The following is a 288,358-nucleotide window of genomic DNA, read 5'->3' as shown; positions in this document are numbered from 1 at the left end:
CACCTCTGTGGGGTGCATACTTTCCCATGGGGGCCTTCGACACTGTGGTCCTGGCAGCAGATCTAATTTAAGTCTCGTTTATTGAGTATCTGTGGTGTCTGAGACACTGGAACACCCATCATTTCTTTTACTTTTTAAAATAGCCCTGTGAGAGTATTAGTACACCAATTCTGGAAGTAATAAGAGAAGTCCTTCCTTGGAGCATCCGGTGTGCCAGGCGGGCCCTCTGCGTCGGTCACCTCCCTCCACCCTCCCACCTGCTCTCTTGAGGAAGAAAGGATCCTCGTTATCTCCATTTTGCAGAGGAAGCAGGTGGGGCAGGGAGGAAGGTTAAGTACTTGACTGGGGGGCACCCAGTGCAATCCGAGGCCAGGTTTTTGGAGACCAGGTGCAGCCCCCCTCCCGTGCCTGCGTGTGCCTCTCCTGTGCCATCTGTTTGGTGTGCTCACTGTCCAGATGTCCCTGACAGGCTAGAGATTAGGGGTGTGGGAAGTGAGCAAGGCCAACATCTCCCTTCTTTGTCCCTAACAAGAACAGCCGCCGCTGTCCAGGCCTTCGCCGTGGGCATGATGGAAGAAGGGGTCAAAAGGGCCGATTTTGAACCCTGGCTCTGGTATTTCCTGGCTCCAGATCCATGTGCAAAGTCAGACAGTCTTTCTGAGCCTCAGTTTCCCCCTCGTTACACAGGAGAGTGTTTGTCATCAGACTCCACAAACTTGGAAACCAAAGGCCCCCCCCATGTTGTGAGGGTTCAACAACAAACACATAAGAACAATAGTTGGTGTTTATGGAGTGTTTATTATGTGCTGAGTGTTACTGTAGCGCCTTACATGTTACTTAACCCTCACTTCAACCCTGTGAGGTAGGTAAAGAACAAGATACAGAGAAGTTGAAAAACCCAGCCAGTAAATGATCTAGTGCCAATTTCGTGACCTCACGGCTGATCTCGGTATTTCTCCTCCTCAGTTTCTTCATCTGTAAAGTGGCTTCATAACTGTCTGTCCCAACGTGAGCCAGCAGCACCTGGCACCTGCCTGTGAAGCCCTGGGGCTTCCAGGCTGGCCCTCACCGAGGGACTGTCTGTCGGTCTCCCCAACCCATTTTATTTTTATGCCATTTCTTTTTTATGTATTATCTATCCTTCTCCAGGTCTTTCTCTCTTTCTTACCCTCTCTCACCCCCTCCCCAAGACCCTCATGGTTTTCTCTGCCTGTCCTCTGCTGCCCCCGTGTGGCCAGATATGGAAAGGCCGCTCCTCACGGACCCCCACCCTTCACCCCTACACGTGTAGCACCTGAGGACGCCGCAGGAGGTGAGCGCCGGTGCGTGCAGACGTGGTTTTCGCGCTGCAGGCTCGTTCTCTGCATCCACCTGGCGAGGACGAGGACGTGCGTTTGGCACTGAGACTTCGTCTTGACTACACCCCTGTATCTATTCTGACCTCGCGTTGGTGCGGGCCCAGAAGCCTGGCTATAACCTGGGTTTGCGTGGTCCCTCACGGCCCTCCCTTCCCCCCTCCCTGCCACCCCCGTAGCGTTGGTCGCTGTCGTGCTCGCTCCTGAGCCTCAGCCACAAGTAGAGCTTTGGCCTGAGTGCGCGAGAGTCCCCGCTGCCTCTGGAATTCGGTGACACTGGAGCTGCAGAAGGATGGTGGTCTCCTTGCCGCCCCTCCCCCTGCGCACCCTCCCCCATACACCCCGCTGCCTTCCCTCTGTAGTAGTTGTAACAAAAGTTAAAATGCATCCGTAGAGAATTTATTCGCCTTCATGTCACAGGGTCAGTGAGTGGCAGTTCAGGTTCAAACCCAGGCGCCTCCAAATACTTTTCTTATACTATTCAGCCCCTTCTCAGAACTTAGTCATCCTCCCATCAGAAACGTGGTGAACACCCTATTTCTAAATTGCCTGATATAGTTTCACAATATGTAACTCTTTCGTGCGCTTAAATATATTTTAAAATTGCAGAAGAAATGTGTGGTCATTTGTAGAAAGATTAGAAAGCATAGCAAAGGGCTTCCCATTAAAGATGACGCGTAGGACACACACGCTGCTTTCTGAGACTCTACTAAAGTGACAGCACGCGGATTTGATTACAATAGTGAAGCCACGAGGACAAAGAACAACGGGAGAGGAGGTGACCCGCAGCAGCACTGGGGGAGCTGGGAGCAGAGAGCAGGCCTTTGACTCAGTAGGCGCGGGAAAGCTGGATCTTACACCCCGTGCGTCACCCCAGCAGCTGGATTTGTGTACCGCGGGGAGAAGGCTCAGCACTTCCAGAAGTGGGCGGGCCGAGAACGGAGAGCAGTCAGACCCCCTGACTCCTCCCCCTGCAGCCAGAGGACCGCTTCCCCACCCCCGGCTTGGGCAGGAGTCTAGAGAAGGTCTCTGGCCTTGGTGGGGGGAGCGGAAGAGGGCACGTGTGGGTGGGAAAACAGAAGATTAAGGGAAAGTTTGTGTCCTGAATGTTGAATCCCCAGCACGGGGCCCGTTTACTGCCCCACTCAGGTCCTAGTCCCTGGCAACCGGGCACACACCTGTAGGCGGGAGGTTGGGAGGGGACACTGGGGAAAAGGGCAGCACCTAGTGAAGCGGCCCAGTCAGACCGCACCCCCCCGCAGCCGTCCACACACGTGCCCGTGGGCACACAGCTGCCCATCAGCTTTTTAACTTGTTTCTTTTCACTGTTTTTTTTTGGGGGGGGGGCATGGGAGGCTAATTCTAGACTTGGAGAAAAATCCCAAGAATTCCCATCTACTCTTCACCAAATTTACCTAATATACAGGGTCTGGCACAAATAACACTCCTTTTTTATTACAAAATCTTTTATTACAAAATCATAAGCAGCCCTGGCTGGTGTAGCTGAATGGATTGAGTAGGGTCCTGCAAACCAAACGATAGCTGTTCGAATCCCAGTCAGGGCACATGCCTGGGTTGCAGGCCAGATCCCAGCAGGGGACACAGGAGAGGCAACCATACATTGATGTTTCTCTCCCTCTCTCCTTCCCTTCCCCTCTAAAGATAAATAAATAAAATCTTTAAAAAACACAAAAAACCTCTAACATTCTTAAAAAATCATAAGCATGTCATTCTGTAACATAACAATATCACACTCAGGCACACCAATATGACATTGTAGGTGAAATATTCAAATTAAAACTATAAGTGATTACACCCATATTATCACCCTACTAACCACTCAAGCATGTATAACTTCTGCTGGACCCTGTCTATCCAGAAGCAAGATTGCTAAATTATGCAGTAGTTGTATTTTTAATTTTTTGAGGAACCTCCATAATGTTTTGATATAGTTCTGATATAGCTAACGACGGTCGCCATTCAAACACAATTCGACAATTGGAGCTGCATTCCAATCTGCTCTTCTTTCCCACGCAAATTTATTGTCATTAAATCTGATGGATGTTCTTCTGTAAAATTGTCTCCCAAACCTCGCACAAATTATGCTTACGAGTATAATTTAAACCTCTCTCAGTTTCGGTGTTGCATATTTTGGAGTTTAATCTGTCTGTCGATGATGTGAATGACTTTTTTTTTTGCAGAAGAGAACAGTTTTCAAATGCTGGAGAAATAGTTCCTCAATATTTTATGTAACTTACAGTGTAACAGCTACAGACCTGATGTGTTTGCGGTCTGCACTGTTAACATTTTATGCACCACTTCCTCACGTCTAGAGGAGCATGCGGTCAGAAAACTCTGTAAGGGGTGAGATAGGAAATTGTTCAGGCTTTGTGAGCCTGTTTGGGCTCTGTTACATATTCTTCTTTGTTATTTTTTCAGCCTTTAGAAATGCAAAGTCATTCTTAGGTCACCGTTCAAAAGTAACGTGTTGGCTGTCGTTTGCTGGCTCCTCATCCAGACATTCAACAAAACACTGACTCAACCCTGACTCTGTCACGTTTGCCAGTTTGTGTGGCGTGAATCCTCTCACCGTGGCTGGTCTCAAGCTACCAGCGTGAGGCCCCTGAACACAGAGCTGGGGGGAGAGGAGCAGTAGCGCATCATTGCATAGTATTTATGTCATGGAGCTGCGGTGGATTAAATAAGCTCAAGGGCACAGAGAGTAGTAAAAGGTAAGACGATAATTAGCAAGTAATACACTTTGAGCATGCATCACCTTTGTTTTTCTATGCAGCTTATCTAACTGTAAATGTGTAGAATTTAATATTCAATAATGATGGTGTTTAACAACCGGGGAGCAGGCAGAGGGATGGCGGCAGGCTGGTGGGGGGAGTCCGGTCTCCAGCCAGGGTCGGAGCTCGGTCTGCGGATGAGGGCGGGCTCAGGCTGTGACCACCACGGTCCCTGTCTGGGGATAAATTCTGGGCTCGATAGAAGATCTGAGAAAACTTGAGCTCCTCTCCTGGTGAAGCAGAATGACCCCTGCCAAACTGGAGCCTCAACCCCAGGCCGCTCCATTTACAAGCCTGGAAATCAGTTCACGGACCTCAGGCTGAGCGGAGGCTGAGTTATCGTGGGTTTGCCCGTCTTCTGAGTGAAGCCTCTCCTTCTGTCATCTCTGCATTTGCCACTAGAGGGCAGAAGAGGTTTGACTAAAAAGAAAATCGTCGGTGGCCCTTTTATCCAGGGCATAGGCTGAAACCCTAGCCATGCCTGACGCCAGGATCTTGGGGGGGGGGGGGGGGGGGGGAGGCGGGAAGGATTTCATCTCTTTGCATGCACGAATTCCAGGACTCCAGGATAACCTTCTAGCTGAGGTCAACTCAGCTCAGAGATTCAGAGGCCAGACTCTGGAAACCTGACTGACCTTGACCCCTACTCCTTACCCCGCCTCAGCCCTGGCTCTGCCTCTCTGGCCAAATCATAGACTCCTGGAGGCTGAGAGCGGGGTTGACTGCATTGGTACACCAGTGGCTGGCACGGAGTCCAGCGAATCAGTACTCGGAGGGTGGGGCGGGGCAGTATGTGGAAGAGCCGGCCTTTAGAATCAGACATGACCTAAAGTCTAGCTCTAGCTGCGTGGCCTTAGGCAAGTCAGTAGCCTCTGGGAGTGTTTGTCTCTGTCGGAGGAATTATTGATCCTCCACTTGAAGGGCTGTTGTGAGGATTAAATGAAGTGACAAGGGGTTGGGCCCAGTACACACCAGTTGCTTAATACAGGGAGCAATTATTATGATGAGGTTTTGCAGACGGGCGAGCAATCAGGTGTGGATTAAGGAATAGATGGGAGATGAAAGATGAGATTGTCAGAGAAAAGGGGTGAAGGTCACGGTGAGGATGCAGCTTTTCTCCCTTCTCCCGTCTGCAGTGGGGAGTCCCTTTGGTGAGATGGGACCAAGACACGGGGGGGGGGGGGGGGAGCCTCTTCTCTCAGCTCCGAGGCAGCCTCGCTTACTGAGAACCCAGTACACGCACAGGCATGCACACATTCAATCTGAAAATTATTTTCAAATTTGTAGAAAAGTTGCAAGGATAGTAGAAAGAGGACCATATACTTTGAATCCAGAATCGCGTGTTGTGAATTGTCACATTTGCCTTATCATTTCCCCTCCCTTTCTCTCTCTGAATACTGTTCATTATTCCAGAAGCTCCAGAGAGTGAGCTCCACATGCAGCAGCCCTTGGCCTGTAAATACTTCAGTATGTATTTTGGAAGAATAAGAACATTTTCTTGCATAAACACAACTTCAGTGAGTTCCTCATTAGCACTTCACTCAGTTCCTGACTGTGTAGCCAGAACAATGGCCCCATAAGGGTGTCCGTGTGCTGAGTAAACGTGTGCTGTTTAAGCTTCTAAACTTGTGATCACCTGTTATAGCAGCAATAGGAAGCCAATCCTAACACTTCCTTTAATCCCGACTGTATTCCTGTTTTGCCAATTGACCTAGTAATGTCCTTTATAGCATTTTCTCCCTCTGGTATGTGATCCCACATGATATCACTTGTCCTTATCTCTTCCATCTCCCATAACCTGGAATAGCTCCTTAGCATTTCTCTGTCTTACACAGGACGAGGACATTTTTGAAGATACTGTCTGGGCCTGGCCCCCTGCTCCTTTCTCAATGGACTGTGTCTCACTTTGGGTTTGTCTGAGGTGTTGTTCTGATTAGGTTCAGGAGCTGCCCCTGAGGCTGGAACACTGCATAAGTGACGTGGTGTCCTTCTCAGGATGACACGGGGAGGCACCTGGTGGCTCAGTGGGCCTCAGTGCCCATCTGCCTCTCATTGGTGATGTTCATTTTGTTCCCACAGTGGAGGTATTTTTCACACTGGGTGCCACTGAAAAGCGTCCCACGTGGTGGGAACTGGTACAGTAGGCACCAAGATTGTCACCGATCTGCTGGGAACTGGGCGCCAGGAGATACGTGCTACCTGATGCCTGCCTTTGAGGACTGTCTAGCCTCCCAAGAAGTTCCCAGGCTGGTGGAAAGCCAGACAAGTGGGCAGTCATTCATTCGTGCATTCATTCCACTCATACTTACCGAGCACCTACGTGGGCCCGGGCTAGGCTATAAAGGTGAGCGAGAGAGCTGGGGTTTACCTTCATGATGCTTACGGTCTGGTGAAGAGGGTGACTGTGTCCCCAGCACCTCGACCTGTGCCTGTCACATAACAGCTGCTTGGTAAATAGGGGCTGACTGTGTGAATTGCTGAGCATCAGAGCGGCGTCAGTCCTTACCTGAAGACAGTATTCTGCCTGTCCTCCCCAAACAGGTGGGAAAACTAGGCTTAGAGAGGGGAAACAGCCCTCTGTGGCCTAACCAGGTGCCTTGGTGGTTGTAAGTCCTGGTTCCCACATGCAGAACAGGCCAGTAATTGGAGTCTCCTGTCCGTGAGCAGCTGGAGGTGGGCCCATCCCGGAAGGAGCTGGAGCTGCCTTCCTGGTGGGCTGCCTTCTCTCCCCCTCCCGCTCTGGGGCCAGGGGCCCCTGATTGGGCCTGTGGTTATCTAGTCGGCGATAATACTGGGTTTCCTTTCTTCCCTGAGTTGTGTCAAATGTCGCCAGTGACATTTAGCTGACACACAAGGAGGAGGCTGGCATTTTTAGGTTGTCAGTGTGTTGCACGTGTAGAAGTGGATCGTGTTGGGCGTCTGGCTCCTTGTTGATTCCAGGGAGGCGGCAAGGCCACCTCCCTGAGTGGTGGGTAGCCCTTCTGCAGATCCCTCCTCAGACCGACTACAAACCCTCCCCGAAATTAATGAGGCCCTGCCACTTGTCCCGTTGTGATGGGATTCATCGCAGAATTTTGGGGAGCGAAAGACACCGTGAATTGTTCACCGTCTGTGGGTCTCCGTGATATTTCAGTGGTACTCTACCCGCTTACTGTCTTTCTCCTCCACAGCTGAGAGAGAATGTGAAAGGAAAACTGTCCTACTTAGAAAGCAATCCACAGTAGTTCAGTGTCTCCACATCGAGTATTTATTGAGTGCTTACTAGCTGACCCCACGTTAATTCCTTGGCCTCTCTGCCTCATTCTCCCATCTGTTAATTGGGGGTAATAATAAATAGTTCTACTTCATAGGGTTGGTTGTTGCGAGAACGAACCGAATTTAAATATTCAGGGTGCTATTCAGGGTGCCTGGCACACCGCAGGCGGCGCACCCCTGTCTGCACCCGTTACTGGCATTGCTGTGCTAATGATCAGTGTGGTGGGTGCTGAGGGTGCAAAGTTGCAGGAGATTCGCCCCCCTACCCCCCCGCCAGGCAACTTATGGTCCGATGGACTTGAACATGTTCAACCAGCTGTTCAGTCCATGGTTGCATTATTTCAAGATTCTGTGATTATAAGAATTGAAAGTTCTTTGATTTCATATTTGTAGGATTCTCTGAATTCAGGATCCTTATCTTCTATGGGTTTGTGATTCGAAGGTTCTGTGATTTTTCAGGCCAAGAGTTGACCTGAAATGATAAACCCTGGCTTGTTGGTCACCAAACCCATTTCCCTCTCCTGGGCACACCGACTGTTTTTCCAGGCTCCCTGTAGTTCGGTGCGGTCATGGAGCTGAATTTGGCCAAGGAAACAGGGTGGAAGTGATGCAGGCCACGGCCAGGCCTGGCCTGTGGAACCTTCCACGGGACCCTCCCCGCCTCTCCTCTTCCATCGGACTGAAGGCAGAGCATGCCAAGGACCCGCTGGCAGGAAGAGCCACTCGCTGTGTGGAAGGAGCCTGGGTCCCCGAAGGAGCTTGTGGGAGATTGTCCAGCCCAGAATGTGAGCAGGAACTGAACTTCCACTGGGTTAAGCCACCGAGATTATCTAAATTGGCAGGTGACAAAACCTTAGTCCATTCAGGTACCTGCTAGGAGTGATAAGGAGTCAAAAGTCAGGAGGTTGGGGCAGTGGGAAGGCAGGTGGGAAGCTTCCCTGGTGGAACCAGTCCCCTTCTCTCCCCATTATCTCCCATCTGCACCAGTTCTTGCCCCCTGCCTCCTCCAGCCCTGCAGCTGGGTCTTAGCATCCCTAACAAGTGGTCCAGGCCCCAAACTCAGCTTTTAGCCAGAGAGGCATAGAACTGTTTGCTGTGGTCACACCCTGTGGCTGAGGTCCCTGCCTCTCCTGCTCGTGCAGCAGGTTAGAGTTCTTGTTGTTCTGACCATGGGGCCGAGGACCCCGTCCTGTGGGCGGGCCCAGGCCTCTCATGTCAGCCCCCTTTCCTTTCTCTGCTGGACGAAGCAGCGCCCAGCTCTTTCCCTGGGTGGCCAGGAAGAGGGCTTCTCTCCACCACTGCCTGCACCTGCTCGGCCCGCTCCTCTCCTCGGGCCAGGCCTCTGACTGTGCCTGCCAGGTGGGCGGGCTGTTTCTCCTCAGATAAACCAGCCGCCGGCCCAGCCAGAGCTGTGGCCTGAGGACCCCGGGGCACCCGTCAGGAGAGGGCGGAAGTTGCTCCCATGGAATTAAGAATACAGTCTGTTTCTTGTCAGAGGAAACCTTTTGTAATTTATGCTTCAACTTTGCTGCGAGAGGTTGTGTTTTCAGCCTGCACGAGCTTGATAAGCAAATGGGCACATAAGAGAACCTTTGCTTCTGCCAGGGCCCGGCGCACAGCCTGGATCTGAACTTTAGAGACAGTCGTGTCAAGCTCCAGGTTGCAAAGACAGCGGGGGTCAGGGGAGGGGGGACGTGGGACCCTGTCCCCTTTGCACAGAAGGCCCTCCCCTTCTCTCTTTGGCAAACTGGAGCTTTCAGACACTCCCTCCAGGATGCCTTCCTTATTTCTCCAGATGGAATTAGCTGCTCTTTCCTCTATGCCTCAGTTTCCTCATCTGTAAAAGGCAGCTGCCTATGCATAGGGCTATGCTGAGGAATAAATGAGCTAGTTCCTGGACCAGGGTCTGGCCCTAGGGAGCACCCCTTTCAGTCAGCGGTGGTCTTGCGTGCGAGTTGGCGTTGGCGTTGGGGGCTTGCCAGGGTTCCAGGCTTCATGGAGATGCACTGACCTATCGGGAAAAGGCCACCAAAGAAATCTTGAGCTTCAGGAGCCAGTGTTAAGGACTGAACTGAAGAAAGGGGGCCAAGACTGTCCCTGGCCCCTGGGGACAGTGTCCCGAGAGGCAGGAGACGGGCTCGGTCACCGGCCTTCAGTGGAGGGAAGCACTTCTGGGTTATTGTTCGGGACCAGGGTCTGACCATCAGAGCCACCTGGCAGGGTGAGCACTTTTTTTTAAAGTATAATATCCATTTTATTTTTTTTCCCAGAGAACTTTTCTTCAGTTCTTAAGGACTTTCCATGGGGTTTGGTGGGGGTCGTGGGGCAGCACCCACAGGTCTAAATCGGGGTGGGGCTGTTTGGTCCTTGCAGGCCTCACAAGAGAGACTCCTGACCACCTTGCTGTGAGTGGCACAAGTCACGCAGTCACCTGTCAACAGTCCCACGCACAGCCTGGGAAGCCCGTAGGTGTGAAAGACACACACTTCGGAAATGTCCCTAATGGCTGCCGCCTCTCCTATGTTCCCAATGATGAACTTCTCAATGGCCTTGTCCTTGGGCTTACATCCGGTGCGGCTGGTGCAGCAAATAGGCCGCATGCGCCGTGGCTTTTTTTTTTTTTTTTTTTTTCCACGATCGTGGTTCCTTCTTTCCTCAGTCATCTTGGAAGCAAGGAACCGAGAGAGGGGAGCACTTCCGAGCAGGGACCCTGAAACGTCCTGCAGCCCAGCCCTCCAGTGAACACGCTTCCCAGCTTCCTGAAGAGGAGAGCGCAGGCGCTCAGTGGAACCCATCAACGAGAACTGGCGCAATCTGGTGCCCAGGCAGGTTACACCGAAGAAGCTGAGGTCGGGAGAGGGTGCGTTTCCTCCCCGAGGCCGGCCACCCAGCCATCACCTGCCCGAGCTGGGGTTGGAACAGCAGTCTCCAGGTCTTTCTCTTAGTCTGGTCCGGAGCCCGCATGGACGAGGGCAGCGGCTGCAGAGGCGGAGCGTTGGAGCGGCCTCCCGGCCGGCAGCGTCATGCAGACAGCTGGAAAGCTCTGGATGCCACCAGACAGAAATCATAAGCTTCCCCAGGGACCGGGAGAAGGAGGCTGGGGTCTCATGGCCTCATTGTTCCTCTTCCCGAGATGGCCTTCCCCTGCAGCCGGCTGGCTGGGAAGTCAGCAACATCACCGTGACGCCTGCTCCCTGCAGATTAGCGCTGGTTGGCAAGGGCCGCCATGCCGCACACACTCGCACTGGCTGTATGTGAATAACAAGATAAGAAGACGGGCTCTGTCACCATGCGCTGGTGCGGTCCCTGTGCGATCCCTGCGTCCCTCCAAGCAGGAGGCTTCGGAATGAAAGATGTTTAGATACAAAGCCGTCTACATGAGTTGCCATCTAAATAGCAAACACCTTCACAGCTGCACAAAATCTTTCCCAGGTCCGGTGGGTGGGCTGGGGAGAGAGAGCAGGCCGGGTGGAGGTGGGCTGCTCGTGCTGTTACAGTTGGAACACGGGGTGGGGTGGGGTGGGGGGCAGGAAGGCCTTCGAGATCTGACAGGTTTTTCAGGTTGGATGTGATCTCAGAGAATGGAAAGAGCCTGGGATAGAAGGCTGAGCTATCTCACCTTCTGCACCTGAGTGTTATAGGGATGAAATTTAGTACCTGTCTTGTCATCAACCGTAAGGCGGCCTCCAGTCACTGAGCTGCTGCAACGTGTAGCAGACACTTCTCCTGTCCAGGGAAGTCCTCCCCGGCGTCTCCCTGAACCCTGGCCAGCAAGTCTGTTGTCCTTTGCTCAAACACCTGTGTGTTAGAGGCGGCCTCGGTGTCAGAGAGCTCCGAATACGTGGGAGTTCGTTCCTTGTGGCCGGGCAGAGTCAGAGGTGCGGACAGCCCATCTCTGGTTCAGGGTGAGCTCCTGAAAGACCTCGGGATGCGAATGCGTCCTGAGTCAGGGAAAGAAGGTCCGGAGGAAGCCGGGTCAGCGGGAGGGAGGGTCTGACGCGCAGGATGCTCGGTCAGGTGGCTGGAGGCAGCCTGCGGGGAGAAAGGCGCGTGTTTTCGCCTGAGAGTCACTGGGCTGCGGGCTCAGATCTGCCACTGAGGCTGGGAAAACCGTTTCACCTCTCTGAGCTTCAGCTCTGTTATCTGGGAGCGAATAACAGTCCCCGCCTTCCAGGGAAGACATGAAATAGGGGAGGGAGGTTCTAGCAAGCAATGGTTGCTCCATAAATGCTGGTTTTTATCCCCTCTGGTGACAGCTGGGTTTAATCCGGCTCTGGTTTGCTGTGTTTCTGTGTTTTCTTTCCCTGTGTGTGTCTTGGAAGCCGGGCCGAGGAAAAGACAGGGGTGAGGCTCAGGAGTCCGCTTCTGTTGAACGTCTGACATGTTTGAGGTTTGGAAAGTCTGAGGTGCAGACTTTCTCTTCGTATAAGGAATTCTTCAGCTATAGATTAAAAGGGCTCGGTCCTCGGTTCTCGGTGCTCAGTGGGCCCTGCGGTGGCAGGTTGCCCGTCCTCCTGTGGCTTGTATTTGAGCTCTATGCTGGGAATGGGTGTTGACCACCCACACTTGGCAGTGGCTGAGCATGTACTGAAACACTTGGACTTGGAGTGCACTTTGGATTTCTCCAGCAAAGGTTCTGCACGACATGCCAGGGGGACAGGGAGGGGCCCATGGTCTAGGGGCTGGGAAAGCTTCACAGAGGAGGTCACATTTGAGCTGGGTCTTGAAGATATGCAGGAGTTCTGCAAAAGGAAAAAGAAAGAAAAGAGTGCCCCAGGCAAGCTGCACATGCAAAACCCATGAGCATCAAGGTGAGCTGTGGTCTCAACCCAGGTGGAACCTGGGAGTGTTGAGACAGCAGCTCTGCACCCATGGGGGTGGGGGGTGGGGGGGCAGCTGGTGAATCCCGTACATGGGTCCCAGCAGCAGCTGGGGGTGGTGCTCAGCGCGGTTCTGTGAATCAGCACTGACTGAGGACTCTGTGTGTGTCTGTCTCTAGAGGGGCTTTCACGTATTCACTCCTTCAACCTCCATCAAGCTTAGGAGGTGGCTACTATTTACCCCACTGGGGAGACGGGAAAACTGATGCCCACAGAGGCCAAAGAACTTACGGAAAGTCACGTAGCTAAAGGTGACGAGCACCGCTCATCCCTCTCTCCTGTTGAATTCAGGGCACTGTCATTTGGTGTCCCCATGGGAGAAGTGTGCAGCCCACAGGCTTATTATGTGATAAAGTCAGAATGAGCCACTATTTTGAAAATCATCGTTCAGCTGGGGATGGGAAGGGGAGGGAAAGGAAATTGCCTGCCGTGACAAGACGGAAAATGAGAGGCGGCTAAAACTACGTGATATTACTCACGCAACACGGACCTGCCCCCACACCTGGTTTTCATCCCATTCCCTTCCTTCTCTGCCCCCGGTGTTCAGGAGGGCTGGTCACAGGTCGCTGGTGATAGGAAACCAAATGACAGTGTCTAGGGTGACATCCCTGCTGGCGCTGATCTGGGGACCGCACCAGCCCTGGCGCAGGAGCCTCTTTAATTTCCGCCTTTGTCTTTTTCTCTTCTGAGGCTTGACTTTAAATTAAAAATTTCCCCTCACTTGTGGAAGGCACTGGGGATCAGGAAGTTTGTCAACAGGGATGGCGAGTGGGGCGGCTGTAAGATGGAGGGAGCGAGAAGGAGGAGGGTGGAGGGGGAGGGAGGAGGGGGGGCCTGGGGGGAAGTCGGGAGAGTGAGGGGTGGAATGGTGGGGGCCAGAGAGGGAATGGGAAGCTGGGGAAGGGGAGGAAGAATAAATAGGAGGGAAGGGAGGGAGAGTGGGGGGGGAGGGCGACGTCAGGTGGTGCTTTGGAGACCCTCTTCTCCCTGCCTTCTCTCTGCCCACCTCTGAGGTTCAGAAGGTGGGAATTTCCTGCTGGTCCACAGACCTCAGGGACCGTGTGGAAGTGAACTGAATGGGCATGTTCTCTGGAAGGGGCTGGAGTAGCCACCAGTGAGTGTGTACGATGGCCACTCTCAGACTCTGGAGGAGGGGGGGACCAGGGTGGGATGGGGGTGCTGGCCTGTGGACTCCAGTAGACCTGTGTTCAAATCCCGGTTTCTGCCACTTACCAGCTGTGAGACCTGGGGAAGTTACCAAACCTCTCTGGGCCTCAGCTTTCTTCCTTTCTCTCTTTTGACTACCAACTACTTGTGTGACTCTGGACATATTATGCCACTTCTTCAAACCTCATTTCTTGATCTGTAAAATGAGAGGTCAACGGGAGGATGAAAGGACACAAGATATACTTTAGAATCTGTATTAAGAACTGAACTGATGGGAGCAGTCATTGAGGAATTGGTTCAGTTGCTTTCATCTGTGTGCTGGGGTCATAGAGCCACAGGCTGGCCTGAGTCTGCATGACTTTCTCTCTGAAAACCTTAGGATTTGAAGAACAGCGGAATTACTCTGTGGCAAGGGAGGCTTCTGGGGTATTGTCATATTCTGTATTTTGATCTGGGAGCTGGTAACACAGGTGGTGAGCTCTGTAAAAATTCATTGAGCTATACATTTATGATTAGTGCACTTTCTGTATTCATTTTAAACAGTAATAAAAAGTTACTTAAAATATTTGTGTGCCAATTGAATTTTTAGTGATACGAAAAATTGTTAAAATTTTAAGGTAGGTTAAGTTTATTTGTTTCTTTTTAAAAATACATTTTATTGATTACGCTATTACAGTTGTCCCGTTTTTTCATCCCTTTATTCCCCTCCACCCTAGACTGCCTTCCCACCAGCATTCCTTGCCTTAGTTCATGTCTATGGGTCATACATACAAGTTCTTTGGCTTCTCCATGTCCTACACCATTCTTAACTACCCTCTGTCTATTTTGTACCTACAATTTATGCTTCTTATTCCCTGTATCTTTTCCCCCATTCTCCCCCTCCCCACTGATAACCCTCCATGTGATCTCCATTTCTCTGATTCTGTTCCTGTTCTAGTTGTTTGCTTAGTTTGTTTTTATTTTTGTTTTTAGGTTCAGTTGTTGGTAGTAATGAGTTTGTTGTCATTTTACTGTTCATAGTTTTGATCTTCTTTTTCTTGGATAAGTCCCTTTAACATTTCATATAATAAGGGCTTGGTGATGATGAACTTCTTTAAGTTTACCTTATCTGGGAAGCACTTTATCTGCCCTTCCATTCTGAATGATAGCTTTGCAGGAGAACTTCCCCAATCTGGCAAAGGAAATAGACTTCCAGGAAGTCCAGGAAGCTTAGAGAGTCCCTAAGAAGTTGGACCCAAGGAAGCAAACATCAAGGCACATCATAATTATATTACCCAAGATTAAAGATAAGGAGAGAATCTTAAAAGCAACAAGAGAAAAGGAGACAGTTACCTACAAAGGAGTTCCCATAAGCCTATCAGCTGATTTCTCAAAAGAAACCTTATAGGCAAGAAGGGGCTGGAAAGAGGTATTCAAAGTCATGAAGGGCAAGGACCTACATCCAAGATTACTCTATCCAGCAAAGTTTATTTGTTTAAGAGAGAAAAAACCTTATAGTTTGAAGATAGACATTGAAATGTTTATAGATGAAATGAATGGAATTTGATTATAAAAATACACCCCAGCATTGGGGAGAAGGTGAATGGGTAAAAACATAAGTGATTCAAGACTGGCTGCTAGTGGATAACTGATAAAGCTGGAAGATAGGGACATGCAGTTTCAATGTACTCCCTACTTTTGTATGTATAAATCTCCACAATAAAAATACTTTAAAAATATTAAGAGGTTTGTGTATACCATGATCAAGCAGGAGTTATCTCAGGTATGCAAGCCTGGTTCAACATTTGATAATCAATTAGTGTAATCCATCACATCAATGGACAAAAGAATAAAATCACATGATCATATCAATAAATGCAGAAAAAGCATTTGACAAAATGCAATACCCATTCATGATAGAAATTCTCAGTAAACTAGGAATAGAAGGAAACTTCCTCAACTTGCTAAAGAACAAAACTCTATAGTTAATATTGTACTTAATGGTGAGAAACTCACCTTCCACTAAGATCAGGAACAAGGCAAGGATGTCCACCCCTACCTCTGCTTTTCAACATCATAGCAGAAGTACTAGCTAATGCAATAAGTCAAGAAAAGAAAATAAAAGACACACAGATTTAGAAGGAAGATATAAAACAGTTTTTGTTTGCAGATAACAATCTTCTAAGTAGAAAATTTAAGTTAAGCGTGGGCCTGTGAACCAAAGGGTCGCTGGTTTGATTCTTAGTCAGGGCACGTACCTAGGTTGTGGGCCAGGTCCCCATGAGGGGGTATACAAGAGACAACCACACATTGATGTTTCTCTCCCTTTCACCTTTCTTTCCCCTCTCTAAAAATAAATTAATAAAATCTTTAAAAAATAAGAAAATTCAAAAGAATCAGCAAAAAATCTCCTGGAACTTCCTAAGTGATATAGCAAGATTACAAGATACAAAGGTAATATGCAAAAACCCATCACTTTCCTATATACCAGAAATCGACAAGTGGAATTTGGACTAAAACACATTACCATTTATGTTAGCAATTGGCAAAATGATATACTTAGGTAGAAATCTAGCAAAATATATGAAAATTCTATATGAGAAAAACTATAAATTTCTGATGAAAGAAATCAAAGAACTAAATAAATGAAGAGAACTAAATATAAATATCCATATTTATGAATAGGAAGACTTCATATTGTCAGTTCTTCCTAACTTGATCTATAGGTAAAATTCAATCCCTATCAAAATCTCAGCAACTTATTTTGTGGATATTGACAAACTGACTCTAAAGTTTATAGGGGAAGGCAAAAGACCCAGAATAGCCAACACAATATTGAAGAAGAAGAACAAAGTTAGAGGACTGATACCCAAATTCCCAGATAACATAAAGCTACAGTAACCAAGATTGTGTGGCAGTGACAAAAGAACAGACAAATAGATCAGTAAAATAGACTAGAGAGCTCAGAAACAGACCCACTTAAATATAGCTGATTGTTTTTGACAAAGGAGCAGAGGCAATGCAATGGAGAAAATACACTCTCTTCAACAAATGGTGCTGGAGCAATTAGACATCCATATCCAAAAAAATGAATCTAGACACAGATCTTGTACCTTTCAAAAAAAAAAGTAACTCAAAATGGATAATAGACCTAAATGTTAAATACAAAGCTGTAAAACTCCTACAAGAAAACAAAGGGGAAAATCTAGATGACCTTGAGTATGGTGATGACTTTACATACAGCCCTAAATGCAGGCTGTGTGAAAGAAACAGTTGATAATCTGGACTTTGTTTGAATGAACAGCTTCTGCTCTGTGAAAGACATGGTCAAGAAAATGAGGAGACAAGCCACAAACTGGAGGAAATATTTGTGAAAGGCACATTTGATAAAGGATTCTTACCCAGTACAAAGAACACTAGAAACTCAACAATAAGAAAATGATCAATCCAATTTAAAGATGGGTAAAAGACCGCCCTGGCTGGTGTAGCTCAGTGGATTGAGAGCCGGTAATGCTGGTTGGGCAGTCATAGGGGACACATGAGAGGCAACCATACATTGATATTTCTCTCCTTCCCTTCCCCTCTAAAGATAAATAAAAAGATAAATAAATAAAATCTTAAAAAAAAAAGATGGGTAAAAGACCTGAACAAAAACATTACCAAGGAAGATATGTAGATACCAAAGAAACATATGGACAAATGCTAACCATCATGTATTATGAGGGAATGGCAAATTAAAACAACCATGAGATACCTCTACTCACCTGTTAGAATGGCCCAAATTTAGAACACTGACAACACCAAAGGCTGTTGAGGATGTGAATCTCATTCGTTGCTGGTGGGAATGGAAAATGATACAGCCACTTTAAGATGGTTTGGCAGTTACTTATACAACTAACCATATTCCTAAAATACAACACACAAATTGTACTCTGGTATTTCTCCAAATGAGTTGAAAACTTATTTCCACACAAAAACCTGAAGCAGATACTTACAGCAGCTTTATCCATAACTGTTCAAATGCAGAAGCAACCAAGTGTCCTTCAGTAGGTGAATGGATGGACTGTAGTACATGCAGGCAGTGGAATATTACTCAGCACTAAAAGACAGCTGAACAGTCATAAAAAACATAGGAGAGGCTTACATGCATATTACTAAGTGAAAGAAGCCTGTCTGAAAAGGCTATATAGGGTATAATTCCAACTCTATGACATTCTGGAAAAGGCAAAACTATGGAGACACTAAACGGATCAGTGGTTGCTAAGGTTTGTGGAGGACAGAGAATGTTTAGGGCAGGGAAGCTATTATGTGTGACTCTGTAATGGTGAATAAATGTCGTTATACGTTTGTCAAAACCTGTAGACTGTGTATCTCCAAGAATGAACTCTGATGTAAACGATGGATTTTGGGTGATGACGATGTGTCAGTGAAGGGTCATTGGCTGAAGCAGATGCCCCACTTGAGGCAGGATGTTGACAGTAAAGGAAGTTCTGTGTGTGGGGGGTGGGGTCTGTGGCAATTCTGTGCTTTATGCTCAATTTTGATGTGGACCTAGAAGTGCTTGAAAAATTAATGTGTATTTTTTAAAAATTGAGAGGTTTGACATCAAATCCACCTTGATTCAAGGCTAGGCTTTGCCACTGACTTGTAGGTAGCTCTGGGAAAATTTTATAAACTTTCTGAGACTCAGTTTCCCCCACCATAAAATGAAGATAATGCCTATCTCTTAGACTTGTGATCACTGAAAAAGAAAATATGTGCCCCACTTTCAACCATGGGTGCGTCATCATGCAGAAAGTCAATAAGGAAATGCTGAACTTACACTACATGTTTGGCCAAATGGATTTAACAGACACAAATGGTGCATTTCATCCAATAGCCGTAGACGACACGCTCTTCTCAAATGGATGTGGAATATTCTCAGGATGGATCCTGTGTTGGGCCCCAAAACAAACCTTAGTGTGGGCGCCACTAGCCCCCCTGCAAAGCAGGGTCGGCAACTTTTGAGTGGGCCCCCTGCCGGGGGCCAGACTTTTTGGCTCCCTCGCGTTTTGTGGTCCCCTTTTTGTGGAGATAGAAAGCAAAGACTCTTGGGTCACCCCTCCGCTTATTCCAATTGTAATAAAAGCCTTGAATAAACGGGGGGGGAACCTCCTGACTCCCTGCGTCCTTGACTCATTTCCACCCCCTCCCCTCTCCTGGCGGGGCTGGTCCGCGGCACCTTAGTAAATTTAGGAAGACTGAAATCACATCAAGCATACTTTCTGACCACAGTGGTATGAAAGTAAAAACCAATTACAAAGGAAAACTGGAGAGTTCATGAGTATGTGGAGATTGAATAACATGCTCCTGAATAGCCAATGGGTCCAAGAATATATCAGAGAGAAAAATTTTTTAAAAAGCTCAAGCCCAGGCTGGTGTGGCTTAGTGGATTGAGTGCCAGACTGTGAACCACAGGGTTGCCAGTTCAATTCCCGGTCAGGGCACAAGCCTGGGTTTTGGGTCAGGTTCTCAGTTGGGGTTGCTCAAGAGGCAACCACACACTGATGTTTCTCTCCTTTTGTTCCTCCCTCCCTTCCCCTCTCTAAAAATAAATAAATAAAATATTTTTTTTAAAAAGCTGAGACAAATGAAAATGGAAACACAACACACTAAAATTTGGGGGATGCAGCAAAAGCAGCTCTAATAGGGAAGTTTATAGCAATAAATGCCTACATCAAGAAGAAAGAAAGATCTCAAATAAACAACTTAACTTTATCCTTCATGAAACTAGAAAAAAAAGAGAACAAACTCAGCCCAAAGTTAGCAGAAGGAAGAAAATAAAAGTGGAATAGAAATAAGTGAAACAGAGAACAGGAAAACAATAGAAAAGGTTAACCAAACTAAGAGTTGTTTTTTAAAAAAGATAAACAAAATTGATAACCTTTAGCCAAACTGAATGAAAAAAAGAGACAGTACCCAAATCAACAACTATAAATGAAAAAGGAGACATTATAACTGAAACCACAAAAATACAAAAATATTATAAGAGGCTACTATGAATAACTATATACCAATAAACTGAACAACCCAGAAAAAATGAAAAAATTCTTGGAAATATACAGCCTACCAAGACTACATCAGGAAAAAAAAAGAAAATTTGAACAGACCAATTACTAATAAGGAGATTGAATCAGTAAGCAAAAATCTTCTGAAGACAAGCCCAGGACCAGATGGCTTCACTGGTGAATTTTACCAAACATTTAGAGAAGAATTAATGCCAATTTTCTCAAACTCCTCCAAAAAAAATCAAACAGTAGGGAATACCCCCAAACTCATTTTATAAGACTGGCATTACCCAGATACCAAAGCCAGAAAAGGAAAGTACAGGCCAATATTCCCATTGAATATACATGCAAAGTTCTCAATAATATAACGGCAAACTGAATTCAGCACACAGTAAAAGGATCATTAACCATAATCAAATGTGATTTATCCCTGGGATGCAAAGATAGTTCAACATAGGCAAATCAATCAATGTGATATACCCCATTAATAGAATAAGGGATTGAGAGCATATAGCTATTTCAATAGACACAGAAAAAGGATTTGGCAAAATGTGACATTCATTCATGGTAAAAATTATTACCAAATTAAGTATGTAAGAAATGTACTTCAACATAATAAAGACCATATATGATAAGCCCACAGCTAACATCATATTCAATGGTGAAAAGTTAAAAGCTTTTTATCTAAGATCAGGAAAAAGAAATATGTGCTCATTCTCACCACTGCTATTCAATACAGCATGGGGAGTCCTAGCCACAGCAATCTGACAAGAAAAAGAAATAGAAGGCATCCATCTACAACAGGATATTATTCAGGCTTACAAAGGAAGTTCTACCATCTGTGACAAGTTGCAGGTTGATGAAACTGTTAAGATACAAGAGCTGGCAGGATGGCTTGGAGGGTATTATGCTGAGTGAAATAAGCAAGACAGAGAAGGACAGGTACTGCCTGGTATCACTTATGTGTGGAATCTAAAAAAAAAGTCGACGTAGAAGAAACAGAGGGTAGAATGGTGGTTGTCAGGCACTAGGGAGAAGAAAATAGGTAGAGGTTGGTAAAAAGGTACAAACTTGTATTTAGAAGATGAATAAGTTCTGAGGATCAGTTCATAATGTGTTACTATTGTTGATAACACTTTATTGTACAATTGAAATTTTATAAGAGAGTAGAAATATTCTCACTCCCCAAAATGTAAATATGTGAGGTGAGGGATGTTAATTGACTACATGGGGAAGGAATCTTTTCACAATGTAGGCATATATCAAATCATTATGTTGTACCCTTTAAATATATTAAAATCAGTTATACTTTAATAAAGCTGAAAATTTTAATTTTCAATTTTTAAAAAGATTTTATTTAGTTGTTTTTAGAGAGAGGGGAAAGGAGGGGGAAAGAGAGGAAGAGAAACATCAATGTGTGGTTGCTCTTGCACACCCCCTACCGGGGACCTGGTGTGCAACGTAGGCATGTGCCCTGACTAGGAATTGAACTAGTAATCCTTTGGTTCATAGACCAGCACTCAATGCACTGATCCACACCAGCCAGGGCAAAAAACATTAATTATTTAAAGTAAAAAGACAATATAGATGAGGTACCTAGAACCATTCTGGTCTCAAAAACATTAGTTGGGAGAGGCATATGGTGTAGTGGTGGAAAGCTTAAGTTCTGTTGCCAGACTTCCTGGGATCGGTTCTGGCTTTGTCACATATGACTAGTATAACCTTGGGCCAAACACTGACCCTCTAGGTGCCTCTCTAGTTTAACCTGAGACACAACTGAGAGGGGATGTCAGCCGTAGGACCTGCAAGACAGCACCCACCCACCTATCATGCCCCAGACTGGGCTGCCATGCAGGGCGACAGGGCCTCTACTCTGCGTGTCCCTGGAGTCCTGGCTCAAAGACAGAGGGAGAGAAGCAAGGCGAGGAGGGGGAGAAAAACTAGCACTTGAGACCTACTGTGTTTCATATTCATTCACTTATTCAACAAGAATTTAATTGAGCACCTATCTTGGAGGGGGCACTGTAGTGGCAAGTAAGACACAGGAGGGGCCTCAGGAGCTTACATTTCATGGGGAAGACAGACAACAGGCCAACTGCAGATAACACAGGGCAGCTTCAGAGTGTGGTTTGTCCCTGGGGATGAGTGGCATGCTGAGGAGGTGGGGACCGGGCACCTCCTCTGGGCTGGGTGGTCAGGAGAGACACTGCCGAGAAGGTGATAGCTGAGCTCTGAAGGGCATGTGGGGAAGCCAGCCATGTAGAGCTCCGGGGTCTCGGTCTTGCTTATGTCATGTAACCTCACAGTAACCCCAAATATCACTATTCCCCTTTAATAGATAATGAAGCTGAGGCTGCAGCCCCTTGGGGGAAATGGTAGAGACAAATTGAGCCTAGGTCATTAGACACGAGTGCCCTTTGGGTAGTGTTTTTGTGAAAATAAATAAATGTAAAATGCCAGCAATTTTCTCTCATAGAAATGAGTAAAAGGCTTGTGAATGATGCAGTCTTAAAAATAATTCTCCCCTTAGGAGGACCCTCAAGGCAGATTTCCCCCCTTCCGCTCGGCTCCGGCCAGCTTCTCTGTGCTCACCCACCTCCTCCCACCTCTCCGGACGCAGCTCCAGCCTCACTCCGCAGGACACCTCCACAGAGGACCCCAGGCCCCCCACATCCAGCAAACACCTTTCAGAGAGGGAAGCGGTTTCATCCAGGGTCACCCGCTGTGAAGGGGTGTCACAACCAGGAGGCTGGGCTCAAACCCAGTCCTTGTGCGCCCTCCTCTCTCCTGCGTGGGCACCACCCCTGCGCTGGCCTTGTTCACTGCGTGCCCCACGGCCGCCTGCCCCACAGGCCGCGGCGCCTGCCCCTGCTGGTCAGATTTTCTTCTGGGAGGAAAGCGCTCCCCCACCCGCCTTGTACAGACCACTCTATTGCTGTGATTGTCGTGGCCATAGATTACTCCTGACACCTAATTATTGTGTATCTTTGTGCCATCAGATGATGATTGGAGGAGTCACTGTCTCAAATTTCTGCTCAGAAAATATGTGTTCTTTTTGTTTTCCTCCTCTACATATGTCTGGGAGAAAAGAGAGGCAAATTTATTCCAACTTTTCAGAGGAACTTTAAAGCACAGAAACAGAGGAGTTTTAGAGGTGGGTGGTTTTAAAAATACCCTGCAGAGGCGGGAGGTCCCAGTCTTGCTGATTCTGTGTGGTCTGGGGAGAAAACAAAGACTTTGGTGAAGACGTGGGCTCCTGACCTGCGTTCTCCGTGTTGGCGGTCCTGGCAAAGATGCCTCCTCCATCCTTTCTTCCCACCCTGCCCGCTGCCCCATCCCTCAGTCCCCACTGGGCCTCTCTAAGGAAGCACTGGAATGTGGTGGAAAGGGGTCCCATTCTAACGGCACCCAGGCTGTGGTTCAAATCTCCCCTCTGCAACTCACCAGCCCTGTGACCTTGGGCAAGTTATGCCACCTCTGGAGTTCTGGTCCCATTACACGCAAAATGGGGGACAGCAAATTCTACCTCCACCTCACATGGCTGCTACGAGGATGAAGAATAACTCACCATAGAGGTAAAGCACCTACTAAGAGGCCTGACTCAAAAGAGGGCCTTGCCAAACCTGTGCTCCTTTTCCTTCTCTTGGAAAGTTCTCCTGCCTGTTCTCCATGAGCCGGCCCCGAGGTCCAAGAACCACTTCCTACCCCAGGGATTTTCAACCTTTTTCATCTCATGGCACCCATAAACGAATTACTAAAAGTCTGAGGCACACCAATAAATACATTTTTGGCCAATCTGACACAAAAGGTATAATTTTGATTCATTCATACTAAATGGCTATTGTTTTGTTGGCTGTTGTCATTGTTTTATTTGACCATCTCAGGGGAGAAGAGGTCAGTGCCCCTGATTAAATAAATAGTCAGGTATTGCATGTTTTAAAAATTCTTGTGGCACACCGGTTGAAAATTGACAGCTTACCCGTCATTCTTACATTCTTAAAGTGGAAGAGAAGATCGTTTTTCTTCTCGTACAAGCTCAGGCTGCAATCAGGAGCCAGTAGGAAAGCAATCTGATTAGACCGGTTGGCACTGAGGGAGAGCAGAGGTGTCCACTTAGCCCTCTGAGTGGCAGGAACAAGGACATTGTGAAAGAGCAATCTTATCTATCGGTGGGAGGAACCAGAAGTCCGCCTCTTCCACCATGCTCCCTGCACTCAAGCTCTCTGCCAGTGGCTTTCCAGCCTCTTGTCCACCTCTGGTGGGGCTGAGTTGTCTGCCTCCTGAAGTTCACCTTTCGCGTGCTGCTCCTTGAGGCCTCATGGGGGGCCCCGGCTCTCACACAATTTTTCCTGAGTTATGGGACTGCTTTTCTCAACCAAGATAACTTGTCGCATGAATCCGAACCCACCTGCAGGTGATTCCCAGCCTCAGATGGGGGCACTGAAGACTTCCAGCTGGGGGAGGGTGCCTTCCCCCGGTTATCACCTCTGCCAGGCAAATACCCCTCCCCTTAGGCTCAGCCCAGGAGCTGCCTTGTCCGAGTGCCTTCCTCAGCCTTGTCTTGAGGTGTTTGTTTCCTACTCCGGGACTGTCCTCCCTCTATTGGCACAGGGTCCATGGCTGTGTATGGGCCTGGGCCGCCCTCTAGCCTGGGATTCTGACTCTTAGAGCGCCCTGCTCATGCTTCAGGCTCGGTCACTGCCCGTCCCTCTAGGCCCGCAGCTTCACCAGGGCAGTGCTCACTGCTGTGTCCAAGGCGCCTGGGACAGACCTGACGCACAGGTGCTCAGTGACCAATCCCAGTAACATTGGCCTAGGGCTTACGCTTGTCGGGCTCCGTTCTGAGCACTTTACATCTATCAACGCATAAAATCCTCACAAACATAATATGGGCTCGGTTATCATCCTGATATAGTGTGGTGGTTGAGAGCAGATTACCTGGATTTTTGTCCTAGACCCGCCACTTATTTCCTGTGTGGCTTTGGTTAAATTAGTTAACCTCTCTGCCCCTCATTGTTGGATGGGGATAAGAACTATTTACTTCATAACAGGGTTGCTATACGGTTTAACGAGTTCGCACACAATACCTATACAGTAGGCATCATTCCCACTTTGTGTGGTAAAAATCGAGACTGAGTTGATAACTTGCTCAAGGTCACACAGCTGAGAAGGGACAAAGGTATGAGTCAAGGCTCTTCACCGCCCCACCACGCTGCTCTCAGTGAAGATGAATTGGAAGACGCGGCCGCCTCGTGCAGCTACAGGTCGGAGTCTCTCCTTATTTGAAACCTGCAGCCGAGAAGTGAGTTCAGGCCTCTTTTGCGGGTCCGCCCCCTCTGATCCCGTTTCTCAGTGTGATCGCATCGCGAGGCGGGTCTCGCCGTTCAAATCGGCGACGGTCCTGGTCCTGGAGGTGGGTTGGGTGGGGGTCCAACGTGGCGACTTTTCTTCGGCCAGCAGGGGTCAGTCTCTGCCGCCGTTGTCGCCTTAAAAGTGAGCGGCGCCGCACAGAGCACGACTCGCTACTCGGTGCGGAAGGACCCTTGGAGGTCACACGCCTACTTCTGCCCCGATTCCCTGGGGTTGGGGACAGATCCTGCCCAAGGTCACCCAGGGGTCCGTGCTGGCGGGATCCCAACCTGCTCCCCCGCCTTGTCCCTGCCTCTTCCCCAAAGCCCAAGGTGCCAGTTCGAGGGTGTTCTGGACACCAGGAGGCTCCTTGGAAGGTTTTAGGCTCCTTGGAAGCTTCCACAGAAGGTCTGGGTCCCGAACCACGGACGCATCGTGTGACCTCGGGCAGGTCATCACCCGATCTAGCCTCAGGATCTGTCCAAGGAGGAGGCTACAGAGGCTAGAATCTCATCCAGCGATTCTTGAGAGGGTTCCTCTGTCATTACAACGTCCCCGGGCCTTAGAAGTTCAGAGTCGGACCAGCCCGGGTCGGAACCTTCCTTTAAAAAGCCTTTTCCAGAAGCGCAGCCGGGCGGGCCGCCTGTTGGAGAGCAGAGTGTCTGGGGTCCGGCAGGGGGCGCTGCCGCATCGCGCTTGGCTTCCCCGTGTGTCCTTCCAAGGACAGTGGGGAAGCGACCGGCTCAGGGCCAGTGTCTGGTTGAGCCCAGCCGCGCCCACGGGACTATAGCGGAACGGATTTCAGAGACGCGGTCTGGGGCGGCCGGGGTGGAACGAGTCATCGGATTTCTGGAGCTTGGGGCGGCGGGTGGGGGTGAGAATAGGGGTGAAGGAGAACCAAGCAGGCCTTGCTATGTGACCTTGAGAGGTCACTGCCCCTTTCTGGGCCTCAGTTTCCTGTCTCTGCAAGTGAGTTTATTGAAGAAGCCGATGAGATATTGCATGTGAAAATGCTTTAGGAAAATCTGAGTCCTAAGGCTAAATGCAAATCCAAAGGCTTTCTTTTATTGAAAAATAGCCATACCCTGCTCATCCGATCCATCTTTACAGTTCTGCATCCTGGTTGCAACCATTTTAGCTATTCTTACCTGTGTTTCTGATGTTTACCTACATATTTCGAAGTAATGTGCTTATACAGCTATTTCTCAATTTATCAACTTCAGACATTATCTATTGTCTTCCTGTTGGAATAAATAAGGATTAGCTGTTTTCCAACCCCATCCGTCTGCCCAGTATATATCTGGAGCACTATTTTCAGGTAACTCAGTGATCAGCGTTTCTATTAAGAAAATGTTGCTCTTCATCTCACCCAAAGCTCTGTCGGGGCTGCTCACCCCCAACCCCTGATCCCAGAGAAGCTTTGCCACACCCATATTCGGTCCCGGGCTCCCTTTCCCTGCGTGTGTCCTTCCAGACTGCACTGCCCGGCTGTCTGCAGGGATGGTCTCCCTGTGCCTCTGTTTCTTGGTCCTCGCTCTCTATTGGTTTACTCCCTTCTTTTGGAAAACTCTAAGAAATTGGGCAGGGGTGGGGAATTTTCATAGATGTTGACCTAATCTATATTTTGCCTTTGTCCTTGATCCAGCTAAGCACAGAATTCTGTGCTGGAAATCATTCCCCTTCAGGTTAGCCACCCTCTGCTTAGCTGCCGTTTGCATCCAGCATTACTGTTCACAAACATTGTGTCTTCTGATTCCTTTTCAGATGCAACTTTTCTCTCTTTGGATTTTTAAAAAGGATTTTCTCTTTTATCCTTGGGATTCTGGGATTTCACAATACATGTGACATGTTGGTGAGTTTGTTATTCATTGTGCTCAGCCCTGGGTGGCCCTTTTTAATCTAGATTCTAGTACCTTTTGGTTCAGTGAAACTTTATTTTATCTTTAATAATCTCCTTCTCTTTGTTCCCTGGCTGGAACTACTGTGAGTTGGATCCTGGATCTCCAGGGCTGACCTTCTAGGTGTCTTTGCTCTTTTCTCATATTTTCCTTGTCCTTGTCCACTAGATTATTTACTTGAATTGATGTACCAATCCTTCTGTTGAATATTTTATCTCAGCTATCATATTTTTAATTTCCAGGAGCTCTTATTAAACCTGTTCTCCACCCCTCACCATAACATCGATACAGCCTGTTTTTATCTCTCTAAGAATATTACTTAGTGATTTTTCTGCTCCTGTTCCCTGACTTGTCTCTCTCTCCTCCGGTTTCCCCACTTTGCTTGGTTAGTTTACTGTGGTCTCTCTCTGGCTCTTTGTCACTCCTCATGTTGGAGATTTCTCCAATGTTTTGTGGTTCTAGGCTTTTGCCCACAGTTTTAGGACAAGGATCCAGGAAGCTGACTGGTATTGGATGTCCTGTGAAGGCAGATGCGCCAGTTTCTCCTTAGGTGGACTAGGGAGGGCCCGGTCTTTTGGTTCGGGGGCACATAACTATCAACAAGAGGAATGATTTTTTCTGGAATTGCTTTGTTTCTTCAGTAAGGCAGGATGGCTGTGGTTAAGAGCATGGATTCTGCAGCCAGACTCCCTGGGTTTGAATCTCAGCTCTGCCACTTACCAGCTGTATGACCTTGGAAAAATCAATTTCTCTGAGCCTCAGTTTCCTATCTGTGAACTGGACCTGATAAAAACACTGCTCCACGATCTGTTGAGTTCATATACATAAAGTTCTTAGCTTGGCACCGAGTGGTAGGTCTGGGGAATCCCTCCCTGTGCAGCCACACTCTCCCCAAGTGGGAAAGAGGGCTGTGGGATTTGACGGCCCCCCTAGGCAGACTCCCCATCAACCTTCCTGTTCTCAGCCCTTTCCAGCCTCGGAATCTCATCTCCTACCTCCCAGCTCCCTTCCTGGCTCTGGGAGGCAGTCGGCTTTCTTCTCATTGTTACATCTGCAGGCTTTGTCTCAGTAGAAAGTAGGTTAAGTTTAGTTAATAAAAAAATTCTTTCAAGCAAGAAATCATTAACAAATGAAACACACATTGTAAGCATTTCATTTTAACCTAAAACATATAAATACCTATTTCTTTCTCTTTGAGGATGGCTCTGTTAACTAGAATTCTGTAAGGTCTTTCTTGCACAAACCTCAGTGCATGAAGCATTGTCTACCATTTCCTAGTTTGGCTTCCTTATAGTGCAGTTAAAACTTAAATGAACTTATGGAACAATCTGTATGTAGGCTCCTTTTAGATTTATATAAGTTCCTTCCAATCTGTTACAATCGCTTATCTGTAACTCATCTGAACATTTAAAAAAAAATTGCAATCTGCCTTCACTGAGTCAAGACACTCATCTTAGTTTCATAAAACAACTCCCCTTTCACAATCGTATTTTATTGGTTTATTAATATTGAATTGAATCCCATCATTACTAAAGCAAGTCTAACGGACATAAATGGGTTTGGGAATCAGCAATTATTCCTGGGAGAGCGGACGGATTAGTTGGAGGAGATGCAAATGGGCATTCCAAAGGGCATCCTGCCCCACCAGGGCCTTCCGCCCATAAAGACTGGAGAGGGTGGCAAGTGTGGCATTTCGGAGGGTGCTCACTTGTTGGTGCTGGAGCATGAGCACTTAGGCTGTGTTGTGGCTTTTTCTACTCTGAGAAATAAGTGCCATTCACTCCTCCAACCCCTTTCAATCTCAGAGAGTTCGTTGGACTCTTGTCGTCCATTAAGACTCCTCTTCCTCTGTCCCTGTCCTCTGGGGTTATATCTTCTCTTTTCCCTACTGTCATTTTAAGGGGGAGGCTGGAGAGAGGGGGAGAAGATAAGCACCAAAGTTCCAGCTGCCATTTTTATGCAGGCGATTCTCTCCTGTTTAAGACTCCTGACATGTAGGAAGCAGCAGAGGCTGTTATTATCCCCACAAAAGTCACACAGCTGTAAGTGACAGAAGCCAGTTTCAAACTCAGGTCGGTCAGAGGCTGCAGTGGATTCTATGGTGCTTTGCTTAGACCCCCTCTCTAGGGCCGACGCACTATCCCCCGTCCGCTGGGAATTCTGGTTACTGGTGGCTGGAAACTGGCCTTGGCTGGGGAGCTGCCTCAGCCTACTGTAGGCTTCATTGTCGGGGATCATGGTGGCCAGCGGCTAGCTTGAGAGGGGCCCGGCCCTCTTCTCTCAAATTGGGACAATTCTGAGGGGTCTTCTAAGCTCCAAAGCTCTTTGTTGGATCAGCTGAGACATCGGTTGCAATTCCTTGTGAGTCAGCTCAGGTTGAAAAGGGAGTCCAGTAGGTTACCGTCTTAAAATACTGCTTATCTGTTGCCTTCCTGGGCCCGGCTCTGTCAGCCGAGGACCCTGACCCCTGAGCTCTGCTGGTGGCTCCACCGAGAGTGAGCTCTGTGCTTGGTGGGCTACTGCAGCTCTCTGAGCCTCAGTTTCCCCCGTCAGGTGAGGTGAAGGCATTTACTCTGAGAGGTCCTCCTGGCCCCCTGCCAAAGTCCCTTTTCTGGTGGCTTCTAAGGTCCCCAGTGCTGCGTCACTCACAGTTGAGTCACCATGGGACTTGGAGAACTGCTCATCAGATGGGGAAATGGCTTATGGACAGGAAACTCGGGGAGACACAAACAGCTGCTCTGCTGGGTGGGAAGCTCGGAGGCTGGGGCTCTCCGCAGCCGGCTGGACCTCGCTGGTTTGCTTAGTTTTGATGTTCTCCTTAAATGACCCAGAGATGATCTTTCCAAGGTGCACTGATTTCTGCTTGGATGTTTAAACGAAGGAAGCGTGGCCTCGCAAAGCCGGCGGGTGTGAACCCCACCTCCTCGCCGCTCCTCCCAGACTGCTCCGCCCCCCAAGGCCGCCACCAGCCTCCATCGAAACTATTGTCTTCCCTTCCTGCATCTTTGTTATTTTTCTTTTGTTGCTTGGAAATATCTTTGTCTTGCCTTTGTTCTTTACAAAGAGCTTTATTGTGGAAAACTCAAACTCACACAGAAGCAGAGATAATGATATGTGAGAGAATAATGAACCCTCCATGTGCCCGTCACCAGCTCCAACCACAATCAGCTCCTGGCCTGTCTTGTTCCGTCTCCTCCTGCCCACTCTCCTCACCCTGAGGTACCTCCAGGGTATTTTGAAGCAAAGATCAGATAGCATGTCATCATGTCTATGTGAGGATGCATTAAAATAACTATACAAACAAGCCAATAACAAAAAGACAAGTACTGTATGATTCCACTTACATGAGGTGCCTAGACTGGTCAAAATCACTGGGACAGAAGGTAGGATGGTGGTTGCCAGGGGCTAGGGGCGAGGGGAGAATGGAGAGTTGTTATTTAATGCATATAGAGTTTCAGTTTTATAAGACAGAAGAGTTTGGAGATGGATTGTGGTGATGGTCATGCAACATTATGAAAGTATTTAGCACCATTGAGCTGTTAAGTGGTTCAGAGGGTAAATTTCATGTTATGGGTATTTCACCACAAGAAAAATACATAACTGTGGTATCATTACCATACCTAAGAAAATAAAAAATCCCTTACTATCATCCAATATACAGTTAGTGTTTAAATTTCCTGGGTTTAATGCATAATTTTATTTCATCTATAACTTGATTCAGGATCCAAGTTAAGTTCCATACATTGCAATTGACTGACAGTACCTTTTAAGCCTCTTTTGGTCTGGAGGGCACCCTCCTCCTGCTCTCCTCTAGACAGGTGTCGGTTGAAGAAACAGGGCTGGTCTTTCTGTTCTCACTCTCCGGATTTGCGGGTTGCATTCTGTGGTGTCCTTTGACGTGTTCATCTGCCCCCTGTGTTTTTGTTTGCCAGCAGTTAAATCCAGAGGCTTCATCAGATTTGATTTTGGGGCAAGAATACTTCAGAGGTGGTGGGTGAACGTTTGTCAGGAGACACAAGAGTGTCTGCCAGGCCTTTGGTTGGTGCTGTGACCAGACACTGACGACCGTTGTCTGGACCTGTTACTTTTTCAGGGCTTGCACAATAACGATATTCTAATTCTGTCAATTGTTTTTGCTCAGTAGCTAGGCTTCTATAAAGACTAAAATCCTCTCATGAAGTATTTGGATACCCTGAGATACCATTGACATCAGCAAGGCAGGATTTATTTTTAGTTTTTTTGTTTAAGATTTTATTTATTTATCTTTAGAGGGGAAGGGAAGGAGAGAGGGAGAGAAACATCAATGTGTGGTTGCCTTTCGTGTGTCCTCTGCTGGGAACTGGCCTGCAACCCAGACATGTGCCCTGACTGGGAATCGAACTGCGATCGTGTGCTATTTTTAGTTTTTAAACTGAGTTGGCTCCCTAGCATTATCCAAAGAAGACCAATAAGATTATTTTGTATCATTATGAACTCATGGATTTAAGTGTACATGATGTGTTTCAATCCTTTTTCTTTTGGTTATTGCTGCTCAAATGATTCCCTCTGTGGTTAATGGGAGCCTCTTCAACTTGGCTCCTGGGTCCTTTGGGTATGATCTCAGTCATTTCTGCTGGCTTCCTTGTTTTGTAAGATGACAAGATGTTCCATTTTGTACATTTCCTGTCTCAGAACTGCCATCAGCCATTTATCCAAGGGCTTGGGGTGAAAAGGGTCTTCAATAGGTTCCTCATTTAAAATGCTGCTTATCTATTACCTCCCTTTCTTTTTAGTGGGAAATGGTATTTAGGGGCCACAGTCTGGGTACTAAGTATCCAGACTGGATACTAGGGGTTACATTACTTCTACCTCTTCTGCTTAACATTATATGATACATACAAAAGTGTGTATGTACTATACACATGCTTATGAGGACCACAACCAAATGGCTACCAGCCACCACCCAACTTAAGAACTGGAACCTTGTCAGTGACAGCTCCTCTTGAATGTGCTCCTCCTTTACCTCAGCTCTGCCTCAGCCTCCACCCAAGAGGGCCAAAGTTTTATCATATAAATATGTGTCCTTAAAATGAAATGTGTTTAGTGTAAAGGAGAGTGGAGGGGGGGGAGCAAAAGAGATAAAGACTGTCAAATGCAAGGTGATGGAAAGAGATTAGACTTCAGGCGGTGAGCACACAACAGAGTATGCATATGTATTATAACTTGTACAATTGAAATTTATATAATGTTACTAGCCACTGTTATCTCAATAAATTTAATGGAAAAATGTTTAGTTTAGTTAGTTTCTGAGCTTTATAAGAATGATATCATGACCTGTGTTGTCTTCTGTGACCTGTGTTGATTTACTGAATGTATGTTTTTAAGATTTATTCTGTTGTTTTTGACTATAGGTCATTCATTTTCAATGCTGCATAATATTCCATTGTGTGAGTACACCACAATTTATCCATTCTGTTTGTGGACATTTGAATTGCCTCCAGTTTTTGCCATTACATATATTTTGCTGACAACACTATTACAGGTGTTCTCCTTTTTGTCTCTGGGATACATGTGCAAGAGTTTATCTAGGGCAGTGGGTAGCAAACATTTTTGTCTCAGGATCCCAAAGAACTCTTGTGGATGTGAGTTATACCTATTGATATTTACCACATTAGAAATGAAAGCTAAGGAAAATATACACATTTTATTTATTAATTTATTTTAAATGACATAATGAATTCATATGAACATAAATCATGATTTTCTAAAAATCTTCACCTGAGGATATGTGTATTGATTTTAGAGAGAGAGGAAGGGGGAAATTGAGATAGATAGATAGATAGATAGATAGATACATTGATGTGAGAGAGAAACATTGACTGGTTGTCTCCTGTAAGCATCCCAACTGAGGACTGAACCCACAACGTAGGTATGTGCCCTGACTAGGAACTGAACCCGCAGTGTTTTTGGTGTACAGGGTGATACTCCAGCCAAGGCAACATTAATCATAAGTTTTATTTTATTTTTAAAATATATTTTATTGATTGTGCTATTCTAGTCCCAATTTTTTCCCTTGGTTCATGTCCATGGGTCATGCATATAAGTTCTTTGGCAGCTCCATTTTTTATACTGTCCTTAACATCCCCTGTCTATCTTGTACCTATCAATCTGTGCTTCTTAATCATTGTAACTTTACTTCCAGTCTCCTCCTTCCCCCTCCCAACTGATAACCCTTCAAATGATCTCCATATCGATGATTCTGTTTCTGTCCTGCTTATTTGCTTAGTTTGTTATTGGGATTGAATTATTGATAGTTGTGATTTATTGCCATTTTAATGTTCATTGTTGTTTTGATCTTCTTTTTTTAAAAAAATAAGTGCCTTTAACATTTCATGTAATAGTGGCTTGGTGATGATGAACTCCTTTAGTTTTACCTTGCTTGGGAAGCACTTTATCTGCCCTTCCATTCTAAATGATAGCTCTGCTGGATAGAGTAATCTAGGTTGTGAGCCCTTGATTTTCATCACTTTGAATACTTCTTGTTAGTTCCTTCTAGTCTGCAAAATTTCTTCTGAGAAATCAGCTGACAGTTTCATGGGAACTCCTTTGTAGGGAACTGTATCCTTTTCTCTTGCCACTTTTAAGATTCTCTTTCTATCTTTAATCTTTGGCATTTTAATTATGCTTTGTCTTGGTGTTATTTTTGGTCCTTTTTGGGTCCATCTTGTTTGGGACTCTCTGAGCTTCCTGGACATGTATGTCTATTTCCCTCACTAAATCAGTGAAGGTTTCTTCCATTATTTTTTCAAATAAGTTTTCATTTTGTTGCTCTTCCTCTTCTCCTTCTGACACCCCTATGGTTTGGGTTTTGGTACATTAAAAGATGTCTCAGAAGCTCCTTAGCCTATCTTCATTTTTTAAAATTCTTTTTTCTTCTTGCTATTCTGATTGAATGCTTTTTTATTCTTTGTGTTCCAAATTATTGATTTGATTTGTGACTTCATCTCTTCCAATGTATTTCCCTGTAAATTTTTCTTTATTTAACTTAATGTAACCTTCATTTCTGCCTCGGTCTTTTTTATGCTGTTGAAATACCCAATGAGTTCCTGGAGTATTCTGATAACCAGCATTTTCAACTCTGCATCTGATAGTTTGCTTCTCTCCATTTTGTTTCGTTCTTTTTCTTGAGTTTTGTTCTGCTCTTTCATCTGGGCCATATTTCTTTGTCTCCTCAAATTGGCAGCCTCTCTGCATTTGTTTCTGTGTATTAGGTAGAGCTGCTTTGACTCCCTGTCTTAGTAGCGTGGCCTATTGTGGTTGTATGGGGCAGAGCTTTAGGTAGTCACCAGGGTGGGACAACCCATGTCATCACTCTGTGGCCCTGTGTGTAGGAGGGCTCAGAGAGGGGACAATGCTACTGCCTGGCCTCTGGAGTTTTGTCCAGGAGGAAGCTGTGTTCTGGCACTTGCCCTGTTGCAAGTCACTTCACTTTCTCCCTGTCTGCCACTGATGCCCTTCCAACTGTTGCCCTGGTGCTGAATCCCAGAGGGGGTGGGTCTGCACGAGTCCCAAGTCCATCTCGGGCCCTTTAAGAGGAGTCTCTTAAGAATCCCACATTTTCTTTCAGTGCCCCATACCCCATCGGTTTTTACAGCTAAAAGCTATAGGGACTTGTCTTTCTGGTGCTGGAACCCTGGGCTGGGTAGTCTGGTCTGGCATTGGAAACCTTGCTCTTGAGGTGTCTCTCCTGATTTGTATGTACCACACATGGATGTGGGAATGCCCATTCTGCATTCTGCACCTCTCTGCCTCTCTGTGCTTCTCTGTGTGTCTCCGCATCTTTGCAACTCTGCCCCTCCTACCCGTCTGGATGAATGTGGCTTCTTTTAATCCTTGGTTGTCAGACTTCCATACAGCTTGATTTTCTGACAATTCTGCCTGATATTTGTTTTGTAGTCTAGTTGTGATGTTTGCTATAGTTGTGCAAGGAGGCATGCTTACCTGCACCCCCTTCTTAACCTCAATCATAACTTTTAAATAAAAAATAACTATGGTTTCTAAGAAAAAATAAATCAAGTGATAAGGGTGGAAACTTTAAAGTTTTGCAAATCTCTTTGATGTCTAGCTTAAAAAAATGAAAGATCTGAGTTCTCACATCTGCTCTGTTAAATCTGTTGTGATGTCATATATTATGTAGTCTCTGTACAACTCCATTGTCTACCAATGAGACACCGAGAGTGAAAAAGTCAAGTAATGCTTTTCAAAGAAGTTCTCTCTGGGCCTGGCAATTTCTGGAGGATTCAAAGTGGTCAAGGTCAGCCCAAGGGGTGTGGCTTCTCTTTTTTCCTTTCTGCTGTCCCAGTTCATCTCTTGAGCTTGAGGCAGGGACTCAGGTGATGGGCCAGGGAACTTGACCTTGATGTGAGGACAGTGAGGAGCCACTGGAAGATGTTCATTAGGGAAGTAATGTGGTCAGCAAGTGCCAGGAGATTAATTGGCTCCCTCCACTGTGGGGTGGAGGGTGGTAGGAGAGTGAGGAAGAGAGGTGGGATGTGGAAAATCAGTGAGGGGCTATCGCAGGGATCTAGGCAAGAGTTGGTGAGGCCAGTTCTCAGCCATGGCCATGGGAATGGGAAAGGTGGGTGGCTTTGAAAAACTTCATCAAGCAGCAGTTACTTAGAAGATACCTGTTATTCCATGGTGCTAGGACTCCGTGGTATGAAGCATATAAAGAAAATGAACCAGGCCTTAGCTGTTGGGGGCATATACTCTATTTACAGAGGTGAAACTGACAAAGATGACTTTTAAGTGTCAAAACTTTGGAATGAGCTGGCCAGGGTTATCTTAGAGTGGCCTTTTATGCACTTGAACACTGTCATCCATTTCATTTCATCTCTGCATTCTCTCTTCTTCTTCTCTTCCTCTTTGCCCTCTTCATATTTCGTCTTTGCTTCTCTCCCCATTTGACTTCATTCTCTCAGGCACACTGCCCCCACCTTTCTAGAACCGTAGCTGAAGCAGGGCCCAAGCATCCATTCCCACATCCTAGCATTACAGAGAGATAAATATCTGATTATGCCTAGAGCAGTGGTTCTCACACTTCAGTGCACATACTGTCTCCAGTGTGAAAACCCGAATCAGAATCAATTAAAGGGCTTGTTCAAACACCAACTGGTAGGCCCCAGAATTCCTGATGTAGTAGGCATATTAGTGTTCTAGGGCTGCCATAACAAAGTACCACAAACAGGAGTGGCTTTAACAAGGGAATTTACTTCCTTACACTTCTGGAGGCCAGGAGTCTGAGACCAAGGTGTTAACAGGGTTGGTTCCTTCTGAGGCCCACTCTCCTTGGCTTGTAGATGGCCGTCTTCTTTGGGTATTTTCACATGGTCTTCCCCCTTATATGTCTGTGCTCCCATTTCCTCTTCTTATAAGGACACCGAACATAATAGATTAGGGCCCAGTCCTATGACTTCACTAAACTTTAATACTATCTTCGAAGAAAGTCACATTCTGAATACTGGGGTTAGGACTTCAACACATGAATTTGAGGGAGACACAATTCAACTCATAACAGTAGGTCTGGGGTGGGGCCCTAGAACATGCATTTCTAACAAGTTCCCAGGTGATGCTGGTTCAGGACACACTTGGAGAATCATTGGTTTAGAGGTGTTACCTTCTCCCCGGTATATATGGACTTGTTTAGGAGCAGAAATACAATATTAATTAGAAGGAACATCATGCATTTGTAAATGGCAATTAGGGGGAGGGCTTTGATTTGAGGAATTTTTGGCATGTCCCAAATTACATAAAACTGGTAATACGGCCTTTCAGCAACTTGTGGCAGAAGAGAGGGCTCTGGTTTGCACATTGGAGGCATCATGGATCCAATCCTGGCTTTGTCCTTTTCGAGCTATTTTTGAGTAAGCCATAGAACAGCTCTGAGTTTCAAATTCCTCACCCATAAAATGGAAGTGAAAATAATATCTACAGGGCAGTTGGAATTAGATGTAATAATTTGTCTAAAGGGACTGGTGCTTAGTAAATGGCAGCTATTACTGTTGTTTTTGATTTATCCATTTACTCATCAAATATGTGACTAGGAGTCAGAAGACATGAGGTCTGGTTTCAGTCCTGGAACTGCTGTGCGCCCTTGGGCCCCACTTAACCTTTCTTAGCCTCGGTGCTTTTATCTGTCAAACAGGGAAGGATACCTCTCCTTCCACTGTTCTTCTCCTTTCCTAGTTTTGAGCTCCAACTAGGAAAATGGGACAGTGAAAATGAACTATATGGTGCTCTGTTGTGTGGTGGGAAGCACTCATATAACTTTCTTTGGAATAGTTACCAATAGGAGAAACTGCCTGACCCTCCTCTAGGAATAGTGTCTGTGCTATACAATCCCACCCACCTGGCTGGAAGTGTGCCCCTAACTCCACTGGGCCCGACAGAGGGCTTGCTTCTTGGAATAAAGGGAAGAAAGCCCTAGATCCTTTCCAGTGGTGGGAATTGTGGAATGTGAGGCTTAGAGGTATAGGTCTCATGTTTCATGTCATATGGGGAAAGTTTTCTCTTTCTTGGATGGAATGATGCTGATATGCAGAGAGAGGATAAGATGGGTGACAGAGAGGCCTGGTGGCACTTGAGGCTCTGACTTCTGTGGTCCCTGAGGCCCAGCTGGATCTCAGTCATAAAAGATACCCCAGTATCTTTCCCCTTTTTATCTAGGCAAATTTCAACCGGGTTTCCAACCTTTGTAATCCTGACAAACACATTATTCACTCAGCACGTGTTTATCGAACACCTAGGCTCTGCTGCCTGCTGAGCTGGATGCGAGTCCAATGGTACAGCAGCTGGGCAAGGCTGTGTTCACTGCCCTCGGGCTCCTTCTGCCTGCTCCTCTTGCTGTTCTGCAGGAGCCGGCAGAGCCCGCCTCCAGCCTCTGCCTGCAGGCCTCTGGGCAAAATCACAGAATCACGGAATCTTACTCTCCTAGAGCCAGTGAGCCAGAAAATAATTAAGTCTGAATTCTCACAGACTTTAGGGAAAACCCTTGTATGGAAGATACGAAGGCCTCTTTTTGACTCTCTGCTGGGGGTGGGGAAACTGTTCCATTCTCTCACTGGGCCTTGGGGTAGACGTGGGAGTCAAGGGGGAGGGGAAGAGAGAGGGGTCCTTTAGCTTTTAAGTCACCTCTAAATTGGAATCAATTTCCTCATTTATTTAGAAAAAGATTCCAGGCCCTGCCCAAACCATCCAGCTTAGGATCTTTATGGGAAGGACCTGGGAATCAGTATTTTTAAACAGCTTTAGACATACATCTCAGGCAGCCAGTCCATAGGCCTCTGAGGCGGAGGCTCATGTGTTCTTTCTTCTCTTCTAAAAATGACAGAAACAGGACAAGGAGTGCATGACTCAGAGGGGCAAGAAGTAGAGGGTTCGGCTTCATTATCTGTGGGACTTGGGGGCAAATTGGTCCTCTCTTGGAGCCCTGTTTCCTCACCTGACCATCAGGATTGATGATGCCTCATGGGGATGCTATAAAGAAAAACTTAGTCCCTTTTCCCACGGTTAGGACTTTTCCCATGAAGAGACCATAACCTCCTTCAGGCCTTTTCCTTGTGGTCCCCCAAGAACTGAGGGTGCAGATGGTGCCCTGTGTGTGCTGCGGGTGGGTCATCCTCTCCTCTCCATCTCCGAAGTCACTAGGTGAGGCCTCATCCTCTGCCCTCTGGCTGTGGCCCCTGCCTCCTTCTGGGTCTTCCTCATTCCTCCACAGGGTTATGCACAGAGGAAGCCCAGCTCTTCCCAATGACTCCTAGACACTCCGCAAGATTGCCCAGGCCCTCTGTTTAGGCCACCTGTTTGCTCAGGAGTTCTGGGCTGGGCCCTAGTGGGCCGGCTGGGCTTTCCTCCTGGCTCCGTTTCTTCCAGTTTTTAGTCTCAGTCCTCCAAAAGGGACAGTGATGGATGCTACAGAACCTGGCCTGGACCTCAACTCCGGGCTTCTCAAAGCCTGCCTTGTAACAGAGTGAGCCCAGAAGAGACAAGAATCTTAGGGTCAAATTCCTAACTAGGTAGCCTGAACCAAGTTGCCTTTCCTTTTTTGGGGGGGTCCAGTTTCCTCCTCAAGTGTCAAATGGGGGGATGCTAGGTAGGACTTGTTCTGTAAAATTCTGTAAAGGTTAGAAATACCAGATGCAAGGCCTAGAAAAGAGGAGTTGCTCAGTGGATGGTACACCTGCCTCCTTCTCCAAGCTGGGAGCTCTTTGAGGGTAGGAACTATGCTTTTGTGTAATGGATAATTCCAGTGTATTGATCACTTCTTGTGAATGGAGCAGGACTTCCATAGGGTAAACAATTATATTTACTTTATAGGGTTGTGTGTGGGTTAAATGAGGAAGTTTGTCACCATTTGACAGGTGAGGAAACTGAGGCTCAGTTAAGTTAACTTTTCTCCACGACATTGTGTTTTCTCTGTCCCTGTATAGATGCTCACACAGGGCAGACACTTGAATCACAGTGAGGTGAAATTGTAGTACCTGGCATGTGGGAGAGACCCAGGCTTCTTCAACACCCCCCTTCCCCTTTCTGCCTCCCTAGCAGGAAGGAAGGGCATGAATCTGTTGCTGGGCTGGCAGTTAGGGCTTCAAAAGTCTGGGGGCCATGTGCAGGGCAGGGGAAGCCATCAGAGGCCCCACTCTTAGTGGAGGGGCATTCCAAAAATCCCAGGAGAAATCTCCAAGGGCTTGAGTCAGGTTAAAGTAGAGGGCAGGGAGGGGAGTGAGAGTGGAAATGTACAAATCCCTCCTTTGCTCTGATTAGCAGAGTTTTCTGTTGATGGCCCCAGTGCTCCCTGCCTCCTTCCCGTTGTTCTTATTGTTTGACTTTATCTTAGATCTCTCCAACAGAAGAGCTATACTTGTTTCATTCCACACCTGGGGTCACTGAGCTACAGAGGGGAAAGATCCACTCAAGGGTGCACAGCCAGTGGGTGAGGAGAGCCAGTGTAATGGTCTGAGTGCTGCACTTGGGGCAGACAGACTGTGACCCCTTGCACCAGAGGCAGCACTGTGACCTGGCACAGATGCCTTTAAGCTCTCTGAGCCTCAATTTGTTCATCTTTAAAATGTGGATTCAGGTGTTCCTAGGTGTCCTGGGGGTTGGATCCAGAGCCTCCGCTGATACCAAAATGCACAGACATTGAAGTCTTCTATAGAAAATGGCATAGAACAATGCATACCACCAGCTCTCTGCATCTCTGTGTTTCCAATCACGGGTAGAGAATACTATTTGCAACCCATGGTTGGTTGAATTTGTGGATATGGAAAATGTGGATCCAGAGGTTGACTGTAGCAATAATCCCACCCCACAGGGCTGATGTGAGCCTTGAATGAAGAAATGAATGCACCTCATCCAGCAAAGTGCCAGCCAAGGGTAGATGCTAAAAAATGAGGGTTTACTTGTTTCTTTGATCTTTGGCTCCTGCCTTTTTTCTCCCCAACTCCCTCAACTCTTTCCACTCACCTTTTCTTGTTCCTTGGGCTCTTTATACCAGGGTGTCAGCATATGCTTCTGCAACATAGCTTTTTTTCCCCCCAGAAGCAAGTGAGAGGAGGGAGAGAGTTTGGTGGACAGCTCAGAACCTCAGGAATCAAACCATACAGAGTCCATCGCAAAAGAGACAGTGGACTGAACCACTAAAGAGTGACTTTCTCACTTCATTTAGAGTATGCATGGGCTATGGGAAGAGAACTGAACAGAGAGCTGGGAGACTGGTGTTCAAGTCCCAGCTCTGCAAACCGAGCAGCTGTGTGATGCTGGGCTGGTCCCTTCCACTCTTTGGACCTCAGTTTTCCCATCTGATAATGAAAGGGCAGGCCAGGGGAAGTTCTAATACTCTGAATTTCTAATTTTATTCTAATTACATGTTTCATGGAGGAATAACTGGGCCCTGGAATGGATGTGATGAATGAATATTCCTAATGAGAAGTGGAAATAATTTGTGGTTGAGAGCTGTGCCCCAGATCAGAGTGACAGGATACAGGCTATATTTTCCAGCAGATTAAATTAAAACATGTGGCCCAAGACTCTAAAATATGAAGAAAAAAAGAAGATGACAGGATATCTTTTTAAAGAAATATTTTCCAGCCAAATGGTATAGTAGATGACTTCCAGGAATTTGTTCTTGTTTTCTATAGAAGGCAAAGAGTTCACAGCCTTCAAGGAAAAAAAGAAGACATGGGGTGCAGTGAGGGAGTCTGGCGTGGCTGGCCTCGGGCCTGTCAATGGACCTCTCTGAGCCCCAGTTTCCTTGTCTCTAAAACAGGGCTGATATCTCTTCCGAGGGTGGTCATTGCAGGGATTAAGTGAAGTATTGAGAGGGAAAGTATCCCTCTCCTAGCACACAGAAGGTGGCTTGTGGGGAAGGTCAAAGAGGTAGATAGGGGAGAATCACCAGTTTTCATGATGGAGAGCCGAGATTGCCATTTTAGACCAAAGGTGTGGCCAAGGTGATAACTTTATCATTTGGTTTCTTCACATTTATTTACTGAACATATGTCATATGCCTAGCATTTTGCTGGTCTGGGGTGGACAACAGCTCCTCCCACCCCGTGCCAATGTGTAAAAGCACCTCCGCATCTGGAGGCTCCACAGCACCCCCCACCCATCCAGCAGCTGTCCAAGAAGAGAACGGGGTGCCGCGTCCCTGCCCCTCCCCCCACAGCACCACAGCAGGTCCATTCAGCATCCTTCTATCACTCACACTGTCCCTCTTTCTGCTGCGCTGGTCCTTACCACCACTCTGTCAGAGAGTGCAGATCGTTCTCCTCTGTGCACATCCTACCAGGTTCTACATGCCAGCCAGAGTGACATGCTAAAACACAAACCATACTGCTTCTCTGCTCAAGACTCTTCAGTGGATTCCTTCTGTCCTCAGCAGAAAGGGCATGGAGCTTTGTGTGCCCTCACCATGTCCCCATGCCCTGGCCCTGCCACTCCAATTCCATCACATGTGACTCCTTGAGACCCAACCTTACCTGGCAGTTCAGGATGGGCTGTTTTAAACCTCCATGGCATTTCTGGACTCCCTCACTCTACTGGATTTACCCTTCCTGCCAGCACCTACTCAGTTTTCAGTATCACCTTCTTTGTGAAGACATTCCTGAGTTTCCTTCAGTGGAGCTGACTCTTTTGTCAGATGTAGAAATGGCCTTAGAGAAAGGAAGTGACCACTCAAGGTCACAGGTAAAATGTGACATGGGCCCTCTATCCTAGACTGCTAAGGTTGTCAGAATACACAAACCTGGCCCTGACCAGTGTGGCTCAGTTGGCTGGACATCGTCCGCAAAGCAAAAGGTAGCTGGTTTGATTCCCAGTCAGGGTGCATGCCTGGGTTGTGGGCCCTGTCCCTGGTTGGAGTGTGTGCCAGAGGCAACCGATCAATCTTTCTCTGTCATATTGATGTTTCTCTTCCTCTCTTTCTCCCTCCCTTCCCCTCTCTCTGAAAAGAAATAAATAAAATATGTAAAACAATGTGCATACTGGCGGCTTAAACAACAGACATTTATTTTCTTGTAGTTTTGGAGGCTGCAAGCTCAAGATCAAGGTGTCAACAAAGTTGGGTTTTGGTGAGGACTCTTTTTCTGACTTGTAGATGGCTACCTTCTTACTGTGTCCTTACATGCCCCTTCCGCTCTGTGAGTACTCCTGGTTTCTCTTCCTCTTCTATAAGGACACCACTCTTATTGAATTAGGATCCCATCTATTCTTACACCTTCATTTCACCTCAATTACCTTTTGTTTTTTAAACTTTTTTTATTGATTATGCCATTACATTTGCTCTATTCCCCCCTCCATTCCCCTCCACCCTGCATACCCCTCCCCCACCATTTCCCCCTTTAGTTCATGAACACGTGTCTCAAATTCTTTAGATTCTGTATTTCCCCTGCTATTCTTACCCTCCCCCTATCTATTTTCTATCTACTGTCTATGCTACTTATTTTCTGTACCTTCTCCCCCCTTCCCCTCCTCCCCCTCCCCTGTTGCTAACCCTCCATGAGATCTTCATTTCTATGGTTCTGCTCCTGATCTAGCTGTCCTCTTAGTTTGCTTTTGTTTTAGGTGTGGTTCTTAATAACTGTGAGTTTGCTGTCCTTTCACTGTTCATCTTTTTTATCTTCTTTTTCTTAGGTAAGTCCCTTTAACATTTCATATAATAAGGGCTTGGTGATGATGAACTCCTTGAATTTGGTCTTATCTGAGAAGCACTTTATCTGTCCTTCCATTCTAAATGAAAACTTTGCTGGGTAGAGCAATCTTGGTTGTAGATCTTTGGATTTCATGACTTGGAATATTTCTTTCCAGCCCCTTCTTGCCTGTAAGGTCTCTTTTGAGAAATCAGCTGACAGTCTGATGGGAACTCCTTTGTAGGTTACTGTCCCCTTAGCTCTTGCTGCTTCTAGGATTCTCTCTTTCATTTTAATCTTGGCTTATGTAATTATGATGTGCCTTGGTGTGTCCCTTCTTGGGTCCAACTTTTTTGGGACTCTCTGAGCTTCCTGGATTTCCTGGAAGTCTATTTCCTTTGCCAGATTGGGGAAATTCTCCTTTATTATTTGTTCAAATAAGTTTTCCACTGGTGGCTGTTCCTTTCCCCCTTCTGGTACCCCTATAGTTTGGATGTTGGAACGTTTAAAGATGTCCTGGAGGTTCCTAAGCTTCTCTTCATTTTTCTGAATTCTTATTTCTTCATTCTTTTCTGTTTGATCATTTTTTTCTTCCTTCTGGTCCACTCCCTTGGTTTGAGTCCCAATTTTCTTTCCATTACTATTGGTTTCCTGTGTATTTCCCTTCATTTCAATTAGTTTAGCTTCCATATGTTTCTCTAATTTGTGACTAAAATCAACCAGTTCTGTAAGGATCCTGATAACCAGTGTTTTGAACTGTGCATCTGAAAGACTGGCTATTTCTTCATCGCTTAGATCTATCGGTTCTGGGGCTCTGAGTTGTCCTAGAGCCATTTTTGGTCTATTCGTGCTGTTAAGTAAGCTGAGCGAAGCCTTAGTTGTTTACCAGGATGGGGAGACCCAGGTCGCTGGTTTGTGAAGCTGTGTGTGTGGGCGTGGTCAGAGAGGGAGCAATGGCGGTCTTCTCCGCTAGCCCAGCCCGCCTCAGTCACACCACACACCTCAGGCTTGTTTATCCGATCGGAATTGTGCGAGCCTGCTGCCCCGAGCAGGCTTCCCTTCTCACTGGTTTCTCCGCACGCAGGTGCGCGACCAACCGCAGACAGCCTGCTGCGCCTCTTCCCTGTGTGCTCCCGTAGCTAGCTCGCTCTCGATCTGCGCTTTCGGCTGCTCGCGCGCTCACCGCGCACTGCCCGGGAATTTTTTCTTGCTAACCTGTTCCGCTGCTGGCTTCGCTCCTCATACCGGTCCAGCTGAGTATCTAGTTGTCCTTTGGACTCCGTATTGTCGATTTTCCGTGTGGCTTGGTTGTGACTGCTGTTAAAAATAGTTGTTCTTAGATTTGGTTGTGCACAGAGGCAAGGTGGTTCCTCCACCTATGTCTCCATCTTGGCGGAACTCTCAATTACCTCTTAAAGGTCATATCTCCAAATACAGTCACGTTGGGGACAAGGGCTTCAACATGTGAATTTTAGAGGGACACAATTCAGTTCATAAAACCCTTCTTGCTGGAGATTCAAGAAAATAGTTCAGGGGTGAAGGGGGGGTCTGTGTGTCCTGTGGAGCAAAAGGGGAGAGGTGAGGAGGAACTTGTGGTTAGAGAAGGAGAGGCAGAAAACGGGGACAATCAGGGGTGAGAAGGGAAGGGCTTTCATGGCGCAGGAGGAAGACAAGCAGGCAGGAGCAGCCTGTGCAAGGGAGTAGGGGCTGGACCGAGTGTGAATAGGCAGCTTGGGTTGTGGAGAGAGGGGCGGGTAAGGAGGAGGATGGTGAGCTCAGGCTGTCTTGACCTTGGGGGCAGAGGAGAGCAGATCTTCTTGTTTGCAGAGTAGGTGGCCACAAAGGCTGCCGTCCACTGTGATGGCTCAGCACCTCTCATCCAGTCATCACAGCACCCTTCAATCCTTCAACGTAGAGAAGCACACCCCATTTGGGGAAGTGGTGAAAATAGAGTCCTAGGCAAATTGTCTGGCAAGTGGCAGAGCTGGGACTTGAACTCAGGGGTCATAGACCCCAGTCTGGGGTCTTTTCTCAGTTCAGGGTCAGGACTAGAACAAGATGAGTTGCCTAGGACGCAAAATTTAGGAAGGCATTTGCACAATCTTGAGGGCTAGTATCTCCTTTTTTCATCCTTGCCCAGCCCAGTGGGCCTCCTCCTTTGTGGAGACCCCCTCTTCTTTCTAATCTCCGCAGCAGAGGCAGCAAGCTGCAACGACCTGCAGCCGGGCTCGGCTGTTCTCCTAACCAAGTGGGAGGTATTAAGTTAATGGCCCTACAGGTGAAATCAATCTAGGTAAAATTATTGCCATCTCCTTCCCTTGCCCGCTTTAGAAGCTAGTCACGCAGCATTATCTATTCTCACTCATCTTTTCAGTTCACGGTCCACTTTTAACCACTGGAGCCCTGGCATGTGACTTGGGGTGGGGCTGGTAGGGAGGGGTGAGGCCAGCTGTTGTCAGAGGCCAGGAACTGCTCAGGACTCATGGCTGGAACCCTGAGCTCAGTGCCAGCTCTGCCACCTCCTGACTGTGCGACCCGGACAGTTCTTTAGGACTCCCTGAGCCAGCTTGGGTAAAATAGTTTTGCCCTCTCACCTCCCAGGCTACAGTGAGAGGCTGATGTGAAAATTCTTCAAAAGCTAAACAGGAGAACAGGGGTGAGGTAGAACTGAAAACAATAATCACTATAAACTTTTACAGTACTTACTGTGCGGTCCTGCAATCCCACCATCATTCCAATTCGGAAGGTGCCCAAGGCTCCAGGATTTAGGTAGCTTGCCTAAGGGCACACAGCTCAAAACTAGTAGAGCCGGTTTCAAAATCTGACAGTCCAGCTCTAGATTTGTGCTCTTACCCACAATATTAGTTTTTCTTCTGGGACCTTCACCATTTATTCTAAGATGTTAATTAAGAATAATCAACTACTGATTTATTGATGATAGCCATTTTGGTAGGTGTGAGGTCATATCTCACTGTGGTTTTAATTGGCATTTCTCTGATGATTAGAGATGTGGAACATCTTTTCAGATGTCTACGAGCCATCTGTATGTCCCCTTTGGGGAAGTATCTATTCAGGTTCTTTGCCTATTTTTTATTTGGATTGTTTGTATTTTTGGTGTTGAGTTTTATAAATCACCCCAATAAATTCAATAAAAATAAAACATAAACATCAAGATTTTAAAAAAGAATAATCAGGTGTTTACTAAAGTCAGGCACTTAAAGTTTTTTCATTTGATTTTTCTCAAGATGATGGAAATTATTCAACCATTTTTCAGATGAGAAAATTGAGACTTAATAGTCTAACCACTATGCTCTACAACTGAAACTAATACAAAATGATATTGCATGTAAACTTTAATAGGAATAAACTAAAAAATACAAAAAAGAGGAGCATATAGATAGGGAGTATAGAATCAGGATTCCAACTTAAGTCTGTCTTAATGATAACCACTGTGATGACAATGTAATGATATTCATACTAGTAACAGTTATCAGCTGAATACTGCTCTCAGGGTCAAGATCAGTTGCATTCTCAACTTGGTCTTGCCTCTGATCTGTGTGTGACCTTTTGCAAGTTCCTCCCCTCTCTCAGGGATCTTGTATTGGGTCTTCACAGACTCTCTGGTTCTCGGGTCCCTCCGGCCCTTGCAGGTGGAGAGTCACCAGGGCTGGCAGCTGGTTCCCTCAGATGGAGGCATTTGTTGTCTGTACATTGCAAATATTTATGTGTCTCAACTTAATTAGTGAACAAACATAATAATAATTTAAAAAGCTATCCTGGAAAGAGAATTGCTGTTGGAAACAATTGTTTAGACAAAACACCATTTGTTCCCAGATCTTGCTCCCTGCTGGAACGGTGGGCCACGTGTTTTGGTGACAGATGCCTTTGATTGGGGTTTTGGAGCTGTGAGGGGTGGGGGATGGAGCTGGAGCATTCTTAGCTGACCTCTAAGGGGGTTCCCAAGGTCTCCCAGAGGTGGGGCACTCTCTGCCCAACCTGCAACCCTGGGGACCCCAGACCCTGAAACAAAGCTAACCCTTTGGTCCTGATGTTCCCCATAGACTTTGACTTAGTTGCAATCCTGAGATACCTGCCCAGAGTCACTTAGGAGATGGTGGCCAAGCCAGAACTGGAATCCATCTCTGAGTCCTTTATGTGGTGGTGGCCTATGATCTTCTGAACCAGTGACACTGTCATCTCACCTGGCTTTAGTATGTGGTATCTTGTGCCTGCCCACGCACAGGGCTTGTCAGGACTCACTAACTCTTCATGTCCTGCCCATGACCCTTAGATTGTTCTCACTCTCTAGTCTGGATGGATGCCAGGGTGCTGGTGCTGGTTGTGTGGTCCAGCAGAACAAGCATATGGGTCTAGCAGCATAAGAGGGGCTTGAGGTGAGGTTTTGGCCTTGGTCATGTGATTTCCTTGCTTATGTGTGATTAGTAGGTACCTTTATTCACCAACATGTCTTGATCTCAGATTCCTCATTTATAGAACAGTGCAGTAATCTCTATTCTCTGTACTCCATTCACAAGGGTGCTGTGAGGATCAATTACATGCAAAATGAAAAGTGCCTGTGAACTAAAGTTATAAAAATATTAAGAACAATGGCCAACATTTACCAAGTACTTCCTATGTGTGTGTTCTTTGAGGTGTTAACACTTGCTGCTGGAACATACAATCTCTGAATCTCAGTGGGGTAAACCACAAGGGCCTGTTTCTGGCTCACCATAGTCACAGGTTGGCCAGGTGGCTCTTAGAAGCAGCTGTTTTCTAACCTTCCTTTCCTGGACCCTTTCCCTTTCGGCCTCCCTGACCGGGGTGAGAGAAGCATGGATGGTGCCCAGTGGACTGAGGGCCAAGGCTGGCATCGGTAGGCCTCCCGGTCACATTCCATTGGCTGGAATTGAGTCCCATGATTCCTCCGGTGAACTGGGAAGGGAAGTCAAGCTGCGTGCCTAAGAGGAAAATAAACCTATTTGGTGGCCACATGACATTGTCTCAGCTACAGTGTGCCAACGTACCTTGTTAATCCTCAAAAAATCCTCTAAATGGTTTTATTATATATATTTTTCAAGATGAGGAAATAGAGACTCAGAGAAGTTAAATGACTTTCTGAAGATGTAAAAATAATGGGAGGGTGGTGATCTAAATTCAGTCTGTCTGGCTGCACAGTCCCTGCAATTTTATTCTTTTCCAGAGAGAACTTCAGCTGCAAGTGGAACAGTTTAATTCATATGATTTATTCAGTGCCCACTATGGACTGAGCACTGTGCTATATCCAGTAAAATGTTATAACCATTCCTTTCCCTCCTCCCCATGCCTAGACTACCATTATTTCCCCAGCAATTCTAATTCTGTCTAGTTTTCAAGGTTCATCTTCTAACTGTTCTGTTCAGGAAGTTTCCCCTGATTGCCCCTGGGGATCACTGTTTTCTGAACCTGTCTTGGGCTAGCCGCAATTCCAGGAACTAGTATATAGGAGAGAATGAGGCGCAGGGTGGATCCTTTTTTTTCTTTCCAGGAACTGACAGCTAAAGTTCATGGCTTAGAAACCGGACACCAAGCCTTCACATTTTAAAGACTGGGAATCAGGGTAGCCACACTGCTGGCTGAGAGGCTCCTGGTTTAGAAGACCAGTCCCACTCTGACCTCTTCCCCTAGAAGAGGAGGGTCAGAAGAGGGAAAAGCTGCTACCTCCATCCCATGCCCTTGGAGGAGACCAAAGATTTCCTTTCCCTGACATGGGCCCCAAGGAAAGAGTAGGCTGACATTCTGTTTCTCCATTTGAGTACCTGGCCTGGTTTTGGGGCAAGGCTAGCCTTCCCACCCAAGTCAGGTCTAGAATGTGCTCACAGGTCTCTGAGTGGAGTCCCACAGAGATTAGATGAGATTAGGGATCTCATCAGTAAGAACATGAGGCACTGAACTATGAGACCACACTGGGAGTGTCAGCCGATGATGAAGCAAATCTCTATGAGGATCACCAGAAACTGCTTGGAGAGGGCTCTATCTGCAAAGTTTATGGGCGCCTCCCCTCTACCCATAAAAAATCCACAGACAACAAACCAGGTGAGAAAAATATCTCACTGTGAGCTGTCACACTAGGAGTCTGCTACCTCTTGCCTCCCTCCTCACACCCCAATACAAGAACAGTAGAAGGGAGCCAGCGTGAGTCAGAGAAAACCCTATCCCTTCCAACTACAGCTAGATGCTTGAGCTGGCTTAGAGATGGGGGGGGGTGAGGGGCAGGAAATGTTATGGGTGGCATAGGAAAAAACTTTGAATAAATGTAAGAATAGAATAATAAACCCTGGACTTCCGCCAAAATGGAGGCATAGGTGGAGACGCCGCGCTTTCTCACACAACCAAGTTTAGAGACAACAAAATATTAGCAATAGAAAACATAGCCGGAAGACAGAAAAGTGAACTTTTCGGAAGTCCGTTAACAACAAATTCTTCAGCCTGACCGGTAAGAGGGGCGAAACCAGCAGCTGGTGGAGTGGGGTTGCACAGGAAAACTCGGTCAGACGGACTCAGGTGCGCAGATCCCAGGTGTGGGGTTGCAAAGGGCTGACCCAGTGAGCGACCTAGTGAGCGGGACCCAGTGAGCAACCGGGGGATCTGGTGAGGGTGAAGGGTGCAGCAGGTTGACTGTGGTCCCGCATTCCTGCACAGATAGACCAGCGAGGGAGTGGGCAGTGAGACGGGACCCAGCGGGTTCCAGCAACAGGTGGCAGCAGAGACGGCTGCCATTTCCCGGCTCTGACCCTGCCCCCACATACAGCGTCACAACCTAGCCACCTGAGTGGCCCTACCCTGGTGAACACCTCAGGCTTGGCTCCTCACCCAGTGGCGGGAAGCAGGAGAGGGGGGTGCCATTTCCCCACTCTGACCCCGCCACCACATACAGTGTCACAACCCAGCGACCCCGCCCCGGAGGCCCCGCCCCACCCCTAAGGCTCTGCTCCTCATACTTAATGGGCACGAACAGACCAAAAATGGCTCAAGAAGATCTCAAACCCCAGAGCCCATAAATCTAAGGGACGAAGAAATAGCAAAACTTTCAGATGCACAGTTCAAAACACTGGTGATCAGGATGCTCACAGAACTGGTTGATTTTAGTCACAAATTAGAGGAACATATGAAGGCTAAACTAATTGAAATGAATGGCAGTGCACAGGAAACCAATAGTAATGGAAAGGAAACTGGGACTCAAATCAAAGGAATGGACCAGAAGGAGGATAAAAATGACCAACCAGAAAAGAATGAAGAAACAAGAATTCAAAAAAATGAGGAGAGACTTAGGAACCTCTTTAAACATTCCAACATCCGAATTATAGGGGTACCAGAAGGGGGAAAGGAGCAGCCACCAGTGGAAAACTTATTTGAACAAATAATAAAGGAGAATTTCCCCAATCTGGCAAAGGAAACAGACTTCCAGGAAGCTCAGAGAGTCCCAGAGAAGTTAGACCCAAGAAGGAACACACCAAGGCACATCATCATTATATTAGCCAAGATTAAAATGAAAGAGAGAATCCTAGAAGCAGCAAGAGCTAAGAGGACAGTCACCTACAAAGGAGTTCCCATCAGACTGTCAGCAGATTTCTCAAAAGAGACCTTACAGGCAAGAAGGGGCTGGAAAGAGATATTCCAAGTCATGAAATCCAAAGACCTACAACCAAGATTGCTCTATCCAGCAAAACTTTCATTTAGAATGGAAGGACAGATAAAGTGCTTCTCAGATAAGACCAAATTCAAGGAGTTCATCATCACCAAGCCCTTATTATATGAAATGTTAAAGGGACTTACCTAAGAAAAAGAAGATAAAAAAAGATGAACAGTGAAAGGACAGCAAACTCACAGTTATTAACAACCACACCTAAAACAAAAACAAACTAAGAGGACAGCTAGATCAGGAGCAGAACCATAGAAATGAAGATCTCATGGAGGGTTAGCAACAGGGGAGTGGGAGGAGGAGAAGGGGGGAGAAGGTACAGAAAATAAGTAGCATAGAAGGTAGGTAGAAAATAGACAGGGGGAGGGCAAGAATAGTATGGGAAATATAGAATCCAAAGAACTTGAGACACATGGTCATAAACTAAAGGGGGGGAATGGTAAGGGGAGGGTGCAGGGTGGAGGGGAATGAAGGGGGGACTAGAACAACAGTAATGGCATAATTAATAATAAATAAATAAATAAATAAATAAATAAATAAATAAATAAACCCTGACTGGTGTAGCTCAATTGGTTGGACATCATCTCACAAAGTGAAATGTTGCTGGGTTGATTCTCAGTCAGGGTACGTGACTGGGTTGCAGGTTCCATCGCCAATGGAGGCACATTCAAGAGGGAACTAATTGATGTTTCTTTCTCTCCTTTCCCTTTCCTCTAAAAATAAATAAATTCATAAAGTAAAATCTTAATAAGAATAAATAGAATCTTAATAAAAATGAATAAAATCTTTAAAAAAGAATAAAATAATAAATAGGATTGAGTTCTGAAGAACTCAAATGAGACAGCTCTCATAACTGAAAGTGACTGAAAAGTTATGGCCTCAGACTTAGAGTTTGTTAAGGCAGCCTGCTACCCAGCAGGAAAAGGGAAGGTTCAACAGGGCACAGTTGGTAGCAGTTATTGGAAAAATAAAACTATCCCAGGTTTATACCCCAGTGAACTAAAACTCCACAGTAATTCAGTTTCATACTTATCCATTTAGCTACTATTGGTTGAGCTTCTAGTCTTTGCTGGATAATGCTCGTGGTACTGGTGATTCCAAGATGCTTACCCCGGAGGGGATATAGACAAGTGAAAAAGGAAACAATCAGTGTGGAAACTGCTATGAGACAGGGTGTTAGAATCCAGTGGGGTGTGGAACAGAGAGGGACTTAGTTATGGTTATATGTGGCAGGACAGAGCATGGAAAGATTTTCTGGGGTCTTGAAGAATGAGCAGGAAGAATATCAACATACAAAGGCACAAAAATGCTTGAAATAATGGGACACATTAGGAGAACTATGAGAAATGTGTCTGAGCAGTGCATAAGGAGTCTTCATTACTACCTTTGCCAAACTGGACTGAAAGATCCTTCAAGGAAGGGCAATGTCAAATCTTAAATTTATCCTTATACTACAGCTAGCATAGGTGTATGTGTATGACATGGAACTGCTTTTCAGTGGAGATGACCCAGCAGAAGTTGCATGATTCTCAGGGCTTGGGGAATCCCGCAGTGGGAGGGAGGTAGATAGGCCTGTATGTGGCTTAGGGCAAGTCATCCTTGGCTAGGCCTTAGTATACCCTTCTGTATGTAGTAAAGTTGACCAGATGATCTCTAGTGTTAGCGTGAAATTAGCCTGAATTTAGAATTTGGGAGACAAGAGCAGTGGATTGGAAGTCAGGAGACTTGGTCCCCAGTTCCAACTCTGCTATTGGCTTAGTGTGTGACATGCCCTTGACCTTCCAAGCCTTGGTTTCCCTATTTATAAAATGCAGGAGTAGCACACTGTATCTGTAAAGTCTCTTTTAGCTCCAACCTTCTATGCCTTCTTCACTAATTTTAGTTGACTTTGTCTTGGCCTGGTGTCCTTGCTCAGGAAGACCTCTCTTTCCTCAATATTCTTCAGACACATTTTAAAACTCTGTGGGGTAAGGGAGGGAGATTAGGTCCATGAGAGAGGGTATTTGAGTGAGGCAATGAATATTTATAACAGACGCTCCCACCAGAGGACACATTAAGTCTTGCAGCATAACAAAACTGAATTACCATGAAATAAACTTTCTTAATTAAACAAATTAAATTTCTTCCCAGTATGTAATTTAGAAACTCTGATAAACTCTGGTTGAAAAGGTTTGTTTTAGCCTTAAGCTGGCTGAGATAGCAGGAACATCTGGCTGGTAGTGAAAAGGCCTGTTGAGGCTCCAGGCCATGGGGGCAGCACCATGGCGCTATCCACGGTGCTGAAACAGCCTCTGCCTCCAGGCCTCAACAAAGATCGCAAGCAGGCCAGGGCCGGTGGTACCTCAGGAGACGAGGTATTCGAAGACGGTGTCTCCCAGTGTAGACACGGTGTGCTTTCTCTTCCTATGCTCGACAGCAGCTAGTCAGAAGTTAACCATGTATTCTCCCCACTGCCACAAATCCACTAGAGTTTGAAAATATGCCATGACTTTTCCTATGTTTATGAAATCTTAGATTCTCATAGCTGGGAGGCATGGCCTGGTCCAACTTCTTTATTATAAATGAAGAAAATTGGTTTTCACAGAGCTAAACTGACTTGACCTAACATCACAGTTGACCCTAGTGACAGAACTGAGGTTCAAGCCCAAGTTTCTGACTCTACATTCAGTGCTCTTTTCACTAGGATATTCCTGTAGTTAGAGAAGCCTTTGAGGGCAGGGGCTGTGTCACGCTCACCTTTATTTTCATCTGGACTCTATCTTAGTGTCTGGAAAACTTTTTGAACAAATGTATACATGCATTCTCTCTTCCTGTTCCTCCATAGTCAAATATAGTCATAGCAACCATACCATAGTACTAAGTACACTAACATAATTCTTTACATTTGTAAGATTATTACAGTTAAGAAAGTGCTTTTTGTTTATCTAATTTGTTCTCACAATAATTCTGGAGGCAATAATATTAGTCCCATTTTTTACCAAAGGAAACTGAAGATCAGGGGTCTAGTGTCTTGTTTAAGGGCATATGAAAGGTCAGCAAAGAATCTGTGAGTAGGACCCAGCTCTCCTGATTTCTAACCGTAAACTCAGGACAGCATTTAGCACAATGGGGGGAAGAAACACAAGAGTGTAGATGGCTCCGTCCTCAAACTACAACCCAATTGGGGAGATAAGCTATACCATTCAATGGGCACAGGTACTCAAGAAATAGGATATGGATGAGGTGGTGCAAGCTAAGGCCTGGTGAGTGGCACAGGGGGTGACTGCTCTGGTTTCAGGACAGGAAGTAGCCCCAAAGACCTGTGGGAGGTGAGACAAGTCCTCAAAGAGCAGGTGAGAGCCAAACTGGTACTGGAGTTTGAATGTTATTTTGGTAAGTAGAGAGAACACTATTCTCATGAAAACAAACAATTTTAATGTTGGAAGAAATTTAATGGTGATCACCTCCTACCTCTTCATTTTATAGATAGGAAAACTGAAAGAGAAACATGAGGGACTTGTTCAATATTATAAAGCTGTTTATGGCAGACTGTTATGTGTAAACACTGGGAACACCAGACAGGTAGACAAAGTTCCTGCCTTTGGAAGTTTCCCAAGCTAGTAGAAGGAGGGTCATGGAGATGAGTAGGTGCATTCAAGTGTCACAGTGGTTATGATAAAGTCTCTGAGGGGTCTAGTGCAGTTGCATAGGAGAGATGTTCATCTAACAGAGTAGCACACTCATTGTTCAAAAGACAGCGTCAGTCAAGATCAGGAATAAAATGCTGAAGTTCATCTCCAAATTTCTGAAGCCTCTGACTAAAAGGAATTTCTTCCCAGGAGTGGCTTAATTTGGAACAAGGAAGAGAAGCAGACACTGAATCTGGAACCGAAGGGCTGAGTTCTGGTTTTGGCTCTGCCTCTTTGTGACTGCGTGGCATGGGGCTTGCTACTCTCACTTCTAGGAGCATCAGCTGTTTCATTGCAAAATTGAGGGAGGAGCTACTTTGCCCCTGTTTCAGGGTCGTGGGAATGATCAGAGGAAACACCTAAGTGTAAATGCTTAGTTAATTATAAAGTACTAAAGCAATGTATATGTTAATTTTTATTTCTTCTGTATAGAAGCCAAGCCTCTGTGTAGAGCTCAATGCGGAAGAAAAAGTCTGGAATATAGTTGAATCACCTCTCTGGGCCCCTGCTTTCTTGTCTGTGGAATGAGATGATAACTATTCAATCCACCTTACGGAAATGGTGTAAAGTGAAAAACACTCATGATAATCAAATAATAGGTGCAAACAAAAAGCATGACAGTATTCATGGATGGGGATCAGTGATTGAGTAGAAGACAAATCCAGACTTGTTACTGTAAACTCATATTTGTACCTAAATCCATTTACAAAGTGCATTCACAGCTATTATCTCATCCAATTCCCTCAACAGCTCTGTGAGATGAGTCTGGAGGGATGAGCCTGTCACAGATAATTAGCTTCATCTCACAGATGAGAAAACTGAGACTCAGAGGAAGTGAGGATCCCAGAGGCTGAATCTCAGTGTAGCCTCAGAGTCACCTCCCCTCCTTCCTTTCTAGCCAACCCCCAGTTTCCTAGTGCCCAGAACTCTCTTCATGCAAGTCAGCTTGGAAGACAGGCCAAAGTCAGGTTCTCTTGAACTTCCCCCTTACCTTGGGGAGTAGTGCTGGTCTTTTTACCTATTCAGTACCTAGCCCTGGGGGTGCTTGATATAATCACTTTCTCAGAAATGGGTTGGAAGTCTCACCTGCATTGGAGCACCCCTGAAAACTAATAAACAAAGCCATTTCTACTTTTTTCTTTATTCAAATTTTCCAGAGGGAGACTAGCACAGCTGGTACACTCCTGAGGATGCTTTCAGCTGCTCAGGCTGTCCCAGCCAAGACATGCTCTTCTTTGTTCCCGATATCAGTTGAGGACTGCTCTCCCCATGAGGCCAGCAGGAACCTAGGGGTTATGGTCCACTTCTCTGTTCTTGTGCCTCCTTTGCCAAAAGGCTCCAGTGGCTGGATTAAGCCAGTTACCATGTGTGTTTCCTTCCCCAGGGAGATCCTAAAGTAGAGAAACGTATTTTGAGTTTTGGGACATGTATTGTGTTTTGTTAGAAAGTTTACTGCAAAGAATCTTTTCCACACTATGGCCATGGGAGTTTGGGAGACTCTTCAGTAGGGTCTGAATATACAGAATTCAGCAAATGGGATTTGTCTGAGTCTTCTCTCATCAGGGGCAAGATCTGGGTGTGAAGTATACAGATCTAATTAGGAAGGGAAGGGATTATCAGGACTGGAGCTGGTTCAGGCACAGGAAACACTAATGCCTGCCTCCAGAGGAGCTATTATTGGCAGATGATTATCTTCAAGAGGTAGTCCAGGCACCCGTTCTTTCAGGATACTTCCATCATCTCCAGGCTGTGTTGGGAGAGGGTCTTCTTTGGGCTCCCAGATCCCTGAGCTTCTGTCTGTCCCAGCCCTTATCACACTGTGCTGGTATTATCTGTGCTAGTGACTATCTTCCTCCTCTAGACTCAACTCCTTTGACGCTGGTTCTGGTACTTCTTTGTATCCAGTTCCCAGCACAGACCTTGACAAACAGTGGATTTAGCACTGTGGTTAGGAGCAGGGACCAGACTCCTGGGTTCAATCCCCAGCCTGACCACTCATAGCTGATGACCCAGGACCAATCACATAACCTCTTTCAGTCTTCATTTCCTCATCTGTAAAGTGAGAGTAATAATGGTAATTACCTCATAGGGTGTTACGAGGGTTAGAAATGTAAAGGATTTCTAATGGTGCCCAGCACAGGGTAGGGGCTATGTAAGGATTGGATATTATTACCTAAATCCCGATTCTGTATTTTAGGTCTTCACTTTATGTAAAGTAGGTCCACCTGTATTAGGAGGTATAATTCCATGCCTCCCTTCCCCCCAGCCTAGCTGTGGGAGTGAGTTCCAAGTATCTGAGACTGGAGGTCAGGCTAAGGCAGATTGAACATATAATTGTTTTTGCAAAATTTGACCCTTAATGAAGTCTCTGTGTTCTGTGACATGAAATGCAATTAGACTGACTCCTCCTTTCTGTACCCCTAATCTGCTCATATGACACTCATCACCTGGGTCCAGCAGATGGCATTAATTTACAACAGGAAGGCCTTATGAAGGCTGATGCTTCACAGGCCTTGGCTGGTCTGTGTTGAGTGGCCTGCGTGGGAGGGGAGGTGGAGGGCAGCCAGTAGAGAAGGGTGAGTGGAAAATACCAGAATGCTTCCTTCCTCCTGGGGAGGCAATGTCTAGGTTATATCCACAGGGCATAGCATCTGGCACTATATAGGTGTTGAATAACCTAAAATACACCCCAAATTAATATGGTAAGTGAGGAGTCCTGGAATGCCCTTTGGGGTCTGGTAGTCTTGGCTCTGACACTTACTGGTTGTGTGACCTTTGAGAACTTCATTTGCCATTTAAACCTCAGTTTCTTCTTCTGGAAAATGAGGGGGTGTGACATCTATATACTCAAACAAAACTAAAATCAGCATTCTTAAACAAAAGCAGATTCTCAGACCTCACCCCAGAGAGTTGAATTAATTGGGCCTGCAATGGGGACCTGGAATATGTACTTCTAATAAGCAAACCAGGTAGTTGTGGCATGTGGGCTAGACTCCATGTGAACAGACTGGTTCTTCCTGGATTTAATATGTAATAGGTCTGTAAGTTTCTTGAGACTGAATTACAAATCTGACCATATTGAGCCCCTGCTTAAAACTTTTCAGTGACTTCTTTTCTTTTTCACCCATCCCTCCAGCCACCACCTTTTCGGCAATCATTAGGTTGTTCTCTATATCTACAGGTCTATTTCTGTTTTGTTTATTCATTTTTTAAGAGTTTACATAGTCACATACAAGTGAAGTAATATGGTGTTTGTCTCAACTCTTCAATGAGTTCTGTTGTTTTTAGGATAAAGTCCTACTTTCTTTGCCTGGTGCTGGCCCCCGGCTTCATGTCTGGACCCTACTTGAGCCATTTCCTCTTCCATTAGTATTCTAGCCACACAAGGACCGTTTGCGTGAGTTTCCCACCTCCACCCCTCTGTTCAAGCTGTTTTCCCTATCTGCTGCATTCTCCCCTTTTCTTCTAAGGCCTTGCTCCGTCTTACTTCTTCCTGGAAGCAGGGCATAACCTCTCCAGCCACAGGAGTGCTGACACTTGGGACCACTTGCTGGTCTCGGGCAGACTGTCTTGTATGGTGAATATCTGTGTCTTAGATTTACCTCACCCCAACCCCAGTAAACTACAAGCTCCCGGAGAGCAAGGTTCATTCATGTCTCCCTACCCTCTGCATTAGGGTAACAGAACATCATAGACATTTAGCAGACATCTGAAAATCAGGTATACCCTCCCTGGTAGAGTGTGGGACCTTGGGCTCTGCATTTGCTGGTTGATGTTCCATCTTGGACTGACATAGTTTGTTGCTTGTTTCTTAGCTGGGAAATACCTTGTAAGAGCCACCGCAGAATAAAAGAAAATTTCATGACTAGAAATGTTATTTTCACTTCCAAATTTACCATCCTGATATCATCACCCATTAATGAGTGTGTATGCTCAGATGTATCTGTTTAATAGACACAATGTAGTTAAGGGGTGTCTGTGGAAGATGAGTTTACTGAGCACTTCTGGGAACTCAGAGCTTCCCCTTCTGCCTCCTTCATCCTGGGCCACACAGGGTGTCATTGTTTCTTCATGTCCACAGCACTTTTACCTAAATAAATAATTATGATTTTTAATTAAGGAGCCTAGGGTGTCTGAGAGACAAGCTGACCCAGACACCGAGGGGCCTTGTGGCCCCAAGAGGCTAGAGAGGCAGCTGCAGCTCTGCCCTTAGCTATGACAGGCTAGACCTGTTCCAATTAAAAGGGCTTTTCAGAGCCTTCTTTTCAGAAGTCTCAGACCCTCATTTCCCACTACTTCCATGGCCAATCATTATGACTTGAAGAAAGCAGCTCTGGCCTGGGGGTCAGGTAACTTAGTCCTAATTTCATATTCATCTCTTGCTTGCTAGACCAGTGCTTCTCAAAGTTGAATTTGCCTATGAAGAAGTTGGGGTATCTTGCTAACATGCAGATTCTGGCTCAGAAAATTGGGGAGAGGGGGCTGGAATTCTGCATTTTTAATGAGCTCTCAGGTGATATGGGCCATGCTTTGGGTAAAAAGGAGCTAAACTATGAGCTTTCCCCTCCAAGTGTCATCTTCATTATCTTCAGGATGAGGGTGCTAGATGTCATGATCTCTGAGGACCTCTTCAGTTCTGATTTTCTGAGATTCTAGTCAATAATAACCATGGCTTTTGTAGCCAATGTTTGTAGCAGCTTTATTCTTAATAGCTCAAATACTATGAAAAACCCCCAAATGTCCATCAAACTGGTGAAAAGATAAGAAAATTGTGCTATATCATCCAACAGAAAACTACTCATCAATGAAAAGGAATGGACTACTAATACATTCAGCAACATGGATGGATGCAAATATTTCATGCTAAGCGAAAGAAGCCAGACACAAAAGATGACATAATATGTTAGTCCATTTATATGAAATTCTAGAAAAGGAAGACTAAGGACTGAACTATGATCAGTGGTTGCTACAGACCATGAGAGGAGGGAGGATACTGATTGAAAGGGGCACAAGCGAAGTGGGATGAAAAGGATGAAGGAAACATTCCATACCATGACTGTGGTGGGAGTTACATGACTGAACACATTTGTCAAAATTCATTGAATTATACACTTAACATTGGTGAATTTTATGCTATGTAAATTATACCTCTGGAAAGCTGACCAAAAAAAACCCCAACCTCTACCCCAAACCCAAAACCCATAGCTACTATTTTTTGAGTATCCACTACGTGCCAGGCACTTTACAAAGGTCATTCCCTTCTTATTACTGCTCAAGGTAGGACTATCCCTAGGTGAGGAAGCCTAAGTTTAGAGGGAACCTGGAGGCTTTCAAACAAGAGGCAGGATTTGAACCCATGTCTGATAACTCCAGGATCTGGGCCACTTCTGGAGGGCTGCCTTGGCTCCACATCACACAGTTCTTCCTTGCAGCCTAGTGTGTTCTAAAAGGTATCCAAGGGTTATGCCCGGCTCTTCGCCTCTCTGCTTGGGACTTGCATTTTAACAGGTGTTGTTATCTTGCATCCCTTTGTTGAGCAGGTACCCACCTTGGTTAGAACATGTCTCTAAAGTGACATCCGCAGACTGGTGGGTGCAATAAATCATTAACACACACATTGTGTTATGTCATTTTAAATTAGAATATGCTCTTCTGAGAGCACAGTGTTTGGGGGAGTGGGTCCACTAGGGAAGGTGGAGTTCCCAGGTAGCAGGCACGGACAACACAGCCCAAGTCACCCATCACAATGTGCCTGGGAGGCTGGGATTATTATTTTCTTTATTTTGCAAATTGAGAATCTAAGGCTCATGGTGGTTGAGGAACTTCTCTGAGGTCACACAGCTTGTTAGAGGCAAAAGCCAGGCTTGAGCACTGTTCTGCAACTTTTAATCCTATGCCTTTTTTCTTTTCCATAAACAAGGGAAAGAGAGCCCTGTCCTTGAAAAGTTTATAGGGACACAGTGGCTGACTCATGGGCATAAAAGAACACCAAAATAAAGAGGCTAGAATCCTATGAACTCCATAAAGTGGTTCAGAGTAAAGGGAAATCAGAGGAGAACTGAGCCAGGGAGGGAAGTAGTTAGGGAAGACTTCTTGGAGGAGGTAAGGCTCGGCCAGGTTAGCCATGGAGGTTGAGTACAGTTACGTCAGGCAGAGGCTGAGGAGTTATATTTCTTTTATTACTCCAAGCTCCATAGGAAGATCTTGCTCTGAACCATAAGGAGAAGACAAACCAAGGGGAGAAAACTTGGGAGGTGCTAGGCTTTGATCCAGCCAGAATGGCTGGAAAAGGTTTCCATTGTCCTTCTTCCTCTAGTTTTGTTCAGAGGGCCTGTTTAGGAAGGAGTGGCAGAAGGAAGGGCATCAGTCATACACGGGCAGAAGGGAATTAGAAGAGAATCCTCAGGGTCTTCCAAATGGCCTGCCTCTCAGTATTGCCAAATGGCTCACAGGCCTCCTCATTCAGGCCAGACACCAGATCCTGCTGCTCCAGTAGCTCCAGATGTGGCTGGATATTACTCAGCCACCCCCTCTCCAATCCTGACCCTACCCCAACATGGGCACAGGCCACTCTTCTGGGTACTCAGGAGGTCTGTCGGCTCCAGCAGCTGGTGCAGGATTAATAATTGAGGCTCTCTCCTGAGCCCTGCATCCATCAGGGACTAGTCTTCCTGCTGCCTGCTATTATTGTTCTCTGATCAATTAGTGGGGAAGAAATGAGGTCAGAGAGAGCAGGTGTGGGCTTGGCTTTGTTTCTGAGGGAGGGTTAGGCTGGACTGGGGCTATGGTGGGGTGGTAATAATGAGGAGACTGCTCTCTTAGGGCTCTAGGCCCTGAGATGGGCAGTAGAGACGAGAATGAACTACAGCAAGTACAGGGTGTTTAGCTCAGGGGGTTTTGCCTCGCTGTTGCCAAGAGATAAAAACAGCATTTGGAAAACATTTGTGCTGTGGGCTGTACAGGGCACTGGGATGGGCCCATTAGTCACTTAATGTCCTGGATAATGACCCACAGCTTCTGAGAATGTCAGCTGGAAACCCAGACTCTACCAATGGCGTGGAAAGCAGGCCAGCATCCCTGGCCTCATGTTCAAAGCCCTCCCCATCTAGCTAACCAGCTTCACTCACTTCATCCATAACTTTCCTCTAATGTGGTTCTATGTTCCAGCAGCCTTAGCATGTCCTGGGCTCTCTTATTTCCCTCCCTTTGCTTGAGATGTTGCCCCTTTCTGGCCCACTCTGTTCCAACTCTGCCTGGTGAAGTTCCTTTCATCCCTTGTGCACCATGTCATATGCCAGCTTCTTTATGGAGCATTCTCTTCTAGCCCACATCAGAAGTTGTCTCTTTCCTCTGACCTCCAAGGTGCTGACAACATTTTACCTTACACTGAGGAAATTTGAACTTGTTCTCATCTTCTTCCCCCGCCTGAGAGCACTGGAATCACAGAAGGCTATGACTTGACAGGTCTGGACTGCTGGCCTTAACTATACTTGACTTTCTCAGAAAACCATAACTTGTCCATCATGCTTTCTGGCACACAGTGGGTCCAAGCAACTGTTTATTAAATCATGTATATTTCATTATATAACTATAAATGCCTACTGCATGTGCAACTTCTTTTACCATTGATAACTTTGTACTTGCTGTTCCCTTTGACTTAAGTACACTTCCTTGCTTTTCTCTCTAGCAAGACTCAGCTCCAACTCAGGTTAATCTGTGCTCTCTCTGTATCTTTTATTCTTGTCTGTGATGGTGTGATTCACACTGTGCTATGAATAAGACAGCCTTTCTCCCCTCCAAAGATGTACAGTTGGCAAGCCAGCAAACAGCTATAGTGCAGTCTTCAAAACTAAGGATGACTCTAAGTCTCCAGGTGATGGTGTAGTAAAACTCAAATAGTATAAAGAAGGTTAGTAATAAAAGGTTTATCTTCTCCAAAACCAGTGCTGCTGCTATGTTGCACAACTCCAGGGGACACCGTTGCCACCGTGGGCTAGGTATGTGGCTTGCACAGCGCACAGGGTCTGCAACCGTGCGCGCCTGCAGCCCTGCTCCAACCCTTCACCTGCAGTCCCATTCCCCAGAGGGAACCACTGTTACATCTCTTCTGTGTCATTTCAGATACAATATGCATATCAAGAATTTGTGTGTATCCTGTTTTACAGAAGTGGAATTATGGAATACACAATCTTTTGCATCTTGCTTTCTTAATATATCTTGAAAGTGCCGGTAATTTCCTATCAGAATATCTGATTGACTCAAAATTCAAATTTGGACAGCTATTACTAAATATCTCTTCAAAGACTGAGAGTTTTCTAAGATGAGTAGGAACTGCCAAGGTAAAGACATGGGCCTAAGGAACAGCATGAGGGAGGCATGGGGGCTTGAGAAAACCCAACCCATTTGGGGCAACTGAGTGACATTGTGAGGCTGGAGTGCAATGCAAACATCACTGCATGGTGAGTGACAAGGCTGGCCTCTGTGAGACAGTGGCCAAGTCACTCAGGACGCTGTGGGTTGGTGTAAATCATGGCAAACTATGGCTCAGTGGCCAACTGAGCCAGTCATTATTTTTGTGAAATAGATCTCTCCCGAAACATGCCACACCCATTAGTTTACTTATTGTCAATGCCTGCTTTCGCTATCATGGCAAAGGTGAGCAGTAGCAACAGAGTACATATAGCCACAAAGCCTAAAATATTAGTCAGACTAGCCTGAGAACAGTGGCAGACATTGGAGAGTGTCAAGGTAGAGAGGGACATGGTCAGCTTTGCATTTTGGAAAGATCACTGGTGCTGTGCAGACGGGTTTGGGGGGAGTCTCTGGAACAGCAGGAAGGATGCTGGTGCAGTGATCCAGGTGAGAGATGATGAGAATAAGGCAGAAGCACTATGAATGGAGAGGGGAGGGTGGATTTGATGGTACTTAACGAATGGCTGGGTGCTTGAGTGGGGAAGGTCCACTTGAGGAGTCAAGGATATTTAGGAAGATGCTATGTTCTGGTGTTGACACGTGAGACAGATAGATGAATCAGGCACCCAAGAGCCTCTGATTCTGTTCTGTCTGCTGGTGCCAGTGCTCAGGGTGTGGCTTTCCCTGACCCAGGGTCTCTAGTCTCTCTTGATTTGAGGGACCAACCTCCTTTGATCCATCAAATGGCATCAGCAAAAGGAGACCTACAGATGTCTTATGAGGCTGTGCTCAATTTTATGTTCTGTTACAGCACTAATTCAGCTTTGATTTTATATTCAATCACCCATCTCTTTGGTTTTCTGCCCATTTAAAAGTTCAACATCAAGATGACTCAAATGATCTATGAAATGGTGGGGAACTTGGGCTGATGGGACAGATCAGGGTGCTAAAAATAACCTGCTGGTCATCTCCCACAAGAGAACACTTTCCTCTCTCTCTGAGCATTCAAATCAGAAGGGTTACGTATAAAGAGTAGATGAAGATCTGGGAAAAATGAATCACTAGAATTTAAAGGGTCATGACAATTGAAACTAGCATTTCCAAGAGTCAGTGACATAGTCTCAGAAGCACTATAGTCTAAGTCATAAGGATTCTGTCCTAATGACAACATAACACAGACCAGTTGTCCAGATAAAAGCAAAATTAAACAACAAATTTAGTTTAGAAGGACTGTGGTAGTAATGTTCTGACTTTTGGAACAGAGCAGTGTGGGATATCCTCTGGATAGTTTAAGATTGACATAAACTATAGTGAAGCAGAGAAGAGAGAGGAAGAGAGAGGAGGCAGAGGAGAGGACAGAGAGAATGAAGAGCAGTGATTAAGAATAGAGATGGAAAGGAAGAAATTGAATACGTTCCCGTGCATAGGAGATGCTCGTGAGCTATTCACTGTGCCAGGAACTCCACACCCATGACTCATTTATGCCTTGTAATAACTCTGGAGTGTGGGTAGTATCATCATCACCACTTTCTGCACCAGGAAACTGAGGTTCAGGGAGGGCGAGTGACTTTTGCAAAATCTCCCAGAGAATAAGTGATAGAAGTGGGGCTTGAATCCAGGACCATCTGACTCTTTAAACTGTGTCCTTTCTTCTGTGCTCTACAGGGCTGAGAGTGGGTAATGGTTAGACTGGGGCAGAAGGAAGAGAAGTCAGGGAGGCAACAGGGCTGGAGGAGGCTCACAAAATCCCAGTGCTTGCCAAGCCCAGCCACTCATGCCTGAGCAGCCGGCTGATTTTTCATAAAATAAAAGAAATCCCTGAATTGAGAAATATGTGTGTCTCCTAGATTGGATTGTGCAGTGAACAGTAGCCAGAGCGAGCAGTAATCCATCACGGCCTGGCATTGGCAGGCGGGACTGTTGTGAAGGTGACCTTGGGTGGAAAGCCAGGGTCCAACCTCTAGCTGCCTCCTGGGAGTCTGGGCATGGGGTGGAAGGGAATGGGGTGGCAAGTTTCCTCCCCCCTCTTACTGAGCTGTCTTCCTCCATTTTCCTTTCAGCATTTTACATGCTACACCAATGCTGGTTGGGAAGCAGCTGGCCAGGTCCCAGGAGCTGAAGATGGGGCTGAGCCTGGAGAGGTGGATTGAGTGGGCGAGCCCCAAAATCTTACACTGAGACTCACCTCATCAACCCTTGTGACCCCAGACCTAAGTTTTCCTTTGTTGGCTGAGGGTCCTGGCATGAGGCTAATCAGCATGAGATGAGCCCTGGAGGGCATCCTCTTACTCAGGAGAGGTCAGTGGTTAGGGATGCGGTGCTGTAGTCACACAGACCTGAGTGCAAGTCCCAATGTGTTTACCTACTTACTATCTATATGACATGGGCAGGATGCTTAACTTCCTAGTCTCAGTTTTCTCATCTGTAAATGGGAACTCTTAAGTGTGCTTGGGAGAAAGAAATAAGATAATATAGGTAAAGCCATCAGTTAAATGTCCAATGCACAGTAAGCGTCTTGACAAAATGGTAGTTAATTATAATTATTTTTTTTATTCCTTGGGGTCACCCTGTCAAGTGGAAATTATTTATTGTATTTTGCAGAGAGCTAGAGGTGTGCCCCTCTGTGAATCTGTGGGTTTAGAAAAGACAGAGGACAAAAGGCTTGTTTTCTGGAACCCATGTAAGCTTCGAAATCTTATGATCTTGTGCAATGTTGTTGGGCTTTCTGGCCTCCTGAATTCTTGGCTACCGTAAACTGAGTGCTGCATGTTCCAGGCACTGCATTAAACTCTTTGCAAGCATTAGCATCATTTAGGATATCACTAAGTGCTGTAACAAACAAATCCATGAAAGCATAATAGAAACTTGTTTCATCTCCTGCTAAAGTGGTGAGTCAGAGACCCAGGTTCCTTATAGACTGTGGGCCTTCCAAGTTCAACAGGTGGTGTAGGAGTGCTCTCATCTATACCCAGCGGCAGGGTGGGGAGAGAAATGGAGGTTTTCGAGTGTCAGGTCTGAAACTGGCACAGATTGCTTCTACACACATTCCATTGGCTAGCACTCAGTCATTTGGCTTCTCCTAACAACAGGAAGGCTGGGAATTGTAGTTCAGTCATGTGCCCCAAAAGAAGAGGACTTAGGTTTGATAAAGTTAGCCAGTCTTTATCACACATCATCATTCCATTTTATTCTTATAACAAGAAAGAGAGAGAGAGAGAGTTAGTTTTTCTTCTCCCTTTGTCTTAGCCAGCACCTTGCCATAAATTCCTTTTTCTTTTCAACCTTCCAACAACTACCTGGCCCTTTAACCTTGAAACTCTCCATTGATCTCCCTTTTCTTCCTTCCTTCCCCCATCTAAGTTCCCTCAGTCTAACAATTTCCTATAAGGTGCTGGATATTGGCACAAGACTCATGCACTTGTGAGGATTTCTCTGTAGTATATCAAATAGTGGATGATGAAAGTTATTGCCTACAATAATAGGCAACACTCATTAGGTGCTGATGTTGTCCCTGAAATATTATAGGCATTTTACACATATTAACTCATTTAATCTTCACAACCATTTACAAGACAGGTTCTATTATGGACGAGAAAACTGAGACACAGAAAGGTTAAATAACTTGTCCTGGTCATCCGTTGGTGGGGCCAGAAGTGGAATTCAGCCAATGTGACGCCAGAATCTGTGCTGCGGACAATATCATTATTGAGCAGTATGATGGGTCAGGCTCAGTGCCAAGTGCTCCACGTGGATTAACTACAAACCTATGAGGAGGAAATAATTGTCATCACCCTCACTTCATGCACCAGGAACTCAAGGCTCAGAGGAGTTAAGTGACCTACCCAAGTTCACACAGCTAGTAAATGATAGGTCTGAATGGGACCAAAGCCTAAACTCTCAACCACTACACTCTAAGAATAATAAGGAGATGAGGTCATAACCATATTTTCATTTTCCACTGGATAGGAAGACTTATTTTACAGGAAGAGAGGGTGAGTGATCAGTGTGTCATTTTACGTGGTTTGTTTATATTTAAGAGAGAAAGAGCAAGCACCAAGGTGTGAAGGGCCCTCCAGTTTGCTGAATATTGACAAAAAATATTGAGTGACAAAAAATATTGAGTCCTTCTGAGTCCTATTGGCATTCTTGTATCCAAGAGTCTAAATGGCCTTGCAGAAAACTTGGTGCATGTTAGCACCCAACATATCCATGTTCAAATCCCAGATTTACCCTTAGTCTTGAACAAGACTGAACCTCTGTGTCTCATTTTTTTAAATTTCTAAAGCGATGATAACAGTGTCTGTCTGCATTGTAGAGGCATGTGTGTAGTGTCCTTCACAGACCCTGGCACACAGTAGGTGTTTAATAAATGGTTGCCCTTGTGTGCCAGCTCAGAGGTTGTGTGGCTGGCTTGTTATCACAAAGGAGACGGACAGAAAGCAGAGGTGCCATCCTCAGGTGAGGTGCAGCACAGTCCTCCTCTAATAAGGAGACAGAGGCTGAGGACTAAAGGATTACCTCTCCCAAGGTCACACAGCCAGTTAGTGACAGCAGCAAGACCCCTGACCCCCAAATCCCTCTACAGCTCAGCCTCAAACACACTCAGCCTTTGGATTCCATGCTTTGCACTCTTTTTTTGATGGGTGGAAAGACAAAACAGGGCCCTCAAGAGCCACCCTGACCCACAGATTCCCTTGTTGAAAGATAAATAGCAACTGAATCTTCTGCAGTGACTTGGAGCTACTTCCCCTTTCTTTTTCAAGGGGATTATGGTGGGTGACTCAGATAGCATGGCCTTGAAGCTATACTGTGGGGACCCACCAATAATCTTCCTCAATGTTTGTTGGCTAAATGTGTGAAGATTAAATACCTCACCTATCAAGTTTCCCATGTCTCTCAGATGGCTTTGAGATTCTCTCAAATGAGAAGCTGCACTAGTCCTTTTGGCTGAGTCTGGCTGGTGCTCTCCCGAGATGGCGCTGCTCACTCATATCCCTCACCTTCCCTGGTCTCTATCTCACAGGCCACTCCATGCCCTGGCCCGGCCCCCATCCTCCCTGATCGGGCCCTGCAACCACCTCTCCTTGGCCCCCCTGTCTTCCTCCTGGTCCCCTTCAACTCACTCTCCACACTGGAGCCAGAGTGGATTTTCTTGCCATGGCACTCACCTGTCTAAAAACGCTTTTGGTATTTCTCTGTCAACTGAATAAAACCCCCAACTTGTTGGCTAGGCCTATGTTCTCGCTCTTCATAGTCTGAGCCCTGTCTATCCCTCCTCCCTCCCCTCCCACATTCCCTGCTGGCCCCATTTCCTCAACATGCCCACACATTCCAGGTTCCAGGCTTCTGCCCTTCATGTTCTCACAGCCTACAGTGCCAGTCTCCCCTCATCTACCTGGCCAAAGCTCTGAGGCCTAACCAAAATACACCCCCTTCCTAAACAGCCCAGGGCCTCTTTTCCTGGACCCCTATCATGCTCTGCATGCAGTTCTTTTATAGCACTAGTCTCCTTGGGTGGTAACTGGTGTTTATCCCCTACCTGGCCCCTTAGTTTCCCACAGGGCAGTACACTCCTGGAGGACAAGGCCTTGGGTCTCCTTCATTGGCGTGTCCAAGTCTAATGGCTGGGCAGTACAAATAGACCCCTGCTGATTGCCAAAATATTGAAATATTTTTATACTTGTTGGCAATAACTGTTCTGCCCTTTTCTCCAGGACCATCAGACCTCCTATGGTCTAGCAAGTGAAGAGTTAATACTTGACATAGCAGGGGGCCCCTGATTGGTCAAGCTGTTGTTATATTTTTAATTTTACCCAGAGAAGCCTTCCTAGGGAATGGGCCCACCCCAACTTCTCTACCGGATAAATACCCCACGTTCCTCCCAGGTCTTGACTTCCAGCTTATGAACAGCCTGACTGGCTATGGAGGCCTTGCTCTCCGGAAAGTAACAGAAGCTTTCTCTCCAAGATGCCCAGATCTGAAAACATGGACAGCGTGACCCTCCCCTGGGGCTTTAGTTTGGAGGCAGGTGCTAAAAACTTTAGATTTCAGGCCACAGGCTACAGCTGGGAGGGCTGGTTATCTCTGCTCGGTTATGGAACCCATACTGCGCGCCTAGCAACAGGGGAGCCCAGGGGCTCCAGAGCTGCATCCAGGTGGACCCTGCTGCTTGGTGTTCAGGGCCTGGATGTGGGGACAGACAGGAAAACAGACAACAACACATGGGGTCGTAACAATAATCCTTATTTGTTGGTTGGATCAAATGAGTCAGAACCTCCAATGAGTTTGTATAGATAAAGTACCTTGCCCAGCGCCTGGTACAGAGTAGGTGTTTGCTGCTATTATGTATTATTATCATGTTTATTGTTGTTTTACTATCATCATCTCTCCTTTTGAGACTGGAAGCTCTTTGAGGACAATGGTTAGGTATAGTTCTTTTCTGCAGCCAGGGCTGGCCCAGGGCAAGGCCCACAGTGTGAGCTCTGTAAGGGGAGTTTTTGGATAGAACCAATGAAGAAGTAAATGGAAGGACATGGAAGGAGCCAGGTCCCTGCTGGCCCCCAGCTCCCTGGGTCCCATAGAGCTGGCTGGAGCCTGAGAGGCTAGGACGTGAAGCAGGCCCAAACTCAGCTCCAGTGCAGAGCCTTGGGGCCTGACAATCTATTTGTTATTAGGATAATAAATAAACAAGTCACTTGTCAGCACAGGGACTGGCACGGGCGCCTTAGAAGAAAAATGCTGCCTCTGAAATAGACAAATATTTACCATCCTCCAGACGAAGTTGTCAGCCCTGCTAAAGGCCTCCGGGGCTTAGAATTAAAGTGAACGCTGAGATTTTTTTTTTACCCTAATGGGAGTGTGTCAGTGTACTTCCTCATAACAAAGGATGTGAAATTGCCTGTCCTGGAGCACCGAGGATGGGGCCTTTTGTCCCACTAACACAGCCCTTTGGGGCAGGGATTGTGATCACCCTTGACTGAGTGGAAGGACTTGGTAAAGGCCACACAGCTGGGAGTTGAGCCTGACTCCTGGGCCCAGGCTCTGGGTGGGAGTTTCCTTCTCAGTGGGAGAAGTGCGAGGCAGGAAGACAAACTCCTCCTCCCCTGGGGTCACTTTTGTTCCATGGTACAGACAAATGGGGCCCACCTGGGACTGGGCGCCTGAGCGAGGGGTCACGGGAGGATGGAGGACGTTTTCTGAGTTACAACGCTGCAGGGCATCGGAGCTGGGAGGGGCTTTGGAGTCCTTGTACAGATGGAGACTAGGGTCTGGCCCAGCCCTAATACGTAATCTGCTGTCTGTGCAGGAATCAAGTAACGTGCTCCCCATTTTACTACTGGAAAAGTAAGGTTTGGAAGACTGGCCACTTGTCCAAGACTATGTGGCTTTGAAATGGCAGCATCTCCAGATGGTACGGCAAGGCCCACTTTACTTTTGAATTCATGATCTGGAGCTCCCCTCCCAACTTTCTGAGCCCCAGAGCTCCTTTTGTTTTCCCAACAAGCAATGTCTTGCATTTCAACTTTATCTTACCTCAGATGAGCCTTCACCTTAGTGCTACATCCTGGGTTTAGACAGCCTTTATTTTCTCTTCTAGTTGGAGACTTTTACATGAGCATCAGTTCCAAAGTTCCCTTTACCATTTTCCCTCAGGTTTTTAGAGCCCCATGAGAGAAAGACTCTGCTATCCCAGGATTCCAAGGTGGATATGCAGATTAGATTTCCATGGCAACACCCACCCAGCTACAAGTGGAAGGTGGCATAACTTAGAGGTGGAGCCTATAGGCTTTATCCTTAGAGAAGAGGATAAAACTTGGTTTGAAACTGGATCTACTATTTCTTTGCCATATGACCTTAGACATACGTTGTTAACCTCCCTGAGTTTCAGTCTCCTCTTGTGTAAAATGGAGACATAGTAACCTGTCTCACAACAATAAGAAATAACCTTCATAAAAGGGCAAGCTGACTGCTCCTGGGGAGGCAGGAGGAAAAGGTGACTTTGTGCCTCCTATCAACACACAAATAGCTGTCTAGCCATGGCCTGGCACCCTCCCTGCAGAGCAGGGACATCCTATTTCATCTGTTTGGTTTCTTCCCTGTCTTTTCCCTTTAGGCTATAAGATCTGTGATTGACTCCAACTCTGTTATCTGACTCATTTTATCCTCACAATATGAGATGGGCCCAGAGAGGCAGAGTGAAGGGCACAGGGTCACCCAGCCAGGCAATGCCTGAGCAGGTCCTTGGACCTGGGTCTGGCCGAACCAGTAGTGCCTTTCTGATAGGTTGATTTGTTAGAGCCAGAGCGACGCTGGAACATTTTGACAGAACATTCGAAAGCTGCTGAATATCTCATTCAGCCAAATGTGGTTCCAACCTCAACTTCTTTTTGCTAGCAAATTCACAATTTGTCATAATTCAGAATTTGTGAGCTGGCCTGCAATTTACCTGTGCATTTTCTAGGAAAAGTCTTAGCAAAAGTAAATATTTCTGAAGTAAAAAATTTGCCATGCAGATGTTTAATTGATACAAAATGTATTAACATGAAGCGCCCATGGCAAACAGTCCTATTCATTCCCACAAGTGAGTTGTTCTAAGCATGGATTTGACGGGCCACTTGTAGAGATGCGAGGCACAACCTACTGCCTTGCTTTCATCCTATAATTCACACATTTCTTGTCAGGGTGTCTGAGCCCCTGCTCACAGTCAGCCGCACTAATTCTGATTATTTCTTTTTCATGTGCTTTTACAAGGGGACCACCTCTGTCCCTGCCCAGCACTGTGCCATTAATTGCATTGAAGAGGAGGGCCAAGTGGTGAAGGGGAAGAGTCCTGGAGTCCAGGCTCAGATCCCTCATTGCTCTGTGTGTTCTCAAACAGGTTATTTAACCTCTCTGGGTACTTAACTGGTGTTCCAGTGTCTCTTTAATTCGCCTACAACTTACTTTTATAGCCTCAGGTCCCACTGATAATCCACATATCCCTTAAACCCTACAGTCAAACAGGTTCCCATTTCAAGAACATGCCTCGTGCTTTCTTGCTTCCTTCTAGGCCAAAATGTTCTTCCCTTTTTTGCCATTGAAATCCTATGCACCTTTCAAGACTCAGGTGAGAGACTGTTTACTTCATCAAGCTTTCTTCTCAGCGGCTTGGGAGCTTCCCCATCATCTCTTTGGGGAATTTTAATCACATTCTACCTGGTGTCAGAGTTCCCGTAGACATGTCTGTTTATTATTTCTAGATTGTAAGCTCCCTGAGGGCAAAGTTAATGTCTTCTATATCCTTCTAAATCCATACTGTAGACTTGGGTGCATGGTTATAAGTGGAGGAGCTAGAATCCATATTTGGTAGTTTTGACTACAAAGCCTCTGCCTCTGCATCCCTATGGAACGGATGAAAGAACCTCAATTTCCCTGGCTTTTAAATCCAGATAATATTCTGGGCTTTGTGTTACTTCTAAGGACGAATCAGAAACTCTGAAATTCTGTCATTCTTTGGAGGTTATGGCATGGCTCTGGCTGTTTAGATGAACAGGCTAGAAACTCAGCAGGCATCCACTAGCAGATCTGTATCAGGCACTTCACCTTGCAGCCCAAGGCTGGATCTTGGAGACATCCAGGACTGAGACCGACCATCTCTCATGCCTGGGCTCTGGAGCTGAGTGGGGTTATGAGCTAGTTTCCAGTCAGGCTTCTTGTACCTCAACATCCACTTCCCCAATATTTTCAACTCAGTGTCAGTTCAGGAGACCTTGTCTGGCCTCTTCTATGCATCATGCATTGAACGAGGCCTTGGGAATACAAAGATTACCCAGATACTATATTTGCATTTTAGGGGGAGACAGATATGTGAACAGAGAATGACAACCCCGGGAGACATATGTTATTGGTAGAGAGCAGCCCAGGGGTCATGATGGCCCAGAACAGAAGCTCAGGGGATCTGAGAGATCACACTTCCTGCCTCTTGCTCTCTGTGGGCTATGGAGAATGTTAACTCACTGCAAGCTCTTGGACAGGTCACATTTGCTCTCTGGCCTTAGTTTTCATTCTGCGCATAGCAAGGCATCAGGACTCAGTGGTTCCCAGAAATCTCCCACAATACTTACCTCCTGATGACTCTATGCTTATGCTGCTGGGCACCATGCCTGTCCTCATCCTCCCTTTCCATGTTTCTCAAGAGGACAGAAGCCTCCTCAGAGATCCAAGCCCCACAAGGCAGATGTTCCAGCATTGGGGAGTTGACTCTGGGACTTCCAGTGAGGTCCAGGCCTTCTGCTGGTGTTTCAGTCAGTGCTGGATGTGGCTAGGCCTGCTCTGGGCACATTGCCTGCTTCCTGCTATTTCATGGAGAGGCCGCTCCCTGTGAACATCGTGCCAGGACCTGGGAGTGCAATAGTGAGCAAAAATAGATACAATTCCTAACCTCGTTGGAGTCCATAGACGAGTTGGGGAGCAAGTACTAAAGTAGTCACAAATAAATGCATGATTACATCGTGAGATAAATGCTTGAGAGCAAGAAAGATGGCCGTAGGAGAGCAAGTATAATACAGATTGAAAAATAACAGTAGGTTTAGCTGTGTGAAGTCACTACTGAGACTTGTTTTGTCAGAGTGATGGGCTCAGGAGCCACATGGGAGCAGGCTGAGGAGCAAGTTGGCGGTAAGGAAGTGGAAGTGGTCAGTGTGAGTAGATGTAGGATGTGGTCACTTGGTCAGTGAGCACTGAAATGGAAGGAGCCTCAGACATCTTTCATGGCGGGCTCATTATAGAACGGTTACCAAAAGATTCACAGACGCCATCTTCGTTATCCTTAGAACAGTCTTGTGACTTGGGAATGCCAGATTTTGTTTCCAGTTAACAGATGAGGCAAATGAAGATCCAGAAATGTTTTGCATCCTGAGTAGAGTATTCACAGCAGAACCAGGACTAGAACTTAAGTACCCAGGATTGCTGTCCTCCACTGCTCTGAAGACTGGCTGTTTAGAGGGTATCTGGATGGATGTGGCTTGTTGACCCCACACTTGAGGTTTCTTTTCTAAAAAAATGTATTTTATTGATTATGCTATTACAGTTGTCCCAGTATTTCTTCCCTCATCCCTCTCCACCCAGTCATGCATAAAAGTTCTTTAGTTACTCCATTTCCTGTACTGTTCTTAACATCCCTGTCTATTTTGTACCTACCAGTTATGCTTCTGAATCCCTGCATCTTTTCTTCCATTCTCCCCTTTCCCCCTCTCAACTGATAACCCTCCAAATGATTCTGTTTCTGTTCTGCTTGTTTGCTTAGTTATATTTTTAGATTCAATTATTGATAGTTGTGATTTTTTGCCATTTTAATGTTCATAGTGTTGATCTTCTTTTTCTTAAATAAGTCCCTTTAACATTTCATGTAATAAGGGCTTGGTGATGATGAACTCCTTTAGTTTTACCTTGTCTGAGAGGCACTTTATCTGCTCTCCCATTCTAAATGATAGCTTTGCTGGATAGAGTAATCTTGGTTGTAGGTCCTTGCTTTTCATCACTTTGAATACTTCTTTCCAGCCCCTTCTACCCTTCAAAGTTTCTTTTGAGAAATCAGCTGACAGTCTTATGGGAACTCCTTTGTAGGTAACTCTCCTTTTTTCTCTTGCTGATTTTAAGATTCTCTCTTTATCTCTAACCTTTGGCATTTTACTTATGATGTGTCTTGGTGTGGTCCTTTTTGGGTCTATCTTGTTTGAGACTTTCTGTGCTCCCTGGACTTATATGTCTATTTCCTTCACCAAATTAAAAAAGTTTTCTTTCACTATTTTTTCAAATAGATTTTAAATTTCTTGCTCTTCTTTTCCTGGCACTCCTATGATTGAAATGTTGGTATGTTTGAAGTTGTCCCAGAGACTCCTTAGCCTATACTTGCTTTTTAAATGATTTTTTCTTCTTGCTGTTCTGATTGAATTTTTTCTTCCTTATGTTTCAAATTATTAATTTGATTCTCAGCTTCCTCTCCTTCACTGTTCATTCCTATAAACTTGTCTTTATTTCACTTAATGTAACCTTTATTTCTTCCTCAGTCTTTTTTTTATGCAGTGAAGTACCCAGTGAGTTTCTTGAGCAAACCAGTGTTTTGAACTCTGCGTTGGATAGATTGCTTATTTCCATTTTGTTTGGTTCTTCTTCTGGAGTGTTTTTCTTTTTTGTTCTTTCATTCGGGCCATGTTTCTTTGTCTCCTCAGATTGGCAGCCTCCCTGTATTTGTTTCTGTGTATTAGGTAGGCCTGCTTTTACTCCCTGTCTTAGTAGCTTGGCCTATTGAAGAAAAGCACACCTGTAAGCTGGATGGGGCTGAGCCTTGGGTAGTAACCAGGTGAGGGCAACCTATGTGAAACTGATTGATGGAGCCTCTGATAAGGTGTCACTGCTCTTTGGCTCTGTGTGAGGGAGGGCTCAGACAGGGGGCAATGCCGCTGCCTGGCCTCTAGAGTTTTGTCTTGGAGGAAGCTGTCCCCTGGCATTCACCCTGATGCCAGATCCTTTCATTCCTCTCTGTAGGCCACTGATGCCCTTCCAGCTGCTGCCCCGGTGCTGAAGCCTACAGAGAGTGAGTCTACATAAGTCCTAAGTTCGTTGGGGACCCTTTAAGAAGAAACTCTTGAGAATCCCAGTTTTTTTTCACTTCCTCAACTTCCACTAGCTTTTACAGTCAAAAGTTATAGGGACTTATCTTCCTGGCACTGCAACCCTGGGCTGGGTGGTCTGGTGTGGGGCTGGAATCCCTTGCTCCTGAGGTATCCCTCCCAATATTATCCACCACACATGGATGTGGGACAACCTGTTCTATGTCTCTGGGTCTCTGTGCCTCTCCACACATCCCCATGTCTCTACCCCTCCTACCCCTCTGCATGCTTGTGACCTCTGTAATTCCTTGGTTGTTGGACTTCCATATAGCTCAATTTTCTGACGATTCTAGGTGATATTTGTTTAGCAGTCTTATTGTCATTTTTGATGTGAGGAGGAAAGTTGTGTTTACTTATGCCTTCGTCTTGAACAGAAGTCCTGAGGTTTCTTTGTTACTTCTTTCCTTAGGGCTTAAAGATTCAGTACCATGGCCAGCACCCAAACAGCCTCCCATAAAGGATCAAATAAGCCTAGAACCTTACTTAGCCAATGGGATCAGCACTGCCTTTGTAAAATTGGTTTTCTCAACAAAATATCAACTAAGTATCAGGTGCAGTGAGAGGTGCCAAAGACACAGAACTGGAAAACTCCCCTTAGAGAGCCCACTGTTCAGGCTGGAGAAGACATGGCACAGATAATACAGTAAGTGTGAGATGTACCCAGGGGTTATGAGGTCAGAGAAGGCTTCCTAGGGGAGGCTCAGCCTGAGCTGAATCTTGAAGGAGCTACTAAGGGGTTTTATGCAGGGGCATAACAAAGTCACATGTGTTTTCAAAAGATTCTACTGGTGCAATATGAAATTAGAGAAGAGGGTGAGAGGATGACTCAGGAGACAGAATAGGAGGGAGTCTCTTTAAGTGCATCTTAAAAGGTAGAGCCAGTTTTTTCTTTTCTTTTTTTAAATCTTGCTTGCAAGAGGAGATGGAAACATCCTAGGTTTTGTATGTTTTCTTTCTGGCATGGAAATTTTCATCACCTTGACTGGCTGAAGCTGACACTGTGGGAGAACTGTGTTGCTGGTGGACAAGAAGGGAATTGAAATTTGGAGAAAGAAAGAGGAGGGGAAGGAGAAGAATTTTACTTGTTGAATAGTCACTGTGCACAAGAACCATGTGAGGTGCTTTTTGCATGTTTTTATTTAAGAACATGCAAAAAACATGCAAAAACATTCCAACAACCTGTGAAGGAATGGGGTCTCTAGTTTTCATAAAGAGAAACTGAGGCTCAGAGAGATTAATTAACTGTGGCCTATGGCCACAAAAAATAAAAGGAAGAGCAAGGACTTGAACCCAGGTTGGCAAAGCCCCAAATTCCTCCCATTCCCTCTTCATGCTCATACGGTTTTAGTGAGGAAGGCTGTGGATACCCAGCTGACAGAGGAGCAGAATATTGGCTCCTGGGCACCCCTATGCCCGCAGCCTCCTGTTCATACATAAAGAAATAATAACATGAAGCCTTCTTTTCTCAACTCCTAAACCTAAGAGCTCTGGAAGGCCACCAGTGAACCCAGGATCTGGGTGGTTTTGGCTTGATCCTTACCAGTCCATAATACTCTGTCTTGCAGGAAAGACTGCTTCTGTGTTCAGGGATGAGAAGATGAGGGGTTTCATATCGGTGTCAGTTACCTGCTTTGACACCTTGAAGTGCCCTTGGCCCCCACATTTTGGAGGCTGCACCATTCTCTCTGAGCCTTTTGTGGTGGCTGTGGTGGCGTCTGCCGCAGAGCCTGAGGAAGCTTTATGGAGATGGTCACACTCCAGTGCCCAGCCTACTTGTTGGAACTTTCCAGAAATATTGCACTGCAGACATTTTCCACGCCGTTATGCTAATGGAATCAGGAAAAATCAATTGTCCTTAAGGAACAGGGGAATGAGACGTGCTGTAAATGCCACGGGATGAGTGATTGGTTGATTGCTTGCCGGCGATCGGAGTGCGGTCTCATCTCTACATTATTCTGATGAATTTTTATGGCATGCCTCCTCTCTTGCTTGCTCCCTCCCCCACCCCACCCCCCTAGCTGGGGAAGAAGGTTTATGGCTTGCAGCTTCTCAGTTGATTGAATGCAGCTGGCATTGTTGCAGCAGAGGACAAATAGGTACATTTGCTTTACAGGCTGAGAAAAGTGGGTTTGGAGAAATTGCACTACCACGTCCCTCTGCAACAAAGGCGCCCTTAAAAATGCAGATATGTTTTATAAAATGACTTTACTCTCCTTCTTGGCTGTCCCTAATCTTCCTATCAGAAAAAAAGGGCAAAAAAAAAAAAAAAAAAAAAAGAAGGTTGAGGGAAAGGAACAAAATCCACGGCTTGCAATTCTGTGGAAATCCGATTTTTCATTCTTATCACAAAGGAAGCTAACGAAGGCATTTCATTAGTATTCATTTTAGGCCGATGTGATTTTCTCCTCTTTGCTAACATGAAAATAAATAAATAAACAGTGGAGCCATGTCTGGGAAACTGCCGATGAGGCAGCTTGGAGCAGAGGCCAGCATTTTCTGAAATGAGTGTGCAACGCATCCAGCAAGGTGGCCAAAAAAAAAAAAAAATGAAGAAGATCCGGCTCAGATAAGGGCCATCTGGGCAGGGAAGAAATGAGATTTAGGCGGAGACAGGTCCCTTGGGTTTCAAAGCTGGTGTCCAGGTTGGCCTGGCAGTTTATGATGGGGGTGGGGAGCTGTGGCTATTATTTTCCACAGGGAGTTTGCTGAGGTTCTGGCTGCTGCTCCTAAGGGGGGCGGGGCTATTTCATACCTGGTCTAGGAAAGAATTCCTGTTGTGGCTTCTTTCCATATCTTCCCCAAGGGCAGCTAATCCCTGCTGAGGGTTAGGGGATCATAGTGAGTGAAAATATGGAGGTATTTGGCTGGGAAGGGGAGATCTGGGGACATAGCTGTTGCCTTCGTCCCTCCAAAGGGGCATAGTGGGCAGAGGAGCAGGCTTATTGCACCGGGCACCCGAAGGCTGGAGTAGGATCTGTGGTAGAAGTGGCAGAGAAGCAGAGAAATCCACCAGATTTGAGATAAAATTTCAGATCAAGAATTTTTCTGGTTATAGTCATAGGCACATGATTAATGCCCCTTAGCTTTAGCATCTACATCTGTAAATTATAATAAAACCCAATCTCTATTATTTTCAAACTATTGTCGGGTACAGCAACATGCAATGCTGGTAAGCAGGTATCAGTGGTCCCTTTGTAGAGAAGGGAGAACCCCGATTCAGAGCGCGGTAAGTCACTCAGGCTCTGGGAAGCGGGCCTCTAGTCTCTGAGGCCAACGCTCTGTTCCTTTCGCAGCCAAAGGCCTCCTTGTTCAGCTGCTTCTCAGGCTGCTGTGAGGAGGAGGTGAGATTCATGAGCAGAAAGCTCTTTGTTCTTGGATAAAAATTCTTACCCAGCTTGTCTCAAATACCAAGTCATTTGACGTTTTTCTTCTCTCTCATGGGTTGTGCACTCCCAGAGGGCAGTATCCCTTTATACCCTCTGTGCTTAAAGCAGACGTTTCAGCGATTCCTGACTTGCCTTAACATGCCATGTCCTTTGATATTTCTTGGCCCTGGCCTGCAATTGCCTTTTCATGGAACTTTCTCCTCTGCTGTTTTCATTGGGCCGGTCTCTCCTACCCATCCACTGGAACACCACCATTTCTGGGAAACCTTCCTGGAGACCCCCCACAGGTCTCTATTCTCTCTGTGCCCTTGTTCAGTAACTGTGCAATTGTTTGCAGAACTATGATAAAAAAAAAAGCAGTGGAAATTAAAGTCAGGTTGACCCGAATTCAAATTCTGCCACTGATGTGTAACCATGAGTGACTTACCTAAACTCCCTGAGCCTCACTGTCTTCATTGGTCAATGGGAACAGCAACGGTACCTATCTAAAAAGTCTGTTTGAAGGAGTCAGTGAGAACTGTTTGCAAATTGCTTTGCTCAGTGCTTGGCACATAGGCAACATTAAGCGATTGAAAACGAGTGAATAAAGTTTCTTTCCAATTGGCTAGAAATCTTGATAGCACTAAAAACCTAATGCCCTCACCCCTCCCCATCTTCCCTTAGTCTCAGTCCCTCCTGCATGTCCTATGAATAATAACTCCATAATGTGCCAGGCAGTTAGTGGCAGGCCCCGGACAGAACTAGGAACCCTAGTCTAGGGCTGTTTTTCATTGTGCCCGGTCCTAATCAGGACTGGTAGCTTGTGAAGGGCAGGGTTCTCATCTCCCTCACCTGTCTCCCCCGCTGCCCACCATGCCTCCCACAGGTCAGGCCCCACTGTGGGTGGTCTATAAAGTGTTGTGACAGGAGGGTCATGGACTCATCGGCAGGGAGATCTGGAGCCCAGTTCAACCCCTGCCTGCTGGTGTGACCCCGGGGCCAACAGTTTTCTCATCCATCATTGGGAATGATAATACTTCCTGCCAGACCTACTGCACTGGGCTATTGTTAAAGAGAGAGAAGGGGAGGAGGAGGAGGAGGCGGGTGCTTCACCAACTCTTATGCACCTAGCCATTGACAATGATTGCTGCCTTTGCTGTTGTTGTTATTGCCTCTCAAAAGGAAAAAAGTCAGGGTTCTGGAGCCAGTCTCTGTAGAGGAGATGGCTCTGCCCTTGAAAGCCACTCTCTGGGCCTGGCATTTCCTGTGGGTAATTTGAAACTGGGGCTCAGAGAACTGAACTCCGGTTAATGGTTTTCAATAAAGAATTAAGTGCTGCTCGTCAGGCTGGCGCTGGGGCCCTGGCTTCCGGGAATGAGAGGGGGGTAGAAAGCACTGGGGGGGCCAGTTGCGTGCATTTAGGATGCGTTTGCATTTTCTGGTCAGTTAGGCAGCCTGATGAAAAAGGGATAAGATCAGGCCACAGCAGCCAGAGGGCAGAGTGGTGGGCAGGGGGTGGGGAGTGGGTAGAAAGACCCAGACCACGGACTGACTGTGCAGGCTGCAGGGAGGGAGTAATGGTCACCACGCTGGAGCTAGATCAGCTTTTTCCATGATAAAAAAGCCCATTTGCTGGGCACTTGGCTACTGCCCCCTCCTCTTGGGGTGGCCCCTACAGGAAGGAATGCTGAAGCTTTTTCTGCAAGGGCTGCCTCTCTGATCAGATAGCACTTTCATAACAACCACAGCTCTTGCTATAGGCTTTCTGTATAAAAAAAACAACCAAAAAACAAAACTTCAAACATCATCTACAACCCTAAGGGGTTGTTGTTATTTTCATCACTTCTGTTTTGCAGAGAGAAAACTGAGGTACAGAGATGTTGAGTAACTTGCCCCAAGTCATCCAGCTTCTGAGTGGCAGATCTGGGCTTCAAAACCATGTGGTCTGGCACCAAAGATTATGCCGTGTCACCTCTCTGCTGCATGTGTAGTATAACTACTGTGCTCTGATAAGGTCTCTCCAGTCTGTGAGTTCCTCAGGGGGCGGGTCATTAGCTCCATCTCCCAGATGAGGAGGCTGAGGGTCAGGAAGGTGTGTCTGGACTCAAGAGAGGGAGGGGTCAACAAGGCATCCAGACATGGGGTGTGAAGTAGAAGTACCCACGAGAAGGAGCAGGGCAACAAAAGCCTTAAAATATTCATATCTTCTGACCTCCCACTTTTGTTTCTGAGAGTCTGGCCTGTGAAAATACTCCCCCTAAAAAATCATTCTAAATAATATCAAATCATTGTAAAAAATTTAAATACCCAACCATGGGAAATAGTTGAAGTGTGGTGCTTATACCTGATTTAACACTCTGAAGCCATAAAAAAATAATGATTTTTTTAAGGCAACATAGTACTGGAAAATACTTATAAAATTAAATAAAGAAAAAATAAGAGAAAATTTTCTGAATAAGGAAGTCTCAAGTATGCACCAAGCATATAGGAGCTATATATATAAAAAAGCTTTTGTGTTAAGATGATCAAATTGTAAGCAATTTGCTTACCCTCTATTTTTCCAACTTTCTACCATGGATTGCTTTAATTATAGACAAATTGATGGCTTTGGTCCAAGGTATCACTGGATGCCCTAGGAAAGGTTTCATCCTTGCCCTGTGCCTCAGTTTCCTAGTCAGTGAAATGTGAATGAAACCCCCTTCTCTTCAGGATTGCAGCATTGAATGAAATAATGTATATACTGTACCTAGCACAGCGCCTGTGTGTAGTCGGTGGCAAAGTGATGTCAATCACTCCGGCGTCTCTTCCATTCCTCACATGTTGTCTTCTGACTTATTGATGACCGTACAGTGACTGGACAGTGATGACCGTCCCTGGTGGGACAGCTAGGTGCAAACCTGGATGCCAGAGATGAGGGCTCCTCAGAGTCAGGTACAGACATGTCACACTGCCATCGCCTGACACCAGCTGAAAGGATAAAGGCTAAACCCTCCACACAGGGTCAGCTGGACCCCAAGCCCTAAGGCAGCCCCTGAGATTTACTGTGCCCCAGGACTTCTCTAAGTGACACATGCAACCAAGCCAGCCTTCTGGAGAGCATCTCCCCAGGACTCCTGATGGGGTGTAGAGACTTGTGTGGTTCTGTGGCTGCCTGCCAGGGCCCCACAGGTTATCAGTTCCCTCATCCACTTGTTCACTCGTTACTCATATACGTACCCACTCACCGAGTCTTGTAGAGACTCAGCTACTGTAGATCCTTACTGAGTGTTGCCTTAATGTTTACTGGGTGTGGGGGCCTGGGTGTCTGTACGGAGAGGCTTTCATTTACCTCCACATATCAAATCCTTTTAGCTTATTGAATATCTGCTGTGCAGATGAGGTTCACTTAACAGAGCCTGGCAATTTCGAAGAGCAAGACACGAATGTCCCCTCCCATAGTCAGGCAGCTGGTCCCCTCACCCTGCCGATTCTGCCTCCTTAGTGCCTTTTGGCTCTAACACTTCTGCTCCAGCCCTCAGCTTCAGCTGTTCTCTCTCTGCCAGAGTCATTTTATAAAATCCGAACCTGGCCTAGGAGAGCATTCCAGCTCTTCCACCTGGCAAAACTGACTTCTAGTGATCTGATCCCCTACCATGCACTTCAGCGCACAGCTACTGCTTGCTTCCCTCTCCCCCTCAATGCCCCTTTGTGAATTTATGTGCTCTTCCTGCTTCCTAGGATGCCTTTACCTGAATGGCAGACTTTTACCCACCTTCTAAAACCTAGCTCCAATTCCCTCTCCTCTTTGCTCCCGTACAAGATCGCTGTTCTCCCTCTGTGTCCACCTCCCACTGAGCTGCAATCTTTCCCCACTCTCTTTCCCTCTGGCTCCCTTCCCTGCCAGGACTGTGCATCTCTCAAGGGCAGGGACCATGTCTTTTTATGTCTGTGTCCCTGGAGCTTAGCTCAGAGCTTGGCATAGGCAAGAGGCCCAGTGAGTGTTTGTTGAGTGAATTATGGATGACAGTGTGATCTCAGGGTCTCTACCAAGGAGGAACAACAGGGCCCCCTTGACCTCTTGGGAATGGGAAGTGTTCTCAGCTGAATTCTCCTGGCAGACACTTTTCAGCATCACCAGCTGCCTACTCCCTAGCGGCCCTGTCTCCGCTCAGCTCCTCTACGAGTATAAAAACATTTGGCCATAAACCGACCGAGCTGTGGGACTGCAGCCTCCATGTCCTAGGGAGCTCACTCTGACGAAGCCTCCACCTGGACAGCTGGGCGTGCAGGGAGCCTCGCCGTCTGGCCCTAACACATCTCAGCCCCATGCCAAGCCTTTCTGCAGCTTTCTGAAGGCTTCTAGTGATTTATCTTTTCTTTATGGTTCCTTCTCCCTGGAATATGCTTCCCCTGCCCCCCCCCCCCCCCCCCCCCGGTCTTTGCCCACTGAATCCCTGATGGCTCTTTTGCTTGGGTCAGGTGTCGCCTATCTTCTGGGCCAGGGGACTACCCTCGACATCGGCAGCCTCTGTGGCACCTCCATGATTGCCCCGTTCACTCCGAGGTGTTGTCATTATCTGTTTGTTTTCCCAACAGGCCTGGGAGCTCCCTGAGGGCTGGGACTTCATCTAATTCACTTTGGAGTCCCCAGTGCCTGGGTCATGATAGGTACTGAATGGCTGTGTGGGTACATTGTGCTAGGACCCTTCCTGGTTGTTCTGAACCAAACCACAGTTCACATAAGGTGTAAGGGTGAGGTTACAGTTTATAAGAAGACACACCAACTCTCAGGCTCACAGGGTAAATAAGACACACTTGGTGTAGAGAGCTGAGAACACCCCTCCCGTAATGCAGCCAGGACTTGGAGAGAGACCTGGGCTTCAGGACCAACTGTGCTTCACACCGGCTCTGAGCTCTCTCCTCCCCAGATCACACGTGGTTCCTGATCTCTAAAATGAGAATCACAATGCTCACTCAGCATACCCTACAGAGTTACTGCGAGGATCCAGTGCGACAATGCCTCTGATGCTACTGCACAAACTATGAAGTGCTGGGCCTTTTACTCTCGGAGGGGGAGCTTGGCGCTCTAACATGGCAATGCCCACTAGAGGGTGTGGCAGAGCAGGCCAGGCCCTCCTAGTTAGGGCCCAGTGGACAGGAGGCACCCGCTCTGGGCTAGAACCCGAGCTGGCCAGAAAGAGGGCACACGTGATCCAAGACACACCGTAGTCAGGTTCCAGGCTGCCCTCTCCACAGCATTTCTCTCCAGATTCAAATGACATGCAGGCTATGTCTGGAGTGCTAGGAAAAAAATCAGAAAAGCTTCCCTACTCCCACCCCCAACCCAATGGCACAAGGGGCAGCCCTAACTTTCTGTCTTACTAATAAGGGTGGCTATGGGCAGGGTGAAAATACAGGACCTCGGGATCTTTCCTTTGAGTAGTGTTTCCCTGTTAGCTCAGGAGCCTAGATTCTAGGGCTCTGAGGCCATTGTCTGGCTAGTATAGGGCATATGTAGTAGCTTCTGGAATGTCAGCTTAGTAGGACAGGGCTGAGGTCTGCGAAGACCTTCCTCCGCGGATGCCTGCAAGCTGCAGGCTCACAGCCTCTTTGCTGGGGGCGGGGGGTGGGACCAGACAAGGAGGCCAGCTGGAGGAGAGCTCTGTAACCCAATTTGCTGTGCAGAGAAGCCAGTCTGTCTGGAAAGAGCTAATTGGAAAGCTGCTTCCTCTAAGCCTGGACCCAGGAGGGCGCTGGGCCTGGCTGGGTGGGGGCCCTTGGCTAGGCCCACATCACTTAGTGCTTTGTGGGAGCTGCTCCCAAGGGGAGGGAGAGCACTTAGCACTGGTAATTGGCCAGGCAGGCTCATCATTAATTCATGCCAAATTGTCTTTCTTCTTTTGAGGGAGGGAGGGAGGGAGAGGGAGAGAGAGAGAAGGGTGGGAGTAGGTGGGAATAAATGAGTTTCTGAAGGGAGGAGTCTGTTTCAGGGCTTGGCTGGAACAGCTTCAGTTTGGAACAAAACAGATCAAGGATTCATTTGCTAACCTGCTGACCTGAGCAAGTTACTTTCCTACCGGAGATCGGAGATCGGTCTCAGTTTCCTGATCTGTGGTGGAGATAATAACCGATCTATCGACCTCAGAATGGCTTTGAGAATTGAATCCAGATATGAGAGAGGAGTGCTCTTCAGATGATTCAACAGGCCCCATGAGGCAAGGGGCCATTTGCATTTCATGTAATTCCTGATGTAGAGTGGGGCTGGTTTATGTTTATCATCTTTTAAATGAACAGTATTTTTTAATGACTCCATTTGATCTCTTGTGTTGGCTTATTAACTCTGGTGTATTATTTTAGTGGTTGCTTTAGGGTTTCTAGCATACATCTTTAACATCCTGGTCTACCTACAAGTGATACTGTAACACTTCACATAGAGTTGACGTTAGTACGCTTGCTTCCATTTTCCCTCTCTGGATGTTTGTGCGGACTTCCACACACATTGTACTTGCAGCCTCCACAATGCATTGCTATTATTTTTGTTTTAAAACTTTGTATTGTGCTAACAGGCACACAACATAAAATCAAACACCTTGACCATATTTAACTGTGCTGTGCGGTGGTGTTAAGTACATTTCTAATGCTGTGTGACCGTCATCACCATCCTTCTCTCCATAACTTTGTTTTGTAAAATTGACACTCTATACCCATTAATGTCAATCATCTTTTAGAGACAGTTAAACAAGAATGTGGAAAGCTCATACATTTATCTATGTAGTTGTCATGTCTGGTATTTTTTATTTTGTTGTGAAGATTCGTGTTTCCAGCTGTTTTCATTTCCCTTCTGAACTGAAGTACTTTCCGTAACATTTCTGACAGTGCTGTTCTGCTGGTGGTGAATTCTTTCAGCTTTTGTGTGTCTGAAAGAGATTTATTTTGCTTTCTCCTTGGAAAGATTATTTTTACTAGGTATGGAATTTGCTTTCTCATTTAAAAGATTATTTTCACTAGGTAAGGAAGTTGCTTTCTTCTTGGAAAGATTACTTTCACTAGGTATAGAATTCTGGGTTGACAGCTTTCTTTCTGTACTTTAAAGGTGCCGCTCCACTATCTTTTGTTATACATTGTTTTTCAGTTTATTTTAATTCCTCTTTACATAACTTTTCTCTTTATGATTGCCCTTAAAATTTTCTTTTATTACTAGTTTTGAGAGATTTGATTATGATATGTCTTGTGTTTTGTTTCTTTACTTTTTTATGTTTGGGGCTCATTGAGCTTCATAGATCTGTGAATTTATAGTTTTCATCAAATTTGGAAAAAGTTTCAACCATTATTTCTTCAAATAATTTTTCTGTTTCCCCTTCTCCTTCATGGACCCTAATTATACATGTATTAGGTTGCTTGACATTGTCCCATAGGTCACTGGTAACCTCAATTTAAAAATTTTTTTATTTTTCTGTTTTATTTTAAATAGTTTCCATGTCTACTTATTCAAGTTCACTAATTTTTTTGCAGGGTCTAATCTGCTTTTAATTCAATTCAATCCATTATAGTTTTCATCTAAAATATTGTAATTTTCACCTCTGGAAGTTTAATTTGTGTCTTTTTATATCTTCCAGGACTGTGTTTACATTTTTGAACCCAAGGAATATAATCATAATGTCTGTTTAATGTCCTTGCTTCCTAATTCTAATGTGTGTGTCGATTTTGGGTCAGTTCTGATTGATATTTCTACTCAGTATAAGTCATATTTCTCTGCTTCTTTGCATGCCTGGTAATCTTTGATTGGATTCCAGACACTGTAAATTTTACTTTGGGGGCTGGATTTTTTTTTTTTTGCATTTCTTTAAGTATTCTTAAGCATCGTTCTGATGTGCAGTTAAGTTACATGGAAACAGTTTGATCCTTTTGGGTTTTGATTTTAGGATATTTTTTTAGGCTAGACCAGAGGAGCTTCTAGTGTAGAGCTAATTGATCCCCATTGTTGAGGCAAAGCCTTTCTGAATGCTCTATCCAGTGCCCTGTGAGTTACGAGTTGATTTTTTCAGGTTAGCTGGTGGGAACAGGCACTACTTCTAGTGTGACTGCTAGGCACTTGTGGTCCCCTACTCAAGCCTTTTGTCATTTCCTCACACACATGCACTCAGGACTTAAGGGGGAACATCCAGTGATCTCTGGATTTCTCTCTCTCTCCCTCTCTCTCTCTCTCTCTCTCTCTCCAATACTCTGTCTGGTGAAGTCTCATTGCTTTGCTCCCCCTAGACTGTCAGCTCTGAGCCTTCAATTCAGGGAGTCCATCAGATTCCCCTTGGGTTCTCCCCCCGACCCCCCACCATGCTGAGGCTTAGAAACTTTATCAAGGCAGTAAGCTGGGGAAAATGTAGGGTCTACTCTGCTTGTGTCTTATTTCTCAAGGGACATTATCTTTTGTTGACTGATGCTTATTGTCTTGAAAACCAGTGTTTCATATATTTTGTCTGTTCTTTTGTTGTTGTTTCAGGTGGTAAGCTAAAGCCTGTTCCTGTTACTTCATTCTGCCTGCAAGTGGAAGTTCTCAAGGAGGCAGGAAATGGAGAACTTTGAAAGAAAATGTACTCCTAATTCCAAGCCTAGATACTATGAGATTTCCAAGGCAGGCTATAGCAGGGTTTGGGAGACAGACTAAGGACAATAATGAAAAGGCCAAGATTCTAAGCCCTGAAATCTGGCTCTGATTCTCCTGCTCCTCATAATCTTTAAGACAAAGTCCAGAATTCATATCACATTGTTCAAGATCCCTCCCCATGCGGGCACCTCCAGAAAGGCTCCTCTGAGAAGAGAAAGGAGCCCAGGGAAAAAAGTGTCAATGAGTGAAAGTTAAAAACTGTGTAGAATTTCATTTAACCTGAGAGGAAGAGAGTCTAACTTATTAACTAGAGATGAGAGTCTAACTCGTCTCACCCAGCGAAATCAAGTATTGGTGCAAGCACTTTTTGTATACTATTTAATTTAACTTAATGGTTTTAGTTGATTTGGAGGTGCTCACTGAACCCTGATCCCAGCCACAAACCTGTGCCCTTTTCTCAGACAGCAGTACCCATGTTCAGATGGTGAGTCCTGATGTGGTTTCAGATTAAGCTCTGATGCCAGGGTCATTAGGTCACGTGAGTCAGAGTAGAGCTCATTCAGTGCATCTTCTTTTCAGTGTTATGGTAAACACCCTAAAATATTTTGTGACTAACAAGTTGGGCATCCTTTTCTTTCCCTTAGTCTTTTTAGAAGCTAAGAGTCTCAATGGCCTCAACACTGAGAACTGTACCTATGTTCTTCTAAGATGGAATTAGGTAGGTGAACAACATTCCCCCAAAACTTTGTAACTGGCTCTGACCTGTACCAGGATGACGTGACCTTTCAGTTCTCTCGGAGCCCTCTGTGACTTTGGGTCCAGAAGGGACAAGGAACACCCATAAAGAGTCATTCTGCCTAAGCCCTTATATATGAAATGCAATCATACCACTCTCTTTATGTTATATTGTTGTTTGTCTATAACCTGGTAATTAATTTAATCATCTAACAATTGTTTTAGTGTCCACTAACTATGTGCTAGGCACTTTTCTAGTTTCTGGGAAGAAATTTGTGGATAAACAATAATCCCTGCCCTCATGAGCTTTATATTCTAGTGGTGAAGGGGAGACAATAATACTAATGAGAACAAATGAACAAGCTGTACAGTATATTAGTATTTAATAAGTGATACTGCTTATAAAACCCATCGCCACAATGCCTGATGAATAGTAGGTACCCAAGAACCCTTTCTGAGAAAGCCAATGTGGCTTCCTTATATTAGGAAGCCAATAGGAGCCAGGCCAAAGCACCTGAGAGAGGACTATCTGTATTAGGGAAAAACACAGTTAGAGGATGGAGATGGGGAACATGTTAGGAGACTGGCTGAGGTGTCATCCCTAACGAACCAGTGTAGGGTCTATACAGAGAAAATGCAGCAGGCTTTCAGGGCTGGCCAATGGAAGTGGTGTCAGTACCACAGACAGTTCCAAGGGAGGCCAACCTCTGAAGAGACCTCTTGAAGCATAGGAGCGGCCTGGCTACTGACCAGCTAATTTGCCAACTCAAACCCAAGCCAGAGTAACTGTTCTAAATTCAGGACAGGTCGCCATCTGAAACTCAGTCTCAGAATTGAAAGCTAGTCTACCCTGGCCTTACACACCTCGCTTTTGGAGCAGTTGGCAGAATCTTGCAGCAATAAAATCTCTGCAATTGTTATTTACAAACTTGGGTGTGAATTCCAGATTAACCAAAAACTATCTGCATGGCTTTTGATGGGTTAGTTAGTTCCTCATCTATAAGGTGAGGTTAATGGTATGTTAGTGGTGTTGTAAGAACTATGCAGTGCCTGGAACATAGAAGCTAGTGCTTGGAACACTTTGGAGGTTGAGTAAAGTATCTTGCAATGTTAGGGCCTCTCTGGAGGTGATGCTTAGGATCTCAGGGGTGAATAAGGGGAAGAGGATATTCTAGGCAGAGAAGATAGCTGAAGCAAATGTAGGGAGGCATGAAACTGAATGGTTTGGCTGGAAATGGACAGTAGTTTAACAAGATCGAAGTTATTCGGCTGCCACTTTTATTCTGAGCCCTCTTGAACCACTCTTTCCAGCACAGAGCATTCTGTTGAACCTCTAGATTTCCCCTTCAGTTAGCCTATTGTGCATATCAGTTGAAAGATCTGCATGCACCTCTGATACTTACCCACCTTTCCAAAACAAAATGTATCACTTTCCTCCAATGCGCTCTCCTCACATGGCATGTTAGAAGGAAGAAGTTTGTCTGATGAATAGGCTTATCTTGGGTGAATGTTTTCTTAAAGGGTATGGTGACCTTATTCTCTGTTCCAAGTGAGCGCAGAACATGGGAATGGCTTTACATAAAGGTTGAGATAATTGGGTTAGAAAAGGAAAAACTTCCAATATCATAGACTGTAAGGAACTCAGGAGGTTTGATCAAAGGAAGCCATGCAATTCTCTTCCCTGAAGAAGAGGAGACACTGTCATATAGACCGAATATTCTTCTTCTTCATCACTACTTGGTCTCTATTATGATAATTGAATTATTAACATCCTTTTAACAGTTTACATTTGTATAGAGTCTCACAGCTTGAAAAAGTCTAATTTGATCTTAATTACCACACTGTGAGGTGATCAAGACAAGGATTATTAACTCATGCCCCTCTGCCCTCATTTTGTACATGGTGAAGCTGGAACCACAAGCCACACAGTGACACAATCGGTGAACAAGCAAGTGGTGCCGTCAGGAATAAGGCTACACCTCCCAGCTCCCACCCAGACCTGTGTCCCTCCCCACCCTGCCCCACACAGCACCCTGGTTATCAACAGAAGGCAGCAAGAACAAGTTACAAATGTGACTAAAGACCCATAGGGTCTGTCTTCCTGGTGTCAGCTGCTTCAGGGAGAACAAAGCCTTTCCTCAAGAAATTCAGAAGGTTTGGTTCAATGTCTTGGAGCTAAGTTATTAGAAGGTGGGGTGCTCTTGCCATGTAATCTTTAATCAGGAGAATTGGTAATAATCTATTCCTCTCACGGTCTGGGACTTGACCATTTTCCAAGCATTTTGACACCCCCCACCTCATTTGACATGCTCTCACCACCCTGTGAGGGATGTGTCCTTGCTACCCGCCATTTCCCAGACACGGCCGAGGAGGCTCAGAGAGGCGAAGGGCTTTGCCTGAGGCCCTTGGTCAGTGGCTGAGCTGGGATTCAAATTGCCTTCTCTGGCCTCTTGGTTTCAACTCCGTGTCTGGCTCTTTCTGCTGTATCCCAGCTGCCTCTGGCCAGACCTGAAAAACAAATCCTGTAATTGAGTTGGAATGTGGGTGCTGGGGCCTGGGAGACAATGTTTCCTGCTTTTCAATCTGTTCTTAATTTATTAAAGTGATGAAATAAGGAAGAAGCCCAGAAGGGGTGGATGTTTTCCATCAGTGAGTCACAGGAACGTGCAGAGGCAGAAGGTCAGGAGGAAGGCGCTGTTGCTCCAGCAGCTCCCCTCCCCTGACAAAGCCCACACAGCAGGGCTTGGAGGGAGGGGGTCTGCCTAGGGCTGCCCCTTGGAGTGTGATAAGGTAGGGAGGAGCAGGCCCACGTGGGTTTCTTTCCCTCCCCATAATGTTACTTTACCTCTGACCACCTGAGCACCTTCCCTTTCAAATGCCCCCATCCCAGGGAAGACAGGAGGGGACCTAGCCCAGCCTGAGGGAGAGTAGAAGAGGCTTTCTAGAGGAGGTGACTTTGAAGCCAAGACTTGAAAGGGTAAAGAGATGTTACCTGGGAAAGGGGGAGGTGAGGAGGAGAACCTATTTTCTAGGCAAAGGAAGCAGCACATGAAAAGCCTGGAGGGAGAGAGGGAGAATGGCTACAGCCAGCAGTCTGGGGAAATGGGGCTGGAGAGGCAGAGGGATTGGCAGCACTCATATCTGGAAGGGCCTTCCCGGTCAGGTGGAGAAGTCAGATTTCCTTCTGAGGAAGGGTTTGGTTGTTAGCTCAATTTCTTTGGCTGTGCACAAAGACAGGTTGCGGTGGGGTCAGGAGAGGCAGCCAGAGGCAGGGAGAACTGACGGGGCCAGAGCTGGGGCAGTGGGAATGGGGACAGAGAAAGCAGAGAGGATGGAGGGATGGGACAGAATCCTATTAAACAGTAAGACCCCCTGTGGGTGATGATTGGATGGTGGGTGGAGGGAGGGAGAGGAATGAGCTGGCTTGGCCCAGGCCTTGGGGACTTGGCCTGGATGGCCACTACTGACATTTGTCTCTGTACCACGGGTTTGAGGGCCACATTGTCTAATCAGCATCCCTATTCTGATTGCTTTCCACCCATTAGGCAAAAACTTTTATGTGCCAGGCTCTGTGCTGGGCCCTGGGTATTCTCCGAAGCAGGCCCTGCCTTCTCAGTGAGAAGACAGGAACATAAGCAGAAATGAGCAGGTGGTGGGATAGGGCTGTGAGAGAAAGCTGGCAGGAGACCACAGAAGACGCTAGAAGGAGGTTGGGGATCACGGCAGGCTTCCTAGAAGGGGCAACTCTGACTAGTTTCTGAAGCCTGCATAGGAGTTGGGTGATTGAGGGACAGCAGGGACTCCTTTGAGGACAGAAAGGAGGTTGTGAGAGAGCATGGGTGGGACCAGGTATGGGAGGAGACAGGCAGAGCCAAATTTCCAGGCCTGGCTGTCTGTGCACTCTCCTTTTTCAACCTAAGGTACTTCTTTTTTTGGCCTAACCTCACACCACCCTTCACGGTCCACTTTAAATTCAAACTTTCTCGAAGCCTTCTTTGATCCCCTCCCTTGTTTCAAGTAATTTACTGAGAACTACCAAAGACCTTTATATTTTATTTTCTTTATTCATTACGGCATCCCTGCGAGGTCAGCAGTTCAGTTCAGTTTAACAGCTATCTAGTCCCCAATATGTGCCAGGCAACAAAGAGGCAGAGATAAATCAGACATTGTTCCTGCCCACAAGTAGTTCACCTTCTAGTGGGAAGACATACCTATTAATGGAAACTTTTAATAAACATGATACTGGATGCTATTATCTCAGGTTTGCATATGAGGAACTCAGATTCATATTTATTTACTAACCAACTTTGTCCAGGGGTATAAGGACAGTAAATGGAATTCCGCCCTGGGTGGTGTTGAAGTCACTGCTCTGTCCCCCACTCTAGTCAACTCCATGGACCTTTATTGTTGTCTCTCTGCCTTGAGGAAAGGATATATAAATAAAGAGATGCTGGTAGATTCCACTTACCCCTAGGGTTGGCTTTTCACTCACTGAAGGCAGCATCTAGTATTGTAACATGGTCCCGCAGAAGCAGGTCTGGAGAGGGGGATGGGAACTAGCATTCAGGAAGTGCCTATTGTCAACTGGTATTCTGAGGCCTATCCCACTTCCTGCTCACATGTCCTTGCTACTGTGCTTCGAGGACCCTCCCACCTTCATCTACCCTGGTTCTAATCTTGTGGTGAATGACTCTTGCCTATTCATTTGTCTCTCTCCCTGCAAACTTGATCAGTTTAGAATCTTCAGAGCCCAGCCCAGTGTGTGGGCTATTGTCAGAATATTGTGATTTTGAATTGGATTGACTTGAATTCTCCTTATTGATTTTCACGTGCTCATAAAGTTTGCATGAATGTCTGTGTCTGTGTGTGCTGAGTGTGTGGGTTTCTGTGTGAGCTCACCCGCAGTTTGCATTGTGTGTGTGTAGCTCCCATGTGGGGCCTTGCATGGACTCTGCATGTTTGCTGCAAGAGCATCCCCAGCTCCTTCCAAACCTTATGTCTCTCACCTCATCAGCATCTTATCTTGACCAACCCTAAATGTCCCTCTCTTCCAGAAGTACATTTCGGGTAACTTGAGTCTCCCAGCCCTGACTGAAATACTTCTGAACACCCTGGGGTTTGAAGCTGGCCTCTTCGTGCGTATCAAGAACCTGCACTTGCCAGCTGAACTCCCGGCTCTGGGACTACTGACAATGAGAGCCAGCCTGCTCTCACTAGGGAAGTGGACAGTAAATGACAAAACTCCACTCACCCTCTGGAACTGTTCACAGCCCCCAAAGGACCCCAGCTGGTTTACAGCTTCTCTAAGGGGCTGAGCTTCTGCGGGGAAGGATGGAAAGGTAGGAATTTGGAAATTGCTGTCTCCAGACAGTTTGTGTTTCTGGGTGTATGAGTACCCCCACCCCCAGCCGATCATGGTGCCTTAATGACTAAAAATCATGAATATTAAACCGAGAGAAAGTTGACAGTATTTAAATGAGCATCATTAAGAGACACATAAATTAACAGGGTTTTTAGTTCTTGTGGAACTGCCGTTTCAATGTTAATTAAACAACCAGAGTGCTCGGGTGCTTTTGCAGCAAACTGTCCCTGAAGTGTGCTGCAGAATATCATTATGGGTGGCTGCCTTGCTGTTTAATTATTTCCAAGTTGATTTTTTTGTTCATTGCTGCAGTAGTTTTATGCTTGTCTTGCATTTGGAAAAGGTGATGGGGATGAACCTCCAAACAAGCTGTGGTCCGATCTGTCGGCCCCATGGTGGAGAGCTGAGCTGAACAATGCTGTCCCTTCATGCCAACCCTGTGTGAAGGAAGCCTTGATGACCCTTTGGGCTTCCGATGGCCCCATCCATGGCTGAATTTAGGAGACACCTGGATGCTTCATTGCAGACAATATTGCTCTTAGAAAGTTGAAGGCCTGAGTTTGGATGAAGCCCTGAGATGGAGAAGAGAAGGTGGGGGTAATAGTGAGGGAGCAGGTATAAAGGCCTTCGTGGCTCTATCTGAGGCAGTGTTGAGTAGAGGACCCAGGAACTCTGGGATCTGTCCTTAAGTCCATGGGTCTGAGCTAGATGATCTTGAGGTATTCCCTTGCCCTCTCTGGCATCAGTCTCTTTAACTGTAAAATGAAAAGGTTGCACTAGATTACGTATTCTCAAAGGGGGAAATATTGCTCCTAAGAAGATTAAAAAGTAGCTTGAAAAAAGGCTTGCTTTTTAAAAAATATATAAAACACAGACATACACAGAACAGATAAACAGATATACAGTACATCTGTGGTATTAAAATTTCATGATAAGGGGGAAAATTAAGAAAAAAATGTTTTAAAAGACTTGTCAGGCAGACGATAATGGAAAAAAGATTGAGAAACAGTGGGTGGGATGAACCCTAGGAGATTTATATGTAAAGAAAAGAAAATCCGGGACTTCCGCCAAGATGGAGGCATAGGTGGAAATGCTGTGCCTTCTCTCACAACCAAGTTTAGAGACAACTAAATATTAGCAACAGAAAACATAGTCAGAACACAGAAAATTGAAATTTTCGGAGGTCTGATAACAACAAATTCTTCAGCCTGACCGGTAAGAGGGGTGAAACCAGCAGCTGTCGGAGCAGGGTTGCACAGAAAAACTCGGTCAGACGGACTCGGGCGCGCGGAACCCATGCGCAGGGTTGGACCTAGTGAGCGACTCAGCGAGTGACCGCGGGGAAACAGCGAGGGAGCAGGGCTGCGGGTTGACTGTGGTCCTGCTTTCCTGGGCGGATAGACAAGCAAGGGAGTGGGTGGTGAGACTACGGGGCTGAGCAGGCCCCACGGCCAGTGGCAGCACAGGGCGCCGCCATTTCCCTGCTCTGACCCCGCCTCCACCTGGTTTCTTCTTGGCTCCTGCATTGTCAAGATCTCTTGCGGTGGGCAACCTTCTCCTCCATTTCTGCTGCTTTTTAAAAAATAGATTCTTTTATAATGTTTTCATTATTATGTTTTTAAAAGATTTTATTTATTTATCTGTAGAGGGGAAGGGAAAGGGAGAGGGAGAGAAACAGCAATGTATGGTTGCCTTTCGTGCATCCCCTGCTGGGAACTGGCCTGCAGGGAACCTGCCTGCAACCCGGTATGTGCCCTGACTGGGAATCGAACAATGACTGTCTGGTTTGCAGGCCCGTGCTCAATCCACTGAGCTACACCAGCCAGGGCTTCTGCTGCTTTTTTATTTGTTACCCCTATACTCTTCCCTCCTTCACTTACAAGTCTTTGCTCAAATGTCATTTTCTTTTTGAGACTTTCTTTCAACATAATGTTTAAAATTACTTTTCCCAAGGCATACCTCATCTCCTCCTCAGCTTTATTAGTCTTCTTATTCATTTATTTTAATATCTACTCCCTTGCTAGAGTGTACGCTCCCTGAGGGAATGGATTTTGTTCTGTTTTGGTCACTGCTGTAGTCCCAGCAGCTAGAAGATGGCCTAGTACATAGGAGACAATATTTATTGAACAAATAGATGGACAAAGTGGGCCTTCTTTTTATAGCATTTTATGCTGGGTGTTGGCAATATTGGTGAGACCAGCCTGCTATTATGATGGAGGGACTCTGGACCAGCTGAACCCCACCATGCTAAAGTTTCCCTCCCACATTCCCTCCCTCAGTATTTCCAGAAAATACTTGCATGGGATGAAATCAGCGAATCTACCGGAAAGTTCAGATGTGCTTTAGTATTAACTAAGGTTTTCACTGCAAGCCCCAATACCAAGAACCCCAGGGAGCTGAGCTGGGTCACAAGGTAATGTTCTTTCTCTAGAGCTCATCATGGCCACATTTCCCCAGACAACATTAGGTCATCAATGCTAAAACCCAGGCCTCATATTTTGCCACTGTGACTCAAGGGAATAGTAATTCAATGCCCTGAAAAGTAGAGAGAGGGAGTAACAGAGAGTGGGTGCTTGTCTCTATGCCCAGTGCTGACCAGCCTGGTTGCAATGGGATGTTAGGGGTAGACAGACCCTCCAAGGAGAGGAGAGGGGCTTGAATAAACAATTTCTCTTATATGATACTTTAATTTTTATTTTATTAATTCTATATCTCCCCAGGGTATATTTATTTAACATCAAAGAGCAATTTTCCTAATACGTTATTAAATGTAAAAAAATACAAATTTATCTATCTATGTATCTATCATCCATCTACCTGTCCATTTTAATGAAACCCAGTCAAATGCTGCTGAGAGGTTCAATTATCCATCAGGCTGTGCATTAAAACACCTGTGAGAGGAGCCCAACAGGCGATCTGGCAACAGAAAACAAGTCTGGAGTTGGGATAACCTGGGTCTCAAGATGAACTTGGGTTTTTCCTTTCTCGGTCTTGGCCTTCTGGCTGGGCCCAGGCTTGTTCATCGGGGACCCGGGTTAAGTGGGCCTCCAGCTAGGGATTCACCTTTCTTCTTTTAAAAAAATCAACTGGACAAGTAAATATTTACTTAATCTTGGGGTTATGGAAGGCTTCAGGAATTGACTCTAAAGGCAAAAATAATAAAGGAAAAGATTAAGAAAGCTGTAAAACTTTTAGGAATAATACTTATATTATTATAGTTACTTGTTTGAGATGTTTTCTTTATTGGACTGTAAACTCCAAAGGAACAAGTATTGTGTATGCCTTTTCCTCTGTTATTTGACTGATTTCTGGCACAGAGGATATACTCAATAAATAATAATAAAATTTAATAATAAATAAACAAGAGGGAATTCACCATACTCTCAGTATATGTTGTGATTATTGGGAATAATTTAATAAAAAACAATAACAAAAACTTGCTCTGTAATGTTCTCCACTCTTTCTTCCTTGCATGTGCCAAGATTCATAGGAAAAAAAGTTCATAAATCTTAGGGTTGATTGCCAAAATGGCCACAATATTTTGTGAAGTTTCCCATCAAGAAGTGGAGTGCATTACAGGCTGGCTTGTATCTTGCTCTGGCCGATCAAATAAATGACATTGGGAGAATTCTAAGTCTAGGCCTTAAGAGTCCTTGCAGCTTCCTTTCTTGATGTTCTTGGAACATTGAGACTACTATTTGTGACCAAACCCAGGCTAGCCTGTGAGATAATGAAAGACGTGAGGCTCAGTTGATCCCAATATCCTCAGTTGACAGCCAGCTAACTCACAGAAATAGAGTTTTCTAGCTGACCCATGGCTCTACACAGACAAATGAATAAGCCCAGCCAAAAACAGCAGGAGAACCATCCACTTGAGGATAGCCCAAATTGCCAATCTGAAGAATCATGAGCTAAATAAATGGTTGTGTTAAGCCACTAAGTTTTGGATGGTTTGTTACACAGCAATATATCACTGGTAAAGACCTCTTCAGGGGGATATTCAGACTAATTAGAAGGTGTTTCATCTTATACCCTGCCAATAAAAACATGAGTGTAATAACCAAACAAAGCTTATTGGGAAATATTGTGTAATAACTGTCCTGATACAGGAGCAACATTTTCAAGGAGAATCATACTAAACAGGTATTTCCACAATAGACAGCTAAGGGGGAGATTGCTGAAGCTTGGTGGTGGTCACCACACATGGTATGGTTGTGTGGTCGTGAAGGTCCAGAAGATTCTCCAATTCTGAAGGTACCCTCTCCCACAACTCTTTTTGGGGCCCCAAGTAATCTTTGCTCATCTATTTATTTCATCTCAGTGTCACTGAAACTCTCATGCTAATAAGGTCTCCATTATCTGTAGAGAAGCACTTAAACTCCCTTTATATTATATGACCTTAAGAGACTTACCCATTCTCTCTCAGTCCCAATACCATCTCTTATACACTATGCCATCCAGACCAGTCCTGATGGTCTAAACACACTTCTTTTTTATACCTTTGTGTCCTTGTAATGCTCACTTATTCTTCTGGGACCAATTATACAAATTTTACCTTCTTTAGGAAGCTGTGCTCATTAGATAACTATCAGTGGAACTGTCTCTGAGCTCCTAGTCCTCCATTATATTATACCATCTTGTCTCATTATGAGCTTTTCTCTTCTCCTTGAGTCCCTTTCTCCTCTCCTAAACTCGTCCTCTCCACCAGCAGGTAGAGTTCCCACCTAATTCCTATTTGTAGATTGATTTCCAGCACATGACCTGGTATGGTGTAGGAATTCAAAAATATACTTTGAATGAATGAATGAATGAATGAATGCAAGCTACTATCTGAACAGAGTTTTGCAGCATACAGAGTATTTTTACATCCATTGTCTCACATGTCCTAATTAGCCTCATTTTCTAAATGAAGAAACTGAGGCTCAGAGCAGTTAAATGCCTTGAAGTTTTCTCAGTGAGTAAGCAGAGGAAACAGGAGTCAAGTCTTTTGAATTCCAAAGCCTAGACTGTGAAATGTCTGTATAGTCATTCATTTATTAATTCATTCCACAGATATTTAATTTATAAATTTGTAACAACTCTCTGCCAGGTCTGCTCCTGCCCATCTTCCCACCTTCTCTCAGTGCTTCAAATCCAGCTAAGATCACTCTTTTCTCCCCCTTCCATCCTTCACACTCATCCCCTGGGAAGTCTTCATGGAACCTAGGCTAGGTCATGTACCTTACCTCTACTCCCACAAACTCCTGGATTTTTGTATCCCTGTCCTCCCTATTGGGTTGTGAAGAGCTTGATGGACCCCCAGAACACCATTATGATCCCCATACCCAGTAAGTTCCTGACTGAGGTAGAGGGAGGGGGCCATGTGAGTGATAAGGGTTGGAATGGTCAGCAAAAGACAGATCGTGAAGGGGCTTTTTAATCATGTGAAGAGACTTAGGCTTTATTCTGCAGGCAGTCAGGAGCCAGGGAAGGATTTTTAGGAGGTGAAATTCCATCATTTAAAGGGTTGAAAAAGTAGAGCTCTTACAGGAAAATTAGAAGGGATACCTGAGAAGCTGGGAAACCAACACACAGGCTTGGGGAAACAAATACAAATGGGAACCTTCTAGCTCCCAGACCTTTAGCAGATAATGTTGGTTCCCTATGTAGGTCCCCTTGGACCCCTACCCCCTGACTTCATGTGCCTTCAACCATACCTGTGGCTTCTCTTCAGTGGGCTGCTCTCAGCCTACTAGACACTGTCGCTAGGCAGCTCTCACAAACAGCCAGAAGAGTCTGGGAGTTGACCAATGATTGATTGGTTGTTGGAAGGGAGAGTATGAAAGACCAGCTTCACTCTCACGTTGGGACAACTTATGCTCTGGAGATCCCCTGGAGGATCTACCCTCTGCAGGACTTTTACCTGAGATCACACCCTGTTTGGCTCCTTCTTTTCCTGTCCTGTTTTCCCCATTTCCTTACAGGTTTCTTCTGATAGCTTTTCCTTAATAAATCACTTGTGCATGAATCCCCCTGTTAAGAGTCTGCTCTAAAGAAGCCAATCTAAGACACATACGTTGGCACATAAATTTATATACAAATGGGCATACAAACTGTGTTTATGCCCCAAAACAGTGGCTCAGAAACCCATACTACCCCTCCCCACATAACTGGGCTGTGAACAGACACAGAAGACCATGGATCCTACCTCCTGGGACTCCTGGGATTGTGGATTGACCGATCCCATGAAGCTGAAATGAACTTCTACATCCTTCATCCTTGAGAGATTTGTTATTATCCTCTTCAATTCAGAACTCTTTTACATTGGTTCTTTCACTGTGTGTACAAAATATTCTGCAATATAGGCAAGGCATGTTTCCGCCCCATTTAACAGATGAGGAAACTGATACTCAAAATGATTGGGTGACTTGCCTAAGGCCTTCAGAGCTTTCTTGGTTTCCATGGTTTCACTGTTTGCTTTTCTTCAGCAATTGTTCCACTGAGGATGACTGGATCTAAACCTAGGGCAAAGGTTCATACCTTTGTGCTACAAGATGTAGTTCAAGGGAATACATGGATCACTGCACAGAAATCCAGCACATCTAAACAGACCAAAGAGACAAAGGTGTCGGGGAATTAGTTCCAGGGCCAGATAGTAGCTGAATGGTGGATAGGAAACACTGGGAAATATGGAGGTTGAAGAAAACTGTTCTTCAGGACCTTGCTGGTCAGAGGAAGAGCAACGGTGTCCCCTCAAAACAGACATTGTGTCCAACACAGTGTTGGGAGCAATTAGAGAACCACAAGGTGAAGGAGGCCACATGTCCCCCCCGCCCCCCCAAATAAGGACATTGCAAGGGGCTGCTCAGGTTCTTCAGACATCACAGGTCTAGCGTCACCTCTCCTAGAAGGCATTCCATAGTGCCCTCTCCCACCCAGGCTGAATAATTAGTTCCTGTCTTGTATTCTTATTATTTCTTGTTACTCACTTTCACACTCTTAATAGTTGATAGAGTAATTTCCATTTACTGTCTCCCTGACTGGACTATGAAATCCATGAGCAAATACTAGGTTTGAATAATTTATGAATCACATTGCCACAGCACAAACTGGGCCATGATCCTGACTAGAATTTAGCCTCGCTCTAGCCAGACTGGTGCTGGACCTCAGTTATTTTTTTAATAAATATTTTATTTATTTATTTTTAGAGAGAGGGGAAGGGAAGGAGAAAGAGTGGAACAGAAACATCAATGTGTGGTTGCCTTTCATGTGTCCCTTACTGGGGACCTGGTCTGCAACCCAGGCATGTGCCCTGACTGGGAATCTAACCGGTGACCCTTTGCTTCACAGGCCCATGCTCAGTCCACTGAGCTACACCAGCCAGGGCTGGACCTCAGTTTTAAACTGAGTTCTAATCTTGGCTGTAGACTGATTCCTAATTCTGGTCACAGAGACTGAGCCCTAATCCTGATTATAGACTGAGCCTTGGTTTTGGTTGCAACCTGAGCCCTGACCTTGGTTCCAGCCTGAGATCGAATCCCGACCATATATTGAGCCATAAACCTTGCCCTAGATTGAGTTCTGATCTCAGTCATAGACTAGATCCTGGATCTATCAAACACACCATTCATTTCACAAGGGGTTTAGTCTAGCCAATGCTTTTGCTGTTTAAACCATTCCCTGCATACATGTTTGCTGTCCTTATTTCACCTGTTTCAGTCTCACAATTCTATTAGACCCTGAGCACCCCAGGGCACATCTGCCTCACAGGCTGGCAGAGGGGATCCTGGGCAGGTTGCTCACCAGGGCTGGTTCACTGGGTGATCAGGTCCTGATGAACATGTGTTTATCATGGCTGCACTGAGCAACAAGGAGGAACCTGGAGGCAGACCACGTGGGATATAAAACTGAAACTCATAGGCACAGACAATAGTATGTTGGTTACCAGAAGAAGGGGAGTGGGAGGGAGGTAGTAAAGGGGAAAGGGGGCCAAATATATGGTGACAGTATATGATTTGACTTTGGGTGGTGGGCATACAATGCAATGTGTAGATTATATATCAGAAATATATGCTTGAAACCTATATGATCCTATTAACCAATGTTACCCCAATATACTTAATAAAAAGTAAAAGAACTTCTTGACTTCCTCTATCCTTGCCATCTCTGCGATCAAAGGACACTTGAAAAAAAATCTATCTTTTTATATGCAGTAGCATCCCAGGCACCAGAATCTGCCTTTCTTTATCCAAGAGTCTACCAGAAGTAGGAGAACAGTCAGGAACTTGAGGGAAAAGAAACTGGGAAGGAGAACTTTTGCCTTTCCAGACAGAAAATTAATTATAAAATCAGATTGTATTACCAGAATTGTTTATATCTGTGTTTAAGGAATTTGCCATCTTCTGAATCTAATAGATGGAGCAGTCAGAGCTTGACTGCTACAACAGTTTTTAATTTGTTTGGAAATCAGTCCAAATAATGAAGAAATGCATTTCAATACACCAGGAAGGCAATACAATTGGCATGTCTCCTTTTAAACAACAACAATGACAATGCAGTTCTCAACATTGAATAATTAGAGGAATGTGTATAAGCAGAAACAGGTTGTAAACCTGTGCTTTGGAGGAATGCCACTAAGGGAACATTAATACCTAACAAGACATCATAGTTTAGCACTTTGGTAGCTGTATATTTGCCCTTTAGAATAGACATTCGAGGAGGGTAGTGTTAACCTTACCTCCACTTCAGAGAGGGCGCTTGGGTTCTGAGGAATGAAATGTGCCCAGGGGCACACAGCTGAGCTCACGGTGCTCTCAGCACCCTCCATGCTATCTCTGTCTGCATTTGCTAAAGCCTTTGCCCAGACAGGAGGCAGGTAAATGGCTTACCCTGAAAATGTGTGGGCTTCAAAAACAGGCACAGCAGTCTAAAGTGTTAATGATGATCGGTGTTATACACAAAATTCATGAATTACAGACAACCCATTTTCATGTAGAACAGTGTACCTGCCCCAGTTTTTCCATTGTCAACCCACTTTGGGATCTTTTGCATGCTACTTTTTCTTCTACTTTGCATGCTACTTTAGCTGCAGTTTCCATCTCAGCTCATGGGGGTAATATCTACCACACTGATCTGTATGAAAATCTATGGCATTGTTAGCATGCTAACAGATAGTTGTAAATTAGTTGGTTAGTAGTTGTGAAGTGTTAAACATTGGTCAAGACCAAGATGGTATGGTGTCTAAAACCATGTAGGGTCAGTAAGTCATTGCACGGTGCCTTTGAAGGTTGCCTCCGCCCATCCTTGGGGTGAGATGTAGCCCTAAGTTTTCAGGAGCCGAGAACAGTATTTCTCGAAAGGCGATTGAATGTTAGGAGATCTGGTCATAAAGTTTGGGAAAGCTTCTCAAACTCGCCACTGAAAAAGTGGAGGGAGGGGTGTCACTTTTCGGTTTTCTGTTCCTTCTTCCACTGGGAAATTTCAGTGGATAAGGGGAATGGTCTGGTGGGGCAGGCTTGTCTATTAGAGCTGAATTTTATTTTATTTTTTCTGGATCCTGAGAGGTAGATGAGATTTTAAAAAGCAAACAGCTAGAGGAAGTGTTTGCCAAGCAGAAGCAGTAGCCTAAGCAAATGGACAGAGGTGTCCAGAGGGAGGGGGGCAGGGAGAGGCATGGAAGATGGGTGGGGCTTGGTGGGGCTAAGAAAGTAAAGTTGTTCTTCCAGCAGCTGGGAGCCATTGAAGAGTTCGAGGGAGAACAGTAGCACTGACTGCTTATTGAAATTCAAAAGGCAGAAGTTGCTGCAATCTCATAGTTAGGAAAGGCGAGAGCCAGTTTTTGAGGATTGAGGCCAGTTCTAGTTCATTCCAAAGCCCTTGCTCTTTCTAGCTGCCTCCCAGTGTGAAACAGTGTCCACTCCAGTGGGAAATTGTGGGGTCAAGTTCTTGGGGGTCAGGGACAAGAGGGGCTGGGCAGAAGGGGAGACCAGGATGGCCAGCTCCTAATTTCCTGTTTCTCCCAACAGGAGGCTCTGAGGCTTTCACTACTGGGTGTCCTCCCCTCCTTCCTTCCTCTCATCTTCTCACCCCTGCTGCTCTAGTGGCCTCCCTCCCCCTCTAGCCCGTTATCCAGCCTTTTATCATTCTCCGAGATGTCTGGAGACAGTCTCTTTCAGTGGCTGGGTCTCAGTCCTGATGAATGATTTGCATGCACATCACACAGCTGAGAAATGGTGGAGCTGGGCTGGAATCCAGGAAGTTGGAGCTTTTTACATTGTGCTGTTCCCACCATGCCTAGCACATAGCAAGCGCTCCATGAATACTAGCCCTTTTCCCTCCCTGCAGGAACTAATGTCTATTCCACTGGAGAGTCAGAATTTTTTGAGCCTGAAAGTACTTGGTCTTTCCTTTCCCTTTGGACATGGCACTTGTCACTGGCCAGATTTCAGCCTTTTCGGAAGGAGTAGGAGCACCTGTATCCATAGCTTAGGCCAGAGAGGCTGTGGTCCAAGGGTCCGGGCCTGGATAGAAAGAGAGTGACTCTGGAAAGCCCTGGCTGCTTTGCATGCGGGATGAGAGCTCCTCTGGTCAATTTGCTTTCACTAATGTCAGGCCCCCGCAGCGCCTTGGTTGGTTGCATAGCAACTGGCCGAGCTGCACGGCAGAGGTGGCCATGCATAAAAGATGACACATGATGGTGGGGCTCAGGGTGATGATTTGCAAATTTAGATACAGTCGCAGCAGGAATATGAACTGGGCACTAGATAGCCGTGGGGGTGTGTGGCTCCCTTTGTCTCCTCCTACCTCATTCAGAAGGCCAGATTCCCACTGTATTTTACAGATCTGGGGAAGGGGAGCTCAAGAGGGAAAGGGCGGCTTGACTTCAGCCCCCTGAAAGTCACAGGCTGGGCTGGTGGGGGCTGAGAAGGGAAAAGGGAAGGCAACAGGGTGAGCAGCAATGCTACCATGGACAATCAGAGGCCCTGGGCATCCTGAAGCCCCTCCTCGGACCTCCCCTCGCCCCGGAGGGAGGGTGGTGAAAGCGCCTGGTCTGGACACCTCTCCTCTCCCAGAAGGTCTCCTCTGTGCCACTCCTGACAGGGGCAGAGAGAGGAGGTGTGCTGGACATGGCATCCCCAGCTCTGTGTTCCAGCCTAGTCCTGCCATTTGCTGATAGGGAGAGCTTCAGCAGATGACTTTAAATCGCATTCAGTTTAATCCATTCACCACCGACTGAGCACCTGCTAAGAACCAGGCACTGACCTAGGGCCTGGGGAAACAATTTTATAAAATACAGTCCCTGCCCTTGAGGAGCTCTCAGTGTGGTGGGAGAACAGATGTTCAAATCAATAAATTATACTCTGGTGCACTGAGTGTAAAAATAGATAGACTAGGGAGGAGGTGACTTCTCTGAGTTTTGAAAGTAATGAAGGGACTGGCCAGGAAGACAAAGAGTGGAGGGGCACTCCCAGGCAAAGGAAGCGGTGTGGGGTCTCAGCAGGATGTAAAGGGAACCTGAAGGTGTTTGAGGTGAACAGGGGTAAAACTTCTGCCCACCTGCTACCTCGCCCCACAAGGCAGCGGATTGGAGCAGAAACTTATCCAAAATCACACACAGTGTCAGCTGCTGACCCCAAGTTTTCTGACAGCTCTGCCATGGCCTCCTGTCTGCACACCAAGGACCTCTGCACACCGGAATTGCTGGCGATTCCGGCAATGGCAACAGGTATTGTGAGTTTGGCCCAGAAAGTTGAATTTGGGGCCATCGGTGAGGAATAAAGTTGTCTGGAAGAAAGATGTCATTTGGCTAAAAACGTTGCTTGGGCTTCCCTGAATGGGATCATCTATCAAAACAGAAACTCTGACCAGGCTTCCCTCATGCCTCGTTACACTTGTCATCACCCATGAGAACCACACAGGAGCTCAGATCCTAGCTCTGCCCCTTACGTGTTGGGCAACCTTGAGTAATTCATTTGCTGTTATTTCTAAGTTTCCTTCTCTGTAAAATAAGGACACTAATAGCCTGTACCTTACGGAGTTGTTGCAAGAACTAAATAAATCCATACATGTGATGACCTTAGAACAGTACCTGGCATGTGGTTAACAAAGCTGTTATTATGATTATTATTTTATTATTATTATGGAGGAATGCAATCCAGCTGGGATAGGAATTAGAAGATGGAAGGTGGGAATCTAATAATATGAACTGAGTGTAAAAAGACATAGGAGTTAGCTGATGAAGAAGTGGGAGAAGGATTTTTCACAGGGGCAGTAGCTGGTGCTAAGCCTCGGAGGCTCCAGCCCGTGATTTAGCCGATGAGGGTGAAGGCCATGCAGCAGGTAGTAGCAGAGCCAGGCTGGCCAACAAGCCCTGATGGGAGAGGAGAGCACTGGGTGCGCCAGGGGGCAAGGCCTGCAGATGAACAGCTCCCTGCTTCTGGAAATATCTGGCGAGCACAATGTGAGGTGGGCCTTCTCTAACGTCCAAAGAGTGAGGAAAAACAAGGTCCTGCCTGACCTTTGAGCTGACCCCTAGGGGGAGGAGAGTGGAAACTCTCGTGTGGGCTGGGGAGAGGGGATGCTGGTGCTTGGAGCCTCTGGCAGTCAAGGGGCTCACTGAGCTGCCTAGGAAAGGAGTCAAACCCTGGCCCCTGGTGAGGGTATCTGATCAGCATTACTTACATACCCAGAATCGGGATGTGGGAGCTGGTGCCTGGTTTGTTTAAGGTCCAGGGAGGCACCCAGAAGGGCCAGAATTATCCATAATCCACATCCTCCTGTGTGGGGCCTGTGCATTTCCAGCCGTCCTTCCAACAGGCTTCAGCGCCCGGGAGGGGTTGGACAGAGATTCATACCTGGCAGGTCCCTGGGTGAGTTCTTACCTGGTAGGAGCCCGTGAATGTTGTCTTGGAAACAGGTGTTCTCCTAAGCTGTGTTCTGGTTGGGCTGGGAAGTGAGCGATGGTGGCCAAGGAGGCTGGTGGCTTCTCAGGGGACGACTGCTGCAGTCTAGAGAAATGCACTAAGGATTCAAATCTCTTCTTTATCTCCTCCTGGATATCCAACCTTGGCCAAGTTCCTTTTCTCACCTGTAAAATGGGGATAATAATAGCACCAACCTCACTCAGGATAATTCAGAAGGTTAAATGAGGTTATTCATGGAAAACATTTGGCAAATAACGACAAGGGAAGTGCTCCACCAGTGTTAACTCTTAGAGTAGGGTTTCAAGTGAACTCACACGCCAACCCAGATCTGCAGAGAGGTTGCATTATTTTTTCTACTGAGCCAACAGCCTCTCCATCTGCCTTTCCCCCTGACTCCCCACATTAAGTAGTGGGGGGGGGGAGTAGCCTTTAGTTCCAGCCAGGGTAAAATTCTGGATTTTTTTAATGCCAGAGCTACATACTACTTCATCTTTCTCTTGGAATTCCTTCTGGAAGATTCTCAACTTCACATTAGTCAGACTGGGCAAAGCCCATGTCCTTGAAGAAGCAAAAGAGAATTATGCATTATTAATTTCTACAGTATCATCTCAGCTACCCTTTTATTATCATAGTAATGATGCTGCGCTCCCATCACCCACTCAGGGCTGCTGTTAGTGCTACAGCCCATCTTACACCCCAAGGTCAGAGGAGGCCTGGGCTCTCCAGGGTGGGATTACAGAGTGGGCCCTTGAGGGCACCTGGCTGCACCTGCAGAGGCAGCTTGGTCACAGAGCCCTGGGCAGATGGTCCCTCATCTCTACGCAGGCCCCCTCGGCACCCAGCACTGCTGCTCCCTGGGCCCAGGGAATCCACTGCCTCCGCAGATCCAGCCTCCTGATCAGTAGCTGCAGCTCTGGACTGGTCCTCAGTGAATTCTTTCAAGAATAGCTAACGGATAAAAGCATCTGCTCCAGGCTTTCATGTTATATTTCTTTATTCAACAAACAAATAAACAAACAAACCCCACTTCCTTCTCTCCTTAAAACTCTGCTCTGGATTGGCATCCAATTGTCTGTCATCCAACGACCATTGAATCCAGACTCATAGTCAGATGGAAAAGCATCAGAGGGCCCTGGAGGAGTGGCCTGACAGGGGCCACCAGCAGATGCCACCACTGCCTTGGGCTGGGCCCTGAGGAATCAGTCTGCGGTTGCCCCGGAACCTCAAGTCTGAACAGTTCCGGAGTCTGCAGCTCCGGCCAGGATGAGCTCCAGGCCACTCTGACTCACCGAAGCACATGTGGCTTTAGCTGATATGTCCAGTGGTTTGAGGTGACCTGTAGCAGGTTACTGAACCTCTCAGTGCCTCAGTTTCCACTCTCCAAAATGGGAATAATGCTTTACCACAGAGGGTTATAACACCAATGAAAGGAAATGAATGAGTTAATTTCTTTAAAAGCTTTCAGAACAGCCTCTCACACACAGTTTGTGCTAATGTAAATGTTGGTTAAATAAATAAACTGCAAAGGTCATAGCATTGAACAGCACCGACTCACGCAGCGAGAAAGCGGATTCCATTTAACTCCTCGTTCAGTCTGTCTGATTATATTGAGAGGTGTGTGCACCTTGGTTTTGCGCTAATATGTCTGAAGCATCTCTCTAATATTTGCTTTTCCTCCGAATATCCGACAAGCTTCAGACTCAGAATCTCTGGCAGGCAAGGACCTCTCTAGAATTTAATGATTTTGTTTTAATTTCAGTGTAATTAATTTTATATTTACTTTCTCTTCTGGTAATTAATTGTGGTTCTCCATTGATGATAGTGTTATATGGTATTGGTGACTTGTGGACATGGCAAAAATAGTGATCCTGGGAAGAAAATTCTGCAAGTCAGGGAAACACAGTAATGAAAACTCTGTCCATCTATGGTATTCCCTCTCTTTCCATAACATTTATATATATTTATATGTACATAAATTGACTACAGAGAAGAGGGGTTAGGACATCAATTTGCATCAATTTGCATCAATTCCTCAACTGCTTTGAGGAATGTCTTTGCCCGTGTCCCGCGGAGGCCCGGCCTGGCAGAAGCCACTCTGCTGTGCCTGTGTGTGTGGCTCTGCTCTCCCCACTCGCCCCGGGCCGGTGCCTCTGAAGGCTCTGCCGCTACAGGTCTCTCTCCCCTCACTCTCCTCTCCCTCTGTTAGTCTTCTTGCTTGGACAGTGGCTGTAAATTGCCACATTAATTTCCAAATCAAGCCAAGTTCCATAGTAACGGTACGGCTTCCACCCAGACCTGAAAAGATTAATCAGGAAGTTGATTTGCTAAGCACCCTCAACTTATTGCTTCAAAAGAACAGCTGCATTGACCCAGTTCTGACAGCTCTTCAGGGGCAGGGGCTCTGAGTAGCTGTGAGCCTGACCCCAGGCTGCCAGAGTGAGTCCTCGAGCCAGTGAGGTAGGAAAGTTGGGGATTATTCAGGATTAGTGGAATGTTAACCTTGGGGTGGGGGGGAACATCAGAAATTTGGGTCCTCAGCGAAGGGGATGCTGGTCTGTCCGCCCCCTTTGAGAACTTCTGGATGTCTTCCAGTTCATTTGTGGGCAGACTTGCTAATCTTCCTGGGAGAGGTACCTGGGAAATTCGTTAGGATCGACAGGTCCCAGGATGCTGGGATTGTGACTTTGGGGCAAAAGTGGGGACGCAGGACACCCAACCTCTTTATGTCACAGGAGGGACTGAGGAGCCAGGGCACACATTTCATGGTTAAAAGGCGCTGGTAAAATATTTTTTAAGGTTCAAGTCAATTTCGATGTAAATTGTCCGAAATAGACTATTGCTTGGAAGCCTCCGTGTTCTCATCTATAAAATAATACCTTCCCACAGGGGGTCTGTAGAGCAACCTCAGTGGGATCCTGTATGTGGAGCATTTAGTACAGTGCCTGGCGTGAGATTACTTCTGTCCACAGGTATGACGATGACATGGGTGATGACAATGACGATGGGGATGATTCACATCCACATTCCTGACGACACCTCTAACTCTCCATCCCTCCCTCTCCCTCAGCACTCTACCTCAGCAAGTGAGCCAGTCACCCCTCGGTAAACATCTCTCCATTGCCCCACCTGGTCTTCCCCTGTGAGGCTGTGGTCGACTTTAGTTTGGTTGCTGGGAACAGCTTCCCAACCAATGTCTCTGCCACCGTCAACACTGAGAGGGGTGACTGAAGCAGTTTCTCCTCCTTTCCTCCCCTGTCCCTCCCTGCTAAGCAGTAGTGTCTGGGGTTAGGTTCTGGAGAGGTTAGAGCTTTGGAGAAGACAGACGCTGAGTCTGACCAGGATTACCGCTCACCAAGTGAGCGGTTCCTTTCCTTGGGCAAGGAACTTGATTTCTCAGCCTACAGAAAACTGCAGTGCTTCTTACCTCATGAAGTACCGTGAGAGTCAATGAGATTGTGCTTGCGAATTGGTTAGCCCAGAGCCTGGCTTGGAGCAAAGACCTGGTGAATGCTTGCTACTGTGGTCATTTTCCTGGGCTGGACCTTGTGCTAGGCCCTGGGGCCCAGAGGTGCGTAAGACAAAGGCCCTGTACTCCAGGCACTCGCTCGCAGGTGGAGAAGATGGTCTTCTGCAGGGACAACCACAACTCAAGGTGCCAGAGGTGGCTGTTGGGGCCCTTTCAGGAAGGCTTCTTAGAGGAGGCCACATGAAGAGGTGTGCATGATTCCCCATGTGGCATTGTGGGGTGAGCGTTGCACCTGTGAGCAGAAATGCTTAACCCTGTTCCAAATGCCCTCATGCCAAGGCCCCTGGCCCAAGGTTCCTGCAGGAATCTGGAGAGAGAGACACAGAGAGACAGAGAGAGAGAGAGAGCAGTCAGCGGTCAGCAGGCTGGCCAACGTATCTGTGTGGTCTTCTTCCGCAGGGGGAGTGGCTTAGGAGACTTCGGAGCCATTTTTTTAAATACTTGACCAATATTTTGAGGAGACGTTGTGTTTATTGCTTTTACATACTTTATGTGACTTGACTTAAGTGTGAGAAGGTAATAACAACGACGACTGACAAATTATTGAAGATCTACTTTGTAGCCAAGCTCCAGCTAAGTGCTTTTCATGTGTTATCTTATTTGATCTCCAGACAATCCTATGCGGTTTATGACTGCCGTTTCCCCATTTAGCTGATGAAGTGAAGGCTCAGAGAGGTTACACCACTCAGAACCACAGAGCCAGAACACTGCGTCTGCCTGATTCCAGGATCCCAGCTTTTCCCTATCATTCAGTTTCCCAGCACCAGGAGAGTCAGTATGTGGCTGGGAAAACCAAGGCCCCGGGGGGAGTGGCAGTTATTCTGGGATGGAGTTGTAGGCAGTTGTGCTGTGTGGGGGACTGAGGCCTGGCTGAGGGGAAAGCCAGGGAACGGCAGGTGGAGAGGACCACCCTTCCAGTTACAGAACTAAGGTGCCGCCCCTGTCGTCAGAGCTCCCTTCTGAAGGAGCCCAGCTCTGGGCCAGCAATTTCCCGTTTGTGCTGACACAACTCCAGGCCCGGGTGCAGGCCCTGCCAGCAAATCTTCCTGATGGCATTTGCATTTGCATTACACATTTCTGGGGCCTGCAGCAGGGAGGGTGCCCTCCTTCTCTTTTGGCAGAAACTAATGATAACTCTGAGCAGAGAGAGACGTCACACACTGGGGTGAACATGGAATGGTCACCCCTCTAATTTGCTAGAGAACACAGCCCCGCTGCAGCTCCCACTGTAGATGAGGAAAAATAAACACACATATATTAATGACTTTAAATGATTTCTGTTTATCCAAGAATGTCTCTTTTTACTCTGCATATCATCAGATCAATAATTAGTCTCCATACAATTTAAATAACTGGAGTTTTCACTTATAACTGTTTTTCATAATTTTGCATTGAGGTTTGACAAGTTCAGGAAACTTGTTCAGTTTGACAAGAGAGAAGCAAAGCCAGGAATGGTTTCTCCTGGTGCTATGGTGTCTCAGATAATCTAAAAGTGCAGTGGAGGTGTGAACAGAGGCGAGCTCACCGGGACCTGGTGAGTCTCTTGGCCTGATCGTGTTCTGGGTAATTCTAACCTTAGGGACATGTGTGTGTTGGAGCAGGTGTGAGGACTGGATTCTTCATTATTCACTGTTTTTAGTTGTTGTTTTATAATTAGCAAAAAGCCTTACTCAGAAAGGGGACACACTGGGGAAGGTGAGGAGCTGTTCTACATGCAGAAGCCAGCAAAGCTTGCTTGTTCGTTTTGTTGATTAGGTTCCTATTAAAGGTGAGATCATATGGTATTTGTCTTTCACCTCCTGGTCTATTTCTTAGCATAATGCTCTCCAGTTCCATCCATGCTATTGCAAAGGGTAGGAACTCCTTCTTTTTTTCTGCTGCATAGAATTCCATTGTGTAAATGTACCATAGTTTTTTGACCCATTCATTTACTGATGGGCACTTAAGTTGCTTCCAGTACTTGGGTATTATAAATTGTGCTGATATGAACATTGGGGTGCATGGGTTCTTTTGGATTGGTGTCTCAGGATCCTTAGGGTATAATCCCAACAGTGGTATAATACCAACAGTTCCATTTTTAGTTTTCTGAGGAAATTCCATACTGTTTTCCACAGTGGCTGCACCAGTCTGCATTCCCACCAGCAGTGCACCAGAGTTCCCTTATATCCAAAACCTCTGGCTATTCTGACATAGCCCAAGTCCCCATTTCCACCTGGGAGAAGCGCTTCCTGGCTCTAGTCCACTTAAGCCTGAAAACCTATGATGGGGGAGGCGGTGCAGTCCTTTGTCACCTAGCGCAGGATCTGGGGTAATCAGGCATAAGAAAGAGTTCCTAAAAGTCCCGTGAAGCCTGCTTTGCTAAGAGTGCTTTCAATTCATATGTTAAGGGTCCGAGCAGGAAATGAGTATGTCTCCTAAAATTTCTGCAACCCCCTTTCCTGACAGACTCTGACTCAGACTAAGCCCTCAGATTTCTTTGCAATGTTATCTACTGTTTGATCCTTGCCGCCCTATATTCCTGTGTATTACAACCCAATAAAAACCTCTGGAGGAAGGGGCTTCTGGCCTTTTTCCTCTGAGAAACTAGCCACCTCTCCTCCCCAAGCAGATCATGTCTTAGTAGTGTTTACTTTCATCCATGGTGGATGGGGGGACTTGAGGGCCAAGTCGCCCCCACATTGTACTTGAACTACAATAAAAAATGTTTAAAAAAAGGAGATGCTAGTAAAGCATCTTCTAGAGATCTTGGCAGCACACACTTCTAACTCTGGGCTCCTACCTCCTTCAGGAAAGACAGTTGTCATGGAGGTGCTGGGAGGGACCTGATAGCCACTGACTCCAACATTACGGCAGGTCCTTTCTGTATTGCCATCATACCCATGACAAACCTGCCCGGCAGGTATTACTGTCCTATTTTACAGAAGACATAGCTGGGTTCCATGGAGGGCACACGAGTCACCCTGTGCTGCATGGCGGAGCTGCACTTGGCCTGATCCTTTCACTGTATCTTCCCACTCCCACCCTTGCGTGTCGCTCCCTTCCCATGATGTCCCAGCAAAAGGACCGAGTCCTTCCAGAAAGCCTCCCCACCACTGTGCTTCCCTCTGCCCGGCTCTGGTCTCTGCTGCGGGCGCGTGTATCAGTGCCACACACATTCTCGGGGGCTGTGGACACCTGCTTACACGATGCCCCCCCATTGGAATCTGGACTTCTCAGGGTAAGGACTACAACTCATTAATCTCTGTGTTTCTGGGCTTGGAAAAGAAGTATGTGTGCAAGGAAGGAAGGGAAGGAAGAAAGGGGAAAAGTAGGGAAAGAAGAATAAATTATTTTAAAATAAATTGAACAGATTCTGAAGTTTCAGTCTTAATGTGCCATATTCAGGCTGAATAGAGAAGCCTCATTTGTCTTTTCTCGTCATTGTCTTTCTATTTTTTATAAATGTGAAGGTTTATTTATTATTAAAGGCATGTTATTATTTTTAAATGAGGTAGGTACTCTGTCTGAATAAGGCAAAGGAGGCTCTGACATGATCTTTACTTTCCCAGACCTTGTGATGGAGCTTGAGAGACACACACACAGGATGCGCTAAATAACTAAATAAGGGAGCTTACAATTCAGAAGGGGGCGGGTGGGAATGCACAGTTATTAAATGTCAACAGTGGGCCAGGAGCTGAGCTCAGTACTTTCCAGACGTTATCTCAGTCTTCACACTCGTGCGGTGGGCGTGACAGACCCCAGTTTATAAACATGGAGACCGACACGGGCGGGGGGCAGGGCTAAGGGATCAACAGAACTAGCTGGTTAGGAGTGCAGACCTAGGGTGCACAAATTTTCGAAGCTTGTTCTTGGTCAAGCTCCCAAATGAAAAGAATGGTCAACACAAAGTTTATGGGTTTCTAGGGGCAGTGGACACATGGGGAGGACATTCTGTTAGCTTTGCCTCTGCTAGTCTGCTCAGCTGAGAGTCCCAAGTCTCTCTTGCATCATCCAAGCCTTGAGCCATCCTGGTGTTGGCAGATGGCTTTGGTCCTCAGCCTTAATAGTGGGTAAATAATGGAATTAGGCTCACAGGCTGATCCCAGCATGTTGGATACCTGCTGCTCTGACCCATCCCCCTTTCCTGATGTTGACCCAATGGTTGCTTGCCCTAGTTTCCCTGATGGAGCTCCAATGTGCTGCCCTCAGCCTCCTTGCCTGACAACTCGATCCTATAACTGGCTATTCCTTCTGATGGAAGAAGTAGAAAGAGCAATACTGTGTTAGCCAGTGTCCACTCAGCAAGGAGATCCTTCCATGTATTCTAGGCAGAGACACTTGGTTACAAAGCTATTGTATGGGTTGGAAAGCAAAAGGGAGAATAAAGAGGGTGCTCCCCAGAAATCAGTTACTGAACAGAAGCTATTACTGCTCCTCCCTCTGCAGAAGTAAAAGAGGGAAGCGGAGGCTGTACCGCCACGGACACTGGTGGAGGCGATGTCAGCGAGCTCCTACAATCTAAGAGTCCACACTCTCACAGGTGACCGAAGCTGAAAATGGCTGCAATTTTCTTCCATCCTTCTTATGGCCCATGGGCGTGCCTTCCAATGGCAGAACCAGACTGAAACCCGCTTGGCATAGCAGCCTGAAAAGGTAGTTCTCAGTTTTGCAGCCCTAGTGCTGCATGGAAGAATAAGGAAGAGCAGGCCTGAGGCTGAAGAGCAGTAACAGCAGGATGAAGAGAGCAATGCTTGGGAATTCAATAGTTTTGGGTTCAAATCCTGGCTCTGCATTAATGAATCCTTGGGCAGATTACTTAACCCCCTTTGACTTAGTTAATCTCATCTGTGAAGTGGGAATAATAATAATACTTTCCTATAGCATTGTTTTGAGGCTTAAATAAGATTATGCAAACGAAGCACTTAAAAGAATTCCTGTTCATAGTAAGCACTCTCTATAAATGTTAGCTGTTGTTGGCAGTTGTACATTTCAGGTCAATTCCCCTCCATATACATACAGTCCTATGTTTCTTGAACTGCTTATCGCTAATCATTACAAGTTAGTGCCCAGGTTCACCACTGGTGGGGGCTTTTTTTAAAAAAAATATTTTATTTATTTATCTTTAGGGGGTAAGGGAAGAAGAGAGGGAGAGAAATATCAATGTGTGGTTGCGTCCCCTGCTGGGAACTGGCCTGCAACCCAGGCATGTGCCCTGGGAATTGAGCCGCAATCCTTTGGTTCCCAGGCCTGCGCTCAATCCACTGAGCTACACCCAGGGCTCGTGGGGGCTTTTAAAAATTTCAGAAGATGTACATTTGCAGAGATCTTTTCTTCTACATTGCATCAATGTGGGATCCTACCCAAAGCTGTGATTTTCCTCATTCTCTTGACCTCACTTTTCCTGGTGATGCCAAGAAAATGATCAAGAGTTGAGGAGGAGTAGAAAGTGCTCACAATGTGCCCGCATCTGTGATCTCCTTGACTCCTCCTGACAACCATTAAGGCAGGAATCATTGATTCCATTTCATACAGAAGGAGACTGGGCTCTAGATGTATTATAGATTCAGGTGACCCATCTTTTGCTTGCCACCTACTCCCGTCTCCAACACCCCATGGTAGAAGTTGGAGGGCTGCAGTGCTTGGGTGGTGCTCAGCTCTTTCAGCAAGTGTTTCCTGGGCACCCACGGGTGGTGGGCACTCAGCCAGGCAGCCACTGCTAAGCCCATACAATCTGGAGTCGACTCACGAGACTCACGCGGCTCAGAGGGGGTAGGCAGCAGGAAGAGCATGGTGTGAGAAAAGAACATCTGATGCTCCCCTTGCCCACGCATGAGCCTCTCCTGGAGAAGTTGGATCCAGCCACTTTATTCTGCTTTCTGGCTCTTAAAATGCAGTGGTAGGCTGGTTCCAATTCAATCCCATTTTCTGTGGGTTTATCAAGCACCACACAGATGGGTCAGGCCCAGAGTCTGCCCAGGAGACGCTTAGAGGCTGGAGAGACAGGTACATGTGACAACACTGTGTAGCCAGTGCTATGTCAGGCAGGCACAGAGCTTGTGGGAAAAGGACTCCTGGTTCTGCCTGAGGAGTCAGAGATGGCGTCTTGGAAGGAGTGATGACTGAGCTGGGACTTGAAGGAGGCAGAGGAGTTGGTTTGATGAAGCAGGGGATAGTGGTCTAAGCAGAGGGATCAGAAGATGCAGGTCATTTGGGGGACTGAGAAAGGCTCATGTGGCTTACACATGGAGGGCAAAGGCAACCGAGGCCGATGCTGAGGCTGTAAGAGGTGGGAAAGGGTGGAATCATGAAGGGCCTTGTGACTTATGTCTGTGAGCTTGGACTTCATTCTGGGGACAATGGGAGCCACTGATAGCTGAAAGTGACATGGCCAGACACCTGGTTCTGACAGAGCACTCTGAGGCCAGAGTGGCATAAGGGGTAACCCAATAGAAAACAGGGAGGCCACTGAGGAGAAGGCTGTTACTGTGTCTGGGGAGAAATCGTAGTGGCTGGGACAGGGGCAGTGACACAAGGAATGGAGAGAGAGGCATGTTTTTTCAGGAGATACTTAGGAAGTAGAAGCAACCAATATAATAATAATAATAATCATAGTGAGCACAGAACTTACACCATATGCCAAGCACCAGTCTAACTGCTTGATGTATAACCCATTTAGTTATCACAATAACCCAAATAAATAGGCTCAAAGGAGTGTATTCCATATTCAAGGTTGTATGCCTAGTAAATGATGAAGGCAGGATTTGAACTCAGGTAGTCTGGCTCCAGAGTTCATGCTCCTAACTCTACACTGCACTGCCTCTTGAGCTCACAAAGCTTGGTGGTGGATGAAGTGTGGGGAGCTGAAGGACAGAGAGGAGTCCACTGTGACTCCCAGTTTCCAGGGAAGCTCGTATTGTCCTGTGCCTTTAGTCCGAACAAGGTCAAAGCTGGAGGATGGTGGAGAAGGAAGCAGAGCTGGACCCCTCTGTGGCTCATGGCCACCTAGGTTCAGATCCTATTTTCTTTCTGGACCCAGCTCTTCGTCCTTCCTTTTTGCTGTAGACTGGATGTTCGTCTCCCTCTGCCTTCACCAAATCCATATTTTGAAAACTATGCCCCAATGTGATGATATTTGGATGTGAGGCCTTGGGGAGGTGATTAAGTCAAGAGGGTGGAGCCCTCGTGGGATTAGTGTCCTTATGAAGGAGAACTCGGAGAGCTCCCTTGTCCTTCATCCTGTGCCAAAATGGAGAGGAGACGGTGGTGTACGAACCGGGAAGCGGGCTCTTACTGGACACAGGATCTGCTGGTGCCCTTATCTTAGACTTCCAGTCTCTAGGCCTGTGAAAAATAATTTTTTGTTTTGTTTTGTTCAAGTCACCCAGTCTTTGGTATTTTATTATAGTAACCCTAAAAAACCATGGGAGCCTGGACATTGTTAAGGACCAGCAGCTTCTGATGAACCATGGGAGTTCCAAACCTGTCCTCCCCGAGGGGTTATTAGGACACAGATGCTTCCGACCTGGCCCCTGTCACCAGCAGTCTTGCTGGGGGCATCCCTGTGTCTTATCTCTCTGCTCCTCAACACGTCCCATGCATTAGCATGTTCTCTGAACTATCATGGTAAAAGACCTTTTATTTTTCTGTTTCCAGTATGTTCTAGACCAATACTTTCGTAAAATACAATAAAAATGTCCCAGCAATGACAAATTGCTGTAAAGATCTTTAAGTCCTGGTTTCTCACCTTTCCCTTTTTGTACACCTCTCATTTTAGACTGGTTCAAGTTCACGCATCAGCCCTCGTTCGAAGACCACACTTAGTTGAGCACTGCTTAAATCTCTGTCTCCGATTTCACTGCTACCACTTCGGACTAAGTCACTCTCATCACTTGCCTAGACTTTCACAGTAGACTCCTGAATGCTTCATCCTCATCCATCCTGCCCCCCTCCAACCCAACTGCACCTAATAGCTAGAGGAATAACTCAAGCCCATAAATCTGACCAGGTCCTGCCCTTGCTTAAACCCATAGACTCCCCACTGTCTTCAGGGTTTTCATGATAGGCCCATTCCTACTCCTTGCTTCCTGCTTAAATTCTCAGTTTTCATCTTATTCACTCCTACTAGCTTCAAGACATATCACAGTGCGGCAGTTTTAAAAAAAAATGAATGCACATGCTCATGCCTTTTGCACACACTGTTCTCACCATGTGGACTGACTTTTACTAAAAATTCATTCATTTTCTCCACTACCATTGATGGAGCACCCCCTGTAAGCTGAACATTATGCTATGCACTGGAACCACAAAGGTGACAAAGATACAGCTCCCATCCTTTAGGAACTCATGACTTTGTGGGGAGAGAGACAAGTAGATTGACAATGACTCCATAGTGGGTGGGGAAGTGACAAAGGAAATCACAGGCAGTGGGAGTCAGGAAGAGGGTCTTGTAACCCAGCCTGGGGCCGAGAGAGGCTACCTGGAGTAGATGCCATTCGGACAAGTCGAAAGAGAATCATTTGGCGTTAGCTCAGCAGCAGCAGAGGTGGGGGTGAAGAAGGATGATCCAGACTGAGGAACAAGCTATGCAAAGTCTCAGAGGTGCCAGGTGGGGTAGGGGACAAAGAATGGCAAGGGAAGTTTTCTCATTGCCCAGCTGTTCATTGTCAGGCCCTATGCCAGGTCCTCATGATAGGACCATGGTGCCAAATGTCTCACACCTAAATGCACACCTACAAACTTAAATTCATATAGGTGTAAAAACCCATACAGAGAATCTCAAAAATATTATGCCGAGTGAAAGGAGCCAGACACAAAGTCACACACTGTATGAAACCATTTACATGAAATATCTAGAATAAGTAAATCCATAGAGATGGAAGGCAGATTAGTGGCTGCCAGGGTGGAGGTGGAATGTGGAGTGACTGCTTAATGGGCACAAGGCTTCTCTTTGGGGGTGTCGAACTAGTTGGGGGTGATGGTTGCCCAGCATTGTGAACGTACCAAGTGCCACTGAACTGTACACTTAAAAATGCTTAATTTAGTGTTATGCAAATTTTACCTCAATTTAAAAAGTATATGGAAACCCATAGATACACTCACTTAGCAAATATTTACAGCACACCTCTTGCATGCTGGGAGCTGTATGGAGACGGAACATGAGAGATTCAGGGAGAGTTCCTGTCCTGACGGTTCCACACACGAGCAGAGAAACAACGGATCTGAAGCCACACAGAAGAAAACCATGTGCCTCATGAAGACATACAGATATTTTCACTTACCCCTCATTTCACAAATATTTATTGGGAGCCTTACAGCTGTTAGGCATGGGGTCGGATGCTGGGCCCACAGTGAGGAACACATAGACACAATCACTGTCTTCAGAGCTTAAGGACACAAACACACACAGAGGCACACGCAGACTGAAGCACACGAACGCACACATACCTAAACAAGGACATAGCCAAAGCCCCCAGCCGAATGTGTGTGGGTGAAAGAATGAGCAGTAACTCACAGACAGGCAAGCAGAACCCCCGTGCCCCTGACCTGCACCCATCTCTCATGCAGTTGGTGGGAGTTCCCTTAAAAGTAAGATGAAAACTGGCTTGGGATTCAGAGCCTTCCAGGGAGAGGGAAATAAACAGGCCTCAGTAGCAGGTCCTGGAGCGTTGAGAAAAAAAATCTCCGAGTCTCACTTAAGTGATTTTTGGCAGGAATCAAATTAACGGCGAGACTATGGACTGCTGACAAGGTGCTCCATCATGCTCTGCTGTGTGAACGTGCTTCTTATACATGTTGTTTTCATTAGCACTTCAATTTGATAATGATAAATGACATTTTCATTTGAAAGGAAAATATTAAAAAGTTCTGATTTGCAAGAGCAAGTTAGAATAAATGATATTATTATGTCCTGTCACTTGTCCGGCTCAGAGAAAAATAATAATAATGATAATAAAAAGCCCCAATAGCTTTCCCTGCTGAAGAAACACAAGCATTTTATTTCTCCAGTGGGCCATTTGCTTGCCATCAAATCTGTCCTTGGTCCAGAACCTGCAGAGAGGCACTCGTTTAGGAGGGTGGAGGAGAAATGCCAGAGACATCCAAGCCTGTCAGGAAAGGGTGACCGTGGAAGTCCTGGGCCCCTCGCAGGCAGCAGGGGGAGAGCTTGCTTGCTGACTGAGGGTCTGTGGGGCCTGAATGTACATTCTTGTCTTTGGGTCAGATTTCAGCATCCACCAGTTTATAGAAGTCTGGCCTCTTCTGAACTTACTTCAAGGACCCCAGGGTCATTATCATGGTTGACCAAGTCACCACCTGGTTTACAGCCCAGGGAGGGCCCATCACCTGCAGGATAAAGTCCTAACTCCTTAGCCTGGCACCCAAGGCTCTTGGCTACCTTGACCATGCCCCCACCTTCAATACCTGCATTCCCTACACTCACCTTATGCTCCAGTTATACTGAACTCCATACCATTCCCTATCTATGTCTTTTTTCCTACCCACATGCCACATGCAGCCCCGGGACAACTCCTTGGGTAAACTACTAGTCGTCCAATAGCCAGCTCAAGCATCTCCTTATGGAACCTTGTCTGAATTCTCTATCATGAAGGGGCTTCCCTCATTGGTTCCCAAGTCTTATTTTTACATACCTTTTCATGAGTGTGAAGGCATGAAATGGCCTGGTGCACAAGAAAGGCTGCTGCATCATTGACGCGGGGGTGCAGATGGTGTAGCAGATGTGGTGAAAGGGAGCTGTGGGCTGGAGCTGGGCCCAGACTGTAGAGGGCCTGATATCTTCAAAATCTCTATGGTTTAGCCCATCTCAAGTGCTCCCTTCTCTGGCTTCCATAGCATCCTGGGCTTCCCCATCTATGACCCATTACTCTTTAATGTCTACCGTTGTCTGGGTCCATGGTTCTGCCCCTTTCTTGCCCCTAGGTTGGCAGTTTCTTTAACACTGGGGCTGCTCTGCATTCTCCTGGTGCTCCCAGGGCCCAGTTCAGGGTCTGCTTAAAGTGAGCATTGGTTAGATAATCAAGTGAGTGGATGAGGCATGATGGCCTAAGAGAGAACGTCATATGAACTTAAACATAAGCTGGAAAAGTTGAAGCCTGAGGAGAGTTGTTTGGATGACTTCATTCCTATTTCTTCATATCAAGAATATAGCCTTTCTTTTTGCCAGAGGTGAATCAGAGTCAAATAAGCTTGCTTGGAAATCCAGCACATTTCAGTAAGAGTTGATGGCATTAGCATGCGTTTGGAGAGTTACAATGTCTGGCATCAGCCCAGATGATTGATGAATCTTCCTTCTCTCTCCTCTACAGCAGAGGGAGCTTGGTGTGATGGAAGAGGGCTGACAGTCTGCCTCCTCTGTGTGGAGTCAGAGCTGCTCAAGGTCAGTGACCATGGCAATAATGCAGGACCTTGAATCTGTCTTTGGTCTTTCTTCCTGATCACTTGACCATCTACCACCTCATTCAATGCCCTCCAAGAGCCCAATTTAACTAACATGAAATGAGTTCCCACAAAGTACCAAACACCCTATTGGGTACTATTGGTAGGAAAAATACGACTATTCCCATTTTATAGATGAAGAGACTGAGGTTCAGAGAGGGGAGGTGTTCTACCCAAGGTCACGGAGCTGGATAACAAATGAATCTAAGTCTGTTTAGGTTAAGGGGTCTCCCTCTCCCAAAGCATCCATAGGTATTAAGCACCAGAATAGGTGCATGAGAGAAAGGGCTGAATGGGCGATAGAAATGGGACAGAGAGAAGAGTTTGTACTTTGGATGATACTGAAGGTCTCCATCACCAGGCCCACTTCTGTTTTCAGCCTTCTTCCTGCTCATCCCACATCTTAGCCTCCATCTAGTCATGGGAGTCCAGAAAAAAAATGCTCAGAGAGCTAAGCATTCCCTAAGCAGTCCCTGCCACTTTTTTCACTCCATGTCTTTGCCGAAGATACCCCTTCTGCCTGGCAGGCCCTTTTATTATCTTCACCTGTTAAAATTCCTAGACTCTCTTAGGATCCAGCTCATATCTCACTTCTTCCAAGAGACCTGACTGCTATATGCGGTTTGTTATCTATGAGCCCTGTGGGGAAATAGATTTCTCTAATTCACTCTTGAATCATACTGACATATAATAGGTACTCAGTAAATGTATTTGTAATGATAATCACCATAGCATATTTATCATTATCAACATTGTGATATTTGTCTCAAATGGTTCTTCCCAACCAACTTTGGGTAACCTTCTCCTTTGAGAATTTGTTGAGAATTCCTGCCACAAGTGCACAAAGAGAGGGGTCACACCTTATGTTGGTGTTGGCTTCTAAAGACAATCTGTGAGACAAAAATCACAAGGAATCAGAATTACCATTGAAAACCCTCTGGATGGCCCCTGAAGTCCAGGTTACATAGTCTACACAGCAGTTAGTTGGGTTACACTTGGGAGTCATGTTGTAGGAAAAAGCCTATTTTTTTTTTTTTGTAGAATTACCATCCACACAGGAAGATGTTTACCTATAAAAGAGGGATGAGGAAAGTCAGATTTTTTTTTTGCGGGATCAGCAGATCTATGCCTGTACATACAAATTTTAGCATCATTTTCAAAGTGTTCCTAGACCTCAAAGCTCAAGCATGGTCCCCAGGTTAAGAATTTTGGTGTAGAGCTTTAAAATGTATTGCACAAACTCTTTATCATGCAGTAGCTTCATTAAGCCATCTTTTGAAATGGAAGTTATTGATGTTATTCTTGCTTTCTATATGAGGACACTGAGACTCAGAGAAGCCAAATGACTTCTGGTCCAAAGATCTGGCCTCTCATCCAATGAATTTGCCCAAAGACTCCTCCATTCCATGGTCTCGATGGCCACCTTGAGGGGTTCCCGTTTGTTGATGGAGCAAGAGAATGTCTGACCTTAGACTAGTTACCTAACTTCTCTGAAACTAAGAAACTCTGTTTGCAGAATAAAGATAATATCCACTGAATAGTGTCCTTATAGGATTAAATGAGCCATTAGAAGTGAAATTGCCTGGCAAGGTGCCTAGGGTATGGCTAGGGCTCCCTAAGGGTTATCTTTCCTCCCCCATCTCTGTTGACACTCCTAGGAAATCAAACAGGAAAGCCTTCCTCTGCACAGTCTCATCTGCCCTCCTGACTTCCAAGGATCTTTCAACACTTAGAGTCTTGGGCAAAAATGCTTAAGAATATGCAAATGCCTTTTCTTGTCTTTGAAATGTTTGAATCCTCAATGCCATTTATTGAACACTGAGTGGAAAGCAGAGGAGCAGGCACAAGGAGTCTGTCCGTGCCATCACAGATTTTGTGTGATTTTTTTATTCAAGAAATGCTTATGGAAACACAAAGTCCTCATCTAGGCTTCCAAAGCCCTTCAGAAACCTGTCTGTGCTCGAATGCACCCATGGCTGCCCTTTTCACTTAGAGTGAAAGCTTAAGTCTTACAGTGGCCCATGGAGCCCATATCTATCAGGGTCCAATTGGGAAAATACAACACACACCAGTGGTTATTTCACACAGGGAGTTAGTTACAAAAGTGTTAGAAGGGTTGAAAGAGCAACCAAAGGGAGGTGAGGCAACTCTGAGATCAGCAAATGCAGGGGGCTGCCCCTTCCCCTAGGGACGCAGGAATAAAGGGAGGAGGCTATGTTACTAGAACCCAAGGGCTGGAGCTGCCTTACCAGAGTTAGAACCATGGTTGGCCTGTCTGGTGGGAGCTGAAGCCATGGGGACCTATTGCCACTACTAGATATACCACCTGAAAAAGAGAGCGTGGGAGATATATTTGACTTTCATTCCTTCTCTCTCTCTAATCTGCCAGTGCCCCATTGGCCAAACCTAGCCAGAGACCAAGGGACTAGGGAGCAATGTAGAGAAGAATAAATATGAGAGGAAACTAGCCATTGATGGTACTGAGCCTTCAGGGCTTGGTGAATCCCTCTCCAGTCCCGTATATTCTCTCTGGACTCATGTCTAAAATCCTGCACTTCATTCATTGTGCTCCAGCCACATGGGTCCCTCAGTGTTCTTTGCATGCACTGGGTGGGCCTTTATATATTTGCTATTCTTGCTTTCTGGATTTTGTCCGCTGGAAGGCATGGACCCCTCCCTTGCTTCTATCACTTCCTAAGCAAAAACTTCCCTGACCATCTTGCATAAGTTTCCAACTCCCTTCCCCACTGTCCCTCCTTATCTCCTTCCTGCTTTATTCCTCTAACTTTTATGACTATTTAACAGTCTATGCAATTTATGTATATATTTTTAGAGTCCACCTCCTCTCTCTAGGTATAATGTAAGTTCCACAAAAACAGGGATTTCTGTCTGCTTTGTCTACTGGTGTAACCCCAGTACCTAGAATGGCACCTGGCAAATAGTGAATGCTCAAAAAATATTTGTAGAGTAAATGCGTAGATAAACCAAGATCCAAACACCCCCTTCAGTTTTATTCATTTGTTTATTCAATAAACTCCAATGTGGAGGGTGGATTGGAATGGGGAGTATAAAAAGGCAGTCTGGATAATTAGGATACACTTCTGATTTCTGAGCCTCTGTTTCCCCATCCATAAGGCAAAAGGGCTCAACAAACCTCAAAGAATCTTTCCAGATGCACCATTCTACAAACCTGAGAGTGTTTCTCTGGCAGAAATACTGGGAAGATAAAATTAATCCTCTTCTTAATCAGCGGTTCCCATCTCTGCACGTGACTTGTCAGGGGGACTGTTCTCTGATGCTCACACGATGTGAGAACTTGTCACATCTTCTATCTCTGGGAACATCCTCACCTGCAATTGAAAGGTAAATATTTCAGTTTTGAGTCTCTCTGTCATGACTCAAATAATTTTAAAATTGCTGAGATGTCTTTGCCTAACAATGTTCAGATTGTTCTAATGCAGGAGAAAATGGTAGTTTTAGACACAGTAATACTGATAGCAGCTAGTAATTTCCATGTATTTCTCATGATTATTGGCACTGTGAGGATTACCAAGGAGAACTTTTTACTGATTAAAAAGATGATTTATGTCAAGGGGCTAGCACCTTGCTTGGCAATAGAAGGAGCTTACTAGAGAATGACTTTGGCAGTAATTATTTTCATGGAGTTGGGTTGGAGAATAGCCATGCTAATTTCCAGGATGTTATAGTGTCATCAAGGATCTCAGCTCAAAGGGATTTTATCTCCAGTGGACCCTCTTTAGAAACCAGGACAGGCCCACAGCAGAGTAGTAGAAACTTTGTAGGGCAGAACATCACTGAAGGGCATTGCGAAGGGTTTAAGACTTGGGGTCAGAGGACAGAAAGCCCAGAATTGGCACAGTGTCTTCCTCATTCATTTAGCAGGTAGCCTCTAATGCCATCATGAGAATCAAACTCTGTCCCTGCCCTCAGAAGCTCCCTTTGGAAGGACAATATAAAGTGCTGTGAGTATCAATGAATGGGTCTCAGTGCAATGGTAGGGAAGGTACGGGGTGTTTCCTCGAGTCTTTAGAACATCAAGGAAAGATATTTCAAAAACTATACAAATTTTATTTTCTGACTTTCATTCGCCAGTCCTAGGAAAAAGGGAAAATGAGCTAAATATAGTAAGGAATTATCACCATTTAAATTATTATAGTGCTAATTTATGAGGTCATTAAAGTATTTTTATTTTTATTATTTTTAATTTTAATTTTTATATATTTTAAAGATTTTATTTATTTATTTTTAGAGAGGGGAAGGGAGAGAGAAAAAGAGAAACATCGGTGTGTGGCTGCCTCTCACATACCCCCTATTGGGTTCCTGGCCTGCAACCCAGGCATGTGCCTTGACTGGGAATCAAAGTGGTGACCCTTTGGTTCACAGGCTGACATTCAATCCACTGAGCCACACCAGCTAGGGCTATTTTTATTGCTTATGCTGTTACAGTTTTTTCTGCTTTTTCTCCCTTTCCCCACTTCTACCCAGGCCCAGCCTCTGCCCATCCCAGGCCAGTCCCTGCATTGTTGTCTCTGTCCATGGGTTGTTTATGAATGTTATTTGGTTAATCATTTCACCATCTTTATCCCATCTCCCACTGCTTTCTGGCTGCTGTAAGTCTGTTTTATGTATAAATTTATTTATTTTTATTGAAGTTACTGGAGGTGACATTGGTTAATAAAATTATACAGGTTTCAGGTATACAATTCTGCAATACATCATGTGTCTATTGTATTGTGTGTTTATCACCAAATTCAAATCTTCTTCCATCACCATTGTTGTCTGTTTCCTCCTTGAAGCCAGAGAATTTTATCTGTTTTGTTAATTGCTTTATCCTCAGCATCTAGAATCATGTTGGTTTCATAAGATGTCCCCGATAAATACTAGTTTGGCTGATGGACCAGGGTGTCAAACTCATTTTCACCGGGGCCACATGTAATTTTAGGACTGTATAAACGTAACTGCTCCTTGACTAGGGGCAAGGAGCTTGGCACTGCTACTGAGTAGAAACAAGGAGCTGGGCCCGACAAACCCAGGTGGAGGGCCGGATTTGGCCTGTGGGCCTTGTATGTGCCACCTGTGGACTAGAACTACCCAGTCTAGGCCACCACATAGGAGACTAAAAAAACCAAAACTGGGTTCTGGTCAAGAGAGAAGCTGGAAAACCCCCGGGGTACAAGGTACATAAAATCAATGGGGCGCATAGCAGTGGGGGTGACGAAGAGAGGAGAGGGCGAGGCTGCAGAGACTGGAGGCAGGGCCCGGTCCTGGAAGGCTGGAATGCCAGGCCGAGCAGCTTGGCTTGTGCCCTGAGGCTCTGCAGAGGCAACAAAGAATTTTTAGCTGAAGCCAGGCCTTCTCAGACTCCTGCTCTTTCTTTCCGAAGAGGTTTCTAAGTTACTTTTGGGTCACTTGCTTTATTTGACTAGAGGGCTCTCTCCCCAGCTAAAAGTCTTTCTGCTAAAGAAAGGGACCCAGTTATCCCCTCTTTCCTTCCCCAAATCCAACTCAACCCAACTCAAACCCCCACTCTTCCTGTAATTAAACCCGAACTCCAGCTACAGTTGGCAAACAATTGAAAACTGCGGCTCAGGAAGGTCGTAACTGTGTGAGGCAGACTTCCGAACTTTGTCGCCTCCTTGCAGGCTGAAGGACGGCTGGGAGGAAGTCACTTTGAGGGATTTTAATAATGTGTCCAATTCTTGGTGTGCATAAAAACAGTGACCACTAGATGCCACTTGCAGAGAAGATGGGTCAAGCTTTTTATGTATCAGGATCTTTTAAAAAATACATCAACACAACTCTATATGAGCCATTTTCAACTCTTTTCATCTCATGGTGCATGTAAACTAATTACTAAAATTCTGTAGCACACCAAAAAGTATATTTTTCTGCACATCTGACCAGAACCCTCCACCCAATTTTGACATGTATAATACACACCCATGGCCAAAAATCTGTGTGAAAAAGTGCACATTATACACAGCAAAATTTTTTTTATTATATTCTTTTCCATTACTATTTAGTCCCCTTATACTCCCCTCCCTCAGCCCCTGGCAAATATTTCTTCAGCATTTGCTAGGTCCCAGACTCTGCCCTAGAGGTTGGGTGGGGGAGCCAGTGTTCAAAAAAAGCCTTGCCCTTTTAGGACCAGGAATCTCAGCAACAGAGCTACTGACCTTATAGTCCAGTGGAAAGATCTGACACAGGGCCTTAATAAGATCACCATGACAAAAACAGCTTTCTTTTTCGACTATGTGTGATTTACATACAACCCATTCAGGGTGATACTTCCTATCCTAGCCTCTCTTGTGGTTGGTGTGGCCCCATAGTAACCTCCAATGTGTGATTCTCTCAGACTAAATGCAGAGGAGCTCAGGGCCTTGGCGGGTGCTGGAGCCGCAGGATGGAAGGAGCTTGGGTGTACAAATTCCCACTTGGAGGAGAGCTTCCTGACCCCCAGGAACACCCATTAGGACTTTGTGTGAATGAGAAATAAACTTCCCTGTGTTAAGCCACTGGGTGGGGGAGGTTATCCGTTACAGTAGCTAGTAGATAGCTTTCCTCAGTGGCTCAAACTTTAGCAAGCACCAAAATCACTAACAGTGTTTGTTAAAACACAGATTAAAAAATAAATTTATTGGAGTGACATTGGTTAATAAACTTACATATTTATCCTAAAATATATCGTCTGTGTATTGCATTGTGTGTAAAACATAGATTTTGGGGGGCCCACCCCCAATTTCCAACTGAGTAGGTCTTAAGATGAAGCCTTCAAACCTGTGTTTTTCACAAGTTACCAGGTGATGCCGATGCTGCTTGTCCGGGGACCACATTCTGAGAGTCACTGTCTTAACTGAAGAGTTTCACCCCAGTGAGGGGGGAATAACCTTGGGTTTCGTGAGGGTAGAGACATCGCTGCACAGGGAGGGACCTTGGTTAGATGATGATGGTGATGATGGCAATGATGGTGACGACTTGGACCAGACATTTCCTAGTCACTCACTGTGTGCCAGCTTGTGTTCTAAGTCCTGAAATCCTCCCGACAATATGACAAAGTAAGTATTCTTAAATTTCCACCTATGAGGGGCAAAGGCTGTTGCAGCGAGGTCCCTTAGATGTCCCCTCCCTCAGGTTCTGTCAGAGGAGGAAGGAGGCAAGTGTCCCTGGCAGAGGTGGTGACATTTAGGAGAAAGAGTATGCACGTTTTGGAGTCAGACAGACTGGGCTGGAATCCCAACTTCTCCATAGATAAGTCACGCAACTCCCCTGCAACTCAAATTCCTCACCTGGCAAGTGGGAAAAATACCACGTACTACAAAGGGATGTGAGGAGGATTTCAGAGAATGCATGAGAGCCCCTGGTCCCTGGTCTGTACTCCTGCAAAAGTCCTCACTATTATTATCTCTACTTTGAACTCCCAGCCCCCACCCCTGGGCCAGGCCCTGCCATATTATTGTGTAAAAGCTGAGTCCCTCCCTTGAATCAGCCTAGATACCCTCAGGCAGCCCCAGCTGGTGCTCTGATGATGGAGGAGGAGCTGTGGCTCCCAGGAGCCACCCCTCTGTGCTGCCGGTGCTGATCTGGACTTCCCGTCCATTTCTTCTAAGTCTCCAAGGCACAGAGGACTGGTCACTGACTCAGAGGTCCTGCTTCCTTTGTAACTCTTCTTGCGACTGCCCTGACCTCAAGGTATCGGTGGGTGGTATCAGTGGCTAATGATACCTAGTTTCATTAGATTTCTGTTTCACTCTCCGTGAGCACAGAGACGAGGCCCAGCAAGCCTCAGCAGAAGCAGAAGTTGGGGTGAAGCTTATTGGCCAAGGCCAGACTGGGAGTAGGCAAAGTGAACCCCAGGATTGTGGGTAATGGGTCAGGATTTCAGGCTCCAGGCACTTTCTGTCACTTCCCAACCCGCCCTCTGAAATGCCAGGAACTTAACCAGGATCTTGGCTGCAACCCCTCAGGCACCGGCAGGAAATATCTTTTAACTTGCACCTTAGCAAAACGACCCTGGCTGATTTTAACCATACTTAACTCTTTTCAATGCAAACCATTTCTAGCTTTCTCTATTGCTTGGTCCATGTCTTTAACAACCTGGTTGAAATGTCCGTCAAACTCTGGCCATGAGACCTCTAAGATCCCCAGCTAATCTCGCTTGAGCTTGAAGACGGTGGTACAAGGTAAGCAGGTCGGAAATGGTTGTCCCTAGATTATAAATGTAGAGTTCAGAGAGGGAGAGATGCTAGAGGTCACGGATCACTAAGCCTGGCAAAACAAGGATCCAAATCCTCAAGTCTTAGCATCACTCCACACTCTTTACTTGGACAATCGACAAAATGAGTGAAGTCAGTGACCTCAGAATAAAATCCACATTCCCTACTAGTGTCCGTAAAAGTCTACAGGTTCTGGCCAGCTCTCCCATGTCTAATGGTACCTCTGTCCCTTCTCTCACTGTTCTGCTGCCCCTCTGGCCGCCTGGTGTTTCCTAAAACCCATTACGCTCTTACCCATCTCTGGGCCTTTGTAGTGAAGTTCTTTGCCTGGCTATTTTACAGTGACTCTTCTCCACCTTCAGGTTTTATTTCAAAGTTATTTTCTCCGGGAAAAGATCACTACTCTGTCTATGTAGAACCCCTCTGTTATTTCCTCCCATAGCACCTTCTTTCCCAGCCCTCAGCACAATCTGTAATTACAGTTCTAATGTGGGCACACTCCCATGCCATTGAAAATCCACTTTTGGCTTCCCCCAAACTTGACTACATTCCCCCAGTTTCCATGGGGGGATGGTTCCAGGTTCCTGCAGATACCCAAATCTAAAGTTGCTCAAAGGTGCCCTCATATAAAATGGCGTAGAACAATACAGACAGTCAGCCCCCTGCATCCATGGTTCCAAACCATGAATCAAAAATAGTGTTCTTATTTTCAATCTGTAGTTGGTTGAATCCACGGGTATGAAACCCAGGGATATGAAGGTCTGAATATATATATCTGCATATTAGTGGGCCCATATAGTTCAAACCTACGTTTAAGGGTCCACTCTCTTTTTATTTATTGAATGAACAGAAATTAATTTAATTATTCATTTATTTAATACATATTTATTGAGCACCTACTAAGGGCCATTCTTTCAGGAGCTGAGGTTATGACAGTGAACAAAACAGATACAAATCTCTGCATGATGGGGAGTTGCTCTAAGGAAGAAAAACAAAGGAGTTAAGTGTCAAGGGTTTGGGCTTGGGAGGCGGGAAGGGTGGGGCTGCTGTTCGCTGAAATGGGGAAGAGAACCGGTTGGGTGGATGAGGGGGCAAAGGGAACAGTGTTTTTATATTAAGTTTGAGATGTTCTTTAGATGGTCAAGTGGAGATGTCCGCTCAGCAGCAGTATGCATGTCTCCAGAGATCTGGGCAGACTTGGGAGTCACTGCAGCACAAATTATATTAAAAGACACAACCAGAGATGAGTGATCATTCTTGGAGCAAAGGTCCCAGAACACGCTCTCCAACAGGTAGAGGTCAAAGAGTTAAGGAAGAAACTGAGGAATGGCAAGAAAAGTAGGAACAGGAAGCAGCACCTTCACTTGGGAATGAAGATGAGGAGGAGTCATTGGACATTTAAAGAAGGAGAACGTCAGAAAATGTCATCTAGGAGAGTGAATGAACTAGACAAATGCAGTGTGACCTGCAGGAAGTTTTGGGGCTGGTGGTCAGTAATCAAAAGGGAGCCTGGTTAGCATTACCATATATTTTTCTCTCGCATGTTCAGCTGTGACGGCGCCAGCGCAGAGTAGATGAAGAACTTCGGTGGAGTTGAAAGAGTACAACAAAATAAGGGATGAACAAGGAAAATGAGAGTGCATGCAAGGGCAGGATTAGATGTGTCAGCATGGAGTTCAAGTTGAATAGAAGGGAAAGTAAAGGCATGTAGGGGTTGGGGGAAGGAAGGGACAGTAAAAAGTGAGTTGAACGTCCCAGGGGGTTGAAGGGTTATTTTGAGTCTGGGTACTAAAGAACTGAGTGGGATAGGCAGCAGGCCTTGGCAAAGGGATGTTTGAAATTGAAATTAAGGCATTAATGTCTAAGGTGTGAGCAGGGAGGGAGGTGGAAGGAGAGGCAGAGGGTGAGGAACTGAGAAGCCAGGATATTGGGAGAATCGTCTGTGTGCATACTGAAATCATTAAGAATTATGGCAGATTAGTTTTAGAGAGAATCTTAGTAAGGGCTGGGGGAGTAAATAAGATAAGGTATGTGCTGGCACACATGTGGCTTCCCAAGCAATGCATTTTAGTTATTTATTTGCTTCATATTTGTTCAGGGCTCTGGTTTTCTCCATCAGTTGCTTGCAGAGCAGAGCTTCGTGGAGGTTTGGGGCACTGCGTTGAGGGTGGGGGTGGGGGTTGGGAGATGCAGTTGGGGTTTGAGGCCGGCCTCGAGGCTGCCCCATAGTCTAGGGTCCAGGCCCTTCTGCTGGCTTCAGGCTGGACTCCCACCAGAGCCTCATGCCTTCGGCTCAGTAGCAGCAGCGGCAGATGGTGAGAAGTGGGTGGGTTGGGGGTATCTGCAACTGATCCCACAGTTGCCAGATTAATGAGGCCTCGTGCCCGCCTTCTTTTCTGCTGGGTGCCAGCCAACAGTAGCTTCCTTTGCTGGGGTGGGTTTGTTTGTGGGAAACTTTTTGGCAGTGAAAGCTCAGCACCTGATTGAAAACTTCCTCTGCCCCTCATATCTTCCCCTCCCCTGGCTCCTAGACCGGTTCTAATGTATTCTGGGGACTCACACTTGCCTCTGAGGTTCTTCTGTTGTCAGACCAATGAAGCTAAGACCAGGTAGTCCTGCTCCTGCATTTACAAACAGGGAAAGCGAGGTCTGGAGAATTTCATCCTTCATTCTGTGACAGGAGGCTCAGGACTCTACATGCATACCATGCCTTCCCAGTGTGTCTAGCTTATATCCCCAGGTAGAGACCCTACGAGTAAGAATGGGGGTTGTTCATATTTGAAATTCAGACATATATAAGTGACGTAAATAAGCAGGTCAAATGGGCATTGAGGTCACGGGGTAGGGAGCACTGGAAGCCAGATCACCATGAAGACAAGCGGGTCTTGAGAGAAGGCGTCAGTGTAAGTGAGGAGGGAGTCTGGCTTGAGGGCCGGGCTAGCAAACAGGTTCTGAGATAAGGAGCACCACTTGTAAGCATCGTGCAAAGCTCTTCTTAGCCACTCTGACCAGGTGCCCCTGGCAAATTCGAAAAAATGATTTCACTTTGTCACTAGGGGTCCAAGCAACTCTACAGTAGGATGGTTCCTTCCCCAGTGAAGTGGGATAAGAAATAGGGAGGGTGCAGCCCTAAAGATGAGTGAGGGAGAGAAAGAGCAAGCCAGAGCAAGATGAGCCCTGTAAGCGAGCAAAGATGTTGAGGTCTTCTAGTCAGTGGCGTGGCAGAAATTGAGGCCCCAAGGAGCACCCGAGGTCAAAGATAGGTCTGTGCCTCTGGGTGGGTAGCCCAAGAGGAGCCTTTGATGCCTGGCAGGCTGGGAAGCCAAACAACAATGACAGTCTAGAGGCGGGTGGGGATGGAGCCCCTGTCAGAGGGGGCAGCAGGCACTTGGCGGGGCACTGGACATCTTGGTTGTGTCTGAAGACCAATATGGGCCTCATCCCCAGGGTCAAACTGGAGCTCCATTGCACTGTCATTGGGAAAATGGGACAGAGTTAGAATCACACTTAAACCAGTGAGGCAAAGTTGTTTAACTTTTTCACATAGTAGCATACATACAGAAGTATTCATTTGTCCCAACAGTGTAGAGGAAAAGGCTCTTTGGGGCCAGATATGAATGGCTGGGGGGATCTAACAGCCCAGGGCCCCACCGGGGGTTCAGGGGGTTGAGGAAGTAGAATGAGCACATCAATAATAATGTGTTCACTGGATGAGGAGCTCTCCAGTAAGGAGTATATTTTTCTTAAGTGCTAAGCCCAGAGGGCACAATTCAGGGCTGCTGTAGCAGCTAAGAGATGCCATTGAGAACCTAGGAACCTCATGCATTTCTAATCTGCTACCCATGATTTTTGGCTGCTACCTTCATGGTTGGAATATGGCACTTGCAGCCCCAGACACGGTATCAACATTTCAGGTGGGAAGAAAAAAGAAGAGGAAAAGGGCAATGAGAAAAGGAGAACTGTCAGCTGGGTTTGCTCTCTTAAATAGCTTTCCTGGAAGCTTCATTGTTGCATCTCATTGGCCAGAGCTGTGTGAAGTAGCCACCACTAACTGTAAGGAAAACTGAAAGATGTGTTGCAGGCAGGCATTTTGGTGCCCTAGTAAAATCAGGGTTCTGTTAGGAAGGAAGAAGAAGAGTAATATGGTTAGGCCTGTGTTGTATTCAGGGAATAGTTAGTAGTTTTGCATAGGCAGATGACGAGTTGTGAGACAGGAAGAGGAGAGGGATAAGCTGGTGCCGCAGTGAAGCAGTCTGAGCCTATGTGATGCAGGGCCTTGGAAGTCCCGTTCGGGTGTCTGGACCATCTTGCCTGGGTGATGGGACTCCACCAGTGGTATTTGGGCAGCAGAGTGATTTGGTCAGATTAGTGTTTTAGGCAGATTATTCCAATTGAGGAAGTGGGGGATGTCCTTTGAGGTGAGTGCCAGAGTCTACGTACACAGAAGGTATCCAGCCTTGACTGGTGTGGCTCAGTAGATTGAGTGCTGGCCTGTGAACCAAAATGTTACCAGTTCAATTCCCAGTCAGGGCACATGCCTGGGTTGTGGGCCAGGTTCCCAGTAGGGGGTGCACGAGAGGCAACCACACATTGATGTTTTCCTCCCTCTCTTTCTCCCTCCCTTCCTCTCTCTCTAAAGATAAATAAACAAAATCTTTTAAAAAACCAAAGAAGGTATTCTGTTAATAGTCAGTGAGATGATAAGACAAACTAGGATAACAGCTATGAGGAAGAGGAAGGAGGGGATAAATTTGAAAATTTTTTCAGGAGGTAAAATTGACAGGATTTGGTAATTGATTGGTTGAGGAAGGGTTTTGGAGTTTAGGAATATTCCCTTCTCATCATTAGCTGGCACATGACTGAAAGAAAAGGAGCAGGTCTGAAGTATACCATTTGTTCAAAAATCACACAAAAAATTGGTGGCAGACCTGGAACTCGAACCCAGGTCTGCTGGGCCAGTGTTTTTTCCTTCCCACTACACTCAACATCTATCCTCTGGAGCACAGAACAGCCATCTAATGGTGTCTTTGGGGCCTCTGATCCTTCTTCCCCCTCTCCACGTACAAGTCACGAGAGCCCAGGATGACGTGAATATGGGGGAGGCATCTTGCTCCCGGAGGGCCCAGTTTGGTGAGAGTATGCTAAGGGGGCAGTCGGAGGGGTTACCACAAACACCTGCCTTGCTCTAACTGATGCTGAGGAGTCAGGGATGACCTGGCCTGGGCATTGGCTTCTTGCCACAAGCATTCTTTCTAACCCTTGCTTCATGCTTGGTTGATACATTAATTTCCTGTTGCTGCTGTGGCAAATTACCACGTATTTAGTGGCTTAACACAACTCAGATTTATTCTCTTATCGTTCTAGAGGTCAGAAGTCTAAAATCAAGGTGTTGGCAGGGCTATATTCCTTCTGGAGGCTTCAGGAGAGAATTCATTTCCTCACCTTTAGCTTCTAGGAGCTGCTTGCATTCCTTGGTTTGCAGGCCCTTCCTCATTTCCCCCAACCTTTCGCTTCCATCTACCACTAACTAATCCTTTTGCCTTCCTCTTATAAGGACCCTATGATCACATTGGGCCCATCTGGGTAATTCAGGATAATTTCCCCATCTCAAGATCCTTAACTGAATCATAGTTGCAAAGTTCACTTTACCACATGAAGTCACATATTCTCAAGGTCCAGGAACTAAAATGTGGACATCTTTGGAGGGGCCATTGTTCAGCCTACCATAGCTAAGCACCTTCTCTGACATCCTCTTTGTGTTCAGTCGTGCTGATGAATAGGGCACAGTTCTTGCCCTTGCTTAGCTCACAGTCTAGGGGTGAAGTTCAAGAAGGAGCAGCAGATTGCTTTGCAGGGTGAGAGAGGGAAACACAGGGACTTGGGGCCCAGAGAAGCGGTGCATAATCTACCTGGTCTAGGGGGTCAGGAAGGAGCTCTGGAAGAGATGGTATGCAAGGTGAATTTTAAAGAATGTGTAGGAATTAGCCGGATGAACAATAATAATGGTATGAATAGCAAGCGTTTATATTGTTCTTGCTCTCTGTCAGGTTGTGTTGTGAGCATTTAACACATATCAATGCATTTGATACTCTCAGAACCATACAAAGTGGGTACTGCATCATCCCCACTGTAGAGATGAATAAACTGAGGCTGAGAGAGGCAGATCCATGGGCTGAAATGTAGGTCCTTTCCACTACTCTTAAGGCAAAGATCAAAGTCCTTTCTGTGGCTTGCAAGGCTATTGGTGATTGGGCCCCGCACCCATTCCCACCTCCCCTGCTGAGTCATTGGGCTCCTTTCAGCTGAACCTCACTCGGTTGCACTGCTGGCTCTTTGCACATACCACTGCCCCCTGCTCAGGATGGGGCACGCCTGCCTTTTCCTTTAGGTCTCAGTTCAAATGCCACCTTGTCAGGGCACTCCTTGTCTTCAGCTGGGCAGTGTCCTTCTTACTGTTAGAGAAGCCTGCACCTGACCTTGACAGCACTCACCCCAATCCCCAGCAGCTACATACAAACATCTCTTTTGTCCCTTTATTGCATTCTCGTGCTCCATGACGGTAGTAGGTGAATAAATATTTGCTGGCTCCATGAAAAGTATAGCGGAAGATGAGAATCTAAAAGTAAGCAGGAGCAAGGCCATCAGAGACCGTCTAGTCCAACACCTTCCTTTACCTTCTGAGAAACTGAGGCCCAGTGAGGTGCATCAACTTGCCGGAAGTCACACAGTATGTCAGAGAAAGAGCTGAGCATTCTGACTCCCGGTCCTGGGTCACTTTCCATATTCCTAGTGTGATGCTCCTGACCTTGCCCTAGGGCCTGCCTGTCTGAGTCTGAGTCATCTTTCAAGATACAGCTGACTCCTAAACATCTCTAGGATGTCTTTCTTGTTATACTCCAACTTCACCCCACCTCGCCAGAGTTAGAATCAACCACTCTTTTGTTCCTCAAACATCCTCAAGGCTTGATATTTCCTTTCAATGCTCTGCTTACCCTTGGGCTCTTGAAAGACAGATACCTTTTGTGTCCCTGCTTTCCTAAAGAAGTCCCCTGCCTCGATTACAGTGTCCAGCACTTCTTCTGTCCTCCCACTGCCGCCTACGTAACCTCCTTAACACCTGCACCCACCCCTTCACCCACCCCAGGAAGGCTGCCTCAACTCTTCCTTCCCTAGCCACTCACCACTGGACCGCACAGGCTGTTCCAGCCGCCTGCCCTGCCCCAGGCCCCTTCTCAGGGCAACTCCCCCAAGCCGTGGTTTACCAGCGGGCCATGTTCTGAGTCACGTGACTCAGGTCTTGGCTTCGGTATTTGGGCCAGGTTGGTCAGTGTGAAGGAGAATTAATGGTGCTAGCAGCCCGTGGAAGGTGACCAGCCAGGGCCAATGTGGTATTTCTCTCCAGAACTTGAACTGTTTGTTCAGGGAGAGTTGGACTGCTGATACGGGGAGCATCTTGGAAGAGTCAGAGGGAGTAGGGGGTGTGGCTTGAGTCACTGCAGTGGCTGAGCACCACAGTGGGGACCAATAGGGTCTCTGATTGCTTTGGGGCAATCGGAGTCTTTGCTGGTATGTGGCTACAACTACTGTTGTGTTTTAAAAGCAGTTCAAGTTCCATGAAGCCGAAGGAGATTTCCAAGAGCTTATTTCCACTCATAACCTGACTACTTGAGAGATGTTTTATAGTCCAGAGACACCCACCAGGCTGCTCCCCTCTGCCGGAGGGCCCCACCCAAGCCCTTTACCTCTGGGAACTCTTTCTGGCTGTTTAATTCCTACTGCTCTTCATCCAGTGCTAGGAACTTGACGCATTTTTATCTCTAGTCCTTCCTTTCCTGATCTGGAATCTCGGAGACACTGAACAATTCGCCCAGGGCTCATCGCCTTTTCACCAGGCCGCTCTCTTTCCTTTCTGGGCCCCAGACACTCCCTTTGCTCCCCACAGACTCACAATTTCCTGCGATTCTCCTTCTGGCACAGAAACTACATGGCATGGCTAAATAATTGTTTCATGAGTCTTGTCTTCATAACAAAACTCTACCTTTCCATTCCCGTTTCTGTGTTTGTTTGTTTCCTATCAAAACCCACTGCACAGTGCTGCACAGAAGAGAGGTGGAAAGGAAAAATAGGCTGAATATGTTCATTCATCATTGTGTTCCTAGCTCAGTGCCCGGCATGTGGCAGATGTTCAGAGAAAGGATTCGTGGGCGGGGGGCTGAGGCTGGTTCCCCCACTCACCCTGCCCTACCTCCCACGTAGATGGGTGTCCAACAAATGGTGGCACAGCATCGAAAGGCCACCGGTGTGGTGCAGTGGAAAGACACTGGATGGGAGCCAGAGGACAAGGGAGTAAATTCCATTTCCGCTCCATACTGTGCAATCCTGGGCAAGACACCTAACTTCTCTGAACCTGTTCTTGTCAGATGTAAAATGGGGTTGTTCTGAGGACCCAGGGGAAACACAGTGAATGGAGCTCCCACCGCAATGATCCTGGTTCACACAAGGCCTTCATCTCTCAGGGAGACCCACAGGGCGAGCTCCAAGGTCAGCCAGGCTGGCTTTTAAATCAGTCTTCTTATCTTCACGTCCTGTCCTCAACTCCTTCCCACCTCGTTGACTTTGGGGGTTTAAATAAGTCTGTCAAATAGTTTTATTTTCAAACACTGATGAACAAGTATTGAAAAACTATCACTTTTAGTTTTTCTTTATCAATTTGCCTATAAACCTGTGTCATGGATCTGCTTTTCATTAAAGATTTGGGGAGGGCTTCGCCCCAGACACTGTGCATTCATGTAATTTCCCTTGTTCCTTACGTAACAGGACTCATCTCCATCTTTAATTGAGGTGAGGACCACTTGGCAATTGTTTTAGCTCGAAGTAGAACAGAATTGGCTCATGGCCAGGGTGGTATAATGGAGTGGGGGAGGGTGTCAGACGGACCTGTGTTTGAATTCAGTTTCTACCACCTATGCACTTGTTCAAGATACCAAATCTGAGTCTTTCTGCTCCATGGAAAAGGAGGATGGTACTCCTCACTGAGTTGGCAGAAGGATTAAATGCAAGTAAAAGTGCCTACCATATTTGAGAGACTTGATAAACACTAGTGCTCTTTCTAGAAGCAATTTCTTAAACCTCATGAACTTGGCTGGAAACTGTTTAAAATAATTACATGGCATCCTGGAAGGTATGGGAGTCCACTTTGCATTTGAACCTCAAGAAGATTAAGCTAGACTTGCATGGGGAAGCCTTCTGGTAATTAACCTGGGGTTGCGTGATTTTAAGGCGGTTTCCATTCTGCCGAAGAAACAAAAAAGACGAGACTGGAGAAATGCTATTCCTTTAATTGAAGGAACACTTTTATGTTCTCAGGTCTATTTTAATCTTAAGTGCCGATTATGCCTCATTCTCTCCTGTTACCAGACACTTCTGTAAGTGATCTGCAAAGAGAGAAATATGATTCTTACATAAATACTCCACCACGAGAAATTATCTTATTACTTAATATGCCAAAAACTAATAAGATAAAGGAATGGTATGTGTCATTTTTGGACAATATGAAAACTTGATTTTAGCTCATAGAAACAAAATGTAATTTCCTTTTATTATTCTCTTTTCCAGGTAGAACAAAGGCGGTGGAGGGTGTGAGGACATTATGCGGCTGTGCTCTCTGAGATCTTGTTAAGACTGTGGGATGGATCCAGCAGGATGGCCTGAAATTAAGATTTTAATGACTTTTCTGTTTAGAAGACACACTCTTGCTGTGAATACTGTCAAGTATGATTTTCGAATTTGCAGGTGAAAGGAAAAAAACTCATATTCTACTTAATTGTACAAATGCTTGCCTCTGTGTTTTTGCCTGTTTATGTTTATTAAGGAACACACATGGAGTATGTACAGAAAGTGAGGGCAAACGGTGACAGGAACCGGAAGTTTCCCGAATCTCCTATGGCAAAAGGTGGTTGAGTGCCAAACTTTGACACGTTCAGGGTCGTCAGACCCATGTACTGACTGAGTAGGGGCTTCCCAAGACTTTGTGAGTTTCAAGTGTGCCTTTAAAACTCACAAATGCATTTTTAAATCATGAATTTTCTTTGATGTTTACATGTTTTATTTACAAATGAACAAGTGTTAGCCGATGTTGATGAAAGGAATTTAAACAGGACCTGAGGTGGTAAAAACGTCCGGCTGCACCCACTGCTCGGCCAGTGTGCCTCTTCGGGGTAGACCCGCGCAGCTGCGGCGCGGGCGGCGGTATGTGGGAGGGTCTCGGACTCGAGCGTGCGTGGTTTTGCCCTTTGCTTCCTGTTGCTTTGACAGAAATCACACTAAGTAATGCCTGCAGCTTTCTCTGGCATGCGGTTCTTCATCCAAGCACAAAAGAATGTACTGAGGACCTAAAAGAAATTTAATAATCCCTGAATTCTTGCGATTTGTTAGGCCTCCCCAACAAACACCTGCAGAAACTATACAATCTTTGCCTGGAGATTTACGGTAACAGGCTTAAGCACGCAGCAAGATGACTGTTTTATTAGATGTCAGGCAGCCCCTGTTGTGCTGGTATTGGGAGGTGTTGCCAAGAGAGTGTAAGTAGAATGTCCTTCTATGGATATTTTAAAGACCTATTTAAATCCTTACAGCTTTCTGTAAAACTTTCAGGAGAGATCTGTTGGAGGTTGGGGAATGATCTGTATTGAACTGGTAAGATTCCACCAGCTTCCAATACTCTGAAATAGTATATCCACTCACTTAAGAGCACTAAAAGGGCACCTTTAAGGAGCAGGGGTGGTGATGATAGTTTTGGTAAAAAAAAAACAAAAACTACCCTAGGTTTGGGGGCAGTATTTTTAGACCCTGTACACGTTGGTGAAGCTCTGCTATCCCTGTGGCCACCACTAGTTTGAATGCCTAGTTTTCTTTAGAAAAGAAACATAGGGGCTTGTCTTTAAGATAAGACCAAAATAAAAATCTTTAAGTTCAACTATGTAAAGTTCAGGCTGCCAGAGTTCTAATATTAAGCTTGGTTAATTAAATATCATTCTTTGCCCTGAATTTAATTAGCCCAAACACTGAGGTAATTAAATATAATAATAATAAAAAAGAGGCCAGTGAAAAGTGGAAGAGAATCTGACTATTTCTCCCTCTGCCTCATTGGGACATTTGTTTCAAGTGTTGCTTTATGGATGGTGATGTTTTACGAGGGGATTATGAATTTGCAATTAGTGAGAAAATGAAAGTGAAAGACAGACAGTAGATCATCAACGAGTGACTGTATCAGGAAGTCACTGAAAAGCCCATTTGTAAAGTTCAGGTCGTATTTCAACATGACTTCAGGGAACCTGAGGCAGCTCTCCTCCCCAGGTTGAGTTTAAATCATGCTCTTTATTCACTGCATGAATAAGTCCTTGGTTAGAGTTTCTATTCAAGGTAAGAAAGTCAAATATATGCTGCTTCTGAGCAAAAAATGAGCGCTAGAATAAAAAGGCGACCTTCCTTGTTTAGCCATCACTTCCAGCACAAATGGTCTGTTTCCTTAACACGGCTGAAGCTCTGTGTCTCACGCTGAGGCGCTGTGCAGGGGACCCAGCCTCAGATTCAAATCCCAGCTGGAAATCGGCTGGCTGTTTCAAGGTACTGAATCTCATTGAGCCTCAGTATTGTCATCTGTGAAATGAGGATAGTGTTATCTACTTCTCCCAGGTTGCTGGAGGAGAAAGGGAGGGACTGCACAGGCCGAGACACAGCCATCTGTCTGTCTGCCTGACAGATAATCGATGCTCTGCAAATGGCGACTCCCTTCAGTCTGAACGTGTCACAAGTATGCTTATAAATGAGTAACAGGCACTAATGTATCATCATAATGCCAAGCATAAAGCTAAATGTGCCAGCTTGTTATCAGCTAGGGCAGTGTTCCTCACACTTTAAAGTACCAGTGATCCACCTGGGATTCTGGTACAGATTTGCAGATGGCCCGAGAGCCTGCGTTTTAACAACTCCCAGACGACGTGGACACTGCCAGGCGGAGATCACACTTTCGGTGGCGTGGAACTAGGACAATGACTTTTGCAAACTGAGTTGACTTTTGCAACTTAGCAAAACAGAATTTTGCTTTTACCTTTTCCATTTGTTCAATGATAAAAATATTGGGGAAATCTGAAGATGCTACAGAAAAAGAGTTTGAATAAACACATTTAAAAATCTGGGAAGCTCAAATCCATTCTACACACTTTCATTTATTGTCTGGACAGATAAAGTACAAATAATTCAAACACAACAAGATTATGGAAAAAAACAGTTACAATACTTTCCCTCAGAAATCATCTAAACTAGCAAGGTTAACATGAAGTCATTCATTATAACTAAAGTATACAACTGCCTGGTCCTAAGATTTTTTTTCCTTTTTTTCCCCCCAAGTGTGAACACATGATAGAGAAGAGATTTTGGCATGCCTTCTCCACTAACGCTTACTTAGCAAATGCATCAGAACTTTGCCAGCAAACTGCGTTCATTCACAGCAGATGACGTAAAAAGGTTTCCCTGAATGTTGAACGAGTGTTCTCTGAACTGAAATCTGTTTTTTTTTTCAAAATCAAAAAGAGGAAAAAAACAGAAAAAAAATTGAAAGGAGGAGTCTATGATGCAGCCTTGGTTTTCATTACCTGTCTACACTACAACTACCACCACGAAGTCTGCCTCGTCAGTGTGAAAACAACAGTCTGTCTACATGCACTTAGTGGGCTCAGCATGGAAAGAAACGCACAAAATAAGCACAAGTTATAAATAACCATAACGTTTTATTACCATTAAGACTAAACTTGTATTGAAAAGATTTTATATAACAAGACAAAAGCAATAGCAAATTTAACTATCAACTAGATTATGCATAGCGAGTAACTGTTTCTATTACCCAGGGAAGAGCATGAACCCTTGTCTTTTTTTTTTCGTTTTGTTTTTGTTTTAAATATATAACCGTACAAAGCACAAACATACTAAAATGATCAGTGCACTGGACGCGGGAGAGCGCTCCCTCAGTCATTTTGTTCCCTTAGCTCTGTTTTGTTTTCCCCGATCTGAAATACGTTAAAATAAAGACCCAGTTGGTTTTATTTTTCTACTGTGCAGTAAGAAAAAATATTCACAACAAACATGACAATATATCAAACAATAATTCTACACAAGTTACCTTGATACCTCTTTAACTGTCACTTAAATATCATAAGAAAACATTTTGAGACATTACAAACAAAACTAGCCAAGTGTTACAACTTATAATAAATTAACCCAAAGAAAAATAACTTTATATATATATATTTATATTATATATACACATACACACACAACAGAATGACACAATAATATGCTTCTTCCCATAGTTTAAGTAAACAAATAAGTAGTCTAGCCAATCTAGCTATATTTGATCTCGGCCATAGGCATCATCACATCAGCGAATAAATAAATAAGTGTTTCAAGCAACATAAACAGTGTTTCAAATGTACCAACACAGCCCAATTCTATCAGCATGGGCTACAAAGTGAATTTGAGAATTCCTTAATGAATCGAAAGCAAATGTATCTTTTGTTTTCCTCTCCTAAACACATTACATTTAACTATGATACTAAGATATGTAAATAATTTCGTAGCACCTACTGCTCAAACTAAGGAAGTTTTAGATCAAAAGGAAAATTAATCTTTTAAATTTTTGTTCTGCTGACATCCCATACTGATGACTTAAAGAAAAACTGTCTTTCAACTCATCTCCTTGCTTTTGGGTTTTGACTGTGGGGAACTGTGGTACCCTGGGTAGAACGAACACTCCTTTCCCCTAGTAATCAATAATTTTTTAATTATTATTACATGCTATGAAAAGATATGAAGATCATCTGTTTATAGCCCATCCTTCAAAAAACAGTCTACGAATCCAGTTTAAAACACACATCTTGATCTCTAAAAAGTTACCAGTGCAGTATGAACGCGACAAAGTTGTCAATTTCCCCTAAGTTAGCCAGTCAAAATATTTTTTTCTCAAATCCAGATTCTCTTGTAAAAATTCTTTATATTTTATAAAAATAGATTTTTCTTGAAACCCATTTTCAGCAAAGAGACCACCTCTTTGGCAACAGTGTTAATGTTATTAAATTGTTAATGTCATCAGGTTCCCCCGCGCCCCGTCCCCTAACAGAAGACTGTTTTAGTTCACATGATACAAAAGAAAAAAGGAAAAATAAAAAAATTTGCAAAAGTTTTTTTCATTTTTGCAATTTTTATTATTCCTCTTTAATTTGTGTGGGTTTTTTTATTTTATTTGTTTTTTTTTTTTACCAATCTGATTGGATCAACATTTTGACAAAAAAACAAAAATCTTTTTTTCGTTCTTTGAATCCCATTACTTTGTAAAAATTGTTTTATTTTTATTATTTTTTTTGTTTTTTGATTTTCTTCTTCAAATGAGTGAATGGTCATCTTAAAAAGACCCACCTTCAAGGAAGGCAGTAAAGTTAGCTGGCCGGGTAAAAGTCCCTGCACATCGCTATCTGTGTATATTATAGTCAACAACGACAGCTATGAAAGAACATTCAATGCATCAAAGGTATTTTTTTGTTTTTTTTCTTTTTTTTCTAAGCATTATAAAATCCTTTCCTGGTACACCTCAGGATAATCCAATGTTTTAATACTTAGGCAACACTGGCTTATAAAGTCCATGGTTTAATATAAGCCTTGAAAGGTTTGTTTCTCTCTCTTTTGTGTGTGTATGTGTGTGTGCACGCATGTGTTTTGTTCATATATATTTATATATATTTTTTAATAATTAAGGATGGGAGATTCAGGACTTATGGGCTTTGTTGGTTTTAAAGGAAACTTGCAACACTCGGTCTCCCAGGCGGTACCCGTTGAGGCTGGCGATGGCCATGGCGGCCTCGTCATAGTTGGTCATGGTGACAAAGCCGAACCCCTTGCACTTGTTGGTGTTGAAGTCGCGGATGACCTTGACGTTGTTCACTGCGCCAAAGGGCCCGAAAAGCTGCCAGAGGACACTCTCATCGGAGTCAGGGGATAAGTTGTAGACAAAGATGCACCAGCCTGTTCCTGTGTGACCAGGAATGTTCATTCCCACAAGGCTTGTCATCCCGTCAATGGTGATTGGGGAGAACCTGGGGGGACAAGCAGAAGGGGGGACTGGTCCAGACATCAGTCTGACCAAGGATAACACAGAGATGCACAGACACAGACACGGGGCAGAGGGCTGAGTGAGTGTTTGCAGGAGAGTCTTCAGGGTTTAAAAACTAAAGAACAAAAACTAATAATGTCTGTGGCATTTCCTCTGATGGGAATGGCTAGATTGGCTAAGGCACATATGTGCCAAGAGAAAGGCCTAGGTTAATTCCTAAAAACCACAAGGCACTCCCAGAGCAAGGCTCTATCACAGTTCTATCGCAGAATATATGCACAGGGTGTCCCACCGCACCCCTTACCCTCCCTCCCCACAGCAGGCAGTTGGCTCTTGGGGAAGGGGCTCGATTGCATTCATTCTGTTGCTCTGCTTTTTTATTCAGTGGAGCACCTACGGGCTCTCACAGACAGAGTGACATGCAGAAAACTCAACAAATGTTCTTTAACTGAACAAGGGAACGACATAGGTGGATGTTAATGCTTGGGAAATGTTAGTTATTTTTTAAGGCAGAGTAGGGGATGGCTCTGGAAGTGCCCGGGTCTACCACATTGCAGTCCCTTGACTTATGGTTGTCCAAAGATCTCTTGGTAATTACCGAGCATGGAGATATGAAGAAAAAACAGACATGTCTTGTTATGAATCAGATGGGTGGCTTGTGTTTCACTTAGGATTTATTCAAAAGAGTCCTCCCCAAATGAGCTATAGCTATAAAGACATATCACTCCTTGATGCTGTGTAATTCTGGGATTCATTTCTAAGTGTCACAGGAGTGAGATTTCAAGTGGTTTGTGCATTTATATGCCTCGAGTCACTGTACATTAAAAAAAAGCAGAAAATTGTTATTTACCCTATTACAACTACTTTTATATTTGGCTTAGAAATCTTCTCAGTTTTCATTTAATTTTGAAAAGAAAAACAACCCTTTATATTCTATTCTCTGACACAATATATCCACGTGTGATTCATGACAGATGCGTCAGATGAGACAAATGGGGTGCTGGTGTCTATGGCAGGAAAACATATGTTGATGTTTTATTTTATGCCAAACTTATACAGGGATTTTGACCCTATACAGTATTAGCTTGCTTTTCATGTAATTGGGTGTGTGTGTGTGTGTGTGTGTAGGAGAAGAAGAGGAAGCAGAAGCTGGGGGAGAGCTGGGGTAAACTGGTATCTGGGACTGCTTGAAAAATAAGCAAATATTCTTGGAGATTTAAAAGTCCTATGGAAGAAAAGTTCTATATACCTAGAATTTTGACAATCAAATGACTACTGAAGATATGCTAAATGTAACTCTATAGACATCATTTTTGGTATTATTCACTAAGTCGGTCTTCCTTTTTGTTTAAAGACAAATAGCCAGGTGAAACCAAAAACATCATCATACAGATTCTTAGAAGGGCAAATCCATGACTAATTGTTATTTGCATTATTTCTGAAGACTCTTCTTGGCTGGTTCTCCTCTAACTGAATAAATAGACTTTATTCGAGTTTATAGGTAGAGAACAGTTAAATATTTGTGATAAGGCCAAAGTCAGGGTCAGCAAAGATGTTTCAACTCCAGTTGGTTATGGCTACCTGGGGCACTTTGGTAAGAAGGGTTCTGGGCCCAAATCTGGGTTTAAAAGGAAGATGGGAATGAATGCTCTTATCAACCAGTGCTATTCACTGTGGGTGGGGAACCGGTGGAGGTGGCAGTTGTGCATGCTGCTGCGGGGTCTTCCCCGGCACCCTCTGTGGGCAAGCGTCTCTCTTTGTTTATAATGTTTGCTGCTACTTCACTAAGTTAGAGGGGAGCAAAGGGAGAGGATGGAGCTGGCAAAGATGTAAAATGTGTGGGGATAGGCAAGCAGCATGCTAGACACATGGAGATCATCATTCTCTCCCTGGTACTGGGATTGAAGTTGGAGAGACTGGCGCTCTGACAGTGAAGTCCGCTGTCAAGTACGCCCTGCACTGTGTGCCTGTTTTCCTGGCTGCGCACTTACCATGCACGGCCGAGTGGTGAAAGAACGGCCTCATACGGGGGTGTGATGCAAACTATTAAAGACCACATCTCCTTCCCTTAACTGTAGGAAGGGGAATTAAAGTGTGCAGCTCTACTGAGCAGGATGATGAAGATGCTATGTCCCTTGTAGCTCAGTAGAGCTTATCAAAGGCACCTTTGGGAATCTCACGGACACAGTGATATAATGCACTCAGCTTCCCGAGATTCGGCTTTCAGGCTAGGCCTGGAGCAGCCTTGTGACTGCATTCAGAGATCCCCAAATCTTTGACCCGATTTGAGCCCCTGACCTCACAAACAAGCTTTAAGTGAATGAAACAGAAAAATTAAAACACACATACATATATCATCAAGGGAGGATTTATAATAACCGTTAAAACCTGTAATAACAACAAAAACAAACCCTGGTTGAGGTGCACACAGATACACTTCACTCTTGGTCGTGCCCTGAGCTGCACGCTGAGCGGGGTGGGAAGGGGGGCTGAAGGTCATCCACTCCTTTATTCATGGTTTGGCCAGGGGCTGATAGTCCCAAATCTAATTTTCCCACTGACAATCATAAGATTGTCAACCATGATTAGCAAAATGTTCTAATTTTGATTTGCTGGAATTTGCCCTCTTATCTGAATCTTGGCATTGCTAATGCAAAACAGTTGCTCTGCAAGTTTGCAAAATCAGCTGGCAGAGTTGGAGCCTTCCCCGCAGGGAAGCTGCTCAGAGGACCAGATTATCGAGGGCTCGGTAGCTGTGGCACCTGAACCGTAGGAGAAGCCCACCTGCAAATAAAAGAAAAAGTGAAACACACAAACAAACTTTGTGTGCCCTAAAAGAAACAAAACCAACTGAGGTCTGAAATTAAAATGAAGAATTTGACATGCTGGTGGAAGAAAAAGGAAGAATTAAAAAAAAGTAAAGTTAGTGAATTAAAAAAAAAATTCTAGCCCCAGTCTGTGCCAACACGGACATCTGGCAATCTGTGGAGTTTTAATTACCTCTTTACGCCATAGGCCATATTAAGCAAATTGTCCAGCCTGCAAAGAGAAGGAGGGTCTCTGGGTTAATGCCTCACAGATGGCAAGATCGCTCAATGGAACTATTAATAAGAATGCTCCATTTTCAAAGAAGAAAAGCTCAACAACTTGCCCCAGTGCTTAGGAGACTATCCACCAGCAGATCCCCCCTTTCCTGCCTCCTAGTACAAGTAATTCATGTTCAGGTCAATGCTAGAGTTTAAAGCAAGTGTCTAATGAGTCTCCCTTTCTTTCAAGGTCTGAATTAATCCCGTTCCCCCCACCTCTCAGAACATTTGTGTGTATTTTATTTTATATTGTGTGTGAAATTGTTAAAAAGAGGTGGCTTCTTAAGTTGTTCACATTTTGTTTTAATTAAACTTGTGAATAAAGGTCTGTTTCATATTAACAATACATGCACACACAATGCGTATGAAATGGATCTTTTCTCTTAGTCTAGCTACATTAACGAAATCTTCTTATTACACGCATTTTTGCAGGGTAGGGGGAGTTTTGGGGTTAAGATTTTAAACTTAGCTTCCTATTTACAACCTGAAAGCGCTTCCCAGTGAACCGCTATTATGTTATAATCTCCCTCATGCTCAGCACCTTTTGGGGATAAGCTATTCACACCATAGGGCAGTAGTAACCATAGTTTCCACCATTAGAAGCCTGCTGGAAAGGCTTTTTACATAAATACTGCATGGGCTCTCACACAAAATAAAAATTAGATGACTTGGACACTTCACGAAACCATTAACCATTTCAGATTCACAGGGCATGGGGGGGCTGCAGAGGCTGACGTTTCTTCTCACTGTGGCCAGATGGAAGGGCTGAGTCTCTTCCCTTGCAATGTTTGACAAGGAGAAAAACCCTTTCATTAAAGGCAAGCTGGGACATAATTATTTAGAATTACTATGGGTAGGTCAAGAATATTCGTATCACTTGCACGACAGAGGCTGTTCAAGCTCGTGCTGCCTTCGTGGCGAGGCGCCTGCCTTTCAGAAATGCCCCAGGAGAGAGGAATGCCCCATTGCACCAGGAGCTTCAGGAGGCTGGGTATGTAAGGGAAACACTAATAAGGCGTGGACAAAACCTTCCTCCTTGTTTCCCAGAGACTGCTGACTTAACAATCAGAGTACAGTTACCACAAGAGAGAGTACCCTGTGCACCTAACTCGTCACAGTCACCTGCAGAAGGAAGAGGAGGACGGCTAATCCACTGTCCCAGGCCAGGGTCTGCCTCCCGACCCATTCTTTTCTTTGACTTTAGTAAAGCCACTGCCTTAGCCTTAAGTCTAAGATGCTGAACCTGGTCACATCTGTGGTTAACTCTTGTTGAAACTGAATCTTCTTATTTGGTGAAATGCAGAAATTTTGTTTCAACCAAAAATCTGAAGTTTAACCACTGTCACGATGGTAAATTGGAAGGGGGTCTGGAAGAGTGTCTGATCCAATCCCCTCATTTTATGAGAGTGAAGACCAAGGCTGGGGGTGGGAGCTGTGCACAGTGATTCCTGGGGGCAGGGGTTCTTACCCTTGACCCATTCTTTGGGGCCACGGGCTTCCCTGCACCTTGCCAAGCCCTGTGCCCAAGTGGCAAGGTGAGTGGGCACACGCGCACGCCTACCTGAACCTCTGAGCCTGGTGGTGCAGTGGGCCGGGGTAGCGCCGGTTGGGGGACTGGTAGAGCTGAGAGAGCAGGGCCTGGCTGGACTTCTGGCTGGGGTTGTTGGCAAACTTCACAGTAATCGGTTCTGTAGCACCGCTGGGCTTCTGGCCATTCAGCCCTTTGATGGCTTCTTCTGCCTCGATTCTTTTATCAAAGCGGATAAATCCCACCCCTCTGGACACTCCTGGGGAAAGGGAAAGAACCTTCATAAAAAGTGAACAAACCAAGCTGGTAAACATCTCCAGGAAGAGATGGGCTGGGCCCCAATGACATCTGTGGGGAGTCAGCCCACTGGTGGGGCCTGGGCTGAGCCTGGCTCACTGAGTATCTCTCACCCATCAGAATGCGTCTGCTTGCATTTCTGCCACCATGGCTCTGGGCCGGTGACTTCCACCTACAGAACACGGGCGTCTCTCACAGCTGTCATTTATAGCTCTCCACCACCATCCTGCTCAGTCCTTATCTCCCCTTAGTTGCTGTAACTATCATCCACTGTCTGGGTTCTCATCTTCCAGTGGGTCCTCCGCACCCAGCAACGAGGTAATCTATTTGAAAAGCAAACCCTGATGATACTACACCCTTTAAAATCACCTTCTGTGCCTTTTTTGGTACCTTTTCAATTTCTTACCTTGTTTATGGTTCCTGTTCCTAATTGTTTCCTACTCCAAACACAGAATAACAAACAAATAAAACCCTCCTGTGGCTCCATGTGGCAAAAGATAAAGTTCAGACTTTTAAAAGTGGCATTTAATGCCCCTGAAGATCTTGCCGAAATCCCCTGTTGAGCCTCTGCCAGCTGTGCTGAACTGCTAGGTGTTCCTAGGACAGGTTGTGTTCTTGCTCAGCTCCATGCCTTGAACTGTGCCCCACTCAGCTATGCTACAGCATACATCCTATCTGCCTAGAATGCTTTTACACTTCTTGCCAGATGACTGCAAGTCATCCTCTAAAACCCTGTCCAAACTTCACATTCTCCACGGAGCTTTCCCTTCAATTTCTACCAGGCATGGCGTGCCTTCTCCTGAGCTCTCCTGGTGCACTGGACAGGCCCCAGCAGGTACTCATCGCGCTGGAGTCCTGTAAGGACTGTGTCTCCTTCACCCCGGACCCTGGTTTCCCTCTGCACCGCGTCTGTAACACAGCCAGCTTCCAAAAGGGTTTGTTGCATAAATTAAATGATAATAATGTGGTGAACTATTTCTAGGGGGTGTTTTAAATTGGGATCAAGTTGGAAGTAGGTGAAAACATTTTGTTATTAAAATGCAACCCGGGGTACCTTACATTTCTTGCTAAGAGGTGGTGGTTGCCTTTCTTTAGTGGGGACAAAGTACCTAAGTACTGGATCCTGGCTTCACATCTCTGCACTGCTGCTAGCTAGCGGGCCCAAGGTCTGATCCTCCACTTTGGACCTCTCTTTCCTCATGTGTGAAACGGGGCCGTCTGAGGTTCCCTGTAACTATAATGCTGTCATCAGGTCCAGAGCTATACGTATAGGTCCTTTTCACACACCGATGTAAGGTTACTGGGTTGAAGGTTGAAAGACACTTCAAAAGTCACATAGTCCCACTCTCAGCCTGAGGCCCGAATCACCTTCACAACCCTGCCAAGTGGATGAGCTACTGCTGGAACTGCCCCGGTGATGGAGAACTCCTGCCTCCCAAGATGGCCCATTTCAAATGTGGGCAGTGGGTTGAGAAGAAGTCTTTCTCCCACGTCAAAAATCTGTCTACTCACAACCCATATCCTTTACCCTAAGGGACATTAACCCACTGCTCCCACTGGTCACAGGGCACTGGCTGGTGACATGAGACGCAAGGAAAGAAATGACAAAGAAACACTTAACCTGTGACTTGGTCGACCAGGATGCGTGAGGTGATGATTCGGCCGTATTGTGAGAAAAGCTGCTCCAGTTCCTTCTGGGTCATGGTTTTGGGAAGGCCGCTAACGTAGAGGTTAGCATCCCTGATTGAGGCAGAGCTTGGACGGGCATATGAGACCTGGGAAAAGGCAAGAGGAGCTAAATCCATCATAGGTAACACCCTCCGAGTGAGACTGAGTCACAGTCAAGATGAGAGTGCCTCGCCTATCATTCTAACTCATGGTGTCAATTTAAATAACTCAGGAGCTCAGATTTTTAGCTCCTCTTGTAATAGTAATGAGAACCAGGAGAGCAGCAGAGAGGAACAAAAGGAGAGTTGACGAAAACTTAAAACAAATGCACAGATAAGGGTCTCTAAGTGCAGAACAAAATAGCTACTGTATGGCAGCTGTTAAATGCAAAACTACCCACGCCTGGAGTTTTGAAGATTTACCTCCTGGGTGTGGGTGTATAGATGATTTACTGTATCCAACACATAATAATCTTTGAATAAACCAAAAAAAAACCCCATAAAATTCTGCTCTGCAGATTTCTCTCCTTGCTACCCTCCCCACCCCACTCCCTTCTTCTTGAGCACATAAAAGCGATCAGGTTCTCTGCAGGATTTTTTATGTTCCGTCTTTTGTGTTGCTCCAATCTGTTCCCACAGGGTCTGCTCTCACTGAATGACAAACTGCTGGTGAAATGGGGCTGAATGAACATCTGCTTGAGAAACTGGATATGTGACCTTGTCATAACATCTGCAAGAAGCAGTTGCTTTAGAACTTGGAGGTGGACTTGGAGGCTGAGCAGGTAAAACCACAATAAACAAAATGAGGGCATGTTGGAGAGGAGGGAGGGAGGGGGCAGTGGGAGAGAGACGCAAGCCTCACTGATAGTTATAATAACTTCAGTTTTGTACATTTGTCCTCCCAGATCTCTCAACTGCTTTCCCCCCAAAAAAGCTAACACAGAAGTGTAAACAGATCTGAAGTTCCATCTGTAAGAAGCCAAGTCTGAAGCAGTGCACACAAGCAAAGCAAACCCCAACAGTCATTAATTTTAGACTTTCATTTACTTATTTATTTATTTTTTAAGAAAACAACATCAGACGTTTGAAATATAATTTACAGCTAGTCTAACAAAAGCACTTTGCTGCTAAAGCTATTTCTGGGGCGGCTACGGCTCAGAATAGATGATGACAACAGTCATCTCAGAGCACATCTGACAGTGCCGGACAGGAAGGGGCCCACATGCCTTAGTATTTGCAGTTGGGAGTTTTATTTGATCTATAATCAATTCACGAGACCCGCTAAAACTATAGGGGTGAGTGTGTGTGGGGGTGCATGCACACACAAAAGCACGTGTGCAAAAGGAATGGTACACGTTAAACTGTACCTTTGGCGTTAATAACTGAACCTCTGGCAGCAGAGAGGACCTTGTGTCTGCGGCAGGATCTGGCAACGGGGAGTGAGGGGGGAGCAGGCCCCCTCAGCACTGCATTCTCTCCCTTTCCGTGACAAAGATGCCAGGTCCCTCTGTGGGTTCCACACCTACATCTAGATGTTGACTCAACAGACAAACAATGTGAGTGGCTAAGCGGTCTCCCTGGACTCCTCCTGCTGCTGGAGCGAGGCAGCTCACCTGCAGTGTCTGCATCTTCTAGAGACTCATGGGTGGCCTCTCTAGGCTCCTTCCTAGGAATAACTGACAGGCAACGGGGCCTTTACACGGAGGGCCCCTTCATGTGCATTTTTTGGCAGGTGGGGGTGAAGAACAAGGATCCCAGGAGAGTGCCTGGATGGGGTGCCACTCCACACAAGGACCTGCTCTCCCTGTTCTTTAAAGGATAAAGTCTTTCCAGTTATAGCCTTGCAAAACTCTTTTTGAGGCGCGAGGAGGGATGGGTAGGGAGAAAAAAATAAAAACAGTGATATATCCATGGTAATGAGGGTCACCCTTGTGTCACGCCTGCCAATTACTGACAAATTAATTATCTGAATGACCTTTGTGTCCCCTTAAAACATACCTTCCCACCTCTGTGTGTTTGCTCATGGGGAAAATTTTTCCACCTACTTCTTCAGATTCAAATCCTACCGCTCTTGCAGGCTCAGCTCAAATGCCTCTTTCTCTAAAGAGCTTTCCCTGATCTCACCTGCTCCTAAAACTCCCCTCACCCCGCAGGACTCTCACTGAGCCGCACCCATGGTACTTAACCTGTTCTGACCTTGATTCACCACCTCTCCATCTGGTCCGCTGATCCCCTTGAGGTCATGGGTCGTACATGTGCACCTTATTTAGCTCTGTGGCTCCAGCTCCCAGCACAGAGCCTGACACCCACAGAGTACTCAACACCTACTGCAAGAGTAAATGAACACGCACAGATCATAATGAATGATGCTGACATTAAAGGCTCTTTGGGGTTAATTGCAGCTTGGATTCCTGAGAATTAAGGGGGAATCACTGAGAGGTAAGCATCCAGAATCACAGCTGTGTTTCCCCACTAAGCTAAGCACTAAGGGATAGGTTTCCCATTCTCCAGTGTCTGGGGTTGAAAGGACTGAAAAAGTGCTTAAGGCTAGATAGCATTTAGAGGCCTCCCTTAGCAAACATTTCCTGAGGGTCTGCTGTGAGCTGGCACAGTGCTGCATGCGGAGGCTATACAACAAGCAAGAACGAGGCATGGTCTCGTGCCCCAAGGGAACCCCAAGTGCAATGGATACAACACAACACCCAGAAGGTACTCAATCAATGAGTTAAATGGAAGAACGGCTTAGTGCACATACGGACCCACTGCCACAATGCCACAGGTGTACGCAGTTCCAGGGCTATGTATATGAAGGCGACAGAGCTGAGGTGAGACTAGGGGTGGGACAGGTGGCGTGACAGTGTGTGGTACGGTCAGGGAATGGTGACCTGTGATACCCCTCCTCTACCGTGAGGACCAACAGGAAGACGAAGATCGAGGACGTAGGGCAGTGCCTGTCTGGCATGCAGTAAATGCTCAAAGGATAGTCATGACCTGGTTTCCATTAGTTTTGGGCAGCCACAGCTGGGGTGCGGAGGGGGGCAGGCCGGTACAGATCAGCTGGGGAAAGGACGCTGGCGCCGGGACGCGGACAACACAACCAGAACCATTTCTTCCGAAGATGATTCTGACAGAGGGAGAACCGGTCAGGGAGAATCCCTGCCTTCGATCCCCGGAGACAGACCCCAGCCACCGAGCAGAGCAAATCCCACAGGCGACCAGCATCCTGCCTCTTCTCTGCCAAGCCATGTCCTGCTGCTTGGTTACTCTCCTCTGTTTGGGACCTTATGTCTATCGTGCTCTAAGTCCCCTGTCCGGCAAACACATAGAAGTAGGAGTAGGCAGAAATGACAGAAAAAAAGAGAAAAGGATCTTCCCACATTCAATTTCCATTGAACACTCATGGCAGTATCTAAAGTTCTCAATTCTCCTCATACATGTATTAAATTCTCACTGAATGACTACAGGGGTCAGGCTCTTTGCTAGGGGGAGACATTTCTAAAAATCCCAATTTTCAGCTTCTTCAGAGAGTCGAGCGCTGCTGGCTTGTTAACCCCACTGAGCCAGTGGCCTAAAGCCTGGGGCTCCCAGTGCCGGAGGCAGTGCCCTGGAGGACCCCGTGCCTACGACCCTGGGGATCCTGCTGGCTTCCAGAATCCAGAAGACAAGACTGGCATTTCTAGGCCAGCACTGATCCTGCTCTGGAGCTCAGAAAGAGCAGGAAAGGGGTGGCCACTCCTCTGTCTCTGGGTAAGAGTGGCTCAAAGGCAGGTGAATGACTGACTTCACAAACGGTCTTGAGGAAAGGTCTGTAGTTCCTCCAGATTTCCCATTCCTCTCCATCCCTGCAGGCTCACAGCAAGGCTACCCCTCCCAGCTGTGGGCCCTGACTGCGGGCCAGCTCCAGTACTCACTAGCTGTGTGACCTTGGGCATGTGATTATATGTTGATAAGCCTCAGTTTCTTTACTGGTAGAAAGGAGGACAATTCTCCTTTGAGGACTTATTGTGATAATAGATTGAATGTGTCTAGCACGTACCTAGAATTTAGTAGATACTTAATAAACCTGATTACTGATGAGTCATACAGGCTTTTGTGGACCAGCCAGGGACTCTAGCCCTCACTGGGACATGCTTTTCAATTTTACCCCACAAGCAAACATTTGGAGCATTAACAGTGAGTTCCTACAGAGGCGATGCCCTCTGTCTTCCTCATGGGGTCTGGATCATCCTTTATTACTTCAGTGCCCTGAGTTGTCAGCTTCAGCCTATTCCCACAGATTCCACTGCTTCCAAGCCGCAGAAAAAGTCCTTTCCATTTTCCAAAGTGACTTCACAAGGCCACTCTCAGGGATTCTCCCCAAGATGGTAAGGGAGGTGTTGCCGTTCCTCTCAGACGGGCGGCAGGACCAGGGCGGGGCGCTGCTCCTTCCCACATAACACTCACACAGCCAGGGCTTTGCCTGGGCGGCGGTGGGCGGGGGAGGAACGACATGGCTTGACGATAAACACGTCCTGAATCATCTGGCGACCCCGGTCCCTTGTCTCATCTGCCATGGCACAGCAAAGGGCGAGGACTCAGAAGACATGATGAAGATCATGTATCTTGGGAGGAATTAGGAAGATAAGATGAGAAGAAAAGGCATCCTTCTCTGCCCTGGAAAGGAGCTCCTTCAGGAAAACACTGGCATTAGAAGATGAAAGTCCATTCAATCCACGCCTCCCTCTACATTTCCTGTGTGACAGGCCTTGTGCCGGGGGCTGGGAGCCACTCTGCTTCAAGGAACCTACAGTCTGGTGAGGGAAGTAAGCAAATGAATGGGTGTGACGCAGAGGGCTCTTCCTGACAGGGGCAACCAGTCCTTTAACACCTGTGTTTTCTTCCATGTGCAGAGAGCCCCCTGGAGTGACAGCCAGGCCTCCTTGTACCCCTTCCTCTCTCTGCTCCAGGGGAAGTGGAATGCCTTCTCTAGAGGCTGCGATGCAGAAAATGGGCATGTGAGCCACACACGCTGCCTGCTCCCTCCTCTCTGGGGGTCAGATGCCGACTGGAAGCACACTTTCTGTTCCCGGCTCTCAGGTTCCATGGGAGCAGGTTATGCTCTCATATGGGGAGGCTTGTGGGGGCCAGAGCACCTGTAACGGGGTATGTCAGCCTGTCCAAGCGTGGGTTCCGAGTTAGGAAGCACACTGTGTCCATGGACTCCCTCTGGGCCGTACTCAGTAATGAAGATGAACTCAGGGTCCCCTATGCTTTTCTCCTTTGTCTCACTCATCTCTTAGTGGGTTTAGAACTTGGAGGTGTCATTTGTTGGGACCTTTGAATTACAATAAGGACTTGTATCACTGACTGGGTATTTTCACGAGCCCAGTGTTCTACTCACAAACTGCCAACCTCTACAACCATGGTTCATGGTAAGTGGAAATAAGGTGACAGGTGGCACTGGTGATCCCAACAGAAAGCACCATCCTTGAAACCTGCTTCACAGAAACCTGATGCTGTAAGTGGCCTCAAAAGTTCAAGGCAGCATCCAAATAGCTGGCTGGCCACCCACTTTACACATTTCCAAGGACAGGAAGCTCACGACCTCATGAGGCATCCTATACCTTCACTGGCCATCGCTGATTCGTGGGAAGTTCCTTCTTCTACTGAGTTCCAAACTGTCTCCCCCACAGCTTCTAACGTCTCCTAGTTCTATTCTAGCTCCATACGCTAGGAGTGTCCCTCTTGTCTTCATCAGCCCTTATCTTGTGGGTCTCTCAGACAGGTACTGGTTAGAGTCTCAAGCAACTGTATTCTGAGACAGACCCTTCAAGGGATTTCTCATTTATGTTACCTTAACTGAAAGTGAGCATCTGTTCTGGAATGGAAAGGAGACACAGTACTTCTTTAAGAGTAAGGACTTCGGGGTTGAAGAGATGCTGGTTTAAATCCTGACCACTTACTGGCTGTGTGACCTTGGGTAAGTCATTGAACTTTTCTGAGCTGCATTACTTGAATAACGTAGTTTAGAAGCTTTCTAGTAGGGCTATTTGAGGGTTAAACAAACTGATGATATAAGATTCCTAGACGTAACGCCTGACACACACAGTAAGAACTCAGTAAACAGCGGCTTTGACACAGCTGCTCTGGAATCAGGCCTCATGTTGGAGGTGCACAGATGAATACAATAGTCCCTGACATGTAGACCGCTGGTCTAGCAGGGGAGACATACACAAAGACTGATCATTCCAGGAGACCAGGTTGCAGATTCCCCCCAATCCGTTGTCACACCTCAATCTCTGAGTGAGCACAAACTCCCTCGAGTACGCAGATCCCTGGGAGACACTCACTCCAAAGGGACTGGGAGAATAGCATCAGAGAACAGATCCTGGTGCTTCTAGGGCCCTCTAGCAGCAACCCTCCCAGGGACCTCCAATCCTACCTCCAAGAGCAGTAAGAGAAGAAAGAAGCCAGCTGGCTCCTGGAAACCACAGCTTTGACTGTGGGGATTGGCTTATCACAGCCCACAGACAGGGCAGGTGTCAGCTTATGTGGCCCCAGTCTTCATACTTCCCCCACCTGCCACCTGATACACGATATTCTGTGATCAGGGGCGAAAACTGACCTTGACATTTCCAAGGGAGTTCTGAGTGTGCTTCTTCTCCCTGCTCAAACACTTTCGGTGGTTCTCCCTCTGGGATCCAGCCCCACCTCTCCTCTCCTGTTAATTCTCCCATGTACCCTGCACCACAATTCAAACAAAAAAGCTTGAGTGTGTGCTGAGTTTCTATTCCCATGTCTTTGTTATTGCTGTTTGTTCATCATCATGGCAAAATGGACTCCTGCCCATCCTTCCAGGCCCAGCCTGCATGCCGCCTCCTCCATGAAGCCTGAGCACAAATGACTGCTCTCTCCATGGACTTTACAGATGGCACACGCTCCAATGGCAGCAGCCATCACACCCTGCTTCCCATCACGGCCATCTGTGCCAACACGGGATCTGCCCTCATGGTCTGAGCATTCTGGTGGCTTGTGCAGACCTTCTGTGGCATCTAGTTGCAGAGCATTATGTAGGGCAGGAGCTGAAATGAATGGAAATGTGTAATATGCCATATGCAATGAATTCTAGCTCCCAGGAGCTAACTCTGGTGTGGAGAAGCCAGAACAAATCACAAAGTTGAAGAGTATCCAAGAACATCATGAAAGTCTCTGGCACACAGTAGGCCAAATAAATATGTCTTTAAAAAATGGTGTGATGACAGATTTGTGTCCATCACATTGTCAAGGGGGCTTAATAGGTACAAGAATCCTGCTGTCTGTCTGGTGGCCCCCAGAAGTGACAGATGTGCTAATGATTTAATGGCCTGGTTAGTAGAAAAGCTAATCTCAGATTCAGGGCCTCAGCCATTCAGTCACTCTCTTCACTAAACTGTAACTCCTGGCTCTTGCTTTATGGAAGGCTGATAAGGTTTCTATGGCTACCTGGTTGCTCCATAATACTTTCCACTATGTGAAGCCTTTTACATTGCTGCCTGGGACTTACAAGACTCATGCACATTCTTTATTCTGCATCTCTGAAACACATAGATGGAAAAAAGTCTTCACCTCTGCTCATGTAACTTTCACCTTAGGAGACACCCTATTCATCTTCATTCTGGGGACCATTACTTGAGTATCCACTGCATGCCATGATTTCCTATAAGTGAGATATTATTAGTTCTATTTCCTGGATGACAAGCTCTGGCTCAGTGAGGTCAGGACTTATCCAAGGTCACCAAGCCAAACTAAGACAAAGATGGATATAACTCCAAGTTTTGGGATCTTTCCGCTATGACAGCTAACACGGACAGTGAAATAAAAGCTGTGTACTTGGCACGAACTGCGATTGTCCTGGAGTGCTACCAAGCTGGAATGATCATGCTGTATTTTATTAGATAGACTATTAGAACTGGAAGGAACCATTCTGCAAATGATGAAGTAAGTCTGGAGAAGTAAAAGTAAGTTCCCAAGGTCAGCCTAGCAGTGTTTGACAGAGATGGGACCTGGCCCTCCATCTCAACTCAGAGCTCTTTGGACTGAGTAACAAGGGGGAAGGGGAGGGGAAAAAGCTCCATGACTGTTGATAGGCTGGCTGATTTGCCCTGGGGCTTCATGATAACCATGGAGAGAGGGTTATTTTCCAGGGTCATTGATGTTTTAGGCCAGCAGTGCCCAACTGAATGGTCTGGGATCATGAAAATGTGTAGATCTGTATTGCTGAATGTGGTGGCCACTAGCTACATGTGGTTACTGAGTACTTCAAGTGTGCTGTGACTGAGGAACTGAACTTTGCACTTAATTTAGTCTTAAGTTAAATTCAAATAATAGCTATATGTGGCTAGTGGCTACTCTACTGGACAGAACAGCTAGAGGCCCAGAAACAACATAAAGTTACAGCATCTCAGCCCTGAAAGGGACCTTCAGGGTCATTTAGTCAGACCCCAGTCTTGTATAGGAATCCTTTCTATAGCATCCCTAACACCTCCAGGTGAATGCCTTTGGCAATCAGGGACGCACTGTGACCCAAGGCAAGTGTTCTACCCTCATAGCTTCACAAGTTCTTTTCACAGATTGTTAAAATACAGGATTTCGTTTTAGAGTCACTGCTGACTTTTTTCCTCCTAGAGGATGGAGAAGCAGCCCTTGCAGGGTGAATACCCTGGGTGAGTGGAGCGCCCTGGACGACAGCTGCCTCCGGACAGTCCCTAGGGGTCAGGTCTTTTAAAACCAGGAGGCTGAGAACGGGGCCCAAGGCAGCAGAGAGGAGTTGACCAGAGTGGCCAAGAAAGGCCCACTGTTTCCTGTGACTGAATTTCTTTTTTAAGTGGCTCACCTCCCACTGTTGACTGTTTTTACATTTGTGGACTGATAAGCCTCCAGCCCCATTCCATACACTGCCGAAAGCCTGCTTGTCCTCGCAACCTGGACCTGTCCAATTTTATCCTGTAATTGACACAGGACACCGTGGATGGCCTCTAAGATACTGGAATCATATCAGCCTCACTGGGCAGAGACAGCAGCGAAACTCTCCCAAACTGCTATTCCAGATCCCTGTATCTGAAAATATTCACTCAAAGGAAGTGAACAGCAGCCAAACAGACTCTCTCACGGGACACAGAGAGCAGCTGATACAACTGGGTAAACGGGTCTCCAGTTTCCACTGGCGCTGCCACGTGCCCTCTCTTGGCTCCTTGGGGGCTCAGTGGTCCAGCCACCCTCGCTGACCTTGGTGGGGAAGTGCTCCAGCACTGGCTCGCACTACAGCTGTAAGGGGGGAGGGGAGAGAAATGTCGTTTATTATTAACAAGACTGAGGGAGGCAGTCTATTGTTTCTGGGTGGGGTGATATCCGTCAGCAAAAAATGATCTGCTAACTCTCCGGGAAGCATTAAGAGCAGTGATAGGAGAAATAATTGCTTATGCCAAGTGCAAAGAAAAGATGCCTCAGCGGAATGGAGGCCTTTAGCAAGGCAGGTGGATGCTGGGGGAGGGAGGTGCTGCTCCCCGATGACCCCTGGCAGGAGAGAGAAGTGGGAGGGGCAAACTGGAACCTGCAAAATTCAAGTGTGGAAAGATCCCCAGGAGGCACCGGTAGTGCGATTAGAAGAATAAAGTGAAAATGGAGAAATGGCTAAGCAGCAGCACAGCACTGAGAGGCTGGAATAAAGAGCTCGCTCTTCCTCTACCTCCCAGAGAAGGGAGATTTTACCTTAGGAAAGACCTTTACTGACACACCTTCCCCTTCTCTAGTCCTGCTCCCTCTGGAACTTGGCTCTTGCCTAACAATAAAGCTTCTTCTTACTCTCTCACCCCATTTCCTGACTGAGTGCCAACCCTCCTGGGTTCACTGAGGGGCAGGAACACCCCTTCTGCGCCCTCATCCGTGACCTAGTCCTGAAATCACTCACACCTCCAGTTTGCACAAGAGCTGTGCTCTGGGAATGTCTTACTTAAAGCGTTGTTTTTATAACTTGAGTAATAGCTTAATGCAATTGGTAGAAAAAGGTAAGACACAAAACCATTTGCAAACATGTAACTCAGTAAAAAAAGGAAGGAAATATATACAAGTGTTAACCACATTGAGTTGGGAATGGCTGATACTGCCTGTATTATTTGATAATGCATTTTCCCAATAATTCATCAATAAGCATATCTTGCTTTTAAAATGAGTTAAAATGCTCCGAAAAGAGTTGATGAAAACCAATGTCTAATGCTGACAAAAATCTATCACAGCAGGCAGCAAGCCACTTGTTTCAGTCATCAATCACCTCAAGAGGCATTCTATTGCCAGATGAACCTTGTAGAACTTTACTTTGACCAGCTCCCTCTCCTGCTCAAACCTTGTATAGCTCCCTACTTCCCCACACCCCCTCCAAATCAAATGGGAACCGCTGTAGCCGGATGATTGCCCCATCAGCTGCATTAGAGTTGGTCCTTTGCATGTCTGTGCCCACCATGAGGCAAGAGCTTCCAGAGCAGCAAATGCTCCGCTAATCCGGTGCCTCAAACAGGATTTGAGTTAAAATCCAAGAGGGGTCCTATAACTGTGAAAGTTTTAGTGGGAGTAATTTCAAACCCTCAAATCCCATTGTGAACCACTTTTGACAGAAAGTGTCTCAGTGTAACTGGAACCTGTATCCACACTTTGCATAAACATGTCCCTCTTTTGGTACTACAGAACCATCTGATCTTCTCTGACCCTAATTAATGTGACAAAGGGTTGGACCACTGCAACTGGATTCAATGGAGTGCTTCTTAACAAGAGGTTGGAATTACAGTGCAAATTCAGAAGCTGCTCTTTTGGAGCTGATGGTGAGGTTCAGGACTGGGACAGGCACTGGCACGGGGACTAGGAGTACTGGACATCATTTTCTAGAATTTATAGCCATATCACCCAATGCTTTCCAGAGTCTAAAGTGATCTATGTTTGAGACGAGTAGGAAACAAACTAAACAAATATCACCCCAAAGCCCTAAGTGGAGCAAATCATCTCTACTGGGCCTAGGGTTGAAATGTTGAGAAACGACCCAGTTTCTCAAGTGGGGAGCCAGGCTGCTGTGGTAGACTAGACAATGTGACTACCCAGCCCGTCTGACACATGGGCAGGAGAATCACCGGGGCACTGCCTGGAAGGCAGGGTCTGGGAAGAAATGATTTGAGGTCAGGTCAGCACTCAGGTTGACACCAGGAGCCCCGAACCACAAGTCTGTTTACTGAAGAACCTGGAGGAGACACGCAATTCATTTGTTTGCTTTTCTATCTCCTGCCTATGCCAGGGAGTATAACCTGTGTGTTTGTGTGGAGCCAAGTACACATCCCCACACTCATGGAGTGTGCGTGCTGCTGAACAAACAAGGTAGCGTGACATTCCCACACATACGACCTACCACCAAAGTTCCTTTCAAAACACTTTTTGTTACTCCAAGTCTCACTACAACTGTGTGATCCTGAGTAAGTCTCTCTTTTAACTTCTTTGGGCCTCAGTTTTCTCTTTTGCATAGACAGCACCTCCTTACAGGGCTATTTTAAGAATTAGAGCTGAGGCCCTGGCTCCGTAGCTTGATTGGAGTGTTGTCCCAATACACCAAGATTGCAGGTTTGATCCCTGGTCAGGGCTCATATGAGAATCAACCAATGAATGCATAAATAACTGGAACAATAAATCAATGTTTCTCTCTCTCTCGCAAATCAATACATTAAAAAGTTTTTTTTAAAAGAATTAGAACTAATCTGTATAAAGTACCTACCCCTGGGGATGCTTCAAGAATTAAATGTGATCAAGCACGTAAAAGAGTTAGAATAGTGTTAGACACAGTAAGTACTCAGTAAAAGGTAGCAATACTATTATTATTTTCTGTCAAGTTTATGGTCACATATTAAGCAGCTCCTCTTCTGACAGAACCCTTCACAGAACCTTTGGATGTTAACTCAGTTCAACTGCTGGCCACTTATGTGGCTTCGGACAAGTCACTTCATCTCCGTGAGCCTAATCTCCCAGATGAGAGGTGGGACCCTGGCCACTCTCTCCTACTGAAGGAGTTATAATCCAAAGAGCTCCCCTCTGCAGGCCCATGTGCGCAAACACGCACTAGATGGTTCCGAGGAGACTTCTATAAGGCATGCTTCCGACGAAGATGATTGTTTTTTCCAGATAGGCAAGTTATCTGCAGTCACCCCCCCCCAATCATTGCATCAGACTTAGGAATCACACTCTTTCACTGCTTTAATGCTGTGTCTACGTCTAGACAGTAACATTCTCCTTGAGGACAGAAGCCTGGCTTTGCCCTCAGTAGCTGCGCAGTTGTGCCAGATCCCCTTAGTAAAGGGGAAGTGGATATTTGTTAACTGGGAACCATCATTTGTGGGCACCTTCTACCAGCAGCCCAGTAATGAGTCATTCACTTCCAACCTGTAAAACAGCGTTTCTGTATTTAAATTTGAGTTCAGAGGCTGCCAACTTCTTGTCCACAGGTCGACTAGCACGGCAGGTTTGGCCCACCTACATAATGCTTTAAAATGTTTTGAGTTGGTATCCAACGTTTAGAAATAGGAAGATTTGGCATTAAAAAAAAATCTAGATTTCTGTTTCTGTTGAAGAACTGGAAGATCTGGCAACAATAAACAGTCAGCAGTAGCTGAAGAGAAGCTGCCCTTTTCACGGCTCTGCAGCTCACTATAGCCCCCACGAGCCCTGGCTTTCCAGAACTGTCTCTGGACTGAGCCACCGATCATCACCCTTCAAGGAGGAAGAGTTAACTCTCACTGCGCCTGCATCTGTGTTGTGCGTCACGCTCAGAATGGCGCGTTTTGCACAGAGCACTCCAACCACGCTCTACACGTGTGAGGAGGCACAGACTTGACTACAGTCTGCAAACTCGTACTAGGTGGCTCCAAGGAGATCTCTGGGATGCTTGTTTAAAAAAAAACCTAATTTTTTCCCAGATAGACAAGTTATCTGTTCCTTCATGGAGTCAGAGTAGAGAGATAAATCTCATGTCATTTATCACAGCAAACTGAAGCCGAAGAAGTAAACAGAAGCCTGAAGGGCAGAAAAGCAATTTTTAAAAATTAATAAATGATGAGACTATTAACGGCACACAAAAAAGGTTTGCTTTTTTCCTCCCCTATAATATGATTTTTACCTTAAACACTGTGTCCCTTTAGGAAAGGGAAGAAAATTTAATAAAGGAACCTATCACTCAAACTTAATTTTTAGTATGGCAAATAAACTGCTTTAATGAAAGGGCTGAAATCCCCAGGTTTTGCACATTAAATTTTCATTCGTTGTGGAGAATGGAAATTATTGATTCCGCCGTGGCATCGTGCATTTTGAACCCTACGGTGCCTCGGAGCCCACGTTGCTGCTGGGTGCAAATGTGTCGGCAGCGTTTTGATGCAGGGTGAGCACGGGCTGGGGGAGGGGTACAAGGAGAGCCAAGGGAGGCAACTGGCTCTTCACAGAAGGAAAATAATCAATGTTCCTTGTCGTGAGATCCACTTAGACAAAGCACTACTTCCGATGGCATGATGGGTCAGGGGTGCATCCTGAGATCATAAAAGCTGGGTTCACTCAGTCTTTGGGGAAATGCCTGCAGCTTCACGGAATACTTAAAAAAATCACTCAGAATGGATGGCTGATTATTTGATCCTAAGCTCTTGGGGAGTTTGGATTTCAAGAAAGCTGCAGAGGAAAGAAAAGTGTCTTTCTCACTTCAAGGTCAGGGTGTCCATCAATGGAAGAGTAAATGTCTGACATTCTAATGCTGGATAGCACAGAAAAATCAATCAAACCCACAAACACAGCTCTCAACCTGGTGCGGCCTCATCAAAGAGTTAGGTGACATGAGCATCCTATCTTTACTTAAAGCACACAAACAGGTATGCCTTTCCTTTGAAAGAAATTAATTCTCCTACCTCTCAGAGGACTACTTCATAATTAAACAACTCTCAATTATTTCCCCCTAAGAGAACTCATAGAGATTGATTCTAAGCTGAGACTGAGGCCACCTGGATGAGACCCATTTTGGGGTCTTTGTGTATCAGGGACTGTATAAGATTAGGAAAGTAGTCATCTTTAGAGATAAGCTAAACTCAGGTGAAAAAGTAAATCTGCTTAGGGAAGGATGAAAGGGAAGAAGGAAGGAAGGAAGGAAGGAAGGAAGGAAGGAAGGAAGGAAGGGAGGAAGGAAGGGAGGAAGGAAGGAAGGAAGGAAGGGAGGGAGAAAGGGAGGGAGGAGTAAAGGATAGAAGGAAAAAGGAAGGAGGGAAGGAAAGGAAAGGAAAGGAAAGGAAAGGAAAGGAAAGGAAAGGAAAGGAAAGGAAAGGAAAGGAAAGGAAAGGAGGGAAATAAGAAAGGCAATCATATAATATATTCCAAAAAGAGAAGGCTTTGTTTTGTTTTGGTTATGGTTTTTATTTTGATTACCTCCCAGCTAAGATGATATTATACCACTAGTCCCCTCTGTCAGTGTGGATATTGGAAAAGTAGCTCTGTTGAACTAAAAAGTTTTGGTTTTGTGTTTTCAGACACTGAGAGCTGGTGCCGTCGACAGATTTCCATTCTGGGAGAGGTTTCTCTTTTGTCCTACTTTGTATTAGGCTCGCTGTCGTGAGGATAAGAGTGCCCAGGAGACACCTCCCCAAGGTTTAATAGGTTATGAAGAATCGGACTCATTAATTGGCTGGCAGCTGACCCCAAACAGGAGGCTAGGCGGGGAAGAAGGGAAAGGAAATTGAGGAGGAGGCAGCTCCATTCAGGAGCTCACCACTGACGGCAGAAGGGAAAAAAGCAAACAGCACCACCTCCTGAAGGATCCCCACGAGGTGAGGTCTGATCTGAGAGTGAAAATCCAGCCGTAGAAACCGCCGTCTGGAGGAGGCTCCGGGTAACCATTTTTCTTTTTCAATTGGACCCTTCTTGAGATATTATGTACCCATCTGATTCTTTTTAGATGGCTGGAATGTTATTTTTCTCTCAGTCCTTTACTATGTTCCCATAGATTTTATACAATATTACACTAGTGTGGTTGTTTGTGACTGATTTTTCTTTTTCAAGTCTTAGTTAGGAGGGTCCTCTCCACCTTCAGGTAGAGCCAACCTGCTCAGCCTGGCCCGCGAGGCCCCCGCCTCCCCTCCTCATCTCTTCATCACTCCCCATCCAAACTTAGCCACACTATTTATTCTGAGTGCTGGTCCCCACTCACAGTGTTTATGTCCCTTTTCTCAGCCTTGCCTGGTACAGCTTCCTTCTTCCGGGAGCTCAGCTCTGGCTGTCTCTGTGGACCCAGGCTCACAAGCCTTCTGGGTGGGGTAGTCATCCCGACGCCCTAGCTGCCCTCCGGACTGGAGGTCCCACAGCTCCTGGTCCCTTCCTTGAACTCAGCCCTCACCTCACTTTTCTGCAATGATCGGTGTCCCAAGTAAATGTTCTTTGAATAAATCAAGAACTTCACCTCCAGCTCCCTCATAGCCTTTATTTATAAGATCAAAGGGATGAAATTAGCCAACACCTCCCCAGTCAGGAGCCAGCATATCACCTCTTACCTTTATGGTTTTGGTCTGGAGTCTGAGTCCATTTAAAGTGTTGATGGCTTTCTCTGCATCCTTTGGATCAATATAGTTAACGAATCCATACCCTAAACTCTGTCCTGTGGAAACATTTTTTAAAAAAGAGAGAGAGAAAGAAAGAGAAAGAGAGAGAGAGACAGCTCAATATCTTCGCAGAGGCAACACTTCCCATTGCAGTGAATCCAAACCCTCCTCCAGCACGTGGTTTCTTTTATACCAGGGTTTACTCCCAGGCTGAGAAACTTCAAATCCTTTCAGGGCTCATTCTGGTCAGCTTTTAAACTCACAGGGGCTGCCCAGGGTGGGAATGGGGAAGTGCCCCTGCACATCCACACCATGTATGTATGCGCAGATGTCCACCTAATGGGGGCGAGTCAGGACAGGGCAGTGGAAAGAGAGCAAGTGTCGTTCGTTAGAAAAGAATTGAACCGGAGTCCTGGGGCTTTCTTTCCCTATCAACTGTGTGACTTTGGAGACAAGTCACTTAATCTCCTGTTAGTTTTTTTCCCCCCTAACATCTCTTCTCTGAGAATAATAGCACTTGCCACATACAGGTTTGAGAGGATTAATGGGATGTTGTATATAAGATGCCTACCAAGTACATAGCCTAGAATATAGTAGCTGCTCAACAAACCACAGCTATGCTATGCTTAGTCCCATAAAATTGGGGTGAGTGCTGGTTGTAGGAGCTGTGTCTGCTGCCTCAGCCACTCCAGCCACACCCCCTCAGAGGACTGTAGCAGGATCTGAGCAGCAGGACTGGAGATATTATAGTGAAGCGTGGCATGAATCTAAAGCGGTTGTTACAAACCATTCATTGCCTCCATCACCCACCCCAGCCCCACGACATCAAAAAAGGGGTGGGTTCTATTAGAAAGAACTGGGGAGCTCCTAACCATAAGGGGGTTATATGCAGAGGAATTCTTCAAAGAGGATTTAGCTCCTTTCAGTGGAGATGGCTTCAACTTGTCTGCAAAGAGAGGTGGCAAGTGACAGGACTCTCCTCTAAGTGAAATAAAAATAATGTGTTTGCGATTGTGCCACTGATTATAAATAGTCCATCAGCTCTGCCATGTGTCATCAGCCAGAAATATCAGTAGGAAACTACATTTTCTGACATACCCTTTAAGAAACACAGAGTTCAGGGTGGCTGCAAAACCAGCTTGAACTTCCCAGGCAATGCTAGTGATTTGTGGGGTGCGGCAGAGCCAAAGGGGAGGAAAACGATAGGACGCCACAGCTCAGGGAGGACTGATTACATACAGCGACCCCGTGGCATGCAGGGGCCAGGGTGGGGAGACGATGCAGCCAGGAGCCTGCCATGTCCTGCTGACAGGAGCCCAGTTCAGCAGCCAAAAACTCTTTTCAACAGCTTCTGTTTTGCTGGTAAATGTCTGTGTTTGGGTTGGTTGTGGGAGGCAACCTGGGAAAACAAGTTGGTTCTGGATCTGAAAACGGGTGACTCTATTATCCTTTATAGGAAGGAAACAAAGAGAATCATGAAGAAACTCAAATGCATTTTTTTTGGAAAACCACAAATGACAGCTTTTTCCACTAGGATATTCCTTTGTGTTTTGGAGTAATGGAGTGGGAATGGGAAAAGACAGGGGCAGAGGCAAACTTTGTCCGGCGCATCCTTCACCAGCCAGAATCAGTTCCTGAAAAAGGAGGACAGAATGCTGAGCACCCTCCAGCTGCCGGGGCCCTTCTCTTCCCATTTCACGGTGTTTGTGCAGTGTGTTTGCATGTGTGTTTGTGCACACAGAAGAGTAAGAGGAGAGGTGTAGGTGTGTGAATTACAAGACCCTGCCACATGTTCCAAGAAAAGTTTTGTAAACCAAAAAAAAAAAAAAAAAAAAAAGAAAGAGACTAATTTCATTGGTTTAAAAACACCATTTATCCTAACTTTGGCCCTATCTCAACAAACCTAACTAAATTTACCTGATTAAATTCATTTTCATCATGCACAGATATTAGTCCTATTTACCTTGAATAGAAGAGAAACCTTAGAAACTAATGTACTAAAATATTTTTACAATTCTTTATTTTAAACAGCTATACGCCAAGTTGAGGTGTTTTAAAGGACATTTTTTAAAGCAATAATTTCAATGATAAACCTTAGGTATGAGTTCTAGAAAACAGGTCAGGACAGTCAACCTATCCAGTTAAATTTCATTTGTGTAAAATTAAAATAAAAAACATAGACAAAGCACTCATTACTTCACTGCAAAAACTGGACCTAAATCCAAATAATTTCTAATTCATCGTAATGATGGAATAATAGTGAAAGAATTTATCATGCCTACCAGTGATGCATGTTCCCTGATATACTACCTTTCCAATTATTCATATATTTACAGAACTCTAAAATAATAGTGTGACCATGACTTTATATTCTGTATTTTATCTTTATTTTAGACCTCTGCTTCAGGAGGAAGGAAAACACGATCAGGGCCTAGAAAAGCTCTAAAGACCAAAGGAAAGAAAAGACTTCTGAGTCATATCTACCCGCCTGCCTGTGTCAGTCCCAAGCCCAGCATCACCTTAGTACCGGCTGCAATTAATTAGTGCTACTAGGTTATCATTACGTGCTCTAGCTTCAGAGAGAGACTGCACTTAATAGCAAGAGTAAGGGTGCTTTAGGAAAAGTAAAAACCAGAGGAACAGCATTTCAGAAAGTAAGGGGAAAGACGATTTATCAAGGAGAGATCCTCCTTGATATAAAACAATGAACTGCAAACTCTGAAACAGAACGCCGCATTGAACGAGAGGAGGACAGAAGTGGAAAGACTTGCTTGTGAGTCTAAAGGTATGAGATAAATTGGCAGCGCAGTGAAGCTACCTGTGGTTAACCTATTTCACAAATAGGCTTCTTCACGTGCCTCTCGCCATCACAGGAGGAGTCCGGCTGAGTCTAATAAAAAGTACTCTGTGGAACTAAACATTCTCTTTAAAGAGATCTATAGAGGATTAAATCCCTAAGTAGAAAACCCAGGATTCATTTCTTCCAGAAACTGCTTTAGTAGAGGCGGAGAATAAAATACGGAAGAATTTTATATCTTCATTCTGGTGGCCATATATTGGTGATGGGTTATGGGCTTGCAGTTCTGTATTTATTTCAATGTACATTAATAAATACAGATGAAACACGTGTACAGAAAATACCAATGCTATTTCCACGGGGACCAAGAGAGTCACGACGCTGGGGAGGCCCAAGGGACCCAGCCGGCAGCGCAGAGCTGGGTGTATGTGTGTCTGTGCCTCACACTTAGATGAAGTCTTTACCTCATTCTTTTCCCCCCAAATATGCTGGAACAAGATTTGACTAGGTAGGTATGGGGACAGTATTTTTAGAACAGAAAATTAAACTTCATTTTTGTTCTCAGTTTATGCATTTATTGTGATAGCAAGTTGAACAAATCAAAAAGCAAATCACTAAAGTTATGTCTCTTGAATCATCCATTAAAGTAAATTGACAAAGATATGATGAAATAAAGGCCGCCTCCAAAATTTAGAGACTGTGCTGAGCACCTGGCTTGCTGATGCCCAGGTGACCTATAGCTCTTACCTGGGACTGGTCCATGACAGTCCTGTCCCACAGGCGAGGGGAGGGGGTCTCTAGTCCCCATGCATGGGAAAGACCTGCACTCTTGGCAGTTAGGGACAGAAACTTGAAATGATAATGTCGTTTCCAAGGGAAAACTGTTATACATAATGCCTACATTTCAAGGCATTTCAGTGGTTTTGCATTAAATGGGTTCTTTTATTAACACACGTTTCTTAAATCTGGACCTGAACATTTTGGTTTTTATATGCCGTGCATGCACACACACACACACAAACGTGTGATGTATTTTGCTAGTGTGACATGGCAGCATCTGTACTGTTATGATAATCCATACACCTAACTTCTCCCCTTAGACACCGAACACTTCTCCCCACACGAACTATCTTAAAAGCTCGCATCTTCGGCCCTGGCTGAGAGGTTCAGTTGGTTGGAACATTGTCCCATAGGCCAAAACATTGCAGGTTTGATATCCAGTCAGGGTTTCCCTCTCACGTCCATGTTTCTATCTCTCTCTTTCTCTCTCTCTTTAATTAATACGTGTATGCTTGGGCGAGGATTTTAAAAAAGTTTGCATCTTTGAACATAGAAGGTACTCGACAAATATTTGCTAAGTGAAAGAATGGAATTTAAGGGGGAAAAGGGGGAGGGATTTGGAGGAACAAATAGGAAGGACACAGGGAGGAGAACTAAGGGGGGTGGAAATGGGAGGGAGGTGGGGAGCACGGGGCAGGGGAGGCTGGGATGGGAGAAATAGACAAAAAACTGTACTTGAAAAATAACTAAATAAAATAAAATAAAGAATGGATAAACACATTTGTGGTAAGCCGTCGTTTCTGGAAGCACACAAGCAGGATGTTTTTATGTTTGGGGGGAGAAGAGAGTAGGTACCTGGGGGATAAGCTGACACCGGGGAGAACTGGAAAACGAAACACAAACAAAAACTGTCCTGGGTGGCTTCTCCTGCAGCACAGTTCAGGTGAACGATAAAAACCCTCCCTGCCCACCTTTCCACAGAGATTCTGAGTTTCCAAAGTGCTTTCCCACCTGTTCTGGCTCATTTGATTCTCACAACAGCCCTGTGGGAGAGATAATAATCATTTTATGAATGTGGAAACTGAAGCTCAGAGAAAACAGTGATTTGCCCTACATTACAGAGCTGGGTCTTAGTCCAGATCAGGGGTTGGCGAAATCCTGTAGCGTAGGGTGAAGAGGAAATAGGTTGGCATGGGTGGATCCTCCAGGCCCTGTCATGGCAACTCTGCCCTGCAGCACGACCGCAGCCACAGACAATGCGTAAACAAATGCGTATGGCTGTGTTCCAATAAAACTTTACTTAGGAAAATGGGCAGTGGGCTCAATTTGGCTTTTAGGCCATAGTTTGCTGACCCCCCTGGTCTAGATCTTTTGACTCCAAATCCAGTGCCCTGTGCCATAACCACAGTTACTCCATCAACTAAAATGTCATTGACAACAGTTTTGAGGCGCTAAAATACTTCTGCAGCTTTTTGAATCACCTAAGAAAAAGTAGATTATCTTCGATAGTTTGTGTTAAACATTTTAAACCTGTTTTCAGACTCTGAGAAGGCTTGCCATCATAGCTGAGTATAACACCTCATTTTCTCAGTCATTTTGGACAGAAGCCGTTTTCTCTTGCCTTTGAGGTCCTGCGGGTTATGACGGCAGGGCTCCAACCGTGGCATCCTCAAGGCTGATGCAGCAGTGGAGAGGCTGTCTGTCCCCTTGCAGGGCCGGCTGCAAGGAATCTCAGCATTTCTGCACTGCTAACCTGCACAGCTTGCTCTTTCTGTCTTCAAAAATCGTCCTTCTCCAGAAACCTAATAGTTATTTTCCCTCATCTGCAAAGCCCCCAAGCAAGCAGCCAGATGGGTAGCTGCTGTTGATGAAAACTTCTGAGTTGAGTAAGGAATTTTTGCGGATGTTAGAACCCCTAGCTTAGGCTGAAATTCTGTTCTCAAAGCACATGATAAAAATCCCCAGTCACTTCCAGATCAGCTGTGTGGCGGGAACCCACGTGCCTGGTTAACCTCAGCCAATTCCACGTCCCAGGACCCCTCCCTGCCAGTCCTGAGGTGGCTTTCCTGGCTGTTGGTTGCCTTGACATTTACCTGAACTCACCCCAAAGAGGGCCAGAGAGCTCTGCGGCTGTTACTGCATATATACATGTGTGTGGCTCAAACCATATTTTCCGTATAATGTTGATTAAGTCATTTAAGCTTCATCAGTCTGTTCTCTTATCTGGAAAAACAGGGATAATCCCTTATCCTCACAATCAAAGGATCACTATGAGGATTAACTACATTAGCACATGAACTAAGAACAGCTACAATGGCGCCTGCTTTATGCTAGTCACTACCCTTAATGGCCTAGTAAGAGTACCCAATTTCATCCTGTGTGATATGGGCACATACAGCCCATTGTGCAGATAGGGAAAATGAGACTAAGGAAGGTTAAATAACCTACCAAAACCAAGCAGGAAGCGGGCTCTAGAGAGCTAGGGTTCACACGAACCAACGCTGTGGGACTTCCCAGCTCATGCTTTCTCTCTGTGGGATCTGGCCTCTGTGCAAGGGTGTCTGGCATCAGGTAAGAACTCCAGGGGAGGCACACACCCTATGTTGAGGTCTCTTCCCCTTCTTGACACTGACTGGGATGCTTTGAGATGCTGGAGCAACCTTGGCTCTGCCCCGTCTGATCCCACTTCTGTGAGAGTTGATGTGTAAACTCTGAGTCTTGGCATTTCTTCTGCAAACTCAGTGTTTGCAAAGCCAGCTAGTCAGAAGATTTATTTTCTTTTAGTAGTTCACACAGTTGTTTAAAGTCTTACTGCTTGAAGTATGATCCCTATACCAGCATCACTGACATCACCCGGGAACTCGTAAGAACTGTACCTTCAGCTTATTGATGTGTGACCTTGGCTAAGTTAAATTAACCTTCCCACACCTACACATCTTACCCAGGGTCACAGGGAAAGGAAGCTCTGATAGGAAAGCTCTCAGAATTTCTTAATATTTGGCTATTTCTTTTCATCTTCAAATTTTGCATTTTTACTTTGCCTCTTTCTGTTGCAGTAATCTCATCTGTAAAATGGACTTAATATTACTTTTATTTTCATAGAGTTATTAGAAGTGATCATGCATATAAAGTGCCTGGTACATAACAGATGCTCAGTAGATGGCCCTTTTTCCCTTCCTCCAGCCCCACCAGGCACTGCCTTACACTACTGCCTACAAGGATGCTATCTCCTCAATGAGGCCCAACCTCCTTGAAGGTGCACAATGGATCTGATGCTTTTCTTTTACATTGGAGCACATAATGCAATAGGCACACAAATTCCACATATAACTGGCACCTACTACATGCTAGATACAATGAATGGGCCCCCAAATGACCAAGAATTTATTCCTGCCTTCAGGAGACTTCTTATGTAGAAGGGAAAGACAGATATAAGAATTAATCATAGTTCAACGAAAATAATAAATATACTAGGGATTTTTTCTTTTAAAGCTATCTATCTATAGGAACAGAGAGGAGGTGGAAACTGATTTTAATGGAGCAGAGTAGGGAAGACTTCCTGGAGGTGCATTTGAGTTGGGCTTTTAAGAAAGAGTAGACTTTTGATAGGGTTCCTTTATCAAGGGATGAGACTGCAACCTGAGTGCTGAATTCAAGCAATATATTAATTTATCCCATAGATATTTATTGAGCATTTATTATGTGTCAGGCATAGTTTTGTTCACCGGAATATAGCAGAGAACAAAAAATACTTGGGTTTTTTTGCCATCAGATTTGGGGTAAGGGAGCAGGATAAGAAACATACAAAAGAAATATAAAGTTTGTTAGATGATGGTGAATTTAGGGAGAACATAAAGCAAAGAAAAGGGAAAGGCAGTTTGGGGTGTGGGGTTGCAATTTTTTAATAAAGTATAGACTTTAATAAAGTCTCACCGCTAAGGCATGAGACAGCCCATCTCCCCATCAGAGGGAAGGGGATTCTGGGCAGTGGGACTCTCAAATGCAAAGACCCTGAGGCAGAAGCATGCCTGGTTGTTGGAGCAATGGCACACGTGAATGTGAGAGCAACTTACCACTGCACTTGTCAAATGACTGAAAAGAGGAAAGTGGCAACCCTGTTTCCTTCAGGCTGATTCTACAGTGCCGCTGAGTGAGGCACGTGTGAAAACCACTCCAGCCCCCTCCCCTACGCCTTACAGACCAGGTGAACATTCTCACTGACACAGCTTGTCAAAATGATCTGTTAATGTGTTTCTATTCCCCACTGGAGAGAGGGCAGCTGGAGGCCAGAACAATATTTTATTCATCTCTGTACCCCAAAGACCTACCAAAGTGACCAGGACATTTTTGGATATCCAGAAATTGTTGGTTGAATGAATGAATATTATGTATTTATATGCATATTTACATGATCTTAATCACCCCCAGCCTCCCGTATACCAAACAGAAAGGGACCAGGAAGAGTGGCTAATCTTCTACCAGGGCAGTACCTGTGTGCAGATGCTGGTAGAGGTGTGGAACTGGTTCCCATGAGACACACCTGAGAGACCGTGGGCCTTAGTGTGAAGGAGAGAAGACTCTAGAGGTGCTCAAAGCCTCTTCCAATACTTAAAGGGCTGTCATAGAAAGGCAGGGGTAGATTTACTCTGTGAGGTCCCCAGTGAGAAAATGAGGATCAGGCAATAGAAGAGGGAGTAGATTTTTGCTTTGATAAAAGAAAAAACTTTTTAATAATAATTTTATAAGGGTGTGGGATGCCTTGTATGGTGGGGAGGGTCCCATAACTAGAACTATGGCAAATGTGAAGCCACACTTACATTTTATCAGGAGATACTACATCAGTTGGCAAGACTGACTCATAAGATTACCTGTCATGATAAGATTCTAAGGTACTAAATTATTATTATTATTATGTATTTTTAGAGAGTGGGGAAAGGTGGGAGAGAGAGAGAAAGGGAGAGAAACACTGATGTGAGAGAGAAACATGGATCAGTTACCTCTCATACACTCCCTGACTAGGGACTGGACCCTCAACCCAGGCATATGCCCTGACTGGGGATCAAACCGGCACCCTTTTGTTTTGTGGGATAATGCCCAACCGACTGAGCCACACTGGCCAGGGCCATTAGTTAAATCTTTACAACCTCTGAAGCAGGCATTTCTATCCTTGTTTTACAGAATGGGAAACTGAGGTCCAAAAAGGAGTAACAAACCTGGGTTATCTGGCTAGAGAATAATAGCCAGGGCCGTACCCCTGCCTTCCCATGCCAGCCTTTCAGCTGTGCCCATTTTCTGAATACGAGATGTGTCCAGAAATTATCCAGCCACACATTATGAAAAATAGAGACATTTACTGAAGAAGATACAAGATACAAGAAAGATTGTAGGACAATGATGCCTCAGTCCCCAAAGTTATAACCTTCTTGCAGAAATCTGGTTCACTAGTAGCAATTTGAATCAAGTCATCAGCAACTGCAGCACGATGTTCCTTCTGCTCTGGTAGCAGAAGCTGTGGAATGAATTTTGCCATGACATGTTTCATGCCAAGATCCTGCATCGAAATCTCAGATGTGGTAGATTTTGGAATGCCCAGCTCAGCCTCTAGTTCTCAAACTGTCAGTCACTGATCTTTGTTGACTGCAGCCCAAACACATTCAACATTCTCAGGTGTCCTGCTTGTTACAGGCTTTCCAGAATGTGGATCACTTTTAAGATTCTCAACCATCGTTGATGCATTTGTGCCACACTTTTATTTTCTCTGCTCTCACTGCATCTTCCCCAAAAGCCTTCTGAATCACCCAAATAGTTTCCATGGAGGAATATTCAAGCTCATTCATTTTGAACGAGGCAGCCACAAGTGCACATGCTCACTGGATGTCATCGACCACCCCCACTGACTGGTACAGTGAATCTGTCATGTCCACGCATGCACATTCCAGTCCACTCTCCTCGGCTGCCAGGTTGTGCAAACGATTCTCATTGTATTAACGATGGCCGGACTTTTTCCACCTTGAATGTGCTCATCTGTGTGCTAAACCCCTGCCCTGACACAGCACAATGTGCTTGAGACTTTGAGGGAGGCTGCGCTTTCTAGCACTATTTCCAAGTTCTCTCTGCCAACAACAAACACTATTAAAAAAGACAGGACTCAGCCTTCCTTATTCTGAATTCCCAGAGTATTTAAAATTACATTAAGGCAGTACTTGGTTATTTCCAGAGGCTATATTCTGGCTTTCTAAGTAGATGCAATTTCCCAGAGGTTGAGAATTCTTCATGTGGCATCAGGATGGCAGCAAGCAAACACTTGCCCACAGTGGGCATTTGCTATAAGTGCGTCAAACTAAATGTATTTCTCAGTGGACCCTAAGTTCCCTAGGGCAGGGACAGGGGTCTGATTAATTTTGATATGACCAATGTCTGGCTCATAATAGGCTTTCAATAAATTTGTATTTAATGGATGAATAAATGAATTTAGTAATCAAATGAACAGTATCAAAAACAGTTATTTTTTAGTGATTACTATGTGCCAGTCACTGTACTGAGTGCTTTTTTCTCCTCCCTGGCTTTATTGACAAATGAGACTGGGATATTTAAAGCATACATCTTGATGACTTGATATACATATACATTGTGAAAGGATTCCTCACATCTAGTTATTTTGTACATATTTATCTTTTTTTTGTTATACCTGAGTGCTTTATTCTATCATCTTATCTACTCCTTAAAACAATCCTACAAGGTGAGCATTGTCACTGCCATTTTCAATCAAGGAGCCTGGCATCCAGAGGTCTCAGATCCCAAGACCATCTGTGGCTCCAAACCCCACACAGGCTTTAATAGTGTTTTCTGATTTCAGAGAAGATACCAACCAAATTGTTCAAGCAGATGTAAAACAACACACCTCTGTTACTTGGGTAAGGCACATGGAAATTCACAAAGTACATACAGTGATTTCCAGCAGTCCTCAAAGCAAAAAGGACCAGCTACAAAGTTACACTGTTTCACAAGGAAAACAAACCAAACAACTCTCAAAGGAGTTTTTAAGAACTTTTTTTTTTTATCACTGTTGGTTCCTTGAACATTCTGCTTTATTTCACTTTGGTTATCCTTCATTTGTTTTTTTCATTTTTTGACCAAGCTCAATCAGACTGGCGAGCATTTTGATTACCAGGGCTTTAAATTCTCCATCAGATAGGCTGGCGATCTCCTCCCCACTTAGCTCTCTTCCTGAGGCTTTGCTATGTTCTTTTGGGAAACAGAGGACTCAAAGAACTTAATATGTACAACCCATGGACGTGAACTACATGGCAGGGAGACACTGGAGGGTTGGGGGGGCAGGGTGAAGGGGGGTTAGAGGGGGAACACTGGGAAAACTGTAATAGCATAATCAATAAACATATTTTAAAAAGGAAAAAATCTTTTTTTAGTTTGTCTTATAAAATAAGTTGTTGCAAACAACAGTCCTTAATACATTTCAATAACAAACCTCAATGAATGAAAAAGAACTAATGTGAACCCTGTTTACTTCTGTCTGTTCAAGAAAGAAAGGCAATTCATAAGATTAAAAGTTAGTGCCAAGTATTACTTAGAAAATCAAAGTAAAATAGACTCTAGACAATGCACCGGGGACAACAGGAGCCTCCTGACCACTACCTTACCGTCGGCATCTCTCACGGAAAAAGAAGCGCTCAGGCTGACGACCTTGGGCGCGGAAACGTTCTTAATCTAAACAACGTGAAATTACATTATGCTCAGAATAGTTTGTGGCAGGAAAGAATAATCACGCATTGAAAAATATTTTTGACAAGGGTTGAAACAAAACGAGGAGGAATGTGGCAAACCCCCAGCTAGCCAGAGAAATGGACCCAGACTCTTAATTCTTGGTTGGCTTACTCTCAACAAAACAAAGGTCTGGATACAAAACAGCCAAGACTTTGCATCCAGGATGGGTGTCAACCAACAGGTGACCCCAGAAATGTGGCTGATGCTAGATGAGGGGTTAGCAACAAAGGAAGAAGGGGCAGAAAAAGCTACCAGGTTCAGACTAATTGCATACAGTGTAATTAGCCTTTGGGAAACTAGACTGTCTGTGGGTGAAAGAAGCTATTCTATCCGCACCAAAACAATGGCTTCCGAACCTCCCTCCCATCAGATGCTGTTCTCACACAGGACGCATGGAGGTGCCTGCCATCATGTTGGGATGGAGGTTAGAGGAGGTAAGTCATGTCGGAGGGTTTGGCACAAGGTAAATGCTTCACAAATGTTAATGGAATATAGATGTGTTCAAACTGCCTTTACTTGAAGTAAAAGGAAATCCGTGGCTCTCAATGAAGAAGATGAGATAAACACCTTGTTTGTGCAGAGGTAAGTCAGGATGTCAAATATGAGCTGGAAAAGGACCTCGTCTGAAGATCTCTGTCAGTGTGTCGTTTCTGAGGTTCTCTGGCCTTGGACGTCCCACTAACAGCTGTGTGAAACGCAGAGAGGAGCACTCCGTCCTTGTCGTCAAGAGGTTCATTGACAGTAAAGTACCAGATGTGACGCTCACAGCCATGGCCTGACAGCTCAGTTCAGTTCCAACAAATGTTAAAAAAGACAGAAATTCCCCAGATCCAGGAAAACGGAAAGCAACAAGAAATGAAAGTGTGTCTCCCCTTTGTATCACCCCTCAGCTGGCAGGTAAGAAACAGACACAATAAAGAAATAAACCCCAGCACAAAGGAACTCATGCAGAAATGAGTCTGAGGAGTAGGAATGGAGGAGTGAAGCCATTTCTGATTTTTTTAAAGCGAAGGGCTTCTTCAGGAATGGCTACATCAAGCAAGTGTGACCAGCCTCACTACACTGAGTCAAGTGCGTGGGAGAGGTGACAATGAAGGAGTGCCTGGGAATGTGTGTGAGAATCACAAAATGTAAACACTTTCTAATGGCTCAGCTCTTTTGGGCAACAGAAAATGAAATGCCACCCCGACAATCAGGAAACCAAATGAACCCATAATTGAAATCATGCCCAGGAAATGCTCAGTGCTCAGTAACGTTCAGCCAACACGTCTAGCGTGTGATGGGGCTGTGCTGGTGGCACAGAGCTGGCGGCACATGGCAGTCCCCTCCGTTCCCCTGGAGAGCCAGTAGGACTTTCCAAAGCCCCACTCGCCCACCCACGTGCAGTAGAGGATGCCACCTCCTTCTTAACAAAGGAGACGAGGCCATCGGGAGAAACTGCCCCAGACTGCCTCCTTCCCTTCTACGCACACACACCCCCTAACACGGATGTGTGGTCCACAAAATGCTGAGGGGAAAAAGCTTCCTTGGGTAATGAATGCTATGCATCACACCATTCCTTTCACGATTTATAGTATACATTAACACAGACTCAAAGAGGCAGTGGTAAAGTGAAACCCCTTTTCAAGTTGGTTCGCTTCGGTTGCCCAAAATCACTTGGTCATAGAATCCCTTTTTAAAAACGTATTACCTGTTACACGTCTTTGGGAAAGACTTTCAGATGGGATTCCCAAACGAACATCACTCTTTGACACAGAACTGAATACTGTCTCAAGATTAATTAGCCTCAGGTCGGGGAGGAGTTTGGGCTCTGACTCTTGAGCCAAGGTTCCTGAGATACCAGAGGAGCCAGTAGAAAACAAGGAGACGAAGCCAGAGAATATTTCTAACGCCTCCTTTCACTGTGATACTCCATGATTCTGTTTCTTAGAAGATGTCACACAGACTTGCTCCTGGGATAATGAAGTCACAGGACAAGGACATAGAGTGGGGAGGGTGACAGACATCTGAGGACATATTTTCAGGTCAGTATAAGTTGTATGAGTTTGGCTCTAGCTCATTTGTGTCAGTAATCAGCATGCAGTGAGCTCAAGGATTTTCACTAGAAGAATTAAAGACCCAAGGATTAAACAAAACATAACTGTTTGGCTGGATGGACACTCAAGCGAGAGTACACACAGACAGGTGCATACATACAGGCACACACACGCACATTAGCTATCAGTAGCTAACTAGGTATATGACAATGGGAGGAAGCAGAGCGTTGCAGATTAAAATAGAGACTCTGGAGTCAAACAAACATGATTCAACGTCGCTCTGCCACTTTGAAGCTGTGTGACCTTGGAAACATTACTTAACCTTTCTGAGCCTATTTCCTCGCCTGTAAAATAAGGCTAATAATACCTACACCTCACAGAACTGCTGTAAAAATTATATCACTATATGTCTGGTGCTGCTGAGTGTTTACCATATATAATAAAAGATTGTATTTATTTATTTTTAGAGAAAGAGGAAGGGCGGGAGAAAGAGAGGGAGAGAAACATCATTCGGCTGCCTCCTGCATGCCTCTAACCAGGGACCCGGCCCACAACCCAGGCATGTGCCCTGACCAGGAATTGAACTTGTGCCTCTTCTGTTTGTGGGATGATGTCCAACCCACTGAGCCACACCGGTCAGAGCTGTTTTTACATATATCGATACTAACAATAATCCTATCAATATACTATTTTACAAAGGAGAAAACCGAGGGACAGAGGGTAAGCATTTGCTTGTCATACAGCCAGTAGGTAGTGAAACTGGGACACAAATACAGGCAGTCTAGCTCCAGTCACGAGGCTACCCTGCATACCTCAGTCCTGGGTTATAACAGGTTCATTACATTCTCCTAGATGACACAGACACGCATACGTAAATACACAAACGCCCCATACCTCCTCTTCCTCTTTGGCTTTTAAAATGTGCTGTTTTTATCATTAGTTTATTACACGATTCACTTCAAGTGGGCAGCATGCAGACATCAGTTTCCCAAACACAAGGATCCTATCTGGCTGCTGAAGGAGCAGAGGAACAAATACAACCCTGAGAAATGTAGTTCATTCTGAACGATGACTCACAACCGCTATTTTCACAAACAGCCTGCTAATTAAACTTTCTTATGAACTCTGCTAACTAATTTTTCCAATGCATGGAGGAAAAATCATTCATTACCGACCGGAATCCAAAATCTAATATTAACGGCACAAGTAGGATCTGTGGCATTGTAATTTGATAAGCTTGAGCATTAATAACAGTTAGACCCTGATGTCTGAGGGAGTTAATAAGCTTTTGTTGAGATGCATGTAGATGACTGAACAAAACATCTGGAAGGCAGACTAGAAAGCAAGGCTAGCTTATCACGGGGAGTCACTATTTGATTTACCCTTATTAACCCCTGCTTACAGTGTTCTGTCTTCTGGATGACTACCGCGATATCCTGAACTGGTGTAGCACTGGACAACTGCCACCACGTTAGCCACTCATCTGCCGCTATAGCACAGAGTAAGGCGAAGGAGCCTGTGTTATTGTCCCCATTTTATGCGCACCAGTCTGGGTCCCAGAACTCTTTAATCCACTTAAAGCCCCACTGGTACTGCTAGAATGAGAAATTCATGGATCTTCCCATTTTATCATTTTGCCACTCGTGAAAGTGACCTGATTTTAAAAACAATCTCAGAAATCATCGTGATATTTTCAAATACTGAACCAAGGGATTTCATTTACAATCTTCCAGAACCACTAACACTGCTGTTCATGACTCCTGTAGCTATTTCTGAGGCTTGCTGCAATACATCCTACACAGGCACATGCATGACTCAGGATGAAAGAGCAGGAATGTGGGGAACCCTCTAGGAAGGTCTCTTGCCCCAAATGGCAGCAGCATATGGTCAGGCAGGCAGAGGTACACAGACAGCTTGGCCACTTGCTAGCTGTGAGACCTCAGGTCAGTCACTGTGAACTCCAGGAACCTTGATTTCCTTATCTGAAGTATGGGACCACTATCACCTCTAGAAGTTGTGGTCAGGATTAAATGAGATAATACGAACAAATGGCAATGCTTAATACACGTGAGTTCCCATTCCACTCCCCTGCTTTCTCCTGTGCTGTCTCCTACTTTGTACCCGGAATCACATAACTGAGGACTGAACCAGGAACAGACATTCACTTTCCCTTTCCTCTCTTTATCCATTTGTTGCCCAGGGGTAGAGGGCCCTTGGTGAGAAGGCGGAAGGAGTTATGAGATAGAAGGGGACCCTCCTCCCTCTTATAAGTTGCTTTAATTTAAAAGTGCTTTCACCTGTGTCACCTGGCTTGCATTCACAAGTACTGTCCAAAGAACATAGGGTCAAGGTTTATATTCTTACTGTATATTGAGAGAATGAAGGCCCAAGGGGATAAGACGACTTGTGCAAGGCTATACACACACCTATTAAGTGTGCATCTGAATGGGGCTGGGGGATGGTGCAGGATTTCACTAAAGTCGGTCTCACTTCTGGTTGGTTCACTGCACTGTGTCTAGTATTTCTGACAAGAAAGCATTTGGGGGGCGGTGTGTCAGGGATTCGAGGGCTCCGAGGTAATGCTCTACTTCTTTTGTATTTAAAGGTGATCTGTCTCTCCAGGAAGGCTCCACGGACTGGGGTGGGTATCCTGGGAAGAGAGAAGGTGGCCAAGCACTAGTTCCAGTTGGCAGAGTCAGGACCAGGAAGTGAGGAGACATTAAATTTTCCTGTTTGTTATCCAGCTCAGGGTCCTGGGCAGTGGGGGACCTGCCAGAACTCACTGCGGGAACCCTCACCAGGAAAATGGAGGCAAGGGACTGATGTTCCTATGTGCCCAGCCTCGGAGTTGCAGGGCAGGGGAAGACTGAAGAGACTCAGAGCCAGGAACACCTCAGTTCAGGGCAGCAAGCAAGGAAGCCCCTTCCAAACACCTGTTTTGGCTCACTGTTTACACCACATGTTAATGAAACAGGGGCTCCACTCAGCCAGTTTCTCTGGGTCACTGCTGCCCTGGCCCTGGCAAACAAGTCGATCAGTCCAGCATGGGTTCAAACACGAAAAATGAAAGAAGGAGAATACTACGGAGGTGATTTTGGGCTTCACATCCCATCCCGTGCTGTAGCTGGCAACAGTCTCCACAGTCCATGAGTGTGGGGGAAGTGGGGGTGGGGCCGGGGTCCTGGTTACCACTTGAAACTGGGACCAAGGTTATCACCATATCTCTTTCCTCAACCAGGCTAGGTCATCTGTTACTTCTCAGAAAAGTCACAGACCTAGCCACATTGAATTTAGACATTTTCTGTTAATCTCCTTTTATCATTCTATACTTGTTTCCTAGCTCTATCTTGCTTTGTAAAAAAAATGAAATCTGTGGGTAATTTTAACTCTTTTCCATATTATTTTGTAAGCCAATTCAAATAATTTTTGGATCAAATGGCATTAAACAAATAAGAAGGCAGAAAGAGAGGACAGAAAAAAAGCAAAGAAAAGAAAAAGAAGAGGAAGAAGGAGCGAGGAAAATAAGAAGCCAAGTCCTCTCGACTCAAGTCCTCTCTGGGCTGCATTGGCAACATCTTTAAGATGAGTACAGACGTGGCTCACACTGGCTGTCTCAACAGGATCAGAGGAAGTACTACAGACAAAAGCTTTTGAAAACAAACATGAAGGGAACATATTGGGGATTATTAAGTATACATTTTATGCTCATTCCACCAGTAAAATGACTTAATTTGACTCAAGATGTTTGTGATGAGAAACTTCATTAGTGGCCATAAGAATTAGAGTAGTTACCCTAACTAGCTGTATCCACTTAATGTTGATGGGACCTTGTATCTCACCAGACATTCAACTACATATTAAGGACTGAGGAGAAAACCAAACTTATAAGTCAGCAAGAAACTGAAGTAGGTAGAGACCTATTCTCACTGAGAGAACACGTACCTGACCTCAGTGAGATAAACAATGATCCTCAAATCACAGATGCCATGGGAAGCCTGAAAATCGTCCCCTTCCTCCTGTGTTAGGTCAGGTTATTTATTAGCAAAGGTACTTATTCTGTGTTAGGTCAGGTTATCTGGAGTCCAAACAACTTGCATTCAAATCTCAGCCCCACGGCTTATTAGCTGTGACCTTAGATAAATACTTGCCCTCTCTGAGTTTCAGTTATTTCAACACAAAGAGGGCACCAACACTATCCACAGAGTAGTCCTGATGGTTCTAGTCACTGTCCCTTGAAGATGTCTCTGAAGCTTGGCTTAGCTACTTCTTCTACATGGACCTGTCTCCTACAATCTACTTTCTACCAAATTCAAGGCTCACTCTTCTTTGATGCTTGTTCTGAGGACCTCAGCCCACTGCCATCTTTTCCTCCTTTGAGTGCCTATGGCTGCCATCTCCTTCATTCAGCAGAGGTGGAGTGGTGAGGTAACAGAAAGACTGCAGCCTTCGCAGTCAGACCAATTCTAACTGATTTCAGTTGTGGCCTCCTTACCTGGAAAATGGGGATAATGCCACTGATGATGCATAACTAATATAAAGCTTCAATTAATAACATATGTACTATGCCTAGCACTATAGCTGACACATAATAGGCATTCCATCAAACCTTCAATTTCACTGTATTGTTACAGTGCTTTTGTGCTGTCTTTCCAATGAAATTAACAGCCAGGGTCAAGAAGAGAAAGTTTGGGTCATGGTGAAAAGCAAAGCAAAGCAAAAGAAAACAAAAAACAAAGCCACCCAGGAAACAGCAAAGGTGGGCGTGTAAATGATACGCATTCCAAGCGGGCCCCCTGCCCCTTCCAGCCCTGTAGACTGCTGTTGAGCCCCAGAATTTCTCCTGGCTTCCCTGACTCATTGACTTTTCTAGGAGCAACACGTGGGCACAAATTATGTCTTACCCTCTTTGGCTTCCTCACAGACCTGGTACAGAATTTCAGAGAAGAGAAGGAAAGGGAATAACTTTTATTTGGTCTGAGAAGGGCAGGCACAAAATAAACACTGTTGGCTGATTGAAAATGTTCTATAAATGTAAAAGCCTTCTACAAATATATGGTCTCTATCTCAGTTTTATCTTATCTCCAAAGTAGAAACATCTCCTTCCATCAAAACTCAATTTGGGGACTGTAGAAAAAAATGAAAAGGCAACTCAAAGATCTTTAGCTCTTATAAGGAATAAAGACACACAGCGTTCACCAGCTAAGAGCGGTAAGATAGACGTAGAATGGAGGGTGGGACGTAGATTGAAAACAGAAATCACCACTACCGCGTCTCACAGAAGGCAAGAAAAAATGAATTTCCCATTAACGCATTTCAGAAAGCACTTTCCTCCTCCCCTGAAACTGATGAATTACATTTTTAGATAATGTGTGGGAATTTCAGTTTGACATTACCTCCCTGCTTAGTTCCTAGTCTCAATCAACCAGGTCATTGTACAGAGAGGGAGGGAGTGAGCAAGTGACTGTGTGGGGGTGTGTGTACGTGCTGGGGGAAGGAAGGGAGGCTCAGTGAACAGGGAATTGGTCTTACGAACCAAACAGTCAGCTAAAGTACAGAAATAGAAAATCCTTAAAATATCCAGGCCTGATTCACATCCTAGGTAAAAATCCTTTGAGACATCTCTCCTGGGATGTGAGAATACTTTCCTCAGGTTATCTGAGTTGGGGAGCAGGGTAGAATTGTCTGATTTGGAAGGGAGGATGAAGGGGAATATAGCCAGGGGGCAAAAACACCCCCAAACCAACCAAATCTGGTCTGTAATCCTGACTACTGCCATCCTGGGGGGAAAATTGTGTCAATAGAAGCAGAATGTATTTGCACAAACTAAACCGCACAGCCTCACTCATTTGCCAACCTGTCCTAATTAGAAAGGATGGGAGGTCTATGATTGCCCTTGATGGGTATGTGAGAGGCACACTGATCATGGTTTACTGTTCGCACTTAACGTTATGACATTCTCCAAATTCTTAATAAGGCAGACTTCTGCTGACCCATTTGGTAACCCCATTAGGCTAACAAATCCTTTCCATACCTAAAAATTTTCCATTCACCCCCAATAATACATCTCTCCAAGTCAACAAATCAAACTTATTCTCCTCTTCTTCGTGAAGTACACATAAGATGACTGCAGAGAGGTGATAAATAAAATGACAGGTGCAAATCTATACTGTTTTCCTCTGAATTCAGGAGACGCATTGTGCTGTACCAAGCATATTTGTAAAATCAACAGCAAAATTGTACTGATAAATGCTACTATATCCTTCATCCTTCCTATGACTAACAAATATCTGTTTGATGTAGGAAAATTTATCTAGCTCATCAATATCTTGGGATTTTCTTGGCTATGGAGAACTGAGGCTGGGTTTTAACCATGTGTAAATTGAAGGCAGCATCCATTTCAGTTTGGTGCTTGCAAATAAAAGATGGTGAGTATAGTAAGGGTATTTTGTGAAGAGAGAAAATCTGAAGTTAAGAACCACTCTCCCAAATCTATTCTTCCTTGTTCAGGTAAGCAGTGACCTCTTTAAATAAATTAAGAAAAACCCACTGGTATTTATTAGTTTTTAAATGCACAGTATGCTCTTTTCCAAAACAAAAGATTTTGAACCCTAATTATGTTTTCCTTGGAAGAAAAGTTTTTGTTCCCTAAGTAATATAGGCTGAGTTAGTTTAAAAAGGGGAGATGTAAGTTTAGTATTTTCAGAAAAACTACTAATGTTAAGCTATAAAGTGGACAACTCACCATTAGTCAGAAAGCCCTGGGTTCAAGTGACAGCTTCCCTATCTGGAAGCTAAGTCATCTTGTGCAAATTACTCAATTGTTCCTAAGTTAAAGTTTCTTCATCTGTAAAATAACTATCTTGAGGGTTACATGAAACTCCATCTACTGATGTCAGCTTAATGCTTTGCACGTAGTGAGTGCTCAATAAACAGTGGCTATTATGGTGAATTTGAAGAAATCCCAAATTACTATTTATTTATTTTTTTAAGTAATCTTTGAATTACAGTTGACATATATTATATTCATTTCAGGTACATAGAAATTCAGTATTTTATACATTATGAAATGATCACCACAATAATGTGTGGAATGTTACCACCAGAGTAACATGTGGAATGTATGATGAAGTTACCACCTTCGTCATACAAAGTTATTATAATATTATTGATGATATTCCCTATGCTGTACGTTACACCCTCGTGACTTATTTATTTTATAACTGGAAGTTTGTACTTCTAAATCCCTTTCACCCATCCCCCACCCCCACACATTCTTCCCCTCTGGCAACCACAAGTTTGTTCTCTGTATCTATGAGTCTTTTTCTGTTTTATTTATTTGTTCTGTTTTTTAGATTCCACATGTAACTGAAATCTTGCAGTATTTGCATTTCTCTGTCTGACTTATTTCACTTAGCATTATACCCTCTAGGTCCATCCATGTTGTCACAAATGGTAATACTTCATTCTTCTTATGGCTGAATACTGTGTGTGTATACCTACATATGATATCTTTTATCATATATACATATATACACACACAATACATATATATGTATATATGTGTATGTATTTTTTATCTTTCAGTGGACACTCAGATTCTTTCCATTTTTTGGCTATTGTGAATAATGCTGCAGTGAACATAGGGGTACACATATCTTTTTGAATTAGTGTTTTTATTTTCTTTGGATATATACCCAGAAGGGAAAGGCCATAATGCAATGCCATTTTTAATATATTAGGGACCCTCTATACTGCTTTCCACTGTGTCTGCGCCAGTCTGCATTCCCACCCACAGTGCACAGGGATTCCCTTTTCTCCACGTCATCACCACCACTCATTTCTGTTGTCTTTTTGACAGTAGCCATTCTGACAGGTGTGAGGTGGTATCTCATTGTGGTTTTGACTTGTGTTTCCCTGGTGATTAGTGATGATGAACATCTTTTTATGTGTCTATTTGCCATCTGTATGTCTTTGGAAAAATGTCTATTTAGGGTCCTAGGTCCATTTTTTAAAATCATTTTAAAATATTGAGTTTTATGAGTTCTTTATATATTTTAGATATCAATTCCTTATAGGATATGCTGTTTGCCCCAATTTACTTATTTAAATGAGCTACTCTTTTTAAAGCATTTAATACAGTGCCCAGAACACACATAGGGTATACAGAAACATACAAAAGCTGCTGCTATCATTTTATTCGTCTTTGCTGTGTGCTGTAAGAAATTATGCCAATAAACTCACCTTAGGGCTGAATGTACACTTCAGGAGTAAATTCAAAGCACTTAGGTGTTTTAGGATTTTTCAAAGCCTTTTATCATTTATAAAGCTATCTCAGATGCAAAAATCAAATTCCCATAGTGTCCCTATAGGTTCAGTTCCTTAAAAGTGTAGGAGGTCAACATAACATAACCCACAGCCCTCTCTCACCTCTCCCTCTCCGACCACAGAGACTGTGTTCCATGTGATGCCTCTTGGCCACAGTGCTGGAACGCACTGCTGCCCCTGCCCCCACTGTGCTCATCCACACCCCACATCTCATCTGTGGAGAGGGACACAGTTCACAAAGCCCCGAAGGAACGGAAGTCACCCGATGTCACCAAATCAAAACCGAACTAGTTCTTTAATCAGAGATGTGATTCCAGGTACAAAGGCAGTGACAAAGTATTCACCCTGTTGTCCACAGTAGTGAAGGTCTTTTTTGCCTTGTTCTGCTTTTCCACTGAATGATGGCGTTAATTATGTTAAAGACGTGTTATAAAGGAACAAATGAAGAGACGGATTAGAGGTGGGGTTTGGGAAATGTTACCTTTGTTGGTTGGGCTGCAACTTCTAATCAACCTCATTTTTTGGCATGCCAAAAAATTAAGCAACTTTATGTGCCAAGGCTGCTTCACATTAGTCTGCTGTTTCCAAAGGGGGACATACTGACTCTACTTCCTTCGTCCAGATCACAGGAGAACAGAAAGCTTCTGTACTTAGACTGGAACTTTAGCTGTATGCCTTTGCTTTTCTTCCCTCTACCTAAATATGAACCTCATGTTTCAAACCTTCCACGATAGCTCCAGTCCCTTCTTAACCAACCACAGCCCTGATAGTCTGTTTTGTCAACCAGTCACTCCATTCATTTTTATAATTAATAATGTTCAGTTTCAACACCCTTTCCTCAACACCCCCTTCAAAGCTTTCACTTGCCTGAAATGGGTAGAAAACTACTTACGATCTACGCTTCATGGGTACACAAAGACTGATAGTCAGTAAAAAAAGAATTCTCTTTTTACCACTGTGATGCAAATAATCACACACTCTACATGTGCAGATAAAAACTGCTTGTTATTGTACACTAATTTATTTCTGGTTTTCTGCTACTTTTTTGTCCTTTCTCTACTCATTTTGGAGCAAGGTGATAACAAGATAGACAATTATCAAAATGCAATTCAGCATTCCACCTTTGCTGGCTTTAAGATGTACCCTGAGCTGCCTAACTCTTGCGCGGCCTGAGTCGAATTTCCTTCCCTAAAACACTGATCAACTAGGAACTTGGGTTTGGTGATGCAGTACAAAGCTTGAAAAAACAGAAGACAACCAAATAAAAATAAGAAACGAATTCAATTCTCTGTAGCCCATGGGAATAGCATAGTTTCTGCTGGGGGTCTGGTACTCTTTGCCTGAGTTTCTAGGTTGGGCAGACCCTTGCTGTCCACTTCCCTTTTTCTGCAGCAGCAGAGGCTGCAGGTGGACGAAGGAGAAAAATAAAGGGCATGGCTTCTGGGCCATCACACGTCCACAGCTGTAAACAACAGCACCTTGAAACACACGCTTTCCCTCCCTGCTATCTAGATTACCTTGATGTGTCCTTTCATAACTGGAAACAGAAACTCTAATATCTCTGAGTATGCAAGTAACAGAGATGTCACAAGCACTTGTAAGGGAATCTTAAACCTGGCACTTTCAGTAAATTTGGCTTTACTCTGAAGGCTGACTTGCATCCTCAGAGGCAGATAAATATTGTTATACACAAGAGTCTTGTTTAGCTATAGTGCATACTAGGAAGACTCTCCAAAGGATGGTCAGCAGACACTACTCCGAGGAACACAATGTTTCACTGGGTTATGGGTGAGGGTTGGGCCAGGATCGTCATTTAACACAGGCAAGGGTACCCTGCTCGTGCTTCTGGATAAGAGCATGCTTTGGAAACTGGGGGTGACTCCCAGCTCCACCATCTGCTAATAACTGTGACACCTTGTTAAGTTACTTAACCTTGCTAAGCTTCAGTGTCCTCATCTAAAAAAATGGAGGCTGTTCTCAGCATTAAATGAAATAAGGTATGTCCAGTGCTTAGCAAGTACCCGGCACAGAGTAAGTACTTGATGAATGATCGCAATTACGTCTTCAGTACCACAACACTTCAGTCCGTGCCCAGATTTCCCCTCTGTGTTCTCAACTGCAGAACACATTCACAGCCCACAGACAGGAGTGGATCCAGCCTGCTGGCAATGCCATCAACAAAGATTCTCTGTCTCTCTCTCCCTCTCCCCGCCCCTTAGTATGTCTGTCTTTATGTCTGTGTCTATCTATCATCTTATATAACATTCTAAGGGAATCTACTACATTCTCTTAGAGAGTGGAAAATCTTAATCTTTAATTCTTATCTCTTTGCCACTTCCCATCCCCCAATCCTCCCACTGGATATTTAGAACTCCTTATAAACTTCACAGGATTGAGATGCATTGAGATCTGTAGGAGGTGTTAAAGGAAAAGGGGGGACTGGGATGCTAAAAATCAGGGCAACAAAAATACCTATGATGTCATTTACCCTGACTTCTGAACCACCAGCAGCAGCCTTTCAATTCCCCTGGTGTGACAGCTCACCTCTCCCAGCCGGCGCTGTCACTCACCCCCAAATGCAGGCCTCGGAGGGTCTTCCCTTACAGGGATTCCCACTCCTGCCCCACCTCCCCACAGTCCCATCTCTCTTCCTCCTCTGACTTTCAGTGTAGCCAATTAAACCTGAACAACGGGTGGATGGAGGAAGTATGCTGCATCTATGGAATGGTACAGCAGGGACCAATTTCACTGTTAATTTAAAATGCTAGAATTAATTAGGTAGTGTAAATGAAGAATTTAATAAGCGCTCTTTACAACCACAAGTTCTACTTTTATTAAACACTGCTACCAAATGAGGGCAAATATCTCCGGTCTCTCTATATTTCCTTGCCTCATTCCCATAAGTTCTCTGCAAATAAAATTCTTTCTTTTTTTTGGCCTGAATTAAAAAAATGCACAATTATAAATTTATGCCTGAATTATATTTCTGCTTTCAACCCATAAGATTCTTCTTTAAGCTCAGATGCTATTGTACGTCTCTGCTTGTGCTGGAGAGGGTGCTAAACAAACCAAAGTTGACAATTTTGGTTTTGTATACCAAATTAAAGGCTGTCTTAGAAGCTGTCACTCCTATTCAAATCCACTCGGTGAACTACCAAATTAGCATTCTTTCAGTAAAGGAATCTGCTTGTTTAAACATGTGTCTTTAGAAAACAAGGAACAACACCATGAATCAGTACTTCTCAAAAATCTCACTATGGTTCTAAGGGAACTCTTTTGAAAAGGTGATTAATAATACTCACTAATATAGTTGGCAGAGTTTCTACTTAGAAGGTAAGGCTACACCAAAAATACATTTTCTATACAGGAGTGGGAGGAAGAATCATATGCTTAACTGGTTTTAATTTGGTTTGAATTATCATCCTATTATATAAAGATTATTCCAGAATCTAAACATTGGCTCTCTGAGAGCACAGGCAATTCTGTTAAAGAATGGATGATCCAGTGCTCTGGGATAAGATCATCAAAGCCCTGGCCCTTTTCGGAGACCTTGATAAAATTTCTCTGCTCTACCACTCTCCTTGAAACATACCGACTGTGTCTATAATGAGAGCATCTCCCCTCCCTAAGAGACTGCTATGCAATAGGCATTGTGCTAAGCAGTATATAACCAGCCTCTCATTTAATCCTCACAATAAGCCCTTTGAGATAACTATTATTTTCCAATTTTACCGATGAGAAAATTATATTTGGAGGGTTATGTGACACATTTTCAAGTTATTTCAGTTTAATGGTTTTGCAAAGTACTGAATTTATATGGGGGATAGATTTACAAGTGAATTAGAATAATTGAAAAATATATGTATGTATCTATATGCATATACATTGGAGTCTCTGATTTAAAATCAAGATGATGTATTTTCCTAGTTTAATTATAGAGCTTCCTTTTTATTATATAGGCTAGTTGCTTATCACTCATATTCTCCAAAGAAAGGGAAATAGAAGTCAGCTCTCAAAAATAACAAATACTAAAGGTGGATATGCATGAATTTAGGAGTGGAGCACGGGGAGCAGCTTCTTCACGGCTGTCATGATGTAACCCAACATATTTCTAAGAAAATGTTCTCCCTTCCAAAAAGAACGCAGGGACACTCTCCCTACCCCAGAGAATTACAGCATTATTAGGTCCTCCACGAATGCTTGTGGATGGGAAAAAATCAGAACCTAAAATTCTCAAATATTGAAGTTGTAGGACATTGTCTCACTTTTAAGTAAAAAGTCTCTGACTTCTAAGAGTATCTTCAAAACAAATAAACAAAATAACTCAAACGCAGATCTTCACTGAGCATCTCTCTCTTACTTCAGAGTAGTTTCACTCCAGAATAATCTGCTATTTTAGGGCCTATGTCTCCCCAGGGACCATGGGCAGTGGTGACCTCTTTCCACAAGCCCACCCCTTTAAAACACTGTCACACACAGAAGAATTTGGACACACACAGACCAAATGTCTGAGCGGAGAGGAATATGTAGATAAACAGGAGGAGCATGGAGTAGAGGGAGGGCAGAGGGCAGAACTGAGAACTAAAGAACAAAGGAAAGGGGTGACTGTTTAAGAATAAAAGGGATAAAAACCAAAGGATTATTTCACAGAAAGCAAAGCTGAGGAAGCTCCAAATTCTTCATTTTTGTTCTAGTCCTGAAACCCTCAGTATGGTTTTCTGTAGTGCACACACATATAAATTTATGAGCATGTGTCCATGCCATCCGTGAATGCAGGATCCACAGGGCAGACACTCAGATGCATCACTGTGCATGTGCATTTCTGCTAAGGTTTGCACATTTGAGGGAACAACATAGCTGTGATTTCCAAACCTAGAGCACTGAAGAAGAGCATACCTGTAATTTTGTCTCTCACGAGTTTGCAGGATTCTATTTCACCAATGCTCCCAAAGAGACTCCTGAATTCCTCTTGGGTCATGTTCTGGGGTAAATAGTTGACTATGAGGTTGGTTTTGCTGTCATCTGTGGCTGCCCCTGTCTGCATGGGAGAAGGACAGTTTCTATTGCTGCTGGAGGGTCCATTGCTCGTATTGGATGTCGGGCCATTTGACACCTGAGGCTCCATGGTGCTAATTATCTAAACAAAAATAAAAATAATAAAAATAAGCCTTTTGAAGTCTCAAAGACATAATTAGAGTCTTTTTCAAGATTCGATTTAATTTAATTTTGAAAAGAAAGAAAACAAGACAAAGCAAGATGGAGCAAAAGAGACTGGGTTGTGAACACAGCCAATTTAGAAGCATGTTTTAAACCAAAATGTTAAACTCCCCTTGCTATTTTAGGCCAGCCCATAGATTTTGAACACAGACTAGAATGCAGTGGGAACTCTCCCATTATTTTGTTAATGAAAAGCTAATTCCTGTTTTCATTACACAATCACTCTCAGAAATGTATACTTAAGCCACACCAAATTATAATTAAAATGTAAAGTAATAATCATGATTAAAATTATAGTTCCATTAAAGCTGAAAAAGCTAAATATAGAGGGCTATGCTTACAAGATCAAATTCAGTACCTGTTTATTAACTATCTCCTAAAGTAAAATGACATTAAATTAAGTAGGGCTGTTGCATATGGGAAGGGTTTAGATTTTCACCGATGCTGAAGCACTGATCAAACTTCAGATTTCATAGGCGCATGCTGGGAAACTACAAAGTCATCTGCTGGTATTCTGACCCAGCCACTGCTGTTACTGTTTCTTCTGGACCTCTATTAAAATAAAAACACACAAAAGAAGAGCTTTCTCTGGGTTTCCACCTTACGTGCCCAGCACATCCCAAGGCTGTGCTTTCACACGTTACTCAAAAAGGACGTTTTCAGGATGTAAAACGGTTAATTAAACAAAAATTTCCACAAACGTCTGAACTGTTCCAGGCAGCCTGCATGGGAATGAAGAGGTGAATACATCTTATGGTCTCTACCCGCAAGGAATTTCCTGTCTACAGAGGACACAGACAGGCAAATGGCTTGCAGAAGGATGACAGACAGGTAGTGGAGGATTAATGAACCCTGCTAATGGCATAGGAGGATTCAGTACTGAGAAGATGATGCTAGGATGAGGTTTTCATGGGAAATGGGTTTCAGCTCACGGAGCTAGGTCATGATGATGCCCTATATGGTCTGACAAACATGGAGAATCACACAATTTCGGAGCTAGAAGACAGTTAAGGGAATAAAATCTAGTTCAAAACACTCAAGTTTGAGATGAATTCCAGCAATGTTTTTGTCATAATGAGAAAGTGGGGCAGAGTCTGGGCCTGCACCCAATTTTCCCGGCCTCAAACACGGCCCATCAGTCCCACTTTTCCACCCTGTCCTACTGTCATCTCTTAGTCACCCTTCAGAGGGCTCTGTCTCTCTGAAACTCATCATCACCTCCTTGGAAATGGAACCATGCTCTACCACATTCGCTGTGTGACCTTGGGGAAGAACCTTACACTGTAGGAGACTTAGCTTCTCTCATTTGAAAATATAGGAACAATGGTGCCCACCTTGCTAGAGTGGTAAGAATGAACTGGTGACGTGACAGAAAATGCCTGACTAGTGGTGGGAACATAACAGCAACCATCGATATTAATTAAAGTCACTCTGCCAAGCATCTGATGTGACTTCTCTCATTCCCCACAGGAAGGCAATGAGGTATATTCTAATAGTCTCTACATTTGATAGACGAGAAAACCATGGTTTAGCAGAGGGCTGATAACTAACAGCTTCCATTATTATTGCCATTTGGCTGCTCAAAGAATTTGGGGAACAAGTATTCTAATATAACATACATGTGGTAGAGTACATAGATATTAAGGGCACAACTGAAAGAATGTTTACAAAATGAACACAACTCACACCTTTCGGATCACTATAGTAACTTCAATCACATCACCAAAACTTTCCTCTTGGCTTCAGGTCAACTATGAGGATCTGGAAGGCTGGTGCAGATGGCACATAGAAAGCAGAGAGCCTCTGGAAAGAATCTTAAATCAAGCACTCAGCACTGATAGAAACTGCATCCAGCAAAACCTAGTCAGCTGCTCTGTCCTTGAGGCAAGGGCCCAGGAAAAAGGAGGGAGCTGTGTCCAGGGCGGGGGCCACGCTAACGGAGATGATGTTGTAGAGCATCATCACGACTCCTGGCTGGGTGGAGGGTGCCTGCTCTGCCAAGCTGTCCGGCTCCCTGGGTCTGTGCAGTGCCTCCATTTGCTGTGTCGTCTCACTGCTTCAGTGAGTCAGGTGTCCAGGCAACAAACACACGGAGCACTGCCAACTCGAGAAGGAACTTGAAAAACAGAGTTTATCTAATTCAGGAGGTTTGGCTAGCAGAACCACAGAGCTGGCCAACTACTACATTTGATTTAATGGCAAAAGAGGGCCAGTCCCATAACGTACAGAACACCTCCCCTGCTCTGCTCCTTTCTCAGGTTACCCTTCTTACAGCTCTCTCACAAATACCTAAAAAATATCCTGTACTTTTGTGGCATCTTTTGGGGCATTAAAATGGCACATGGAGAATAATATAAGTCATACCACAGTGAGATTCTGTAGGACTAAGACTCTTAAAGGTCACCTGATGGCTGGGTTCATCTTTTGTTCACTGGATGAATGCTTGCCTCACAGACACAGGTGGTGAAAGCCAGCCACTTGTCTATGTGAAAATCTTATTGGTCTCTCTGCTCCAAAAAGCTCCAGGACATATCAAGTCTGCAGCAAAGTAATTTCAGTTCCTCAATCAGCTTTCTGGATCTCCTTACATACTATGTGAATTTCTAAGGTAAGTTGACTCATGGAGCCGAGCCCCATCTGCAGATGGGACAACCCTAACTGGGCTCACACCTTCAGACAGGAGCCTTGCGATGTAGTGTCTGTACTGAGCTACCGTCCATTAGGCCAAGCCATTCTTGCCTGATGAAGACAGAGCTCACTTTGCTCCATACACACGCTACACAGTTATTTCGTTGTATATTCGGAAAGGACTGATGAAAATAAACACATGCACACACAGACTTTTCTCAATAAAAACATACAGTTCTGAAGTTGAGAAACATTTGCAAATGTACTAGTGCACCTCACGTAATAAGACCCCCTCATGGGTTTTAATGATGCATCCCAGAATGCAAGAAATATAAAATGTCAGAATCAAATCTGACACATGAGTCAACCAAGAGGATTTTAAACCATTTCTTGGAAAAAAAGAGAAATCACCAGGATATAAAAATAACAAACCCAACAATATGAAACTACAGCATGTCAGGTTTACATGATAAATCTTATGGAGAGAACACCTGTAATCTCTATTTGGGAAACAAACCAGAGGTAAATACGTGTCAGTGGGAAATATACCCTCCAGTTGGCACAGAGACTGCAAAATCAGGACACTTGCTTCCCTGACCTATGGCCTTTGATGTTCTAACAGCACAATTTTCATTGCAAATAAATACATCTGCTACTCGAGTGTGCAAATGTATTTTAATAAAATATTTTGTGTAGGTCTCACAGCCAGCATTGCGGCTGACCAGGTTCCAAACCCCTGACTTGCTCTCCTTCCCTCTTCTGAATTGCAATTAAAAAGTAGAATTAGAGTAGGCATCCAGGATAGAGCACTGAGGAGGTTCAGTTGACTTCAAACTGTAATGGTTGTACAAAGCACTACATTAAATCTTTTATGTTCCCATGATGTATTTTAAGAAACATTATACAGGCAGAAAATTTCAGAGATAAACTATTAGAGCAGTGCACAATAACAGAGGCACTCAAATCCTGTCATTGTAAATGTCAATGGTTTGAATGGCTAATTATTCACACTCAACACAGTAACCTCACCCCTCCCATCACCCTCTTCTGTAAAATATATAACAAGAGCAAGAGCGAAGGCCTCAGACTCCCAGCTGCTGGCTCTTCACTTGGGGTCATTTCTCTGTGTGGAGGAGAGGTAAGAAGCAGAGGCTGAGTTAGCCTCTTTCTCAGGGTGCTCCTGAAAAAAAAAGAAGAAACGACCCTCTCTTCCCTTTTGTGACATCTCTCTTGCGACATCTCTCTTGCCAGCATCTTGGGTCCTTCCCAATGGTCCTAAGGACCTGTTCCGTCACATCTCTGGCTTTTACCACTCAAGGTATCCATTACACTACTTTCTGGACATTCCAGGTCACATGCACATTAAAAAAAGGTTTATTTCCACTCTGGCTCCATCTGGGTATGTTAGATAAACAGTGATGGAGCCCCAGTGTGCTAGGCACTGCGCTAGGCCCCGAGTATGCAGAGGTGACAAAGACAAGGAGCCTGCCCTCGCTGAGTTCATGGTGTGAACACACGATAGATACCGGAGAACATTAGGGAACCATAGGGCCCATCCCCATAATGCTAATGATGAAGAAGTTGAAGACAAGAAAGGAGAAATGACTTGCCCAAGGTTGTACTGTTAGGAAGAGGCAGACATAGGACTTGAGCCCAGGTTCAGAGACTACCTCCCTTTAGCACTCTTGTGACAATGCAAACTTGGATATGACTTCACTTCTCTTTTTAGGGAGGAGTTGAGGGGTAGTCATGTCACAGAAATGCATTTGAACAGGAGAGTGGAGACATGTCTACCTCCATACTTTTCTGAATGCAGCACATTACAGTTCACGAAGAATGATGACCTGAACCCTGAGCTCCATGGCCAGAGATTACATCTGTTTTGTTTATTACAGTACCTCCTGCATGTAAAACAAGACCTGACAATGAGTAGATTCTGGATAAAGGACTACTGAATGAATGAAACTTCTTGCATGCCCAGGAGTTCACTAAATCCCTCAAAGAACCCTGTGAAATACAAGCTAACAAAGTCATCCAATTTTTACATATAACAAAAGAAGACAGAACAGCAATTTAGTACCTATTATATGCCAGGCATACATTTGGATATTATTTCAAAAGCAGATTTTAAGAGGCATTAATTCAAGCAAGCACTTGAAACTTTGACTGACACTGACCCCCTAAGATGACCTGTTGAATGTTTTTGCCCTTTCTTGCCAGAAAAATGTACACACATGCAATATTTTATATACATGAAAGCTAATCATTTGTCTCTAGATTGAAATCCCCGAAGTGTTTTTTCCCGAGTCTCCACTCTGCAATGTTTTTGGAGCACCTCTATGTAGACTAACATTCTTTTTACTTCCCTATAAGACAGTTTAGAACCCCATGCCCCTACCTTCCCACTCACCCACTCTTTACCCCACTTCTTGTATAAGGTGGGAGAGAATGGTCAGTTGAGCACGCTGGAAGCATTTAGTCCATTCCAAAATCCTAAAACTGTGTTGTGTACTAATGTACTAAAAATGTACTTAAAGCCCCCTTTAACATTTCTCCCATCAGCTCATGAATTTCTTAATCTCCCTTCATCCCTACTCTCTATAAGGTTACCCAAGTATGGGGAAGTCAGGCTAGAGTTACAGGGTTGACCCTCCCAACTGAGGACAGTCATTGTCCTGGGCCTCAAAAAGCCACAGCACAAGTGCTACCACAGACCCCTCACCGAGCCTGTCAGCTGCACCATATCTTGTCTTCGCTCCAGTATTTTCCATAAAAATGGTAGTCCGACAATAAACTATATGGTCTTGCACTTATGTATCTTAAAGTAGTTTTACACTTTCAGAATTTACTTCACAAGGCAAAGAAAAGGTTAGAAGTTTACATGACAGGAACCTGCCCTGCTGTAGGACTCACTCCTAACATTTGTCCCCCAAGAGACCAGTGCAGGAGGGCCTTTGGGCTCCCAACATGGTGCTCTCGGCAGTCCTCAACTTTTGTGTTTTATGGGTGGAAGGGTGGCCTCGATGCTCAGTTCAGGCAAAAAGATCAAGAAAAAAAGAACCTGAGAGGTCACAGGAATATGACGTTTCTTTTCCAAATACTGTCCCCTCTATTTTGAGTGCCTACTAAATGGCAGTATCCCCAGTAACGGGAAAGGTGTTAAAGGAATGTACTGAGAACATGTCTCAGGTGTGAACATCTGCAACATACACACATATTTTATTGTTTTTTTAATGTGTATTTAAAGGTGATTTCTTCTACCATATCGGAAGGATTTTTCAAAAGTTAGGTATGAAGACTAACTGTTATGTAATAGAATAAGCACTCCTAAGAGCATGAAGAATAATGTTTACCAAGGGCAGTCACTGAATCGAAGCACTACAGAAATAATTTAAATTATTCATGAGTACAAAAATAAATGTCCTAATGCTCCTTGTAGGCTCTTCCCACTTAACCCTCACACAATTCTGACACACAGCACGTCACACTCTGGTGGGGCAGCGTCTCCTCCACCTTTCAAAAGTCTGAAAAACAAATCCCCAAAGTTAGAAAATTACGCAGCAGGCTCTGTGTTCCTGAAGACGTCTTATTTTTAGGAATAATTCCTCACTTTCTTCTTGCTCCTTGAAAAATACAAAAATGGCCTTGTAATCTCCCAATTTCATATTTTCTTGGAAATTGTATCCATCAGCTCATAAATCCATACTCTCCTTTCATTCTTCTCAGATGCTTTAATTTGCTCAAGCCCCTTCAGGTTAATATTTTTTTCTAAATGTGATGTTTTCCTGGTTTTGATGCAACTGGGAAGGAGCCACTGTTATAAATGGGGTCCAAGAGGCGGGGCTGAGATTGATGATCTGATGACTTCAGGAAAAGGAAATTTGGGAATATATGCCCCTCCAACCAACTTATGGAAGATGACTCACAGAGCCCCCTGGACCAGGGGGACGTGGCTGAAGACTGTACTCATGTTCCCCAAAACCATTCGTACCGAGTTTCTGCAGATTCTGCTGGAAGGTAACTAGAAAACTAAAAAAAAAATTAATTCCATCTGGGGAAAACATGCTGACAGTTTAATAATACCTTTGGGCAGATGCACAAATAACCTGAAAGACCTATTTACTCTAGGAAGTTATGTGGTAATAAATTCTCAGCATATCCTTAAAGCAAGTGTATTCAATTCAACACGAGTTTACTGAATGCTATTATAGACCAAAGCATTGTTCTAGGAGTTGGGGGAACAAAAATAATTTGGCTCCTGCCCTTGAGGGTTCATGTTGGGAGGATGGGAGAGGAAGGCAGGTAGATAAATAATTAATTAACACCAATTAGGTACAACTCTCTCCTTTTAAGCAATCCATGCGAGAGTTTCTCTAACGACTCTCCCTCCTCGGCAAAAGCACATCAGTGAAACACACACAGACTAGTCCCACCCGTTCTGACACTGAAATGGCAGTCCTGTTTCTGGTCTAAATGCCCGCCTCCTAAACAAATGACTCTGTAACAATGCGGTAAGCTTGAGGCATTCCTCCTCTGAAATAGCATCTTCTTCACTGGAGGTGAACACCAGGTGTGCCGAAAGTATTCTCAGCAGCAGTAGTCAGGGCTTTTAAAAAATCAGCAGCCACTGGAGAGAACAAGAGGTATTAATACTTAAAATAGCAGGGCCAGCATGGATATGAAACACGTAATCAAAATTTAATTTCTCTCAGGCACGATTCTCACATTCACAGAAAATCAAGTTTTTAATCTTATTCCCCAGACATATCACACACATTTCTCTTCCTGAATAAATACTGGCCTCCTTTACATCTTACAGTATTTCTTTAGGGCCTTGGTTTGTGCCTAAAATGATTTCCTGGTGTGCCCACCCTGGGGCGCTCCTGATAAAATCCCTGGGTATTTGTTTCCTTCTTATTGGATTAATCGAGGTGACACCGGTTAACAAAATCATACAGGTTTCAGGCGCACAACTCCACAACACATCATCTGTACTCTGTATCGTGTGTTTACCACCCCAAGTCAAGTCTCCGTCCAGCACCATTTATTTTCCCTATACCCTCCACCCCCACCCCCGAAATCACCAACTTTCCCAAGCATAAGGATCACTCGATTGTCCAGTTCATTACCTTTCCTTCACCATGCCACACCCCCATTCAGTCCTCTTTTCCAAAATGGCTACTAAATCAACACAATTTTAAACTTCCAATAAACTTTCTTTATTAAAGGCATATTTGAAAAAAGACAAATATTTTCATTTTACTATAAACACATTTTCATGGGCAAGTTCTCAGGCTTTAGCAAAAACATCAATTGAAAAATAATTCCTTTCCCATCCTACCTTTTAGGCCCCCTGAATGATGAATGTGGGCAAAATAATCAAAATGTCTAATAATAAACTAGGAGTACCTGATGGGATGGAAATCAGTTATGATGGTAAATGTTATCTTCATCTTCTATACAAAGAACATTAGTGAATCACTTGTAAAACTGCCCACAAACTGATTAAGTCAGACTTGTCTTCTTAATTTTTTTTTTTTTTATTTTGAGAGAGAGGGTGGGGGAGAGAGAGAGGGAGAGAGAGAGATGCTGTTCCACTTATTTATGCATTCCCTGGTTGATTCTTGTATGTGCCCTGACAGGGGATCAAACTCAGAACCTTGGAGTATCAGGACGACACTTTAACTAACTGAACTGTTTGGCCAGGTCTGGACTTGTCTTTTGATTAAGTGCTTAAACAATAGCCAATGGCACAGTTCATGTAAACATAAATATTGCACATTAATAAATTGCCTGGCTAGTGGCTCAGAGTGTGAGCAAACTCACTGAGGTTCAGCTGTAGAAAGCAGTGTGTTATTCTGTGTACCTATATCATGACCTAAAAATTTGGGGCACGTCTCTGAATTTAAGTTTTACGCACATTCAGATTAAATTCTTCAGAAACCTTCACTAAACTACTTTTTATTTTGAAAATTAATACTTGTTTTCTCAATAAGTATTAATCAACAAGTATTCCTCAACAAGTATTAACAGCTGGGGAGGTGAGCAGAGGGGAATAGAAGGAGTTAGTATCCAGACAAACCTGCACGCAGCAACCTTTTCTTTGTCGAGAATTGTATGCCTATGGCTCTTCCAATCGTGCAGTTCAATGGAGACCCTCTTCGGGGGCATTCTGAGGCTAAAGATACTGAGTGAAAGAAAACAGTTCTCAGCAGCTCACTGTATGTGTAAGTGGTCATAGTGCTTCAGACCCATGGACAGCTCACACGGCCTTGGAGTATAGCCATATATTCATCAGTGAAAAGATCCCGAACAGTGTTCTAACAGGGCAGCTTTAAATTTGAAAACTACTTCATTACTCTTGAAATTTGACTTCCTCCTTTGCTGACTTACTTTTTTTTTATATGTAAGGAAAAAACATTGGAAAAAAGGACTACCTGATCCAATAGAGAATTTTATTCCTCAAACTATTTCAGAGAGGTACCTGGACAGCCTTTGGGAAGGCCGATGGGTACGAGTAAACTGAATCAGTGTTGGTGAGAATGCAGACCCGAGCTGGCAGAAGTGTCTTGGAATTATTGTGGACATATTTTCTGAGAATGTAGAAATTCAAGGTTTGCAACTGTCAAGCATTAAGATGCAATGAAATAGTCTCTCTCATCATTATTGATGGAAATATGTATTGACACACCTTTCTAAATGTTATGTTCATATTTATGAACCCAGTGACCCATTGTTGAGCTCCGAAAACAATCCAAAATTCTGTAGATCAAAGTTATGCACGATAAAATATATTAAGAAAATTGTGTCTAGAAGAGTAAAAAAATTAGAAACAACCTAAGGGCCCAGCAAGGGGGAAAACTAAGTAAGTTACTGAATAGTTTTATGACACAGCATTCTGCAACTGTTAAAATTATGTTTATAATGGGTTTTTATAACATAAGAAAATGCGTATGATTAATGTAGAAGAAAGGTGAAAAACTGATTATCTCAATTATATAAACATGCACTGAGTAGAAAGGAAAAATGGCAATGCTAACAATAAATGCTTGAATTATAGGTGATTGTTACACTTGTCTCCATCTCTATTTTCCAGTGTTTTTGTTTATTTATTTTACAATGAAAATATAGCACTTTTATAATCTGAAAGGAAGTTATTTTTCAAAGAGAAAGAAAATAAATCCTTCAAACCAGTTTGGAGCCACAGTATTCAAAATGACTCCACCTCCTTCCCAGACAGTCTTCCTGCAGGATCGCTCCTTGGCCACACTCCGTTTGGTCCTACACTGGAGGACACAGAGGAGCCCAAATGAATAAAAAGCGCAGTTCTTGAGACAGTCTCTGGGTTGGTCTCCCCTTCACCTTAACTCACTGTGTACTAGCAAGGTTGCAATCGAAGTCTGCCTTATCGCCTGGCAGCAACCTTCACGAGGACAGCAAGGAGAGAAGATGATTTATAAGAAAACCATTCCCCGGATCAGGGAGTGAAAAGTACTGATCCATTCTAAAAGCTCCTGCTGACAAACTCTGATATTATGAACATTCTGCGCTTGGACAAAAGCTCCCACTTTTCTTAATTACATGGTGTGAGCAGGAGCCTGCTTTCAGGATCTGCCCAATCACACAGCAGCCATTTATTTTCCCAACTGCAGCTGCCAAAACTTCCCTGATCTCTGTTCTGCGCTCCATCTTCAAGGACATCTTGTGGATGTATGACACTGTCAAGCAACATTCCATGCCATGCTTTTTAAGCTTCTCTCTCTTTCCTGCATATGGAAATCCTCCTAATACATATTTATTAAAAATCTCATGAATAAGAAGCAAATACCAAGTATCATTATATTTTGATCTGCTTTGAGGCAAATAGTTTATTATGACAATGAACCACCAATATTCTCTGTCCTCTATGTGTGATGGGTTTGCTTTTGTGTTATGGTCTCTGCATCCTCCATGCACTGGGTCTTGTCTTTGTAATACTGCTAGGAAAATGATGCCAAATTTGTAGCTCTCTGTGTGGAAAAAAAGAGCAAAGGGCCTCACTGAAATTTTTAAATTTTTTTAAACACAAACGTTACCTCTAAACTTATCTTATTTTTAAATCTTAATTTTCCTTCACTTTTATTTCCTTATTGTTCTATTTTTTAAAATCTTATCCTCTACTATACGATTTTTTATGGCGTGCCTTCTAACAACAGGAAGTGTTAAATTAGAATACATAATAGTTAATATTTCTGTCTTCACAATCTTGTCATTTTCAAAGTAGACTTTTGAAATCTCACTAATTCATACTGATTGGGGAAGAGTCAAATTGGCATTTTAAATATTCAGAAATAGTAAGAATTTTTAAAACACAAGTTTCAAGATTATTACCTTTACAATAAAATTATACCTAATGCATAATTTTAGGCCCTTTCAGGACTAACTGAATTTGTCCCTAGGTATAACTTGGATATGATACCTGTGTATGCACTAAAGTGTGGAGAAGAGTTCATTTCTCTGAGTAACGTAACCATGTCCTTTGAAATCACAGATACAAAGTAAATTTGCCTGGCAAACTCTTCCAACTCTTGATATATTCTTTTTATCCCAGAAGTTTACCTTTTAAAAAGGGAAAGGCTAACAAATATTCAGAATAGGCTGTTGTCAAATTAGTGCAACCTAAAATGTCTTCAGTATTGGTCTATTTTAAAGCAGGCTATAAATCACTATTTAATAATGATAATATAGTGCTTCCTTTGAGCAGTCCCTTCCCACAACTAAAGTTAGGTCTTAAAAGAAGAAAAGCAGAACAAAAGAACAAAAGCCAAGCTAAGTTCCTTAACATTAATAAGGTTTGTTTGGCTTTTTTTTTTGATGGGTCAGAAGCTGTGATGTTAAATGCCAAAGACACAAGGAGAGAAAAGAGGTTCCTGCTTGCAAGGAGGTAAATAAGTAATTACTATATAATGTCAATAAATGTGGTAACGAAGAAGTACATGCAAAATGCCTAGAAAAGTCCCTGCTTGGAACATGACAAAGGCTCAAGAAATGGAGATCGTATAATAAAGCAGATTAAAAAGTGCTTTAGGTTACGCAGGAAAATGTTTAGGCACACAATTAGTATTAACTCCTTCCAATTCTACCAATAGTTAGCACCTAATAAATGGTGACAAGTGTCTTCATGTACATTATTACTTCACCTAATTCTACTGTAACTTTGCAAAGTATGCCATTGCCATTCCACCATTTACCATTGAGGAAGTGAAGTCACTTAGCATAATGGAGAAATGAGGCTTTGGGCTGTGTCCGCTTGTCACTTAGCCAGAACTTCAACTTGAACCCAAGTCTGAAACCTAATTCTGTGCCCTTTCCTAAACTTCAACTCTGAGGAAAATGTTCCTATTGCCATAAAATGCAATCAAATAATCTTAGAGAAAGGAAATGATCTAATCTGTTTAAAACCATTCTGGGCTACATATCTGCTAAATACTGACAATAAATGGATCTTACAGGCAAGATAATAATTGAAAATTCTACACAGTGTAATGGAAAGAACATGACATTTGAAGTTGATCTGATTTGGGTTTGAAAACCAAGTCCAGTCTTGACCTTGGTTTAGCCACTCAAAGACTCCATGGTGCAATTTAAATTTACTCATCTGAAAAATTCACACAATTCTATCTGCCTTGTTGTGTTGCTGTGAAGATTCAAAATAACAAATTTAAAGCATCTGGCTCAGAGACTGGCACAGGAAAGCACTCAGTACATGTTCATTCCCCCTTGTCCAAAATGTAGCATTCTGAAAATATATGCCCATTAAATAAAGTGTTGCAGGTGGCAAAACTGACTAATCTGAGCTGGTTAAAAGTATTGTATTTTTTGGACTATAAAATTCACATTTCCTTCCACAAATTTGTTACAGGTTATTAAATATTTTATCACATTTTTTTGCTTCAAAATTTTTTTTCCTATTTTCCTCCTCTAAAACCTAGGTACATCTTATGGTCTGGTGTATCTTATAGTCTTAAAAATATGGCAATCCTTCAAATTTAATTTCTGAAGTAGAAAAGAACATTTAAAAAGGTTATTACTCATCAACTATATTGATAGCTATTTCCTTCATCTTCAAAATGCTTCATCAACATTAACTAATAAAATCTCACAATAATACCAGTCAGGAAAATACAGAGCAAAGGAGGAGGAACTTAAAACAAACAAACAAACAAAGAAATAATAAAAGCATCGTTTTTAACACTTACAAACATAATTTCTGGTACACTTTGCCCTTAAAACAACCCTCTACTGTGAATGGATTAAAGTTAGATACTTTGAATGTATGTAATAAGTGCAGTCATTGGGGTTTTTGATTATCAGATGGGAAACCCGTCTCGTTTTCATGGGAAATTTCCGTCAATTGCCACAGTGCACTCTGTATACTGATAGCAAAGGCATTTCTGGCCTTCCACATGGACCTGCTCAGGGTGGAAGAGCTGGGGTTGTTCTTGGTCCACCTTCCACCTGGACCGCTCCTTCTTTTCGGTGGACCCCGGGAGCAGATACATTGACCAAATGCACTTCAAGAGGGTTTTCCTGGCCTCCTTCAGAAAGGTGTGGTCGGAAGTACAAAGCGGACATAGAAAGTGTTATGGAGAAATGAGTTGAACTTTACAAAGCCACTAGAAAGAATTCATGAAATCACATGCTAGACTCAGGAAATTTTGTGGGCACATTTACACCCAGCACTTCATTTCATTTTTATGAAGACACTGAGAGACTGGTGGGATTCTGGCCCACCCTTCTGCCATCCTCAATGCATTTTACAGGTGAGCAAACTAAGAGTTAAGGAGCAGACAGAGGGTAGAGTGACTAGGCTCTCTTCACAAGGGGCAAATTTGAAATCTGAACTAAGGTCTTTTTGTTACTGACTCCCATCTTCCTCCTTATCCACAACCTCCTGGAAAAGCACATCTGGACATCCTTCTGCAGCCAACAGTGACAGACAAAACACACCGGGTTCTCTCCTGTGCCACACTCTGCACAAGTACTCCCACAAGCATTGAAAGCTTTCCTTCCTCGCCATCAGGCTTAATGCCCTTCCCCAACACCCCTCCACAGCTCCCGCCTGTGTTCCTTGTACACACTTCCATCACAGACGTTTACCACACGGCATCAGACTCTCTATTTTCCTCTCTCTACCATTAGACTGTGGGCTCCTTGAGGGCAGGGACTGTGTGAGATACATCTATACTTGCAGGGGCCAGTGCTCCGGGATTTGTTGGCAGAATAACTGAATGAATGGATGGCTGGCTCTCCAGACACTCACCTGCTCTCCACAACTAAGGCCACTTTCCTTGCTTTATTCCCTTCCATTCTGCTCACATCATAAACCTCTGATGGTTTTCACTCCTCTTCAAAATCAATTTAAAAAATGGGAGCACTTTTCATCACGTAAAGCTATATTGCTCTTGTTGTCTCCCTCAACTTCTTTCAAACTGTCCACAAGGAGTGTATTTTAAAAGCCAGGCATTTTCCACCTTCTGGGCAAGGCCATCTTTACAGCATCTATTTCTTCACTCCCACATTCCTTCCACCCTTGATCTCCTCTATTTCAGGCCTAAACTCACATTTTATTTTCACTTTGGGTCTGAATCTGGCTAAGAGCTCCACAGAACATGTTCACCTGTGAGAGTTTCTACACGTCACACAAGCCAAAGCCAGAGCCAGGCGGTCCTCTGAACATTTTGCTGTAACAACTGTCAGAGCTGGGCATGCCTGGCATGATTAAAAAAAAACAATGAGTGAATAAATAATCATGTAATTACTTTTACATTCATTCGACCTAAACCAATTAAAATACCTAGTAAAAATCTATTGCATAACACAATGTTTAACAACAAAGGCACTAGCCTGCACACCTAGGTTCAAAACCCTGTCCCACTGTGTGAACTTGGGCATGTTACTTCATGTTCTGTCTCAGTTCTCTCAGCCTTGACAGGGGTCATAGGAATGTGACAAAGACTAAATGTATCATTATTGTTGGATGAGTGAGTACCATGGCATTGCATACTTGGCCTCTAGAAATTCAGTCTTAGAAGAGTTAGCAGACAGATCTGCAGACAAAGTTCTAAAATTCACCAAGGCAAGTGCCATACTCTGCATACATCCTGGAGTATGTCCCTCCCATTTCATATGCCTTCCATGTCCTTGCATGTGTGCTTTCTCTCCCCCACTAAAGTTTCTCTCATCACCATGTCAATAACCCTGGCATTTTGCAAAACACAGCTGCCGCCCACTTCCCTGACCCTCACAACCTCAGGTGCCTCCTCTCTCTTCTCTGATGTGGCGCTTACCTCTCAGAACTCAGTTGTGGTTTACCTGCCTTTCTCCTCACTGACTGGGCACTCTCTGAGAGTAAGGCTTCCATTTTGGTTGACTTCTTGTTCCCGGCATGCAGAACAGAGACAGAATTCAACCGAAGCCCGTTGAATGAATCAGGGATCAGAGACACATGCAGAGTGCTAGGAGAACTTAGAGGGAGAGAACATGGGAGCATTGGAAGAAACCTCCTTTTTCCCAACCAACAGGCTTTGCAGTGTGCTGAGAAAAAATCATAAGAGGAACATGTGGTTCTATATTTTTAAATCCTTTTCTTAAGATTTTTCTTCTTCCGGCTCTATTTATTTTAGGTGAGTGTAGGCATCAAGATCAAAATAAATGTGAACTAGTGGCCAAGGAGGTCAAATAAATTTGTGGAGAATCATAGCACCATCATGCCACTAACAACAAGAGAAAGAAAATATTTAGGGCTCATTCAGTGCTCTGTACAAAAGGTACGCTTTCAAGTGCTAAGACAATTATTCTTTTACTCTTATAAAGTGTTTGTTGGAAAGTTTATTTGTTTTAAGAAATTTTAAGTCTGCACATTGTTAATGAATAAAAGGAGCTTTTGGATGAGAATAAACTGTACCTCTCACCTTTTTTTAATCTTAAGATTTTAATCTAACTTTATGCAGTAGTATACACAATGAAAAGAGGAGATAAAATACATAAATGTTTTAAATCAATATTTTAAAACTAATGCTTCCCATTGCTGACACTTGAATGGAATAAATAAGTTTACATACAATTTCAGTTAGTATAGGAGCTTTTGCCTGAATACTTTGACCTATAAAAATACATATTCAACGTGAAGTACAAGAAATGACAAAACTAAAAAGTAGTAGACCCAAGCACTGAACTTGGGATTAAACACTGCAAAGCCCTTTTACCAAGCGCCTTTCTTCACAAAGCCTCAGGCCTCTAAGGCCTGTGACTACAGGAGGATGGACCCAACACAGCTTTGTAACAGACACTGGCTGTACTAGTCTCTACCACATTGACTTGAAGCAAATAAAATCTTGTCTTTCTCTGGCATCCACGATCCTTTCTGGGTTTTAAGATGATCTGCTCTCCTATTTGAACGCTATGCAATGGGAAGTAACTCACATATTTTAGCCTAAATCTTCTCTCCTTGTGAACCCTGCAATAAATGACCAGTACCTAAAATGCATACCCTAATGTTAGGATGGTCCAACATATGTGAATCGATGTGATGTATCACACTGTATCACATGAACACAATGAAGGGAAAAAATCATATAATCCTCTCATTAGATGCAGAAAAAGCATTTAAAAAATTTTCCACATCCATTCATGATAAGAATTCTTTTTTTAAAAGATTTTATTTATGTACTTTTAGAGAGAGGGGAAGGGAAGGAGAAAGAGAGGGAGAGAAACATCAATGTGTGAGAGATACAATAATCAGTTTTCTCTCACACTCCCCTAACTGGGGACCTGGCTTGCAACCCAGACAAGTGCCCTGACTGGGAATCGAACTGATGACCTTTTGGTTCACAGGCCAACACTCAATCCACTGAGCCACACCAGCCTGGGGTCATGATAAGAATTCTTAATGAATCAGATATAGAAGGAACAGACTTCAACATAATAAAGAACATATATGACAAGCCCACAGGTAACATCATTCTCAATGGTGAAGGGTTGAAAGTTTTTCCTCTAAGATCAGGAACAAGACAAGGATGCCCATTCTTACCACTCTTATTCTACATCATACTTGAAGAACTAGCTAGGACATTCAGGCAAGAAAAATAAATAAAAGGTATCAGAATTGGAAAGGAAGAAATAAAATTATCTGTATTTGCAGACAAAAATAATTATATATATAGAATAATCCTAAATATTAACTCCCCAAAACCCCATTATATTTAATCAATGAATTTGGCAAAGTTTCAGGATACAAAATAAAAATACAAAAATTAGTGGTGTTTCTATATGTTAAGAACAAAACTTCTGACAAAAATAAAGAAATTGATCCAATTTACAATAGCATCAAAACAATAAAATACTTAGGAATAAATTTAACCAAGGAGGTAGTAGTTCTCTACAGTGAAAGCTACAGGACATTGATGAAATAAATTGAAGAAAACACAAATAAATAAAAAAGTATTCCATGTTCATATACTAAAGAATTAAGATTGTTAACATGTCAAAACTACTAAAAGCCATCCATAGATTCAATGAAATCCCTATCAAGATTTCAATGGCATTTTTTACAGAAGTAGAAAAACAGCCTTAAAATTTATTTGGACCCAAAAAGATACCAAGTAGCCAAAATAATCCTGAGACAGAAGAACAAGGCAGGAGGTATCATACTTCCTGATTTTAAAATATACTAATCAAAACAGTACTGGGGGAAGAAAGGAAAGGAAAGAAAGAAGTAAATGGAAAGAAAAGGAAAGAAAGAGATAGAAAGACAGACAGACAGACAATGGAACATAATCCAGAGCCATGAAATAAACCAAATAAATCCAAGCACACACAGTCAACTAATATTTGAGAAGGGAGCCGAGAATGCTCAATGGAGAAAAGAGAGTCTTTCCAATAAATGGTGCTGGGACACTTGGATATTCACATGTAAAAGAATGAAAGTAGACCCATACCTTATGCCACTCACAAAAATTAACTCAATATGGATTAAAGACTTAAATGTAACTACGAAAATCCTAGAAGAAAATATTGGAACAAGGACCTTGACTTGGATCTTGGTACTGATTTTTGGGATATGACACCTAAACCAAAAGCAACAAAATAAAAAATAAAAAAGTGGAACTGTATCATGCTAAAAAGCTTTTGTACAGCAAAACAAACAACCAACAAAGTGAAAAAACAACCTATGATATGTCACAATTATTTGCAAACTATATGTCTGATAAAAGATTAATATCTAAAACATATAAAGAACTTATGTAACTCAGTAACAAAAAAAACACAAATAACCTAATTAAAAAATGGGCAAAGGACGTGAATAGACATTTCTCCAAAGAAGACACACGAAAGGCCAACAGGTACATGAAAAGATGCTCAACATCACTAGTCACTAGGGATGTCACTAGCCTCAATATCTCATGTCTGTTAGAATGGCCATCACCAAAAAAGACAAGTGATGATAAATGGTGATGTGGATGTGCAGAAAAGGGAACCCTTCCGCACTGCGGGTGGGAATATAAATTAGTGCAGCTACTATGGAAAACAGTGTGGAGGATTCTCAAACAATTACAAATAGAACTACCATATGATCCAACAATTCTACTTCTGGGAATATATCCAAAGGTAATGAGAACACTAACTCAAAAAGATAGCTGCATCCCAATGTTCATAGCAGCATTATTTATAATAGCCAAGGAAACAATTTAAGTAACCATCAGTAGATTAAAGAATAAATAAGATGTGGTACACATATGCAATAGAATATTATTCAGCCATAAAAACGAGAAAATACTACCATTTGTAACCAGGATGAACCTTGAAGGTGTGCTATATGGAATAAGTCAAACAGAGAAAGACAATTATTTCATGATCTCACTTATATGTAGGATCTAAAATTAAAAAATCCAGACTCATAGAAAAAGAGATCAGACTTGTGGCTATCAGAGGTGGGGGTAGGGGAGGGGAACTTGGAAGAAGGTGTTTAAAAGGTATAAGCTTCCAGTTGTAAGTTAGTACAAGGGATATAATATACAACATGATGATTATAGCTAATACTGTTGTGTGATATATAGGAGTTTAAAAAGTAAATCTTAAGAGTTCTCATCACAAGAAAAAAATTCCCTTTATTCTTTTCTTCTTTCTTTTATTTTTGATTGTATCTATGTGAGAAGATGGATGTTAGCTGAACGTATTGTGGTAATCATTTCACAATATTTGTAAATCAAACCATCATGCTGTGTGTCTTAAACTTACACAGTGATGAATATCAATTAATTCTCAATAAATGGAACAAAATTGTATACCCTAGGGGGACTGAAGTATTTTTTTAATTTGCTTTTATTAAATGCCTACTATGTGCCCAACTCAGAACCAGGCTCTGCATATGCTAAAAATTAATCCTTTAAATAAGCCTATGAAGTGGGTATTACCAGCCCCATTCTACTGTAAAACTGAGGCTGAGACAAATTAGTGACTTTACCAAGAGCTCACCACAGGTAAGTGGGGAAGAAAAAATACCCTTGATTTCTTTGACTCCAAAGCCCATGCTCTAGTTGAAGCACTAGAATATTCTTATGGAATGAAGAATCCTATGATAGTGCCAGTAACTACCGCACTTTTAAGGCCTGCAAAAAGCATTTGGGAGATCCTACAACATTACTTGACAAAACATCCTGGCTGACCCCGTCCTTAGTTCAATGATTGACTAAACCTTCCTTCTGACTTTCTCAGGATATTTATCCCATTTCATAGCCTCAACTATGAATGAAGCCTCTTTCACATAGACTGGGAACCCCTGGCACATTTATGAGTTTTCCATGTTGGGTTTTCCTGAGGCCCAGACATCTCAACCCAATTGTTTAATTTCCTACTGCTCGAGGGCTGACCACCCCACACCCTGAGTACAGATCAGGCAAGCCTGTCACCCCATGAGTCAGCAGCTAGGTGTATGAAGCCCAGCCTTTTGGAACAGGGCATTGACTACTCCAGCTCACTAAGCAGAAGCAAGACACTGGCTGAACCACTGGTGGCTTCACTGTGTGTCCACAAACAAGTACTCAACCCATTGTCAAAATGTACTTTCTAAATAGCATTTTATTAAGTGAAGTTAAAGAATGTCACACAATGGATAACATCTACTAAAATTTACCTTTTTACTTACACTATTGTCTGTTTTTCCCTCTGAAACAAAACCCCCGTGAGGGCAGGGGCTTGTCTTAGTCACTGCAGCATCTCCACACTTACAAGTGTCTGGCATGTATCAGATATTCAACAAATATTTGAAGAGTGGGACTCAAGTTAATATTGTATGACAATAATGATGATCAGTAGCACTTTATATGCCAACTACCATTCTAAGTCCTTAATATTTATTGGTCCATCAAATCCTCATAATGACCCTAGTTTACAGATGAAGAAATTGAGATATAGGGAGAGTGATTTGTCCAAGGTCACAACTGGTAAAGCCAGGATTTGAATTAAACCCTGGTGGTCTTGATCTAAAGTCCCTAATAATAACCACTAGGCCAAGTGCTTTTTTCAATCTTTTAGTTCCCACCTTTTAATAGGTGAGTAATGGGTTTTGGAATCAAACAGACGAGACTTAGAATCCCAAGTCTGACATTTCCGACCCATGTGACCTTGTGCAAGTTACATAAGCTACCTGGTGCTCTTTCTTCAAAGTGGGAGTAAAAACACCTACTTCCTGTCCTGACTGGTGCGGCACAGCTGGTTGGGGCATTGTCCGACAAAGGGGAAGGTTGCTGGTTTGATTCCTGGTCAGGCCACTTGTGTGGGCTGCAGGCCTGGTCCCCAGCTGGGGCTATGTGAGAAGCAATCGATCAATGTTTCTCTCCCTTTTTCTCCTTCCCTTCTCTAAAAATAAATAAAATCTTTAAATAAAATAAAAAAAATACCTGCTTCCTAGAGCTGTTGTGAAGTTTAATGAGATTATCTAAGTAAAATTCTTTTTGCAAAGCTAGACAGTACAATATAAAGGATTATTATTATTTTGATGAATCATTGTTAACTACAGACAGCAAATGATGAAAAGGAGACTAGAATGATGATTTTCAACCAGTGTGCTGTGGCACAACGGTGGGCCACAAGGATTTGAGAATTTTTAAAACATGCAATACCTGACTATTTAGTCAGGGGCACTGACCTCTTTTCCCTTAGGTTGTCAGATAAAGAAATGACAACAGCCAACACAATAATAGCTGTCTGGTGTGAATGAATCATGAATCAAAATTATACATATTTTTTGTCAGATTGGCAAAAAAAGTTTTTTGGTGTGCTGCAAAATTTTGATAATTACTTTATGGGCATCATGAGATTTAAAAAGTTAAAAATTGCTGGTCTAGACAATAGAAGAATTACTGAGGAATTACAAGTAAGTCTTGGTGATCAGGAAAAGTTTCATATAAAATGACATACTTAATATTTTCAAATCAGAGTTACAGAATGGTGATTGGTGAGCAACAGAATGGTGTCAAAGACAGTCTACATGACAAGGGGACTTTGGGCCCAACAACCCTCTCATAGGCCAAAGGTTAACAGGGCACCTGATTGGAAACCATTATGGCCAACCTAACCAATAGCCAACTACATCGTTCAGTTAACAATTAACTAATGAGCACCTACTAGGTGCCAGGCACAGAGATACACCCAGTCCTGAGTGTTGTGGTGGTCATGGAGCACAGACAAGTCCACTGATTACACAGGTGTAAGGCGAATGACGGAAGGGAGCCAGTGGTGCTCACAGAGGCAACTCTAACCCAGCGTGAGTCAGAGAAGCTTCCCTGTATGCGATAGGCCTCCTGTTTGTGTCATAGTGAAGAAAAGCAGAAGGATGTATGAGACCAAGGGATTTTTTTGGAGTGTAGGTGTGGAATAGGGTGATGCAGTTCCACAGTGGGGGCTAAATGGAAGGCAGGAAGCTGCAGGATGGGAGGCCAGAAAGGAGGGCAGCAGCCAGGCCATGGAGGGTCTCCTGGGCTGGATGAAGGTGGCTGGGGTTGGTCCTGATCCACAAATCAATTTAGTAGCTATCTCTGAAATCACATCTCAACTGTGTGCCTATAGCAAATTCATCAGTTCGCCATGAAATATGAACAAAACATCAGAGAGAAAGAATATGTTATTTTTGTAGGCTCACTGCTAAATTTTCTTTGGGGCCCTATTTTTCTTTCTGAATAGATCACAGGCATTTTTAGCATAAGTGTAGTTTATCACCGCCTCATGATATTGTTCCCCTTTTGTATTCTAAGGTCATTTATGACTCTGTTCCGTAAATGTTACCCTCCTTCCCCCAGCACGGTACCCTGAAAAACTTGATAAATATGTGCCGAACTGGGCTGGATTCATTGAACAACAACTAAATGAGGTAACATTCCAGGGGTATGGAGAGATAAAAAGATGATTACCACAGCATTTTCACCTCAATAAACTTAATCTTCTTGATGCAAGTGAGATAGATATGCATGACAATCACATACATACCTCAAGGCGAATTTCAGGGTGATGCCTTCACTCGGCAGTGGCATCTGCAGGTGGTGGGAATCTGAACCTCACTCTCACAGTGCTCTCACCAGACATTCAACTCCTCGAGTGCAGAGGACTATGTCCTCCTTTCCTACTAAATTCTCAGGAACCACCAAATAGCAAGGGCTTAGTATTTATCACTATTCAATACTCACAACAACCCTGGAACGTACAAATCGTTTTACAAATGTGGAAACTGAGGCTCAGAAAAATCATGTCCTTTGCTTGAGGTTATCGGGTTAGTAAGTGGTACTGTAAAAATAACAATGATAATAATTATTTTTCAATCTAAGGAAGCCTACCCTCCATTTATCATTCTCTAAATGTCTCTGCCACAGGATTCTCTTCCCACACTAAGATGGAAAACATTCTCTCTCCCTGAATGAAAGCTGAAGTTTATAATTTGAGTTATTGAGCTCTGGCCTGCTTTTTTTTTTCCTTCCTGTTGCCAGTTTTAGTTGTTCCAAAAGATACTGACTGGCTTTATGACAGATGGTTCTGCCACATAGCAGGTAAGGACATTCTTTAACACAAAGTTTCCCCATTCCCTTCCCAGTCTCCAAATGAGAATTAATCCAACTTCAGTTTAATTCAATAAATCTTTATGGAATACCTACTGTGTGCTAGGCAGTTTTCTCAATCCTTCTCCCCAAAGTACACACAACATAAAAGTCTTAGAAGCTATCCCTCTTGGGATTAAATCACTTTCATGTGTAGTAGGACCTCAAGGGTGGCTAGTAAACTCTCTAGGACAGAGACCAACTGAACCACTCGTCTTTGTAACGCACTACAATGTTAACACATAGTACGCATTTCAATACATTTTCATGGAATGAATAAATCTTTTAAATTTTGCTCTGTAATTAGACAGACCTGGGTTCAAATCAAATCCTGGCCTAATCAACTACTGGTTGTATAGCCTTAATTTACCTTTCAAAATTTCAGTTAAATTATCCATAAAATAGGAAAATTCACATTTACCTTTTAAGATTGTTCTAAGGATGAAGATTGTTCTAAGGCAATGGTGTGTGTGAGGCACAGTGCCTGACTCATAGTTAGATAACAAGAAATAAAAGCTAATTTAATCATTGCTAGCCTCGCTTCTAGGTCACCTCCACTACTTAGTGTTGTTAATCATTATTATTACTTTGCAGCTTCAACTAGATAACATGACCAAGGAATAAGTTTTGCTAGTTAATAAATATTTTGATTAATATTTCAACATATAGCATACAGGCATTCATTTTCAAAGATTTAAAATACAGTGTTCCACATTAAATCTAAAATGATCAGAAATCATTAGTTAATAATCGGGAGGACACTTCTCGTACTGTAGAGCTCTGGGAAAAAGTTGACTATTTTCCCTTTCAGATAACACAGAGCTCGCTACCATCTAGAACAGGGTTTCTCAAACTTCACTGACTATGATTCAACAAGGAAAAAAAAGTAAGAAATATGTTGAATTTCATATCACAACTCAGAACAGAGACAACTGAAAAAGTTTGATGATATAATACTTACCCTTACTAAATATCAGCTACTGATTTTTTTTATCCATTTTTTATTCCATTCTAGTATGCTAATGTTTTAATTTTTTAAAATTCTGGTCAAGACACTAAAATGATTGGCAAAACTAGAACCTGATAATTTACTAATATTATTATTTGTCTGTTAGAATATTTTGAGGATATAATTTATCTCACTCTTCATATCAAGCTATGAAGTTGTATTAATTCTAATACTATCTTATATTAATATATTAAGAAACTGGCCCTGGCTGGTGTGGCTCAGTGGCCTGCGAACTGAAGGGTCATGGGCTGGATTCCCAGTTAGGGTACATGGCTGGGTTGTGTGCACTGGGTCTCTGGAGGTGGGGCACGAAAAAGGCAACCACATGCTGATGTTTCTCTCCCACTCTTTCTCTCTCCTTTCCCCTCTCTCTAAAAATAAATAAACCAAATCTTAAAAAAATATATTAAGAAACTGAAACTCAGAAAGGTTAGGTGACTTGGACTAAATAGACTCTCACAAGCTGATGACAGACCCAAGACTCACAGGCTTCTTACTGTGGTTCAGGATCTTTAAAAAAATTATAACTCAATTCAAAAAACAATTATTGAGTACCTACTATGTTCCCAGCACTGAAATAAGAGAGCATCTGACATGATCTCAGCCCTCCAGGGCTCACAGACTACTAGCGAAGATAAGCATAACTTGGCACATGTACTTGGAAGTCTAAATGGGTCGTTTTCTAGTCTGGAGGAAATAAGTCTATTCCCAACTCACCACCCCCATTTCTTTGGCCACATGTTATTCCACAAAATAAGCACTGGTACCTGTTGGATAGAGAATACAGTGTACTCCTCTAATGGAACATTTCTTTATAATATGAAATAAAGTCAATATTGTTCCTCCTACTGCTTTTTGGCACTGTAACCCTGAAAGCAATCTGCAATGTGACTTCACCAATGAGCATCATCATCATAACATCACACCATAATCAGAAGAGTGCTTTAATGCCAATTCCCTCTAAATAACCAATGTGTAATTTAGAAACATCTTTAGGGTGATTTCAATTTCTGAGAAATCATGACTCAGTAAAGACAGCTCATGACCCTGCAAAACAATCAGGAACCTATAGTTCTCTGATCTAAGACATTCCTTAGCTATCAGTTCAAATAAAATCATAAACCAAGGCAAAACACCCTAAGGGTCCTAAACCATAACTTCTACTTATCTCTCTAGCTTTATCTTTATAAATCCTAACCTGCACCCACATCAGACTATTTATCATTCCTTACACAAGTTCCTATCTCAGCGTCTTTACTACTACTCTCCCCTCCACATGGAATGCCCCTTTCTCCTAAGTTTCTGCCTCTCCAGCTTTCCTGGCTCCACTCAAGTGGCATTTCCTCCATGGAGGCTTGTTTCTCCTTCCCAACAAGAAAGAAGGTCTCCCTCGGTGGTATATTGTACCTCCTCTGCCAAGACACACTTTGCATTCTGCCTGTCATTGTCCTTACCTACTATATTAGAATATGCTTTAAATACTGTCATAGTCCAGGAGACGCCTAGAATGTGGTTTACGTGCAACAGACATGAAGCTGTGTTTGCTGACTCCACAATGAAAAAGTTGATCTAGAAAATGAACTGCTCTCTTCTTTTTTCCCTAGAGAAGTAAGTAAACTTGGGCCAAGCTGGGTACATTCCCAAACACTCTGGAGCTAGGGCTTCTGATATTGCTAAACATGTAACCCAAGGTAGGTGGCTGAGCCTTATTTTCTCTAAAAAGGGGTTAACAGTACTTGTATGAACTACATTAAATAGATCAAACTGATACCATAGGACAAAAATTATATAATGTTAAGAGAGTACAAGAAATGATCTCCAGTAAATTTTGGAGCTATGGGCTCGCAGTTGGTATAGTCTTGACAGTAATCTTCCTAAACTATCGGGTTGTATAAATTTTCCAAGAACAGAGGAGCAAGTTTGCATTTCTAGAACTTCAGCTGTTCCTAGCATAGTTCTGCTGTAACGGACCTATTTCTCGGAAAATTCATACAACCCGATAGTTTAGGAAGATTACTGTTAAGACTATACCAACTGTGAGCTCACAGCTCCAAAATTTACTAATTAGAGACCAATATAAGAGTTTTTACTAAAGCTCTTTTAAACTAAAAGGTTTTATTTCTTCCTTCAGAACCTTAAGCCTGGGTATAAAGCACAAGGAAATTGAGATGCAAGTGTTGGCTTAAATGTGGATGGATTTTAAAAAAATTTTAATAATATGAACACTTATCTAGCAAGAAGATACTAAGGATATCCATCCACTTGCCACTCCCCTGCTCGTCCACTTGCTCAAATCTCTTATCCAATCATTTCTTTTTGGTCTTTCATTAATGTGTGAGATTTTTCTAGGCTAACTATGTAGAAATGTCTCTTATCCACCCTTTCTCCAAATTCAAGACCCTTTCTTCCACAGATATATTTCCACCCATACAAACACATTCTAAAAATCAACTACAATCCTTCCAGGGAGCTTGTGCACCACACACAAGGCTGCTGACAAAATCCTTAGACGAACCCTGGTGAAGCCCTGAAATAGATGCACATGGGAAGAGAAAAGTTCTGTTGTCTGTTTCACAGTAAAGGCCATTTTTATAAAAGCACAGGGTCTGTGAAACGGCACTCCAGAGATCAGATCTATTTGTGACTCCTCCCCCTAGTTCTGAGGATGAAATTGAAGGAAAGAAAAATGACTCCCCTTCACATTCTTCCCACGATCGTATGAAGTGGAATTCAAAATCCATGACATTAAGGCTATGTTTTCAGCGTTAAGTCTTGAAGCCCTTCAGGGACTACTTATATTACTTTTTTATCTTCACTGGTGACAGGTCCCAATTTAAAGTAATTTGTGAATTTATTTATTCACCCCTTTAGAGCTTGGGAAAAAAGGTACAAAATTAGGTTTGGCCTAACACCAGTCCTAACACCCCTACTATCCCTTCCCAAGTGTGTGAACAACAGCTACAGCGAGGCCTTGGTGGAGATTTCCCACCTTTCCCCTTTTTTTCCTTCAAATGGGAGGGTAATGAATTGAGGGCCAGCATTCTGCTCACATCTCCAGCACCTCTTCAGTCAATCTGATCACTTCTGGAGCTGTTCACACTGCCAACGCCATCCATCACCCTGCCTCACCAAGCAGGAGAAGGAAAACTAATGGCAAGTTAGAAAAATCTCATTAAGCCACTTTTTGCTTCAGCCTCTTCACCACTCCTTGAGAAATAGAACTTCAAAATTCAGCCTATTGGGAAAACAAGAGCGATAGAGAAAAAGCTGACGTAGTGAAGGGGAAAACAATAGCTCCAAAGTAACTTGGTTTCTAGGGCAAAGTCAAATAATTCACAGATATATATATATATATATATATATATATATATATATATATATCTCAGCAAAATGAGACCATATCAATTAGCTTTAACCTGTTTTTCTTTCTGGTTGACTTCTGAATTTTCTAACAGAATTTCATGAAACTAAAAAAACAGCACAGGTTAAAATTAATTAATTTTATGTTTACCTCTTTTCTCTTTTAATGACTAAATCCCAAGTTAATTCTGATTTTGAAGGAGATCATGGATATACCTTCCAAAACCCTAGGAGAATGCAGAAACCTTAAAGCCACACAATTCCAGAGAAAATCTGAAGGCTTGTCTATATTTAAAAGCCACTGTGTGTCACACTCACACTGCCCCATGAGCTCCGGGGAGAGGACAGAGGCTATGGCGGTAGCACACGATGTCATTTCTCCTCAGGACACCAGGCAAGGGCAGAACGATGGACAGAGTGAAGAGCCCTAATGCCCTCTAAGCACCCTTCACTTTCAGGTTCTCTGTACCACTGGTGCCTTCTGATAAATACTGGCTCTCATCTGATCCGTACAGAACCCCGTGAGCTGGGTGTTATCATTCCTATCTTAGGCATGAGGAAGTTGAGGCTCAGAAATCTGAAGTACCTCATCCAAGATCACACATTACTAAATGGAAAAGTTAGGATTCCAACCCAAATCCACCTGACTTTACGATCCTTTGAACTACCTTGTTTCTTGAAACAAAGAGCAATCTTTCCAGCGGGCTGTCCACCCACACAGTGAACGTCCTCAGAGTCCGGAGACTGACTTGGGGCTCCCTGGCCTCTGAGCTGGCCTGCCAACAAAGACACGGGAGTAACAGTACCTGGTAGACACAAATCTGATTTTCCTACATGTATACGAGTCGATGTAATATGTTTTTAGCCCCATCTGCAGACTGGCCCTCTGGGTCCTAATCACAATAACAGGTTGTTTTCAGGATTAGAACCTTTTCATTACAGAGGCGATTAAAATATAATCAAGCTAGAAAGTTATCCTCCCCCAAAGCCACCTAAAACAGAGAAACTCCAAAATAAAACCAATTTACATATTTTAGCCCAAATTAAAAAGTAAAAGCTAAGGAATCCCTTTTAATATCCTGAATAATAAATGCACATTTATGTAAAGCTTCCTTTGGGGAACGGTTACTATGAGGACAACTTTCCCAATATTATTCATAAATATCACTTTTGTTTTGGTGTTACAGTAAGAGTCTGGACTTGTGGGAATTGTACTATCTGTATCTAATGCATCAACAGAGATAATTAATATTGGAGACATGTACAATATCCAGACATTTAGATGTGTGGTTGGCTGCATTACAAAAAGGAACATAGAAAGGATGAGCCAAATCTGGTCAAAATCACAAATTGCAGGAACTTAGTCGTTTACTCCATTTTAAGTGAGCACACTTTCCTAATGAAAGTTTCATTAGTAAAGATTGCAAGTTCTCAGGCTTTCCACTACAGACTTTTAAATAGCACTTAGAGCTAAAGTTTATCATTAAAGCTATATTTATTACTACTGCATCTTCAAAGGGGGCACTTGAAAAAAAAGTTCAACTGAGCTTGTTATTTTTTCATGTACAAATTAGAAAGCAGAACTCTAAAGGGTTTAGACTGGCAGCTTAGGAAAACACAGACTACTTGAGAAGCCACTATTGGTAATCCCAGGGCACACTGGGGGTCATGGCTGTCCATCTATTACTCCCCCCACCGACATACACACAAAACGCAGCATCCAAGTATGTACGAAAAAGTGACTCTATGATCTTCTCCACTAACAAACTTACAGTTTGCAAAGGGGCATGCCAAGAGGGTCACTATCTTCTTGGGTCCTCCTCGGAGGCTAACATGGGAAAAGATATTCAAAGAATCATCTGTGAGAAGCAAGACATTCTTATTTCTGTAAAATTAACAGGCTCTCGACAAAATGTACGGCCAGCTGATGGAAAGACGAGTTTCTTTCGACTGTGCAAACTTTACTTTTCCTGAGCATGAACATCTGGATACATGGAACCTTACAGACAAAAATGTCCAGAAGATCTTTTACTTTATCTTTTGGAGTCATGCCTAGACTTATAAATATGAAAGGAAAAACATTTAGGTACTTGAATGTTCCAACAGATATTTTCTCATAATGTTATACAAATCTCATTGTATAATGTCTAATCTTAAAATCCCTCACCCCAACTTTATCCCCAATCACAAGGAGTTTCTAATTATGTATTTTGATTACTGTCAGAAGAAGAATAAATAGTGACCTTGAATTCTCCGTTCTGAAGAAAGGCACATAAGTTCTCAACAAACACATCTTCATCTAACAAAAATGATAGCTATCCTCTACTATGAACACGGTTGACCAAACAACTTCAAGGGCTAGCTGTTAAAGAAGAGTAGATAACTGGAGGTAACTAAGTCATGGAATGAGCAACAGTAGATTCAATGTTACAAAATGCAAAGAGAGAGGAAACCTCCATGCTGTGGTGTGTTTTTCAGAATGCGCCATCTTGGCTGTAATTGTTTCTCTGCTTCCTCATATCCTGAAAAAAGAACTAAACTTCTTATAGAAAAAGATTTGTGAATTGCATATTTATACCTTTAAAATGAGTATTTTAAAAGTTAAACTCAATTTTAAATGTTATTTTCAAATCGAGTCCAGGAGAAGTTATTTTCAAGAGAGACCTACAACTTGTAAATTTTTTGCATTAAAAATTACATATGCTAACTTTGCACTTTAGTTATATGGTAAAAGATAAGGCTTTCCCCAAACAAGAAAAAATAAAATGCAAGCACAACAATTACACTGACCTTATTTCTCCAACATTTTCACTGCTTTCTCAACCAAAATTTATTTAAAAATTCCACTATGGCATTCAGAATTTCTTGATTCTTACAGAGGGGGATCCGTAGTGAGGAGGGTAAATATCTCTGGTGTTAGATACAACAAGGATCTTAATAATGATCTTCCCCAAAGCAAAAATGGTCAGTTCTAAAACGGTCCGGCAAAAGGCTAAACCTCGGGTATGGAGGGAGGGCATGGGGAAGAGGGAAAGAAACAGATAGAGATACAGAGATAATGCGGTCGGCCTATTAGGAGCACTGATACTACATAAGTTGTTTCTTAATGAACATAAAAGAAACAGCACAAATATTATGATTAAGGAGAGTGAATGTGAACATCCAAAGCATGCTAGCTAGCTGACTGGCTGACTGCTTTTTCATTTTTTGTTCTTTTGTAACAATTCCATTTCCAAAGTGCTTGATTCCTAACACTGATGATGCTCCAAAGCTATTGTGAGCACACTGCCTGAATACTTAATAAGATAAACAACAAACAAAATGGCTCATCTTTGGTGTCCCCAGCTAGCATCCCAAACTGGATATAATTAAAGCTGTGAACAAGCAAGCAAGGAAGTAATGAACCTGTGAAGTCAAGGTTCTGAGAAATGATGGGGCATGTGGAACAACAAACACCAGTTCAAATTTATCGCTTGTTATGTCTTATAACAGCAAAGTGCAGACCCACATGCTGGTACCCTTCTCCATTCTTGTCCTCTTGCCTGTTTTTCTTTCCATTTCTAGATGGCTAATTTATGACAATTACTGCTGTGACAACTTCTACCCACCCACCCACAGGTTACCTACCTTTATTTTTACCCTTAGAAAGCTGCTGACCTATAAAAGCCCCATATCCTTCAAATACACTGAGATTATAAAACTACAAGAATGTTTCCCAAACACACACACAAACTTGGAAAACAAAGCACGAGATGCTAACACAATCACTCTATCTCTTCCTTGTTTTTGCCAACGGTTAAAGATTAGATTCAAATGCTCCCAAAGCAAAAACAACTCTCTTTTCCTATACACAGACATTTTATTTTGAACCCAGACCCTTGATTGAAAGGGCAGCTCCTAGCTCTCAAATATGGTTACAGATTTGCACATTTATAGTTCTCAAGTGGCAACTAAAGAAAGGTGTTTAGTTATAATGAAAGTCTACAGGGTCTGGATATATCTTTTAAATGAAGTTTTGTATTTTTCTAATAAGAGAACTCTTGGAGTTGGTGAGGAAAAGACGCCACTTCTTATGGGAAGCCAGGCCAGTTAGGTTTTCTTTCCATTTTTGGATGTACACATACTTGCAAGTATGCATATATATACATTTGGTAAAACCAAATAAGGAAATCTTAAGACAGGTGCAGGAGTCCAGAAACACGAACGCTTACACTGACACACACACAGTCTCCCTCTCTCACACCCGCATTCTTTCCACACATCTCTCAGATGGATGGGAGAATGGATAGTGGGCAATAAAAGGTTGGCCAGTTTCAAAAGGGGAATCGGCCAGTTCTGTACGACATGGCCCATCAACTGGAAAATAGTAAGATACAAGCTTGAGAATGTTTATGTCCCGTCACACCCCCCAAATTCCCAATGACATTGGGAAAAATACTGCATTGCAGCATCTGCCAGCGCATACTCATGTGTCTAGCATCCGCTGGCCAGCTCACCAACAAATGTACATATTAAGTGGCCAGGCATATAAATTAAGTGCTTAGGCCACAGATCATTGGACCCGATGAACAAATTTGTCAAGGCCGAAGTACTTCTGTCCATGCACAATGACCTCTATCAAGACCACCATTCCTTACTGGTGGCACATACAGATAATTTGTTTCATTAAAAAAAAATTAAAATAAAGCATTAAGATGCAAAGGGCTAATTGAAGCAGCATGTCTCCATAAGGGAGGAATAGCATTTGGATTTCATACAGGAAGAGAATCCATTCACAATAGGAAATAAGCGCAAAGGGAAGAAATAAAACCAAAGAAAAGGACTTGCCCAGAGGAAACCCTCTTTCATTGTTCATGGTAACTCTTACTTGAGAAAAACACCTTGATTCACCCACAAATTCTTTTTAGAGATATTGAACACACATGCACAAAGCAACATTCATGCAATGATTCCTAGATTTAAAATTTCAAATAGATTATCTCCAACAGAAGTGTTAAGTTTAAAATATCTGAAGTTTAACATGTCCCAAACCCTGTAAGACTGAGTTTAGAACTAACATGCAAACACGCAGCTCATTTTCTCTTTTTCTTAAAAAAATCTATTGTTGTTGCCTTACAACAATCTGGCCTTCCTTTCATTACAAAATCTTGAATATTCAAAGAACCAAGAAAAGGTTGCAGGGAGAGAAAAAAGTTTTAAGGTTTTGGAAAGCTATCAGACAGAAACAAGCTCATCTATATTTGGTCAGAAGGATGACTCGAATGAATGGCAGTTAGGAATGAATGGGACTGAGATCACAAATGAATGGTTAAGGTTTGTTAGATTTTTTTCTTCCGAATCAAAATTGTCTTGTAAATCAATAATTCTCAAAATAAATTTTCAGCTATTTCCCCACTTATGTTCATTTCACCCTTTCAAAATTTAAATATTAAATGATTTAGCCATTATACTACAGTGAGATACGTGGACATTCTGATCATTAAAACTGTGATGAATCAGGTGTTTTTTGCAGAAATATTTCCAATCAGATTTTCATTTCTTAATAAATGCACACTCAGCCTTGTGCTTCTCTAAAGGCACACCTCCACATGCAGGTAGTCGACATTAATATTTTTAAGACAAAGAAGTGAAAAAGGTCAGCAGTAAAACCATGTGTCTTTTTTATGACCCAAGATAAGGTGCCAGTTCTGATAGAAATTGTATTACCCTAACAAAAATCCTGAAAAATTCTCAGAAAAAAATCTATATTAGAGCGAATAAAACACAATTCTATTTTTCATAGCAACATGTTTACACACTCAAGACATGAGAACAAGGTTCAAGTGTACGATAAAACTATCTATTTATTTTCACCCTAAGAGTCAAAACAAATTTTTAAAAATCTTTCAATAAGGATACAAAACAAGAAGAATCGGCGAGAAAAAAAGAATGTGGGGGGGTATGCTATGCAGAGATTTGCAATGGAGGGAGTAAAAAAATTAAAAGTTCTTTCAATAAAGCCAATTATATTTCTTAATCTTTTATCACATTTCAGTATTTTTAATCTCTCCTATTTGGGCTTAAAATTAGCTACATGATTTGGTATCAAATTTGCCTCTCAGGAAAAAACCATAACAGATCATCATTTTAGTTGTTTTACATTACCTTCAATTTGCCTAAATACTATACCTTTCAGTTCTTCTGATACCCACCATCATGAGAAAAAGAGAGTAACAGTGAGGCACATTTAGAGAAAAAGCGAGAGGTGCCTGCTAGCAGCTCACACATGGGTCCCAGACATTCAGAGACACTGAAAAAAATCAGCTTTCTACTCAGTTTCTGCCAAGACCAGGGACCGAATGCCAAACTGAAGGCAGTGGCTGCAAGGGTACAGCCTGGTGGGTCTGTGGCTAGAGATACGGACAGGCAGGCATAGCAAAAGGCTAGAGTACAGTTTTTCATTTGTTATTTTAAAAAGTAATTTCTACTCAGGATATACAATGAGAGATACAATGAACCCCCTAGAACTCTAGTATCAACATCTGATTTAGTCAAAACACCCCTATCACTTAGCACAAAATGATTGTTTAGGGTAAATCTATTCTACCTATATTCCACCTATGGATGGATATTTGCTGGAAATTTCTAAGAAATCATTTGCAGAACCTATCAGCTGTGGGAGTTTATTATGCCTCCTTCAACTTCATTCAATATAATTTACATTTTTTTTCAAACGGCCTCATAGGATTCCTTGCGATTTTTCGCATGTACAATTTCACAGCAGGGAAAAGGTGGGTGAGGGGGAGAGAGAGGGAGAGAGAGAGAAAGAGAGAGATTTCCTACCCTCCCTTCCCCCTCTCCTTCTCTCTCTGTTTTTTAAACCAAAAAAAAAAAAAAAAAAGAAAAGAGAAAAGAAAAGAAAAAAACAGGGGAGACAGAACAGATGCTTAAAAATAGATTTCTAAAAATCACTGTAAACCAGAGTTAGAAATGTAATTAACACCTATTTATAAAGAATAATTAAAGTTGGGCCGGCCACAAAGAACAGCAAAGATAATCGAGGTCCTGTCCCCCCCCTTTTTACACTGTTTGCAGTGTGTTCTCATGATAGCCACCTGCTCCCTACTCGGCTTTTCCTCTGTTCGTTTCCCCGGCAACCTTTCATTGGGTTTTCCTCCCAGCTATCGCTTTCAGTTGGGCTGCTCGGTCTAATCTTATTTGTTTTACACCCATCAAAACAAGCAGCCAGACAAAGGCAATCCTCTAAGAATGGGAAAAAGACCACAGCTTTGTTATAACATCTATGCAGAGCGAAAAGTCCTCCCCAGGCTTTTCTAGTGAGAAATAAGTGAGATGGATATGAATTTACAGCCTCCCCACCATACCAGCTTTGAAACCCCACGGAAGCTATTGCTGGTGAAAATTTAAAGTCAAAGTGAGCACTCGTGGCATCTGATCTTGCCATTTTGTGCTGTATCTCTAGGGTCAACATCAAGCGACAGGAGTGACACTTCAAGGAGTTTCCCTGTTTCTTCTTTTTTCCCCCGAAATAGATGCTAAAAATAGATTTACTACTTTGGCAGATAGGTTTTCCACTTCTCTTTCTACATCCAAAAGTCCTGTTTCACAATTGCATCTGTGGGTACAGAACCTTACCTCCTCCACCCCAGCCTTCCCCATCACTCCTAGTACGAGATTGAAAAAGAAATGTGCCTTTAACTTTAACAGTCGTGCAATTCCGTTGAAAGCTCACTGAGGCGGTGGACCCGCCAGCCAAAAGCAACGGTGACATTGTGATTGTCAAAAAAGACACTAACCTTGCTTGGCTAAAATGTGTATTTTACGGAAGGCAGTGTGTGTGGCTGTGTGCATGCAATGCCATTACACTTGGAGATGGATTCTGGTTTTTGGAGAAGAGAAATACTAATAAACACACATACACACACACACACAAACGATCTGCACAGTGATTTACGATGCACAGTCCACCATCCTTACACACACACACACACACACACACACACACACAATCGGCTGGAATCTCCAAGCTGTCTTCCTCTTTTCACTTACCATCTTCAAGCCATTCCACTCCATCTGTGATCAGAAGAAGATGGACCCTCACACAGTGTGTCAAAAGCGGAAAGGAACGTTATGTAAAAGCTGACATTCCTTCTTACAGCGCTGCTGCCCAGAGAAGGAAGCAACAACTCAACACGCCAGGCACCGCTACACATACAAGCCGCCTCCTCTTTTTTATGAGGTCATGACAGGAAACTCTTTGAAATACAAGATGCAGCATTTACTGAAGCCCAAATAAATCACTCTCTTTGCCGTTTTGACTGCGCAGTCCCCTGAAACACAACTGCCCATCTCAACGTTCAGTATCCAGGAGCTGCCTCTTAAGGTTTAAATTTCCAGCACGGAAATGAAGAGATTCCTAACCCGGCTGCATCCACCTCTTGCCCCACAAAACCCAGGCACGTAGACAAACCCCCTCTCTCTTTACAGAAAGAAATACCTCCCTTTGCCATTATGGTCTCATGTAATATAACCTCTTTCAACAAACCAGCAATTATTTCAGCCCACCTTCCCCCCCCACCCCTGCCTTTATGTTGAAGGGAAAGCTGACAATGACCTGTTAAAAATGACAATCTATTTCTCCACTGCTTTTCAATAAAAGGATCTACCCGCACTCTCTACACAAAAGAGATAGTAAATGTAGGAATCAAACAGCAGCAGAGAACTAAACTCTTGGTCAAGGTGTAGATGCTTTTCTTCCCTCCAGCAACACAAACAACAGATTATAAATCTAGTAATACCTACCATAACCATTCTTATTGGCAAATATTGGGTCTCGCAGAGCTTCGACTCTTCTCTTAAAATTTGCAAAGGTTTCAGGATATATATTTTTAGATGATTACTATTGTTATTTATTTTTAAAGATCCACAAAATATAGTGTGGATGATTGTAAAGTAAATCAACTATTTTAGGGGGATGGGGGAGAGAAAGAAAAAAAAAGAAAGGAAAGGAGCAGTGAGCTGAAACCCCCCGATTCTAGGATGTAGATAAGAACAACTGAACAGAGCCTTGCTGAAATTGGCTCGAAGCTTCCCCTTTTTACATCCATTTATGGGACCATCTGTCAGCCAAAGCCATGATCTGATTGGCTGGGGAAACGCAGGGAGGCGTTGCAACATCAGGTGCTATTTAAATTAGCTACTGCCAGATTGACGATGTTAATGATTTGGTGACCTCTACAACAACAGAGACCAGATTTCTGAACTGCTTCTTGTGTCTGGTAATTAAGGCCAGGCTGAAGCAACAACAGCCATACTTGTATTTTTACCTTTTCCCTCCTCCCAGCTCAAAAGTACTGTAACAACTGCAGGTCACTGGAGGCTTGCAAACCTCACAGTGGGAGCGTCCCCCCTTTCCCCTGTCTTGAGGGCTGTACCACCCCACCCCTCTGACAGAGGGCTTTCCCTATATAGAATATTGTCAACCACCTTATCTTTCTCGACAGTTGCTTTCTAGCGAAATGCATATTTAATGATCTGCCTCTAGGCTTAAGGATTCAACAAAAACACTTTAATGTGCTAATACATCTACATTTTAACTTTATTTCCCAATATTGCTGGTTTTCAGTAAGTAAAGCTCCTTCTGCAGCTACCATGGCCAGCGTTTCAAAAGAAAGCAAGTTTGAGAGTGTGCTTGCTCAGAGAACTGGGTTCATACAAGTTTGCTTCAGAACACTCTTTCCTAATAAACAAAAAAGAAAAAAAAGCTGGGGGGAGGCGAGGGGTAGCTGTCAGCCTCTACCTTTCTGCCTTCTGTCTGAGCTTTTCAAAACAGAGAATGATGAATGATTTATTTAAATGAATTTATTTCTTAACTTGGATAGAGGCATGATCTGAATTTTTAAAGATCCACCAAAATGCATCTTCCCTTTGCTTTCTCCATTGCTGTAGAGAAAGGTAAAACATGCTTTTGACAACATCTCATTTCATAACCTGTGCAGAGTGCTCATGCCGCTTAACTGAACATATGATTTTGCTTCTCTCCTTCAAATGATGTCCTTTTTCTTTGGCCTCTTAAAAGATTTGCAAAAAGACATTTAGTAAGTGTGTAGTGATGTATAGAGTTTGTCTGTCTCTGTTATACAATTTATAACTTGTATTCTACCAAACCTTTGGTAGTATAGTATTTTATTCTTGTTTGCGTTTTTTAAGTGGCTTACCTGAAGAGTTTGTGCTTTACTTCTATCCAGAAGACATATTTATCTAATTCGTAAGTTAATCATTTTGTTCCTCCATAAATACACAGAGGTTACAAATATTACTAAGACAGAATGCAACATAATCTTTAATCTTTGGCTGGAGTTGAGAGCGTGATGGGATTAGGCAGTTAGGCCGAAAATCACTGCATACTCTGGGCTTAAAAGTCCAAGAATAAAGGGGTCTGTGAAAAATTATTAGAAAAGAAATAACCTTTACATTTTTAAAAATTACAACTATTCTCTACAAACTACTGTCATGAACTTACACATTTACATCTATATGTACACACTTTTAAAATACAGATATACCATAGAATAATACCTGTTAGCTACACTATATGAACTATTCAATTTGAATATAAATAAACTCAGCTAGTGGAAATAAAGAACAAATGGAAGAAAAATGGAAATGTTCAAACTATAATCCCTTTAAGTGGAACAATACTAAATTTATTAAACTTAAAATAATATCTTCAGCAAATGTATAAAGCCCAATGAATCACAATAGTAGTATAGTATCTATTGAACTGTGTACTAAGGATGAAACCACAGGTTAAGTCTTTTAAAGGGCTCAACGTACATACACAGGGCAGGTACAAGTGCCCAAATCAACAACAGAAACTCTGAGTGTGATCTCACCAACATTAAAATATTGTGAAAAGTAAACATAAAAACCAAGCTGACAAACACACAAATAAAAACAGCTCGCTTGAAAGAAAATATTTACTTTGTATTTCTCTGCAGGTTATAAAAGTCAAAATCTCTTAAAACCCCTCTCTCCCATCCACACTAATCTTGGCACACTCGGTGACCTACACATTAACATTATGTACAACAAAAGATATTCTGGCCACGTTTCCAAAATAGTAACTGTATATTACAGTATAAATAATTAGCTGATTTTGCTAGGCTAAAAAATCCATGCAGTTTGTATATTGATCACTCCTCTCAAAACCTCCACTCTGAAGTATTTCAACAGAATCCTCAAACAAATGCACAAATGTCCTCAGAGGCCTTTTCTCTAAAGACAAAGGCAGAATCCTATTGTTGGGAAAAGTCAACCTTATTATTGCATTTCCAATAGTACCATTCATCTTTCAGAGTGAGAGGCTGACCGCTACATCAGTGGTGTGACATTTGTAAAGCAACAGATTCTCAATATATTATCTCAAGAATCAGGCAGGCGAGTCTCCCAGTCATGCATGATTTTTTTTTTCTGCCACAATCCACCACCACAGAAAGAAACTTGTCTCACTCAAGCAGCTAAGGCAACCTAAAAATGATATCCCAGAGCTGTGGGGCTGCCAGCACCGCTGTATCCCTCTTACCATAAATGAGCAGTTTCTTGACTCATTAATAACAATTTCCCTTAAAAGAAGTAATCTCATATCAGTCAGCCCCTCGACACCATGCACACATCCCAAAGGTTGCAGATATCTCAGCATCAGTCGCCGGCAGCCAGCTTTCCCACACAGAGTCCAGATGGACTGTACCAGAAGCCAATTCAGCGTTAATAACTACCTACTCCGCGCAGTGGAGAAGCCTTACGTGGCACAATGGGCTAGGCAACAGCAGCCGGCTGAAACTGCAAATAAAAAAGACAACCAAATTCTCCAAAAGCACAGAAAGGGAGGAACAGAAATGGAAGCGTGAATTGTATTTCCTTGACTTCCATGAGAAAAAAACAAGAAAAAGAAAGAAAGAAAAAAGAATCTTCCATAAACATAGAGGGAAAAATGAAGCAAAGGCAAAAACAAACAAACAAACAAAAAAACCAAACAGATGCTGCCCAGAAAAAAGTGACAAAATATTACCTCATTATTTAACAAAGCAGCATTAAGCGTCCTGCTGATTTCAAACATCTTGCCACAGATTTTGTTTTAAGAGAAACAGATAGAATCCTTTGCAAAGCACTCCGTCTGCAAAGGGTTCTTCAATTTTCTTGCGCACCACGGAACAGTCAATATATTATTTCCCTAGAGTTCGCACATTAAAACCTCTAGTCAGTGAGCTGAATTTTCCCCTTATCTCACACACAGTAGACTCCTGTTATATGTACTGCTCTCTTTGCAAGAGCAGCCTGCCCCAAACATGGCTGGTGTTTAAACTACTCTTTAAAGTAACAGTTCACTATATAACCACCAGGTGGGTAGAGTGCACAGATTCAAATGAACCATCCTAAAAGACTGTGATTTTTTCCCCCTTGAAATAGCTTTTGGGTGTAGGATAGGACATGAGAAATACCAGCATCCTAATAGGCATCTTATCTTGTCTCTCTCTTTGTATATAGTCAAAATAAATAAATAAAATTCCTTCTCAGACTTATGGCAAGAAAACAAAACACCATCAAATTCTAATAAATGTGAAGAATGAAGCACAAACAAGCTTTGTTTCATCAGCAAAGGATGAACAAGGAAAACCCAATCAACACAGAGCAAGGGGGAAAATAAAAAACTTCATGAAAATATTTCCTTTAGCAAAAAGAGAAAAATATTGACTCACATGATAAAAACCAAATTCAAAAATATGCATATGGACAAAGCACATACAAGATGGAGACAAGAGTTTAAGGGTGCAACTTTTCTTCTGCCATTAGGTTTATTTGATGTAGTCTTTCAAATATGAAACAATCAAAAGCTTAAAAGTAAAAACACTGAAAAAACAAACAAAAAACAATCTTAAGCCTCTCTCTTAAAACAGTTATACAAATAGTTATAAACAACCATATGAGCAAACTAATCACATATCTATCCTCAATGCTGTTCTTTTCCCCTAAGACTGGCCTTGAAATGGAACATTTCTGTGGTATACTATTTTGGATTTATAGCTAACTTGGTGTTTCTTTTGTATATTTTTATTCCAATTAACCTGCTCTTCTGTCAGGAATAAATACAATGTCACAGGTTCAAAGCCCCAGGTGATGGAGGGGGGTATGCTGAAAGGATAAAGAAACACTTGAACAAAAATAAATCTCATCACTTATACTGTTATGCGGCCTGATTTTTAAGGAGAATTTCATTACTTAAGAGCATGCAAGCACCACCCTACATTCCCGCATATCTAAAAGAGAAACCAACACACACAGATACCTGGGATTTTGTTTTCTTGGCTGGACAGAATTAAAGCCTTGGAACTTTCACATCCTCTTGCAAACACAGATGTTGATACTAGTATTTTTCCAGCCCATCCAAGCAACACTTAGACACACACAACAGCGACTGTCTCCTTCATCTTTAAGTCAAGCCTGCATCACCTAATACCATTTAACCTCCTTGCATATATTAAGTTTCAAGTGACATTTTTTAACTGGGGAGTGAGAAGGACGAGATTCTGGTTCATCAGATTCTGGTTGTATGGAATAAGCTAATTTGTACACTCACCATATGTCTTAAACACTAATTAAAAAATGTCACTTTCTTCAAACATTAAAATGTAATCAGCCTAGTAAATAAAATATTCTCCAGTTTTTTGCCTTGGTGATAATTTAAAGAGTGTTTATCTCAAGGTAACCTCTCTATTTTGATTACCAAGGAAATCTTTTGATTTGAAAGAGGAAAAGAGGAGATACTGGGAGCTGGGGGAGTGAGAAAAGAAAACCACAACTGTACGTAGCTGCACAAAGGAAAATAAGATGAAGCGAGTTTTTAAGGACCCATGGTCTAGTTACCCTAAGGCAAATCCAGCCAATCAATACCACCCATTGACGGTCTACCATCTGCCATGCTACCCAGTGATGTGGCTAAACAGACCTGTTCCATATGACCGTAGCCGGCTCATTTTCAGTCGATTAGGGCAGTTCCAGAGCATTCACGTGCATAGCACAGAACTCCAAGTCAGACTGAGCTTCTCTTCATACCAGTCCCTCCGAGCACAGCTGCAGATCTTTTCCTCCTGCTCCGGGTGTCTGGACTATCCCTTCTTGCCCCCAAATTGAATTAGCAAAATGGGGTGGGAAGGTAGAGCAAACAGACACTCACAAATCCACACACACACAGATAATTGCTGGTCCTTCTTCAGTGTCATGCAGAAATAGGGAGGGAATTCCATGTGCTCTGCCGTAATATGATTATGGCACACCATTTAAATAGCGTCATCAGTGACTATGACCTGACATTTTCCTGTGGCTCAATTTCTTTTTATCCTCTCCCTCTTCCTTTGAAAAATAAACCTAAACTGCTGGCGTTTATTCCTTAAGGGAAAATATAATCAGTATGCCCAGATAGTGGTATACTACATTTAAAAGCGTTTGATAAAATTGAAAACATAATTTTCCTTTGATGAATTTTGGTGCTGGGTTTGTTTTTTTTCCCTGTAGAAACATTAAGTCAAATTTTATAGGAAAATGTAAACATACCACAAGGACAAGGAAGATGCGCCAGCCTGACATGGAGTGAACTGGTATGACCAGGAATTCACTGTTGATGTTCTCCTAGAGATATATGACCTGACAGTGTGCTGCCTTTATCTTTCCTAAGTACTTTGTCTACTATGGACCCTGGAAAAGAGCTAGAAGGATGCTACTATGTGAGTAAATGTAGACGAATGGCTGTCTAGTACACTTAAATTGCCAAGAATTTACCTGGGCAGGTACGCTAATGTACAGGTCAGTTCACACTTGGTCTCCCCGTCTTCTCTCCATGCTACTAAACCTTATGCCAGAACAGCAGCTGGAGGCAGAAGGAGTCTTTCCAGAAACACTGTGCCTTTGACTGTACTCTTAAAGCACCAGGGTGTCTTTCTGGGAAAGAAAACTTAAAGGATAGGAAATTCTGACAAAGGTAAATACACATTTATCCAAGAAATCTAATTTAAGTGGCGTCCTGTCTGAACTTCTCACTGCTGTATCCTTTATCATAGCCCAAGAAAACTCAGCAGGGTCGACCTGTGAACACACAGTGATTTCTGAAGATCTCTGCATGAAGAGATTTGGGAGGTCTTTTCATTTCAGTTCAGATGAGCTTTACTAGAACTAAAAATAGACAACAAACAAAAAACCTTAGTATAAATACAAATCTTTACCAATCAAAGGCCACTGAGCAGATGAAGTATGGAGTAGCTACTCATAACATTAAAGGATATACTGTTTAACCAGATGAATAGAGTTTTGAAAATAATTCAATACAGAATTGTTTAATATTCTGGACTTAGTTATAATCCTGTGACCATGAATAAAGAAATAGATGCATAGTATAAAGCAAGAAAGGTAATTTGTAGAGGGAGGAAGAACTGAAGGAGGGAAAGTTAGAGTGGAGAGGAGAAGAAATAAAGTAAGAATAGTGCTCATAAAGTACAAATAAAAACTGCTCTCTCTAACCAGAAGTCTCCTGTATGCCACACACTGCACTAGGTACTTGAAATGCACAATTTTACACAAAATTATAGTAGTGGCAATTGTTTTATCTAAGCATTCCTCTACGAAGGTGTCTTCCTCATCTAAAAACAAGGCCTTTCCTCCATTACTTCATAGGAGGATATGCTTAGTGAATATTTTTGAATGAACGAGGAAGATGGGCACAAACAAGAGGAGAAAGGGAGGCTAGGAGGCATGCTCAATTTTTTCTCAACTAAAAATAACCAAGAGATTTCTTTGTGGTGTGCTTCTACACAGGTACGTCCTCGAAATGTATCTCATTTAATCTGTCATTAGGATTAGGATGTATATTTGGAGTCCAAGAGATACAAAGGACTAAGCTGGAAAGCAAAACATCTTAGAAGGCAGATGAGCACCTGACTGAGTCCCCGGTCTCACTCTCCACTTCCTCTTCCAAACCTGGCCGAACTCCCTACATGGAGCAGCACAGCTACTCAGCAATATTAGCTGAATGGCCTTCTATGCTCTTCCCTTACAGCACAGAGCCTGGCTCCAGGCAGCATCTAGTCATGGGGAATGAAAAAGACCCATAGTTTCACTCATCATCACCTCAAATACTTCCCAAGGCCTACTAAATTAAATTCAGCTGGGGGCCACTGAACACCTTCTTAGGAGAAAATGATATACTAGGCTCCCCAAACCTCAGTTTCCTCATCTGTAAAACTGGCACAATAATACTTCCCTTACAGTTTGTTCTAGGATTAAAACAGATGTTGGTTTGGTGCAGGCAGCACTCTACATGGTAGCTATTATTATTAATACGGAGAGTAGCTGGGAAAACTGTATTCATTTGTACTTGGTTGCAAGATAATTCAATCATGCTGAAGGAGATGCAATTCAAAGACTCAAAACAATTAGAGAATAAGGCAATAATAATGAAGAAGGTCTGAATGATTTATTAATGTCCTAATGAAAAATACCTGCTGCAGATAAACATTTCCTCAGTCCTGTGGGCAAAGTTCAGGGCTAAATTCTTAGTGCAGAGAAGAAAGAAAAATACAAATAATAGTATCTACCTTTATAGAGTTTAGATTCTTACTGGAAAAGGGGCTTTCTTTTTTATGCATTAGTCTTAGTAATGTAAGGAAGAATATTAAAAGAATAGTATCCAAACAAAATGCCAAGACTTATTCTGTTTAGGTTAAACACATAGTGATATAATATGGTATCTGTCTTTCTCTGATTAACTTATTTCACTTAGTGTAATGCCCTCTAGGTTCATCCACGTTGTTGTAAATGGCAAAAATTCATTATTTTTTATGGCTCAATAATATTCCATTGTATTTGTAAGGCATATAAATGTCTAATCATTATATTGTACACTTGAAAGTAATTAATAATGTATATCAACTGTAATTGAAAAATAAAAATAATAAAATACTGAAGGATAGTCAATGGTATGGATGCCACCCAGAGTGATGGGAGAAGGCTTCATGGACGAAGCTGGAACTCAGGCTCGGCTAAAATCATGATAGGATTTGCCTAGGCAAATGCAGAGTATTTCATAGAAGAACAAAGGAGGAAGAGGAGGGAAGGGAGGGGACAATGGCAGCCAGTTCATTAGAGTTATACCCCTCTGAGGTCTCCTCTTGATCTATTTCAATTTCTTCCATTTTTAAAAGTTATAAAGAGAGGAATATTATGATATGATGACTGTGGGAGAGCAAAAGTCTTGCACGGTAAGGACTTTTATAAAAGGAATAGGAATTGGCATTTGTGAAGCATCGACTGTGTGCCACGCAGCACACTTCATGCCTTGCCTATTAATCTCATTTAATCTCATGACTCTAAGACTTCCAAAAAGTAAACTAAAGACTAGAGAATTTAAGTGCTTTTTTTTGAAAAATCACACAGCTAGTAAAAGGCAAATTTAGGTTTTAAACTTATATATGTCCAAACTTAGTCCACACTTTTCACTCTAAATACTACCTTATGTAGAAGAGTATAGATCTAAAGAAATTTCATTCTTGTTCTGTATTTTATTCTATACTCAGAAACCAACATTCAGAGTAATGTTGTTGACGTCTGCCGACATTGAAAACAGTAACAATTAAAACTAACCTATGCTTGCAATTTCAGTCCTCTGCCACCAGGTGACTGAATCCTGGTCCTATGAGACTTCCAAGGTGCATGTTTTTGCCTGCTATTATTTTGTGTGCTATTCCTCCTCCATCTCCGGAAGTTGAGGAAACAGTGCCTGATCTTCAGATGGAATCACCTACGAAAGCCCCAAGACATTAATCTTTCCAAATATTTTCCAAATTTTATTTACCAAAAATTTAACTGTGAGCATAATTCTAAATCTCAACAATTTTTAACAATTCTACTACAGACCGCATTCAATGAATTACAGCCCTTTGTTTCTTCCACACTGTACTGTGAGCTTGCAGGGTAGAAATTGTACGTCATTTGCCTCTAACACCAGCACGTAGACTACCAGTGTCTGAACCATAGAGGGCACTCAATCAAGAACATAAATAATTGATTGCAAATATTTTAGAAAAACTTTTGAACTGAATGCTTAATGCACAATTATTTGGTTCTTTATTCACTAAAACATAACTTGTTTTTATTGAGTCGCCATCAGTGCTGAGTTGTTATCAAAAGCCCTTTCTCGAGTTTGGTCACCAGCAGAAGCACTTCTCTCAGTGGTCACACACTTCCTTCTGCCTTATCCACAGACAGTCAACATTCATGGTAAGTCTTGCCCTGCTCAGTAGCCTAGTTTCCCTTTTCAACCTTCTTATTCCCAGAGAGGTTGCTTCCTTTCTCTATAGGAGATGAAGAGAAAACATGAAAAAGAAGAAAGGCACGCTATAGAACTCTCAGAAAGAAGCAACTCTCCACTTGACCCTCCACAGTCCTCTCTCTCTCTGACTCTGAAGCTGGTGGGGATGATTTAACTACTTTTACGCAGAAGGGTAAAGTTACACATTAGTGCTGAGTAGTTCATTTCCCTTAGCAACCCCTTAGCAACGGCAGCTTCAAGTTCAAAATACCTTCTTGAAAAGGATCACATCTTTAACGAAGATAAGTATTTTCTTAATGTAAGGTTTTTGAAAAGAAGTTTTAACATTACAAGGCCCAAAGCCTTGTAGGCCACAAATACCTATTTCATGCTAACCTTCCTTTAAAATAATATTATGTGGTAACCATAATGATGCTGGGCTCCCGCAAAATTTCAGACCTTGGTCTTGTTCTGAAATTATTCACAAATGTACAACTTTTATTTTATCGAGGCACCATAAATCCTAGGTTATTACAGAAATTGCACGGAAGTTCTTTTAAAGGGGTTATTGATATTGACCTCACTCTTCAGTTTGCTCCCTTACAGAGAAGAGTGAACAAGTTTTTAAAACCTAAATTATGGTTTTACAAACTATACTACAAGTATTCCAAGGTTATTTGGATGGTTTAAAGAAAAATATAAAAAAGAATTCCAACTTTCCCCCAAATTTTATTATTCAATACCTGCCTTGCCAACTCCATAAAATGGATCGTGGGATAATCAAATAGTCATCACATTTAATTGTTTTTATACTGTTAGTGAAATGAGAATGCTTGCAAAAGGTTTTGTTAGCCTTCTACAACCCTAGGAATATAAAATTCATGTATCATATATGTTATGCATGTCATTAAAACTTCCATCTTGTTCAAGAATTTTGAAACTCTTTTTTCATCTTAAAGGTTCCACAATTCAAACAATATACAAACTTCTGCTTGAACTTTGTTCTTTATTATCTATTAATACATGGGCCTGTCAGGACACAAGGAAACAAAATACACGAGAGTTTAGAACAATAATTTCTATGGACTTCTTCACTACTAAAAAATGATCATGTAAGACCAAACCATCTATGTGTGCCAATTCCAAGATATGAATAGCTAAAAGACAGATTTCTTTCAACCTATATCTTTTCCTTGCTACCAGCAGATAGCCAAACTGTGCCTCCACCTGATGTGAAGTCTTACACATTTCCAGGTATAAGGAGTTATACTGAAGAAAATGTCTACAACAGTGGCCCTTATACACAGTAAGTTGCTTGATAAGTATTCCTGAAACTAAGATCCATTTTATAATTTTATTTTAATTTTAGAAAGAGGGAGGGAGGGGGGAACATTACTTTGTTGGTCCACCTATTCATGCATTAGTTGGTTGTTTCTTATATGTGCCCTGACAAGAATCGCGCCCACAACCTTGTTGCATCAGGACATTGCTCCAACCAACTGAGCAAGCCAGCCAGGGCATAAGATCCATTTTAAACCACTAGGGAACAAACCAGGAGGAACCAGGAGACCTAAAGGCCAGGGTTATCTCTACCACTACTAATTCTATAACCTTGTGCAAATCACCTCTCCTCTCTGAACCAGAGTCTTTCTGAGTAACTAAGAGATGAAACTAGATGATTTCTGAAGTGTCTGCTAGCTCTAATATGTCAGGGCCTCTAAATAAATAGTTTTTAATTAGTAAACAAACATTTTGGGAAGATTAACTCTGATTTAAACTAATTTCACAGTATAAAAATGCTGGAAAAGGGAAATCAAACTTTTGAAGGAGATTTTAAAAATCGACCTCAAATGAAGAGTCCGGTTATCATCATGCTCCAACATCTAGTCTGGTCACCAGAGTTGCTGTAAATACAGAACAGGAGATGGTTGGCTAAAATCATCAGAACTAGGGGCTTTGATCAGGACCTTGATTAAGTCCAGGCACTCACTGAACTTCAGTGTATCATAAATAAAATGGGGACAATGATAGTGCACAAGGTTGTGAGCCTTACATGAGATAATGCGTGTAAGGCGCACATTACAGAGTATATGACGTTCTGTTAAGTGCCCCAAATATTAACTACTTCTTATGAAACATGTGAAATTGGTTTTATAGGTCAAAGCAGGCAAATAGTGTTAATTTCATGTGGTTCAACCTAAGTTCTGTTACTCTTTTAATCTTCCATGATCTTCACTCCTTATATCAAGTCCAATTATCCACTAGGGCATTCAAGGCTCTATACAACCTGACTTCATTTAAGCTCCCTGACTCCTCTGGAACACTCCCTTCCATATATGCAGTTCTGGACATGCCCGTCTATTCTCCCATATTGGTTGGCCCTTCTACCCCATGTTTTTGCTTCTGCTGTTTCTCCCATTTGGAATGCCTCCTCTCCCTGGAAAATTATACCCATCCTTCAAGGCTTCAGCCTCACTAACCAAAATTCACTGCTTCATTATCTGAGCTTTTATGGCAGTTTATTCTTCCTGCCTCCACAGACCTCATGCCAGAGTATTACCTCAGTTATTTACAGGTCTGCCTCCATGAACTGTTTACAAGATATTCTAGGGCAAGGACTGTCTCATTTGTCTTTGTTTCCCTCCAGCTGAGTACAGTGGCTGTCTCATAGACAGCACCCAGTGAATATGCATTAAAGTAAAATGCATATGTTCACATGAGGGTTGAGAAATGGTTTCTCTTAAAAATAAATTATAAAAAGATGAGTCCCCTCCCACCATCACCTAAATGAACTTCTGGAATCTACCCCTCCACAGAATCATTCTTCTGGTGAGAGAAATCTCTGCCAAAGGTAGGTCGTTTTCTCTCTAGAAATGTTCAAGTGACTAAAATCAGAAATTCTAGAGTGGAAGTAGCTCTCCAGGACAAATCCATTGAGCTGAAGCCTTTCTAAAATTCTAATAGAATCACATTGCTTCCTTGATTAATACTGATCAATGTCCATCCCCTCTTCTGCTGAAACTTTCAATGAGTGGTCTGTAAAGGATACCCAGCAGAACTCTAACAGATTCTATAAGTTTACACACAAATGTATGCATTCTTCTTTTGCATGTCTGTTTCCACTACTGGGCTTGAGCTCCTTGATGGTGGAGCGCCTACCTGATTTATAATAAACAATGGTTGAATAAATTAAAAATGCTACCTTTCCTAAACAAAGCTTTAAATATTTGCTTTTCTCATTTTTAAGCTACAAGAAGCTATAGATAGCTCTATTTCCCTTGCAAATTACTTTCAAAAAGTAACTACTATCTACTGAGCATTTACTGTGTCAGGCTCTGGAATTAGCTCTTTACATACATTAATTCACTTAATATGATAATAATCCTTTAAGTTAGGTATTACTTTTGTTATCCCTGCACTGATGGATGAGGATATCTATGGAAGAGGGGTGTAGTATCATACATTGACTCATTATACTCATTCAACACACACAGAGTGCTTACACTGTATTCTCACAGCCAACTATGAGAAAGATAGGATATGTGCAATCATTACTTTGAAATAAGGACCAAGGAGAAACCATGTCTCATTCATCCTTAGGGATCCCTGGAGTATCCAGAATAAAATCACATTCAATAAATATCTGCTGAATAAATGTTGAATTGGTGCTCCTGAAATCTGGTAGTGAGGCTTTGTATATCAACCAGTTTCCTTGACTAATGCTTTAGAGAAGAGACCCCTCTTTCCTTCTCATAGTCAAACCCAGACACTTTTGAGAGTATAGTGAGGCTTTATCAATAATAATAGAGAAAACAGGCACAAACCAGCGCTAAGTCAAGGCCAGTTACATGGTCACATTACCTATAGTCAACTTAACCTGATACCTACTTCTGGGTACTGACAAAGTCCTTGGCTAATATGTGCTGGTGTGATCAATCTTGCTAAGATACTTAGCACAGCAATGTGTGCAGTGCATTTGGTCAATAAAAATAGGAAGAAAGGCCATTATCCAGAAAGCCGATTGATATTCACTCTACAAGAATATCCTCTGACCCTCTGGTATTATATTTGGGGGAAAAACAGTTAGGTAAATAAAAATTACACTTTCGAATATGTCTTTGTATAAGCTATTCTCTCTGATTCTTCTGCTTGGTGAACACATACTCGTCCTTCAAAATCAAGTTAAAGGATTAATTCCATGAATTCACTCAGAAAATATTTATTGAGCACCTACTATGTGCCAGACACCAGAGATTCAACATTGAACAAGGCATGCAAATCCCCTGCCTCAGGTGTTTATACTGGACTGGGAGTAGAAGGTAGAGGTTCCTAATTTTCCCCAGACAAAATTAGCAGCTCCCTATCTGAGCTCTCAGAACTTGTTCTTCAGGTTACTCCAGTCCTCAGGGAATCACAGCTACTGCCTTCCAAGTCTACCCTCACTTAAGACTGTGAGCTCTTTGAGGGCAAGAACGGTCTTTATCTGTGTCACCCACAACTGGAATAGTGCTGGGTTACCTAACTGAACTAGCTGAAGGCCACATGCTTTCTCTCTCACAATGGCACATCCTGCTCATATTCTCTTGAGCTTACTGCTTGACTTCTGAATATTTTAGAATCACCGTGTGATTCCTTGGCACCTAAAGTGTATGGCTCTTAGAGCTGGGATAGGGGATGCAGCAAGAATGTGACGTGGTTCAGGACCTTTGAACAATTCCAATTGGAATAGGGAACCTAGGTTTACTGACTGAGAACAAAAATGGATTAAATCAAGGATTAGATTGTGTGGGTCAGACCCAAAACATCAACAAGAAATGAGATGTCACTATGCACCCAGGAACAAGGGTGGACACAAGCATTACACACTTATTCTTCTTCTCTTTTGGCCCATTAATGTTGCTAGGGTCCCCTCCTGGGGGGGATTCACCAGCCTCCAAAACCATCCCTGGATATACTGGGGTATCCTTATATGGGCCCTATTCTCTGAAGCTGCTAGGCTTCTGTACGAGCTGGTACCCTGCCTGGGGTGCCCCTACATACCCCACGAGTATCTGACAGTCATTAAGATTCAGCTCAAATGTCACCTCCTTTGTGAGACCATCCCTGACCTTCCCAGGAAGAACTGACCATGCTTTTGCTGTGTGTCCAATCCTTCCCCATATGCATACTTATTGTACCCTGTCTTTGTCTATAATCGTACCATCATTTATTTATCTGCATGTCGTCTCACCTACCAAGCTGGGGACTTGTTGAAGGCAAAGACTTTCATTTATCTCTGTGTCTTAAGCACCGAGAGAGCCTATTTAGAGCTTATGGATGGACAGATGGAAGAATGGATCAACATACAGACAGAATCAGTTATTATGAGCTGGAGTGCCCTCCACCCTCCAAAAAAGCATCAGTGAATAATCACCTCATGTGGTCTAGTAAAAGATTTTGGAAATGTAGAGATCTAGCTACTAGACCTGAATTCATGCCTTAAAGACCTAAAGAAAGTCGTTTAGTATCTCTGGGTCTCAAGTAGCTGTATCTATGGAATGGGGTAAAGCATGACATCTCTACCTCACACAATGACTAGGATTTTTAAATGAGATGATAGAAAACGTTGGAATATAATATGATTTCAGGAGAAAAAACATCAGCCACATTAATATAAGCTGGAGATATTTTTCATGGAGGCTAATACTTTTTCTCCCTACCAAACTGACACAGGGCTGTGTTTTTTCTAGGTTTCTTAACAGGACAAACAGGTGACAAATTTCTGTGATGAGAGACTCTGGGGTGAGTTCCTTTTTCTCTCGCTAGATAGGAGAGTGAGGATTTGTCCTTTTATGGGTCTGGGGTTTCAACTCTTGAGGTCTAAACGTTTTTGATGGCCTTGAACTAATTTCGGCCACTACCGACAGAATGGGAGTGGAAAAATCCCCACCACATCTGCCTTGTCAGGGGGTGGAGGGAAGAACTTTCTAAATAGCCTCATTATTGGTCCCAGCTGAGTTCTGCTCCTGTTCCGTGATGCCAGCAAAAGCATTTTAGTAAGATGCTGCCAGCATCAAAAGCAGATCCACTTACGGTTTCCTGTAAGCGTATCTGCAATGGCAGAAGGTGGCGGGCAGCCAGGTGTGAGTGTGCGTGCTAAAAATCTCCAATACGTCACACTGGGAGAACAATTTATGAAATGAAATGCAACGTTCTATTTCTACTCTAAGAACTCAGTTTAAGGCACCGGAAATTCGGCTCCCAGTCTCTGCTGTTTTACTGACTCAAGAGAATCTCAGAGAGAAAAGGTCTCTTCACTCTTCTGGCTTGAATGTCCATCACTCCACCCCAACAGGACATTTCAAATCAGGGGTCACTGGATTCTGTTTACATAGCTTCAGGGAGAGGAGCTTATTCACTTATTTTTCCAATAATTTGCCCAGTGTGGGGTTAGCTCTGGCTCTGGCTTCTTCTGAGTGGCCAGCCACCTAGACCACAGTGGGACCGGGTAACTGAGTTCTGGATTAGAACTCAGTGATTAGAATGTGGGTGGAAGTGACCATTTCTAAGTCTGATTCCTAAACAACTTCTGAGTGATGCTCCATCTTCTCTCTGTCATCCCTTGCCAACCTGGTAAATGCAAGGGGTACAAGAGAGAACTCTGAGGCCCGAAAGGAGAGCAGAGCCACTAGCTGGGACAGGCTGGGTTCCTGAATGACTATGTGAAGCAGAGCTTCCTGTACACCCATACTGTACTGAGATACGAGTGAGAAATAACCTCAATTGTGTAGAGCCTGAGATTTGAGGATTGCTTGCTGCAGTATTTCACCATCTCCCTTAGAAGTCTTAGTAGCACACTTGGTATACAACATTTTAGTATACCTCTATGAACTACTAGCTCCTAAAAATTGAGATGGAGTAGTGTAAGAAAGAAGGGAAGGGAGTATGGGAAGGTAGGAGAGATGGCAAGGCCATATTTTCTCAAGTGCCTATGTCCACACTGAGTTCCATTTATCCGTCATAATAATCCTACTGATTATTCTACTGTCTGATTATTCCACTGTCTAGCATTTGGAGAACAGGGTCTGTGGGAGGATGTGAGAGGTGCTGGCTGGCTATGTGGGTGGATGCCATTTCTTGTTTCCTAGTTTCTAGTGCCCTGAGTGATCCATGGAGTCTGTCTGTCCTCGAAGGTGGAGGACATTTGGTGGTTAACATTTTGGAAGTAACATCACTACTCTTTTATTTCAAGAACTTTATGAGGCATAAGGCCATACATTTTTAGGTCTCATACTGTGTCTAAGGTTGCACTGTCAAATATTTGTTTTCAGTTTTGACATCAGCTGGATTCATCAGTGCGAGGCTCAGAATCTTGTTAGAGATGCTTTTGGAGAAGCTGGTCTGCAGAGAGAAGGGATGAGTTGGATGACCTTCTAAAAGGAGTCTATGATTCAAATGTTTTACACAAATGTTAATGAATAACTCAGCATGGCAGGGAAGAAAAACCAGCACAGTAATGCTGTTCAGGTATTATGTGCATTCGCCTTTAATTAAGTGATTTCAGGAGCCCAGAAGCAAGCTCTGAGCTCAGAAGCCAGCTCCCAGCCAAACCAAGACCTCTGGTGCCCTCAGTGACAACCACAATGCTAATGCATCTTTTTACTCCTGGTTCAGCAGAGAACGGGCCAGATGCCACGTACCAGTTTCATCTGTGAGCCAGGATATTTCTAGTCAACAATAAGCTATGTCTTACAAGTGAAGCAAGTGCTCTGAAATGCTCACAACTCAAACACACAAAAGGTACCCACAGCATCAAAGGAACAACCATCAGAAAAAAAAATTTTAAATACAGATCATCCTCACTGATCCTATAATTTGAATGTCAACTGGGTATAGGAACCAGAATTTAATAACACAACAAAACTTCTGTGTTAGTCAACTTGGACTGCCATGACAACCACCACAGACTGAGTGGCTTCAAAAACAGAGAGACATTTTTTTTCTCTCAGTTGTGAAGGCTGGGAGTGTGAGGTCAGGGCGCAATGGGTTCTGATGAGGCCCCCTTCCTGGTTTGCTGGTGCAATCGCTTTCATGTCAGCTGTGCACTCATGTGGCTGAGGGAGAAAAACCTCTCTCTTCTACTTCTTCTTCTAAGGCCACCAATCTTATTGGTTTAGGACTTCACCCTTTTGACCTTATTTAATCTTAATGACTTCCTAAAAGCCCTATATCCAATCAGAATCATATTAGGAGTTAGAGCTTCAACATATGGATGTTGGAGGGACACAATTCAGTCCATAGTAACTTTCATGTAGAAAGTTCAGGATCTTCAGGTGGTTACAATTTAAATCACATCACTAAGGTGAATTTTACAAAAATAAAAATATAACTTTCCTAAATGGGGTATTTTAGCTGAGGTTTTTTTTATAAATATGATAGAGGAGATGTAGCCAAAGTTGTAAAATATACTTCTCTGGAGATTGTGAGAAAAGAGGCAATGAAAAGCACTGGTGTGGAAGGCATGAACACCAAGCATCCTGACTGTGCACCTAAGCTGCTGTGCCATTTTGGCTAAATCCTAGCCCTCTCTGCTTCTGTGCCTCCTCTTTATACCATGCTGGTTTAAGTAAGAACACATGTTAGTTTAAAATAAACCATGTTTCAGAATCCCATTTCTGTTTGGCTGTTTGGGGGATCCAAATCAGTATAGCGACTAGGAAAAGAACCTCCTATTCAAAAGGGGCCTACATAAGGAAAATAATGAAATAAATAAACTATGGGCTCATTTTCTTTAGTTTTAAGCCCACAGGTAATTGACTGCCCCTCTGTGCCCACCCTTTTCCTTGGTACTAGCATTGTTCTTTGGAAAAATCGATAGATGAGGACAATCGGCATTTAAGACTTTCTCCCTTTAGCCGAAGAACAGCCAAGGCCAAGGAGTGACTTGAGGGGCTCAAAATGAAGGAAGGACTGGCCTTGGATCTGCAGAGCCCCTGAGATACAATGCACTGCCATTATAGCAGCCCCCAGCCCTTCCAGAATATAATACACAACCTTTCCTCTGCGAAAAGCAAACAACAAAGACATTCTGGCCCCAATCCAATTATCTGGGGTTGGGGGCTGTTACAGCACTCCCAGGACAGCAGAAGGGAGGGGTTTGAAGAGCTCATAGCAAAAAGAGCTCTGAAAATGTATGTCTTATACAGAATGCAGGCTTCTGTCTTAAAAATATTAATTCTGTTGCAGAGAGTCACTGAACAATTTCCCAAGGATTCCCAAGATCTCTTAAGCCATAAAAAGCATCCTTATCATATTAGTATGCTAAAGGGTTCCTTTGCACACTATTCCAGGAAATAGCAGGGAGGGTGTGAATAAAAAATAAAAAGATTCCAAGAAATTAAACAAAGAAATACCTTTAAAGCTTATCTAGTTATATCTCATTTTGGAATATATTTTTTCAAAGCCAAATGGGAAGAAAGTTCACCCTAATTTAGGGGAAGGTAACTACAGAACCAGGTTTTTGCAACTCAAACAATTTCAATGTTCCTTTATACAATTAAAAGGCAACTTCTAAACAAGACATGCTAATCAAAATATAAAATAAGAAAAAATATGAGTAACCATTTATCCAATCTTAGGCTTTTTGAAGCTTAAAAGCAATTAACAAGGAAAGACATTGATAGAATTTACTATATATAAATTAAAAACTTCAGTAAATCTGAAACAGTAAAAATTATAAGGAAGAAAGCTGGAAACACTTTTACCACAGATATAAAACAAAAGATGACTGCTTTTGTATTTAAAGCACTTACATGAATGTATTATAAAAAATATCCATATAGACTCAGACAAGACAAAACACATGAACAGATATCCAAAAAAGGACTTACAACTGGTTAACAAACATGTGGGAAATATTTCACCTCACAAATAGTTTTAAAAACATGTACATTAAAACAACAGTGTCAACAATAAAAAAGAAAATTACTATATAAGGTTCCCCTGACCTCCGAAATGTCATGAGAAAGGGAAGGTCTTGGTATCTGTCCCCTCTTCACTGCTCACCTAACGAAGAGGCTTGCAGATATAAATCCGGTCAGGTTCAGAAGTTTTTTATTAGATCACAGTCTTAGAGGGGTAAAGTTTTTACTATGCCATGCATTAAATATGATCAATTTTAAGGTCTCTGGTAATTTAATATCTGTGGATAAAAATGGTACCTCATCTGTTAAGGCGATGATATTGAAACGGCATTTGGACAGGGCTATACCAGCTGTGATAGGGCAAACAGTCTTCTTTGGCTCTACATAGGTCTTTCTGCACATTCTGATGCAGACACAGTGGAAAGCAGGTAAGGGGCAACCCCCAACCCTACTTTTAGGCTCTGGCCACCTCTAGGCCCAGCAAAAAAAATTCTTGGCAAGGTTTGGTCCAGATTAAAAGGGCTGAAGATATAACTCATCTGTGTGTCTCTGCTTCCACTGTCCTGTGCACTTACATTTTTCTGTGTGATCCCAAAAGAGGGGTTCAGAAAAGGACTTGGGTATTTTTGGAACTCTGGCCCTTATCAAATGAGGTTCCTTTTTCATCCAACAAAAATGTCCTGGACCCTACAATGAGCAGGCACCATTTGAGTCACCCATCAAAATAGCTAACCCTGTTCTATTTTTGTCCATTTAATTAATTCATTCTTAAACCACTTTATTGAGGTGATGGATTCACAAATGGAAACTTAGCTAAGACTTGGAAAACTGACCACGCTGGTAAGGGTGCAGAGAGATTGGCACCTTCACACAGAACTTGCAGTTATGTATATTTTGGGCTGATGGGATGAAATTTTTACAGTATTAGGATGTGAGAGCCTTACAATTTTTCTTACAGTTTAACTCAGTATTTGAACTCTGTGAAATCATCATCACAATAAAAAAAAAGTGTTCTCCTCAGGCAAGGGAAACAAAAGAAATATTAAACAAATGGGACTACATCAAACTAAAAAGTGTTTGCACAGCAAAGGAAACCCTCATCAAAACAAAAAGGCAACTTACTTGAGTGGGAGAACATATTTGCTAATGATACATTCAATAAGGGGTTAATATCTTTTTTAATTGTTTATTTATTTTTAAAGTATATTTTATTGATTATGCTATTACGGTTTTCCCAATGTTTCTGCCTTTATCCCCCCTCTGCCCTGCACCCCCCAATTCTACAGGATTCTCCCCCTTAGTTCATGTTCATGAGTTGTATATGTAAGTTCTTTGAATTCTCTGTTTCTTCTCCCATCTATTTTTGACCTCTCCCATCTATTTTATGCTTCTTCTTTCCTGTAAATTTCCCCCCATTCCTCCCTTCCCCTTCCCCACTGAAATCTCTCCATGTGATGTCCATTTCTCTGATTCTATTCCTGTTCTAGTTGTTTCCTTAGTTTTTGTTTTGTTGTTTTTCTTTTTTTTAGGTTCATTTGTTGATAGTTGTGAGTTTGTTGTCATTTTACTGTTCACAGTTTTTGATCTTCAATTTCTTAGATAAGTCCCTTTAACATTTCATAAAATAAGGGCTTTGTGATGATGAACTCCTTTAACTTGACCTTATCTGGGAAACACTTATTTGCCCTTCCATTCTAAATGATAGCTTTGCTGGAGAGAGTAATCTTGGAAGTAGGTCCTTGCCTTTTATGACTTTGAATGCTTCTTTCCAGCCCCTTCTTGCCTGCAAGATTTCTTTTGAGAAATCATCTGCTAGTCTTATGGGCACTCCTTTATGAGTAACTCTCTCCTTTCCTCTTGCTGCTTTTAAGATTATCTTAATCTTGGGTAACTTAATGATGATGTTCCTTGGTGTGCTCCTCTTTGGGTCCAACTTCTTTGGGACTCTCTGGGTTTCCTGGACTTCCTGGGAGTCTATTTCCTTCACCAGTGTGGGCAAGTTTTCCTTCATTATTTGTTCAAATAAGTTTTCAATTTCTTGCTCTTGTTCTTCTCCTTCTGGCACAAGGGATTAATATCTAAAACTTACAAAGAACTCATACAACTCAACACCAAAAAACCAAATAATCCAATTAAAAATGGGCAGAGGACTTGAATAGACACTTCTTTAGAGAACATACAGAGAGCAAACAGGTGCACAGAGAAGTGCTCACATCACTAGTCATTAGAGAAATAAAAATCAAAACCGCAATGCAATATCACCTCACACCTGTCAGAATGGTTATTATCAATAAATCAACAAACAAATATTGGCAAGGATGTATAGAAAAAGGAACCCTCGTGCACTATTAGTGGGAATGCAGATTGGTGCAGCTACTGTGGAAAACAGTATGTAGGTTTCTCAAACAAATTAAAAATGGAACTGCCTTATGACTCAAATTTTACTTCTGGGTGAAACCAAGAAAGAAACCAAAAACACTAATTTGAAAAGATATGTGCATTTGTATGCTCATTGAAGCATTATTTACAATAGTGAAGATACTTAAGCAACCAAGTGCCCATCAACAGACGAGTGGTTAAAGAAGTGGCACACATACAATGAGTATAGAGTGGAATATTACTTGGCCATAAAAAGAATGAAATATCACCATTTGTGACAACATGGATGGGCCTAGAGGGTATTCAGCTAAGTGAAATAAGGCAGACAGACAGAGACAAATACCATAGATTTCACTTATATATGGAAACTAAAGAACAAAATAAATGAACAAACAAAACCAAAACAAACCCATTGATGCAAAGAACAAACTAGTGATTGCCAGACGGCAGGGGGACTATGGGGCTGGGTGAAAAAGGTGAAGGGATTGAGAAGTTCAAATTGATAGTTACAAAATCATCGTGGGGATGTAAAGTACAGCACAGGGAATATGGTGCCAGGGACGTACTTGGCCACTTCATAAATCACTTCATAGCATCACTATGCTATATAACTGAAACAAATGTAAATGATATTGTCAATTGTAATTAAAAATAAAATAAAAACAATGTCAGCTAAAAATAATAAAGTATTTTATGTAAAAATGTCCAGAAAGTACAGAATTATATATAGACATGGGCTAGACCCACAAAGATGAAGGTGACATGGGGATACATTAAAAGGGCAAATCAAATAAACTAACTGTAAGTTGTAAGGAGTGCTATGAAACAAACTCATCAGTACTTAAGAAAGATAGCAGGACCTACTTGGGAGAGACATTTAGGGAAAGCCTGTACATTGAAGGTGGGGTCTAAAGGATGGGAAAAAACTAACCATGTCAGAGTTGAGATAAGAGAGTTTGAAGCAGAGGGAATGGCCAGTGCAAGGATCCTAAGGCCAGAACATCCCCGCTGTGTTCCAATGTAGCCAGGGCGTAACACAGCAGGCGGAAGGAGGGATGAGGTGCGTTTAAAAAGGGAGGCAGAGCCAGATCACGTAAGGAAAATGCTCGTGCCACTATGTTAAGCGGAAATGGGAGAGCCAAAAATTATGTTCACAGTATGAGTTCAGCCAAAGAGATCTATGAAAGAGAAAACCATGCATAAAAAGAAGACTCGGAAGAAACATACTAGAATATTAACAGTGATTGTGTGGGGGAGGCACAAAAAGAGTACTGGCTTTGGAACTAGGAACGAACAGAACGTTGCAGCCAGGCTTCACTACTTATCACTTAAGGGAAGAGTTATTTAACCTTTCTAAGCCTTAGTTACCAAATCTATAAAATTAGAATTATGTCACCTATCTTACCAACAGTGGCTGACACACAGTAAGCAGGCTGCACTTAAAGAGCATTTTTAAATTATTACTACCATTATTCTTGGATAAGAGGATTATGGGTGATTTATCATCTTTATACTGTTATATTTTCTATTTTTTAACACTTGAACATGTTTATTTTATCATCAGAAAATTATAAACTTTATTTTTTAATATTTTGATGGCTAAAGGAGCTATTCTATGTGAAATCAATGTCTTCCCACTGCAACAAATGCATTTCCATTGGCATACAAGGCATTCACGGCAGCTCCAAACACTGAGGGCAATGCAACATTTATAAGGGACCTTTAGCAATAAAGGTTCAGCTATGCAAACATGCAGAGACTCACAATTAACTTGAAATATCAAACAAGTTGTTATTGACCTTTTAGGAGTGTCAACAATGCAGCAGGTTCTCTGTAAAATACAAAATTAAAATACATGGCTGCCTAGTTTGGTCTTAAAACAACCTTCAGAAACCTTTAAAAAAAACCACAGTAAGCATTCTTTTTACTTTAATACAACTGATTTTTAGATTTCCCAGAAATTGGAAAGGTGTTAGTAGCAGCACCCTGGAGAAATTCTTTATTTGCTAACTTACTTTCTTGAAAATGGAGATTTCTCCTAAAATTCTGTTTTTAATGAGAAGGAAACTGGTGAACCTCAAAAAGGCTGGTGAACTTTGATGCCCACACACCTGCAGGCAACTAGAGATATGTTCATGCAGAGAAAGGAAGCAGGGAGCCTTGGAGTAAGACATACCTGATTTCAAGTTCTAGTTCAACCTCAATGACTCTATTAGACCAGCAGTCCCCAAACTTTTTGGCAACAGGGACGGTTTTCGTGGAAGACGATTTTTCCACAGACTGGGGGTGGGTGGATGGTTTCAGGATGATTCAAACAGTACTTTCAAGCTCACCTCCTGCTGTACAGCCCAGTTCCCAACAGGCCCAGACTGGTGCTGGTCCACAGACTGTAGGTCCTGGGCTCCTGCTCTGTGCGGTTCAGCTGGTTACATAATCTCTTTACGTGTCCAGTTTCCTCACCTGTGAACTACTGTGCTAGGTTAGTAACAAGGCTAAGAAGCCTGGTAGAGTGGCTGCCACCTCTGGTAGGTACTCAAGAAATTATAAGTAGTTTATTCTCCAGGGTAGGTGACCTCCTGGCCAGTGCCTTTTACCTTTCCCCATAAAAAAATGCCAGAAGTCCAGGATAACCCCTGTTCCAATAGTCTTTTCTTCCGATGGTTTACGTTGGTTCACTAGGTGACTCACAAATACAAATGAGTAGGTCCAAAAGTACATATGTAGACAGCCAGATTAACAGGTAGGTAAACACAAAGCACAGATAGGGGGAAGGAAAAGAAAGGAAAGTCTGTTCCACAGTTCTAAGATCGAATGCTAATTCTAAGTTGCAATCCCATGTACAGAAACGAAGACCATGTCTTTCAAGCCAAAAATCAGGACATGAGGTTTAAAAAGTGTTCTCATGGGACAATGTGTCAGAATATCGGAAACCATGACTTCTACACAAAATTGCCCTGGTCACAAAAAAGTGAATAAATGGCTCTATAAAACCAATCCCCACTGCAGGATGTGTGAGGGCCACGTCCATTGGAATCACCCTAGGGTGCTTATTAAAACGTCGATTCCTGGGTGCCTGTCTAGATCCATTGACTCAGAATGTGGATCGTTCTGGCTCAGAAACCAGCATTTTAACCCAGCTCAGCAGGCGATTGATTCTTGGGCATGGCAGGAGCCACTGGTCTTGGGAAAACAGAACTTAAAGTATTCTTGCTTCACAGTGCTTTCTTCGGCTTGTGAAGATGTATTAGTTAAAGCTGGTGTGCGTCTCCCACTTCGTCCACAGAGCCCTCTCTTAACCACACATGACCTTCACTCTGGATAGTCTAAGGTTCCTGAAGAATTGTCTGATTTACCACTGACAAACTGAATTCGATTTGGGATTTGTCTTGCCATACTCTGATTCTTTAAAAAGCTGAAATTATTTACATATGGAGAACAATGGACAATCCAGGACACTGTTCTCTCCACCTGGGAATGGAGGATTCTGTTTCTGCCTTATCATTTCTGGGCTCTCTCAGCACTTCCACTAGAGGGCAGTCAGGGGAAAGTTTTATTCCTGTCAGGAGGCCTCTCCTTAAAAGCTTTTAATCATTGGATCAAATGTGGTCCTTGTTTCTTCTTAAATTAAAAAACAAAATCAAATATCACTCATATGTGTGTGCATACACACACACACATATACCCTTAGTACTGACTCTACAGAATATAAGTTTTAACTAAAGGAGCTTTGCATATAACTTCTCCCATTCTCTCCACCCTGACCCTCTCACCTTTCCATCAGGTCCACAAATTTATTTTCCTCCTACCTGGTGGCTCACTATCTTGGAGGAAAGGCAGTAGTACAGAGTGGCCAGAGTCATTGTGGCATTGTAGGAAAATCAAAAAAGGCTGCGTAGAAGTGATGACATTTGAACTGCTACCTGGAGGATGCTTAAGACTGAGAAGGCTTTCTGGGGAAAGGCAATGGCAGGCACAAAGACAAGCAGCATAAAATAATCCTGGCAAATTCAGGAAACTAAGAGCTGTGCATAGACTTTAGATTTTATGGTGGAGATGTTAGGGGGAGCTACAGAAGATACTTAGGCAGGGAAATGACATGATAACATTTGTAAGTTAGAAATATATGCACATAAAAATATGTTTGAGAGAAATCATATGATGATAGAATTCACAGAATAACTGCCTAAGTACATCAGTGTGTGGTGAGATTAACAATATACAGCACCTTTGAACTTACATGCACAGTTCTTTCTACAAGCAACAGTTCTCTGGAATTGACCCAGAGTTGCTCAATATTCTTGATCTCTGGAACATTCATCCTTCGCACTGACAGCTTTTACCAAGGTGTTCTTATGTATGAGCCCTTCAGGCTGACAGAACCAACTCCAGGGTCAGTACAAAGCTGGGAATGCTAGGGCTGGCCCTCAATTATGTTTAATTAACCTCACCAATAGGAATTGTTAATGTAGCAATGTTTAAAAATTGCACTAGGACTTAGGATTTCTCTGAGCTTATATGGAATATAAAGTGTGAAGACAGATAACAGATAGTCAAAAAGTGCTTCCAGCTGCTCTAACCACCCTGGATTAAGGTCAGAGTTCAGAACAGTCATTTCAGTGGAAAGGAAATCAAATCAAACCAACCCTGGAGGTTTTAAAATAGAAGGGCATAAGCACTTTTAAGACAAGATTAATAACAAAAGAGTGAGGGGAAAGGGTATCTTTGTGGAGGTGACAGGAATAAAAACAAGGGTGTATGACGACTTCATGATTCTTACTATGGACATATTCTAAGAAAACAGACTCAACTCCATTAAGGACATATTTACTGAGCCCCAATAATATTACTATTAATATTAACAGCAACTACAAACTTGCATTTGTTTAACACTTTACAGTGTACTTTTGCATGTGCCCACTTTCGAATAACTCCATGGAACTGCCACTTTAGTAGAGGCTCTAATGAGCCACCCAGATCCTCCTTCAGGACTGAAGGGCTTAGTCCCCTAGACAGCCCTCATCTGACTAAAGAGAGCTGTGTCTCCCAAGGTCATGCCCCTTCTTGTGACACCCCATATCCAGACACTGATCCACATAGGGTAGAAAGACCTGGCACCCTCACCCCAATTTCATTGCTACTCAGGGCAGGGGCGAGGGTGGCTGAGGCCTTCACTGAGACTGCATCTCAGTCCAACTTCTCCCTCTGCATGATCCTTCTTCCTCCCTTCTCTTCCTGTTCCCTCCTTCCCCTTCCCTCCTCTTCACCCCCCCCCCCCCAGTCATGATCCCAAGAGCACTCCCTCCTGCATGCTGGTCCACATCTGAACCTGTCTCTCAAGGCATTCAACCTGTGACAGTTATCCCAATTCTGAAGATGGGAGAAACTAAACATCTTAGACGGCAATTAACCAAAGACAGATGGACAATGACCAGAACTCAGACCCAACAGATGTTACTCAACCATCAAGTGTGGTAGGGCAACAGGGGATGGACCGATGAATAAAGCCCCTATGTTCTGAGCTCACCACGCAATGAGCAACGCAAACACAAACATAGCCATGCCTGCATGGCCACCAATAGAGGCTCCTGTGTTAGGCGTGAGAACGAAGAAGAGAGAATAAAGTTGGTAGGCTGTGGGATCTGCTTAGGGAGGGCCCTGAAGACATTCCAGAGACACTGCAAGGAACACTTGCATCTTTCCTCTTTCACTAGCCCAACCTCACCATGGAGAAAAGCCTCTAGCAAAAAGCAAATTAAGGAGTTAGTGCTGAGGAATGGCCTGCAGGACTAAGTGAGTGTCCCTCTTGCCATCTGTAACAACTCTGCTAGCAGGATTCTTAAGGAAACTACTTATAAAACACTCACTATGCAGCTTTGCATATGGTAAACCAGGGGTCAAATATTGATAGTGGCCCAGGCAGTATTTTGTGAATTCTCAGATTTTAATATCTTTAAGTTAAGAATACATTCCTTAGTTCTCCACTCACCCTACCTCTTCTTGCTTATTCTTGGCTGCTTTGCACACTGATGTTACCTCGCTGGCCCTTGAAGGCATGAGAGTTTTCCTGCTGTGTAATTATTGTCACCACCACCCCTACAGCAGCCACGCAACTTTGCCACACACTTTACTTACCGTAGCAACTTACTGACTACAGGTTCTGGGAGTTGTCAGTCTCCATAATCATATGAGCCAATTTCTTATCATAAATCTTTTTATACATACATACACACACATCATATTGGTTCTGTTTCTCTGGAGAACACTGAGACCAACTAATACAAGAAATATTTTCACCCTTCCCATCTTACAGATGAGAAACTGAGGCTCATGGAAGTCGAATGACTTGCACAGTTTACAACTCATCTCCTTATCCTCAAATGCTCTGAGTCCTGCTGATTGTACTTTCATTCATTCGGCAGACACTTGTCAAGCAACTGTTATGGGCCAGGCTTTGTACCCCTAAATAATTTTCAAATCCACCGTTCCTGCTCGAGCCCCACTCCCTCTGGCTCTACACTGCACGGCTTATCTTCTCACTCTTACAGGGCACGGCAGGCTCCAGACTCAGCTCCCAGCCCCAGCTCTATCCTGTTTGGCCTTTGCCCATATACTATTGCCTCTTTCACAGTCTTTTAACTTTGTTGTATGTTTCAAATTTTTCATAATAAAATTAAGGGGTAAAATGCCTCTTCTCTGCTTAAAACCTCTCAATCACTTTTCCTTGCACCTAGAAGAGAATCCAAATTCCCTAAAATGTCACCTCCAGAGACGTATGTGATCTGTCTCCACTGTCTCCCTGGAGGTCTTTCAGTCGCTCAAGCATATCCCATCTGGCACACACTTTATCCTTTTCTCTTCCTGGTTACTCCATCAGGTCTTTGCTTAGACCTCCCTTTCTCATAAATGCCAAATCCAAATTATATTCTATTGTTTTAGCACCTTATTTTTTTCTCCATAGCACTTAACATAATATGGAGATAAAAGTTTGCAGTTTTTACTATTATTTATGTCTGTCTCCTAAACTAGGTTACGATCCATGAGGAAAAGCTCATAATTGTATTCCCAGTGCCTAGACACACTAAGTGTTCAATATATTTGCTTAATTAATGTTTTATAAACTCATCACACAGTTGAGCATCTTCTCACCTCTGCTCTTACTGTTCTTTCTACCTGGATTGACCCATTCCTCTTCTCTGCCTCCAATGTCTTCATGTGGCAATTTCTTATTTCCTCTATGAGACTCAGCTCCCCCGTGTCCCTTTTTCCTCAAGGTAATTAAATGATTCTGCATGAACTTCCACAGCTCCCGCTGCACTTGGTTCACATATGGGAGCTGCCTTCTTATCTTTCCTGTGGGCCCCTCAAGGTTATGGACTGGGCCCCTTTCATCCTAGAGAATCCCTGAGCCAGAACAAGACCTGACATATAAGCAGCCCCAGTGAACATTTACCAAAGGTTGCTGATTAAAGAGACTAGAATTAGAAATGTGTATAATGCACCTGGCATATAGAAAGTGCTCAACAAATGGCAGCAATTATTGTCACTATTATTGTAGTGCCATTTTTGTTCCCTATCTTCCTCTGAATAGTTTTTGAACCATCCTTTTATTCACTCAACACATATTTATAGAGTGTCTATTCTGGAGTATATATAACAAGGACAGTTAACGTAACAAACTGTTCAGATACTGGCTCCTCAAGGAACTCAGGGAGATAACACAAAACTATAAATAATTATAAAACAAGTCCTGGGTGTTATAAAAGGATCCACCTAGTCTTCAGCCATAAACTTAGAAGCACAGCCCAGCCAGGCCACATTACGTGCACGTCCATGGTGCCAGAATCTTCGATCTTGAGTGTTACTAGTACAACCTCTCAAAGTGTGTTATCTGCATGCTTCAGGCTACTAAACTCACTCATCTCTCCCTTCCTGCCATGCTGATGACCCAGCATGCCTTGGAGTCATGACTAGCCAAATACCATGTCACAGTGTCAAGCATGTGAGCCATTAAAAATGTCCAGGAGGCAACTGAAGGTGTGGGAGTCTTACCAGAAATTCCAGAGTCTGCCCCCTTGTTAGAGTTCTACTTTTCTAAGTGCTTCAGCCTTGGGTACCTGTGGCCTACCCAGTTTGGTTATGGACGCCATTATATTCAGACAAGGCTCTTAATATTTTCCTCATCTACGAAGCCACTCTATCTCAAACCCCAGTGGATGACCAAAAGTTAACACTTCATGTTAATATTTCATAGGTGTGTGCGTTCACTGAAAGGTAAGGAGTTGTTTTACCCTTAATTCATCTTTTCATAAAGTTTCCATGTATATTATTGATTGTGTATTGAAATAGTTTGGCAAAGCATTTTAGCTAGAATCCTTATTTATCATGTTGCAGACCACAACACCTAGTAATAATGATTTTTCACAAAAAGAGGGGAATGGGTTTTTGTTACTTTGCTTTAAAAAAAATCAATAGAGCATTTGTGTCTGTATTAGAGATTAAAATAGCTTTTTCCCCTCACAATCAAGGTGAGCTTTTATTTAAAATAAAAGAGAATTTCTCAAATACCCTTCCTTGTCCCCATCTACATAATTTCTAAGTTTCTTAAAAATTTAAAGGTACAGAGAATGGGAAATGACCAAATATGAAGTTAAGTACCCTCAGTTGACATCCCAACTCTACTGTCTACAAGGAAGGACTGAAGAATAATTTTTCCTTTATAAAGGTGGATTAACACCCTCTTCCCCTGTTTCCGTGAGGCTCAAGGGAGACTGGGTATCTTAGCAAGGGGCCTGAGCAGAATGCACAGGTGTAAGCACCTTCTGTCTTGCAGCTCGAGATACAGACGAAGGTATCATCCACCAAAGAAATTTTAAAATTTCATCTTAATAACCACTGTTGAAGCTGGTCATCAGGGATGAATGGGGGCTAAAGGTGAATAGGATCTGTACCTCTTCCCAAAGAGTTCATAATCTGGCAGAGATGAAAGACCACCTTAGAGAGTGACAACCCAGCATGGGTTCTGGAGTCAGATGACCTCAATTGACATCTGGTGACCTTCAGTTCATCTCTACTTTCTAGCTGGGGTACCTTGGGAAAGGTATTTCACCTCTCAAAACCTTAGTTTCCTCATTTGAAAAATGGGGATAGCTTTAGTCTCCATACTTCCCAGTGATGTGGAAGGATTCAGATAAAGGACTGAGCATAATGTCTGACATTGCCCAGTACTCAATCTTTGTATCAGGGTTATTATTTATGTCATTTCCAGCAATTACAAAGACCACAGGTTTGAGGGACCTTATAGGTGGTAGGTTGGAGTCTAACTATTAAGACAAGGAAGATTTGTGTAACCCCTTGATGAGATAAAGGGGGAGATGACTTGTCTGTAGCCCTTTCTTACTCAAGCTTCTTGTCATTCACCTGTGTTGATGATGGTAAACCACTGTGATGGGTCTTGAGATCTGCCTCATAAAACAGTGGGAAGGCCAAGTGGGGCTGTGTGGACCAAGCATGTCCATGCCTCTGTTGGGGAAGAAATGCATGGTGGCTCACATTAGTGCAGGGGTAAAAAAAGACATCCATGAATTATCCAGGCCATAGTTTGTTTCTCTTTCTCCTGGCATTCTGGCTACAGTGCATCCTTCAGATGATGGACAGGAATTTGATAAGTAATATAAAGGAAACTGAAACTCAAATGGGCTGAGATGAAATTTGGGCATTAGTTTATTTATTGATTCAGTTTAGGAATTGAACTCAGTACTGTCCGACTCCAGAGTCCAGATTCCTGCCATGCTAAAAGGCCCTCTGTGCTTACTAAATGCAAACAGGAAGGTGAAGACGATCCAACAGGTTGTGTAAATTCAAGGAAAGCTAACCAGTAACACTAGGACATCCAAATCTTTACAAGTGTTTCAAATCATTTATGAGTGGCTTAATAATTTTAATAAAGCATGGGTGTCATTTGTTGAGCACTTACTGCATACCAAGCAGTTTATATGCATTTGTGTCTATTTATTTGAGTGCCAGTTGATATAAACTGTTATTACATACATTATTATCTCAACAATTTTACAACAACCCTGTGGTAGGCAATGTGGTAGGCAATTCCCCATTTTTCTTCCCCAGTTATCAGCCTCATTTTACAGGTAAGGAATCGGAAGCATAGATGGTCAAACAACTTGAACAAGGTCATGCCATCAGTAAGTATATGGCTTTCAGCACCCCTGCCCACGCAGTCTGACTACAGCCCCATCGTGACCAAAGCTGTTGTTGTTCTCTTCATCTACATGAATCCAGGTCTTTCCATCCTATCTAGGCTGCCTCTTTAAAAACAGCTGTTGGTGATAAGGCTGCACCTAACAATTCCTGCCCCAAAAGGCAGTCACCTAGTCCCCACTATACCCATAGTGGACCTCAATTTGACTTTAGTTTCTAATCAAATCGTCCAATAAAGTTTTATTGGCTAAATTAGTAACAATAAAAGATGCATAACCCAGGAAAAATTGTTACAAAGCTAAAATTAAGAAGTCCATCCATTATTTGCAGAAGGGATAGTGCCAGGCATGTGCATAGCCATGACAAGGAATACTGTGTGAGTATTTGCTATGTCACAGTTGCCATGGGAGGAACTGAGGGGACAAAGAAACAAGACGGACAACACTCCTGTCCTTGTCCTCATGGAACTTATATTCAGTGAGGGGAAAGCAGATGAGTAATCAAAATTAAAATAAAATACTTATAAATAGGAGTATAAGAAAAATAAAGAAGGGGAATAGATAGAACAAGGAGGGCCAGCTGTTTTGGAGAAGGGGTCGTTTGAGCAGAGGCCTGAGCCAAGAGAAGGAGGAAGTTGCCTGAGGGTCTGGGGGTGCAGGTAGAGAAGAAAGGCGCCGAGGCAGGAGCCAGCTTGGCATCCTGGAAGCGGACAGCAGGGCCAGTGAGGCTGCAGTGGTCTGACCTGAGAGGAGGTCCGAGGGGCAGGCTGGGAGGAGATGGCACTGAATGCTACAGGCCAGTTAGGAACTTGGATCTCACTTATTCCAACAACAGTTCTATGGAGTACGTGGCATTTACAGAGGAAAAAAACTGAAGTCTATAATGATTATGTAACTTTCTTCACCCTATGAAATCTTACCACTTAGTGGTAGAAGTTTCATATTCTATATTCTTGCTGTCAAAAGAAAACACAGGTCTGTTAAAAGAAAATGAAAATGACGGTTAAGGGAGTCCCGTAGATGAGCCCATGCTTCTTTTTCCAGGGCCCACTTTTTAATAGTGTTGAGTGAGTTTATATCTGAAATGGGGACTGAGGACAATAAATGCAGTGTCCAGCCCTCCCCAACCAATACACTGTGTTGTACCTCCCCCAAAACTGAAAATATTGTCCCAAGAATTGCTATGCCCTCACTCCAGTGACATAACACGTATCCATCCATGTCCGACCACATGTACGGTACCAAGGAAGCTTGGGAAAAGGAATCCTGTGGCCTGGCAAAGCAGGGGCAGCCAATACACCAATTCTCGCTTAGTCTATTTATGCCCTGAAAGAATTCCATACTCAGCAAATTCACCTAAGAGGAAAAAGAAACCATGGAATTTCATGGAAGACATTAATAACAGCGCTGACACTAAAAGAGAAAAGACTTAGAAATGTTTAAAATACTTAGGTAATGCGTTTAATCAACCTGAACCAGAATTTCACAAGGACTGACCTCCCTGTGAGTTACTGAGCACAGGGAGGGGTTCCAAAAGGAACATTGCACGTAGGTTTCCTAACCTCTGGGCTCTGGACTTAGATTGCCTGAGTTCAGAGGGTGTTTGTAAGAGTTTAATAAGGTAATTCATGTAGGGTGATTAGTATAATGCCTAGCATGTAGTAATAACTCTAAAAGCCAAGGTATTCTTATTACTATTATAACAGAGAGAAATAAGCCCCAGATCCTTCCTCAAGGACGGCGAAGTAAATAACATCAATGAGAGAAATACTGCTAAACAGAGATGCCAAGAACAAAGTACAGTGGAGTACAGGAACCAAGACACATATGCAGCACACATTTACTGAGCACCTACTCTGGACCAGATACTGGTGGCTGGAAATACAAACAAGTTTGATGATATGATTCCCATCTTGAAGGAATTCACTGTAACTTTCCTTTCACTCATGAGTGATTCTGAATCAAGCAAGTAGTTCCTAAGCACCCATGTCTAGTGATGAACGACGGAGTTCCTGTTTAAAACATAGCTCTTGGGTTAGAAGAACACACAGCCCATCTAAGGAGACAAGACTCAAGAATAAGAAACAATAAGAAAATAAGCTAAGTTTGAGAAGGTGTGGTGGCAAGGAGTAAATGCTATAGGCAACTAGAGACAAGAGGGAATAATGGGGCCGGAGAGGTCCAAGTAGGCTTCATTAAGCAGTGGATGGAGTGAGGTGTCCTCATTAGCACACTGACTAGGCCTTTGTCAACAGCAGGCAGTCCTCTTAGCTGGTAAAATGCTGCTGCTGCTGCTGCTGCTGCTGCAGAAATTGAAATATGACGTAGAGATACATAAACAGAGCGTGCATAAAATGAAATATTTTGTATAAGACAACAGGATGTAGTAGAAAGAGCATGGACTTAGAGACACAAGGCCTCAGTGATTACTGTCTGTGAAATCCTGGGTAAATTACTCTCTGAAATAAACAAATGTTTGGGAATAAGTGAAATAAATAGAAATTAGATTACCATGCCCTGTTTAAATCAAGTACAGCTCTGTGGACAAAAAAAACCCCACTCTCTGACCTTAGAAAGAGAAAATGCCTATGGAATGAAAAAAGAGTTACCATTAATTCACTTTATCTAGTGATGCTGAAGGAGAAAAGGTCCTCCTTTGTGGGAAAACTTATCTGTAGACCTCCATTCAGATCCACAGCCATCTTGATGAAACACTTGTGAAAAGATCCATGGATTTCACACAACCACATGCGTGGGGTGTTCAGAAAGGAAATTAAAAAATCAATTCTCAATCACCTACTATGTGTCACATACTGGAACAGGCAACAATGACACCATCCCTGCACCACTGAGGAGTTCACAGGCATGTGGCCATGCTGTTCTAACACAGCGCCAGAAGCCCTTTTCTCCACTATTAGACAGCATAGACTTTCACCCCTGAAACCTCGAGCCACTGGTCCCAGCCCGAGAGCCCTTTAAAATACTAGAAGATAGAGCTTCACCAACTCTCTTGAGCCTTATTACCTCATTTCACCCACTCCCAAACCAGTCCAACTGGACTGCTCTTCCCCAAACACATTTCTTATTTTCCCATGCATGTCTAGTCTTTTATTTCAGGGAGACCTTTATTTCCCCAGCACCATCTCTACACATACCTGACCTACTGCACACCTACCTACTGCAACATCCACCAGGTCTATTCATTTACCTTATTTTCTGTGCAGCATGTACTGATGATCTGAATGGCACTATTTTATTTAATAGTTTATTAGCTTGTTATTTATATGCCCTGCTGGAATGTAAGTTATGTCCCCAGCACCTACCACAGTGCCTAGATGCAGGAGGTACTCAATTTTTGTTAGATAAATAGAGGACAGAACATATAAACTCTGTATCATGCATCTGTCTCTTTCTGCTGATACCTGTCCCTTTCAACATGATAATATTTATATGCATACTCATATACATAAATGTGTTTCCCTACATGGTAGGAAACTCTTGAAAATCTACATCTGTTTCACTTTTGTATTCTCTGGACCTGTTAAATAAATGCAAAATATGATCATTACCTCTTCAGGCTTCTTAATCTTGTCTTTGTCAAAACTCTACATCAATGCACAGAAATGTGCACATATTTAGTTGGTAACACGGAAAAGTACAGAGTTTTTATAACCACATTTCTGCTGCTATTTTTTAACAACTAATTACTTGACCATCACATATAAAGGTTATTTTCCCCACATCCATCAACCTCTTACTTGGTAGCACTTTTGCAAACACCTATCAATTATCTGGGGGTAAAAAATGAATAAAACCTTTAAAAATCATGCACCAATCTCTGCTTGCTATGGGTTCTAGCTATTTTTATCAGGTGATACTGTGATATTCCTTTTCAACACATGATATTCACTATTTCAAGCTGTTCGGCACTGTTCTATTTGGTTTCATGTTACATCAATGAGACAGTTAGAGGGAAAAGAAAAAAATGGGACATGCTATATTTAGTAGCACCACTAAAACCATAAATAAAAACTCAAATCTCCTAAGCTCCTTGGTTACCCAATCTATACCCAGGACCCTACCTACCAACCTGAGATTAAGACCAAATAAGAAATGCTTTTGTCCAGAGTTTCTCAGAATGTTAGTTACAGTGTCTCTATTTACAGTGTCTCTAAAACTTTAAGGGGTTAAAAGCCATACATAAAGGTCATAGAAGGACCAAACTATTTCTACATGCATTTCGTATTTCCATAGCATCTTTACTGGGAATTATCAGCCCGTCTGATAATTTAGAACAACACATCTGATTACACATCTGGGCATGCTGAGTTTGAAGCATTAGCAACTAGACATAGAAAAGCAACTAGACAGAAAACAACTGGACAAAGAAAAACAAAGTTCTGGGATATTTAAACTGGAGTATCCCTGTCCCTACATAGGTGGAACATGAAACCACGAGTGTATATAATATGACCCTTGACAGGTCAGAAGAGAGGAGGAAACCTTACTGACCAAATGTTAGTACTCAATGTGTGCTAGCATGGTAAGAAAAGGTTTCAATAGCAGTATGTGCCTAAGATTGCATGTAACATCTACTAAAGGCTCAAAGATACTTCACTCACAGTTTTCATTGTAAGTCTCAGCGGGTATAGGCAAAAGGTCTTTGTACTCTGTGAACCATGGTAAAAGTATTTGTTTCTATTCTTTCTAGATGATATGTAAGAGTGGTGTGGTACAGCAATTATACAACTGGCCACAATCTTTATACCTCCTTGTATCCATGCTGTTTCAATGTGACTTTGCAGATAATCTTATCAAGAGGTGTAATTTATTTCCCATGTCTTTATCTGAGCTGGCTTTGTGACTTACTGTGACCAATAGCATGCAATGGGAACTCGCCTGTATCAGTTCTTGCTTACTCTGACTCTCTTTCTCTTGGAATCCTGCTCAACTGTCATGTGAACAAGCCCTGACTGTCCTTGCAGATGAAGAATGGCCACATAGAAAACAGACACACGAGCCAGTCGAGGCTATCCTAGAACAGCCTACAGCCTGTCAGCCCCACACCTGTGAAAAAGCTCAGGCAAGATCAGCAGAGTTGTCTACCTGCTCTAGAGCTCATGGCAAATGTATGAATGAGCCTAACTGAGTCCACTCACTATGTTAAACCACTGATGTTTAGAGTGGTTAATCGTACTATATATAGTAATAAGTAACTGATACAAGTACCAACAAATGAATCAGCCTACTGTGGGCCTTATACTGTGCCTGGCACTGTGCTAATAAGCACTTTACAGGGCCTATTTCATTTCCTTCTTAAAATAACTTTATGTAGTAAATATTAGTCCCACTTTTCAGATTATAAAATTGAGGTGCACAGAGTTTAAGCTGACTTGCCCAATGTTGCACAGCTAGCAAAAAGTGGTGGCCAAAGTTCAAATCAGAGAGTCAAACCCCAGAGTAGCACTTAATCCAAGAGGATGTTTTCTTAATCCAACAGATAAGAAACTTACTCCAGTCTTCTCTAGGATAAAAAAAAAAATCTGTTCTAACCTTACTCTGCACTTCTGATTTCTCCAAGTCAAAGGGCCATTTCTATGAAGAATAACTATAAGGACAGTGACTTCGTTTGTTGATACCTTGCCTCCTGTGATCCTTACAACAACCTGTGAAGCTTGTGGCATCATCTTTGTTTTACAGAGTGGAGGATACAAAGGTAAAGGGGGAGGCTCAGGGAGACTAAGCCACCTCCCTTGGTCACGCAGCCTGTGAGCACCCTGAGCGGGGCTGCAGTTCCAGAGTCCTTGCCCAAGCTGCCTGCCTGGCTGCTCCTCTGAATCGCCTCCAGGCTCTCCATGCCTTCACGAAGCCCAGTCACCAATCAATTGTTTCAATTAGCAAATGTATACCAAACATCTCCTGTGTCTTCAGGCACAAGACTGGCTCTTGAGAAGGCTTCCAAGCAAGGAAATCAATGTTCACTGCCCTCAAGGAACATGCAATTAGTTGGAGATGCAAGGCTGAAATACACAAAAAGGTAAATGATATAATAAGAGGTGAAATGTAAAAATGTATTACTAATTGTCAAATGAATGGAATAAACAGATTTCAGAGTTTAAAGGACAGTGAGGGACTCCCATCCAAGTACTAACCAGGCCTGACCAGCAGAAGGGAGAGGGGAGGGAATTTAAGGGGAAAAAAGGAGAGGGATTTGGAGGAACAAGTATGAAGGACACAAGGACAAGAACTAAGGGGGGTGGAAATGGGAGGGAGGTGGGGAGCACAGGGCGGGTTGGGCTGGGATGGGAGAAATAGACAGAAAACTGTACTTGAAAAATAAGTAAAAAAAAAAAGACAGTGAGGGAGACCTGGGCTGGATCTATCTGACAAGGCTTCGCATAGGAGGCACATAAAGGATAAAGGACGAGAGATTCCCTGTGGGAACACCGTCTTCTATCGCTATGGAGTGTTATTGTTGTTGTGGGGTTGTTGCGATGATTACATCTTCAAGATATCCATGTGGTGATTCTTCAAATCTGGCCTATTTGGGCAAGACCAGTCCCTTGAATGTGCACGAAAAGGACTGAACATGTCCAACATATTCAGACTTGGAAGGACTGATAACTGGATCCTGGAAGCTGGAAGCAACCAGCAGGTCATGATGATAAACAGATTAAACAGATCCAGAAAACTCTCAGTAAGCCTAAGACTTATTGTCTGAACCAGTCCCATTGGGTAGAAAAAAAGATGGAAAAAAGGATCAAGAAGAAACAAAAGCCATGAGTAATGCATACAAACTGTCAGCAGTGTTCTAGTCTTTGGGGGCCAGGTAAAAACTAGCTAAGAATAAAACACCTGCAATTGGGAAAACTCAACCACTTTCATTTCCAGATTATTTTATTTCTGTTCTCAATATCCAGGAAACCCCTTCTTGATAAGACATAATCAAACTTGCCAGGATTACCTCTAGCCGTCCACGCCCTTGAATGTGACCATGCAGTAGCCACATCACAACGCTTGCCTTTTCTCAGCACACCTTGCTCTGTCACAACCCCATGCTGCTTCTGGCCTCCGGGGCTTTGCACAGGCTATTCCTTCTACTGCCTCTCATCTCCTCTACCCACACTATCTAAACCTGCCTCCTTTCTTCCACTAGCTAATTTCTAGTTTTTCTTCACCCTTAATTTAGATGTCATTTCCAGGTTGAACAGAGGGAAAAAAACACTGTGAGAAAACAGATGGGTATAGTGGGCTAAAACCTGGATGGGAGCAGTGGTTCAAGGTATAATGGAAGGTTGTAACTGAATGCCACATTTAAGAGTTTGAGAAAAGGAAGGACATGTGATATAGAATGAAATAACTGCCACTAGAAGCTCAAGCCACAATGCTGTGAGATCCCCACAAAAGCAAGTAGACATAAGGAGAGAAGAAATGCTTCACTACTGACTTGAGGGAGGGGGACACCTGAGATATGCAGGTGGAAAAACGGCAACGAACTCCAAGTGACAGGAGAAAGAGAAGATGCTCCAACAGGTCTTGTGGGGAGAGGCTGGGAAGATGAGCGTGGTGAAGTCTTAGGAGTAGGTCACTGCAGATGCTGATAAAGGAACAGAAATCTAGAGACAGTGGCCACAGAGGAAGCTGATAAACCAGCACGTCGCACCATGTAGGTGTTTCCAACAGTGGTAGTAGTGCAGTGGAAAGGTACAGGCTGCTTTAAAGCTACAAGTAAAAGAGCTACTTGTAGCTTTAAAGCTACAAGTAAAAAGAGACAATGGTTAGGTAATATGATGCAAGGAGACATTAGAGGAGAGGACATGAAAAAGTGTAAGTAGCAGGACATATTTTATGATTATATTAATAATAATGATAATAATATTCAATTTATGAAAGGTTTACTGAATGACTGAGTGCAAACCAATAATATGTGTTATTCCTTTGGGGGAAAAAAAGGCCTTTGAGGATGCCCAGAGGGACATAAGAAAGGGGCAGAACTGACAGCAAGCCATTTGGTACGTGGAAGGATATAGATCCATTAGACTTAGTGGCAAGGGTTTAATGTGACCTCACCTAATCTATGTACTGGAGAAGCCTAGGGGAGACTCAGGCTGTATTTGTTTAGAGCCCAACTACTCTGTCATATTGAAAGCTTCTGGAGGACAAAGACAGTGCTTCTTGTTCACCACTGTATGAAGAGTCCCCAGCACTGTGCCTAACACATGGAGGGCATTCCATGGATACGTGTTGGCAGAGTATATGGATGGATGGATGGACGGACAGATAGACAAAAATACCAGCTTAACATATCCATACCATAAACAAGATAAAAGGCATTTGTCCATGATTGAACCCAAATTTTAAAGGAGCAGAAAAATATCCTGGAATCCAGGCTTATTGCAGGTACAGTGGGAAATAAAGGAAGGTAATTGCAAGAGAAAGATAAAATTTATCTTTTCCTCACCTCACCATTCCCCTCCTGTGCATTCTCTTACAGATCTCTTTTCTACTCACAGACTTGGAAGATTTTAGGTTTTGGAGTTAACAGGCCAAACAAATGATTCTCTGCAATCATTGATTCAACAAACACTTCCTTAGCTAGCCATGCCACTCAGCAGTGGGCACACAGACAAGCAGGACACAGGTCAGCAAACATGGTTTAAGGTGGGTGTAATATGGTAAGACAGCAGATTCCTATGCAAATACACAACAATTGTGCCCAGCTCAGTTTGGGGAGGTCAAAGGACATGACAAGCATCCCAGATGGTACAATGGCAAGGGCCAAGGGGATAAGAGGAAGGACGGTCCATACAAGGAGTAGAGGAAGTGAGAACAAATTAGGTTCCTTCTCTCTAGACTCTCAGGGCACCCTGCACACATCTCATTATTCTGGTAAAAGCAAAGATGAAATGGTCTGCCAATTGTCCTCATTTTCCACACTAGATTATGAGCTTAGTGAGACAGGAGGTTATATTATTTATCCTTGTACTCCCAGAACCCAGCAGTTTCTGGGATATAAATGATACTTAATTGAATGAATAAGAACTTTAGCATGGGGAGGTAACATACCATAATGGTTAAGGAAATAATTAAAAGCACTGAAACACATTTTGCTGTGAGACCTTGAGCTACTTCTCTGTGCCTCAGTTTCCTCATTTGTAAAATGAGGATAATAATAGTACCTACCTGTATCAGTTGGATCCTCCAAGAAGCAGATACTGAGACAGAGTCAGGAATGTAAGAGATGTATCAGTTTATTGTGAAAATACAGGGAGGAGAAAGTAGAAGTGGAAGAGGATAGCCTCAGACCATGATGCAGATCAGACAAAAGCTTGGCCAACCCAAAGGGGAGCTCTGGAACAAAGACTTCCTATAAAAGAAGTCCCTACATTGGGCAGAAATGGTCAGGCCATAACATCCCCACGGTGCTCAGTCATTGGCTGGGGCCGTCCAGGAAAAGTGTGGCTTAAAGGCACTGAAGCTGGAGGCTGTAGTCGAGCAGCACTCCATGCAGATAAAGCTGAGTTCTCTCTTGAAGGGAGATCTGAATGGCACACTTCCACAATGGCTATACTACCTAATGGCTTATGAAGCTTCCATTAGTTTACATGGAAAAAAACACTCAAAACAGTACCCAAGAGATAGCAGCACTAGTAAAGGATTTGATATTACCGTAAGTTATCTGTACAACCACATATAACTTCAAAACCTGAGTCTATGTTGGGGATTAAAAATTCAAATGATGATGGGAGCTAGGAAAAAAATGTACTCCATAAATTTGACCTGAGTTACATAAAAGGGAGTGAGGGGCCATGGTCTCTGTGGCCTACCAGAGAGTGAATTCCCTGCCTAAAGATATTCAGATTAAAAAGAACACCAAAGAAAATAGCCATTATCCAGGCCTAAGATTCAAACATTGAAAACTACATTTGTTTAGAACTTTATGAAAAAACCCCAGAAACTATGCAAAGATCTTCTCCATCACTTTTGATCATTGACAGTTAGGGTATCACAGTGTTGGGAACCGTTCTGCCTGGTCTCAGGAGTTGTAACTACCTCCCATGGCCATTGTAACTACCTCCCATGGCCATTAGTAACTACCTCCCATGGCCAAGGATGAATGAACGACCTCCAGAATTCAAGCCACAGGAGACAAAGCTTGTCTCTGGTAGCAAACGCTGCCTCAGCTTCCTCCCCCTGCCCCAAAGCATGGTTGATGTCCATGATGGGTAAGACTCCTCACACAGAGAGGGGCAACCTAAGCCAGACACGATCATTTGGGAGGCTATCATGGAAGAACTCAGGGGCTGCGACAAAGAGAGAGCGATGGACCCTCGCCCCCCAGCTATTGTGACATAACCTGAGTCCCCATTTCCATTTGGGAGAAGTGCTTCCTGGCTCTAATCCACTTAAGCCTGAAAACCTGTGATGGAAGGTAGTGCAGCTCCTTGCCTTGCTAGAGAGGTATCCGGGGTGATCAGGCCTGAGGAAGAATATGCAAAAATCCTGTGAAACCTGCTTTGTTTAGAATGCTCTCATTTAAATGATAAGGGTCCAAGCAAGAAGCTTGTTCCTCAAAGTTTTATGGCTCATTAGCTATCTGACCCTGACTGAGAATAAGCCCTCGTGGTTCTTTGAATGCTACCTATTGTTTGATCCTTACCTGTGTTCTTGTGCAAATGAACCCGATAAAAGCCCCTTGAGCAGGGGGCTCTGGGCCCTTCCCCTTTGAGGGATCGGCCACCTTTCCTCCACAAACAGGTTATGTCTTGGTAGTGTTTACTTTCATCCATGGTGGACAGGGGCCGGGGGACTTGAGGGCAAAGTCACCCCCACATCATAGGAATCCTGTTTTTCATAATTCATGCTGATGAACTTGACCTCTTTATATTTTAGAATGGACAGTACAATCTATAAAGATATCAAAAAATATTGAGGTATTTTTCTGCATGTGGTTATTCAAGGTTTTATTTCAGTGTATAGAAATGATCTGCTGGATATTAAACATTGCTTATTTATTTTCTCTCCAACAAGAGAAAAAGAAGAAAAATTACCTTCAATAAGAAGTATAAATTATACTCGAATGCTACAAGACACTCAGGGTATCTTCCCATAGGAATTAAGCAAACAGATTTGCCCAGCAAGTCTCGAAGAAGAGATGAAGGGGGGTGGCTGGGGTTCTGGACCTGTAATCATGTGGAAACCTGCGCTCGCAGTGCCACACTGTTCTGATCCCTGTTTGAGACTTGGCCCATGGCAATGGCAGAGTGCTACTGCACTTGTGATCGTGCTGGTGGCAGTACAGTAGTCAGAAGAGGACCCAGTCTATCATTTATAAGATACAGCCTGCTCAGGCCCTCCTCTGCACAGTAACAGCAGGAGACTGTTTCACAAAGTCCTCAGTCACTGCTCTGGATCTTGGTTCTGGACCCAACTGTCCCAAGCAAGTGGCAGCTCTGCTACCAGTGCTGACTTAGCTATGAAGGGCGACACCACTCCTGATTCCTTAGTGGGGCACAGTAATATACTCTGACCTGCTGAGGGGGGAAAGGAATATGGACACCCCTATTACATTTAAGTATCATGAAAAGTCATACAGCTTTTATTGAAAGTAATGCTCTTGACATACAAGGTCTGTCCAGAAAAAGTCCAGCCATCGTTAATATAATGAGAATGGTTTGCATGACATCGATGTAACCTGGCAGCCAAGGAGAGAAGACTGGAATGCGCATGTGTGAATAATGAAGACCTCACTGTATTAGTCAGTGGGGGAAGTAGACGCTGTTGAGTGAGCACGTGTACTGTGTAGCTGTCGAATTCAAAATTACTGACTGAGTAGAGCAACAAATCTGCATTAAATTTTGCGTTAAGCTTGAACATTCCTCTGTGGAAACCATTTTGATGATTCAGAAGATGACAGCTATGGGCAACTGGTGGTTGGCGGCTTTATCATGACAACATGCCTGCTCATGCATCATGTCTGCTGCAGCGTTTTTTGGTGAAACATCAGATCACCCAGACGACTCAGCCCCCCTACAGCCCAGATTTGGTGCCCTGTGACTTCTGGCTTTTCTGAAAACTAAAATTACCTTTGAAAGGGGGGAGGTTTCAGACCATCAATGAGATTCAGGAAAGTATGACGGACGGGGCAGCTGATGGCGACTGAAAGAACTGCGTGAGGTCCCAAGGTGCCTGCTTTGAAGGGGACTGAGGCATCATTGTCCTCTGTACAATGCTTCTTGTATCTTGTATATTCTTCAATAAATGTCTCTATTTTTCATACCACACGGCTGGAAACTTTTTGGACAGACCTCAAAGAGATGTCAGGTGCCTAAATGACAGTCCTTGATGATACATGAAAAGGTCATACCAATCTCTCTGAACTTTGAAATTCTTGGATCTATATAAAGAGATTTGACAATTCATTCTGTTTTTAATCGCACTGAATGGTACGACAGGCAAACTTCAGGGAACACAAAAACTTCTACTTCAATTTTGCATGACAGGATAATGTTGTTAAGTAATATATTCAGGTGAAATTTACATAACATGAAATTAACTATTTTCAAGTGAAAGCAATTCAGTGCCATTTAGTACAGTCACAATGTTGTGCAATCATCACCTCTATCTAGTTCCAGAACGTTCCCATCACTCCAAAGTAAAGCCTCTTACTCATTAAGCATATTTCCCCATCCTCCCCTGCGGAGCCGTGACAACCACCGATCTGCCTTCTGACTCTGGATTTATCTATTCTGTATATTTTATATAAGGGAACCATATAGTGCCATCTTTTTTGTGTGTGTGGCTTCATTCACTCCGTATGTTTTAGAGGCTTATCCACATTCTGGCATGTATCAGAATTTCATTCCTTCCCATTGTATGCATAACCACAATTTGTCTATCGATTCATCCATTGATGAACATTTAAGCTGTAAACATTTTAACTGACAACCAAGGACCCAAATTTAAGTTAAAATCCAATTGCATATGGGCTTCTAAATGCAAATAACTCAACTGAGGTGATACAACACAACTCACTTAAAGTTTTACTTTAGTTTTTTAAAACATCAGTTGTAAAATTGTATTCATTTCAGAAGTCTTATAAAATTGAGGAAATATGATGTTTAAGAAGTTGTCACAAAGGTGTAGATTTCTGTAATTTTTGCCTATATTGTTCTCCATGTCTGAACAAGGCACGTATTAGTTACTTAATAAATATTAGATAATTAAAGAAATCAGGTTTACTGTCTGGACCCTGAGACTAATACATTTGGTAAGGTAGAGGGATGGATCCAGGATAATTTCTCAAGATTCTTCTGCATAGGTGCCATTAACTAGGATAATGGGTATAGAAATATGAACATTTGTGATTCACCATTAATTATGATATTGGTTGAGCATTTGCCACATATGGTCTTTATTATGTTGAGGTACTTTCCTTCTAAAATACTCTCATTTTATTGAGTATTTTAATCATAAATGGATGTATATCTTATCAAATACTTTTCCTGCATCTATTGATAAGGTCATATACTTTTTATTCTTTGTTGTGTTAATGTGGTATATAACATCGATCAATTTGTGTATGTTGAAGCATCCTTATGCCCCTGGAATGAACCCTACTTGATGGTGATTATTTTTTAAATGTATTGGTATATTCAATTTGCTAGTATTTTGTTTAGAATATTTGTATCTGTATTCATCAGAGATATTGGTCTGTAGTTTTCTTTTTTTATGTTGTCTTTGCCAGGTTTTGGTCTCAGGATTATGGTGGCCTCATAAAATGTGTCAGGAAGTATTGCCTCTTCTTCAACTTTTTGGAAGAGCTTGAGAATAGGTATCAAATCTTTGAATGTTTGGTAGAATACACGAATGAAGCCATCTGTTCCTGGACTTTTCACTTTTTGGAAGGTTTTTGATGGTTGTTTTCATTTTCTCACTGTTGATATGTCTATTTAGATTTTGTAATTTTCATGATTCAGTCCAGGAAGGTTACATGTTTCTAGGAACTATCCATTTCTTCTAGGTTACTGAATTTAGTGTCATATAGTCTTTCATAATATTCTAGTAGGATCCTTTGTATATCTGTGATGTCTGTAGTAACTTCCTCTTTCATTTCTAACTTTGTTTAATGAATCTTTTCTCTTTTTTCCTTAGTGAGTCTAGCTGGGAGTTGGTCAATTTTGTTAATCTTTTCAAAGAACCAGATCTTTGCTGTGTTATTTTTTGTATGATACTACATAGCTCTAAGAAAAAAATGAAATACTGTCATTTGCAACAACACGGATGACTTTGAGAATATTATGCTAAGTGAAATAAGTCAGCCAGAAAAAGCTAAGAACCGTATGATTTCACTCATATGTGGTATAGAAAACTGAAACTAATAAACACAAATGAAAGTATGGCAATTACCAGAGGGAAGGGGTTATGGAGGTAGTAAGGGGTAAAGGGAGCTAAATATACGATGATGGAAGACAGGTTGACTGTGAGTGGTAGGCACGCATGCGATATACAGACCATGTATCATAGAAGTGTACACCTAAAACCTATATGATCTTATTAATCAATGTCACTCCAATAAATTTAATAAAAAAGAACACTCGTGATAAAGGAATTATCTCAGAATTCTTACTATTAATTAGTTCTATTTTTACTTATTATTCTTCCATTTCACACTCCTTTTATATAACCCTATGTGAAATAAGGTAAGAGAAAAGTGCCAAGGTGGTCTATAAACATAAGGTGATAATGCTGCTACTTACAGACATTTTCACTTTAATATTCTGTGGTTTGGTTTTTCTTCTTGTCTGTCCTATCCTGTTCTCATCCCTGCCGGGTGTCACTTCATCCCTTATATGTCTGATTTTCCATGGTTATTATGAAAGTTAGCGTATTGGCTACTCTAATTTGATTTGGCAATTTATTAAGTCTGTTCTCTGCCTTATGAATTATAGAATGTCTCCAACTGAATTGAACTTACCTAGAAAAGCTGACCATGGTCCACTGTGACTGTGTGACACCACTTTGTGGCTAGAGGACAGATCATTACATTTTAGTTTATTATAATCACTTCCTCCCTTGTAGACTGTGATTCTTCCACAACAAAAGTAAGAAAAACATAATTCAAGCTTACCTTAACTTGGTAAAAATGTTTTGGTACTTTTTGTTTCTTGAAATTATTTTAAGAATATTCTAACCTTGCATAATATATACCCCCAAATAGATTATGCCCATGAAGGGAAGAGAAACACTATTTCAACACACAATAAAATTGTTCCATGTATACTAGAGTTTCTTGAGCTCCGTTCTTTTGTCAGATGTCTTCAAACAATGTACTAATTTGACTTCAAATTACAGTGTAGCATTATAGTTAGTATCATTTTCCCCTCAGCAAGTGATAGCCTGAGTGGACAGGGAGAGTTTGTAGTACAAAACTCTTCCGCGTGATACAAACTTGGGATCTGACTTCTATTATTACAGTCATGCATCAGGCACTTTAGCAACACTAGTTTCAATGACCTGAAGGAAGATCTTCAAAACTGCCGCTTCCCAAATGACCCTTTGTCCAGAAACTCATGCTGTGAGAACTAAAAGCTCTTTAATATGAGAGATGTAGGGAAAAGATGGTCAACCAGTGTTTAGGGATTAGGAGGAGAAAAATATGTTCTATAATTGCAGAGCAAGCTAACACAGGTCAACCACAGGTGTCCAAATGTTGGATGAGAGACCAAAGTTGCACTAGGTCTCACTTAGGCCTCTAGCAGCAAAAACATGACTCCGTTGCATGGACTTTTTATTTAGGAACTCTCTAGTTGATGGCTGCTCAGAATTTCTGCTTTTTATCTTCCTTGATTCCATCCTCACTTCACCTTTCTGACATTTTAATTTAAATCAGTAAAAACAACTTCAAAACTTTACTTGCAACGATTTTGGTTGAAGGGACCTCACACTGAATCATCTGCTCAATAAACACTTGTTCACTAAGGGCAGGGCCCCAGACCAGGCCCCGAGACTCAGGGGTTACAATGATGAATAAGATCGAGTTTGTGATCTCGAGGAGTCAGGCTTCTTTTCTTAAGTCTGGCACCCAAAGCCTGTGGGACCCAAAAGGCTTCATGGGATGTTTTCCAACAGAACTTGAACGGGTAAGTGGTTATCTTGACAGATGATGGGGCTGGGGCCAAAGATGGTAGTGTTGTAGGTACAGAAAACAGCAAATTAAATAGACAAAAGCAAACGTGAAGCCTGTTTGATCGATTGAAAATAATGTAATATTGGAGCAAGTGTAGGATTTCAATGGGAGAATGTGGAGGGCCATGAGGTTAGATATAGCAAGGGTAAAGACAGATGGAGGATGACAAACATATGCTTAGGCTTCATCCTATGGATAGCTGAGGAGAGGGGAAATGACAGGATCAGTTCTACGTATCCTGTTAGAGACGTTTTGTGTTGGTGACCAATTGGAGGGGAAGAGAAGGGAAAGTGGGACAGAGTAAAGAGGATTTTATAGTGGAACAGTAAAGAGATGAAAAAGGGAAATTACAGATTATTAACTCTTATTAACTATTGCCATCACCATAAATAACCAAAAGCAAACAGTCTAATGCTTCCTGATTTTGTATCCATAATTCTCTTATGAAGATACAACATGTTCAGGTATTATTTGTTTGTTTTATTAATTGTTTTGGGGGGACAGGAGGGGAATAGTATTTCTTTTTAAAGAGCGCTATTCTTTACAAAAGCCCTTCCATGATTAAGAAAATACCAATCAATGATATCTGGTCAGTATGCACCAGATGGGATATATTCCTTTGTGGTATATTCAAAATTGATTATGCCTCTGAGTCACAAAACCAGTTCAATTCCCTACTCTGTCATTTAATAGATTTCTATGATTAAGCAAGGTGTCTAACTTCACTAGGTTGTCATCTTTAAAGCTGTGTATCAGTCAGGGTCTCAGTCAAGAAACAGAAGGCACACTCAAAGAGTAAAATTGAGTAAAGAAAATTCATCAAAAGATAATGAAGCACCCTGGACTAGCAATAGTGGTGACCCAATACTAACCCTTGTTTGAACCTGGAGAGAACAGAGAGAGAGAGAGAGAGAGAGAGCAAGCGAGAGCGGGCTGTAGCTGTAGGGTGGATAGATGCTGCCATGGACTAGCCGCTGGTAATTAGTAGCCTAGCAGAAAGGGAGCTCAAGGGAAAAAATACCGGAAACTCACTTTTTTTTGTCCTCAAATATCCTGCCAGTGCTTACACTGGCTGAATACTTCCAGAGGCAAGAGTTCACTGATGCAGTCTATAAAGGTCAGCTTCCAGGGCTACAGAAAGGATGAGCAAAAGAGCAGAGAGTAGATCCAGAGGTCAGAAGGAAGATACCCAGTCCAAAATGTAACAATGGTTGTCTACCTCTTACACGGATTTTCTGTGAGGGTCAAATGATATATTATAGGTAAAAATACTTTAAAAACTGTAAACAAAACACAAATATAATAATAATGACATCCATCCTATAAGAAGTAAACAAGAAAGTATAATGCCAATCTATTGTATGGCTCTTCTGAGATTTACAGAACTCAAACTTTCAAATCAAGTGTATCCCCTAGACTTGAATTTTTCTTTCTGGTTAGAAGTTTCAGTAATAAATGGCTAAGTTTTAGTGAAAAATGGTTTCCCTAGTGGGGTTGATTTGACAATGGTCAGGCAGGACTCAGACACCTACGCATCAGCATCTTGTTAGTTTTCTGCTCTTCTCCTTTCCTAGCTCCAATTCTAACCTTTGCCAGCAGCAGAATTAACAAAAATTCTAGAAGGCTATTCCATTTTTTTGTGGTTCAGGACCAGTTCTTATAAATACCAATTCATTTGCCAAAAACATTCAATAAATATTTGCAAAGTACCTACAATGTGCTTAGTTTAAAAGCGAAGTATCTACTCATTGGTGGATAATGAGCCATGACACTATTTCTTTAGCATACAAATCTTACAATCTGATTTATAATTTTTCCTTCCTGTTCATTCCTCTCTAGCCATACTGACCTCCTTATTACTTCTCAAACCCCTATAGGTTCACTCTTACCTCTGATTGTTCTCTCTGCTGATTCTCAAGATAGCCACAGAGCTAACTTCACTTCCATCAAGTTTGTTCAAATACTGCCTTCTCAATGCCCACCCTCTTCAAGATTGCAACCCCCAACCAAGCTCCTAACCTGCTTTGTCCTACTCTACTCTTCCTCTCATAGCACTTATAACCTTCTAACCTGCTATATAATGCACATATTTATTATGGTTGTTTTTGATACCTATCCTTCCTTGTGGCCCTGTGGACAGGGATGTTTGTTTTGTGCACTGATGCAACCCAAGCATCACAACTTAGACTGGCCCATACAAATACTCATTGAATGAATGAATCAATCAATCAGTCAATCAACCATCCAACCAGTCATGTGGAATCATGTCAGTAGGCTCAATGATATTATCAAGTTTTTGTTAATGGAAAATTTAAAAGTTGAAAAAAGAAAGCTATGTTGGTGTATTTTAAATCTAATAGCCTCATCTGAACTATAATTTGTTCCAAATGTTTTGCTTGTAGGTGAAAACTCATATAAGTGATGATTAATCCCCATTATAATTAAACGTAAATGCTGCAACATTTCTATTAAAGGAAATATAAAATCAAGCATCAAGCTGGTACTATAGATAATAAGTGTTTGTAATTAACACACTGTGGATAACTGTAAACTCTGTCATTACACAAATAAAATGTAAAAATTCCGAAAGCACCTGGGGACTCCGTGGCAGCTGCCATGTCGACACTAGCCACTTTGCCAGTTGTTCAGAGGCTGTGCAAATTAGAACAAACTGGAAGTAACATACACAATGCATTTGGGAGCCATGTTTGCACAGCATACGTTTAGAGATTTCTTTCTTTTCTGCAGATAAAATATCACATCCTGATGCATGAACAGGTGAAGCTGAGATGAACTGCAAACTGTTAAGGGGAGGAAACACGGAAGAGGTGGACCCAGTTTAGGTACACCTCTGCGTAAACTATCACCAGGCTCTGATTGAGTGAACATAGATTCCCTGTGAAGTAAATCTGGATCCCAAAATTTATGGCTTGAACATGTAGAAAATATACATTGACGGACTAGTATAATTATTTTGTTCAAAGATACTGGAAAGTCCAACAGAAAACTCAAATGATAGAACTAGGTATGAAGGTATCAAAGAGTTAAATGGTTTCTTTACAGAAGCCAAACCTTCCTACTTTCATCACCCAAAGTGCTACAGAGTCAGAAAGATCAGGAAGCCACTGCACAGCCGTCTTTCTTAATCAATGAAGGACATGATTTTTAGTGGACCCAGTCACACATTAAACTCACCTTGGAGAGTGACGTTAATTCTACCTCAGTTGTAATTAGCCTCATATGTAAAAGGTTTGCATGTGAGTGTGCGAGTATACCTGATGAATATGTTTGGGTTTATCACTTCAACAGAGAAATACATTTAGATTCAAACTGAACTGTTCCAAATCAAGAATTAAAATCTGACTTGTACGTTTTTACTAGATATCATGTGCTATGCACTGAACTGTGTCCCCATAAAATTCATATGTTGAGGTCTTAACCTGCAGTACCTCAGAATATGACTGTTTTTAGAGATAGGTCCTTTAAAGAGGTAGTAATTAAAGTGAAATGAAGTTATACAAGTAGAGAAAAGGGAACCCTAGTACATTGTTGGTAGGAATGCAGACTGGTGCAGCCCCTGTAAAAAACGATATGGAATTTCATCAAGAAAATTTTAAATGGAACTGCCTTTTGACCCAGCAATTCTACTGCTGGGATTATACTCTAAGAACCCTGAAACACCAATTCAAAAGAACCTATGTATCCCAAGGTTCAGAGCAACACAATTTACAATAGCCAAGTGCTGGAAACAGCCTAAGTGCCCATCAGTAAATGAGTGGATCAAAAAACTATGGTACATTTATGCAACAGAATACTACACAGAAGAAATAAAGAAGGAGCTCCTACCCTTTGAGATAGCATGGATAGAACTAGAGAATATTATGCTAAGTGAAATAAGCCAGTAGGTGAAAGACAAATACGATATGATCTCAAGAATAAGTGGAACCTAATCAATAAAACAAACAAGCAAAATATAACCAGAGACACAGAAATAAAGAACAAACTGACAGTAACCAGAGGAGAGTATGGAGTGGGGTAATGGGGAAAAGAAAAGGAAGGGTGGTCAAGGAACATGTATAAAGGACCCATGGACAAAGCCAAAGGGGGAGAGTAGGCTTGAGGGTGGGAGGTGCAGATGGGTGGGGCGGGGGAAAGTGGTAGTGGGAAAAATGGGGACAATTGTACTCGAACAACAATTAAAAAAACAAGTGGGCCCTAATCCAGTATGACTGGTGCTTTTATGCAAAGAGATTAAGACACAGAAACACAGAGAAAAGACCATGTGAAGACAAAGTTAGCCATGTACCTGACAAAGAAAAGATGCATATATGTGAGGGATTTCTGGAAGTAAATCACTAGATTCTGCAGAATTAGACTAGTATATCAACTCCCACCTCCCAAAACATACAAATTTACACATTTGGAGGTTAATTTTTTCAATGAATTTTGAGAAGTAATAAATTGCATATATCTTAAGGGTTCAGTTTGATGAGTTTTGACAAAGTGATAGACCCTGTAGTCAACACCCCAATAAAGATAAAGTATTATATTTCAATCACCCCAGAGAGTTCCCTTGTGCCTCTTTGCAGCCAAGTCCCTCTCTCCAACTATAGGTACTTATTTTCAAGCAGATATAATAGCACTAATGGTAATGACTATTGTTTATGGATGGTTAACATGAGTATTTACTGAATGCCCACATGCCAGGCACTGTACATACACAGTATTCTGTTGAATTTCCATGTCAAAGATGGGCACTATCCCCATTGGTCTCTTTGGAATGAAACAGGGGATTAGGGGAAGACCAAGAAATTAATTATGCCTGTGAGGTCACATAACAACTGAGTGGTGGAATCAGACTTGAACCAAGAATATATGAATTAGCTCTGGCTGGTGTGGCTCAGTGGATTGAGTACCAACCTGCAAACCAAAGGGTCACTAGTCTGATTCCCAGTCAGGCACATGCCTGTGTTGTGAGCCAGGTCCCTGGTAGGGGGCATGCAAGAGACAACCACACACTGATGTTTCTCTCCTCTTTCCCCCTCTCTCTAAAAATAAAATCTTATTAATACAAATAAAATATTTTTAAAATACAAATATTCTTATTAGAATTCATCATATGAAACTGTATCACCTCTACACAAATGCTAATGAGTTTCCTGTTAATTTGAAAAACACACTAGCAATGGAAGTAATGAGGCCACCAGCTCAAACTCACAGCCCCACCTCTATTACAAAAGTAACCAAGTACCATACATTTTAACAAGCAAGCAAAGGTTTCAGAGGCTAACACTAATGAAAATTGAAGGGGATTACTTACAAGTTCTTCAACTGCATGGAAATCCCTCATGCATTTTTAGACCAGTAGGAGAGGGGGGAAATCCTCTGCATAGGTGTGTGGGTCACAACCCCATTAGCCCCACAACAGAGTTAGTGCTTTGGAAAGTGAAGGAAGGAGTCAAACCACCCACTTGCTCTTGGTCAACCATAGGGCCATGGTCCACCACACCCAGGAGCCACAGGCTATGAACAGCACTGCACTGTCAATTTCTTAGAGAAGCCAGGAGGCAAATATCTGTATTGAACCTTTTCATTCCTAGTTACATTAATTTTATTCAGTGTTTTAAACTCAACCCACTCACATTTACAAAACACTTCACACAGACTACTTCCCTCATGAATGGAGCTCCATTCACATCTCACTTAAAACATCAAACATTCTGAAATGACTGAGGTTAACGCTTGTTCAATGTCATTTGCAAGTATTATAAGAAACTAGGCACACGAATGCAGGAGGGTAATGTAAAACAGCCTCTTTAAGAGATTCTATTAAAATAAAGCAGCTAGGTAAGGGGCACAGGTAGGCTTTCAGGAACCCTCAGGGCTGGTGCCAAACAGGTTTGTGGAGGTGGGTATTAGATTCCCCCAGAGGAAAAAATATTATAATTACCACCCTTGCATAGTACCAGTTTACACCTTGGGAATCAATATGACTCATTTCCCCCCAAACTGGAGTTGTTTTCTAAAAGTCCCTCCCCTCAGTTTCCCTGTGGTCTCCCTAAACCCCTTAACAAATTTATTGGGGGGGGGGGGTTCTCTCCCTTTTAGAACGAATTCATCTCCCGCAGGTTCAAGATTTCAGGACGTGTGTTTACCAAATCCCAAATGTTTGACAATCCCCAGCCCAAAAAGAGGCAACAATTACAACACAAATACACCCTCCACAACATCTGAGCCTCCTTTTATTCCTCAGCCGAACAAGAGCACCGCTTAGTACAAAAGACGAGTCCTCTTAATGTCCTCTAGAACTACCCCGAGGTCCAGGCCCGCAGCGGGCTCCACTGCGGGAGGAGCACTGCAGGGTGGTGCTTCTCCACAATTAGCGGTGCTCACCCGGAGGAGCCCCCCGAGGATCCGCGCACACCCGCCCAGCGCCCTGGGACCCCGCTCGCTCCAAGCCCCCTGGACTTTTTGGCGCCACCAGACAGTTCAGCAAAGCCACTCCGAAGATAGCTCAGGAAAGGCGCTGAGGGCAGTGGCACGAGGCGTGGCTCCTCCGGGCTGCAGGGCTGGGGCGAGGAGGGACACGCGCCACCCAAGTTTCGGTTGTTTCTGGGGCCCCGGAAGTCTGGGAGGCGGGCGATGGGGTGGCCGGGCCGTACGCGCCAGACGGGCGGCGGAGAGTCCCCTGCTGCTCGGTGGTGGGGGCTGGGGTGGGGGCGGGCGACCCCCTCCTACAAGGGCCCACTCCGTGTCCCTGGGAGTCGAGGTGGCGGCGCCGAGGGACAAGAACAGCACAGTCGCGGCCACGTGGCCGCGCGGCCGCCAACGCCCGTGACAGCAGGTGGGCGGGGCGTTGCGGGCGCCGGGCAGGCCCCGCGATCCGCTACCTGGTTCTTGAGGCGCATGGTCTCGGCGGAGTGGTCCGGCTCGAGGTGGCGGAGGCTGGGCGTGGCGCGGCTGGCGGGAGAAGGTCTGCGGAGTCGCAGCGCCTTAGCAGGCTGTCTGGTTCGGCGGCTCGCAGCCTCAGCTCGGCGCGGCGCTTCGCCACCCCCGCCGCTGTCACCGCCGCCTCCAGGGGGCGCCTGCGCAGGGGCGGAGGGCTTATCCCTGTGAGTCTAGTTCCGTCGTGGCCTTTGCGCCCAGCTCCGGGCTTAGCATCAAGTCGTGCTCCAAAAGTTGATCGAATAAAATCTCTATTTTCCGATACTGCTATCTGTGTTTAAATTTTGAGTGAAGTAAAATTCTTTGCAGTTCAACTCTATCAACGCCATTTGGACAAATGTTATTGGCAAAAACACACCCCGAGGTTTTACAAACACGACCAGTGTTTGTAAAGGTTCTCCTGATCCTTGGTATATTGCTTTACTTCACAGTTCTTGGGATGCTGCAAGTTTTCCCTGTTTTTAGGATTTTATCTGTTCAGACCTTCAAACTGACCCAAATAAACTAAAGAGGAAGACTAGGTAGTAAAAGAACTTGGAATGACAAAAGACACAAATATATATAAAAGTAACTGTTAGTCATTGAGCACTTATTATGTGCACTTTCCATGGAATATCCCATTTAATTCAAGATTAAATGATTTCATTCTCAGTGTAGCCTTAAAATTGAACAATCCCTAATGGCTAAAGGAGCTGTTTTTCCCATTGTGTCCTTTGACCATGTAACACAAAAGAGTTTTGTTCCTGGGCACATGGGGAGATGCCAACTCAAAATTCTGCTAATTCATATCCTTTGACCCTGAAGTTCCACTTTTATAAATTTGTCTGAAGGAAATAATTATTAATGAGTTCAAAGACTTGACTCTGTGTTTATTGGCTACAACATTCTTTGCAATATGGAAAAATTGTTGTCTTTAATAGTCAGCAAAGGAGACTGATCATCTGTACAATGAAATATTCTACAGACATTAAGAGTGATATAGTCAATGAATATTTATCAACATGGAAAGATATTCACAATATATTTCAAAGTGAGAGAAGCAGGTCACAAAACTGTATCTCAGAATGATCCTGTTTTGAAAAGTGTATCAGTGATTATTTTAAAAGGTGGAATTATGAGTGATTTTTATGCTTCCCTCTTTTGCTTTTCTGTGTTTTTTTAAATGCCAATAGTAAATATTATTTTGGAATTAAAACAAAAAATTTTTAATGTCTGATGACCATCTCTGATTATTACCAAAGTACCTACAATGAGTGCCCTGGCTGGCGTGTAGCTCAGTGGATGGAGCGTGGGCCTGTGAACCGAAGTACCTACAATGAGCAAAGCACTGTGGCAAGGGCGAGCAGTCAAGAATTCAGTGCAGTTTCACACAGTAAAGAATGGTCTTAACCACTAGTACTTAGAGTATTAATTAGAGGTGTGTTCCAAATCTTAGCTCTGCCCTCTTAAAGGTATGTCACCTTGCACAAGTTATTTGTTTCTAAGCCTAAAAACAGTAATGATAATAACTAACATTTATTGAGAGTTTACATTGTTCTGGGCACTGTACTAGGTAAGCACTCTGTAGAGTCTCATAAACCACAGCAGATGAGAAAATTGAGGGTTAAATTAAAGGAAGTTAAATAACTTGCCCATTTACACAGCTAGATATATACATCATAGTGTGATTGTGAAAATTAAATACAAGAGATCACTTACAGCACTTAGCCTAACAGTTTAGATGCCAGATAGATAAGATAGATAATACACTTCACAGACTTAAAAAAAATAATTTAGGCTCAACGCTTATAGCAAATTCTGCTCTATTTTATTACTCAAATCACCTCTCCGGGGAACCTAATTTGGCTATTTCCTGTGTTCAGTAGGAACATGGGCTCTAAAGCTTGCTTTGGCTTGAACTTCAGCACTACCAATTATTAGCTATGTAATCTTGGGTTAGTTACTTAACTCCTTTGTGCCTCAGTTTTGAGGGTTTTTTTTTGTCTGTAAGATGAGCATAATATTAGAACTGATTTCATGGTGATTGTGTTGAGTATTAAATGAGTTAACAGAGAAAACAATAACAGTACCTAGTATACTTAGAATTTTAAAAGATGATTATACATTTTACAAATTTTAAGTTCTATTTTATACTAATATAAAGGTTGTAGTACACATTCCTTTTATTGCAATCTGAACATACTGTTATTAGTGCCAAAAATTTATGTAAGTGCACAATCTGTTAGAATTTACAGGAGGGAGCTGCCTCCACTTAAAAGAAACCCAGGTCGCATTTACATGTGCTTATACTACTAAAACAGAGGTCAATCAAGACACAGGATATGCAATTATATTAATTTCTTCTGTTTTAACTTTAACAAAGTCAGTTCATCCATGAATTCTATAAAGAAAAGGATCTGGCATATTTAGGACTTTATTTTATCATATATTATTTGGATTTATAAGGTCTTTTAAAAATAATCAAAAAATTCTAAACAAAGATAAGAATAATATATCTTCAATTTTGTGATTAAATATGTTAAGGTAATACTACTTATCAAAATCTGATAAATAGAGCAAATTACTTAAGAAACATGCTACAGGCCAAAAAAAAAAAAGAAGTTTCTCTTGAAGATGTACTTTAGGCTAATACACACACACACACACACACACACACACACACATGTGCTTTGGAATTATGTTAAATTATCCAAAGTACAACGTTAATTTATATTTCTTCCCAGTATAAGCCATAAATAGAATCTGTGATAATTTTACAATTACAAGTCATATTGTGGCTCTAGGACAGTCAACTTCATGTAACAAAGCAATTAGTAAGAGTATGGAAACTTACTTTCTTCCTTTGAAAGGCAAATCCTGTTTTGAGTAATGCTATTTATCTTTAAAAGTCCCGAATCTTTGCACAAAGGCGTTACGAGCTCATTGTGCACCTTAATTATAATGGCACCTGTGTTTCTTTGTTTATCTGGTTGGTTGGACCTGAGGATTTGATTTGTTACACTCCTCCCTTGTCCCGCCCTATTTCTGTCTTAATGAGAAACGACTTAACAATAGCATCTGTACAACCTTCAAAGTTCAAATAATGACTGTAAAGGACTGGAGCTATTAGTTATGTTGGGGAGCACTTTTTCCTTAACCTTCAGGTAAAGGACTAATGTTCAGGGTTAGTAAACATCAACTTGGAGTCTATATCAGTTTTAAAATATGCAAGAGGTTGAGACCCTATCCTCACCTTCCACCCCCACCGCTTCTCCCCCACTTCCCACCACTCCCTCTCCTCCCTGGGGAGGCAGTGTGGTATTAGGTGGAGTCAGATTAATCCCACCTCAGTCATTCAGGAGCCCGGTGATCTTTGGCAAGTTTCTTTAATTCTCTGAGACTCAGTTTCTGTATAATAGAGATGATAATAATACTGCATAGGTTGTTATGAAATGATTTTTAATGTTAATGGGAAAAGCGTGTAGAGTAATCACTTAATACAAGTTGCTTCTCTTCCCCTTTTCCCTCTGCATTGGGAACATTCAAAAAGGGTCCAACTGT

At 43.6% G+C, this 288,358-nt stretch overlaps 2 protein-coding genes across 4 annotated transcripts; both read right to left on the bottom strand.

Annotated features, from left to right (window-relative positions):
• Positions 1–9,690: 9,690 nt before the first annotated feature.
• Positions 9,691–10,065, bottom strand: LOC119040200 (putative 40S ribosomal protein S26-like 1). Its single transcript, XM_053655639.1, has one exon. It carries the CDS (start codon positions 10,063–10,065, stop codon positions 9,691–9,693), a length of 375 nt encoding a protein of 124 aa, XP_053511614.1.
• A 134,181-nt stretch (positions 10,066–144,246) lies between these two features.
• ELAVL4 (ELAV like RNA binding protein 4) lies at positions 144,247–284,832 on the bottom strand. 3 transcript variants are annotated; one of them, XM_037133093.2, is made up of 7 exons: positions 284,764–284,832; positions 193,394–193,634; positions 166,730–166,833; positions 151,124–151,277; positions 149,239–149,464; positions 147,592–147,630; positions 144,247–144,616 (listed from the first exon to the last, which is right to left on the bottom strand). In XM_037133093.2, exons 1-7 carry the CDS (start codon positions 284,779–284,781, stop codon positions 144,247–144,249), a joined length of 1,152 nt encoding a protein of 383 aa, XP_036988988.1. In that variant the 5' UTR covers positions 284,782–284,832. The 3 variants fall into 3 exon arrangements, with proteins under 3 accessions (XP_036988988.1, XP_036988985.1, XP_036988987.1); XM_037133090.2 differs by lacking the exon at positions 284,764–284,832 and adding an exon at positions 232,422–232,538; XM_037133092.2 differs by lacking the exon at positions 284,764–284,832 and adding an exon at positions 232,422–232,538 and having other exon boundaries at positions 144,247–144,574.
• Between the last annotated feature and the right edge of the window lie 3,526 nt (positions 284,833–288,358).

Source organism: Artibeus jamaicensis, unplaced genomic scaffold, assembly GCF_021234435.1.
Source record: "Artibeus jamaicensis isolate MK-2021 breed Jamaican fruit bat unplaced genomic scaffold, CSHL_Jam_final scaffold_1019, whole genome shotgun sequence".
Lineage (NCBI taxonomy): Eukaryota > Metazoa > Chordata > Mammalia > Chiroptera > Phyllostomidae > Artibeus > Artibeus jamaicensis.
Note: the sequence above shows the minus strand (reverse complement) of the source record. Positions and strands in the feature narration are given on the sequence as shown.

Bases quoted from the DNA above. Each gene is read 5' to 3' on its own strand.
- LOC119040200 (XM_053655639.1), bottom strand. From the start codon at position 10,065: ATGACTGAGGAAAGAAGGAACCACGATCGTGGAAAAAAAAAAAAAAAA.
- ELAVL4 (XM_037133090.2), bottom strand. From the start codon at position 232,538: ATGCTGAGATATCTGCAACCTTTGGGATGTGTGCATGGTGTCGAGGGG. The intron at 151,278-166,729 runs GTAAGAGGTGAT...GCCTTTTCCCAG, and splicing joins TCCAGACCAAAACCATAAAG to GTCTCATATGCCCGTCCAAG. The intron at 144,617-147,591 runs GTAATTAAAACT...ATCCTTGGTCAG, and splicing joins ATGGCCTATGGCGTAAAGAG to ACTGATGTCTGGACCAGTCC.